Source organism: Hypanus sabinus, chromosome 10 (genome assembly GCF_030144855.1).
Source record: "Hypanus sabinus isolate sHypSab1 chromosome 10, sHypSab1.hap1, whole genome shotgun sequence".
In the NCBI taxonomy this organism is placed as follows: Eukaryota; Metazoa; Chordata; class Chondrichthyes; order Myliobatiformes; family Dasyatidae; genus Hypanus; species Hypanus sabinus.
In genome coordinates this window covers 15,722,993-16,011,350 of record NC_082715.1, presented here as the reverse complement: position 1 = coordinate 16,011,350, position 288,358 = coordinate 15,722,993, and the positions used below count along the sequence as shown (strand labels likewise).

The 288,358-nt window shown below is 41.6% G+C and overlaps 1 long non-coding RNA gene across 2 annotated transcripts; it reads left to right on the top strand.

Moving 5' to 3' along the window:
• The first annotated feature begins 78,842 nt into the window (after positions 1-78,842).
• LOC132400469 (uncharacterized) lies at positions 78,843-247,042 on the top strand. 2 transcript variants are annotated; one of them, XR_009514261.1, is made up of 3 exons: positions 78,843-78,932; positions 107,553-107,660; positions 241,103-247,042. It is a non-coding gene; the product is annotated as an uncharacterized LOC132400469 (long non-coding RNA). The 2 variants fall into 2 exon arrangements; XR_009514260.1 differs by having other exon boundaries at positions 241,039-247,042.
• Positions 247,043-288,358: the final 41,316 nt, after the last annotated feature.

The following is a 288,358-nucleotide window of genomic DNA, read 5'->3' as shown; positions in this document are numbered from 1 at the left end:
TGTGGGAGGTAGCTGCATTTACAGACATTAAAAAGGGCTAAGTGAATGGTTTACAGTCCTAATATCTCATATTGGTCATCAGGAGTTTATTTCTGACCAAGTTTATGATTGGAAAGAATGGATAAGATCAAGGGAGCTATGGGTCAATGAGGTGTCGGAGGAGAGGTGTTGAGGAGAAAGAAAATCCAGGTGTGAGTCTTGCTAATATAAACAGTACTTATCTGCAGTTGTATGTAGGGTGCCCAAGTCTTTTGCACAGTACTGTGGTAATTATATGTATTGCATGGTGCTACTGTCGCAAAAAGAACAAATTTCATAACATTTGTGACTTGTGATAAACCTGATTCTGATTTGGGTCACTATTGTGGACTGAGAATGGGAAAGGGCAGGGACAGGGGCAAAAGAGGGAAGCACCAGAGAAACATTACACTAATTGAAAAAGGATCCAGTGCTTTCCTGGCATATATGATGAAAAAATTCTTCTCCAGCTTCCAGCCGGTTATAGGTATGGATTATAACTGACGTTCTGTTGACTAACACCAGAATCATCCCCAATGAAGATGGCGGAGTTTGTCATTGAAACGTCATTAATCGTCAATACCTATACCCAGCTGGAAGCCCGAGAAGAGTTTATTCATGATAAACCCATTGTTTGGAATCAAATAACCTTGCCTGGTGTCTTAGGGCTGGGTGTGTCTCAACTCACACCATCTCCTGCCACTGGTACTCCTCTGCCACCTGTTCCATAACCCTCCCATGGCACTCCACCCTTACCACACCCAACATCCTTTGCTCCCGCCAGATTTTCAAACTCACTCTCCAATTCACATTGACAAATGCAGTTTTGTGCAAAAGTCTTAGGCACCCTAGCTGTGTCTAAGACATTTGCACAGTACTGTATTTTTAACATGGTATGCTGATGGGAATAAGTTTATTGGAACATTTACATTCCAATACTTCCTCATATGATTTCATTGTTGATGGAAAATGTAATATGCAAGTGAAAGCTGCTAGCTATTCCCATATTAATTTGGTGTACTTATTCAGATATACTTCTGTTTCAAATCTTACAGTCTCACAGGGAAAGTTTGAAGTTTGAACCCTACCTACTGAGAAGATCGTTTTAAAATTGAAGAGACCGGAGAGGAAATTTATAATTCAACATTTGATGACTCATCAGAGGGCAACGTTTATATTGCAGACACCACAGGATAAGGACTAGGTGAAGAGGATATAAAGATGACACAAGATGAAAAGCCAGAGAACAAATAATAAGGTATTGTGACCCTTGCAAATACCACGGTGAGAGTGTTAGTGCTTTCTTGAGGTTGTTATTAAAATTTGCAGGAGTTTTATGAAAAGCCTTTATAAAGTGTAGAAGCAAGCCAAGCTAAACGTGAAAGGTTAAACACAATAAAATACATTTAATTAATATTGGAGGGAGAGGGAGATGAGGGAAGAAAATCAAACCACAAAAGATTAAAAGAAGTTAAAAAAAACTGAAGACTAATGCAAAGGAGGCAAAACTGAACCCTGTCCTGATTGAGAGCAGGAAATTAACTTTTCAGATCAAAAAGAATTTGGATAAACTTCTGACCCTGTATTATGAAAAGGGGAACTGAAAGACATCTGTAGCAACAGCCGGAAGCAGACATGATCTGCGTTGAATAAGCCAGCAAAGGTTCTAACACATGTTTTTATCAATACAAACCCAAGAGTTATAGGAGACATAGGAGATACAAAACAAGAATTGAGTATACTATACGCACAGTGGCCACTTTAAGAGATATCTCCTGAACCTAATGAAGCGGCCACTGAGTATATATTTGTGATCTTCTGTTGCTTTAGTCTATTCACTTCATGGGTTAATATATGTGAACAGAGATTCTCTTCTGCACACCACTGTTGTAACACGAGGTTATTTGACTTACTGTCCTTCCTGTCAGCTTGTACCAGTCTGGTCTTCTCCGTGGATTGTCACCTTGTCATGGTGGAGAAGCTTGTGTGGTCCTAAGATCCCGAGAGTGATGCCGTCTGGATCTGTGCTCCTGGTAGGGTCACCCATGGCGGTAAGGTCGAGGGTGAGGTCCCTGACAATCCAACCAAGACCTCAATGGTGGAACAGGCAGATGAAGTTACTTTGAACTCAATGGCTGTGAAGGCGGATGAAAGCTGCAACAAATCCATCAGCTCCAATCGTCATGGTTTCCATGCCATTAGAATCAGTTGGTTGATTTGTGAAGTATCGTGTGCTTCTTGGAGTGCAGCATCAAGTACACGTTAAACAAATACACGCACAAGCATCTTCACTCTGTGATAGAACAACGGACCAAAGACCATCATCCTCAACCTCGAGGGATAGCCACGACGACGATGACCAGGCTGGTCATTGTCTGATTTCTCTCATCATCAAGGCATTTTCACCCACAGAACTGCTGCTCACTAGATTTCTTTTTGTTTTTTGCACCATTCTCTATCGACGCTAGAGACTGTTGTGTGTGTGTGAAAATCCCAGGAGATCAGCAGTTTCTGAGATACTCAAACCACCCCGTCTGGCACCAGCAATCATTCCACAGTCAAAGCCACTTCGATCACATTTCTTCCCAATTCTGGTCAAAACAACATCTGAATTCCATGATCATGGCTTTTGCGTTGCTGCCACATAATTGGTTGATAAGATATTTGAATTGACAAGCAGGGCTACCTAATAAAGTGGCCACTGAGTGTATTTGTCAGGGGTTCCCAACCTAGGGTCCATGGACCAGTTGGTTAACGGTAAGAGTCCATAGTATAAAAAAAATAGATGTTCTTCTTCACTTCACTACAAATACCAACAAGTTGAAACCTAAGGACAGAACAAATATCCCAATAAATAAAACATACGACAGTATTCTAAGGACATATTTTTGGGAATGAAAAGAACACACGGGAAAACATAGGAACATCGATTTCTCAAACTTCCGGTAATTGCCCCACCCTTCATCATTCTCATTCCTGTTTCCCCCTCTCACCTCATCTCCTTACCTGCCCATCACTTCCTACTGGTGCTCCTCCCCCTTCCTTTTTTCCATGATCTTCTACCCTCCCCTATCAGATTGCCCCTTCACCAGCCTTTACTTCTTTCACCTATCAGCTCCCATGCTGGGAGAGTCATGGACGAGAGGGCACAACCTCTGGATAGAGGGGCACCCTTGCAAAACAGAGATGCGGAGAAATCTCTTCAGCCAAAGGCTGGTGAATTTATGGAATTTGTTGCCACATGCAGCTGTGGAGGCCAAGCCATTGGGTGTATTTAAGACAGAGATTGATAGGTTCTTGATTGGACGTGGTATCAAAGTTTAAGGGAAGAAGTTCGGGAACTGGGGCTGAGGAGGAGACAGAAAAAAGGATCAGCCATGTTTGAATGGCGGAGCAGACTCGATGGGCCGGTTGACCTAATTCTGTTCCTATGTCTTATGGTCCTCCCAGCTCTTTACTTCAGCTCCAAACACCCCCCATTCCACCTATTACCCACCACCTTGGACTTCTTTCTCTCCTCCACACACTTTCTTGCTCTAACCTTTCATCTTTATTTCCAGTCCTGATGAAGGGTTTCGGCCCAAAACATCGACTGTACTCTTTTCTAAAGATGCTGCCTAGCCTGCTGACATTCCCCAGCATTTTGTGTGAGTTGTTTGGAAACACAGGGTATTATTTTTTTAATTAACTCGTCTGGGAAGAGTAAGAATGAGAACTTATGGAACCGAATCAGGAAAAAGAGAAGTTGGAACAGACAACAGGAAATTCTTCAAGAGAAAATAATTGCAGATGCTGAAAATTGGAAATGAAAACAGTGAACGCACATCGGGCAGTAGTGAAAAAAACAGAGTTTACTGTCTCAGCCCAATGGCCCTTTGTCAGAATTGGGTAAGTAAATGTTTTCAGTTGCTCAGAAGGGGAACGGTTGAGGAGAATAAATGGAATTTGCACAGTAGGATGAAGAACAAGACAGACTGAATGATAAACTGGTTCATTCATTCGAATCCTGAATGTTTTGCTGTTGTTGTTGTGTTGCTTGTTCTGTTCTGTTTTGTTGTACTCTGTGTTACTCTGCTGAGCATTGTGGGTATGCTGTCTTGGTACTTGTGGCAAATATTTACAGGCTGCCCTCAGCACATTCTGTGATACCACAAACAGCACACTTCACTTTATAGACTCAAGAGATTCTGCTGATGCTGGAAATCCAGTGTAACACGACACAATTCATTTCACTTTATGTTCTGGTATCATTATCATTATGTGCTGTGTCATATGACATAGCTGATCATAGTCTTTGACCATGATCGCTATTGGCAAATTTTTCCACAAAACTGGTTTGCCATTGCCTTCCTCTGGATAGTGTCTTTACAAGACGGGTAACCCCAATCATTCTCAATACTCTTCAGAGATTGTCTGCCTGGCATCAATGGTTGCATAACCAGGACTTGTGATATGCACCGGCTGCTTCTCCAATGGCTTCATGTGACCCTGATCGGAGGGGGGCAGGGGGTGGCTAAGAAGGTGCTACACCTTGTTCAAGGGTAACATGCAAGCTAGGAGGGAAGGAGTGCATTTCACCTCCTTTGGTAGAGATGTATCTCCACCCCACCACCCACATTCAGAAGTCCAAGTGATAAATAAATCTGAATCTGACATGGCAATAGCAGGCTAAGAAAGGATGATAAAGACTTCTTAATCTTTGATGACACATAGAACAGGCCCTTCAGTCCACAATGTCTTTGCACACTAAATGAAACCTCTCCTGCCTGTTCATGATCCACATTCCTCCATTACTTGCCTTCTTACATCCTCTTAAATGTAACTATCATAACTGCATCCACCACTACCACAGAAGATATGGAGGAGATATTAATAGCAAGAAACGTATGAGGACAGAGCTGAGAGAGACAAATATAGTTCTGAAAATATCATTTAGGAAATATAGCTACCTATTGGAAAGAAGGAGACTCCACCGTGGACGGTCAAAAGCCCAGCGGCGAAAGGAAGCAGGTTGAGGTCTAGCTAGGGGCTAGCAATCCCATCCTGTAAAAACTCAGCATTACAAAAATGCCAACAGAAGCTCCAAAGATCTCATCCCTGAAAGAGGAGGGGTCTTCCATGGGCTACACCTTGAAGGACTGACCCAGGACAGGAGGCTCGAGCGAGCCACTTCTTGTGACCAAACCCCCCGGTAGGGATGACGGGCTTAAGAAGACAGGAAGGATGTCAATAAGATTGAACGAGTACAGAGAAAATTTACAAGGATGCTGCCGGGATTGGAGGAACTGAGCTATGAGAAAAGACTGGCCAGGTTAGAACTTTATTCCCTCCTCATTCAGAAGGTGGAGTGTGGATTGACCTGCCAACAAAAGTGGGAGTGTGTGATTTCAATTGCAACATTTAAGAGAAGCTTCAATATATAGGTGGGTGATAGGGGTATGGAGGGCTATGGTTTCAGTGTAGGTTGATAGTACTGCCAGATAAAATGTTTTAGCACAGACTAGATGGGCCAAAGGGCTTGTTTCTGAGCTGTAGTTTTCGATGACTCTTTATTGAGAAATGCACAGTTAATGTACGAATTAGTGATCTTTTGCCAGTCTAAAGTGAAATGACACATTAGCAGAATGAACAGCATCATACATTTACAGCTCCACCAATCAGTGACTGGGGTTCAATTTTCACTGCAGTCTTTAAGAAGAAATCTACATGTTTTCCCCAAGACCGTGTGTTTCGTCCAGGTGATCTGGTTTAGACCAGAAGAATAAAAGAGCGTAAGAATAGAATTAGGTCATTTGGCCCATCGAATCTGCTCCACCATTTCATCAAGGCTGATTCAATTTTCCTCTCAGCCCCAATCTCCTGCCTACTGCCCATATACTTTAATGTCCTGACCAATTAAAAATCTATCAACCTCTGCCTTAAACATATATAAAGACTTGGCCTCCACAGCTGCCTGTGGCAAAGAATTCCACAGATACACCACTCTCTGGCCAAAGAAATTCCTCCTAATCTCTGTTCTAAAAGAACGCTCCTCTATTCTGAGGCTGCGTCCTCTGGTCCTGCCATACCTATGGTGGTGGTTTCCCACCATAGGAAACATCCTTTCCACATCCATCCTATCAAGACTTTTCACCATACAATAGATTTAAATGAGGTCGCCCCTCGTTCTTCTAGATTCCAGTGAATGTAGGTCCAAAGTCTTCAAACGCTCCAGTTTCAGCACTTCCTTTCTAAGATAACAAACCCAAGACTGCTCACAATACTTCAAGTGTTGTAAAGTTTTATAAAGTTTCAACATTTTATCCTTGCTTTTATATTCTTGAAATGAATGCTAACATTACATTTGCCTTCCTCACCACAGACTCAACCTGCACACTAACCTTTAGGAAATCTTGCACAAGGACTTCCAAGTCCTTTTGCAGCTCATTTTCTTGTATTTGCTCTCCATTTGGAAAATAGTCAATACTTTCATTTCTTTTACCAAAGTGCATGACCATACACTTCCCAACACTCTGTTCCATTTGTCCATTCTCCTAATCTGTTTAAGTCCTTCTGTAGCCTCTCTAAATCCTCAAAACTACTGCCTCTCCACCTATCGTCACGTTGCCTGCAAACTTTTCAAAAACAAACATCAATTCCACCATCCAAATCATTGACAAATAATGTAAAGAGAATCAGAAACTCCTGTTGAACACCTCTGGTCAGCAGCAGCCAACCAGAAAAGGCCCCTTTTATTCCCACTCTTTGCCTCCTGCCAATCCATGCTAGAATCCATCCTGTAATACCATGGGCTCATAGCTAGTTAAGTGGCCTCATGTGTGGCACCTTATCAAAGCCGTACTAAAAATCAAAGTACACAGCATCAACTGATTCTCCTTTGTCTATCTTTCTAACCATCTCTCTTGTAATCGTAACTTCACACATTTCATGCCTCAAAACACCTGGAACTTCCACCATATTGCCAATGTCTTCCACAGTGAAGACTGGTGCAAAATACTTATTCAGTTTGTCCGCCATTTTGTTGTCTCCCATTAGTATTTCTTCAGCATCGTTTTCCAGCAGTTCGACATACACTCTTGCCTTTCTTTTGTACTTTATGTATCTGAGGAACTTTTGGTATCCTCTTTAATATTATTGGCTAGCTTACTTTTGTATTCAATTTTTACCTTCTTAATGAACATTAACCTTTAGATGCCTCTGTTAGTATTTGAAAGCTTCGCAATCCTCTGACTTCCCACTAATTTCTGCTCTATTATATGCCCTCTATTAGGCTTTTATGTTGGCTTTGACTTCTGTTGTTAGCCACTGTTGTGTCATCTTTCCTTTAGAATACTTTAATGCAGACTTTAACGCACTTTAATACTTTAACGCATTTATGAATTTAATGCGGACAAGTGTGAGGTATTGCACTTCAGAAGGTCAAACCAAGGTAGAACATACAAGGTAAATGGTAGGACACTGAGGAGTGCAGTAGAGCAGAGGGATCTGGGAGTACAGATACATAATTCCCTAAAAGTGGTGTCACAGGTGCATAGGGTCGTAAAGAGAGTTTTTGGTACATTGGCCTTTATAAATCAAAGTAGTGAATATAAGAGTTGGAATGTAATGGTGAGGTTGTATAAGACATTAGTGAGACTGAATTTGGAGTATTGTGTGCAGTTTTGGTCACCTAATTACAGGAAGGATATTAATAATGTTGAAAGAGAGCAGAGAAGGTTTATAAGGATGTTGCCAGGACTTGAGAAACTGAGTTACAGAGAAAGGTTGAATAGGTTAGGACTTTATTCCCTGGAGCGTAGGAGAATGAGGGGTGATTTGATAGAGGTGTATAAATTTATGATGGGTATAGATAAAGTGAATGCAAGCAGGCTTTTTCCACTGAGGCTAGGGCAGAAAAAAAAAACAGAGGTCATAGTTTAAGGGTGAAGGGGGAAAAGTTTAAAGGGAACATTGGTGGGGGAGGGAGCTTCTTCACGCAGAGAGTGGTGGGAGTGTGGAATGAACTGCCAGATGAAGTGGTGAATGCAGGCTCACTTTTGACATTTAAGAAAACCTTGGACAGGTATATGGATGAGAGGGGTTTGGAGGGGTATGGCCCAGGTGCAGGTCAGTGGGACTAGGCAGAAAAATCATTTGGCACAGCCAAAAAGGGCCAAGAAGCCTGTTTCTGTGCTGTAATGTTCTATGGTTCTATTTCTTCCTCTTTGAGATGAGCCTTCCAATTTGCTTCCAGAAATTCCAACCATTGCTACTTTGCCGCCAACCCAGCCAGTGTTCTTTTCCCATCAATTCTGGCCAGCTCCTCTCTCATGCCTCTGTAATTCCCTTTACTCCACTGTAATACTGATACATCTGACATTAGCTTCTCCTTCTCAAATTTCAGGGTGAGTTCGATATTTCTCCCACATTCCAAACACATACGGGTTAGTAAATGACGGGCATGCTATGTTGGCACTGAAAGCATGGGGACATCTGTGGGCTACTCCCAACATATCTCATGGCATGGTAGCATCGTGCTGCATCATGGTAATGTTGTGGTTAGCACAACTCTTTACTGTACCAGAAATTTGGGTTCAATTCCTGCCACTGCCTGTAAGGGCTTTGTACATTCTCTCTGTGAAGGTCTGGTTTTCCTTCGAGTGCTCCGGTTTCCTCCCACAGTCGAAAGACATGCCAGTTAGTAGCTTAATTGGGCATTGTAAATTGTCATGCAATACGGCTAGGATTAAATCAGGGGCTTGCTGGGTGATACGCTCAAAGAGCCAGAAAGGCCTATTCCATGCTATATCTCAATAGATAAATATTTGGACTGTGTTGGTCATTGAGTATTTTACTGTATGTTTCAACGCTTTGGTGTATATGAGACAAATAACACTATTCTTTAAACCTTCACATTTTATATCTTTAAGTTCAAGAACCAAGATTCAAGATTGTTTAATGTTGTGTCCAGTACACAAGTATAAGGAACAAAATAATTTATTACTCCAGATCCAATGCCACGTTTAAAAACACACAAAGGTAAAGAACCTAATAAAAAAAATGCTAAAATTGATATAAATGCATCTTACAGTTCTTGTGCTTCTGAGGTGACTGATTAGGCCAACACGGAAATGCAAGCTCTTCCACTGATGGAGCTGGAGGTGCAGAACAAAGTCATCAGAGGGGTGGCTTGTCACGTGATCTTTTTATTCTACAATTTACACAGGAATTCTCTGGAATCCTAAGGTATAGATTCAAGCTTTTCAGTGCAATTTTGAAAGTGCCTTCTCCCCTTTGTGTGGCCATGAGCTAGCCATGGAGCTGAGAGCAAAGATGGATCCAGCCATGATGAAATGGCGGAGCAGATTCTATGGGCCAAATGACCTGATTTTGCTCCTATATCTTATGGTGTTATGCTCTTAATTCATTAATATTGTATTAGCATAGAATGATTTCCAGAGGCATGGTACAATACAGTACCACAGGCACCATGGTGGCGTAACAGTTTGTATGACACTATTACGGCTTGGGGCATCAGAGTTCAGAGTTCAATTCCGGCACTATCTGTAAGGGAGCCTCTGTATGTCCTCTCTATAGAATGTTTGTGTTTTCAGATGGTAGTCTGGTTTCCTCCCACAGTCCAAAGACGCATCAAGTGGGTTAATTAATTATTGTAAATGATCCTGTGATTAGATGAGGGTTAATTGGGGTTGTCGGTGGTTGCTGGCATGGTGAGGCTGGAAGGGCAGGAACGGTCTATTCCGCACTGTATCGCCAAGTAAATAAATAAGCAAAAACTGCAACAGAGAACAACTGATAACAAAATGTGGAACTGAATACATGAAAGAAGAAGTCAGAACAACATCCAACTTTCAAATACTGACAGGATAATTGAATAAATAATGCTGAAAATGATTGTCCAGTTTCACATTAATGCTTTTACTCTTTTCCTTTCCTTTCCCATCCTGACAAAGGGTCTCGGCCCGAAATGTTGACTGTTCGCTCTGTTCCACAGATGCTCCCTGGTCTGTTGAGTTCCTCCATCATTTTGTGTGTGTTGATTTGGATTTCCAGCATCTGCAATTGAGGAACTTTGAGCGACTTTGTGGTATGCAAAGAGGTATCCAGGATGCAAGATAAAGAATAAAAGGCGATAATTGCATGCAGGGCTAGAAGGAGTGAAATCAAAAAGATGTGAAACACATGGAAGAACACTTGTCAACACAACTGAAGGAAAACAGAAGGAAATGAGGGCCACGTGACACTTCAGTCAGATGTTGTTTTTCTATTTGACGTGGCGTTGTATCATCCAGCAGTTATGAAATTATGGATAACACAAATTTGAATTAACTCTCGTTCTCCTGGAGGTTTCCTGTGTGAATGATGACTTCTATTCCACAGATGATGGAGTTGATTATTAAGGATAAGGTCTCAGTGTACTTGGAGACACACGATAAAATAGGCAGTAGACAGCATGGTTTCCTCAAGGGAAAGTCCTGGCTGACAAATCTGTTGGAATGCTTTGAAGAAATAACAAGCAGGATAGACAAAGGAGAGTCAGTTGATGGTGTGTACTTGGATTTTCAGAAGGCCTTTGACAAGGGGCCACAAATGAGGCTGCTTAATAAGCTACGATCCCATGGTATTACAGGAAAGATTCTGGCATGGGTAAATCAGTGGCTGATTGGCAGGAGGCAATGAGCGGGAATAAAGAGAGCCTTTTTTGCTTGGCTTCCCGTGACTAGTGGCGTTCCACAAGTGTCTGTGTTTGGCTGACTTTTTTATATTATACGTCAATGATTTGGATGATGGAATTGATGGCTTTGTTGCTAAGTTTACAGATGATATGAAAACAGGAGGAGGGGCAGGTTGTTTTGTGGAAGTAGAGAGGCTACAGAAGGACTTAGACAGAGGAGGAGAATGGGCAAAGTAATGGCAGATGGAACACAGTGTCAGGAAATATATGGTCATGCACTTTGGTAGAAGAAATGAAAGGGTTAACTATTTTCTAAATGGAGAGGAAATACAAAAAAACTGAGATGCAAGAGGACTTGGGAGTCCTTGTGCAGGGTTCTCTAAAGGTTAATTTGCAGTTGAGTGTGTGGTGCAGAAGGCAAATGTGATGTTAACATTCATTTCAAGATGACTGGAACATAAAAGCAAGGATGTAATGTCAAGACTTTATGAAGCACTGGTGAGGCCTCACTTGGAGTGTTGTGAACAGTTATGGGTCACTTTTCTTCAAAAGGATGTGCTGAAACTGGAGAGTGTTCAAAGGAGGTTCTCAAGAATGATTCCAAGTTTTACACAGCTTTTCATATGAAGAACATTTGATGGTTCTGGGCCTGTGTTCACTAGAATTCAGAAGAATGAGGGGTGACCTCATTGAAATCTATCGAATGCTGAAAGGGCTTGATTGAGTGGACGTGGAGAGGATGCTTCACATGATGGCAGATTCTAAGACCAGAGGACACCGCCTCAGAACAGAGGAGTATCCTTTTAGGACAGAGATGAGGAGAAATTTCTTAATCCAGAGAGTGGTGAAACTGTGCCACGAGAATCTTTGGGGGCCAAGTCTTTACGTATATTTAAGGTAGAGGTTGATAGATTCTTGATTGAACAGGGCATGAATAGATACGGGGAGAAGGCAGGAGATTGGGGCTGAGTGAATGGCAGAGCAGACTTGATGCACCAAATGGCCTAATTCTGCTCCTATGTCTTGTGTCTTATGGTCTTACAACATCCAGTGGGGTTCTGTTTTAGTCAATCACAACGTCCATAAGATCATAAGACACAGGAGCAGAATGATGCCATTCGGCCCAACAAGTCTGTTCCCCATTCAATGATGGCTGGTTTATTATCCCTCCTAACGTATTCTCCAATGTCACAAGAATAGAAAGCAAAGGGTAGCAGTGAATGGGTGTTTCTCGGACTGGCTGGAGGTGACTAGTGGGGTACCACAGGGCTCTGTATTGGGACCACAGCTCTTTACGATTTATGTCAACGATTTAGATGAAGGCATTGAAAACTATATCAGCAAGTTTGCTGACGATACTAAACTGGGTGGCAGTGTGACATGCGAAGAGGACGTTAGGAGGATACAGGGAGACTTGGATAGGCTGAGTGAGTGGGCAGATACTTGGCAGATGTCATTCAATGTGAATAAATGTGAAGTTATCCACTTTGGAAGCAGGAACAAGAGGGCAGAGTATTGTCTGAACAGTGTAGAGTTAGGTAAGGGAGAAATGCAAAGAGACCTAGGAGTCCTAGTTCATCAGTCAATGAAGGTGAATGAGCAAGTGCAACAGGCAGTGAAGAGGGCAAATGGAATGTTGGCCTTTGTTACAAGGGAAATTGAGTACAAGAGCAAGGATGTCCTTTTGCATTTGTACAGGGCCCTGGTGAGACCACACCTGGAATATTGTGTACAGTTTTGGTCTCCAGGTTTGAGGAAGGACATTCTGGCAATTGAGGAAGTGCAGCGTAGATTCACTAGGTTGATTCCTGGGATGGCAGGGCTGTCTTACGCAGAGAGATTGGAGAGATTGGGCTTGTACACACTGGAATTGAGGAGATTGAGAGGGGATCTGATTGAAAAGTTTAAGATAATTAAAGAATTTGATAGGATTGAGGCAGGAAATATGTTCCAGATGTTGGGAGAGTCCAGTACCAGAGGGCATGGATTGAGAATAAGTGGTCAGTTATTTAAAACAGAGTTGCGGAAGAACTTCTTCTCCCAGAGAGTTGTGGAGGTGTGGAATGCACTGCCTTGGAAGACGGTGGAGGCCAATTCTCTGGATGCTTTCAAGAAGGAGCTAGATAGATATCTGATGGATAGGGGAATCAAGGGATATGGGGACAAGGCAGGGACTGGGTATTGATAGTGAATGATCAGCCATGATCTCAGAATGGCGGTGCAGACTTGAGGGGCCGAATGGTCTACTTCTGCACCTATTGTCTATTGTCTATTGTCTAAACCATTTTTGTACGTAAGTGTCTAGGTATATAATGGTTACATGTACATTGTGTTTTATATGATTGTTTTTATAGTTATATTTATTGTTTTTTTAAATATTTTTATTCTGTGCTTTGTACTGATTGTGTGTGACACGTGGTCAAGTGGTTAAGGAGTTGGACTAGCGATCTGAAGGTCGTGAGTTCGAGCCTCAGCTGAGGCAGCATGTTGTGTCCTTGAGGAAGGCACTTAACCATACATTGCTCCAGTCCACCCAGCTGAAAATGCATACCAGCAAAATGCAGGGGGTTAACCTTCTGGTAGACTGGCATCCTATCTGGAGGGGGGTGTATTCTCAGTCACTTCACGCCACAGAAACCCCCATAAGCACCAGCTTGATGAGCCTATAAGGCTCAAGACAAACTTTAAGTTAACTTTATACTGCTTGTTGCTTGAGTTTCAATCATTATATTCTCCTTTACACTCGTGTACTGAAGAGTGACAATAAACAATCTTGAATCTTGAATCCAAAGCAACACACACAAAATGCTGGAGGAACAAAATGCTGGAGGCATTAGACAGGGTTCCACATGGCAGGTTTATTGAGAAAGTCAGAAGGCATGGGATCTAGGGAAGTTTGGCCAGGTGGATTCAGAATTGGCTTGCCTGCAGAAGGCAGAGGGTTGTGGTGGAGGGAGTACATTCAGATTGGAGGGTTGTGACTAGTGGTGTCCCACAAGGATCTGTTCTGGGACCATTACTTTTAGTGATTTTTATTAACGACCTGGATGTAGGGGTAGAAGGGTGGGTTGGCAATTTTGCAGACGACACAAAAGTTGGTGGTGTTGTACATAGTGTAGAGGATAGTCGAAGATTGCAGAGAGACATTGATAGGATGCAGAAGTGGACTGAGAAGTGGCAGATGGAGTTCAAGTGTGAGGTGGTACACTTTGGAAGGACAAACTCCAAGGCAGAGTACAAAGTAAATGGCAGGATACTTGGTAGTGTGAAGGAGCAGAGGGATCCGGGGGTACATGTCCACAGATCCCTGAAAGTTGCCTCAAGGGTAGATAGGGTAATTAAGAAAGCTTATGGGGTGTTAGCTTTCATAAGTCGAGGGATAGATTTTAAGAATCGCGATGTAATAGACAATAGGTGCAGGAGTAGGCCATTCAGCCCTTCTAGCCAGCACAGCCATTCACTGTGATCATGGCTGATCACACACAATCAGTACCCCATTTCTGCCCTCTCCCCATATCCCTTCACCCCGCTACCTATAAGAGCTCTATCTAACTCTCTCTTGAATGCACCCAGAGACTTGGCCTCCACTGCCTTCTGGGGCAGAGCATTCCACATATCCACCACTCTCTGGGTGAAAAAGTTTTTCCGCATCTCTGTTCTAAATGGCCTACCCCTTATTCTTAAACTGTGGCCTCTAGTTCTGGACTCACCCATCAGCGGGAACATGCTTCCTGCCTCCAGCATGTCCAATCCCTTAATAATCTTATATGTCTCAATCAGATCCCCTCTCATCCTTCTAAATTCCAGTGTATACAAGCCCAGTCGCTCCAATCTTTCAACATATGACAGTCCCGCCATTCCGGGAATTAACCTTGTGAACCTACGCTGCACTCACTCAATAGCAAGAATGTCTTTCCTCAAGTTTGGAGACCAAAACTGCACACAATACTCCAGGTGGGGTCTCACCAGGGCCCTGTACAGCTGCAGAAGGACCTCTTTACTCCTATACTCAATTCCTCTTGTTATAAAGGCCAGCATGCCATTAGCTTTCTTCACTGCCTGCTGTACCTGCATGCTTGCTTTCATTGACTGATGTACAAGAACACCTAGATCTCGTTGTATTTCCCCTTTTCCTAACTGGACTCCATTTAGATAGTAATCTGCCTTCCTGTTCTTGCCACCAAAGTGGATAACCTCACATTTATTCACATTAAACTGCATCTACCATACATTTGCCCACTCACCCAACCTGTCTAAGTCACCCTGCATTCTCATAACATCTTGCTGACATTTCACACTGCCACCCAGCTTTGTGTCATCAGCAAATTTGCTAATGTTACTTTTAATCCCTTCATCTAAATCATTAATGTATATTGTAAACAGCTGTGGTCCCAGCACCGAACCTTGCGGTACCCCACTGGTCACAGCCTGCCATTCCGAAAGGGACCCGTTAATCGCTACTCTTTGTTTCCTGTCAGCCAGCCAATTTTCCATCCATGTCAGTACTCTGCCCCCAATACCATGTGCCCTAATTTTGCCCACTAATCTCCTATGAGGGACTATCAAAAGCTTTCTGGAAGTCCAAGTACACTACATCCACTGGCTCTCCCTTGTCCATTTTCATAATTACATCCTCAAAATACTCCAGAAGATTAGTCAAGCATGGTTTTCCCTTCATAAATCCATGCTAATGATGCAGCTGTATGAAACTCTAGTTAGGCCACACTTAGAGTACTGTGTCCAGTTCTGGTCGCCTCACTATAGGAAGGATGCGGAAGCATTGGAAAGGGTACAGTGGAGGTTTACCAGGATGCTGTCTGGTTTAGAAAGTATGGATTATGATCAGAGATTAAGGGAGCTAGGGCTTTACTCTTTGGAGAGAAGGAGGATGAGAGGAGACATGATAGAGGTGTACAAGATATTAAGAGGAATAGACAGAGTGGACAGCCAGCGCCTCTTCCCCAGGGCACCACTGCTCAGTACAAGAGGACATGGCTTTAAGGTAAGGGGAGGGAAGTTCAAGTGGGGTATTAGAGGAACGTTTTTCACTCAGAGAGTGGTTGGTGCGTGGAATGCACTGCCTGAGTCAGTGGTGGAGGCAAATACACTAGTGAAGTTTAAGAGACTACTAGACATGTATATCGAGGAATCTAAGGTGGGGGGTTATATGGGAGGCAGAGTTTGAGGGTTGGCACAACATTGTGGGCCGAAGGGCCTGTAATGTGCTGTACTATTCTATGTTCTATGTTCTAACTCAACATCTTTGGAAATGAATAGATAGTCGATGTTTTGGGCTGAAACCCTTTTTCAGGACTGAGAAGGAAGGGGGAAGATGCCAGAATGAAAAGGGGAGGGAAGGGAAAGGTGATAGGTAAAGCAACGTGGGTGAGAAATTTCAAGGGCTGGCGAAGTAGGAATTTGATAAAGAAGATGAGTAGACCACAGGAGAAAGAAAATGAGGAGGAGGCTGAGGGGAGGTAATAGGCAGGTGAGAAGAAATAAAAAGTCAGAATGGAGAATTGAGGAAGTTGAGGGGGAGGTGGGTCAATTTGTTTACTGGAAGGAGAAATCGATCTTCATGCTATCAGGTTGGAGAGAATGTAAAATGTTGCTCCCCCACCCATATGTTTGCCTCATCTTGGCACAAGAGGAAGCCATGGATCGATGTGTCGGAATGGGAATGGGAATTGGAATTAAAATGTTTGGCCACCGGGAAGATCTGCTTGTGGTAGATGGTGCAGAGTCTTGAACTTTGAATCTTGAATTCAGGTTCTGTTTCTATTCACGTTAAAGAGCGGAGTGACTAAGCACCCGGTTAGTTGATCATTTCGACTGTCCCTGATTTTCAGAAATTTAAAGGAAGAATAAAACATTTCTGTTGCAATGGCAACAATGCCACTCCTGTGTGGCACTGCATGAGCCTGTAATATGTTAAGCTACTGCTCACTGGATAACAAGATCAATTCATTTACTTTAAAGTACTGAAGTCTGTGCACACAGGCCAGATTATCTTCAGCTAGCAGCAGTTTAAAAGTTAAAACTAGATCAAAACTGAGAGACAACAACAGCTGCACAAAACAAGTACAGCAGGTGTTGCTCTGGCTGGACATTGTCTTTGAAGTCCTCTGCAGGAGGTACTTGCTGGAAAAGTGGTCTTTGAAGTGGTCATGCGTTTGAAGGGTATTGGAAGAGTATTCTGGAAGAAAGCAACAAAAGTATTGAAGATTTTGTAGGTCTACTATCTACATTCAGATCGCACCTGGTGCAGATTGTAGTCCCGTCAGAAGAATTTGCCCTGCCAACTTGATAAATGATGACAAGCCAGAACTTCCTATTCTGTGACAATATCTCTTTAATTGCCCAATTGCGACAATGTAACATAATAGGTGACGTTACAGCTTCTGACACCTTGTTTCTCTAGGTTACAATCCAAATCCTGCATTCTCACATTGTCTCAATGGTCAATTCAACAACGTGTTCTGGGAACAGACCAGATTGATCCCCCCGAAAAGCAGAGCCTTCAGAACTGAGAGACTTTTCTGTACAGGCTCGACTCCCCCGTTCCTTATCAGATCTCCGCCCACACCCCCTTTACATCTCCTTAATTTTCCAGCTCAAAGTTATACTACCCTCTTATCCAGCCAATCCAAATTAGTGCTTCCCAAACTTTTTTATGCCGTGGAGCCTTACCATCAACCAAGGGGTCCATGGGTCCCAGCTTGGGAACCCCTGATCCAAATACTGCTTGATAACTCTGCAGACCAGCTAGACTTCCTCTTATCAAGAGGCTCTGAGTCACGCATTCCCATCCATAGAGTCTTACCATTAACCGAGGGGTCCGTGGACCCCAGTTTCAGAAGCCCTGCTCCAAATCTTGCTTGACAGTTCACAAGACCACCTAGCCTGTAGTATACAAAAAATTCAACTTGGACTACTTCCATTTTGTATCACCTGTCATTCTCATACTTGTCACGGTCAAAGTTAATTAAGGTGACAATTAAGTTACACCTTACGTTATAAAATATATCCGGGGCTTTGCGTATCTTTCAAAGTCTTTCAGTGTCTTTTAAAGTCTTGCAGAGCCTTTCTCCCTACTGCCTCTCTAGTCTTGCGATAACACCACACCGATCCCTTTGTTGGGTGCGTGTCCATGAACAAGAGCCACAGCAGCATCTCCACTTCCTAAGGAGACTGAGGAAAGCGAGGCTCCCTCATCCCCACCATCCTCCATCTTAACCGCATTTTATATGTTCACTATTGAGAGCATCCTGAGAAGTTGCATCTTCATGTGGTATGGGAGCAGCTGAACATCGGACTGGAAGCTTAGAGGATCATAGGGGTGTCCCTACCATGCATCAGGGCCATCTATCAGGAGCACAGCATACGCAGAGCCCTTAGTGTTATTAAGGATTCCACCCATCCATCCTGCATCCTCTTTGACTTTCTACCACCAGGCAGGAGACTCCGTTGCATCAAAACTAGAACGATCAGGATAGGAAACAGTTTCTTCTCTCAGGCTATTAGACCTCTGAATTTGCTGCCGCATCTTATTCAGAGTGCCGCTGGTTAATCTGTCCTGCGCCCTACAATATTTAAGTTATGCACTTTAGTTTGTTTATTTATGTGCAATCCATCTGTAGATTTCATCCTTACTTACTTCCATAAGTTATTATTGTGTTATCTGTGATTTACACCCTGGTTTGGAAAAAAATGTGGACTCGTTTGACGGTATACATGCATATAATTAAATGACAACAAACTTGACTTAATTTGTTCATTGTCAGTGGGAAGGTACAGTTCTGTGTAATGTTTTCCCATTTTCAGGGTGCAATGTTTTAATGGGAGAAGTTCAGAATTTTGACATGCTGATAAATGGCTTCCATTCTGTGACAGCCATTAACGTTTCCAAAGGCTTTGGTAATGAATCTAGAAAATGGCGGATACAAGTTGTTATTTTTCAAGTCCTCTCTCACAGCCTGTTTTTTAACTGTCATTACAGAGCACCTTGACAAGCTGGTATGTTAAGCATGGTGTGCTTCTTTTTATGTATGAATGCAAAAAGCTTCCTTAACAGTAAAACCATCTCAAGATTGATTCATGTAATTTTCAGCAGCCAAGTGTAATGGAGAACAAAATAATTCTTGCTCTGGATCTGATGCAACACATAAAATAAAATAAGATAAAGAACACAATAATATAAACATAATAACTATAAATGCATAAGATAGAGGTTATACATTGATTGATTGTATATTCATAAAGCTAGGCACAGGAGTGTCTGTACATCCCAGTCACCTTATGGACATGCATGTTTGATTCCTTTAACATAGATTAAACAATAGCACAAGAGGGATGCCTCTTAGAACCAAGAGCTGGAGAAATCTCTTCACCCTCCACTATGGAATGCAGTGAAGGCATTGAGTATATTCAACCAGAAAGTAGATGTACATTTCTTAATACCAAAGGAAGAAAAGGATAAGGGGAAATGCAGATTTGGGTGCCACAGTAGCACAATGGTTAGCGCGATGGAATTGCAGCTTCAGGTGTCAGAGTTCACAGTTCAACCCCGACAACCTCAGTATGTCCTCCCCAGTGAATGCCTGGGCTTCCACCAATAGTCAAAAAACGTACCAATTTGGTTAATTGGTCATTGTAAATTGTCCAGTGAACAGGTTAGGGTAAAATTGGAGTTGTCAGGGGTGAGGGGTGTGGCTTGTAGTGCCGGAAGGGCCTGTTCTGTATCTCTAAACAAAAGAAATAAAAGAAATTATAACTCAAAGAGATTCTGCAGATGCTGGAATCCAGAATAACAGACATAAACTGCTGGAGAAACTCCATAAACTGGCAGCATCTGTGGAGAGGAATAAAGAGTTGACATTTTGAACTGAGACCCTTCATCAGAACTGGAAAGGAAGAAGGCAGAATAAGAAGTTGGGAGGGGCATGGGGGGGGAGGAGTACAAGCTGGAAGGTGACAGGTTGGGGGTGGCGGGTAAAGTGAGAAGCTGGGAAGAGGTTGGTGGAAAAGCTCAAGGGTTGGGGAAGGAGGAGTCTGAGAGGAGAGGAGAGTGGACCATGGAAGAAAGAGAAGGAGGTGCATCAGAGAGAGGTGATAGGTGTAGGAGGAGAGTCCGTGTGGCAATAAGGGGACATGGCAGAAACAGTATCCTGAAAGTGGGTGATTAACAATGATTGAGTTGAGTAGTAAAATAGAAACTGAGGAAGCTACAGCACATTATGTGTCCTTTGGTCTACAGTGTTGTGGCGACCATGTAATCTAGTCTAAGAACTGCCTAGAATTTTTCTATGGCCTACCCCTTTATTTTTCTAAGCTCCATGTACCTATCTAACAGTCCCGTAAAAGACCCTATTGTATCCACCTCTGCCACCTTCGCTGGCAGTGCTTTCCCACCACTCTCTGTGTGAAAAACTTGCCTCTAACATCCCCCCTGTACCAACTTCCAAGCACCTTAAAACTATGCCTCCTCATGCTAGCCATCTCAGCCCTGGGACAAACCCTTTGGCTATCCACACGATCAAAGCCTCTCATCATTTTATACACAAAGTAGTGCAGCAATGGCTTTCTATTGTTCCTACTTATAACTTCCATATTAAGTTAAACATATTCTTGCCTTTGGGATTGCCCATATCTGTTTCACCTCTTATCCAGATTTAGGGAGCATTTGAATAATAGCTTTAAATTTACAGAAAATTCTAAATTCATGTTAAATTTTTGGAAACTGATTTGATAAGATTTCATTACACCCGTTGATGGAATATCATACAGGAAAATGCATGGTACTTTGGAAAATACTAGCTCGGACATCCCGTCAATATTGCTTCAGTTGAAACAAATTTCAGAGTATAGAGCAACACACACAAAATGCAGGAGGAATTCAGGGTGCAAGGCAGCATCTACGGAAAAGAGTACAGTCGACATTTCGGGCTGGGACCCTTCATCAGGAATGGAAAAACGATGAGAAGTTAGTGAGGGGAGGAAGAAGTACAAGATGATAGGTGATAGGTGAAACCAGGAGAGGGGGAGGGATGAAGTAAAAAGCTAGGAATTTGATTGGTGAGAGAGATAAAGGGTTGCAGAAAGGGGAAATCTGATAGGAGAGTGCAGAAGGCCATGGAAGAAAGGGAAAGTGGAGGAGAACCAGAGGAAGAAGGTGGACAGGTAAGGAGATAGGGAAATGGAAATGGAGAGTGGTGGGAGGGAGCTACCAAAAGTTCTAGAAGCCAAAGTTCATGCCATCAGATTGGAGACTACTCAGATGGAATATAAGGTGTTGCTCCTCCAATCTGAGTGTGGCCTCATCGCAGCAGTAGAGGAGGCCATGGACTGACATGTCGAAATGGGAATGGGAAGTAGAATTGAAATGGAAGGCCACGGGGAGATCCTGCTTTCTCTGGCCGACGGAGCGCAAGTGCTCAGCGGAGTGGTCTCCCAGTCTACATCCGGTCTGACCAATATACAGGAGGCCACACCAGCAGCCCCAGGTGCAGTAGATGACTCCAGCTGACTCGCAGGTGAAGTATTGCCTCACCTAGAAGGGCTGTTTGGGGTCCTGAGTGGTAGTGAGGGAGGAGATGTAGCGGCAGGTATATCACTTGTTCCTCTTGCAAGGTTGAGTGCCAGGAGGGAGATCAGTGGGGAGGGATGGTTGGACATGGGAGTCATGTAGAGAGTGATCTCTGTGGAAAGTGGGAAGTGGAGAGGGAGGAAAGCTGTGCTTGGTGGTGGGATCCCATTGGAGATGGTGGTAGTTACAGAAAAATACGTGCTGGACGTGGAGGCTGGTGGAGTGGTAGGTGAGGACAAGAGGAACCCTATCCCTGGTAGAGTGGCGGGGGAATGGGGTAAGAGCAGACGTGCATGAAATAGAAGAAATGCAGTATTGATGGTGGAGGAAGTAAATCCCTTTTCTTTCAAGAAGGTGGACATCTCATTAGTTCTGGATTAGTTCACAGAGTATAGAACTACTTGAGGCCCTCCGTCAGTCACGGTTGACCATGGATGTTGCTTCCCTGGAAACACAGACTAGGACAGTACGGTATGGAGAGCAATCTGTTGCCCATGGAGCAGGCTCCCCCTCTCAACGCAGCTGATGATTCCAAAGGAAGTGCAGATACCGATACAATTTGGAACCAGCATTATCACAGGAGTTGCCAGTCAGCTTTGAAATCAATGTATAACTCCCCTAGGGACTCCAGATCTGGATTCTTTCCTCGGGGTTTATTCCCAAAGGCTTCACCGTGAGTGGGTAGCGCTGCAAGGCAGCTAAGGTTTAAGATCAGAGTTTTCTTTCTAGATGAAATGTTAGCCACAGCTGACAAGCCACATCTGCTCAAAGTGACTGGTTTTTAAGACAACCATAACCCACATTTGCCCCTTCTTCTGTCAGTAGAAACCGTTCAGCCAGGCTTTGTAGCTAAGTCACACATGAAGGTTTTATTGCCAATACATTTTTTTTTGCTGAAGGTGTAATATTGTTCTATATGTCAGTTGTCAACCTAAGCAGTGACTTTTCAAGTTGTTTGGAGCCCACCCAAACCATAATGAGCTGAAAATTGTGAGTAATGGCAGTGGTTAGCCACAACTTCAATGATCAGCAGATGAAAGCAAACATACCATTGTCCTCCACTTTCAAAGTAGGTAAGGCACATATGTGCATTTGCATTTGAATTTGAAGAAGGTTTAACAATATCAGAAGGTAAAGATGTTGCTTATCAGATAAGTGAGTTTGAAAGTCTACCTACAATTTACTTTTGTGTATTTCCTATTGCTAAACTTGTGTGTGTGTGTGTGTGTGTGCGTGCGTGCGTGCGTGCGTGTGTGTGTGTGTGTGTGTGTGTGTGTGGTGGAGGGGGGGGGGGAAGAGAGTATTTGTTTGGAGAAAGGATTACAAAATGCCATACTCAGTAAGAAAATCTCAATGAAGCATCTCAACTCAAAATGATGTCAGTCTATTTCTTTACATAGACGCTTCCTGATGCTACCAGAGATACATTGAGTTCCTCCAGCAACTTTCTCTCTTTGCTCCAGATTACAGACTCTGAAATCTCTTGCATCTCAAGGACAGTAGACTTTGGGTCACAGACACAGACAGAGTGGTTTTGGTCTGGTCTTTGCTTGCTTTTTATTTATCTCCCATGTATTCTGTTCCAGTATCCAGGCCTTATGGGAGCACTTTCCCTCCAATTCACTTTCATTCCAAAATCCATTAGATTAGTTTAGATTCAAGTTCATTGTCATTGTGCTGAGTACAGATACAAAGCCAATGAAATGCAGTTAGCATCTAACCAGAAATGGAAAGAATAGGGGTATTTACAAAATAACTGTGAATAAAAAGTAAGTGCCACAGCACACAAATATGAAAGTACTGAGGCAGTGCAATATTTTTTGCAATACTGCTTAGTGCTGTGATGTGAGGTTCAGCAGGGTCACAGCCTCAGGGAATAAGCTCTTCCTGTGGCCGCTGGTGTGGGAACGGAGGCTCCTGTAGCGCCTACCGGTTGGGAGAGTAAAAAGTCCATGGTTAGGGTGAGATGCATCCTTGATAATGTTTTTCGCTCTGCCCAGGCAGCATTTATGGTAGATGTTCTCATTGGTGGGCAATTGGGTGCTGATAATCCATCGGGCAGTTGTCACCACATGCTGGAGTGCTTTGCAGTCCGATACAGGACAATTGCCATTCCACACTGAGATGCAGTTGGTGAGTATGCTCTCAAAGGTACAGCGGTAAAAGTCCGTCAGTGTGCTGGGATAGAGGTGAGCATTCATCACGTGGCATCAATCTCCTGTGGCAGGAAGAGTGCCATTTGTATTCAGGTATTTCAGCTTCTAAAGCCACAGGAACTGTATTAGCTGCAACAGATCATTCTGTCACAGGCAACTCAGAAAGTCTGATTTCTGAAGTTCACAAATTAAGATCTCAAACCTGGACCTTCACGCAGATTTCTGAAATATAGAGTACTGTTCTAAAACCCTTAAAAGAAAATAAAACAATTTTTAACTCAGTGTGATAAACAATAAAAAGCCAATTGACTGATCATGAGAGAGTCAGAAAATGTGTGCAAAGATATCCTGTTCCAGTTTAAGCCAATCAAGGCTCATCTGCTTAGCGTCACTTTTTTTTTGAAGTCATACAAAGTCATTTCTAGACCATTATCCTTCTCACAGATGTCAAAGTAACAAAGCTTTATGAGTATTATTCCATAATATCAAACTATGACAATATAAAGCTGCGCATATAATACAATAATTATTTCACTTAATAATAAGTGTAGTTTAAAAGTTTATATACTGTAATCGAATTTCCATAAAATTGAGTCACACCACTCATTGTTATGTTGTGACAGCAATCTTCACCCTTATAATCCCCTTTTATAATCTCATTCCACACTCCACCAAAATAAACTATGGGAAGGCAGTGACAGGCAGTTGAATCTATGCACAGTTGAAGTTTTGTGTACAGCTGTTATACAAGTCATTGAAGATTTTGACTGAACCCAATAGTTTGCAAAAACACGTTTCAAATTTAAACTTGTAATACGATATAGTGTCTCTTCAGGGGCTGCCACAGCCAAACAAGGTCCGAGCAACTTGAGACCGAGCTGCCATTATATTGTGACGTTAATGAAACAGCTGGGACTGGCCTGTACAATTAACACAAAAGAGGATACAAACCCTCTATCTCTCTAAATGTCAATGCAACCATTACTTATGCCACAGCTCTTGTAGAATGTTACCTAATATTAGATCCGCAATTATTCTCCTGCTGAGCTCCTGCGGATGAGTTTCATTCCTGCTTTTGAGCAGCTCCAGGAACTGGCATAAAGATAAATTACTGTTTTTTTTTCTTCCCTCAGTATTGGTACTTTTATTCTCAAGAGCACTGAATTAAGGTTGCTAGTCCTTTGTAATTGGAATGTTGTAAATCAAATTACTTCTGGCAACATGCTGATTTCCTAATACTTTTGAAACTCACTGGTATTATGCATATTTTCCATTTAAGCTGTTCTGTTCTCTGGTTATTCAGTCAAGCCAAGTTCCTGGTTCAACCAGGTATGGAACTCTCCCTTGGTTGCATAACAGTGGCAAAATGCACTCCCAGTCCGTCCCAGTGATGCACGGGATTCTGACCACAAGAGGCCAGAGTCAGGGTTGTTTCTGACGAAGTTAAACTTTCAACCAATATTTCTTCCTCAACTTCTTGTTGTAAACAGGTATACCGTGAGGCCTTGTAGGCCCACTTTAATCAAAGCTAGACAATGGGGTTATGTTATTTGGCTTGCATCAAACAAGACATCATTGGTTAAGTTATTTAGAACACAGAACATAGAACAGTATAGCCCAGGAAAAGGCCCTTTGGTGCACAATGTTGTGCCAAACCAGTTAAAAAGCAAATCAAAAAACACCCAAACACTAATCCCTACTACCAACACCATGTACATCATGTCTGTATCCCTCCATCTTCCTCACACTCGTTGTATGCCCTCTGGTGTTAGACATTTCAACCCCGGGAAATAGATACTCCCTGCTTACTCTATCTATGCCTCTAATAATCTTCTAAACCTCGATCAGATCTCCCCTCAGCCTCTGCCGCTCCAGAATGAACAACCCAAGTTTATCCAGCCATTCATGATAGCGCAAGCCCTCTAAACCAGGCAGCAGCCAGTGATATTTCTTCTGCACAATCTCCAAAGCCTTAATATCCTTCCTATAGTGGGGCAACCAGAACTGCATTCAATACTCCAGATGTGGCCTAACCAGAGTTTTATAAAGTTGCAACATTAATTTCTTGACCTTTGAACTCAGTGCCTCAACTAACAATAGCAAGCATTCCATAAACCTTCTTAACTACTTGATCAACCTGTGCAGTCACTTTGAATCCTTAATTAATCTTTTTTTAATCCTTAAAAAAAAGTACTAAACCCACACTACCCCATAACCCTCTTTCATCCATGTGCCTGTCCAAGAGGTTCTTAAATACGGCTAATGTTTTAGCCTCCACCACCACCCCTGGCAAGTCATTCCAGGCACTCACAACCATTTGTGTAAAAAACTTACCCCTGATGTTTCCCCTAAACTTCCCTCCTTTAATTTTGTACATATGCCCTCTGGTGTTTGCCTGTTAACATGTAGAAACACATATTCCAAGTAACAAATGGAGTCTAACCTCCCAATTTCTTAGTAATTAACCATTAAAAAGATAATTATAATTATAAAACAGAGAAAAAGAGAAAATGTTAGAAATGTTAGGAGAAAATGTTAGAAATTTTAGGAACTATTGGGGATTGTTTGGAATGATAAGGAGAATAAGAGAAAGATGATTACTCAAACTTTATTTTCTGCAACGGATGGCCCATTCATCTGCAACTCATTTGGCATATTCTTTTAGTTCGTAAGTATTATACTTGTGTTTGGAAAATCATTTGTAGTTTATAAATCTTTTGTAATTCAGAAATCATTTGTAAATCAGAAATTTTCTGTAAGCATTAAATGTGTGCTAAGATCTATTTGTCTAAAATTTAATGAGTATTAAAATTAATATAAACTGTTTAAAATACCTAGTTAGCTAGAAGTACCTCCTCTTTTGAAGGGAGTGGGGAGCAAACCATTCAGAAGTGGGTATTGACTGCTAGACTTCCCAAAAGAAACTAGACAGGGAAGTAAGCTGGTCTTTGAAGAGTAGGTGGATACAGTAAAACCTCCCTTTCGTGATGGTACCCATTGATACCCATATCAGATAGGGGAAAAAAATCTCCTTTTTAGTTTAGAGTTTTGTGGACAGTGAACCCAATACCATCAGATCTCTATTTGATATATCCACCAAGTTCAGACACTCCTGGCACAGTGTTACGTGAAAGCACAATTTACCACCTAATCCACGTCATTGACCCAAGTGTTTATATGCACCTGAGCCTTGACACTCTTAACTCTTTCCTGTCCAATCTCCCAGGAAAGGCACAAAGAACAGTTAACACATTTTAAGGAAAAAAAAACTATTACTTTCCTTAATCTTTTTTAGGTGATCAAAATTAGTCAGAAAGAACACCTAGGGGTCCTACAACAAGATTCCCACTCCTTGCACTGACTGATCACTTCCCCAAGCAGAAACAGGTCCAGCTGATATCCAAAGGGTTACAGCAGACAGAATTCAATACTAATCTCTTGGAAATACCAAATCACCTCTGGCTTTAGGCATTTTTCAATCATGATTCCATTTCTACTCAGTCTATCCAGTCAGTAAAGTCAATAGCAACAGAAATTCAAGATTTAAGGTTCAAGACTGCTTATTGTCAAGTGTAAAGGAGGATTAAATGATTGCTACTCCTGATGCAGTGCAGCCAAAAAAACACAATAAGCATAATGAATACAATAATAAAAACACAATAAATGTAAATATAAAAGCAATCCCATAGCACACAACATACAACTTACTGTTTGAGTGCCATATACACACTCAAAATAACACCTAAGCTGTAAATTTGACCTGAACATATGACTTATGGTGAGCAGAAGCAGGTCACTCAATCCATTGAGTCTGCCCCACTATTCAAAGATTCATGGCTGCTCTGTTTGTTAATTCAGCTCTGTATTTCCATTTGTCCACAGAAATGTTATGTTGTTCTGTACCTACTCTATCTTCCTTCATATAAGACCATAAGATAGCAGAGCAGAACTAGGCCATTTGGTCCATCGAGTCTGCTCCACCATTTAATAATGGCTGATCCATTTTTCCCTCATAGCCCTGATCGCTTGCCTTCTCTCCATATCCTTTCAAGCCCTGACCAATCAAGAATCTATCAGCCTCTGCCTTAAATATACATAAAGACTTGGGCTCCCGTGGCCATGAAGTCCACAGATTCAGCGCTGTCTGGCTAAAGTAATTCTTCCTCAATTCCATTCGAAAAGGACAACCTTCTATTTTGAGTCTCTGTCCACCTGTCTTAGGCACTCCCCACCATAGGGTGTATCCTCTCCACATCCACTCTAGCAAGGCTTTTTATCATTTGATAGATTTTAATTAGCTTCCCTCTCATTCTTCTAAATTCCAGTGAATAAAGACCCAGAGCCATTAAACACTCTTCATATGACAAGCCGTTCAATCCAGGAATCACTTTTGTGAAGCTTCTTTAAACTCTCTAGGACAAGGGATCCAAAACTGCTTTCAAAACTCCAAGTGAGGATTCACCAGTGCTTTATAAATCGGCAACATTAAATGTTTGCTTTTATATTCCAATCCTCTTGAAATAAGTGCTAACATTGTATTTGCTTTCCTCACCACAGACTTAGCCTGCAAATTAACCTTTAGGGAATCATGCATTAGGACTTCCAGATCCCTTTGTGTCTCAGATTTTTGTATTTTCTCTCCATTTAGAACATTGTAAATCCTTTCATTTCTTCTAAAGAAGTGCATGACCATACGCTTCCTGACACTGTATTTCATCTGCCATATCTTTGCCCATTCTCTTAATCTGTCTAAGTCCTTCTGTAGCCTCCCTATTTCCTCAAAACTACCTGCCCCTCCACCTGTTTCCCTATCTTCTGCAAACTTTGCCACAAAGCCATCATTTTTTTCTATCAAGTCATAGACATATAACGTAAAAAGAAGTGGTCTAAGCACAGTGCTCTAGTGACCAGCAGCCAACCAGAAAAGGCTCCATTTCTTCCCACTCTTTGCCTCCTGCCAATCAGCCACTTCTTTATCCATGCTAGAAACTTTCCTGTAATACCATCAGCTCATAGCTTGCTAAGCAGCTTCATGTGTGGCACCTTGTCAAATATAATAATATTTGGACATTCAACTTCCACTGCCCTTTCGAGGGAAAGCATTGCAAGGACTCACAGTTCTCTGAGAGAATAAGAACAACTTTAAAATGATGAACTTTATTTAGTTACTGATACAGCATGGAACAGACCCTTCCTGCTCAATAAGCAACACCCCCCAGACACCCAACTATTTAAAGTTAGCCTAATCATAGGACGTTTAACCTACTAACTGATACGTCTTTGGACTGTGAGAGGAAACCAGGGCACCTTGAAGAAGCCCATGTGGTCATAGGGAGAATGTACAAACTTCTTAGAGTTGGCTCTGGAATTAAACTCTGAACTCCGATATCCCAAATTGTAATAGTGTCACTGATGCACCATCAATAACTCTCGGAGACGTGAGGCGAGATATAGGCTTTTATTGGCTGGAAGAAAGAACAAGCAGCAAGTGACCACCACACTACATCCTGGAGACTGAGGAAGGGGCCGTGCCTCCAATCGCCTTTATACCGGGGTCTGTGGGAGGAGCCACAGGAGCAGTCAGCGGTGGGGGGGGGGGGGGGGGCGTGTCCAGATAGGTATATGTAGTTCACCACAGTCACACTAAGCCCTACACCACCATGGTTGCTGCGAAAAGAAACCTAGTTTAACATCCTCTCAACATCTACCTCTCAAAATATTATGTGTTTCAAGTAAGTTACTCCACCGTCCTTTAAACTCCAGCAGATTCAGGCTTAGTCCACCAAACCTTTCCTCAACAAACAACACGTCTACCTTAGGTATCAGTTCTTTTGCTGCTTTGTTTCTAATATATTTCCATTCTTCCCTGTACATTATACGTACAGTACTCCAGGTATAAAGGTAGGAATATTTTGCCTCAGTTAAACAAGCAAGAGTGTGAATCAGTTTAACTGAAGCAAAATCTCCCTACCTTGATATTTTAATTTTCAGAAAATATCCATGACAGGTGGCACAGTAGCGGAGTCAATAACACAATGCTTTACCGTACCAGCTACCGGGGTTCAATTCCCACAATGCTGCCTGTAAGGAGTTTCTACGTTTTCTCCATGATCGTGTGGGTTTTCTCCAGATGCTCCAGTTTCCCCCATTCTCCAAAGATGTAGCAGTTGGTAGGTGAATTGGTCATTGTAAATTGTCTCATGATTATGTTATGTTTAAGTTGAGGGATTGCGGGGCGGCATGGCTTGAAGGGCTGGAAGCTCCTATTCCATGCTGTATCTCAATAAAATGAAATACAGCTTTAGAATTCTGTTTGGTCTACCAGCACAATATATATAGTTTATTTTTCAATTTCTTGTGTCAAGTGGATAACTTCACACTTATAACACAATTTTGCCAGATCTTTGGCCCTTCTTGCAACAAAAGGCCGTAAATCCATAGCATATAGGAGCAGAATTAGGCCATTTGTCCCATCAAGTCTGCTCCACCATTCAATCATGGCTGATCCTTTTTATTTCTCTCCTTCTCAACCCCAGTTCCCGTTCTTCACCCCGTAACATTTGATGCCATGTCCAATCAAGAGCCTGTCAATCTCTGCCTTAAATATACCCTCGACCTGGCCTCTACAACTGCATGTGGCAACAAATTCTACAAATTCACCACCCTTTGGCTGAAGAAATTTCTCTGCATCTCTGTTTTGAAAGGGCGCCCTTCTATCCTGAGGCTATGACATTTCCTGATCCATTTCCTTCTCAGCCCCAATCTCCTGCCTTCATGTCATATCCCTTCATGCTCCGACCAATCAAGAATCCATCAACATCTGTCTTATATATATATCCAATGATTTGGACTACACAACTGCCTGTGGCAAAAACTCAGAGATTCACCACTCTCTAGCTAAAGAAGTTCCTTCTTGTCTCTATTCTGAGGCTGAGTCCGTTGGTCATAGACTCCCCCACCACAGGAACCATCCTCTCCACATTCACTCTGTCAAGGGTTTTCATCATTCAATAGGTTTCAATGAGGTCACCCTCATTCTTCTTTTGATGGCCCAGAGCCATCATACACTCTTTGTATGACAAGACTTTCTCTTTGCTCTTTCCTCCTTACAAAGTCAGTGTTGCGATTATTGTCATATATACAAGTACATGTGTGCACAGTAAGAATGAAACATTTACTTACAACATTACCACAGGCACCTTGCATCATATATGCAGCATTCATTAGAAAAAAATAATTATGCACATTTTACAAGGAAGAACACAATCTAAAACAAAATAAACAGTCCATTTCAGTGCAAGTTAGAAGTTCCTAGTAGGTTACATGGTCAGCACCACATTGTGGGCTGAAGGGCCTGTAATGTGCTGTAGATTTCTAAATTTATTATCTTTGCCCAGTGTCTCAGGGCTGGGTGTGTCTACACGCCTGCCATCCCTCGCCCTGACACTCTTTCTCTGCCAGCTGTGCCACACCCCTCCCTCAGCACTCCACTCTCACCATTCCCAAAATCCATTGCTCCTGCCAGATTTACAAACTTGATCTCCACTCCATGTTGGCAAATACAGTACTGTGCAAAAGTCTTAGAAACCCTGGCTATAAATATATATCTACAGTATATATGTGCCTAAGACTTTTGCACAGTCTTGTATGTCACTGTATACAACCCTGAGATTCATATTCTTGTGCACATACACAGTAAATCCAAGAAACACAACAGAAACATTGAAAGACTGCATCCAACAGGACAGACAAACAACCAATATGAAAAAGGCAACAAACTGTGCAAATACAAAAGAACAAGAAATAAAAATAAATATCGAGAGCATGAGATGAATAGTTCTTGAAAGTGAGTTGATTGGCTGTGGATAGAGTGTAGAGATAGAGTGAGTGAATTTTAGTGAAGTTATCCCCTCTGATTGTCGGGTTGTAACTGTGACTGAACCTGGTGGCGTGAATTCTGAGGCCCCTGCACCTTCTTCCTGATGGCAGCATTGAGACAAGAGCATGGCCTGAATGGTACGGATTCTTGACTGATGCTGATTTCCTGCAAGAGTGCTCTGCGTAAATGTGCTCAGTGCTGGGGAGGGCTTTATCTGTGATGGATTGGGCCATATCCACTATTTTTTTGTAGACTTTTCTGGGCAAGAGCATTGTTGTTTCCATACCAAGCTGTGATGCAACCAGTCAATATACTCTCCAGCTCACCTCTATAGAAGTTTGACAAAGTTTTAGATGTCATGTTGAGACTTCGCAAACTTTTAAGAAAGTAGAGGCACTACCATACTTTCTTTGTAATTGCATTTTCTTGCTTGACTCAGGACAAATCTGAAATGATAACACTAAGGAGTTTAAAATTGTTGACCCTCTCCACCTGTGATCTCCTGACGAGGGTTGACTCGGGGACCTCTGATTTCCTCCTCCCGAAGTCAATAATCAGCTCCTTGGTCGTCCTGATATAGAGTGAAAGGTTGTTGTTGTGGCACCACTCAGTCAGGTTTTCCATCTCCTTCCTATTTGCTGATTCATCACCATCTTTGATTCAGCAGTGGTGTCATCAGAAAACTTCAATAGGCCTTTGGAGCTGTGCTTTAGTCACACAGTCATGTGTAAAGCAAGTAGAGCAGGGGTAAAACAAACGACCACCTTGTGATGCACCTGTTGCTGATGAAGATTCTGGCGGAGATGTTGTTGCCAATCCAAACCTTCTAGCATCTCAAGAGAGAAAACTGAGGATCCAATTGCAGAAGCAGGTATTGAAGCCTATTGATTAGTTTTGAAAGGATGTTTGTATTGAATGCTAAGCTATATTCAATGAACACCTTCCTGATGTATGCATCTTTGTTGTTCTGATGTTCCAGGGTTGAGTGAAGACTCAATGAAATGAAATTTGCTGTGGACCATTTGTGCTGGTAGGCAAATTGGAGCATATCCAAGTTGTTTCTCAAATATATCAAAATAACCATAATAGCATGTAGTAATTAAATTTGTGCTAATCTGTTGAAGAACGGAATGGTTGAAGCGAAGTACAGTAGCTGTTCTTTATCCTGGTGGTACAGGACTTCAAGCTTCTTTATCTCCCACCCAAGTGAAATTATTTTGTTACCTATGTTTGTGTCAAGAATAAATTTAATATTTAATCACTGGTCCCTTTATCGAAGTCACTAGCATGAAGTACAAATAGATGGGTGCAGTACTAATCTCTGGGATATGCCACATTTTACAACTTGCCAATCAAAAATAAAATCAATTTATGCCTAAAGTTTGTTTTCTGTTCACCATCTAATCCTTTGTATACACCATTGTCACCTCCAGCAATAAAATGGCTAACAGTGAACCATAATGGAGTAGCAAAATAGGGCAAGGCAGCGTTACAATTTGGTTAGTACCTTTCCGAAGAATTTTCAAAGGAGTGATGATGTACTTTCTGATCCTTTGAATTATACTTTTCAGGCACTTAATATTAAACTTACCACTTTGCAGACTACAACTTTTAACAGCAGTATAATTGTAAAAGATCATAGCTTTGCAAAGCAATGTGCAATGAGCTTATCCATTGGCAACAGGATGCACCAGAAACGCTGATGTGTTTGTGAAGTGGCTATGAACAAGGGCCACTAACACAAATTCTATGTAAATTAACAGCTGCTGGCTTATATAAGACACTGCCATCTCATCTCGTAGGTCATCTTTTTGGATTGAATTGGCTTGCTTCCACTTCAATTCTGTGCAAGACCAGTATTGAAACCTGGTGAATCTGCCACAGTTGGAGCTTGGTGGAGCAGGTGGGTAGTCAGTTTGGGAGGTGATGCACGTCTTCCATCACCTACCTTGGGATCCTATGAGCTTTTGACATATGAACTTCAGGTTCTTGATGCTATGCTGAATGCCCCTTCTCTATTTTAAGGCGTCATTGGCTAAGAATTTGTGGATTTAAGAGTTGGTGGTTTCTCTCATGTGGCTTCTTAAGGTTGTTATAGCTGGGGGTGGTAATAAGAACATAAGACAATAAAACATAGGAACAAATTAGGCTATTCAGCCCATCGAGTCTGCTCTGTCATGGCTGATCTCAAATCCTACTCAACTCAATACACCTGCCTTCTCACCATATCCTTTGATGCTCCGACCGATCAGAAAACAATCAACTTCTGCTTTAAATATACTCATGGACTTGGCCTCCACCACAGTCTGTGGCAGAGCATTCCACAGATTCACTACTCTTCTGGCTAAAAAAACTCCTCCTTACCTCTGTTCTGAAAGGTTGCCCCTCAGTTTTGAGGCGACGCCCCCTAGTTCTGGATACCCCCACCATAAGAAACATCTTCTCCAAATCCACTCTATCCTCTCTGCTCTTTCTTTGGGTTCATCAGCTGCGTGGAGATAGGGAGCTTTCTACATGGGCAATAGCTTGCTCTCCATGTTGTACTGCCCTGGCTTGTGTATCTAGACAGCTAAGGGGCAACACCCATGGCTGACCCAGACCAGCAGAGACCTCAGCTCAGGTTTCTCTCGTTCTTTGAGGTAACTGCTTTCTAATCTGATAGGAAGGCAGGGACCCTTGCTGCCTGATCAGCTTTTCATCAGAGAGTCAAAGGTTCTGCTGGTGCATGGAAAGCAATGATGACCACTAGAAAACCTTCATTAAAAGATATCTCCTGTGGTTTTATTTATATTCTTTTAATTTAATGATACTGCACTGTAATAGGAACTTCAGGCCAAAGAGCTCATGCCATCTAATTATACACACTTGACCAATTAAACTACCAACCAATAGGTCTTTGCAACATCGGAGGAAGTTAGGGCACCCAGAAAAAAGCCCACAAGGTTTCGGGGAAAATGTACAAATTCCTTACAGACAGCGGCAGAGTCGAACCTGGGTCACTGGCTCTATAAGAGCATGACACTAACTGCTCTGCTACCATGCCACCCCAAATAGGATATAAGAGATGATCTGTGCTGGGCATCATTTCGCCTGGACTTTACATTTTGTAGGATGGTATTGCAAGTCAATTGGGAGAGGGTCTTTGATTTGCCAATTTTAATTGTAAAACACATTTGTTCATGTTCTTCAGCAGGCAAGTTGACTTTGGGATTTTGTTTTTGAAGTGTGCGCACACAAGAGGTACCTACTATTGTAATTTAACTCCAAGAGAAATTATTTCACTGTGGCAGACAACATGGAGGCTTCTCTGCAGTTAGAAGTATCAGGTTTGTCTTCTTTCTAGAAGATGGCCACAAGAAAAGTTCCTTAGGGTTTGCTAGAAAACCTCCTTTTCCTTGATGTTGGTGATGAGGTTGTGCATTTCTGACAGAAGTTCTCTGAAAAGTTGACTCACGATTCCTTCTTGTCAAATACAAAACATCACAACAGTATCTGTGCTCCAGGCACTGGCACCTGTTAGATTATAACTTTATCCCAGATGGAGATTGTGTTGAGGTTTGTGTCACTGTTGGCTTGGCAGGGAACAATGACTGGACGTGCCACAGTTACCTCCATCATTCTAGCACCAACCCAGGAGGAGCAGCAGAAAAGTTGTCACATAGAAATTGAGGCCTCAATTACTCCACAAAGGAAACTATTCTCAGACCTACCTCACAGACAACTTGATAACCCCTCACATAATGGCAGCAGAGTGGCTGAATTCCCTCAAAGTTAAATCCTATTCTCTTGTCTTCTCTACTGGGAATCATCAGACTATTTGATGAGAATAAACAGGAGATCCAGGAGCTAATTTACCACAAATGCAAAATTAGCAAATGCATTGTGCTTTGAGCAAAAGTAAATGGCTCTGCAGGTACTGGAAGGCTAAATTCAAACAGAAAACTTCTAACCTAAAGCAGAGATTGTGCATGGAGAGTACAGGAGGCCTCTTTATACCTCATGAAGGAAATGTACATTGGCTGTAACTTGATACTGTCTGTTGTCAAGCTCCTGGAGTTCCAAGTCTATATTGCTAGTTGCATTAAGGTTCACACTAAACAGGCAATCTCTTAAAGAAATTAGCTTTATTTGTCACATGGACATCAAAACATCAAAACTCTCATTATATTATGGAATTAATTCTAAGCAGTAATGGTTCTGGTAACTGTTGTATATGATGCCAACATCAGCCAGGTGGGGTTGGTTAGTGTATTTCTTGTTGGTTATGGTCAATTCCCGGCATTGTGCGCCACAACTTTGGGTGTGAATGCTGTGAGGTCTTGCTACCTGCTGGTGTGGACAATTTACAAAGAGAAGTGAACATTAGAACACTACTAGAAGGCCAACGTCAGGAGGGTTAATGGCACCTAATGACTCCTTTGCTTGCACCTTCAGAAACAGCTCTATTTCCATCTTTAATATCTCTATTTTTCCCTTTCAGGGTTCTTTTGAAGACCCTGACCTGGAGTTACACGCTGACTATGGATCTTTGCAGGGATGGGACCCACTCTCGGGGTTCCATAACCAGCCATTGTTTGACACGCCAAGGGCCTGGTCTAAGAGTTCTGCTTGCCTTCGGAGGACCGAGTTTTCAAGATTCTGGAGACGGGGGGAGGGATCGGAGGTCAGTGTCCAGACGGAAGACCGGTGTGTCGTGGGTGATGGAAGATCTAAGGCTGTGCTGCTTAGAGACCTGAGATCTTTGGGCACAGAGCTCAGAAAAAGCAACACAATAGACTTTTAACGTCATAAAACAGCGAGTTGTTTGTTGTGTCTTCCTTCTCACTGTGAAACGGAAACAACTCCTTTTCACTTTTTAGGGAGAGAGGGAGCCTGTGGTATGTCGAATGCCGGGTGAACAGTGTAGTCTTTGGAGTAACCGCAAGTCTGTGACTTTGCTGTTGCTTTGCTCACGCTTGAGTGCTCAGTGGTGAGTGCCGATGCTTATCCTGGCCGGTAGGGGGAGGGGAGATTGTCGCTCACTGCCACTTATGCGCGGGAGGGAGGGGAGCTAGGAAGGGCTTTGGGGTTCTAATATTTAACTGTCATTCATCCTTTGGGGGAACTCCTCTGTTTTCGTGGATGGTTGTGAAGAAAAAGATTTTAAGGATGTATATTGTATACATTTCTCTGTCATTAAATGTACCTTGAAACCTTTGAAATGTTGTGTAATCATAAGCAAACATCTCCACGAAGAGAGAGTAACTGATGAAGCGCCTGGTGATAGTTAGGCCCTGGGGACATCCCAACGACCACAGTCACCCTCCTTCATACACGGTTTGTCACCAACTACAGGAGTGGTCCCAACTTGATGCCCAGTGACTTCAGTTTTACCTCCAAATACCATACCTACCTTATAGCTAGAATTGAAGACTTTAATGAACCCATCCCCTGTCCACTTCCCAACTCTTACCCTGCACTCATCACTTTTCCTTTTTTATTGCTGCTGTTTCACATATCAGGGGTGTATGGGGTGTCCAGGAAGGTGTAGTAATCTGGTGAAGGGGCTTGTCATGTTCTTTCAGGAGCAGTTCACTCACCTGTGATCCCCACTGGACTCTCAGCTCCCACCAGCGGCTCCAAGTAGCTGTTTGCATGTGATCACACCCCAGTGCACCCCTTCAACAGGTGGGGGTACTCCAAGTGTGAGGGTAGCTGGCGGCCTCATATCCTGGTGAGATAGGGACGCACCTGTCCCAGCTTAGAAAGTCAGCTGTGGTGGACTGGGCAGATGAGATCTACAGTGAGATCCAACAGCTAGGAAGGTGATACTGCAATGCTCGGTGGAGAGTGAAGGGCATGACGAGGTGCAGAAGATGTCGTGGGCATCCACTGCAACTGAGGAAGATCCCAGTTTGTGACACTTGTTTGTAACACTGGACCCAGACGTCTGAGGTCGAGAGAGTGGAACTGCCCCATCGCAATGGGTTCTCCACTTTAAAAACCCTCCCACACAGTTTCTTTGAGATCATCAAACATGATAGACAACCACCATTCACATATTTATATGACTGCTTGTTTTATTACAATACTGCCAGAAACATTATACTGTCTTACATAAACATTCACCTCAGATTTATGTCAGCCTGTCAACCTTCAGACCGTGCCACTCAGGGACTTGTGCTAATATTATTTTGTGACTGTATGTCCTGAACCGTAACTATGTGCTGTGCATGACTATGTGTACTGCGTTTTGCACCTTGGCCCCAGAGGAACGATGTTTTATTTAGCTGTATACATGTGGATGGTTGAATGACAATAAACTTGAACTCGAAAACTTGAGCCAAGTAATTCTGGCAAAATTGAAACCAGACACCAAGACACCACGGTAACAGATCCCTTCAATCTAGCGAGCCTGCACTGCCAAATGAAATCCATATGACCAATTAATTTACTAATCCTGAAACACAGCCTCAGAACTAAAGGATCTCCCTTTAGGGCAGAGTTGAGGAGGAATTTCTGTTGCCAGAAGGTGGTGAATCTGTGGAATTCATTGCCACAGGCAGCCATGAAAGCCAAGTCATTGGGTATATTTAAAGTGGAATTTGACAGCTTCTTCATGGTGTCAAATGTTGTGGGGAATATGACAGGAGAAATCAGCCATGATGGAATGGCCTAATTCTGCTTCTATGTTCTGAGATCTTTCATGGTCTTTAAACCTGTCAAAAGTAGGAGGAAACCAGAGCATGGGTTATTGGAGAGTCATTTGTTATTGGATTAATATAATCTCTTACACCTTTGGTCTTCCAGAGCCAAGATGGGGTCCATTTCAGAAATGAACAAACCCTATGGTTTCTGTTGGCTTTGCTTCAAGTCAGACTATTTCTCTCCTATTCTTTTCCCCTATCTGGTCACAACTAGTCACTGAGCCAGTCCTCAGGTTTCATGAGTGAGCAGCTACTGGTAATAAACTAGCAAAATCAATGAACCAAGTTCAATTGATCAAACTGATGATATCATTTAGTGTGTGCAGTATAGATTGTTCTCCTGCTTGAATGTTGTTCAGTTTTAAATCATTCACACAGTCTACCACATTGGTTATCATCTCAACAAAACTTAAGGCATGGAAGTCTATTTTTTATTTTTAGTTTTCTACTTTGAGATGCAGCTTGGAAGTAGCTGTGCCAGCTCAACAAGCTGCACCTCCCAGCAACCCACCGAGTTAATCCGAAACTAATCAAGGGACAATTTACAACGAACATTTAACCTACTACCCAGTAGGTCATTGGACTGTGGGAGGAAACAAGAGCACCCGGAGGAAACCCATGTATTCACAGAGGAGCATACAAATTCTTTATAAATGATGTGGGAACTGATCTCTGATTTCCGATGTTCCAAGCCGTAATAGCATCACGCTAACCGCTACATTCCTGTGGTACCCTTTTTGCCATCTCTACTGCCTGCTTTCAACTATTTTCTCCTTACTTAAATACCTGCTACTTGCATCCTTAATTAATCTGTAACATTTAATTACTGCAGGTGCTAAACTGACTGATCTGTAATTACTTAGATCAGTGCCGTCTCCCTTTTGTAAACAGATAAAACAATCCTCAGTCAATTGTGTACTGAAATTTAGGGGCTGTTTCTTACGTTACTGGATGTTATTCTTTTACGTTGAACAAAAACGACCAAAGGGCAGGTTCTTCTCTCCTTGTACTACCAGCAGACAACATATTCTGCATCTTGAAGTTCAAAGTTTGAAATAAATTTATTACCTAAGTACATATATGTCACTATATACAACTCTGAGATTAATTTTCTTATGGGAATCCACAAAAAATCCATAATAAGAATAATAACCATAACAGAGTCAATGAAAGACTGCACCCAAGTTCAACCAATGAGCAAAAGACAACAAACTGTGCAAATACAAAAATAAATAAATTAATAATAATAAATGAATAAGCAATAAACATCGAGAACATGGGATGAGGAGTCACTGAAAGCGAGTTGTGGGAATATCTCAATGATGGGTAAGTGAAGTTATCCCCTTTGGTTCAAGAACATGATGGTTGAAAATAGAACATTGAACTTAGAAATCTACAACACATTACAGGCCCTTCAGCCCACAATGTTGTGCTGACCATGTGACCTTCTCTAGAAACAGCATAGAATTACCCTACTGCATAGCCCTCTATTCTTCCAAGCTCCGTATACCTATCTTAAAAGTCTCCTAAAAAACTCTATTGGATCTGCCCCTACCACTGTCACTGGCCATGCATTCCACTCACCCACCACTCTCTGTGTAAAAAAAAACACCTCTGAGATACCCCTGTACCTATTTCCAAGAACCTTAAAACTATGCTCCCTCATGTTGACCACTTCAGCCCTGGGTAAAAAGCCTCTGGCTATCCGCACAATTGATGGCTCTAATCACCTTATACACCTCTTTCAGGTCACCTCTCATCCTCCGTTGCTCCAAGAAAAAGACCAAATACAATCAACCTATTCTCATAAGGCATGCTCTCCATTCCAGGCAACAGCTTTGTAAATCTCCTCTGCACTCTCTCTATAGTATCCACATCCTTCCTGTAATGAGGTGACCAGAACTGAACACAGTACTCCAAGTCAGGCATAACTAAGGTCTTATTTAGCTGTAACACTACCTCACAATTCTTGAACTCAATCGGAGGGTTGATGAAGGCCAACACACCATACAGTTGAGGAGTAGTAACTGTTTCTGAAACTGGTAGTGTGAGTTCTGAGGCTCCTGTGCATTCTTCCTGACGGTAACAGCGAGAAAAGAACATGTCCTGGGTGATTGGGTCCCCAGTGATGGATTATGCTTTCCTGTGATAGCTTTTCATGTAGATGTTTTCAGTGGTTCGGAGGGAGTTACTCGTGATGGACTGGGCCATATCCACTATCTTTCATATGGTTTTCCATTCAAAGGCATTGGCATTTCCACACCAAGCTGTGATACAGCTAGTCTCTCCACCACATAAATACAGAAATTTGTCATGGTTTTAGAGATCATGCCAACTCTTCACCAACTCCTAGGGATGTAGAGGCGCTGCTGTGTTTTCTTTGTAATTATACTTCTGTGCTGGACCCAGGACAGGTCCTCCAAAATAATAACACCAAGGAATTTAAAGTTGCCTACCCTCTCCACCTCTGAGCCTCTGACAAAGACTGGTCCATGGATCTCTGGTTTCCTCTTCCTGAACTCAACAATCAACACCCTGGTCTTGCCTACATTGAGTGAGAGGTTGTTGCTATGGCACCACTCAGCCAGATTTCCAATCCACCTCCTGAATGCTGACTCATCACCACCTTTCATTCAGCCAGCAACAGCGATGTTGTCAGCAAACCTGAAAATGGTATTGTAGCTGTGCTTAGTCACACAGTCATAAGTGTAAAGCAGGCCTTGTGATGCACCTGTGCTGATGGAGATGGTGGAGAAGATGTTTTTGCTGATCTGAAATGACTGGGGTCTGCAGGTGTGGAACTTGATGATGCAATTGCACAAAGATAGGTTTTAAAAGGTTTCAGTAGGTACATTTAATGTCAGAGAAATGTATACAATATACTTCCTGAAATTCTTTTTCTTCAGAAGCATCCATGAAAACAGAGGAGGACCCCAAGGAAAGAATGACAGTTAAATGTTAGAATCACAAATGCCCAGCAGCTCCTCTCTCCATAAGCAATGACCCTCCCTCCCCCACCAGCAAAAAAGCATCTGCACCCTCCACCGAGCACTTAAACATGCAGCAAAGCATCAGACTTGCAGTACCCCAAACACTACTCGTTCACCCGGTAATTCGACATACCACAGGCTCTCTCTCTTTCTTCTGAATAAGGGAAAAAGAAATGTCTCCATTTCACAGCGAGAGGGGAGACAGAACAAAACAACTCGCTGATTTATGGCGTTAAAAGCCTGCTGCGTCAATTTCTCTGAGCACACAGACCAAACCTGAGAATTCAGGTCTCTGGGCACGCAGACTGTAGCCTGCTGGCTGCTTTCGAAGTACGTGTACTTGCACAATTTACCAGGCGGCGGCAGCAACCTCGAGTCTGCCTACCCCCAGAGCCACGAAAATCCGGCACTCCGAAGGCACACTAGTCACCCAGGCCAGATCCTTGGCATATCAAAATGCGGCCGGTTGTGAGACCCTGAGAGCGGGTCCCGTTTCCGCAAAGAACCGAAGACTTATTGAGGCCACGGTCTAGAAGTTTATTCATTAGTTTTGAGTGGATGATGGTATTAAATGTTGATCTCTGGTCAATAAAGAGCATCCTGATATAAGCATCTTTGCTGTCCAGATGTTTGAAGATTAAGTGATGAGCCAGTGAGATAGTATCTGTTATGGGCCTGTCATTCCAGAGGGCAAAATGGAATGTCTCTAATCACTTTTCAGATAGGAATTGATATGTTTCATTGTTAATCTCAAAAAAATTCATCACTGTTGATGTAAGTGCTACTGGATGCTGGTCATTGAGGCAGGTTATCACGTTCTCCATAGGCACCTGTATGCTTGAAGTGGATGGGTACCTCAGACTGCTGAATCGAGAGATTAAAGATCTCAGTGAACACTCCAGACAGATGATCAGCCCAGGTCTTTGGTACTTGGGCAGGAACACCGTCTGGACTGGATGTTCCTCTTGGGCTCCCCCTCCTGATGGCGGCTTGCATGTTGGCCTCAGAAATCAGGGGTTGTGGGAATTTGTGATGGTTCATCCTTGTATTGATGGTCAAAGTGAGCATTGAGTTCATTTGGAATCGAAGCCCTGCTGTTGCCTACTTAGCTTGATTTAACCCAGGCAACCTGTTCATATTCTATACCTTCACAGTATGGTCTGGGTCAATTTTGACCCGGCCCAAGAATCCCCTCATAACAAGTGTCTATACCAAATTTTGAACCACAGATCTATTTAGAACGTATAAATAGCCTGTCTGACATTAATAAATGGGTGATTAATTGTTAATTAATATTTCAGAGATAAAAAATCCATTTCAATAGGTACGGGTCAAATTTGACTTGGAACAGCCTGAATGTACAAAGATTTGTAGCACCTGTACGAAAGTATAAAATTTTTTAATATTTTCATTTTTGTGCATTTTGGGTCACTTTAGGAAAAGTCATCAAATTTCGGCTAAAAAATGTCATTTAAGGTGTTTTTACTGCTGTCAAATGTCAAAACGGGTCAAATTTGACTCGAACTGTATGTAAGGGTTAACTTTATCTGAGATGATAGTATTCAACTCCTACCACAAGTGTTGAGCATCCTTTGTTGATTCAAATTTAGTCTGGAATTGCCACTTCACCCGTGAAAAGTTATCACCCTTAATATAACGCATCTACTTTACCAGACAGAGAAATATAAAGCAGAGGAATAGTCCATTTGGTTCACTACATCATGTGGACTCGTGGTCATCCATCCATATCAATCCCATTTTCTAGAACTTGATCACTAGGTGATCAAAATGCTTTTCCAGAATTTTTTTTACCATTCTTGCTGACACCGTGTTCCAGGGTACTCACCACTCTCTGGGTAAAGAGGCTCCCCTCAAAATCTCATGCCCTGTAGCCTACACCTACATTCTCTAGTTTTAACCACCCACCTCTGAAAGGTTTCTTGCAGTTTAACTTATCTTTGCCCCTCATAATTTTGTACACATTCTTTCTTAATTTCTTCTGCTCTTGTGAAAAGTTCGAGCATCTCCAGTCTCTCATAGCTAAAACACTTCATCTCTGGCTGCAACCTGTTCAGTCTCTTTTACACCCCCTCCAGCACTATCACATCCTCCTTTTAGTTTGGTGAACATAACTGCACGCAATACTTCTGAGGTTAGAAAAAACATTTTTAAAATTTGGAGTTTCAGTGTCCTGACCAAGAGTTCAGTATGCTTCCTTAATCATGCTATCTACCTGTGCTGCCTTCAAGGACCTTTGGGCTTGTACACAAATGGTCTTCTGTTCGTTAATACTCTAGAGCATTACCATTCATGGTGCATGCCCTAGCTTCATTAGTAAGAACATAAAAACATAAGAAATAGGAGCTGGAGTAGGCCATCTGAACCGTTGTGCCTGCTCCATCATTCAATAAGATCATAGCCGATCTGACCATGGACTCATCTCCCATACCTGCCTTTTCCCCTAACTGTTAAGTCCTCTACGAGGCAAAAATCTATTCACACTTGCCTTAAATATATTTACTAAGGTAGATTCCACTGCTTCATTGGGCAGAGAATATTCCCAAAATGCATCACCTCTCCTTTATCTGGATCAAACTAATACATCAAAATCTCATTGTAGACTTGGACTACCCTCCACATTGTCAATAACTCCACCGATCTTCATGTTATCTAAATAAATATCATTTCTGACAGATCCGCATCCCAATCATTCACACATTACAATCAGTCAGGATCCCAAGATCAGTCCCTGTCGAACTCCACCAGTCAGAGGCATTCAATTGCAATGCCATCCTTGTTATCGTAACTTTGGGACTATATCCAAGTTCATCACCTCTTGACTGCAAAGAATTATATTCCGTTCTTTTAGACAGAGAATGGGTGGAGCTTCTGACAATGCTTCCAACATCTCTTCTTTTCCCTCACTCATGTGGTTAATAGCAACTTATCATGGGCTAAAGTCTCCAGTCTCAAACACAGGAGATTCTGCAGGTGTGGAGATTTCAGAGTAACAGTTCAGGCAGCGTCTATGGAGAGGAATAAAGAGAGTGATGCTTTGGGCTGAGGCCCTTCATCAGGTCACTGATTGAGTCAGATGGATATTACCTGACCTGCGAGTTCCTGCACCATTTTGTGTGGGCTATAACCTGATTAGATTTCATTGTGCCTCGATGACCTGGAGAGCTATGCTGGCTAGAATCAGGACTTTGTGCTTTGGCTCTTGGTAGGGTCACCCATTCCGAACAGGTCAAAGGGCAGAGGCCAGACTAAGAGTGGTCTACTGGTCCTCCAGGTTCAGGGGTTCAACTCAGGTCTAACAATGCTGAATGGTAAAACAAAATTGTTATGAAAACAGCAATGAAGAATCCTTCTGCATCTAAATGCGACAGTATTCCTGAGTCTCCACCGGGGAATTGTATGACTGAAAGTATGACCGAGAGGAAGCTGCTGACATGATGTAAGAAGCCCTGAACCATGCCAGAGAAGGAGGACCTTCATTGCTGCCCTAAATGCCAGTGGAGTAGTGGGCAATGAGAAAGGATGTACTAGTCTCAGTAGAGTTCTCGATGATGTGCCTACATTTGCTTCTGAGGGATGAAACAATGCTTCATCGTGTTTACAGCATTCACTTCTTTCATATGAATGGAGGGTGTGGGCATCCCTTGGTGATGTAAACTGCTGATAATTTAAATCAAATATAGCCTTCTGCTTATTATCGTAGACCTCCACTGATCTAGAGCTTGACCACAAACCTCCATCACAACATTTAGTGTATCGTGACATTTTTGTAGTAATCAATTGCATAGAGATGAACTTCCGAGACCTGCCATTTTGAAGTAAATTGGTGCCTATTTAACGTGTGAGGTAAATGCCTGGAAAATGGTGTGTCCAACTGCGTGATGGGGTTAAGCACATTAAGTAGGACCAGTAACTGATGAAGAATGTCAGAAATGGGTATATACAGTACTGGGCAAAAATATTGGGCACATATATATTGCTGGGGTGCCTAAGTCTTTTGCACAGTACTGAATTCGTCAATGTGGAGTGGAGAGTGAGTTTGTAAATCCGGCGGGAGCGAAGGATGTTAGGAATGGTAAGGGTGGAGTGCTGTGGGAGTTGTCAAGTCAAGTCAAGTCACCTTTATTGTCACTTCGACCATAACTGCTGGTACAGTACATAGTGAAAATGAGACGACGTTTTTCAGGATCATGGTGTTACATGACACAATACAAAAACTAGACCGAATTACGTAAAAAAAAAACACAGAGAAAGCAACACTAGACTACAGACCTACACTGGACTGCATAAAGTGCATAAAATCAATGCAGGCATTACAATAAATAATAAACAGGACAATAGGGCAAGGTGTCAGTCCAGGCTCTGGGTATTGAGGAGTCTGATAGCTTGGGGGAAGAAACTGTAACATAGTCTGGTCTTGAGAGCCCGAATGCTTCGGAGCCTTTTCCCAGAAAGCAGGAGGGAGAAGAGATTGTCGGAGGGGTGCATGGGGTCCTTCATAATGCTGTTTCCTTTGCGGATGCAGCGTGTAGTGTAAATGTTCGTGATAGCAGGAAGAGAGACCCCGATGATCTTCTCAGCTGAACTCACTATCCGCTGCAGGATCTTGCAATCCGAAATGGTGCGAACCAGGCAGTGATGCAGTTGCTCAGGATGCTCTCAATACTACCCCTGTAGAATGTGATGAGGATGGGGAGTGGGAGATGGATTTTCCTCAGCCTTCGCAGAAAGTAGAGATGCTGCTGGGCTTTCTTTGCTATGGAGTTGGTGTTGAGGGACCAGGTGAGATTCTCCATCAGGTGAACAGCAAGAAATTTGGTGCTCTTTACGTCAGGTGACAGAAAAGGAGTGCCAGGAGTGGAGGGTGGAATGAATACTAACACACCCAGCCCTGAGACCTCAGGTAAGTTCATTTCATTCCGAACAAATGGTTTATTGATCATTACAGACTGTCTTTCTGAAGCTTCCCACTCCCAGCCCTCTGTCTTCCCCTTTTCCCAACTATGATTCCCCTCTCCCTGTCTCCTTCCCACTCCCAGTCCACTATGGGGACCCATATCAGAATCAGGTTTATCGTCACTCACAAATAACATGATTTTTTTTTGGCAGTAGTATAGTGCAATACATATGTTCCTAAGATGTTTGCACAGTACAGGAGAACAGAGAAATCTGTGAGTGCAGTTGTCCAGATGTTGATGGATGGGACCTAATGGCAGATTCACTTCTTTTGACCATACTCAAAAGCTTACTAACTACTATTTGGCACTGAGGCGAGCTCCTTGGATATTGCTCCTTGCATTGGCTACCCTGATGGCCTACTCCCTGTTTTTGATCTAGTGCATACGGACTCTTAGCAGTACAGTACAGATAAGGATGCTTGTATTCATGCACTGTGTGTTACACCTTGGCCCCAGGGTAATGCATATTTCATTTGGCTGTATTCAAGGGTATCCATGTTTGGCTGATTGACAATTAAACTTGAAACACAAACTATGTATGGACTGATTTTGTAGCATGAAATCTCCCCATGTAACAAAACAAATAAGAGCAGGTAGAGAATGTTTATTCTTTAAGAGCACTTCACCGAAAGCCAGTCCAGATCATTCGAAGCAAGTACTTCCTGCAATTATATTCTGACACTCACATTGTTAGAGATTTTTCTTATAGGCTGCTACCATTGCACAAGATTCAGATACTTCAAGCATGGGGGACATCAAACAAATTGCTGTAGACCTCATGAGTTCCACAATTTTACTGCAGGATCTATTATTTAGTTATTTATTGAGATTACCTGCAGAATATTCTCTTCCGGCATTTTGATCAACACTGCTTAGGAACCCCTGAGATATCCCCTCCCTAATCACAGGACAATTTACAATAACCAATTAACCTACGAGCCGGTATGTCTTTGGACTGTGGGAGGTAACCCACATGGTTGCACTCAACCCCATGACCAATGCATCCATTATCTCTTCAGTAACCTCTCTCAGGACGGTGGGATGTAGTCCATCTGGCTCAGGTGACTTATCCACCCTAAAACCTTTGAGTTTGCCTAGCACATTTTCCTTTGTAATAGCAATGGCACTCACTCCTGCTCCCTTACACTCACAGACCTCTGGCACACTGCTAGTGCCTTCCTCAATGAAGTACCCATTAAGTCATCTACTATTTCTTTGTGCCTCATTGCTACCTCACCAGCATCTTTTTCCAGTGATCTACTATCAACTCTCACCTCACTTTTACTCTTTATATAACTGAAAAAACTTATGGTATCCTGCTTTATATTTTTGGCTTTATATTATATTTCCAAACCTTTTGCACATTGAAGTCACCCATTCCAATTGTGACATTCCCTTATTACATTCCTCTTCCAGCTCCCTTTGCAATCTCAACCCCATATCTTGGCTACTATTTGGAGGCCTATATATGATTCCCATAATGATTTTTTAAACCTTAAAGTTTCTTATCTCCATCCACAAAGTTTCAACATTCTCTGACCCTATGTCGCCTCTTTCTAAAGCTGTAATTCCATCTCATACCAACAGAGCCACACCACTGCCTATGCCCTCCTGTCTGTCCTTTCGATACAAAGTATATCCTTTGACGTTAAGCCCCCAACCATGGCCTTTTTTCAGCCACGACTCAGTGATGCCCTCAATGTCATACCAACCGCGAGTATTGTGCCATGGGTTTGATCACCTTATTCCGAATGCTACATGCATTTAAATACAGCACCTTCAGACTTGCATTCCTTACCGTTTTGAATTTTGCCTCTGTGGTACAATTTAACTCTTTGATATGTCTGCATTTGTACCCAAATATTGGCTTGCCCTTCCTTACATTCATCTTGCACCCATCGTCTACTTGTAAACCTGCTGGTTCATCCTCAGCTCTATCATCCTGGTTCCCTTCCCATGGCTAGATTAGTTTAAACCACTCCCAACAGCTCTAGCTATCCTGCCCACAAGGAAATTGGTCCCCTTCGGATTCAAATTTAACCCATCCCTTTTGTACAGGTCACACCTACCCTAGGATATTGTGGACATGTTCAGAAACATCCTGGACCCTCCACCGTGGAGGCAAACTACCATCTGTTTTCCTTTTTTGCTTCCACAGAATTGCCTATCTGTCCAACTATAGAGCCGCCTATTACTGCTGACCGTCATAGTGAGGAAAATTGACCCCAGGGGAATCTGCAGCTTCTTTTGCATACTGCACCAAAACAGAAAGGGAATTCATATAAAGTGATTATAGTATGATGTTTCAGTCAGGTTGATCACAAATGGTCAGTATGGTAGCATAGCAGTTCGCATAACGTTATTACATCAATGGCTCCATTCCCACCACTGCCTAAGGAGTTCGCACGTTCTTACTATCATGTTTCCTCAGGGTGCTCCAGTTCCCACACACATTCCAAAAATGCTGGAGCTAGCAGGTTAATGTTCCTCCTTCTTCTCTTCCACCCACGGCCCTCCTATCAGATTCCCTTTTTTCCATTCCTTGACCATTCCCAACCACCCTTCCTATCACCTTCCAGCTGGCCTCCTTCTCCTCCTCCCATCTTTTTATTCTGCTGTCTTCCCCCATCCTTCTCAATCCCGAAGAAGTGGCTCGGCCCGAAAGGTTGACTATTAAGTTCCATAAATGCCGCATTCCTCCTGCGTTTTGTGTGAGTTGCTTTGGATATCCAGCATCTGCTTACTTTCTCATGCTCAGATTAATGCTATGCTTTGTAACTTCAAGACATTAAATTAATTCAAAGGAAGATATGAGAGTCTGAAATATGAGTCTAACTTGGTGTTTACTTTAAACAAGGCATACGCATATCACCTGTAAAGAATTATTTAAATGAACGAGAATGCTTAATCAACCAATACACATACAAGTTTACTCAAACATTACAGAAGTATTAAACACACAGCAGTTAATTGGTCACATGGGAGTAATTGGGTGGCGCAGACTCATTGGGCCAGAAGGGCCTGTTACTGTGCTATATCTCCATAAAACCCAGTAACAGAAGGTACTTTGAGTATTATATGACTGTGGTGCTGAGCAACTGCAGAGTAAAACGAGCAACTTAGAAAAGAAACACACACAAAATGCTGGAGCAACTCAGCAGGCCAGACAGCATCTACACATCTATATCTGTGGATGTGAACTTCCCACTATTCAGGAAGCTTACAGCAACAGGTGCGTAAAAAGGGCCCGAAGGATCACTGGGGATCCGGGTCACCCCAACCATAAACTATTCCAACCACTACCCTCCGGGAAATGGTACTGCATCATTAAAGCCAGGGCAACAGGTTTCTTCCACCGGGCCAACAGACACAATGGTATTTCTAAGCTTTATTGACTGTTCTGTTGTATATCTTACTGTACATACTATTTATTACAAATTACTATAATTTGCACATCGCACATTCAGACAGAGATGTAATGTAAAGATTTTTAAGTCAATTCAATTCAAAAGGAATAAACAGTTGACATTTAAGGCCGAGACCCTTCATCAGGTCAGGGGTATTCTGATGAAGGGTCTCAGTCTGAAATGTTGACTCTTTATTCATTTCCATAGACGCTGCCTGGCCTGCTGAGTTCCTCTAGCATTTTGTGTGTGTTGCTTGGTTTTCCAGCATCTGCAGATTTTCTTGTGATCATCTTAGAGAAGAAGTTGATTTTACTTTCAATAAATTGGTAGTTGTCAATAATGTGACGTACATGTAAACAATGTAAACATGTAAATAATACTTTTGGGAACTGAAAAGTATCAGTCTGATTAACTTCAGTCAAGAAATTGTTTGTCATGGTTTGAAAGGACATATTTTCCCCATGAGAAGATTTCTATGGACCTCACTTAGAAATTCTCTTGGTATCCCTCACTCCATTTTAACCATTCTCTGTTATCTGCTTTTCCTGCTCAGAATGTAAATCAAGAACTGCCTCATTCATTGACACTGGCAACTCCTGAGGACAGCTACACTTAAACCCAAACCTCTATTTGCATCTGGGAGAAGGGCTTCTTTAAAACCCTGCTCGGCAGAATGAATGTACACCAGTCTTTGACAAACAATTCACATCTTCTTTCCCACAAAAAAAGCGCGTTTGTGCAGATGCGTTGTTTTCTGTGAGCCCAACAAAAAACACTAGTCAATCCTGTAGTAGCTTATCCTTTCGGCAGCACACTTAACTAAATTCAATACTTGCTGAAGCCTTCATTTAAAAGAAAAGTCGCAGCTATTCTGATGATTTGTGGACATGGATGTTCTAAAATTACAAATAACAGGTCTCTTTGATTCACAAGAAACAACGTGTGAAATGAAGCACTTGCTCTGCTTTGGTGATGCTTTGCCGCTATGACTAACAGAATGCAAACAAGGCCAGATCTACCAATCAAGATGCGAGACACATGTTAGCATTTAATGCAAACCACGTTCAGAATTCATTACACATAGTCTGTGGAGCAGACTGCCAGCCTGTCACTCCACTGAAAGTGTGGAGTAAGCAAATGTGAAATAGGCCAGAAGGACAACAGTGAACTAAGACCTGGCATATCCATAAGGATCTGCGAGTTGGTCTGGTTCAGCATATTTATACAGAAACTCCTGAAGGAAACCTTTGTTTTGTGTAACCAACCTAAGCTTTCAATTAGAGTTTACTTACAAAATATCCAATAGATGAGAGTTCTGCTTTCAAAATGCCTCTTATTTTACATATTTGTTGGAAATTTCTAGGACATCCTTTAGTTCTACGTTGCGACAGCTTATGAAATCTGTACGTACAATGGAATAACAAAAACAAGGAGGATGTTTCTATAGTGGGGGAGTCTAGGAACAGAGGGCACAGTATCAGAGTAGAAGGACATCTGTTTACCACATGCCCTTTATGTCACTGGCATTTATGGCAGCAATGAAGGATCTTCATCTCTCTCTGTATAGAATGATTCTTCTTTGCTGTTTTTGTAACAACTGTTTTTTGACTAGTCAGGGTTGTTAGCCCTGAGCTGAAACCCTGAACCTGGAGGACTGGTGGACCACTCTTAGTCTGGCCTCTACCCTTTGACCTGTTTAGCATGGGTAACCCTGGCTCCAGTCAACATAGCTCTCCGGGTCATTGGGACACACAAGTTTCCAAACCTTATAACAAGGGTGTGGTCCTCTTGGAGGATTTAGAATAGAGATGAGGAGGAATTTCTTCAGCCAAAGAGTGGTGTATTTGTGGATTCTGTTGCCATAGGCTGTTATGGAGGACAAGTAACTGGGTATATTTAAGGTGGAGGTTGACAGATACTTCATAAGACAGGATAGAACCATAGAACCAGAACATTACAGCACAGAAACAGGACTTTTGGCCCTTCTTGGCTGTGCTGATCCATTTTTCTGCCTAGTCCCACTGACCTGCACCCGAGCCATATCCCTCCAAACCTCTCTCATCCACATACCTGTCCAAGTTTTTCTTAAATTTCAAAAGTGAGCCCGCATTCACCACTTCATCTGGCAGCTCATTCCACACTCCCACCACTCTCTGCATGAAGCCCCCCCTAATGTTCCCTTTAAACTTTTCCCCCTTCACCCTTAACCCATGTCCTCTGGTTTTTTTTTCTCTCCCCTAGCCTCAGTGGAAAAAGCCTGCTTGCATTCACTCTATCTATACCCATCATAATTTTATATATCTCTATCAAATCACCCCTCATTCTCCTACGCTCCAGGGAATAAAGTCCTAACCTACTTAACCTTTCTCTGTAACTCAGTTTCTCAAGTCCTGGCAACATCCTTGTAAACCTTCTCTGCACGCTTTCAACCTTAGTAATATCCTTCCTGTAATTAGGTGACCAAAACTGCACACAATACTCCAAATTCGTTCTCACTTATGCAACCTCACCATTACATTCCAACTCTTATACTCAATACTCAATACTTTGATGTGAAAAATTACAGGGTAAAGACAGGAGAATAGGGTGAAAAGGGGGATGGATCAGCCATGATCATGTGCCAGAGCATACTCAATGGGCTGAATGGCCTAATTCTGCTCCAGTGTCTTATGGTCTAAATAAGATCATTGCACCAATCACGGGTTAGACTCAATGGCCACTTTATTAGGTTACTCCTGTACCTAACAAAGTGACCACTGAGTACATGTTTGTGGTCTTCTTCTGCTGTAACCCATCCACTACAAGGTTCAAAATATTGACCATTCAGAGATGCTCTTCTGCACACCACTATTGCAGCACATGTTTATTTGAGTTACTGGTTGCCTTCCAGTCAGTTTAAGCCAGTCCGGTCAATTTCCTCTGACCTCTCTCATTAAAGAGCTTCTTTTGCCCACAGAATGGCTGCTCATTGCACGTTTTTCTCACACCATTCCCTGTAAACCCTAAAGACTGTTGTGCATAAAAATCCCAGTTTCTGAGGTATCAAAGCAGCCCATCTGGCACCAACTATCATTCCAACGTCAAAGTCACTTTGATCACATTTCTCCCTCATACTGATGTTTGGTCTGAACAAAAGTTGAACCCCTTGACCCTGTCTGCATGCTTTTATGCATGGACATATTAAGGAACTGGAGTGGCAGCTTAATGATCTTCAACTCATATGGGAAAATGAGGAGGTGATAGACAAGAGCTACAAGGGAGGTGGTCGCCCCTAGGTTGCAAGAACTTTTAATCAGGATAGTGATTGAGATTTTAAAGGCAGAGTTTTGAGGCAGTTTCTCTGAGTTGAGGAGTGACCAATCATCAAGAAGGATTCATTGGAAAGAACCAATAAAAATAATTCAAGTGCAAGCGGAGCAGCCAGTCTTGGAGTGGCTATTGTTGTGCAGGGTGCCAGTGTTTAGAGTGGCTTTGGCCTATCAGGCTTGGGCGAGATCACTTTTGGGTGAGGTACATTAACTTGTAAGTTACTCTTTTTCTCTCTCTCTCGCTGTCCTTATTTGCTCATTCTTCATCTGTTAGGGCATGGTAGGTGAGTGAGAATGGCTCCAAGGACAGAGTTTTGTACTGTGTGTGGGATGCGGAAAGCCTGGGAGACTTCCAGTCTTCCAGATCAACGCATCTGCACCAGGTGCACCGAGTTGCCGCACCTAAGAGAACGTATTAAGGAGCTGGAGCTGCAGCTCGATGACCTTCAGCTTGTACTGGAGAGTGAGGAGGTGATAGATGGGAGCAACAGGGAGATAGTCACCCCTAGATTGCAGGAGGCAGGTAACTGTCAGAGAAAGATAGGAGATGCACGGATAGTGCAAAGTACACCTGTGGCCATTTTCCTCAATAATAAGTATATGACTTTAGATACTGTTGAGGGAGATGACCGACCGGGAGGAGCCACTGTGACCGGGATTCTGATACTGAGTCTGTCTGGTGCTGTGGCTCAGACGAGCAGAGAGGTGAAAAGGACTGCAGTGTTGATTGGAAATTCCATAGTCAGAGGAACAGAGACAAGATTCAGAGGATAGAGCTGTCCGGATGGTATGTTGCCTCCCTGGTGCCAGGCTTAGGGATATCTTGGAATGGGTCCTCAGCATTCTCACGAGTGAGGTTGAGCAGCCAGAAGCCTTGGTACCAACGACAAAAGTAGACAAAGTGAGAAGATCCTGAAGAGAGATTTCAGGGAGCTAGGAAGAAAGCTGAGAAAGAAAACACACAGGGTAGTAACCTCTGGATTGCTGTCTGTGCCACATGCCAGTGACAGCAAGAATAGGATGATTTGCCAGGCGAATGCATGGCTGAAGAACTGGTGCAGGGGGCAAGGGTTCAGATTTATGGATCATTGGAATCTCTTCTGGGGAAGGTAAGATCAGTTCGAAAGGGATGGAATACTCCTGAACCCGAGGAGGTTCAGTATCCTTGCGGATAGTTTGGCTAGAGTTGTTCAACTGGGTTTAAACTAATTTGACAGGCAGATGGCAACAGGAGTCATAGTGCTGAGGATGAGGTAGTTGGTTTAAAAACAGAGGCAATGTGTAGTGAGTCTCCCAGCAAGGGGAGGCTAATAATAGATCAAAATTTTAGTCAACAGGATGAGCGGCAATGTAAAATGTGGAAAAAATTGAAAAGCGTGAATACAGGACTGAAGCTTTTGTATTTAAATATGCACAGTAAAACAAATAAGGTACCATAGATGAATTTGTAGCACATCTACAGATTGGCAGGTATGAAGCTGTAGGCATCACTGAATCATGACTGAAAGAAGTTATAGCTGGGAGCTTAATGTCGAAGGAAACACATTGTACCAAAAGGATAGGATGAAAGGCACAGGGGTTGGCATTATTCTCTCAGTAAAAAAATGAAATCCAATCATTAAAAAGAGGTGACATAGGGCTGGAAGGTCTGAATCATTGTGGATCGAGCTAAGGAACTGCAAGGGTAAAAAAGACCTGATGGAAATAATATACTGACACTCCAATGGTATTAAGGATGTGGTCTGGAAGCTGCAACAGAAAATAGAAAATGGATGCCAAAAGAGAAATGTTACAATAGTTATGGGAATTTCTTTTTTTTAAGTATTTTATTTATAATTTTCTACAAAGTACAACAAAGCAAGTCAATAATATACATAGAAGGATCATTGCCAAATAAACAAAAATAACAATAATACATGTCTTAACAAATGAGCAAGTCACCCATAGTAAAAAAGGGAAAAAAAGAGAAAAAGAAAGCAGAACACCCAATCCTTCACCTATCCAACTCCAAGCCAACCATTATATGAGATACACTTTTATTGCCCCAGAACTACTTATTGTAATAAAAAAAAGGGGGGCAGGCAGCCTGCTACCTGATCAGAAAAAAAAAACAGAAGTAAAAAAAAAAGCTGCAAGTGTAGGGTCCGATTATCAAGGGAAAAAAAGAACAAACACCTGTTAATCCAGGTGAGAGTTATGGGAATTTCAACATGCAGGTACATTGGGAATATCAGGTTGATGCTGGATTCCAAGAGGGGAAACTTTGAGAATGCCTTTGAGATAGCTTTATAGAGCAACTCGTGGTGTAGCCAACTGGGGGGATCAGCTGTTCTCGATTTGCTGCTGTGCAGTGAACCAGAATTGATTAGAGAGCTTAAGGTAAAAGAACCCTTAGAAGAAATTGATCATAGTGTGATCAAGTTCACCCTCAAATTTGAGAAGGAGAAGCTAAAGTCAAATGTATTAGTATTACAAGAGAGTAAATGGAATTTCAGAGGCGTGAGAGAGAAGATGGCCATAGCTGATTAGTAAAGGACACTGGCAAGGATGACAGCAGAGCAGCAATAGGTAGAATTTCTGAAAGCATTTTGGAAGGTACAGGATATATATAGTACATCTAACAAAAATTAGTGGGAAGTTAAAGGATTGGGAAGCTTTTAAATATCAACTGAAAGCAACTGAAAAAGTCATTAAGAAGGTAAAGATGGAATACGAAAGTAAGCTGGCCAATAATATTAAAGAGGATACCTGAAGTTTCTTCAGATACCTAAAGCGTAAAAGAGAGGCGAGAGTGGATATTGTCCCACTGGAAAATGACACCGGAGAGGTTATAATGGGGGACAGGCAATTGTGGATGGACTGAATAAGCATTCTTCATCAGTCTTCTCTGAGGAAGACACTAACAGTATGGTGGAAGTTCCATGTGTCAGAGAAAATGAAGTGTGTGAAATTACCATTACTAGAGAGAAGGTTCTTGGGAAACTGAAAGGTCTGAAGGTAGATAAGTCACCGGGATCAGATGGTGTACACCCCAGTATTCTGAAAGAGATGGCTGAAGAGATCATGGAGGCTTTAGTAATGATCTTTCAAGAATCATTGGATTCTGGAATGGTTCTGGAAGACTGGAAAATTACAAATGTCACTCTACTTTTCAAGAAGGGAGAAAAGCAAAAAGAAAGTGGCCACTGAGTGTTTATTAATGACATGACATTTACTGTATTGTTATATTTTAAAATATGACATTTAGCTATCTCTTTTTGCAAATTGGAGAGCTCACCTTCCCACTTGGAAGATGCAAACAAGCTTGAAAGAGTGCTGAGAAAAATTATAAGGATGTTGGGAAGGTTTGAATAAGTCATGAATCTGTGGAATGCTCTGCCACATACTGCCATGGAGGCCAAATCCAAGGGGTATATTTAAGGAGGAATTTGATCATTTCCTCATCAGTCAGGGCATCAAATGCTATAACAAGAAGGCAAGGGTATGGGGTTGAGTGGGATCCAGGATCAGCCATGATGGAATGGTAGAGCATTCTTGATGGGCTGAATGGTCTAATTCTGCTCCAATGTCTTATGCTCTTATGGTCTAAGTCAGAACTTTATTCACTGGAGCTCAGGAAAATGAGGAGAGATCTTACATTTAGGATGGGTATAGATAGGGGGAAGGCAATTTTTCCCTCAAGATGGGTGAGAATAGAGCTAGATGACATAGACTAAGGATGAAAGAGGAAATATTTATGGAGATTCTGAGATGAACGTCTTTAACTAGAGGGTGGTACAAGCATGGAACGAGCTGCCAGAGGAAGAATTGAGTTCAGTTGTACCATTTAAGAGAAGTTTGAATAGGGACATGGATGAGAGAGGTATGGAGTGATATGTCCCAGGTGCAGATTGATGGAACAAGGCAGAAGATTAACCAGACACTACTAGGTGGACTTAAGGGCCTGTTTCGGTGCCGTAGTGCTCTATGACTCTACGACACAGACAGTCAACTTTGCTGAATTCATTTTATTACTTAATAAAGGAATTTATTCTTCTTTTTTTGGGAGTTAGGGTGGAGATATGTCTCCTACAAAGGAGGTGTAAGACAATCCTTCTCTTCATTAGACCACAGGTCACCCTTGGACAAGGTGTAGCAGTTGCTTAGCTCCCGATCAGGGTCACGTGAAGCCATGGGAGCAGGTGGTGGATGGTCATATGAGCAGCTGGTGCATATCACAAGTCCTGGTTGTGTGACCATTGACACCAAGCAGACAATCTCTGAAAGTGTATTGATATGGAGAGAAAGCAGGTACAGGGTTCAGAGTTGGATGATCAGCCATGATCATACTGAATGGCGGTGCAGGCTCGAAGGGCCAAATGGCCTACTCCTGCACCTATTTTCTATGTTTTCTATATTGGCTGGGGTCACCCATCTTGCAAAGACACTGCCCAGAAGAATGCAATGGCAATCCACTTCTGCAGAAAAATTTGCCAAGAACAATCCTGGTCAAAAGGACCACAATCGCCCACGTCATATGACACGACACATGAGTATGATGATGATTATTTCTTTAATTCAAATTTAAGGAAAAGATGAATTCATCCTTCAGGAAACCTTCTTTCACAGTGATATTCATTGATGCAATAAAAAGTTAAGTTGAACAACCATGACTTTTTGTCCCGGTGTGTATAAATTCTCTCTACCATTAAGATAACTTTGCCCCTTTTGTGATGACATGGCAACAAAAAACACAAAGGAAGAAAAATCTTGCAACCTACACAAGTCACAACACATGGTAACTGCATTGTTATGGAAATTCTGTGGAACTAAAAATGAGCGTCAATATTCCGATAAATGTTTCAACCTGTTTGGATGTTATAATGATCTCCATGCTTACGGTGTCACACTTGGACATGCGGAGCATCTCCGAGATATTTCTTTTTGGAAAGTGTGACAGCAACCAATTGTCAAAATGCAAATCACAGACATGCACTGAGATATTATTCAAACTACTTGTTGTCATCACAACAGAACTGTCAAACTATTGTTAGCTTCTGGCAGAAACATTGTTAGTCCCTGTAACTGTTCCCCGACTGAGGAAAGGTACTGGAGTTTATCATATTAGTCTTATCAAAAGGCATTGATATAGGTTCAAGGCCAACAGAACTTGTTTAATTCCAGGATTTTTTTTTTGTCATTGTTGCTTTTATTTATTTTGAGAGGATTAAAAATTTCTAAGTTGATCTGTGCTATTGAAATGTTCGAACCATTGGGTTTGACACCAACAGCCATCTGCGTTTAATCCCATGCTTTTCATTTCCACTTCAATAGGTTCAATTGATCTGGATTTATGGATTCTGTAGCTGCAGTGCAAAGTGGATTCAGTTGCAAGTTAAGACTAGGCCTCAGGGAACAGATCTCTGAACATCCTAATGGCCTTTTGACAACTATCCATTCTCAAAGGTATTTCAGCTGTTTTAAATATTTCTGGTAGTACTAATTTAAAATGAAATAAAGGACAGGAATGTATCTGAAGATTAATAATTTTGATAACATTAAGTTAAATATGAAAATGAGTCATAGAAAAGTACAGCATAGAAACAGGCCCTTCAGCCCATCTAGTCCCTGTTGAAATCATTTAAACTGCCTACTTCAGGAAGGGTGAGACAAAGGAATACATACCAATCCTCATAGAGCAGAGGTGGCCAACCTTTTACATTCCATACGTCAAATTTTTCACACACGAGTTCAGATGCGCCATTCAACTCTTGCACCCCCATTCAATTCTTGTAAAAGTACGTTAATCTAGACATATTTAGCATTTTTACATGATATATTGATTTAATATAAAAACAAGATAAACATTACTTACCTTAATGAGACTTCTAACAAATATATTTTGTCTTCTTTTGATTTCTTCCTTTTTCTTAATCACATATTCTTTCCTTAACTCAGACTTCAGTTTACCTTCTATTTCAGTCTGATGTTGTGTTTTATAGCGTCTATTAAGATCATGTCTTCCATTATGTGAGAAGGTGTTATCACAAACAATGCACAACGGTTTTCCTGACGGACTCACTATAAATAAGAACTCATTTTCCCGCTGTTTATTGAATTCATGCTTGCCATCACTTCCTGCTTTTCTTTTGCTCATTTTCTTTTGCACTGTGATGGGTAACTGAATGTGAAAACAAGGCTTAATTTTCAAAAAAATACAAAACTGCAAATGTTCACAAAGGACAAACAAAGCACAACTCCGTAGCGCACGAGTGTCAATTGTAAACTGATTGGCGAAAACATGCAATGCACTGCTGGTGCAGAAGCCTGGCACCTCAGGATCAAACAAGTATCAAACGTGTATTGAACAGTTACGGAACGACTGCAGAACAAAAGTCCTTCTTTCCTAGTTTGACTCATTGAACATTTCTTTTTAATTGAAAGCAGATTAATGTGAAAAAAGATAACATTCACCAGAAGATGAGCACAAAATAATAAAATCACTAAAAATAATTGCTAACTTTTAGATTTATTCACAGTAAAACCCATTTCTAGCTCTAAGCTACTTGAATTCCTGTTATAGATTTTTTTCTACAAATCAGTTTTTGGTTAATATTTTTTGCATGAGTAGGCTTACTTTTTTATTATTATCACTGCGGTGCAATGCGTCACTTCTAATCATCCAATGCACCACTTTTGGTGCATGCACCATAGGTTGGCCATCCCTGTCATAGAGGGTTCAGAAGTAGAGAAAGTGAGAAGCTTCAAGTTCCTGGGTGTCAAGATCACTGGGGATTTAACCTGGTCCCATGTTGATGTAGTTATAAAGAAGGCAAGACAGTGGCAATACTTTATTAGGAGTTTGAAGCGATTTGGCATGTCAACAAATACACTCAAAAACTTCTACAGATGCACCATGGAGAGCATTCTGACAGGCTGCATCACTGTCTGGTATGGAGGGGCTACTGCACAGGATCGAAAGAAGCTGCGGAAGGCTGTAAATCCAGTCAGCTCCATCTTGGTTACTAGCCTACAAAGTACCCAGGACATTTTAGGAAGTGGTGTTTCAGAAAGGCAGCGTCTATTATTAAAGACCTCCAGCACCCAGGGCATGCCCTTTTCTCACCTTTACCATCAGGTAGGAGATATAGACGCCTGAAGGTACACATTCAGTGATTCAGGAACAGTTTTTTCCCCTCTGCCATCCAATTCCTAAATGGGCTTTGAAGCTTTGGACACTGCCTCACTTTTTTTAATATACAGTAATTCTGTTTTTGCACATTTTTAAAAATAATCTATTCAGTATACATAATTGATTTATTTGTTTATTATGTTTCATTTTATTTATTAATATTTTTTTCTCTCTCTGCTAGATTATGTATCGCATTGTACTGCTGCTGTGAAGTTAACAAATTTCACGTCACATGCCGGTGATTATAAACCCGATTCTGATCCTGCTCCTGCACCAGAATCACAGTCCTCCATAACCATTCCATCTATTCACCTATCCAAACCTGACTGTGCATACTTTATATTTCCTTCCTTAAAACTGTAAGTGAAGCAGAGATGTGTTATCCATTTCACAGTCTACCAAACATTAGGGCTTTCGAATATGGAAAGAACTCGGAGCACATGGAGGAAGCCCACATATTCAACGGGGAGGACCAGACAAATTTATTACAGACCAATAATATTTTCTTTAAGATTGCAAATTGATTCAGGTTTAGCATGGTGTGATTACATCTGGGGGGGGGGGGGGTCTGTGTTCTGAGTTAAATCCTGACTTGGTCTGTAAGGTGTTTGTATGTTCCTCCTTGTGAATGTGTGGGTGCTCCGGTTTCCTCCCACATTCCAAAGACCTGCCGGGTGGTTGGTTAACTGGTCCTGGTAAATTGTTTCGTGATGAGGCTAGGGTTAAATAGGTGGGTAGCTGGACGGTGCAGCTTGTTGGGCCAGAGGGGCCTATTCCACACTGTATCTCTAAATAAATAAACTTAATAACTTGCATCTATGTCCTATTTGCAGCTTTATCCCATTCTGCTGCTGCTGACTGTAAAGTTCTCCCCATGACAGCGTGGGTTTCCTCCGGGTGCTCCAGTTTCTTTTCGCAGTCCAAAGACATACCGGTTGGTAGGTTAATATGTTATTGGAAGTTGTCCTGAGATTAGAACATTGAACATAGAAAATCTACAGCACGTTACAGGCCCTTCGGCCCACAATGTTGTGCCGACCATGTAATCTACTCTTGAAGCTGCCTAGAACTTCCCTATTGCATAGCCCTCTATTTTTCTAAGCTCCATGCTCCGTTAGGTAGGATTAAATCGGGGGATCGCCGGGCAGCAGGGCTCAAAGGGCCTAAGTGGCCTATTCCATGCTGTATTTGAATAACCGAATAAAATAAAGATTACTTAGAAACAATGTTCAGGCTTCACATCTAAGATAAAGTCCAAATCAGATTCAAGTGGCTGCTTTTTGGTAAGGAGAGCGTGGGGAAAATAAATAGCACAAGTCTTATTACCTTCAGATAGGGTCAGCTTTTGTGCTGCTACGCAGATGGGTGCAGATACAAGGAGCCAGTAGTATTTTGTCTTCTGGACAGTTCTTTTTAGCAAGAAGCCATATGGGCAGCAATACACCTGCAGACAAAAGCTAGAATGAGGCTTATAATAAGCGAGCCTACTTAGAACTGTGTAGCATGTCTGGCTGCAGTACAGCAGGTGGGAGGGAAACCTTTGTAACTGCCAGTATCACAGCTATTATGGTAATAACAAGATTGAAATTCTGTACACACGCAAGCATTGCTCACAGATGCAAATGTTCCTCAGCAGTTCAATCCATACAAAGATAATAAATGCAAAAAAGGACTTGATGTGTTAAAGGGTGTAAGGCGTGCCTGCTGTCTGCTTGTGCCCTACAGATACTCATTTAAGCCACAATAATGGAGACATGACCCACTCTCTTTAGCTGGCAGTGATACACCACACTCTCCATCTGTGCATAGAATCAGGTTAGCTGGGGTTGGGATTCCAAACCTCAGTGGAAATTTAAACGTGCCATCCCATCTGTCTGCTCTTTTATTTCCAAGACACTAGCAAGTCTCCTCTGATGCCTATTGGGAATTTGTAGAGGAGCTCAAGCAGGCTGGAGGAACGTGTTAAACCATTTATATCAAAAACATAAAAATGCATGCAAATTGTTTTAAAATGGAACATCGTCCAATGATATCACACACTTCAAACCCAACGAGAAATGTTCTAATACAAATCAGTTAGGAATTCTGTAATTTTATAGAGTAATTAAAACAGCAGTAATGTTGGCTCTATTTAGTCTGGCTGCCTTTGTGTGTGACATGGCATGACAAATCATTTGAATTATTTGAACATTGACTAATGATTTGATCTGTCCATATCAGTGGCAACTCTACAGCCTTAAGGTTCAAGATTCTTTTATTATCAAAGAATGCATAAATTATACAACCTTGAAACTTATTTGCTCACAAAGCAAGAAACAAATCAAGAAAAACAATTAAAGGAAAATAAAATAAAAGACCAACGTTCGATGCAGAAGAGAAAGAAAAACATAATCATGCAAACAATTGAAGTGAACAACTGCATTCCAAGCCAAAATTGAGACCTCAGATCCGAACCCTGGAGCAGCCCAGAGTAGGCCCAAAGCCTCACTTATCAGTTCATTGCATTAGTGGGCATGGAGCACAATAGCCAGAGCAGTCTTCATAGGTTCAGCACCATGGAGATGACCATCATGAAGTGCGAGTGAAATTGGCTCTAATCCCAACCGACCCCCGTCTTTTCAGTAATCCTGGCCAACATTTGAATTAACCCTGCAACGGAGCAGCAAAAGGCTCCAACACCTTGAAGAGAGGAGCAAAGACTGCGAAGAGTGAGCAAAATTGGCTCTCACCTCTGATCTGGGCCGGCATTTTAATATTGTCTAAGCAGCAAATCATTCCTCACACTAGGACCCAGGCACCACTGCCATGAAAGTCTCCGGGCCTAGATAATGCCACCCAGTGACTTCCTTAGCCTGGATTTCATCGGCCTGCCCAAAGCTGCTCTCAATCTCTCAATCTCAGCTCGCCATACAGAGTGATCCAACTTCGCTCCGGGGCTAGATGAACGAGCATCAGAATCTCTTTACCTGGGCCCTGACTTCTTTTGGCATCTTTAGGCACCCTCACTCCAGGAGCAGTAGAATGGGTGTTGAACCTCCATGTGTAACAATTTTGGAGCACCCCACAAACTTGGCTCATCAGATGAACACACCTCCCCATCGTTCATCCCTACACTGTTTGAGGCAAATACTTAACACTTTTTGTCACAGGAAAGGTTATGAACTTTATTTATTTATTTATGTATGTATGTATGTATGTATGTATGTATGTATGTATGTATGTATTTATGTATGTATGTATGTATGTATGTATGTATGTGGATACAGCATAGAATAGACCACACTAGCTTGGGTGACTAGACAGAATGGTATTATATTGTCAACTTGGAACATAGAGTAAGTTTGTAAATCTGGCAGGAGCAAAGGATGTTGGGAACAGCGAAGGTGGATAACCGTGTCAGGGGTAATAGAGAAGCAGTGTTTGCGAGTGCACACACACCTAGCCCTAAGAGATCAGACAAGGTCACTTGATTCCAGAATGTCTCTCCGGTGCTTCATGCTCCCTTCCCTCCCCTCCCCCTTCCTCTTTAGCCAATCATGATTCTCCTCTCCCTGCCCCCTTCCCATTCTCAGTCCACAAAAGACACCCACATATGTGTTAAGTTTATTATAATACCATAAGATCATTAAATCTAGGAGCAGAATTAAACCTTTGGGCCCATCAGGTCTGCTCCACCACTTAATCATGGCTGATCTAAATTTCATCTCAGCCTCAATCTCCTGCTTTCTCCCCATATTCCTTCATGGTCTGACCAATCAAGAATCTAATAACCTCTGCCTTAAATATATGCCTCCACAGCTGCCTGTGGCAAAGAATTCCACAGACTTTCCACTCTCTAGCTAAAGAAATTCCTACTCATTTCTTTCCTAAAAGGACACTCCTCCATTTCATGACTGTGTCCACTGTCTTAGACTAGCCCACCATAGGAAACACCCTCTCCACAACCACTTGTACAATGTACTGTGTATGTTAATCAAAATGGCTTCTTTGTTTTGTTAAGAGTAGGAATGCTTCTTTGTATGATAAGTGCTTTCTCTCGCAGTTGTTTAGCTTTAGACTTGCTGATAACAGGATTGTATTCATTTGTTGACCAATGGGGGATGTTATTTTGTCTTGTGAGGCTGGGAGCGGGGGTTTTCGCGGTCTTTTCAGAGGAGTTGGGAGGGAGACGCTGAGGAAGGTGGACGTGCGCTGCACTGCTCGGTCGACCACCAGGGTGGTCCCAGGTGCGAGGACGTGGAGGTCGGAGGAAAGTGACGAGGGGTCGAATGGTTCTATGGTTGAGATCCAACGATGTGCACGAAACTGACTGAACTTTGATAAGTTGGCGCCTTTTACTTTATTTTCTTTCCCTTCATATATACTGTATTGCATAGTACTCTTTTAGCTTTAGTAAAATCTTTAAAGTGTATTCCATAACGGTATCTGGTGTGAGTTTGATTCTGCGTGTATGGGAGGTGGGGTTGGTGAGTGGCTGGATCTCCTTTTCCCCTAGACATATACCAGCCTGTTGGGTAGGTGTTACACACTCAATAAAATCCTTTCATCATTTAATAAGTTTCAATGAGGTCACCCCTCATTCTTCTGAATTCCAGTGAATACAGGCCCAGACCATTCAAATGCTCTTCATATGACAAACTATCCAATCCTGGAATCAGTTTCCTGAATCTCGTTTGAACTGTCTCCAGTTTCAGCACATCCTTTCTAAGATAAGGGTCCAAAGCTTATCCTCTTGCAATGAATGCTAATATTGCCACAGACTCAACCTGCAAATTAACCTTTTTTTTTACTTATTTTCTAACTTTTATTTTTTTTTTCTCTCCATTTAAAAATTTTTGGACCTTTTCATTTCTTCCACCAAAGTGCATGATCATGCATTTCCCAACACTGCATTCCATCTGCCACTTCTTTGCCTATTCTCCTAATCTGTCCAAGTCCATCCATAGCCTCGCTACTTCCTCAAAACTACCTGCTCCTCCGCCTACCATCATATTGTCTGCAAACACAAAGTGCACTGCAGATGCTGTGGTCAAATCAAGACGTACAAAAAAGCTGGATGAACTCAGCAGGTCGGGCAGCATCCGTTGACTGCTTCTTTCAACAGATGCTGCCTGACCCTGCTGAGTTCATCTAGCTTTTTTGTACATCTTGATATTGTCTGCAAAGTTTTCAACAAAGTTATCAATTTCATCATCCAAATCAGTGACATATAACATAAAAAGAATCGGTTCCAACACAAATCCCCTGTGGAACATCACAAGTCACCAGAAGCCAACCAGAAAAGGCTCCCTTTATTCCCACTCTTTGCCTCCTGCCAATCAGCCACTGCTTTATCCATGTTAGAATCTTTCCTATATCACCAAGGGCTCATAACTTGTTAATCTGGGTCATATGTGACATGCTGTTAAAGGCCTTCTGAAGATCCAGGTACACAGATTCTCCTTTGTCTATCCTCCTTGTTATTTCTTCAAAGAATTCCAAGAGATTTGTCAGACAAGATTTCCCCTGAGGAAACCATGTTGACTATGGCCTATTTTATCATGCACCTCCAAGTACCCTGAGACCTCGTCCTTAATAATCGACTACAATGTTTTTCCAACCACTGAGGTCAGACTAACTGGCTTATAGTTTCCTTTCTTCAGTTTCTCTCTCCAGTCTTCCAGAACCATTCCAGAACATAGAGATTCTTGAAAGATCATTACAGATGCCTCCATGATTTCTTCAGCCATCTCTTTCAGAACTCTGGGGTGTACACCATCAGGTCCAGGTGACTTCAGTTTCCTAGAACCTTCTCTCTAGTAATGGTAACTTCACATACTTCATGTCGCTGACACGAGGAACTTCCACCATACTCTTAGTGTCCTCCACAGTGAAGACTGATACAAAATACCTATTCAGTTAGTCCACCATTTTGTTGTCCCCTATTACTACCTCATTATTTCCCAGTGGTCCAATATCCACTCTTGCCTGTCATCCACACTTCATGTATCTGAAGAAATTTTTGGTATTCCCTTTAATATTATCAGTGAGCTTACATTCATATTCCACCTTTACCTTCTTAATGACATTTTAGTTGCTCTTTGTTGATTTTTAAAAGCTTCCCCAATCTTCTAACATTGCACTCATTCTTGCTTCACTATCAGCCGTCTCTTTCACATATGTCATGAAATTTGTTTTTTTTGCGACAACTGTACAATGCAATACATAAAATTACTGCAGTACTGTGCAAAAGTATTAGGCCCCCGAGCAATATACATGTGTGTGTGTGTGTGTGTGTGTATATGTATATATATACCTAAGATTTTGCACATTTTGTACGTTCCTTATGGTCAGCACTATAATTGAATCTGGGTTGCTGGCACTATCATCGTGTGCCACTAACCACTTCACAACCATACTGCTCCTCAATTTTATAGTTTATGTTTATATTTGATAAGTATATCTTTCAATTCCCTATTAAAGTCAACATAGAAACATAGAAAACCTGCAGCACAATACAGGCCCTTCGGCCTACAAAGTTGTATAAAAGTTATTGTATAAAATAAGGGTTGGCACGGTACTGTAGCACTAGCGCAATGCTTTATAATACCAGCGATCACAGATCAGATTCAATTTCTACTGCCGTCTGTAAGTACTCTGTATCTTGTCCCTTTGACCATGTGGTTTCCTCCAGGTGCTCTGGATTCCTCCTACATTCCAAAGGTGTATGGCTTAGTGTTAGCAAGTTATGGGCATGCTATGTCGGCGCTAGATGTATGGGCTGCACTCAGCAAAACCAGTCCGTGTTGGTCGTTGACGCAAACAACACATTTCACTGTATGCTTCGATGTTTCAATAGACAATAGGTGCAGGAGTAGGTCATTTGGCCCTTCGAGCCAGCACCGCCATTCAATGTGATCATGGCTGATCATCCACCATCAGTAACCCGTTCCTGCCTTCTCTCCATATCCCTTGACTCCACTATCTTTAAGAGCTCTATCTAACTCTTTCTTGAAAGCATCCAGAGAATTGGCCTCCACTGCCTTCTGGGGCAGAGCATTCCACATATCCACCACTCTCAGGGTAAAAAAGTTTTAACTCAACTCTGTTCTAAATGGCCTATCCCTTATTCTTAAACTGTGGCCTGTGTTTCTGGACTCCCCCAACATCGGGAACATGTCACCTGCCTCTAGCGTGTCCAATCCCTTAATAATCTTATATGTTTCAATCAATATACACCTGACAAATGAAGCTCATTTCTAATTTCTGAAATAAGTATAGGTAGAATTTTGGAGATATTAAATCATATTTATTCATTGTGAGACGGATACAAGCCACCACTTACATTTATACATGTAATAATGTAAGTATAGGATTAAATATATAGATGCTCTGAAGATGAAACAATTGGTTATTAGGGGAAAGAAATAAATATACATATTAAAGTTATTACGAATTCCATGGAGCATGTGGAGATCTTCCAACAACCAGGCATCCTTTCTTTCTTTCTTTCTTTTTTTTTCTATAGGGCAGTTAGGGGGAGGGGTTAAGGGGAGGGGGTAAGGGTTATATACATTGTTTTTTCATACTTTGTAACCATTTAAAAATGCAATAAAAAAAGTTTTTAAAAAAAGTATATGCACCAACCAAAGGCTCATAAAACAAATTAGTTGGTGCAAAAAGCATTAAGAAAATTAAAGTATTATTGTTCTTTTCTTATGTAATGTGTTATTAGGGTGAGATTTAAAAAAAAAATTCTGTGGAGAACTGAATTAACTGAATCTGTGCTGTTATCTCTGTAACTTTTCATGTGCTCCTTTAGTAAGAATTTTATAACATTTTTATATGTTACATCAATACAGTAAATTAGCTTTAAAGATCAGAACCAGACTCAAAATCAGAACCAGCTTGAAAATTATTGTCATATGCTGTGAAATTTAGAAACATAGAAACATAGAATACCTACAGCACAATACAGGCCTTTAGGCCCACAATACTACACTGAACATGTACATACTTCAGAAATTACCTAGGGTTACCCATAGCCCTCTATTTTTCTAACCTCCATGTGCCTATCCAGGTGTCTCTTAGAAGACCGTATTTTATCCACCTCCGTCACAGTCGTTAACAGCCCATTCCACGCACTCACCACCCTCTGTGTCAAAAAACTTAGCCATCTCAGCCCTGGGAAAAAAACTCTGACTATCCACAGGATCAATGCCTCTCATCATCTTATACGCCACTATCAGGTCACCTCATCCTCTGTCACTCCAAGGAGAAAAGGCCGAGTTCACTCAACCTACTCTTGTAAAGCATGCTCCCCAATCCAGGCAACAGCCTTGTAAATTTCCTCTGTACACCTTTCTATAGTTTCCAGATCCTTCCTGTAGTGAGGCAACCAGAACTGAACTCAGTACTCCAAGTGGGGTCTAACCAGGGTCCTATATAGCTGCAACATTACCTCTCGGCTCTTGAACTCAATCCCATGATTGATGAAGGCCAGTGCACCATATGCCTTCTTAACCACACAGTCAACCTGCACAGCTGCTTTGAGTGTCCTTCGGACTCGGACCCCAAGATCCCCATGATCCTCCATGCTGCCTAGAGTCTTACCATTAATACTATATTCTGCCATCATATTTGACCTGCCAAAATGAACCAGCTCACACTTATCTGGGTTGAACTCCATTTAAATTTGTTAACTTATCAGCAGCAGTACAATGAAATACATGATAAATACAGAAAAAAAACAATTACAGTTAGTATATGTATGTATATTAAATAGTTAAGTTAAAACTAGTGCAAAAACAGCAATAATAAAAAAGTGAGGTAGTGTTCATGGATTCAATGTTCATTTAGAAATCAGAATGCAGAGGGGAAGAAGCTGTTCCTGAATCACTGAGTGTGTGTACCTCCTTCCTGACAGTAATAATGAGAGGGCATGTCCTGGGTGACAGGGATCCTCAGTAATGGATGTTGCCTTTCTGAGGCACCGTTCCTTGAAGATGTCCTGGATACTGCGGAGGCTGGTATCCATTCGAAGTATAGTTATTACAAAAGAACGTATGTGGTGTACAACTCTGTGATTCCTCTTCCAGGAGACAGTCACAAAGCAAAGAATGAAAAGCATGGCACCCGATCAAAGAGAAAGAACAAACCCTACCCCAAGCTCAAAAAACATCACGCAAATGGCAACAAATAAAAATTAGCAGAAAACAAATGAAAGGAGTCCATACATATTCATTTCAGCTCAGTGTTTATTACCTGCAGGCTGCCCCAATTCAAAGTTGCCCAAAATAGCAATAAAAATGGAACCACCAGATCACCAGTAAGTAACACATCATAACATGAACAATAAGAGTCCAATCTGCAAACTGTGTTGATTAAATGTATAATTAATTAAACAATTATATTTATAGTAATTTTGGCAGCTTTGAGCCTGTATTCACTGGAATTTAGAAGAATCTTGGGGGATCACATTGAAACCTACCGAATGTTGAAAGGACTAGATAGGGTGGATGTGGAGAGGATGTTTCCTGTGGTGGGGGTATCCAGAACTGGAGGGCACAGACTGAAAATTGAGAGGTGACCCTTTAGAGGGATTTTTTTTTATCCAGAGAGCTGATTTTATCCAGATATCTAGGATTTTTTTATCTGTGGTATGCTCTGCCAGAGACTATGGTGCAGACTAAATTGGTTGTTTCCTGATCAGTTAGGGCATCAAAGGATATGGTGAGAAGGCAGCTGTGTGAGTTTGAGTGAAATCTAAGACCAGTCATGATGGAATGGTAGAAGATGGCAGCAGAATGGCTGAATGACCTAATTCTGCTGCAATATCTTGGGATCTTATGGTCTAATGGTCTAATTAGTTTTAGTTGTATGGAATTTATAGGAATTTACTTCTCAATAAAGGTATTATTCAGCTTTTGATAATTACTGAGTTTCCACATGATCACACTACTTGCTCAGTTAGGAATGTGACAATTTTGATTTTAGTGATCAGCCTGATTTCAAACCTTCAGATAACTCTTTCCATCAGCCAGCCTTCTCTTGAGCAGAATTTAGATTTTAGGAATGATCTGCAGGACCATCTGCTCCTACGTGAGCAGGGGATGGGATAATTCCCTAGTTCCTTCATCTCTTCTTTCCAATTCTTGCTGTAAATTCATTGGACCACCATCAAATACTGTACAATGGAATCCTTATTCTTCCGCATTTCCCAGGTGAATTCCTGTTGCCAAATACCCACCCAACTCCATGTCCAATCTCAATATTGGAAATGGAACTGGGATTGGTTTATTATCATTAAATATGCAAGGAACAGTGAAAAGTTTGTCTTGCATACAATTTATACAGGTCAATTCATTACACAGTGCATTAAGGTAGAATGGGGTAAAAGATTACAGAATAAAGTGGAACAGCTGCAGAGAAAGTGCCATTCAGGTCAACGTTAAAGTCATAAAAAGGAAGACACTTAGGAGAAGAGTTCATCATATTGTACTAGGCAACCATTCAGTAGCACAGTAGAAACTATGGTTGAGTTTGGTGCTACATGTTTTTAGGCTTTTGCATCTTCTGCCCAAAAGGAGAGAGGAGAAGAGAAGATGTCCCAGGTGGGTGGGCTCTTTGATTATGATGAAGTAGAGACAGAGTCCATGGAGGGGAGCAACACACACAATCAGCAGGAGGAACTCAGCGTGCCAGGTGGCGTTAGGAAGCATAGAGTTGACGTTCCACAGCAAAGCAAACTCTGCGGTTTCTTGGAGTCACGGGCAGAACAGCTACGGTCCCAAGTCATGATGCTCCAGGTAGGAGGCTTTCGCTATTGCATGAATAAAAAATTTAGCAAAAAAGATCCACCTCTCCTTTAAGAGGCACAAGCTCGTTTTGATCAATACAGGTTACCTTTAAATGGAGTAATACACATACGGCTTGTCAATGTGTTCTGCACTGGAAGAGATCTACAACAGTCACAAGTAATGGACAGCACAAAGCAGATGTACTGTCTGCCTTCCACTGATATCCTAAGAAGCTTATTAGTGTTCAGCTGAGCAGTCCACAAAATTCATGGCAGTCTGATGTAAGCCTCATGACATCCCATCATGAGAGCTCAGCAGTTATAAAGTTACACTGCAACCAAATAAAAAGACAAAATTCCTGTTGCTAAATATGCAATTATAAACAAGCCTCCCCATCATCGAGGCTTTCTTCAAAATTTGGTGCCTCAAGAAGGTGGCATTTATCATGAAAGACCCTCCCCATCTGGGACATGCCCTCTTCTCATTATTACCATCAGGGAAGAGGTACTGGAGTCTAAAGACTCACACTCAATGTTTTATGAACAGTGTCTTCACCTCCGCCATCAGATTTCTGAAGTCCATGAATTCATGAGCACTGCTTATTCTTTGCTTGCATTGCTTATTATTTTGTAATTTATAGTAATTTGCTGTACTGCTGCCACAAAGAAACAGATTTCATGACTGATGTCAGTGACAATAAACCTGATTCTAATTCTGGTTAAGATTCTGTGTGAAATGACATGGTTCATTTCAGCAGATCATCAACTCCAAAGAGTTGTGTCATTTATTGGCCTACCACAAAACCACTACATGGAAAAGACTAACTAACAACTTGGTGATCCAGATGTTTCAAAATATGTTGAGACTTCTGGGCTGAGGGTCCCAAATGGTTTCTTTAGGCGCTTTGTAAGATAGAATGAAAACTGCAGTATGTATACTTGGTACTGGAAGTAAAGTTCGAAGTAAGTTTATTATCCAAGTACAGTATGTCACCATATACTAGGCTGACATTCATTTTCTTGCCGGACTTCACAGTCGATACACAGAATCACAGTAGAATCAATGAAAAACTGCTCACGAGCAAACATGGACAAACAATGAATGTGTAAGAAGACAAACCATGTAAATAATACAATGATTATTATTCAACACCTCTTGCAACTTTCTTCCACCTATTAAATTTCTCCAGTCCTGCCAAAGAGTTTCGGCCCGAAATGCCAACTGTACTTTTTCCCCGAGTTCCTCCAGCATTTTGTGTGTGTTGCTCAGATTTCCAGCATCTGCAGATTCTCTCTTATTTCAGTACCTCTTTCCTGCTGGTAGCAATAAGGACGAGGCATGACCCAGGTGATGGGTGTCCTTAGTGATGGACGGTGCATTTCTGAGCCATCACTCCTTGAAGGTGTCCTGGATACTACAGAGGCTAGTGCCCATGATGGAGCTGACTGAGTTTACAACTCTCTGCAGCTTATTTCAATCCTGTGCATTGCTTCCCACACCCTCCACCCCATGCCAGATGGTAAGGCAGCCAGTTAGAACGTTCTCCACAGTACATCTGTAGAAATTTGCAAGTGTTATTGGTGACATACCAGATCTCTTCTACTCTATGAGCTAACAAATAAACCACTCCTCTTTAGGTGATAATAATATTAAATTATAAGTTTAAATTTACATAAGCATCAACTCTTTCAACATCCAGAGAGCTTGTTATTGGACAGCATTGCATAAGGAAATGGATGTGGGTGGGAATATGGAAAGCTGAGGAAATCGACAAGTCTGGGAAGATGATTTTTCAGATAAATCGTGTAACTCTGGTGAGTATTCCAGTTTTCATTATTGGCTGAACACCAACAGCATAACCAAAAAGAATACAGGATACGTAAGTAGGTGAAGATATTGACGCAGGATGATGTAGTTTCAGTCATTGACTGTTTATTCCAGGGTGAATGTATTCAGTGTGTGCATTCTTATTATCACCTTTGATGAACGTTAGAAAGCAGAATGCCAATTAGTGCACGGCAATTTGGACAGAACAACAGAACTTTATAAACACGTCCCGTTCTGCTACACAACCTGGCCAGCATGCATTGTTTCCTAATTCAATATATACAGTTGAGAAGAAAATTGAATATCACCGAATGGGCTGATGATTCACTCTTGCCGCACAAGAGGAGTTTCTGGCAATAACACTGCGTGAGTGCGGTGTTATTGTCATCCAATAGCAAAATGAGTAATACTGCCCAAACGCTTGTAGCCTGAGCATTTTTCTTTTTTAACAATCTTACAGTGGAATCTCAGGCAGCTTTTCTTAGGTTACTAAGTTCCAAAATCTAAAGAATTCCTGTCTTATTTTGTAAACACAAATATCATTTTACTGAAATTATTCTTGTGCTGCATTCAAATAATAATGAAGTGAGAATTATTACACAGAAACTCACATTTGTATATCACAATTAGGAACCATGACCATCTAACCCTCACGCCTGCTTCACCCCTTCAAAGTTCAAAGTTCAAATTACATTTATCATCAAAGTATGTACATTATACAACCTTGAGATTCATCTCCTTACAGGCAGCCGCTAAACACGAAAACCAAAAGAACCCATGAAAAAAGGACTCAGACACTCAATGAGCTGAGAGAGAAAAAGAAAACAAATCCTACCAACAATAAAGTTAAGTAAAGAGCATTTGGAACAGAAGTGAGTCCTCAGACACGAAGCCCAGAGCAGCTGGAGGAGGCCCACCGCTTCAGCCTCAGTGCGACGAAGAGCAGAGTAAATGTCACGGAGCAGTGAGCAGATCCAGACCGACACTCGCCTCCTTCCAGTCACCCTGCCTTTTCAACCCATCTGGCTCGGCAGTTAAATCATCCAAACACTGCGTCGTTCCTCGCTCTAGGACCTGGGCCCTGTAGCACTGATATGCTTTGGGCCTGGACCCCCACTACCATGATTTGGCCCATACCTGCCTTTTCCAAATCAGTATGGTGCTTAAATCTATCAAACCTCACTCTCGGTTAGGTGGATGGGTGCCGAATCAGCCACTCTTTCGCTCCGATTTTTCAACAGCGTCTCTTTCACCTCAGACATTTGAACAAGTTTGGTATGGGCCCCCAAATCCTGAGAACTTTCTACCAGGGCACAACTGAGAGCATCCTGACTGGCTGCATCATCACCTGGTATGGAAATTGTACTTTCTACAATTACAGGACTCTGTAGAGAGTGGTGCAGACAGCCCAGAGCATCTGTAGATGTGAACTTCCCACTATTCAGGACATTTACAAAGACAGGTGTGTAAAAAGGTCCCAAAGGATCATTGTGGACACGAGTCACCCCAACCACCAACCAGCTGCTACCATCCAGGAAACTGTACCACAGCATAAAAGCCAGGACCAACCGTCTCCGAGACAGCTTCTTTCACCAGGCCATCAGACTGATTAATTCACGCTGATAAAATTGCCATCAGACTGATTAATTCACGCTGATAAAATTGTATTTCTGTTATATTGACTGTACTGTTGTACAAACTATTTATTACAAATTACTATAAATTGCACGTTATACACGGAGACAGATTTTTACTCCTCATGTATATGAAGGATGTAAGCAATAAAGTCAATTCAATTCAATTCAATTCAATTCTTCAGAGAGCGGTGCATTAAGAAGGTGGCGTCCATCATTAAGGTGGCATCCAGCACCCAGAATATGCCCCCTTCACACTGTTACCGTCAATAAGGAGGTACAGAGACCTAAAGACACACATTCAGTCATTCAGGAGCCTCTTCTTCCCCTCTGCCACCCAATTTCTAAATGGGCATTGAACCCACAAACACCACCTCACAACTCTTTTATTTCTGTTATTTTGCACTACTCATTTTAACTTAACTATTTAATCGACATATATATACTTAATGTAACTCATTTTTCTCTATATTTAGCATATATTTTATTGTACTGCTGCTGTAACATACGCTGTAACATATCACAACATACGCTGGTGATATTAAATCTGATTCTAACTCTGATTGAGATACTGATTCTGGTTCTTTACAAATAAATAAAGTCACTCATTCTTTCTTAATGCCCTTTAGAACATAGAACATAGAAATCTGCACCACGTTACAGGACTTTGGTACACAATGTTGTGCCGACCATGTAACCACCTCTAGAAGCTGCCTGGACTTACCCTACTGTGTGGCTCTTTATTTTTCAAAGTTCCATGTACCTACTTAAGGGTCTCTTAAAAGACCCTATTGTATCTGTTGCTGGCAGTGCATTCCCCTTTGCGGTCTTCTGCTGCTGTAGCTCATCCAGGGTACACAAGGTTTGACTTATGCATTCAGAGATGCTCTTCTGCATTCCACTGTTGTAATGTGTTACTGTGGCCTTCCTGTCAGCTTGAACCAGAATGGCCAATCTCCGCAGAACTCTCTCATTAACGAGGCATTTTCACCCACAGGACTGCTGCTCACCGGCTGTTTTTTGTTTGTTTTGTTTTTCACACCATTCTGTAAACTCTACAGACTGTACTTCGTGAAAATCCCAGGAGTTCAGCAGTTTCAAGCCAAGTACTCAATATACTCAAGTCTCCCCATCTGGCACCAACAATTATTCCACAATCAAAGTTACTCAGATCCTGTTTCTTCCCCACTCTAATGCTTGGGTCTTTTGACTATGTCTACTTGTTTTTATGCTTTGAATTACTGCCACATGGTCGGTCGATTAGATATTTGCATCAATGAGCAGGTGTATACGTGTACCTAATCAAGTGGCCACTGAGTGTACATTGAACTGCTTCCAATGAATTGGAATTAGTCCTTAAATAACAGGACCAGTACCATACATGTTAATCCAGATGTGGTTCCTCCACAGCTGTATATAATTGTAACATAACCTCACTTGTTTTGTATTCAGTTCCCTTAGTAATAAATGATAATGTTGTAAGCTTAGTTAATTGCTTGTTCTACTTAAATACCAGTCTTTTGCAAAACATGCGGTTTGACAAGAAGGGTCCTTTTGCATATTGGAGCTCTACAATCTCTTACAATTTTGAGAGTGTGCTTCCTATTATTTTTTTCTTGCCAAAAATATTTTCAATTTCAATTGCTTTTTACGTTATATTTCATTAACAGATCTTTGCCCACTCAGGAATGTGTCACCATCCTCAATTCTGTTACTTCGTCGAACAAACTTCTCTAATTTGTTAAATAGATTTTCCCCTTAACAAATCTGAGCTGGCTTATCTTAATGAATCCATTTTCTTCCAGGTGACTACTCCAATTGCCATTCACATTCCAACATGCCAGACAATGACCTCTTGTGACAAGATGAGACCACCCTCAGAGTTCAGGAGCAATATCTTATATTCTATCTAGGTAGTCTCCAAGCTGTTGGCATGAATATCGATTTCTCCTTCTTGTTTCACTCCTCCTCCTCTTTTTGTTTTTTTTTACCACACTGGCCTTTTACCTTTTATCCACTGCCTATAACCTCCTTCTAGATCCCCTCCTCCTTCCCTTCTCCTATAGGCCATTCTCCTCTCCTATCAGATTTCTTCTCCAGCCTTTTACCTTTGCCACCTACCTATCTTCACCTAACATCTTCTAGTTATTCTCCATCCCAACCCCCCCCCCACCACCTTTTTATTCTGGTGTCTTCCCCTTTCCCTTCCAGTCCTGAAGAAAGATCTCGGCTTGAAACATCGAGTATCTATTAATTTCCATAAATGCTTTCTGACCTGCGGAGTTCCTCCAGCATTTTGAGTGTGTTGCTTTGAATTTCCAGCATCTGCAGAACTTTAAACTTTAAATAAACTTTAAAGTGCCCATTGGCTCAAATCATTCTTCCTTCACTTTACATTGGAAGAATACTCTTCGATGATGAAGGACATAAGTATTTGTTTAGCATTTTAACTAAAGACATGCACTCATGATTATGGCATATCCCAATTTCAATCTTAATGGGCCCCAATATTCTTGGAACACATTTTTTATTCTGCACTGAATTTCATTTAATTTGCCAAACACTCTTACTGACAAATTCTTCAGAGACATGTCTGTTTAAAAAATTGCTCGCATTTTTGGACTAATTAATGATTATATGATTACCGTGACCTTAAGATGTCTGTTGGAGCTAAAATGAATAACTGCAGATTACCACAAAATGTCTGACCAGATGCAGGTTGCTTGAGGTGACATATGTGTTACACAAGCCGTGCTCACTGGAGCTTATCAGGCCCTAATCCTAGGAAATGGTATTCACTTCATGATGCTTAATTCTTAATTATAATCCAGTGTTTAAATCTAATCTCACAATATTGATATTTAATTTGTTTTGTTTGGATGGTTATGACATTTAACTCTTCAACCTAAATAAATCTTATACTTGAGACACCAGCAATAAACTTACCATCCTACGTAACAAACAACAGGGAACGGAAAATGCTTTGAACTATTTAAACTTTTGAGGTGATTTATTCTTTGTGAACGCTCATCAGCTTGTTTTCACACACATTATGTGTACTCAAATAAAACAGTGGCACAAATATTTTTTCACTTTAAGAGCACAATGATTAATTCATTTCTATGAAAAAAAGGCTACTGTGATTTAAAAGAATGGGTTCAAAATTGGTTCCCTTAATTCCTTTTCTCAAAAAAAAGCTTTATTTATTTATTTATTTGTTTGTTTGTTTGTTTGTTTGTTTACTTATTGAGGTATCTGTGCAATAGGCCCATCCAACTGCACAGCTCAGCAACTCCTGATTTAATCCTAGCACAATCATGGACAATTTACAATGACCAATTAACCTACCAAATGTTACGGCATTGAACTTGGAAAGAAACTGGAACACCTGGAGGAAACCCATGCGGGCAGGGGGAGGACATACAAACTCCTTACCAACAGCGATGGGACTTGAACTCGGGCCACTGGTATTATAAAGTTTTGTGCAAACAACTAGGCTATCATACTGCCCTTTTCCCAGTGAGGTACTACTATTAAAAAGGTAATTTATCTATTTAGGGAATTGTTTTGAAGAATGAAGCATCATCTTTCTGCGTACAGATGGCCATCGAGTGATTTTGGAACACTCCAGATACAAAGAAGTCAATTCAGCTTCAAATACAATTTTGTTTTTCTGCTACTGCTTTGCAACAATTGGGAAGGTATTCTCCGGACAACTTCTCCACTTAAACTGGATGCTGTTCACTGGAATTCAGAAGCAAGAAGATGGATCTTCCTGAAACCTATAGAATGTTGAAAGGCCTCAAAAGAGTGGATGTGATGAGAATGTTTCTTATGGTGGGGGAGTCTAATACCAGAGTACACAGCCTCAGAATAGAGGAATGTCCATTTAGAATGGAGATGAAAAAGAATCCCTTTAGCCAGAGAGTGGTGAATCTGTGGAATCCTGTGCCACAGGTGTCTGTGGAGGCTAGGTCATGGGTATATTTAAGGCAGGGGTCTTGATTACTCAGGGCAGGAAGGGATACGGGGAGAAAGCAGGAGACTGAGGCTGAGTGGAAAATGATGAAATGGCAGAGCATACTAGATAGGTCAGATGGCCTAATTCTGCTCCTATATCTTATGGTACTATGGTCTTTTCATCAAGTAATTCTGGGAAAGGCATGACAAGATTACACATCGCGAGCCAAATCAGGCCTGACATTAGCAGCAGGCTGTCGGCTGAGCTGTAGATAAGGACGCAGCTGCCACGCTTATAAAGGAAACCTGCTACCGTGGAGTTCCTCTCATTCGTGCTGAGTAATGCACTGGTCACAAATCCCAGATTAAGCCACATTTGTCTGTTAATTTAGAAGTTTCAAGTTGCACATCAACCAGAGAGTAACCAATAACTTTGCAGGAAAATTGGCTAATCCTACACAAAAGGGTTTAAACAACATGGACAGTGTTATGTTTTGTAACTTCAAAACATTAAACTAATAAAAGAAAAAAACAAGAGGAGCAGGAATGCAAGACTATATTCGTGTTTACATTTAGCAAGAAGCACACATGCCATATGGTAGCATTATGACGTATGCAATTTTTACTCATAACTATAATGAGTTATATTTACAACAAAGAATGCTCAATCAAACAATATATTTACAAGATTAGTCAAATATTGTACGATTGAAATATTAACTACACAACAGACAGTTTGGAATCTAAACAGGAGCACATCATGGGGTAAAGCTGTAATCAGTAACAGTAAGTCTGGTAATCAGGGTAGTCAGGGACACAGTAAAGACAGGGAAAGGAATATTCATTTAAACTGCACTTACTTCAGTGTACAAGGTTTAAAAGGTAAGACAAACATTTACCTATGGATTGGCTCAGAGGACTGGGATTCTATAAGCATAACAGAACCCTAGCGAAGGGAAGGGCAGGACCGGTAGCTCAATATCCCAGGGGACAGGTGTGGCAAGCGACAGAAGTACCACTATACAAAGAAAGGGTGTTACTGTTTTGATAAGGGAGTAGATAGCACCAATACCTAGAGATGACATTCTGGGGGACTTATGGGTAGAATTTAGAAACAATAAGGGGTGGTGTGATATAGACACCAAAATTGTCAGTGGGAATTTGAGGAGCAGGTGTACAAGAGCCTGCTTGTACTTGTAAGAATAATTGTGTTGTATGAGTGAGAGATTTTAGTTTCCCTGCTATTGAATGGATCACCCAGACTGTTAGGATCTGGAGAGAGAGGAGTTTGTGAAATGCATCCAGAAATGATTGCTGAGTCAATATGCTGTACAGAGGTCTCTACCAGGGAGGGTACAATACTGGACCTTTTCGTTAGGAACAAGGCGGAGCAGGTAACTGAAGAGGCAGGCAGAGAGCACTTGGGGTCTCACGACCATAATTCTCTCAGTTTTAAGACAGCATTGAAAGAGGAATGGGCAGGCCGACAGGTTATGGCTCCAACTTGGAGCAGGACTCGTTCTGGAGGATTTAGACTGGATCTAGCAGAGATCGATTGAGTGAGGCTGTTTGAAGGGAAAGGAATGAATGGAAAATGATTGGCTTTTAAATGTGTGATATCCTAAGTCTGAGAGCAGCATGATCCTGTTAGAGTGCAAGGCAAACCTGGCATGTCTGGGGAACCTCAGCTGACATGAGGTGTTGAATCTCTTATCAAGAGGCAGAAGGAAACATACAATGGATACGGTGACAAGTGAATTACTTGGCAACCATAAAAAGGATTAAGAATACTATTAACTTGGAATTCTATGAGGGCAAAAGGAAAGTATGAAACAGATCTGTCAAACAAGCTCAATGAGAATCCCAAGAGGTGCTTATGGAGTGTAAGAACTGCAAAACACTTAAGAAAGAAATCAGGAAGTTGCTCCAACAGAGAATGTGAAGGAGAATCATAAGGAATTCCACAGATACATTAAGCGTTAAAGGATTGCAAGGGACACAACTAGTCCTCAAGAAGACCAGAATGTAATACATGTGAAGAGCCAAAATAGATGGCGGAGATTTCAAATATGTATATGTTTTGCAATTGTTACTCAGGAGGTGGACTTGATGTGAGACAAAGTGGCATCACCTTCTTCGACCCTGTACAGATTACAGAGGAGGAGGTGCCTACCATCCTGAAGCAAGTCAGGGTGGATAAATCCCCAGCGTCTGGAAGGCTATCCAGGCTTGCAGAGAGATCTGCATCAATTGGAGAGATAGGCTGAAAAATGGCAGAAGTGGTTTAATCCAGACAAGTGTGAAGTTTTGCACTTCGGTAGGACCAACCAGCGTAGGTCTAACACAGAGAACGGTAGGGCACTGAGGAGTGTGGTAGAATAAAGGGATCTGGGAACACAGGTACATAATTCATTAAAATGGCGTCAAACATAGATAGGGTCATAAAGAAAGCTTTTGATACATTGGTCTTCATAAATTAATGTATTGAGTTCAGGAGATGGGATGTTATGTTGAAGTTGTATAAGAGATTGGTGAAGCCTAATTTGGAGTACTGTGTGCAGTTTTGGTCACCTACCTAAAGCAAAGATGTAAATAAGATTGAAAGAATAGAGAGAAAATATACAAGGATGCTGCTGGGTGTGGAGGACCTGAGCTATAAGGAAAGACCGAATAGGTTAGGACTGTATTCCTTAGAAATCAGAAGATTGAGAGGAGATTTGATAGAGGTATACAAAGCTAGGAGGGGTATAGATAGGGTTAATGTAAGCGAGGTTTTTCCACTGAGTTTGGGTGGAACTATAACCCAATGTCATGGGTTAAAGCTAAAAGGTGAAAAGTTTAAGGGAAACATGAGAGGAACCATCTTCACTCAGAGGGTCAAAAGAGTGTGGAACAAGCTGACAGCACAAGTGATGCATGCGAGCTTGATTTCAATGTTCAAGAGAAGCTTGGATAAGCACATGGATGGTAGGGATATGGAAGGCTATGGTCCAGATGCAGACTGGAGGTAGCTTAAATGGTTTCTGCGAGGACTAGATGGGTTGAAGGGCCACAGTGCTGTACTTTTCTATTACACTATAAGAGCTTCTATAACTCTATTATTTTGTCTCCTCATATGCAAAAGAAAAGATTTTTCCGATACTCTGAGGTTTATGTGATTATTGGACTATACTTCATATCGGTTCCCTTTGGTTTTCTGAATTTTCTTTCATGTGGCTGATTGGTGGGTGAGTGATCTGTTAATATTTTGTGTGTAAGACGGGGTCTTGGAAGTTTTGATGATTCTGTTGCTGTTCATTTCTGCGAGTGCGTGGGTCTGGGATTGTCATTGTTGCTGTTTCTTCTGCGGGGTAGGAGCGGGAGACTTGATGGTGTTGTCACTGTTCTTTTCTGTGGGGAGGGGTTGGGGGATTTTGGGGTCTGCGAGTTTTGTTTATTTTCTTTTTCATGCTAGGGGAGATGAGGACTTTTCTTTCAGCATCACCCATGGTCTCTCTGTATTTCATGGTTTCCAGGAGAAGAAAAAATATCAGAGTTATATTGTACTTACATACTTTGACAATAAAATGAACCCTTGAACCTTTGAACCTTTAAAAGTGTCATGAGCCCTGTAGGCATCTGAGGCTTGCCATAGAACTTTTTTTTAGAACATAGAACTTTAGTACTTTTTATTAAGGATTATATGGGTCAGCACAACATGGAGGGCTGAAGGGCCTGTACTGTGCTGTAGTGATCTATGGTTCTAGAACGTTGATCTTCCAGGTTTCTCAAGCACCTGCATTTATTAACTTACCTTAACTAGAGCCATTAAGTCATCATATTTCCGGTTAATTGTGTTTCCCGCATTCTCTGATTATTAGTTAGCTCTTTAGGAGAGTTCTACTGTAATATGGAGAATGATTTGTCTCACAGTATACATTGCTTATACAAAGTATTCTTCCTTTTTGGAAGTTTTCATGTTTTATTGTTTTACAACATTGAATCACAGTGGATTTAATTATGCTTTTTTGACACTGATCAACAAAAAAGACTTTCGTTAAATGGAGATTTGTTTTTGGAGTGCAGTCAAGGTGTTTCAATTGATTGTAGTAAAACTACACTTGTATCTGGAAGGTTCAACAGCTAGTGAGTCAGAATCCTGACAAATCTACGCCATGAAGACAAAAGAACTCTCCAAGCAACTCTGAGCAAAGGTTTTTGAAAAACACTCATCAGGAGATGGATACAGGAAAATTTCCAAGTCACTGAATATCCCTTGGAGTACAGTTAAGTCAACCATCAAGAAATGGAAAGAATATGGCACAACTGTAAATCTGCCTAGAGCAGGTTGTCCTCAAAAACTAAGTGACCATGCGAGAAAGAGGTTTGTTACGGAGGCCACCAAGAGACCTGTGACAACTGTGGATGAGTTACAAGCTTCATTGGCTGAGTTGGGAGAGGCTGTGCATGCAACCACTGTGCCCAGGTGCTTCACCAGTCACAGCTTTATGAAAGAATGGCAAAGAGAAAGCCTCTTTTGAAAGAAATTCAATGAAATCTCAGCTAGAATTTGCCGTTAGGCTTGTGGGAGACTCTGAAGTCCGCTGGAAGAGGATTCTATGGTCTGATGAAACTAAAATTGAGCTTCTTGGCCATCAGAATAAACATGAAAACCTCCAAGGGGGTGAAGATCATTTGGAGGCCCTGTAACTCAGTCATCCCTTTGATGTTCTGTTAGTATTCTTATGTCTAATCTCTTGTTACTGTCTCTTCACGAGGATTTTGCCATTCTGCCACTCTTGGGTTGAGCTGGTGCCAGTGACCAACTTGACAGAGGGAGTCTGCCGTTCCTCCACATTTCGATCCAATCTTGCAAGTGCACACCATGACAGAAAGGGTGGTTATGGAGAGAGTAGGTTCCCCATAGAGATTAGCAGGGCCGCCAATGTTTTGAGCAGCAGGAAATTGGAGGGACATTTATTGAATATTTCTCCTTGGTGTTTACTGAGGAGAAAAGCACAGGTCCTCAAGAGATAAAGGAAACAAGTAGAGGTGTTATGGAAGACTTTCATATTACCAGTGAGGAAATATTTGCAGCCTGGCAATACGTTGAGGTGGGTAAGTTCCCAGGGCCTGGTCAAGAGCACCCTTTGACTTTGTGGGAGAAAAGAGAGGCAATTGCAGAGACTCCTGTGGCAGCATTTGCTTCATTAGATTTCAAAAGATTGAGTCTGAATTACTTTGTGCATGGAAAGATGTGCTTGACAAACCTTCTGGAGTTTTTGAAGCGGTAACCAAATAGGTGGATCAGGGCAGGGAAGTTGCTATGGACTGGATCATTAGTCAAGAGGGGTTGGGAGGAAATGGGATTGGATGGGTTAGGCAAGGTCACAGGTGGCTGTGTGGGCAGGAGAGAGGACAACAATAGATTCCTGAAGTGGGACCCATTGACCATTTAACTGATCTGTGTGGGTTGTATTGAGGTAAGATTAACAGATCAGTGAATAGGAGACTGGTGTTTGGAAACTATTCTGGTCTGAGTGAAATGGGCCCAGTGATTGAGGAGCATGATAGATAAATGCTGTATATTATTTAAAGAGAATGACATGAACAATTTCCAGAATGACAGCATGGCACATGACCATGTCAGTCAAAAGTAATGCTAGATGAGCCATTATATTCACTAACAGGAGCAAACCTGCCAATGATAGAAACCCAATGCAACTCACACAAAATACTGGAGGAACTCAGTAGCTCAGGCAACAGCCATGGAAAAGAGTTAACAGTCGATGTTTAGGGCTGAGTCCTTTCTTCAGAACTGAGAGGAAAGGACAGAGATGCTTGAATTAAAAGGCGGTTGGAGGGGAAGGAGGCTAGCCGGAAGGTGATAGGTGAAGCCAGGTGAGAGGGACAGGTCAAGGGCCGGAGGAGAAAGAATCTAGTAGGAGAGGAGGGTGGACCACAGGAGAAAGGAAGGAGAGAACCCAGGTGGAAGTGTTAGGCAGGTGAGAAGAAGTAAAAGGTCAGAGTGGGGAATGGAGGTAAGTCAGGGGGGGGGGGAATTAGTTCACCAGAAGGAGAAATTGATATTCATGCCATCAGGTTAGAGGGCACTCAAACGGAATATAAGGTGCCGCTCCTCCACCCTTTGGGTTGCTGCATCTTGGCACAAGAGGAGGCCATGGGTTGCCACGTTGGAATGAGATTTGGAATCGGAATTAAAACGTTTGGCCACTGTCTGCAGACACACACTCATTCGCCACAATCTAGGAAGCGATTTGCAGTTGTGTATACATGATATTCTGTGTTTTTATTGTCCAGTATTGAAATTCAGCTGTATTATACATGGTGATTACTTTTAAAAAGTTACTTTTTCCTCATGAACATAAATAAATACATTCATCTTGCGACCATAATTAGTTCAACATGCTGCCATAAAAATGATTTTTTTTATCTAAGCATGGTATGTACAAATATTTTTTGGTCAGATTCAGTTATCTTAGTATATCTATCATGAATCATTGTTATACACATTAGTAATCAAGGACACAAAGTAATAGAAGCAAATCTGTTTCTTATTAATACATGGTAGCAATTGTAGGTGGTATGGTGCTCTGATACTGTGACACTGTTGTATTGAAAGGAAATTATATTTCAATACTGCTGTTCATGGCAATAAAATTTCATGTTATTGAAATATGCAGAAGAAATTTGAACAGACGTATCTGAAGTGAAAATGTAGTTGAATAATTAAATTAATCTGAGGATCTGATGCAGGTATTGCATATTGAAAATTCACATCATTTGAGGGTATTAGACTTACTACAGAAAGGGGCACAAGCTTTACCAAGTAACCTACCAAGTACTAATTTTGAAGAGTTCAGGGACTCTGTAGTTCATGTTCTGTACATTATTTGTTTACTTTTTTATTGTTTACACAATTTGTTTTTTTATGCATATTGGATATTGATATTCTTTGTTCTCAATCCATCATGGGTAACGACGACCCAGCCATTGAGCACATCTACATGAAACACTGTAGCAGGAAATCAACCCCATCATCAGAGACTCCCACCACCCAGGCCATGCTATCTTCTCACTGCTGCCATTAGGAAGAGGGTACAGGAGTCTCACGACTCACACCACCAGGTTCAGGAACAGTTATTACCCCTCCACCATCAGGCTCTTAAACCAAAGGGGCCAACTTCACTCAACTTAACTTGCTCCATAATTGAAATGTTCCCACACCCAGTAGACTCACTTTCAAGGACTCTTCATCTCATGTTCTTGATATTTATGGCTTATTTATTGATTGATTGATTGATATTTGGTCTTTTTCTATTTTCAGTTTGTTGTCTTCTGCACTCTGGTGGAATAGTCTAGTTGAGCAGTCTTTCATTGATTCTGTTATGATCATTATTCTGTAGATTTGTTTAGTATGCCCACAAGAAAGTAGATCTTGAGGTTGTACATGGTGTCCTTTATCATCTATGTACTTTGATAATAAATTTACTTTGAAATTTGAACTTTGAACTTTGTGCGGGACTTTTTGTGGATTCTATTGTGTTTGTTAGGGAGATGAACCTCAAGGTTGTTTATGGCATTCATACAAACGTACATTGAAATTTGAACTTTGAGAGGAGAAACGTTGGATGGTTGCACATGTCCAGATGACTCAGTGGGTCAGTCTCCAATGATTTAGACAGGAAGGCGATTAGCAAAACCATGAATACAATAAACACATCCGTATATTCCCAGCCTGTCTAGTGCCAGCTGTCAGAAGATTATAAATACTTCACAAGTGCTGAGTCAAATATTAACAAAGAGAAGAATCAAACAGCCTTCCACTCTTTTTTGTGTTCCTGGTTATGGTATTTATAACAATAATACATATCTTCTGCCAGCTATCTTGAGAGTCACTTATACACTTAAGGACTTTCTGCTCGAACAGTTGCCTCGAAACCATGCCATTTTTAATGTCCAACACAGGATATAACCAAATAGCAGGTCTTAGACTTGGAATTTGAACTTGGAAACTCCTGAAACACATGGAAATTTTTGTGCATGTTCAGCCTGTGTCGGCTGATTGCAATTCAGCTGTGTGCTGCCCATTACAGAATTCTCCATGCCTACAGCATTAATCTTACTGGACATGGGATGTACGTATTAAGGACAGATCCCAAATTGTAATTAATATTATAATATTATTATTGTAATTAAAATAATAGAAAGCATTCTGTCAGGATATTAACAGCTTGGAGTGGCAATTGCTTTGAACGTCACCACAAGAAACTGCAGAGGTTTTTGGACACAGATATTACGGAAACCAACTTCCTCTTTATCCTTCTTGCTGACTCAGTAAAGCAGCCAACATAATCAAAGACCTACCTACCCTAACATAATCAATGCCAACAAAATCAAAAACCCCACCCCATTCTCTCTTCTCCCATCTCCCATCAGGCAGGGGATACAAAAGTATGAAAGCATGTACTACCAGGCTCAAGGACAACTTCTATCCCACATTTTTTCAGACTCTGGAATGGTCATCTTAGAGTCGTAGAAGATAACAGCACAGAAACAGGCCCTTCGGCCTATCTAGTTCGTGCCAAACTATTAATCAGCCTAGTCCGATCAACCTGCACCTAGTCCATAGCCCTCCATACCCCTTGCATCTATGTATGTATCCAAATTTCTCTTAAATGTTGAAATCAATCCTGCATCTACCACTTCTGCTGGCAGCTTGTTCCATACTCTCAGCACTCTCTAAGAAAAGCTCAGAATGGCAGAATAGACTAGAGCTAAGTGGCCTAATTCTGCTCCTATGTCTTGAGGTCTTATGGTTTAAAGCAGTTCCTCCTCATGTCCCCCTTAAATATTTCACATTTCGCCCTTAGCCCATGACCTTGAGTTCAGGAGTCACCCATCTTGAATAGAAAAAGCCTGCTTGTATTTACCTTATCTGTATCCCTCATGATTTTGTATACCTCTGTGAAATCTTTTCTCAATTTCCCGTGCTGTTAAAGATAGAGTCCGAACCTATTCAACCTTTCCTTATAGCTCAAGTCTTCAAGTCCGGGCAACATTCTTGTAAATTTTCTCTGTACATTTCCAATCTTATTGAAATGTTTCTTGTAGTTAGGTGAGCAGAACTGCACACAATACTGCAAATTAGGCCTAACCAATGTCTTATTGAACGTGAATCCACAAAGTATTTGGAATAAGGTAGGTGAATTGTAGCACAGCTACAGATTGGCATACATGATGTTGTTGGCATCACTGAAGCATGGCTGAAAGTACATTATAACTGGGAGCTTGTCATCCAAGGATACACATTGTATCAAAAAGACAGGCAAGTAGACAGAGGGGTTAGGATGGGTCTGTTGGTAAAAAGTGAAATCAAATCCTTAGGAAAAGGTGACATAAGGTTGGAAGGCATAAAATTGTTGTGGGTGGAGTTAAGAAATTGTAAGGGTAATAAGGGCCTTATGGGAGTTCCTATCAGTAGCAAAGATTGGGCTAAAAATTGCAATGGGAGATAGAAGATGCATGTCAAAAGGATAATATTACATTAGTCATGGGGACTTTAATATGCTGGTAGATTGGGAAAATCGAAAATTGTGTTAGTGCTGGATCCGAAGAGGAAGGATTTGTAGAATGCCTACAATAAGGCTTTTTAGAGCAGTTCATGGTTGAGTTCCACAAGGGGATCAGCTATTCTGGATTGGGTGTTGTGCAATCGTCATCATCATCGTTGTGGCTATCCCTCAAGGTCGAGGATGATGGTCTTCATTCTGTTGATCTATTTATGGGTTCTCAAGTGGCTTATGAGTCCAGTCTTGGCTTTGAAGGTTCTTCCGCATTTAGCACAGGTAGTTCCAGATGGCAGATCGGGCTTTGATCGTTGTTGCCTCTCTTTCCATTTTCTTCTCTTTTCTTCTCATTCTGCACATCTGTTGGTTTCGAAAGTTGCTGTTCCTTCTCGGATGATGGCTTGCCAGAGTTTCCTGTCCTTGGCATTGGTTTCCCAATTGTTGATGTCGATGTTACATTTCCTCATGTTGGCTTTTAAGACGTCTTTGGATCTCTTCTGTTGTTCGCCTCTTTTACGTTTTTACGCCTCTTCTTTAAGCTGGGAGTAGAAGATTTATTTTGGCAGATGTTCGTCTTTCATCCGAACAACATGACCGCTCCATCTTAGTTGGTCCATGATGACGTAGGCTTCAATACTTGTTGTTTTGTTTCATTTAGCACGCTGAAGTTGATTTTTCTATCTTCCCAGCTGATATTTAAGATGTTTCGAAGACAGCGTTGATGGACCTTTTCAAGTGCCTTCAGATGTCGTCGGTATGTTGTCCAGGTTTCTGATTCATACAGGAGCATTGGGATTACCACTGCTTTGTACACTAACATTTTGGTGTCTGTCCGGATGTCGTGATCATGAAAGACACTTGTTCGGAGACATCCAAAAGTTGTTCCAGGGCATTTAAAATGATGGAAATCTCATCACTAAGGTTGACATTGGGGGGGAGGTGACTTCCAAGATACGGAAAGTGGTCCACATTTTCCAGGGTTATTTCGCCAAGTTGAATTGATGGTACTATCTGATTTGTCTCAGTTGGTGACGGTTGGTAGATGATCTGAGTCTTCTTGGAATTGATTAATGGTAGAGGAAGAAAGCTCAGGAAATCCAACAACTCGGAGGCACCAATGACACTCGAGGCTTTTTCAACACAACTAAAGCAGTTTTTGGCCTATCCACTCATGGTCAAGCCCCTTTCAAAAGCAAAGATGGTTCAACCATCCTGAAGAGCAATGCTGACATCAATTCTAGATGGAGGGAGCACTTTGAAGATCTTCTAAATCAAACTGTCTCATTTGACAGAAATGTGATTAACAACCTTCCAAAACAGCCCGTTGATGACTCCCTAAGCAAAATACCAACACTTGAAGAAGTCAAGGAAGCCATCAAAACCTTGTTGTGCAATGAGCCAGAATTGATAAGAGAGCTTAAGATAAAAGAATCCTAGGGGGACAGTGATCATAATAAGATGGAATTCACCTTGCAGTTTGAGAGGGAGAAGTCTGATATATCAGTATTACACTGGAGTAAAGAGGTATGAGAGAGGAGCTGGCCAAAGTTAATTGGAAGGGACGCTAGCAGGGATGCTGGCAGAATAACAAAGGCTGGAGTTTCTGGGGGGCAATTCAGAAGATGCAGGACAGATACATCCCAAAGATGAAGTTGTATTCTAAAGCCAGGATGACACAAGGGAAGTCAAAGCCAACATAAAAGCCAAAAAGAGGGCATAGAATTAGTGGGAAGTTAGAGAATTGAAATTTATTTAAAAACTTAGAAAACCAAAAGGGGTGAAAGGATGATATATCTCTGGCACTGTAAAGTAATTGCATTAACTACTATGCAACTTTGCTCTCCAAATGGCATTCTTAGATAATGGTATAGAACACAATTTCTTTCAAGGTATTAGTTATTGGAAATAATGTTTAACACTAAAGCTAATACTTGCTTTAGGAAGAGTGAAAAAAAATGGCATGGTTTAATTCAGACTTCATTTGAATGTGATTAACTGTCCAAGGATCTCTGCAACCACTCCTTTAAACATCTGTTGATATTTTCAGCTTTCCACCTGAGACAGCACAGTATGGGATTGCATCAGTTTCGCAATCTGTGAAAACCCAAAGTTCAAATTAGTACTGCTGCATATTTTAGAATACATGCAAAAATAGATTATCAATGAAAGTACTGCTAAGCAAAGTTGTGGATTAAGTTAAACAGAGTGTGAAAGACAGCAACATTAAGACATGGAGCCTTTATTCAATTTCTGATCGATACATTTACTTATCTTTTATGAAATTTAATTACCCTGGCCCACCTTTGCCAAATGGTTCCTCTGAGAGATGACTGCAAGTTTCTTGGAAAAAAAAAGGAACATTTCTGCCAGATTGCCTTTGAACCAAAATCATTGACAGCTGAACTTCAGAATGTTTCAACTGAAATGTTTTGCCAGAATGTTTGACCCTTGGTTCAGTGCATATGTTCCTTCAAATAATGTCACGGATGACTTTAAGGGTGATCTGGTGTGGGAGGTCTAAAATCTCAAAGAGCAGCTTAAGCAGTTTATGGTGAAGGACAATCAGTTGAAGGACAATATACCTGAGCATACAGGAAACTTTTTTAATTTAATGCAGTAAAACGTAATTGCAGCAAATTTATTTGAAGTGTGACTGTAGCTGATACACTCAGTGGCCATAATATTTGGTACCCAACAGTCTTTCCTTCTGCTAGATTTACACTCTCTACACTATGCTGACAAATACAGCACTGTTCTAAAGTCTGAGACACCCTGGCTATACGTGTGTGCCCAAGACTTTTGCACAGTTCTATGGATCTGAACTGAGTAACGCTATGAAGTTATTTTCCTGGAAACAATTACAGCTGGGATACGGTGTGGAGAGCGGAGGAGGAAGGCAGCGTGAATGCAACCCAGCTCTCCCCACCATTGAGCACAACTACACAGAGTACTGCTGCAAGAAAGCCGCATCTATCGTCAGCATCCCCATCATCCAGGCCATGCTCTCTTCCTGCTACTACCGTTGAGCAGAAGTTAACAGTGCCTTAAGTCCCACACCACCAGGTTCGGGAACGCTTATTACACAACAAATATCAGCGTTGGAATACAAGCTGGCAGGTGATGGAGACCAGGTGGGGGGAAAGGTGGGTGGGTGAGGGAGGGGGCATGAAGTGAGAAGCTGGATGGTGTTAGGTGGAAGAAGAAAAGAACTGAAGAATGAATCTGATATGAGAGGACAATGGACCATTCAAGTAAGTGAAGACAGATTTCTTCAGCAAAGTGTGTGCAATGAAATAAGTGATATCTATTAAAAGGGATATATTTTTTACTAGCTGCAGCTTAAATAGCTCACTCTGCATACAATTACGATTCAAAGGCATGCTGAAGAGGAAGGTGCCAGCAAACAAAGTGACCAAGGGTGACATCCTTCACACAGTTTACAAAATTACTTCTTTTATATCTTCTTCTTCTTTCAAATATTATTCTGCTTCTATTGGAGCCTACAATATGATGTGTAATGGTGTGTTTTTGGGCTGATTGAGTGAACTGGCGCTTTGCTGTCTCCAAGGGAGTTCAATTAGTTTTCAAGCAAAGTGTGTGGCCAGGAGGCCAAGAAACCTAGAGACATTGACTGACTCCGTTTCTCGCCTATCTTGCCGATTAAAGCTTTGAAAAAGCTCAATCTTTGAGAAAGATTGAAGTCAACGAGACGAGAACAAGAAAGGTGGGTGAGCGAGTGTCAGGTCTCTCCCTTGTTCTTGCTCGTCACTGCCAAAGGATGATGCTGGAGTCTTGGGTCTTGGGCAAGCTTTAGTGGACGTGCTTTGTGGACTGGACTCTGTAGTTCATGTTAAATGTTTCTGGCTTCTGGCTGCTTGTATTTTTGTTGTTATTTTGTGCAATTTGAATTGGGAGGATTGGCTCCGCGGTCTGCAGTCAGTGAAAAACACAGCACCAGACTGAACAAAACTGAGCTGAAACTGAACATTCCTGGACTTGATTTGCTCTTTTTTTGAGGGTTGATGATTTTCTTTGAATAAGGTCCATGGTTTTCTTTGTTTCATGGCAGTCTGTGGGGAGACCCACAGCCACTACCATCTAGAAGGACAGCAGATACCACCTCTTGCAAATCCCCCTCCAAGTAACTCACCATCCTGACTTGGAAACATATCACCGTTCCTTCATTGTCATTGGGCCAAAATCATGGAATTCCCTCCTTAACAGCACTGTGGGTGTACCCACACCTCAGGGACTGCAGCGGTTCAAGAAGGCAGCTCATCACCACCTTCTCAAGGGCAACTAGGAATGGGCAATAAATGCTGGCTTAGCTGGTGACACCCACATCCAGTATATAATAAATAAGATGAATGTATACTGTATACATACTTTGATAATAAGTGTACTTTGAATCTTTGAGAAAACATTAAACTCTCAACACCATTTAGGTCAAGCTGAATATATTTGTACACAGCACAGGAGTAAAATCAATACAATGGACAAATCTGTTGTATGCTTTGCTGTTGCAAGTGCACAGATGGGGAGGGGGCTTTGGGGTGTAACGTTTGCCTCTCATTCCTTCTTTTGGGGTTCTTCTGTTTTTCGTGAATGTCTGCAGAGACAAGTATTTCAGGTCGTACACTGTATACATTCTCTGGTAATAAACAGAACCATTTGAAATCTGCATCAAACATGCCTATCTGCAGAACACCACCCATCCTATAAGTAATAAAATGAAGTGCACTCTGGTGCCAAACCAGCAAGCCACGTTATGGAGCTGGCAAGGTGCTCTGCCAATTACACTGCAAAATGATCAAATTCCTCCAAAGTCTTTGAACTGGATCCGTAGTGATTGTGCAATGGAGGTTCCTGTGCAGCATGAAAACTTGCTTCATTACCAGAAAGGGAACAATAAACAAGTTACATAAGAGAAATTAGAAACAAGATAATATACAAGGACGGCAATTCACATCTGCACCAGATCGCTTTGAAAAGGAGGCCAGCCTCCTTGAAGATTATCCCTGATCATACCAACATTCCCATATACTGGCAAGGAAACATGTTACTGGTGACATATGCGACTTAGACTGCAGAATTCCAACATTTCAATCTTCTAAGATTTTTTTACTTTAAAAAAAGCTTGTTGTCAAGAAATTTCTTTACACAACTCCAACATCTCCAGTCTGTGTAGGTAAAAACTGGATTAACCTGAATTAATGGTGGCATGGTAGCATTCAATTCCCGCTACTACCTGTAGGGAGTTTGAATTCATGTTCTCCCTGTGACTGCATGTGTTTCCTCTTAGTACTCCAATTTCCTCCCACATGGGGTGAAGTGAGTTGTGGACATGCGGAAGGGTGGTGACGTTTGCACAATCCTTGCTGATTTGTTCTGACAGAAACGATACACTTCACTCTATCACACAAAATGCTGGAGGAACTCAGCAGTTCAGGCAGCATCCAAGCGTCTATTAGAAATATTCACCCCCATGGAAGTTTTCATGTTTTATCGTTTTACATCATTGACCCACAGTAAATTTAATTTTGACATTGGTCAACAGAAAAATACTGTTTAGTGTCAAAGTGAAAACAGATTTCTACAAAGTGATCTAAATTAATGACAAATATAAAACATGAAATGGTGTCACAATTATTTACTCAAATGTTTGTTGCAACTTATTGTATGAAGTCTTTGAACCATTTTACAATGACATCACATTATAAAAATAAAAATAATTTGTACTTTGCTTTCATGCCTATTTAATTTAGTGAATAACTTATTGTATCTATACTTAAATGTTAAGCTTCTCGATCTCACATGAGATGTGAAAAATTTATATAGAGAAACATAGGGATTTGTTATGGGTATTATATTATTTATAATATAAAGTTCATAGTTCAAAGTTCAGAGTGAATTTTATTATCAGAGTACACATGTCACAACATAAAATTCAGAGATTTTTTTTCTGTGGGCATGCTTAGCAAATCTGTAAAACAGTAACTGTAAACAGGATCAATGAGCGATAAACTGTGCAAACGTAAGAATAAATAAATAGCAATAAATAATGAGCATAAAATAACAAGATAAAAAAGACTTTAAATGAGTGTAGTTATGCACGTTTGTTCAACAGCCCGATGGTTGAGTTATGCACTTTCCTTGAACCTAATGGTGAGAGCCCTGAGGCACCTGTACCTCCTACCTGATGACAGCAAAAAAGAAAAGAGCATGGCCTGAGTGAAGAGGATCTTTGGTCGTGGATGCTGCTTTCCTATGGCACCAATTCATGTAGATGTTCTCAATGATTGAGAGGATTTTACCCATGATGTACTCAGCCGAATTCACTATCTTTTGCGGGATTTTCTACTCAGAGGGATTGATGTTTCCATACCAGACTGTACTGTGGCCGGTCAGCACATTTTCCACCACACATCTATAGAAGTGCCATCTCAACATATACATGCTATAAATATATATGTATGGCTCTCAGTACCAGTAACTGTGGTGTTAACTGTTCAGGCTAACAAAATGGCTTCTCTGTAATGTTTAATGCTGTAATGGGTTTCTGTATCTGGAATGTTTAGGTTATAACTGTAGATAAGGGGGGGGGGGGACTGACCAATGGAGAATTGTTATGCTATCTTATATGTGTGAGCTGAGTGGGAGTTTGGGGTCTTTTTCGGGAGGCAAGTGAGGAGGATGGATGTGTGAGGAGCGGACAGCGGTTCAAGGGTGATGTATACTGGACGTCGGCGGTTTGGACGGTGGCTGAAGGCTTGGAAGGTCGTTGTGGATGGAACCGGAAGCTTGAGCTCCAACGTATTAAAGTATTATGTGCACAAACTGAGAAACTTACTGATTGGGTGCATTTAGGTTATCTGTTTCTACTAACCCATCACCAAGAAATAACTAAGAAATAACTATGAAGTTGCAATTATTTACTCACCTTTGGTGTATTTTCGGGTATTTGTGTTGTGAGTGTGTACTGGGGGTTATTACACCATATTTACACCGAAGTATTACACTATTGATGGGTGACGGCGGTTCACCCTAGGCGAATGAGGGTAAATTGGGGGCACGGATGCTACACATACACAGAGTAGAAATGCATCCTACAAATACAAATACAAGTACTTTATTGTCACCAAACAATTGATACTAGAGCGTACAATCATCACAGTGATATTTGTTTCTGCGCTTCGCGCTCCTCAGCATTTACGTGAGATTTGCTCGACTCTGCGCAGAACTGATGCTGTGACTTCATGTCTGTGGACATTCTCCCTTTCATGAACGCTGTTTGCTTGCTTTGATTGTTTGCATGATTGTTTTATTACTCTGTACATTGGGTTTTTGATGGTCTTTTTTTAATGGGTCGTTTGTGTTTCTTTGTTTCGTGGCTGCCTGTGAGGGGACGAATCGCAAGTTTATACAATGTACACATACTTTGATATTAACTGTACTTTGGCATAAAAATGGTTGGGAACCCCTGGTTTAGAGAGATCTGAGAGTCTAGGTACGTCAGGAACTAGCAAGCTGCAGGCATAAATCTGATCCTGGGAAAGAAGATGTAAAGAAGAATCTGGAAGGTGGGAGAGGAACTGGTTGATGATAATGATGATGACCAGAGTACTACACCCCACTTGATATTAAACTTTATCAACTCAGAAACCAGCAGCTTAATGATTGAACAGGTAAGTTTAGAGCCAGGATTCCCAACCTGGGCTCCACCAACCCATCAGTTAATGGTGGGGGTCTATGGCGTAAAAATGGTAGGGAACCCCTGGTTTAGAGCGAGGTGAGATGTCTAGGTACGTCAGGCACGGTATCCCGTATGGATCAGTGCATTCGTACTACACAGAGGACAGTTATGAAGTTCACACGTCAAGTTAGATATGGATGCACTAGGAGAGGGTTTACTAGTTGTCAAGCCAACATGATCAGTTGCTGCTGGTGATAAAGAGCATGGAGGAATCTATTTCTAAGCTCCTGCAGAGAGTTGCGCAGAACCAGGAACCTGTGACCCCCCAGTCTCAATACTATGTGCACTCCTTCACTGGGAGCAGTGACAATCTGTCACACCTACCTACTGCCCGTTACACTGCTGGTGTTTAGGGAAGCAATGGAGGTCCTCCATCTCTGGCAGCGTTTAAGGCTAATCATGTCAATAGCTCGGTATTCACCACTGTCAGTCATGCAAGTCCCAGGTGGAGACCCAGGAATACCATCGCACTCAGATGTAGAAGAATTCTTCAGTGCCATTTCTGTAATGCTTTTGTTTTACCCGTCAGGGATGTTAACTCTGAGCTGAACCCCTGAACTGGTGGACCACTTTTAGACTGACCTTTACCCTTTGACCTGTTTGGCATGAGTGAGCCTACCATGAGCCAAAGCCAAAGCCCTGACTCCAGCTGAGGTAGCTCTGTGGGTCATTGAGGTACGAAGCCTCCAAAGCTTATGATGAGGTTGTTGTCTTCTTGGAGGAAACTGTTATACAGTGCCTCCTGATTCAGCTGATTGGCAACAGAGGCCACACAAAATATTACTACCTCCACTTCATTTTAGGTTTTATAAAACACTGGAGAGGGTTCAAAAATGGTTCCGGGTTTGAAAGGCTTGTCATATGAGAAGCGTTTGATGGCTCTCAGCCTGTGCTCACTGAAATTCAGAAGAATGAAGGGGTATCTCATTGAAACCTATTGAATGTTGAAAGGCCTCAACAGAGTAGAGTTGGAGAGGATGTTTCCTATGGTCAGGGTGACTAAGGCCACACAGCCTCATTCATTTAGAAGATGAGAAGAAATTTCTTCAGCCAGAGTGTGAAATTTGTTGCCACAGGCCACTGTGGAGGCCAAGTCGTTGGGTATATTTAAGACAGAAGTTGATACATTCTTGATTAGCCAGGGCTCGAAGGGATACAGGGAGAATCAGGAGACTGGGGCTGAGAAACCATGATGAAATGCTGGAGCAGAGTCGATGGTCCAAATGGCCTAATTCTTCTCCACTATCTTATAGTCTAATAGTCTTTATCTAATTCAGATCTCCATCTTAAAGTCCAGACTCTGATACATAGAAGCAGTTTGAAGTTCTGAAGAAAAGTAATCCACCAAGTTGAAAGTGGTTCAAGGTACCATTTCTTAGACTGCTGCTGCAAATAAGAAGAGGGTTACAATCCAGCTCACAGTTTTACAGGGGTCCATTTATGAGCATAGCCTAAAGCCATGTCCACGCTACACCAGATAAGTCCATAACTGGACCTTTATCTCTTTGTTTTTACCCTCTGTCCACGGTGAGACGGTGCTTTCGTCCCCCAAAACCAGAGCTTTTCAGAAACGCTTTCCAGGGTGTGTACTTTTGAAAACACCACTTGGGCAGATCAGTGTGGATGGGGTAACCGGAGAAATCTGAAAATGCTGTCAGACGACAGCGCACCGTTTCATTTGTTTCTTGAACGCAACCTAACAATTTCAGAACAGACAGCAACAAAACTGAAGACAGAAGAGTTAGAAATGTACTCACAGAATACTTTGACCCATAACTTACTGAATAAATAAGTATATTCACTTTGCCCTGTTTTCTGTCCTTGCTCGTATGAAGGTGGTTTACCTATTTATGCAAGTACTTCTCTGACAATAGATGTGTAACAGCCTAATGTAACATTGTATTGAAATGCAAGATAACACTGATGCAGACATGTTTTACACATTTAACAAAGTGCTTTATTAATGCCACAGAGTTAGTCAGCTTTTCAATGTTCGTCATCAGCCGAGTCATACTGTCCATGAACTCCCTGTCGGTTGCCTCCATACGCTCCAGTATTTGTTTTCTTGACTTTTAAGTCCTCCTGTGTGAGAGCCAACAGCTGTCCATTGTTTAAGTTTTTCTAGTCTGTAACTGAACAAATGTGCAGCAAGCCTTTCACGGCGAGATTCGACACCAAATATATCACTTGTTTTCGGTAAGTGTGTCCTGCGTATGCGTAGTAGGAGAAGATTCGCCAAAATATCCACTTCGATGTGGACGGAGATATTTTTAAAAACGCATAGTGTGGACACCTATTGTTTTTACGCGAAACCGGCATTTTCAAAATTATCCAGTCTAGTTTGGATGTAGCCTAAATTTCAGAGAACAAAGACCTACTATCTCCTGAATGAGCAGTGAGATTCTGTGTATAAGCAGTCACACACTTCTACAGAATTAGAGATGTTCAGTGTGACCCATTCACCCTTAAGTTACATCCACACTACGCCAGATAAATCCATAACCGAAGCTTTTTCGCTTTTTTTTTACCCTCCATCCACACTAAAACAGCGCTTTTGTCCCCCGAAACTGGAGCTTTTCAGAAATGCTTTCCAGGGTGGATATTTTTGAAAACACTGCTCCAGCAGATCAGTGTGGACGGGGTAACCGGAGACTTTTGAAAACGCTGTCAGACGGCAGCGCGCTATTTCATTGTTTTCTTGAACGTAACCTAACAATTTCAGAACAGACGGCAACGAGACTGAAGCCAGAAGAGTTAGAAATGTACTCACCAAATATAACTTACTGAATAAATAAGTATATTGTACTCACTTTGCTGTTTTCTGTCCTTGCTCGTATGATGGTGGTTTACCTATTTATGCAAGTACTTCTCTGACAATAGATGTGTAACAGCCTAATGTAACATTGTATGGAAATACAAGATAACACTGATGCAGACATGTTTTATACATTTAACAAGGTGCTTTATTAATGCAACAGAGTTAGTTTTTCAATGTTCGTCATCAGCCGGCTCAATCTGTCTGTGAACTCCCTGTCGGTTGCCTCCGTATGCTCCAGTATTTGTTTTTTTTTAAGATTTAAGTTCTCCTGCATGAGAGCCAACAGCTGTCCATCGTTTAAAGTTTTTCTAGTCTGCAACTACACAAATGCGCACTTTTATGGCGAGATTTGACACCAAACATGTTGCTTGTTTTCGGTAGATGTGTCCTGCATATGCCCAGCAGGAGGAGATTCACCAAATTCTCCGTTTCAATGTGGATAGAGATATTTTCAAAAACGCATAGTGTTGGACGCCTAGTGTTTTTATGCGAAACCGATGTTTTCAAAGTTATCTGGTCTAGTGCGGATGTAGCCTTATTGTTGTCAGCAGAGAAGGAGCCTTGTTTACAAAATTAACATCCCTCATTTTGCATTGCTTCAAGCCCTGTCGTGCCTCAGCTAGAAAGATTGCTGATGGAACACCAATATTGCAGTACCCAGGAGCATACTATTAGCTAAATGCAGAAAAAAAAACTCTTCATTGTTAAGCATACTTGAAAGAGTAATAAACACTTTGCAAAGAGTTCAAAAGAAATCTACTGTCAAGAGACTACCCCATTAAACAGATGAAAATCCAATAAACTACCACAAAGAACTAGTTATAGAGTCATAAGCACCAGAGCACAGAAACAGGCCCTTCGGCCCATTTAGTTTATGCCAAACAGCTATTCTGCCTAGTCCATATATCTCATTAGGAGTTTGTGAAGATTTGGCTTGTCACCTAAAACAATCAAAAACTTGAATAGATGTACTGCGGAGAGCACTTTGACAAGCTGCATTACCGTCTGGTATGGGGGGGAGGGGTGGGTGAGGGCTCCTGCACAGGATTGCAAGAAGCTAAATAAAGTTGTAAAATTAGTAAGCTCCATCCTGGGTATGAGCCTCCATATTATCCAACACATTTTCAAGGAGTGACACCTAAGAAAGGCAATGTCCGTTATTAAGGGCCGCATCACCCAGAACATGCCATCTTCTCATTGTTACCATCAGGAAGGAGGTACAGAAGCCTAAACGCACATACTCAGTGATTCAAGAACAGCTTCTTTCCCTCTGCCATCTGATTCCTAAATGGATATTGAACCATGAACATTGACTCACTTATTTTCATATTATTTTGCTTTTTACACTACTTTCAATTTAACTGTTTTATATATATATATATATAGATAGACAGATACACCTACTATAATTGATTTTCTTAATTTTTTTCTATATTATCATATATTGCATTGAACTGTTGCTACTAAGTTAACAAATTTCACGATATATGCCGGTGATATTAAACCTGATTCTGATTCTGCCTATCAACCTGCACCTGGACCACAGCCCACCATTTCTCTCCCTATCCAAACTTCTCATAATTTGTGCAACTGAACTCACATGCACCACGTCCACTGCACATTGTTCCAAAGTGTCATCATTCTCTAAGTGAATAAGTTCCTCCTCTGGTTCACCTTTCACCCTTAATCTCTAGTTCTAGTCTCGATCAACCTCAGTAGAAAAGCCTGCTTGCATTTATTCTAGTTGTACTGTGAGTGTTCATCGAAGGCTATAGGCTTCATTCAGAAGTGTCAGTTAATTTTGGCAAAGGAAACAAGCAGTGTGTAACTTGGGACATCATTAGGTGCGTGAATAATGGTGAGTCAATATGAGCTGTACTGAGGTGAATGACACAGACATACCTAGGTCAGCTTTTCATTCGGTGTGGTTTCATCTAGAAATAATTATCTACAAGAACTATCTCAACTTAAATCAACTCTATGCACAATTATTGCATGAAAATTTGGTAATATGGATGAATTTTGTAGGTCAGGTTCTACCACTATTTTTTTTTTAATCTGGCCATTTGATAATGGGTTTAAATAGAAACATAGAAAATAGGTGCAGGAGTAGGCCATTCAGCCCTTCGAGCCTGCACCGCCATTCAGTATGATCATGGCTGATCATCCAACTCAGAATCCTGTACCTGCTTTCTCTCCATACCCCAATGACTAATGCAATGACTAAGCATCCCAAGAGACACAGAAAGTTGGGGCAGAATTTTTAGGTTTCTTTATTAACATTGACATTGCTTCTTCCACAGCATTTAGTTGGACTGGCTATTCAAAAAAATTAGCTTTGCTGTGCTGTACTAAATATTGGATTTTCTGTAAGATTAATGACCAAAATTGATTCTAATTATTTACCAGCCATGATTAAAATGTGAATAATTGGAAAAACAGAATAGCAATTAGAATATGGACAATCGCTTCAATAATTTAGAGGAGCAAGGATTTTACATGAGTGGCACAGTAGTGTAGTGGTTAGCACAATTGCATTTACAATGCCGATGATCACTGATCAGGGTTCAATTCCCACCCCTGTCTGTATAGAGTTTGCATGTTCTGTCAATGACAATGTGGGTTTACTCCAAATACTACACTTCCTTTCCGTGCTCCAAAAACATGCAGTAAGGGCTAGAAAGTTGAGGGTATGCTATGTTAGTATAACTTGTGGGCTAACCCAGAGAACAATCTTTGGCCAATCTTTAACAAAGGAGGTGTAAGGTGCTCCTGCCCTCCGCTAGCCTGCAGGTCACCCTTGGGCAAGGTGTAGCACCTGCTTAGCCCCCCGGTCAGGGTCACGTGAAGCCATGGGAGCAGGTGGTGGGTGGTCATATGAACAGCTGGCTCATATCACAAGTCCTGGTTATGCGATCACTGACATCAGGCAGACTGTCTCTGAAGAATATTGATAATGGCTGGGGTACCTATCTTGTAAGGACACTGCTCAGAAGGTGGCAATGGCAAATCACCTTTGAAGAATAATTTGCCAAGAACAACCATGGCCATGGACCATTATTACTGATGTCATACGATATAGCACAGAATGATGATAATGATGATGAAGTGCAGAATGGCAGTTTTGTAATGCAGAAGGGAAATTACCAACTTTCTGCTGTTGTGCTTGCCTCAAGATTGATAAGATTTTTGGATTCTAGAAGCATATGATGAAATCAAAAGTTGTCTGATAGACTTTAGCAAGGCCTTTGGCAAGATCTTGCATGGTAGACTAATTAGACCATAAGTGACATAACTAGCAAATTTTCAGGTGACACCAAAATTGGTGGTTTAATGGATAGTCAAAAAGCTTGTTTAAGATTACAACACATCAACTGGGAGAATAGTCAAACGAATGGCAGATGGAATTCAATCGTACAAGTGCAAAATGATGTGTTTTGGGAAGTTAAACCAGGTGTTAGATACTGATGCGTTTGTGATCCAAATGTTCTGCAGAAGTTAGGAACAAAACATAAAACTTATTGCTTATGATCAGAATCATGTTTACTGTCAGTGACACATATCATGGAATGTGTTGTTTTGCATTGGCAGTACATTCCAATACATAATTTTTAAAAAATACTTATTACAAGAAATGTATATATACAAAATTTAATTTAAATAAGTTCTTCCTCTTCAGCTGTCCATCGATTTCGATGTTGACTGTGCTGGGAGTTTAGTCTCTGCAGGCACGTTTATGGGCCACAAGACCAGCATTGGATCGGCATTGTCTCCCACATTGGTTGCATTTGTGATTTGACTGGTCTAGCACCGAATGTCTGCGTTCATGACCTGCTTTATATTTCTTCTGTCTTTTCTCCTCAATAGCTGGGATTGACTTCTTGACAATGTAGCACCAACTTCTCCTGTCCACAGCATCTTTCTCCCAGGTGTTGACATTCATGTCCGTGTTCTTCATATGGCGCTTGAGCACATCTTTGTAGTGCAGCTTCTGACCTCCATGCTTCCTCTTTCCTTCATGTAGCTCGCCATAGAAAACAGCTTTGGGTAAACGATCATCGCTCATTCTTGTGACATGACCAGTCCAACGCAGCTGAGAAGCTGTGATGAGCGCTTCTGTGCTGACTGTCCCAGCACGTTTGAGCACCTCCACATATAGCACCCTCTCTTGCCACTTGATGTGTAATATTTGACGTTAATACCAGAGTTGTGTCTTCGTCAATTTCTTGATGTGCTTCCGATACAATGTCATTGTTCCAATTGAATAAAGCACAGATGGTAAAGCAGGTGTGTTACACACTTTGACCTTGGTTGCCATTTTAATGTCGTGGCGAGACCAAAGTCGCTTCTGCAAAACACCAAAGACTTTTGTAGCTGACTGAATTCTCCTCTCAATTCCCAAATCTGATGAGTTGGTGTTGGTCACAGCGTTTCCTAAGTATGTGGAAGAGTCAGAGCATTTCAGCGCTACCCCAATGACCAATCTGACTGGTGTTTGGGTCTCACTGGGTCTACACAGAGGAGGAGGCTGGTACAGAAGTTTTCGGTTTTGGAGATACTGATTCTTAGGCCAAATAGAGTGGCAGCAAATGAGAAGCGGTCTACAATTTCTTGAATCACATTACCATCAGTAGCACCCAGGGCTGAGTCATCTTCATACAGAAGCTCTCTGACACATATCTCTCTTGATATGGTTGAGGCTTTGAGTCCTGACAGGTTGAACAATTTTCCATCTGAGCGAGTCCTGATATACACACCTTTGTCCAATTTATGGTCCATTATTTCCAAAACTGCAGCAAGAACGCATCCCTCTTTTACCCTGTGGTTGAGAGTGAAGGCTTTGCTAACGTCTCCTCCGACGCATACTTTATCAAACATGTTCTCATGAAAGAACTTGATCATCATAACCAGCCTATCTGGACAGCTGTAAGCTTTGAGCACTTCCCAGAGTGTTCGCTGTCCACCGTATCAAATGCTTGTAAGAAATCAACAAAGACAATGTACAATGGTTGCTGCTGCTCTACCCATCTTCTCCTGGAGTTGCCTCGAAGTAAAAATCACGTCAGTGGTTGCTCTTCCAGTCCTAAAGCCACATTGGCTTTCAGGAAGCACATCTTCTGAGATGATCTTGAGCCAGTCGAGCAGCATCTTCACCATAATCTTGCCAACTATGGACGGACAGAAGGGAGATTCCTCAGTGGTTTCCACAAACACTACGGTCGCCTTTCTTCTTGTAGATGATGACTATCAAAGCATCTTTGAAGTCCTGAGGGAGACATTGATTCTGCCAACAAGCATTATATAGGTTCAACAGTTCAGTCTTCAGAGCAGGACCACCTTGCTTCAGTACATCTGATGGAATGCCGTCTTGCCCGGGTGCTTTACCACTTCTGGTATCTTTTAAAGCCTTACTAAGCTCTGTCATAGTGATGAGTCCACATTGCTCTTCTCTTACCGGTTTAGTTGAGAGCCTTTCACATGCACTGCGGTCAGCCGCATCTTGTTGGTTTAGAAGGTTCCAGATGTGTTCCCTCCATCACTCAGTGATGTCCTTCCTGTCAGTGCCTAGCTTGCTCCCATCTACAGTTTTTACTCAGGCCACTGTATTGCTTCTTGGACCATAGATAGCTTTCATTCCTGAGAAGACCCCATGGTAGTCACTCCTGTCTGACACTACTTGCAGTTCCTCCGCTTTCTTACTCCACCAGTTGTTCTCCATAGCCCTGACCTCCCTTTGGACTTTGGCTTCCAGGACTTTAAATGCTGCTTTGCTTCTTTCAGAGTTCTTTTTCAAGTGACTCATATAAAGCCTTTGTTTCATCTCCAACAGTTTTTCTCTTAGGGTGGCCAAGCACTGCACTTGCAGTTGAATGGATGGTTTTCTTGAGCGGCTTCCAGCATTCTTTCAATATTGGTTGGGTCATTGAGAAGGTCTTTGTCTTCTTGGAGAGATAATGCCAATGCTATGACAAGCCTCCTCTAATGTTCCTCACTGGCCAACTTGTTGACATCCAATATCTTGGCTGCTTCACTGGGTGTTTTTTGCCTTGACAGCAGCAGTTTAAGTCTAATATGTGATTGTACCATGTAATGATCAGATGAGCACTCTGCTCCACGCATTGCTTTTTGTCGATAGAACCTCCAGCATATCTGCTCTGTGAGTCACAGCGTAGTCAAGCATGCTTTGACCTTGGGTGCATCCAGGTGAAGTAGTTCTTCTTGGGTTGACAAAAGAAAGTGTTGGTAACACACAATTCCCTACGAGCGCAAAAGTTTAGCATAAGGTCACCATTGGTGTTCATTTTGCCATTACCAAATTTGCCGATGACATCTTCATAGGTGCTGTGATCCTTGCCTACCCTGGCATTGAAATCTGCAAATAAGACGGTTACTTCAGCCAGTTCCTGATAGAAGGACTCCTTGTCTTCATCAGAATATGCCATGGTTGGTGCATACACATTGATCAAACTGAAGAAAAAATCCTTTCCGATGGGAACACATTGTCGCATGATCCTTTCAGATATCCCTTTCAGAAGTGTTGGCAATTTGCTAGCAATCTTGTTGGAAATAGCAAAGGCCACACCTGCATCTCTCCTTTCGTTGGTTTTCCCAATCCAAAAGAAAGTATGAGTATTTTCTTGGATCTGGCCTTGTCCTTCAACATGCACAACATGCTGGAGATTCTCCAGCGTGTTGTGCATGTTGCTTTGACCCCAGCATCTGCAGTGTATTTTGTGTTGGCCTTGTCCTTCAATCCTTGTCTCTTCGAGCGCAGCAATATCAATGTTGTATCTTGCCAATTCCTTTGCTATCAAAGCAGTTCCCCTTTCCAGTCTTGAGTCGTTATCCAGCATTGTTTGTACATTCAATGTGGCAACAGTCAGTTTCAACTTCTTAAGCTTCTTACCGCAGTGGTGAAGACCTGTTGGCCGTGGTGAGCCAGCCAGGTGAAATCTGAGCAAGCTTTCCTTACCCAACCTTTTCTAGGGGCTTCCCCTTCCAGGGCGGGCAGTGCTATCCTAAAACGGGCTGCCTGGACACTCGCAGAGCTGCCTCAACCCTGTGGTTGCTCAGAAAACTCAACAAGGTAGCGGCCATCTTACGTGAGCCGCCTATGTGCAGAGTTCATGCTAGCAGCTGCCAACTCCTCACGCCTGCTGCTGTCACGTGACCGCTATCGCCACAGGGCTTTCCACACCATCCAGAAACTCTACTCCAACATGTCTTGTACAGTAATAAGGCAGACGGTGTCGTGCCCCCACCATACAGTCTCTATGGGCTTCCAAATCTGAAGCTAAGTGGTACACAGGAGTGTAACAGACTTAGCGGATAAGGAAGCTGCCCCGCAGTGACAACTAACTAGTCTGGTGATGCCATCCGTTGACCAGCACTCTGGTTCATCCACATGCCTCCAAGGTGACTGTGCCATTGACCCTTTTGGATTAATCTGCCACAGACACCATCAGACAACCTGCTGCCAGTGTCCTCGCTGAGTCCAGCCTTTGCCTGAAGAGGCATAACCTACAAAGTAGCAAAGGCATGCTTACCTCCTTGACTCAGCCAGCCACGATCCTACTACTAGATCTAGTCTGATAGTAAACCGATGGAACATCACCTTCACGGCTAGGTTAGACCTGCCAGAGAACGAATCTCCACTGTACTTCGCTGATGTTCGGCCAGTGTCACTCCTACGTTACGGTGAGGTGCCATGGTAGGATTTTGTAGGAGAAGTTAAATAAGTAGAGCAAAAAGAAAGCAAAAATAAAGTAGTGAGGTATTGTATATGCATTCATTGTCCATTCAGATATCTGATGGCAGGGGAGATAAAGCTGTCCCTAAAACTTTGAGTGTGTGTCTTCAGGCTCCAGTTCCTCCTCCTTGATGGTAGAAATGAGAAGAGTGTGTAGTTGATGGGGATCCTAATGATGGATGCTGCCTTCTTGAGGTATCACCTTTTAATGATGTCCTCAATGCTGAGGAGGTTAGTGCCCAGGATGGAACTGGCTGAGTTGCAGGTTCTGCAGCATTTTCCGGTCCTCTGCAGTGCCCCCCTCCTCCATACCAGACAGTGATGCAGCCAGCTAGAATGCTCTCTACTGTACATCTGTAGAAATCTGCGATTGTCTTTGGCAACATACCTAGCATCCTCAATCTCTGAACGAAATGTAGCCACTGTCAAGTCTTCTTTGCAATTGCATCAGTACAGTATGTTGGGTCTAGGATAGACCTTCAGAGATGCTGACACCCAGGAACTGAAAACTGCTCACCCTTTCCATTGCTGATCTCTCAATGATGGCTGGTGTGCGTTCTCTCAGCTTCCACTTCCTAAATTCCACAATCAATTCCTTGAAATTACGGATGTTAAGTGCAAGGTTTTTGTTTCAAAACCACTCAACCAGCTGACCGATCTCGCTCCTGTATGCCTCCTTGTCACCTTCTGAGTTTCTGACAACAATAGTTGCATCATTTGCAATTTTTTAGATGGTGTTTGAATTGTGCCTAGCTACACAGTCACGAGTGTAGTGATGTAGTGAAAGTAGAACAGTGGACTAAGTAGGCATTCTTGAAGTGTACCGATGTTGATTGTCAGTGAGGAGGAGATGCTATTTCCAATCCGCACTAACTGTGATCTCCCGATGAGGAAATCAAAGATCCAGTTGCAGAGGGAGGTACAGAGGCCCTGGTCCTGGAGCATGTTAATTGTATGGAAGTGTCAAATGTAAAGCTGTAATCAATAACCAGGTGATGCAAAACCAAGTGGAGAGCCAGTGAGAGATTGCATCCACTGTAGACCTGTCATAGCAATAGGCAAGCTGCATCAAATTCGGGTCCTTGCTTAGGCCAGAATAGCCAACCTCTCAAAGTACTTTATCACGGTAGATGTGAGTGCAACTGGGCAATAGTTGTCAGGCTGCTCACGCTGGTCTTCTTGGGCACAGGTATGATTATCCATCGTTTGAAGCAGGTGGGAACTTCTGACAGCAGCAGTGAAGATGTCCTTGAACACTCCCACAAGTTGGTTGGCACAGGTTTTCAGTGCCCTACCTGGTGCACCATCAAGGCCTGATGCTTCAAGAGGGTTCGCCCTCTTGAAAGATGTTCTGATGTTAGCCTCCAAGACACAGATCACGGGGTCACCAGATGCTGCATGGCTTCACATAGATATGCTATAATCCTCCATTTCAAAGCATGCATAAAAAGCATTGGCTCATCTGGGTGTGAAACATTACAGCCTTTCATGATGTTAAGCTTTGTCTTGCAGGTAATAATGACTTGCAAACACACCAAAGCCACAATGCATCCAATTTTATCTCTAACTTCAATCGTAATTGCTTTTTCACGTTTAAAATGCCCTTCTGTAGGTTGTACCTGGACTTCTTGTATAGTTCTGGATTGCTGGACTTGAATGCCACAGTTGGAGCCCTCGGCAGAATATGGAGCTCTCGGTTCAAGTACAGATTTTGGTCTGGGTAAGTCAAGTATGTTTTACACTCATTCATACAGGACTTGATGAAGTTGGTGACCATTGTGGCATATTCACTCAGATTTAAGTCCATAAGATATAGGAGCAGAATTAGGCCATTTGGGCCATCGAGTCTGTTCTGCCTTGTCATCAGGGCTGAACAAATTTTCCTCTCAGCCCCAATTTGCTGCGGTCACCCTGTATTGCTTCATAGCCTGACTAATCAAGAATCTATCAAACTCTGCCTTAAATATACTTAAACGCTTGATCTCCACAGCTGCCTGTGATAAAGCATTCCTCAGATTCACCACTATTGTGTTATTTGTATGTACTATGGGGGTTACTAAGAACAAACCAAATTCTGGAAGAATTAAAACTAGAACTTTTATTTACAACAGCAAACAGCAAGCATGTTTTAACACACAAGCTTCTCGATCATTCTGTCAGTTCTGCGCATGCTCACAACTCGGTCTAATCACATTCTGACACGTGACACGTGATATCACCAAATCTTCCTTCCCTTAAAAAGAAAACAATTAACAACATTAATCAAAACAAATACATAATTTAACATAAAAACACAAAAGGGTTTCCTGATGAAGGAAGGGTTTCGGCCCGAAACATCGTCACTACCTCCTCCCATAGATGCTGTCTGGCCTGCTGAGTTCTGCCAGCATTTTGTGTTTTTATTTATTTCCAGCATCTGCAGATTCATTCGTGTTGCCACATAATTTAACATGTCTCTATCAGTCTCTCTGGGAGTTTATGAACACGAGCAGACCTTCTAAGTGGTTCATACAGTTCTTATGTTCTGTTGTTATTTCCATGTTTTGTTTGGTCTGCATCAGTTAACGGAAACTCTGAAGTTGGTTCTTTCTTGAGGTCTTTGCAATTTCTTCTTAAAACCGCTCCTTCTTCTGTTTGGACCACATATGATCTGGGTTGTACTTCTTCAAGTACTGTAGCTCTCTGTGTCCATGTGTTCATTTTGTCTTGTATCCTTACTTCATCTCCTTGGTGCAGTTCAGGTAATGGAGGAGAACATCTGTCAAAGTATGTTTTCTGTTTTGCTTTGTGTTCATCTTTCCATCTTTTCACTTGTTCACCTCACACTGTTGTCAGAGCCTCTCATCTATTGGCAGATTGGATCTCAAAAGGTATCACATCAAGAGCTGAGCAGGTGAAAATCCACATTCAAGTGGAGTACTGCGATGGGCTAACTAAGCTTTATAAAAATCACCTCCACTATCTTTTGCTTTGTGCATAAGCTTCTTGATAATTCCTACCGATTTCTCAACTAATCCATTGGACTGAGGCGAAAGTGGACTAGATGTTGTATGAACAAAGCCCCATTCATGAGCAAACTGTCTCATGCGTTCACCATTGAATTGTGGACCATTGTCTGTGAAAACTTTATCATGTACACCCTGTCTGGAAAAAACTGATTTCATGCCTGTAATTACATTCTCTGCAGTTGTTCTGCTCAGACCACACATTTCAGGATACAATGAGTAGTAATCTGTTACTAATAGATCATCTTTGTTGTCAGTTACAAACAGATCAACGCCTACCATCTGATAAGTTCTCTGAGGACTAGGATGTGGATGCAATGGCTCCTTAGGATTGCTAGGTTGGTAGCTAAAGCATATTTGACAAGAAGACACCAATTCTGCAATTTCTTGATTCATCCTGGGCCAGAACATCACTTCCCGAAGGTGAAGTGCCCTTCTCTTGCACCTTTCAATACCTAGGTGGCCTTCATGAATGTTCCCAAACATTTCTTTTCAGAGACTTTTAAGAATCACAATTCTGCTACCTTTGTACAATATCCCGTCCACAACAGAAAGTTCTGATCTGTGGTTCCAATATTCTTGTACTTCTGAGATACAGTCATGCCTATTATCTGGCCATCCAGCCATCACCACTTGTACTACCTGAGTGAAAGTTTTGTCCTTCTCTGTCTCAAGCCGCAGCAGTTCCAACTTTTTGGGAGCAACAGGTACAGTTTCTATGACCATATCAATAAATACCTGAATATCAATGACGCTGCCGTGACTAGCTTTTGTTGTTGGATCCAGAGCTCTGGAAAGTGCATCAGTTGTGAACTTTCCAGGTGTGTATGACACACTCAACGCATATCTTTGCAATTTGATCATCGTTCGCTGAATTCACAAAGGACAGTCACTTGAAGGTTTGCAAAACAATGCAATCAACTGCTTATGATTGGTTTCAAAATCAATAGATAGTCCTGACACAAAATGATGAAATCTCTCACAAGCAAACAGAATACTGAGCAGTTCTTTTTCAATTTGGGCATACCTTGTTTCTGGATCGGACAATGCACGAGATGCATGTGCCACTGGTAGCCATTCCTGATTGTGTTTTTGGAGCAATACTTTCCCTTTGCCTGCTTGAGATGCATCACATGAGATTTTGATGGGTCTCTCAGCATCATAGAATTTCAACACAGGTTCTTTAGTGAGCACTTTCTTGTGATTTTGCCATGCCTTCTCCTGTTCATGATTCCAGCTCCATTCATTTCTCTTTTCTGTTAGCTGCCTCAATGGAGCAAGGTTTTCCGAAACAATGGGTATGAATTTTCCCATGTGGTTGACCATTCCCATAAACCTTTGAACTTCCTTTTTACATTGCAGTCTTGGAATGTTTTCAATAGCAGAAACCTTCAGTGGATCCGGACACACACCCTCTTTGCTGATGATATCACCCACAAAGGTAAGTTCAGTCACTTCTAGCTGATATTTGTCTTTATTCAACTTCAGGTTTGCCTTGTGTGTTGCCTCAAAGACTTGTCTAAGTTTGGCATGTTTAGATGATCCCCAAACAATAATATCGTCCATGGAAGTATCCATGCCCTCAATGTGCTCATATAGCATGTGAATAGTTTCATGGTACACTTCGGGAGCTGATGCAATAAGAATCTGGCAAAAGGAGTGTTAAAGGTACACAACTTTGAATTCAGTTCATCTAGTTTAGGGTGCCAGAATCCAGAGGATGCATTTAATTTACTAAAGTACTTTGCATTCGCAAACTGTGACTTAATTTCTTCACGAGTCGGCAAGTTGAAATGTTCTCTTTTAATGGCTCGATTTAGGGCTCTTGGATCTAAGCAAATCCGCAGTTTTCCATTTTTCTTATCAACAATAACAAGCAAATTGACCTTTCCATTCTGTCAAGCTCTGTTTTCAGTTGATCAAGTAATGCAAAAGGCACTTTTCTACATGGATGTGCTACGGGTGGCACAGTGTTGTCAATGTTAATTGTGTGCTCTCCTGGAAGACAACCAAGCCCTTTGAACAAGTTGTCATACTCTTCCATCAAGTCACAGTATTCTTACTCTGCGTCACTGTCCAGAACTAAGACTCGTTTCACCAAATTCAGTCTCTCACAGGCAGATAAACCCAATATTGACTTACAATCTTAGGCACGACCACGAATGGAAGCATGTGCAGCTTACTTTTACCACATATGTTCCTTTAACTGGAATGTCTGCACCTGAATACCCAGTTACTTTTACATTTGTCTGATGTAACTTTGGTCTTGGCTGTGATGCATTGAACTCAGATTCTGCAAGAACATTTACTTGTGCTCCAGTATCCAATTTAAACAGAATAACGTTTTGGTTTACTTGCAATGACATAGTCCAGTCATTCTTACTTTGTTTGTTTTCACAAAGCACATCAATACAAAATTTCCTCACATTCATTTTCAAGCACTGCATTTATGTGTTTTGTTTTGTTTCTACTTCTACAAACATTTATACAGCACCGTGAAAAATGTTTGCTCTTACCACACTTGCTGCAGACTTTCCAATATGCTGTACACATTTTAGGTGGGTGCTTCCGCCCACAGTGATCACAAAGATTTTTTCTTTCAGATAATGTCTTGCTCTTTGTCAGCTTTATTGCAACTTTTTTCTAGCATGTTCACGGTTATTCACAATGTGTACATTGCAGTTCTCAATAAAAAGCTCTTTAGTCTGTGACTTTACGGTTCCGAAGTTTTGCAGGGAATCAAAGTTTTTTCCAAATTTACGTCTGGTTCTCTTAAGAGTCTTTCTCTCAGTGCGTTATCCAGAATGCGGCAAACAATTCTGTCTTTAATGAGAGAGTCCGTCAGCTCTGCAAACTCACAAGTTTTACTGTGGTTCCTCAATTCCATAACAAATTGATCAATCATTTGACCTTTTCTGCTTGCACGTAAAGAATTTGTACCGTTCATATGTCACATTGTTCTTCGGTATACAAAATGCTTCAAACTTGTCGATAATCACTTTTAGATTCAAATTATCTCCATCCTCAAAAGTAAAATGGTTATATACCTCAATTGCATCATCCCCAATCATGTGGAGTAGAATTGCAGCTTCCATTTTCTCCATTTTGTTATCTGCTCCAATTGCTGATAAATACATTTCAAAACACTGCTTTAATCTTTTCCAGTTTTCAGCTACATTTCCAGTCAGCTGAAGTGTCGATGGGAGTTGCAAACTTTCCATTCTAAAGTTGTTAGCAAACAACAAAAAAGTTTGAACTCTTTTTTTTCAATTATTTTTGCTTCTCCCATGTTAGCGAAAGGAATTATTCTTCCAGACCAACTTCTGACAACATGTTGTGTTCTTTATACATACCACAGGTTACTAAGAACAAACCACGTTCTGGAAGAATTAAAACTAGAACTTTTATTTACAACAGCAAACATGCACATTTTAACACACAAGCTTCTCGATCATTCTGTCAGTCTGCACATGGTCCAACTTGGTCCAATCACATTCTGACACGTGACACATGATGTCACCACAACCACTCTCTGGCTAAAGAAATTCCTCCTCATCTCCGTTCTGAAAGGACACCGCTCTAATCTGAGACTGTGTCCTCTGGTCATAGGAGGCATCCTCTGGACATCCATTTTATCAAGACCTTTCACCATTCGATAGGTTTCAATGAAGTCACCCCTCATTCTTTCGATTTCTAGTGAATACAGGCACAGAGCCATCAAATGCTCTTCATATGAAGATGAAGATGAATCCCTGAATATTATCCAGCCTACCTACTCAATGGAGACCTGTAAATGCTCCTCCACCTCCCTTGACCATACCTTCTTGGTCCTCACTATTTGTGCTGTGGTCTTTAGTCATTTTCTATCTGTTGGGATGATCAGCCTTACCAAAGTGTGGCCGCAGGATGGCACAGTAAGCATTCTTGATAGTGGTATAACAGCGGACAAGTGTGTTGGCTCCTCTGGTTCCACAGGTGATATGTTGGCAGATGATGTTCAAAGTCTTCTCCTTGCTGGTCTGCTTGAAATCGGCAGCAGTTATAGGGAAGGTGTCAGGATGCACTGGTTTGTGACGGCTGATCATAGTGCTCAACTCTTCCAATGCCTGTCTGATGTTGGCCAGGAATGTACCATGCCACCAGGATGATGGTAGAAAACTGCCTCTACAGATGAACTGGATGACATTTGATTGCTAGGTGTTTCAGGTCAGATGAGCGGGATTGAGACAGAACTGCCATGTCTGTACACTACACTCAGACTCCTCTTAACACCGAAGATGTGATCCTCAGAGGTGAACCACTGTGTAAATCAGCACTCTGCAGGGTCATTATAACATTATGTCGATGGACACGTGCCTGATAAAAAAAAAAAATCAAAGCCCAGGTATACATTACAATATTTTATATATACACAGTAATTTGTGAATGCCTAATGTACAAATAGACCTAATCTGTACATCAGTGGAGCAGTAACACATCACAGCACCAGCGGAGGGAAGCGGGTGGTGGTTAGGTCTCAGAGGAGGGACCAGGCTCTGGGTCCTCCTCTCCCTTTGGCTTCTTCTTCAAGTAAGCATCGAGATTTGACTGCCTTCTCTTAAGTCTCCTCTCATGAAGCATTTCTCAGTCGCAGGAATCAACTGTCTTTGCCTGATTGTTTCACTGTCAGTCAGGGTCATTATTGATGAACTGGTTCGTGATTTGTGTGATCATTGTGATCCCAGTGCTGAAGCATGTTGGCGCGAGGCCAAGTGGTTAAGGTGTTCGTCTAGTGATCTGAAGGTCGCTAGTTCAAGCCTTGGCTGAGGCTGTGTGTGCGTGTCCTTGAGTAAGGCACTTAACCACACATTGCTTAACATACTTAATGACACTGGTGCCAAGCTGTATGGGTTCTAATGCCCTTCCCTTGGAGAGGGCAACTGCCATTAAAAAAAACCCTCCCCAAGCTTGCGCTCTGGAAACATTCCAAGGCGCAAATCGATGGTCTATCGAGACTAGTGCTGAGGAATTTTGTGATGAGGTTTGTTGCTGGTGTTTCCTCTTCTCCATCCATGCCCTCAGATTCTGGATGTGTTGCTTTGCCAATACTCGAAGCTCTTCATTATAAAGGCTCTCGCCATGAGAATGCAGTAACTCTTCAACATCACCATCATTAACATCCTCTAATCTTGCTTCATTGGCAGTTCAATGATATTTTGGATGACTAGTTCTGCCTGAAATCATAGGATGTCATTGCGTGCCTCTGGCCACAACTTCTTCATGCAGTTTGAAGTTACTTCATCCAAAGCTACTCTGATGTTGTCTACAACTTTCATAACATTGTAGTTTTTCCAAAATTGCCTGTTGGATTGTTTGTCTTGACCTTTTGTTTCTGCTACAAGTTGCTTGAATGTGTGATGAAGGCAGTAGGGTTTAAAATGACATATTACTCCTTGATCTGTTGGATGGAGTTGTGTTGGGTGGAAGGTAAAGCACTCCTATAGGAATGCAGGGCCTGAGAATGTCAAACTTCTCAAGATGGCCTGGGGCATTAACAAGCACTAACAATGATTTAGGTTCAAGCCATGTGCCTCACAATACTGCTTCACTGCTGGACAAAAATGTGAAACAAACCAATTTTGGAAAACATCATTCGTCACACAGGCTCCCAAGCTTTCTTTGTTGATTTCCAAGTCACTGATAGACTTGACTTCAAAATGTCTTTCACTACCTGTGGTGTTTCAGAGTGATATGCAATCATAGACTTTGACTTACAGTCATCTTTAGCATTGTCTCCTAGCAAGTGAGTTCACCAGTCCTTAGCAGTCTTGAACCCAAATGCATGTTTCTCTTCTCAGGAGATGTAAGTACGAGAAGGCATTCTTTTTCAAAATAGGCCTGTTTCATCCACATTGAGGAAAAGCTTGGGAGGATAATTGTCCTTTCAATTATGCATGCTATGGAGGTTATTGCGCTGTTTAACTCTAACAAACGAACCTCTGCTGACTTTTTTATAATTGTTCGGATTGTCGCGGTAACCAATATCAAAGACGCGCTAGCATCAACCTGACGCTCACCAGCTTCCAAACACCATATTGCTTGCAATTTCACATCCATATTAATGCTTTTCCTGGACATCTTAGACGTACCACCCTCACTGGAAGTCGCAGGCCGTTTTCCAGACATTATGGGTGAAAAAAAATGAAATTAGTTGGTAAGGGAGCAGGAACATTTACACACATGGGGGAAGCAGACCGTGAACTAATATGTGATTGGCTGTGAGTGGCTCAGAGCGTGTGTAAAGCACTCTGATTGGCTGATTGAATTTTGCTCTAGTGGAAGCCACACTTGAGAAGTGTTGTTCAGAATGAATTGTTATCATTTTCTAAAATTTCAGTAAAGAATTCAATAACCACATTGTAATGGAACAGCATTATACAGGGTAGCATTATGGGGGTTCTGAGTGTATGACGACTTAATCATGAAGCATATGCCACCTGGCCTAGCATTAACAGTCACAGTCGTTCTGTCTTTGTGGTGTATGGTGAAGCCCTTGGGCTGCAGCATAACGTCTGGAATGGTGGGGGATAGCCATGTTTCATTGAAACAAAGCACACAGGCGTCCTTGATGCCCCTCTGGTACTGCAATCTTGCTCTGGGGTCTTCAAACTTTATTTTCTGGAGACTGTACATTTTGCAGCAGGAGAGTCGGGAGTGCGGGACTAAGGCCTCCGTGTTACAATTCTACCTGTAACCCCATGCGTCATCTTCTCCACTTCCTTTTTCTGAAAGGGGAACTACGCTCACGACCCAAGTCTGCTGCCTGGTGTCCACTGATTTTGAGTACCAATAATTTTTTTAAGACTATCTTAATATGATATTCCTTACTGATGTGCCCATGGATTCTAGCTGTGGATTTCAGAATATTTGATGATTCCCATCAGAGTTATGTGCAAAGAGTCGCCATTTATTGGTGTCATTGAAAGAATCTTAGGAGGAGTCAAACATGAGCAAATGGGACGAGCTTATGTAGAATCTTGATTGCAGGGATGCATTGCACAAAAGAGGCTACCACATTGACAAATACAGTACTGAGCAATAGTCTTAGATACATGTATAGCCAGGGTGCGTAAGACTCTTGCACAGTACTGTACTTGTCAACGTGGAACGGGCAGTGTGTTTGTAAATCTAGCTGGGGCAAAGGATTGTTGGGAATGGTGAGGGTGGAGCACTGTTGGGGGGGGGTTGCAGGACGGGTGACAGAGAAGGGGTGACGCAGGTGCAGACACACCCAGCCCTGAGACACCAGGCATAGTCATTTGATTATAAATTACAAACAAATGGTTTATTGATCATTACAGAATGTATTTCTGGTGCTTCCCACTTCCTCCTCTCTCCCTACCCATTTCCCAGTCGTGAACCCTCTCTAGCTGACCCCCTCAGTCCACAACAGAGACCCATATCAGAATCAGGTTTATCACCATTCACATACTGTATGTCATGAAATCTGGTTTTTTTTGCTGCAGGAGCAGTGCAGTGCAAGATATAAAATTATTACAGTACTGTGCAAAAGTCTTAGTCAGCCTTGCTATATTTATGTGCCTAAGACTCTTGCACAGTACTGCACATCTCTTTGTTTATTAGACAGGGAAGCGGATAAGAAGCTCATGATCACCCCAGTATTATTGAGCTGCTTTGGGATGGCATGCCACCTACTCTCATTTCTATTTCTTTTGTTATTTTCACTGGATTCGGTGCCAAATCAGATTTCCACCTATTAGCAGCTGCACATGCTTGTTCCATACAGGATAACATGGCTCTCTTACATTAACCACGAGGGACTTCTCTGAAAATAAACGCCAGGCCAATGGAGCCGTTAGCTAAAACTCTGAAACTGGAAGTCAACACTGTGCCTGGAAGCAAAAACTAAGAATTGCACAAATGCTGCTCCTTTACAGGGTCAGTTGAAATGGTAGTCCTCTTTCCTGGACAATGATGAGGATAAGCATGGAGTGTAAGTGTTGTTACATTCCACCATAATGAAACATGCATAGCTGGAACATGCATCCTCACAAGCAAACCTGTTCCCGCCGCCTGCCAGCGTGGGTGCGTAGAGTCCATGGTTGTGAGAGTCAGAGGTTCATGGCTCAGAACGGAGCAAACAACTGAGTCAGAGCTTAGAGCAAATACAAGAGAATCTGCAAATGCCGGAAATCCAAAGCCGCACACTTGGGACCGCTTCGTCGAGCACCTCTATCCGCCACAAGCAGGGCTTCCGGACGGCCAAACAGTTTAATTCCCATTCCCATTCCAACATGTCGATCCATGGCCTCCTCTTGTGCCAAGAAGAAGCCACCCTCAAGAAGAGCAACACTTTATATTCCATCTAACTAGCTGCCACCTGTTGGCATGAATATAGGTCTCTGCTTCTGGTAACAAAATCCTACCCTCCCTCCCTTCCTCTGTTCCCCACTTTGACAGTTTACTTCCCCTCACTTAGTACTTCCCCCTGTATTCCTTTTCTTGTATTGTCCACTCTCCTCTCCTATTAGATTCTTTCTTCTCTAGCCCTTGACCTTTCCTACCCACCTGCATTCACCTATCACTTTCCAGGCAACCTCTTTCCCCTCTCCCCCTCACCTTTTAATTCAGGCATCTCCCCTCTGTCCCTCTCAGTCCTGTAGGAGGGTCTCAGCCCAAAATGCCAACTGTTTACTCTTTTTCATGGATGCTGCCTGACCTGCTGAGTTCCTCCAGCATTTTGTGTGTGTTGCCTCAAAGTTTAGAGGATGGTTGCTAATCACAGTCTATAAGCTATCAGAAGCATTGGTTGCTCCTAGATATTTGATCCAAGTATGCCTTGATTCTCAGGGCTGCAAAAAGCTACCAACAAGTGTATGAACTGAAGTACAGTTGTTGAAAGTTTCACAAGTTACCCGGTCAGGACTGCCCAAAGAAAATTTCATCTCATCACTCTTAGATGGATTCCTATCAATGTTTCAGAGATAAAAGGAAAGATTTGATTCATTGCTTTCTTTGAAGTATTTATTTTTTTAAATCCAAAGAAATTCCCACTTTAATTGTCCGAATGGTCTTAATAACATAATTACCCTTGCATATAATCACAATAGCAAATGGGTTTAGTTTTGTTGTTTTGTGCATCATGTCAAGCCAGATAATCACAGCTGTTATAAGTCCCTCAGGATTTAATAATATGCATATTATCAAACATTTCATACTTTATAGGGTGTGAACAGATGTTACTGTTTAAACAGCTTAATTTATGTAAGAATTATTTCTGAAGTTGATAGATTAGTAAGCTTAAAACATGATATTTCATTAGATATAGAAATTGTATCATTCTTACTGCAATTATTATATTTTCACTTGAAAATGCATCTTTCATCTCTCGATTTCTTGTTGGTGAAGGGACAAGCCTTATGAATATTTGGCACAGTTTTTATTTTACATGCACCATGAATGTGTGTCATTCTGAACAAACACGAGAAACACAACATATTTTTTTTCCAGTCCTAATGAAGGGTCTCAGTCTGAAATGTCGACTGTTTACTCTTTTCCATAGATGCTGCCTGACCTGCTGAGTTCCTCCAGCACTTTGTGTATGTTGATCATTCTCAACAGCTCTTTTGTTGAGTAAATAACTAATTTGCTAATTTCTATTATTTAACAGTAATATATTATTTGTGTAGTGTGCAGAGATTTTGATTACTGTTAATACAGCATCTATAAATTCTCCTACTGTCTCATCTTTTCTCTCCACTATGCATTCTGACTGAAATCATAGCTTTTTTAAACAAAATAATGTCTTCATTTTCTTATCTTACTCACAATACTGAGTAGAGATGAAACTGTAGATTCAACAAAAATGACTTCTAGTATTTTAAAGTGCTCGGCCTTAAAACAATTAACAACAGATTTGTCTTCAGCCCTGTAGTTGATAGCAGATGGCCTGGATCCCCATCATTTTTGCAGTCTATACTCTCAATTGGAAAGCCTCCAAAAATGAACAAAAGTTACATTTTTGTTGTAACATACCAGCTGGTTTCACTTCCCCCCCCCCCCCCCACTCTCTCTGGAAAAAAAATAAATAATGAGACTGCTTTTTTTCTCTTTCTGCTTGAAGACAATAAGGCCCAATATTCCGCAGGAGGTCACCCTAATTAACATTATAATTAATGCATGCGGCTTCCCTTATTCATCTACTCTGGAAAAAATTGACCGAGACATTTCAGTGTCAAATATCTTTTTAATTTATTTTCTTTTGAGGCTTTATGATGGCTCCAGAAAGTGGTAAATTGAAGTTAAGTAGTGATTGCTGAAAGTCTTCTCTTAGTAAAAATCAGGAGGTTTTTCTTCTCTTAATCAATGAACCAAATCTCAGGAATGTGTAGCTTTGTGAAATGTGAACTTTTGTTTGCAGACTTTTTTTGTGGAAATGGGCTAGTACACTGTTTATGGAATATTAAGCAATAACAATCATAAGATCATAACATATGTAGTAAGAAGAACATGATATGCAATGCCACCATCTTGCTCCACTATTCAAGGCACGGACAAATTGTATGTCTGCCTTATCCCATAATTGTATCCCTGGTCTTGAAATGACTTATCAACAAACACTTTGAGGAAGAGTGTTCCAAATACTCAGAATTAATTTCAAATGTAAATGTTATTTTTCTCATCAGTCCTGTTGGCCTGATACCATGTCAACTAGTGCTAAATTCTCCAATTGTGCTCAACCCTTTGAGAATCCCACGTGCCTCAATAAGGAATCTCTTATTTTTGTAAACTGTGTGGAGGGCACGTGCGCTATTCTTAATTAATCCTCATAACACAGCTGCCTTATGGCAGAATAATGAGCCTTCATCCTACTCCATCTAAAGGCAAGGACACGTTTCCTTTGTTGTAACCGAGGTTCAGTGCCAAATCCTAGATATCTAAGGCATGGCTTTGTTACCCATATGCAATGCTATAACCTCACACAATAAACTGGCCAATTGGTTTAATATTCTCACATGTACTAAGGTACAGTGGAAAATCTAGACTCGGGTACTATCTAGACAGATCTATTCCTTAGAGTCAAAGAGTATGACACACAGAAAAGGACACTGTTCTGCATAGTTCCATCCACCTGCACTTGGACCATGTCTGTTCAAACCCTTCCCATCCATGTACCTATCCAAACTTCTCTTAATTATTACAATTGAACCCACATCTATAGTACCACCTCCACTGGCATTTCATTCCATACTCATTCAAGTCAAGTCCACTCTCTGAATGGTTTCTTCTTAGGTTCCTCTTAGATGTTTCACCTTTCAACCTCTAGCTCTGGACTCACCCAACCTGAAGGGGGAAAAGCCTGGATGCATTCACCTATAGATCTCCCTCATAATTTTACAACCGTGCAATGAGGTAGTACGTGGTGTAGTGACTACTTGAAAACAAACCAAAAGTCGCTGAGAAGCAACGTGAGGGAGTATCATACGGTATGACGCGCTTCCAACTAACTGAATTCCAAATCAAACCAGTGGAGTTCAACCCAGATAAGTGAGAAGAGGTTCATTTTGGTAGGTCAAATTTGAAGGCAGAATGCATCATTAATGGTAAGACTCTTGGCAGTGTGAAGAATCTGCGAGATCTTGAGGACCGTGTACAAAGGACACTCAAAGCTGCTGCATAGGTTGACAGTGTAGTTAAAAAGGCATAGGGTGTGTTGATCTTCATCAACTGTGGGATTGAGTTCAAGAGCCGTAAGGTAATCTTACAGCTGGTCAGACCCACTTGGAGTTTTGAGTTCATTTCTGGTCAAAGGATATTTATGTTGGAATTGATTTTAGAAGCCGCGAGGTAATGTTGCAGTTATATAGGACCATGGTCAGACCCCACTTGGAGAATGATGCTCAGTTCTGGTCGCCTCACTACAGGAAGGATGTGGAAACCATAGAAAGGGCACAGAGGAGATTTACAAGGATGTTGCCTGGATTGGATTGGATAGGTTGAGTGAACTTGGCCTTTTCTCCTTGGAGTGAGGGAGGATGAGAGGTGACCTGATAGAGGTGTATATGATGATGATAGGCATTGATCCTGTGCATAGCCAGATGGTTTTTCCCAGGGCTGAAATGGCTAACATGAGGGGGCATAGTTTTAAAGTGCTTGGAAGTAGGTACAAGGGGAATGTCTCAGGTAAGTCTTTCACACAGCGAGTGGTAGGTGCGTGGAATGCACGGCCAGTGACAGTGGTAGAGGCAGATGCAATAGAGTCTTTTAAGAGACTCTTAGATAGGTACAAGGAGCTTAGAAAAATAGAGGGTTATGCAGTAGGGAAATTCTAGGCATTACTCGAGGAGATTACATGGTTGGCAAAACTTCGTGGGCTGAAGGGCCTGTAACGTGCTGTAGATTTATATATTTATATGTTTCTATGTTTGTTTTTATCCTTTATTACAAGCCAACAATAAAATCATTCGACCTACCTGTAACTCATGTAAAACAAAAACGAGCAAGACACGTGTAATAGGATCAAATTCAAGCAATTTCAAAGATGAGCGGTTAACAAAAAATATGCACTCCCTACTCACCCCCTCTCTGTGCTGCCAGGCAAGTGAACAGGTGACTATAATAATTTCATTTCTACCTCCACCCAAACCCACATAACAGATTGCCTTAACCCAGAGTGAGGATGCAGACCACAAATACAATACAGACTGACAATAAATAGATCCACAAGGGATGTCAATAACAGACTGCATAGCAAAATGATACAGAATACGCGCAGTGCAGGTAAACAGTGAGGTGAATGATCACAATGAGGTGGACATGCATGGCATATGCATTCTTGAATCATTATTGTAATGACATCTTAATGTAGTGATTTCAAAACAAGACTCTCAAATCTGTTGGAATGGCATGTTGTTTTGACTTGGTTTCTAACAAAAAAAGACTTTACTATTTCTTTCTTTCTCCTAAGTTATATAACTTCATAATTTCCTACATGGAATTCATCTACCAGTTTCTTACCAAATCAATATAACTGCCTGTAACCTTGACAATGTTTCAGTGTCTTCACAGTTTATTTTCTCAATTGGCTTTGCAAATTTTGATAAATTTAACATAAGGCTTTTGATTAATTAATTGATACGGATGAATGTGGGCAAATGGCCTAATTTTGCTCTGAGGTCTTTATATATTGCTCTCTGTATTAACAGCACTTTAGTTGTCACAGAATCATTTGGTACACAAACAGCTCCATTGAGTAAAACATCAAGTCCTCTCTGATCTTCAAGCACATCTTTACTCCAGGGATTCCTAACCTTCATTAGGTCATGGATCAACACTGTTAAGCAAGGGATCTATGGAGCCCAGGTTGGGAAACCCTGCCTTTACTCTAATCTCATGTATTCAAGTCAAGTCAAGTCAGGTCACTTTTTATTGTCATTTTGAGCATAAACTGCTGGTACAGTACACAGTAAAAATGAAACAACGTTCCTCCAGGACCATGGTGCCGCATGAAACAACACAAAACTGCACTAGACTATGTGAGACAACTCAAGGCTACAATAGACTATGTAAAACAACACAAAAACTATACTAGACCACAGACCTACACAGGACTAAATAATGTGCACAGAACAGTGCAGGGCAGTACAATAATAATAGACAATAGACAATAGAAAGTAAGTGCAGGAATGGGCCATTCGGCCCTTCTAGCCAGCACCGCCATTCACTGTGATCATGGCTGATTATACACAATCAGTACCCTGTTCCTGCCCTCTCCCCATATCCCTTGACCCCACTATCTATAAGAGCTCTATCTAACTCTCTCTTGAATGCATCCAGAGACTTGGCCTCCACTGCCTTCTGGGGCAGAGCATTCCACATATCCACCACTCTCTGGGAGAAAAAGTTTTTCTGCATCTCTGTTCTAAATGGCCTACCCCTTATTCTTAATCTGTGGCCTCTAGTTCTGGACTCGCCCATCAGTGGAAACATGCTTCCTGCCTCTAGCCTGTCCAATAATTATTAATAATTAATAAACAAGACAGTAGGCACAGTAGAGAACAAATTTCAATATAATAATAAATGATGTAGATGTCAGTCTAGACTCTGGGTATTGAGGAGTCTGATGGCTTGGGGGAAGAAACTATTGCACAGTCTGGTCGTGAGAGCCTGAATGCATCGGTACCTTTTGCCAGATGGCAGGAGGGAGAAGAGTTTGTATGAGGGGTGTGTGGGGTCCTTCATAATGCTGTTAGCTTTGTGGATGCAGCATGTAGTGTAAGTGTCTGTGATGGCGGGAAGAGAGACCCTGATGATCTTCTCAGCTGACCTCACTAACCGTTGCAGTCTTGCGATCCAAGATGGTGCAATTTCCAAACCAGGCAGTGATGCAGCTGCTCAGGATGCTCTCAATACAACCCCTGTGGAATGTGGTGAGGATAGGGGGTGGGAGATAGACTTTCTCAGCCTTCATAGAAAGTAGAGATGCTGCTGGGCTTTCCTGGCTATGGAGCTGGTGTTGAGGGACCAGGTGAGATTCTCCGCCAGGTGAACACCAAGAAATTTGGTGCTCTTAACAATTTCAATGGAGGAGCTGTCAATGTTCAGTTGAGAGTGGTCACTTCATGCTCTCCTGAAGTGAACAACCATCTCTTTTGTTTTGTTTACATTCAGAGACAGGTTGTTGGCTCTGCACCAGTCCATTAGCCACTGCACCTCCTCTCTGTAAGCTGACTTATCGTTCTTGCTGATGAGACCCACCAAAGTCATGTCTTCAGCGAACTTGATGATGTGATTCGAGCTGTGTGTTGCTGCACAGTCGTGGGTCAGCCAAGTGAACAGCAGTGGACTGAGCACACAGCCCTGGGGGGCCCCCGTGCTCAGTGTGATGGTGTTGGAGATGCTGCTCCCGATCCGGACTGACTGAGGTCTCCCAGTCAGGAAGTCTAGGATCCAGTTGCAGAGGGAGATGTTCAGGCCCAGCAGTTCCAGCTTTCCAATCAGGTGCTGGGGAATGATTGCGTTGAATGCCAAGCTGAAGCCTATGAACAGCATTCGAACGTACGTTCACCCTATGATCCCATATATAATATTCTCCATAGAATCTACCACTCAACTATATATTAGAGGCAATTCAGAGTTGTCTTAGAATATAGAATATAGAACAGTGCAGCACAGGAACAGGCCATTCGGCCCACAATGTCGTGCTGAACCAGCTAAAAAGCAAATCAAAAACTCCAAAATGTTAATCCCTCCTACCTACACCATGTCCATATCCCTCCACCTTCCTTACATCCATATTTCTATCCAAACATCTCTTAAAAGCCTCCAAAACATTTGCCTCTACCACCATACAAGGCAACATATTCCAGACATCCATGACCCTCTGAGTAAAAAACTTTCCCATCGTGTTCCCCTTGAACTTTCAATGCATGCCCTATGGTATTAGACATTTCAACCCTGGGAAACAGATACTCTCTGTCTGTTCCTATCTGTGCCGCTCATAATCTTGTAAGCCTCTACCAGATCTGCCCTCAGCCTCCCCAACTCCAGAGACAACAACCCAGCCTCTCATGGAGGCACGGGCCCTCTAAATCAACTAGGTTATCTTTGGGATGAGAATGGAGGTGGCAGCACCAGGGAAATTGTGGAAACTCCACTAGGCTGGCACTGTAGGTGAGCACTGAGCTTGCGAACCTTAGCTGAATCTGTGAAGACACAGCTCCCCTAGTTACGCACATATCCTTAAACCTCTCCAGCGGTTACAAACGGATATCCCGAAAAGCATTGCCGCAGTGAAAGTTCGGGATCATGCATCGTGATTTGAGATGCTGCACATCCAACGTGATGTATAGGATGTCGTAGCATTTCTGCACTCTATTCCCTGACAGCTCTGAGGTACTGCACTTGGAGCATTGTGAGCTGTTTTGGGCCTCTTATCTAAGAAAAGATGTGCTGGCATTGGAGAAGAGCCAGAGGACATTCACGAAATTTATTCTGAGAATGAAAGGGTTAGCATATGAGGTGTATTTGATAGCTCTGGGCCTGTACTTGCTGAAGTTTTGAAGAATGTGAGGAAATCTCATTAAAACCTATCAAACATTGAAAGCCCTAGATAGAGTGGATGTGGACAGGATGTTTCGTGGTCAGGAATGTCTAGAACCAGAAGGCACAACTTCAGAATAGAAGGATGTCCATTTAGAACGGAGATGAGGAAAAATTTATTTAGCCAGAAGGTGGTGAATCTGTGGAATTCATTGCCACAGATGGCTATGGAGGACAAGTTATGGGGTGTATAACTTTAAAGCAAAGGTCAATAAATTCTTCATTAGTAAGAGGGTCAAAGGTTATGGGGGAATAGGAGAGTGGGGTTGAGAGGGATAATAAATCAGACATAATGGAATAGTGGATCAGATTTGATGGGCAGAATGGCCTAATTCTGCTTCAATGTCCTACATCTCAAGGTTTAATGGGTCCATTACAGTATTTGTGATCCCACCACTGTCACTCTCAATGCCCTTCATGTTGTCCTACATACTAACCAAGGTGATTTCTACTTGTGGCAAGACTATAATTAACGTAAGGCTGTTGGGGTGGAGATAAGTCTCTACCAAATGAAGTGTAAGGCACACTTTCTGTTTGCAAGCCCGCAACTCACCCTTGGGTAAGGTGTAGCACCTACTTAGTCATCCAGTCAAGGTCACGTGAATCCATGGGAGCAGGTGATGGATATAACAGGTCCTGGTAATGTGACCACTGATGCCAGGCAGACAATCTCTGAAGAGTATTGATAATGACTGGGGTCACCCGTCTTGTAAAGACACTGCCCAGAAGAAGGCAATGACAAACCACTCCTGTAGAAATATTTGTCAAGAACAATAATGGTTATGGAAAGACCATGGTGGCTGGTGTATGTAACGAAAGAATGAAGGCTGCCAAAGTTTGGAGATGTTAGACATCACTGTGTCTTGTTAACCTTAAGTGAGAAAAAGTCCATCAGCATGTAGATCGTCCATTGCTGAAGATTATGCAGAAGCAGTGAAATGCCCCGAGGGTGTATGACAAAGGTGATTAGCTGATGTGTTTGACCTTAATTGGCTGCATACATATAGTTTGGAAGGTCAAATTGGCTTGGCCTGTTAGTCAGTAATTGTGGTCATATTCTGAGTTGTTCCACAACAGAGTGAAGATAAAATGAAAAGGGCACTGCAATGGAGAAATGTATTTCTCTTCATTATCTATTTTTATGATGTGGCTGTCGCTGGCAGGTCAGTATGAATGATCATATCTAATTGTACTCTAGGGAAACCAACAGCAAGACGTATTGGCTGGCTTGAGTTTTTTGTGGTAATCATCTGCTGTAAGGAGATAGATTTGTACTGTGGTAACAAGGAAGAATCGTAGCACTATAATGTCATAGGACAAGGCCATTCGGGATTCAGACTGATTCCCCTTCTCTTTTCAGTATATCTGAAACTTATTTTCTCTCAAGTACCTATACAATACCATTTCAAAAGCTCAGTGGACTTAGCTTCTACCCACTCACGGGCAGAATTCTGGTTAGAACCATACTCTGCATAAAGCAAAATCTTCACAATCCTTCAAGCAGCATGTACAAAATGCAGGAGAAACTCGACAAGTCAGGCAGGCATCTGACTTGACTCTCAGCTGAAACACTTCCTCTCCATAGATGCTGCCTGACTTGCTGAGTTCCTCCAGGATTTTGCATGTGGTCTCAAGATTTACAGCAGCAGCAGAACCTCTTGTGTTTATATTCTTCATGGCCATTCTATACAGTTGGCCTTCTGTATGCGCTTGATTCTTTCCCTGGAATCTGCTTCTATCTACCTCACAAGACAGTAGATACTGGAATCTGGAGCAACACACAAAACTCAACAGATCTGAGATTTTAACAGGCATGCCCGCTCTTTACATGCATAAACATCACTGTTTTGATTTTGTTTATTTATTGAAATGCAGCCTGGAATAAGCACTTTAAGCTATTGTTTATTTATTGTCCCTAACCATGGGACAATATACAATGACCAATTAACCTTTCAATTGGTACGTCTTTGGATTGTGGGAGGAAACCAGAGCACCTGGAGGAGACCTATGCAGTCACAACGAGAACGTATAAACTCTTTATAGACAGTGGTGGAAATTGAACCCAGGTTGCTGGTAAAGTGTTGTGTTAACCACTATGCTAACATGCCACCCTAACACCCTAAAACCCTTGGCTGGGGTAAGATCACATGTACATCAAAATATAGAGTGAAAAGTGTTGTTTGTGTTGACAACCATTGCACCCAAGGCTATGCAGGGGCAGCCTGCAAGTAGTCTGGTGCCAACACAGCATGTCCACAATGCTCAGTAGAACCACACAAGCAGCAGCAACAACATCAGAACAAGACAACAACAGCAAAACAAATCCTTTCCCACTTTCCCATCCACTCACCCCCCTCAAACACACTGATGGGCTTCCAACCCCAGACAGGTCACCTCCAGGCCTTCAATTCTTGGCTCTGGACTCTCAGACTCATGCACACTGGACCTCCATCCTCCAGTCCCTGGCCTGGACCTGCAGACTCAACCTTCCGGACTCACTGATCTAAGTCTACGACCTTTTGGGCTTCCTCCCTCTGGAGCCCGACTTGTATCTCAACTTCACCACAGGAAATTCTGCATGCCCATCCAACCAGAGGGAAACAAACCCTTTTCTTCTTAAAGAACCTATGCTTCCACACTGCAGGAGTGGGCTGATTTCTGCCACGTCTGTCTGGAATGTTCTGAGGGCGGGTATTGGATTCCTGTCTGCAGTTCACGGGGTCTATTCAGTGTTCCAACTGGATGGCCATGGCCCAATATGACAGGGTGGGCACCTAGTTAGCATTGCGCATTGATTAACGTCACCAGCTGTCTGCTCTGTATGCTTCTGGGACACAAACATAATCCAGACAAAAACACACTAATCCTTTTCCAAATCAACAACAACATTGCGCGTAAGGCATGTGATTTCCTCCACTGTTACTTACTGCCCGATGAACAACTCTATTCAATAAAAGGAGGCACCCAAGTTGAAATACTGTAATGTCAGCCAAGTAACTATTTTGATTAAGAATGATCACAGCAGTTGAAGGGAGCACACACGGTGATGATTACAGAGGAATCATTTTGAAAATATCGATGGTGTGAAGCTAAGCATGTGATGTCATTTGTGTTTCACTCAAGAAATTACTAAAAAAGTGGAAACAATTAACCCTTAGATGGCTGATAGATGCATTCAGTGGCCACTTTATTAGGTACAACCATGCACTAGCTCGTTAATGCAAATATCTAATCAGCCAATCATGCGGCAACAATTCAATGCATAAAACCATGCAGACGTAATCAAGCAGCTTAATTGTTGTTCAGGACAGAGATCAGAATGGGGAAAAACTAAGTGATTTTGACTATGGAATGATTGTTCCAGCCAGACATGGTGGTTTGACTATCTCAGAAAGTGGAGATCTCCTGGGATTTTCGTGCACAGCAGTCTCCAGAGATTACGGAGAACGGTGCGAGAAACAAAAGTCATCCAGTTTGTAGCAGTTCTGTGGGTGAAACTGCCCTGTTCAGGTGGTCAGATGAGAATGCCTGGAATGTTTCAAGCTGGCAGGAAGGTGGCAATAACTCAAAAACCATGCGTTACAACAAAGGTGTGCGCAGAAGAGTATCTCTGAATGCACAACATGCCGAACCTTCAAATGGATGGGCTACGGCAGCAGAAGATCACAAACCTACACTCAGTGACCACACTATTAGGTACAGGAGGTACCTAAGGAGTGTATATTGAGTGTACATTGAATTTCCTCCACTAACTAGCTGATTTTATTTGCCTTTGGAAATTGCTCTGTAATGGTAGGTATGGATTCTTACTGCTGCAGCTCTGCAAAGTGATCTAAGTTAATTACAAATATACAACACAAAATAATTGATTGAATATGTATTCACCACACCACCCCCACCCCTTCTTTTATATGACACAACAAATCATCACTGGTGCAGCCAATTGGTTTTAGAAGTCACATAATTACTTAAATGGAGATCTGATTTTGGACAGTTGTGTGCAGTCACGGTGTTTCATTTGATTGTAGTTAAAATAAACCTGTGTCTTGAAGGTCCAACCGTTGGTGAGTCTGTATCCTGGCAAAAACTATATCATGAAGACAAAATAATATTCCAAACAACTCCACAAAAAAAGTTATTGAAAGGAAAAGTCAGAAGATGGGTACAAGAAAATTCCCAAGTCATTGAATACCCCTTAGAGTACAGTTAAGTCAATCATCGGGAAATTGAAAAAATTGGCGCAGCTGTAAATCTGCCGAGAGCAGGCTGCCTCAAAAACTGAGTGACCGTGCAAGAAGGGGACTAGTGAGGGAGGCCACCAAGAGACCTCTGACAGCTCTGGAGGAGTTACAAGCTTCAGTGGCTGAGATAGGAGAGACTGCACAGACAACAACTGTTGCCTGGTTGTTTCACAAGCCCAGCTTTATGGGAGAGTGGCAAAGAGAAAGAGACTGCTGAAAAAAATTCAAACGAAATCTCGGCCAGAGTTTGCCAGAAGGAATGAAAGAGACTCTGAAGACAGCTGGAAGAAGGTTTTATGGTCTGAAGAAACCAAATTGAGCTTTTAGGCCATCAGACTGAATGCTATTTTTGGCATAAGCCAAACACTGCACATCATCAAAAACACACCATCTCTACCATGAAGCATGGTGATGCTTCACTGCAGCAGGCCTCGAAGGTTTGTGAAAGTAGAGAGTAAAATGAATGCAGCAAAATACAGGGAAATCCTGGAGGAAAACCTGATGCAGTCTGCAAAAGGACTGCAATTTGAGAGATTTGTTTCCCAGGAAGACAATGTCTCTAAGCATAAAGCCAAAGCTACACAGGAACACCTTAAAAATCAACAAAGTTAATACCCTGGAGTGGCTAAGTCACAGTCCAGACCTCAATCCAACTGAAAATTTGAGGCTGGACTTGAAAAGGGCTGTTCACTCATGATCCCCATGCAATCTGACAGAGCTTGAGCAGTTTTGTAAAGAAGAATAGGGAAAAATTGCAGTGTCCAGATGTGCAAAGTTGATAGAGACCTATCCACACAGACTCAAAGCTGTAATTGCTGCCAAAGGTGCATCTACTAAATACTGACTTCAAAGGGGTGAGTAATTATGTAATCACTTATTTTGTGTTTAATAATTGCAATACATTTAAACAAATTTGTAGAAATTCATTTTGATGTTGACACAAAAAAGGTTTTTTTCTGATGATAGGTGTTAAAAGTTAATTAAGTCCACTGTGATTGACATTGATGAAAATACTCAAAGGGTCAGGAGAGGAAATACAGAAAATGTTTCAGGTGAATGTTATTTTGACAGGACCATTGACCTGAAATGTTAACATTATTTCAGGAGTACAGGTTCTGCTTGACCTGTTGAGTGCTTCCAGCAGTATTTGAACTAAAGGTCATATCATCGGGATAGACCGTCTTGTTGGTAAGAGCTAAAAGGTAAAATAAATTTCTCAAGTCAGGTTTTGAAGCTCTTCATTCCGGAGATGGTAGGTGCTCTTTCATCAGAGTGCAGTGAAGATCGAGATTAATACATATGGTATCTGGAAAGAATCAAAGTATAGAGGCACAATAAGACAAATAGAAGAGAATCTGAAAAAAAGATTTGTCTGGGTTACACCTGTTCACTTTATTAATCAGGGATAAAGGCTGCTAGAATTCACTGGATTGTAAAATCCAACATTCCTTCCTTTTTTCCATCCAGAGTTTGATGCTCCAGTCGTCATGTGAAAGTCATCAAGCAAGCTTTTATATTTAGAAAATAACTACAGCTAAGACTCATTGGAAACTTTGCTTCATATGCATTCAATCGCGATCCAATGGATAGACTTCTAGAGCTCATGAAGTTGAAGTACTGAATTTGAAACTGCAAAATTTCAAAGCAGAACTGAGGAAGTATCATATTATCAAAGATGTCACAATTCTGGTCATATCAAAGCAAAATCCTGCCTATTCTGTCAAATGGATGTGTCACAAGAATCACCCCTTGTAATAATGATCAGTGAGGTATTGAGAATCTGTATATACCAAAAGTAACATTTATTGTTTCAGCTAAAAAGCTTGTGAGTTCACAAACTATCTCCCTGTGTGCACCCTACTAGAATTCCCTGACACTCCATGAACAGTCAATGAAGAGAAATGGTATTACCCAGAAAAGTAGTTTTCACTGGCCAGGTGTTCCTCATAGACCCGATCTCCACATGTCTGTAGGGTCCTCCTTGTAGAAACATAGAAACATAGAAAACCTACAGCACAATAAGGGCTCTTTGGCCCACAATACTGTGCTGAACATATACTTGTTTTGCATCCTATCGATGTCCCACTGTAACATCTGACAGCCCTCCACACTATCCACAACGCCCTCAACCTTTGTGTCATCAGCAAATTTACTAACCCATCCCTCCACTTCCTCATCCAGGTCATTTATAAAAATCACGAAGAGTAGGGGTCCCAGAACTGATTCCTGAGACACACCAATGGTCACCAAACTCCAGGCAGAATATGACCCGTCTACAACCACTCTTTGCCTTCTATAGGCAAGCCAGTTCTGGATCTCTATCATTACCTTTTGTAAGCATTTCTTTTCTTCTTGACTAGATTTTCAACAGCCTTTGTACACCAAGCTGTCTTCTTTTTAAATTCCTCCCGCCAGTCTAACTTGCTGATGTCCATGCGCCTGTGCAGTCATGCCCCGATCAAACCGCTGAAGAAAAAATGATCTCTTTTAAGTTCTTCCCACCAGTCTAACTCGCTGACATCCATGTGTGTGCGCAGTCATTCCTCGATCAAGCCACAGTGGCTGGTCTCTGGCTGCTGAAGAGTTATCGCCCTTGTGTGTTTGGAGCTCCTGACTCTTTTAGTGTTCCTCATCAATTGAACCGGAGGATTTCAATCCCATTGGTTCGAGGTCACCTGACCTACCTCGGACATCTTCGTACTGGTCATTGTATAGGGCTACAACTAACATTGCTTCATGGTTCTGCCCACCCCAGCATTGTGTATTTATACCTTTACACTGACTGGTCCAAACCAGTTAAATGAGGCAATCCAGACAGAGTCTAATGGGATTACAAATTGCTTTTTTGGTAGGTCTGGCATTTTACATAATCAGAGATGGTCTCAGATTTAGGAGATCATTAACTGAAGCTTCTTGTTTCCACATTCAGTTGCTTTGATTAGATTATCCAACAACAAGAATCATTTCAGAGTCCACAAAATGGGGGGAAACAAAGACAACTGGTTTGTCTGCTTCCCCTGTCCTTGGTTAGACTGTAGTTTCTTCTGGATAGATGTAGGTAAACATCTCAGGGCTCTGAAGAAGAACTAGGGAGTTATCCTTAAAGTAATGGCCAATATTTATTCCTCAGCCCTCACTTTAATTTGAACAAATTACATGTGCAATATCATATTAGTTTGTGTGGTATCCTGCTCTGCACAATCTACCTGCAATGTTTTCTGCATTACAAAAGTCTTATCTAAATATCAGGTGAATTTCATTAGCTGGAAAGCATTTATGTATATACACCTACAGGTGCCTAAGATTTTTTTTTTGCATAGTACTGTATTTCTCAACATGGAGCAGAGAGTAAGTTTGTAAATCTGACGGGAGCAAAAGATCGCACACAAAATGCTGAAGGAACTCAGCAGGCCAGGCAGCATCTATTGAAAAGGGTAAACGATTGCAACAGGAGGGGGGTGGGACAGGTGGCAGAGAAGGAGTGCCAGGAATTGTGGGTGTTGCGGGTGGTGTGAGTGCATCCAGCCCTGAGACACCAGGCAAGGAAACTTAACTCTGGTGCTTCCCTCTCCCCTTCCTCTCCCTTCCCATTTTCCCAACTATGATTGCCCTCTCCTTGCCCCCTTCCCACTCTCAGTCCACAATACTTACCCATATCAGAATCAGATTTATCATCACTCACATATGTTGTGAAATTTGTTGTCTTTTTTTCCATGGCAGCAGTACAATGCAAAGCATGGAATTACTATAGAACTCTGCAAAAGTCTGAGGCACCCTATCTATATATGTTCCTGAGACTTTTGCACAGTCCTGTATTCTAAAAGAAGAAAACTTCAGATATAAATGAATTGACTTTGGTCTGCAATTCATTTGAAAAGTTGATTGAGTTAGTTATTCAATCACCAGCAAGACCAAATAAATATCAGAAATGTATAGAAGTGTTCTATATTTGTGAAAGTAAAATGGTCAGTTTGTTTCTTCCAAGAGATGATTTGGAGCGGAACAGATTCCTACAATGGAACAAAATTTAAAGAACACAAAAGAAACATTATATAATACAAGTATTTGATTAGTACTTAAATTTGCCGACCTTTTGTTGTTTTGCACATGAAGTATATGATTTGTATAAATTTTCAGAGTTTTATTGATATAAGAGCTTGAAAATAGAAACAGGACAAATACCCTGGCACTATTTTCCTGTGGTAACCCAACATCCCTTGATTTCTTTAGTATCCTAAAATCTATCGACAGCCTTGACTATACTGTACTTGGCAGATTGAGCGTTCATGGCACTTCTGGTTAGAGGATTCCAAAGATTCATACCCTCTGATGAAGGAATTTCTTTTCACAGCACCATAAGTGATTACAGATGTGGGAGTCTGGATGCAGGTCCTGACCTGAAGCATTGGCAATCCTTTCCCTCCCACAGCTGCTGCTTGGCCTGCTGAATTCCTCCAGCAGATTGCTTGTTGCTCCAGGATTTCTCTTCATCTGTCATCAATGGCAGCCCCTTCTTTTAAGATTTTGACTCCTGGTTCTGGACTTCTCAGACGAGGAAAACATCTTCCCTGCATCCACATTGTTGGATATCTTTAAGTATGTTTCTATGAGATTACCTCTCCTTTATCTGAATACAGTGAAGTAGAAGTACAGCCTACTTAACTTCCTAAGTTTACTAATTTGCTTTCTCAACCTTTCTAAATACGATTAGTGTCTTTACTGATGAAGACTGATACCTCTGAGCCTGGATTCACCAGAATTCTGAAGACTGAGGGGAAAACTCATTGAAACCTATTGAATGATGAAAGACCTTAATAGAATAGATGTGGACAGGATGTTTCTTATGGTGGAACAGTCTAACACCTGAGGACACAGACTCAGGATAGAGGAGCATCCTTTTAGAACATCTTTAGCCAGAGAGTGGTGATTCTGAGGAATTCTTTGCTACAGGCAGCTGTGGAGGCCAAGGCTTTATATATATTTAAGGCAGAGGTTGATAGATTCTTATTAGGTCAGGACATGTAGGGATTTGAAGAGAAGGCAGCAGATTGGGGCTACGAGGAAAATTGGATCAGCCATGATGAAATCGCAGAACAGATGCAATGGGCCAAATGGCCTAATTCTGCTGCTGTATCTTATGGTATGATGGATGGTGGGGTGGAGATTCATCTGCATCAAAGGAGGCATAAGGTGCACCTTCCCTCAGCTAGACTGCAGGTCATCTTTGAGCAAGTTGGACACCTGTCCAAGGGTCCAAGGAGGGGGTGGTGAACAGTCATATGAGCAGTTGGCGCACATCACAACTCCTGGTTACGTAACCACTGATGCCAAGCAGACGATCTCTGAAGAGAATTGATGATGGCTGGGGTCACTCATCATGAAGAAAGAAATGGCAAATCACTTCTGCAGAAAGATTTGCCAAGACATGGCACATAATAATGATGATAATGTCTTTAATGAAGTTACGGGTTCGAAGGTGTGCCATTCTACTTGTTCTGATATAGTGAGGGCATTAGATAAGTCCAGTGCTATTGTTTAATTCACACTCTTAAAAAGGAGAGAGATTTGCAGCTTGCCAAGAATCAAAATAATTTAGAAGGAAGTTTGGCAGTCCTAAAAAAAGGAGAGTTTGATCAAAACTTCAGTGTAATCTAGTCAGGGAAATACAGAGATAATAATATAATATTTCAGGAATAATTCAATCTGCAACTTTCATAAACTCAAGTGATGGTCGTGAATAGAAATTGTTTGTATATAGTAATAGAAACATAGAAAAACCTACAACACAATACCAGCCCTTCAGCCCACAAAGTTGTGCCGAACACGTTCCTACCTTAGGAATTACTAGGCTTACCTGTAACCCTCTATTTTACTAAGCTCCATGTATCTATCTAAAAGCCTCTTAAAAGACCCTAATGTATCCGCCTCCACCACCATTGCCGGCAGCCCATTCCAACCATTCACCACTCTCTGCGTAAATAACTTAACCCTGACATTTCTTCTGTACCTACTCCCCAGCACCTTAACCCTGTGTCCTCTTGTGGCAACCATTTCAGCCCTGGGAAAAAGCCTCTGACTGTCCACACGATCAATGCCTCTCATCGTCTTGTACACCTCTATCAGGTCACCTCTCATCCTCCGTCGCTCTAAGGAGAAAAGGCCGAGTTCACTCAGTCTACCCGCGTAAGGCATACTCCCCAATCCAGGCAACATCCTTGTAGATCTCCTCTGCACCCTTGTGAAAAGAGCTGCACTATGTCTCTGGTTACATGGTGTGGATCTCACATCACAAATGTGACTGAATGAGTAGGCTTCCACTGATGTCTCCAAATAAAGTATTTCTTTAACAGCCTGAATTACCAAAAATAAGTTTCTGGTGCACCAAGTTTTACTGGGGGTTTGATGATCATTCAACTCTGTCATCAGTTGTAGTCTGTGACTGAAAAGGAAGTTAATGCTTTTGGACATCCATGATGGTGTCCACTTACCAAGCCCCACATATAGTATGTGTATTCTGTCTTGAGAAGGAAACTGCAAATTAAATCACTGATACCCCTCTACAAAACTGTGCAAAAGTCTTAGGCACATGTATATAACTAAGGTGCCTGCGACTTTTGCACAGTACTGTATTTGTCAACATGGAGTGGAGAGCAAATTTGAAAATTTGACAGGAGGAAAGGATGTTGGAATTGGAAAGGGTGGAGTGCCATGGGAGCGGTGTGGGACAGGTGGCAGAGAAGGATTGATAAGGCAAACATTGGAGGCATGAATCCAGAGGCACCGAGCCCTGAGACACCGGGCAAGGTCATTGGTAATTTGATTCCAAACAATTAGTTTATTGGCCATTACAGAATGTCTCTCTGGTGCTTCCTGTACTCTCCTCTCTACCTTCCCCTTTTCCTAACCATGATTTCTTGCTCCCTGGCCCCTTCCCACTATCAGTCTAAAACAGAGACCCATATCAAGTTTATCACCCCTCACATGTGTCATGAAATATGTTGTTTATTTTGTGGTAGCGGTACAGTGCAATACGTGTGAGTGCGGCGAAGAATAGAATGATTATGCACATTAATACGAGGCTGAGAGCATGGTGCAGGAAGGAAGGGTTCAGGTTTTTGGATAATTGGTCTTTGTTCCAGGGACATTGGGATCTGTTTCGAAGGGACGGTCTACATCTGAACTGGAGGGGTACTAACATTCTTGCAGGAGTGTTTGCCAGTGCTGCTCGGGGGGGTTTAAACTAGATGTGCAGGGGGCAGGGATCCAGATCCAGAGGGTTGGTCAGAAGGAGCATGGGGTTAAATGTGTAGAAGGTTTGGGTGATCTTGAGAAGGTCATCAAAATTCAGGGTGCAATTAGCCCGATGGAAGTTCAAGGAGCTGCGTTAGGTACAGTAGACAGTGTTTTAAGCAAAGAGAGGAGGAATGGGCTCAGAATTCTATACTTGAATGCGCATAGTGTCAGAAATAAGACAGATGAGCTTGAAGCTCAGATGAAAATGGGGAACTACGATATTGTTGGGATAACGGAGACATGGCTGCAAGGGGATCAGGCCCGGGAATTGAGTGTACCAGGGTATATGTGCTATCGTAGAGACAGAAATATGGGAAGACGGGGTGGGGTGGCCCTGTTGGTGAGGAATGAGATTCAGTCCTTAGCAAGAGGTGACTTGGGAACAGGGGAAGTAGAGTCTGTGTGGATTGAGCTGAGGAACAGTAAGGGTAAAAAGACCCTAATGGGTGTTGTGTACAGGCCCCCAAATAGTAGCGTGGATATTGGGTACAAGTTGATTAGGGAGTTAACATTGGCATGTGCTAAAGGTAATGCAGTCGTTATGGGAGGTTTCAACATGCAGGTGAACTGGGAGAATCAGGTAGATGCTGGACCCCAGGATAGGGAGTTTGTGGAGTGTCTAAGGGATGTATTTTTGGAACAGCTTGTGCTTGAGCCAACCAGGAACGAGGCTATTTTGGACTTGGTGATGTGTAATGAACAGGAATTGATAAGTGATCTTGAAGTAAAGGAGCCATTAGGAAGTAGTGATCATAACATGATAAGTTTTTTATCTACAATTTGAGAGGGATAAGGGCAGATCAGAGGTGTCAGTGTTGCAATTAAATAAAGGAGACTACGGAGCCATGAGGGAAGAGCTGGCCAAAGTTAAATGGGCGGATGCCCTGGCAGGAAAGACAGTGGATCAGCAGTGGCAGATATTCTTGGGCATAATACAAAAGATGCAAATGCAGTTCATTCCAATGAGAAGGAAGGATTCAAAGAGGGGGAAGGGGCCACAGTGGTTGACAAAGGAAGTCAGAGATTGTATAGCATTAAAGAAAAAGAAGTATGACAGGGCTAAGATGAGTGGGAATACAGATGATTGGGAAAGTTTTAAGGAACAGCAGATCTTAACTAAAAAAGCAATACGGAGAGAAAAAATCAGGTATGAGCTCAGTCTAGCCAGGAATATAAAAGGGGATAGCAAAAGCTTTTTTAGCTATGTGAAGAGAAAGAAGATAGTTAAGAACAATGTTGGCCCCTTGAAGAATGAATTGGGAGAAATTATTATGGGAAACAGGGAAATGGCAACAGAATTTAATGTGTACTTTAGATCTGTCTTCACCAGGGAGGACACAAGCAATCTCCCAGATGTATGGATGGGCCAGGGTCATAAGATATCAGAGGAATTGAGACAGATTGACATTAGGAAAGAAACTGTGATGAGTAGACTGGTAGGACTGAAGGCTAATAAATCCCTGGGTCCAGATGGTCTGCATCCGAGGGTTCTAAAAGAGGTGGCTCAGGAAATTGCAGATGCATTGGTAAACATTTTCCACTGTTCCTTAGATTCAGGATCAGTTCCTGAAGATTGGAGAGTGGCTAATGTTATCCCACTTTTCAAGAAGGGAGGGAAGGAGAAAACGGAGAACTATCACCCTGTTAGCCTAACATCAGTCTTGAGGAAGATGCTTGAGTCCATTATTAAGGACAAAACAGTGGCACATCTTGATGACAGAAATTGGATTAGGCCGAGCCAGCATGGATTTACCAAGGGCAAATCATGCTTGACTAATCTATTGGAGTTTTTTGAGGGTGTAACAAGGATGTTAGACGAGGGTAAGCCAGTGGATGTTGTGTACCTAGATTTTCAGAAGGCATTCGATAAGGTGCCACATAGGAGATTGGTGAGTAAAATCAGAGCTCATGACATTGGGGGCAGGGTTTCAACATGGATAGAAAACTGGTTGGCAGATAGAAAGCAAAGGGTAGCAGTGAATGGGTGTTTCTCGGACTGGCTGGAGGTGACTAGTGGGGTACCACAGGGCTCTGTATTGGGACCACAGCTCTTTACGATTTATGTCAACGATTTAGATGAGGGCATTGAAAACTATATCAGCAAGTTTGCTGACGATACTAAACTGGGTGGCAGTGTGACATACGAAGAGGACGTTAGGAGAATACAGGGAGACTTGGATAGGCTGGGTGAGTGGGCAGATACTTGGCAGATGTCATTCAATGTGAATAAATGTGAAGTTATCCACTTTGGAAGCAGGAACAAGAGGACAGAGTATTGTCTGAACGGCGTAGAGTTAGGTAAGGGAGAAATGCAAAGAGACCTAGGAGTCCTAGTTCACCAGTCAATGAAGGTGAATGAGCAAGTGCAACAGGCAGTGAAGAGGGCAAATGGAATGTTGGCCTTTGTTACAAGGGGAATTGAGTACAAGAGCAAGGATGTCCTTTTGCATTTGTACAGGGCCCTGGCGAGACCACACCTGGAATATTGTGTACAGTTTTGGTCTCCAGGTTTAAGGAAGGACATTCTGGCAATTGAGGAAGTGCAGCGTAGATTCACTAGGTTGATTCCTGGGATAGCAGGGCTGTCTTATGCAGAGAGATTGAAGAGATTGGGCTTGTACACGCTGGAATTGAGGAGATTGAGAGGGGATCTGATTGAAACGTTTAAGATAATTAAAGGATTTGATAGGATTGAGGCAGGAAATATGTTCCAGATGTTGGGAGAATCCAGTACCAGAGGGCATGGATTGAAAATAAGAGGTCAGTTATTTAAAACAGAGTTGAGGAAGAGCTTCTTCTCCCAGAGAGTTGTGGAGGTGTGGAATGCACTGCCTAGGAAGACGGTGGAGGCCAATTCTCTGGATGCTTTCAAGAAGGAGCTAGATAGATATCTGATGGATAGGGGAATCAAGGGATATGGGGACAAGGCAGGGACTGAGTATTGATAGTGAATGATCAGCCATGATCTCAGAATGGTGGTGCAGACTCGAGGGGCCGAATGGTCTACTTCTGCACCTATTGTCTATTGTCTATTGTCTATAAAATTATGAGAGTATTATGCAAAAGTCCTAGGCACAATATAGTGCCCATAATTGTTCTGTTTCTATTTTCAAGCTTATATTATAGCCTAGCAATTATAGACCTGTCAGTTTGACATCAGTGGTGGGTAAATTAATGGAAAGTATTCTTAGAGATAGTATTTATAATTATCTGGATAGACGGGATCTGATTAGAAGTAGCCAGCATGGATTTGTGCGTGGAAGGTCATGTTTGACAAACCTTATTGAATTTTTTGAAGAAGTTACGAGGAATGTTGACGAGGGTAAGGCAGTGGATGTAGTCTATATGGACTTCAGCAAAGCCTTTGACAAAGTTCCACATGGAAGGTTAGTTAAGAAGGTTCAGTCATTAGGTATTAATGCTGGAGTAATAAAATGGATTCAACAGTGGCTAGATGGGAGATGCCAGAGAGTAGTGGTGGATAATTGTTTATCGGGATGGAGGCCAGTGACTAGCGGGGTGCCTCAGTGATCTGTTTTGGGCCCAATGTTGTTTGTAATATACATAAATGATCTGGATGATGGGGTGGTAAATTGGATTAGTAAGTATGCCGATGATACTAAGGTAGGAGGTGTTGTGGATAATGAGGTGGGTTTTCAAAGCTTGCAGGGAGATTTATGCCGGTTAGAAGAATGGGCTGAACGTTGGCAGATGGAGTTTAATGCTGAGAAGTGTGAGGTTCTACATTTTGGCAGGAATAATCCAAATAGAACATACAGAGTAAATGGTAGGGCATTGAGGAATGCAGAGAAACAGAGAGATCTAGGAATAACTGTGCATAGTTCCCTGAAAGTGGAGTCTCATGTAGATAGGGTGGTGAAGAGGGCTTTTGGAACGCTGGCCTTTATAAATCAAAGCATTGAGTACAGAAGTTGGGATGTAATGCTAAAGTTGTACAAGGCATTGGTAAGGCCAAATTTGGAATATTGTGTGCAGTTCTGGTCACCGAATTATAGGAAAGATATCAATAAATTAGAGAGAGTGCAGAGACGATTTACTAGGATGTTACCTGGGTTTCAGCAATTAAGTTACAGAGAAAGTTTGAACAAGTTAGATCTCTATTCATTGGAGCGTAGAAGGTTGAGGGGGGATTTGATCGAGGTATTTAAAATTTTGAGAGGGATAGATAGAGTTGACGTGAACAGGCTGTTTCCATTGAGAGTAGGGGAGATTCAAACTAGAGGACATGATTTGAGAGTTAGGGGGCAGAAGTTTAAGGGAAACACGAGGGGGTATTTCTTTACTCAGAGAGTGATAGCTGTGTGGAATGAGCTTCCTGTAGAAGTAGTAGAGGCCAGTTCAGTTGTGTCATTTAAGGTAAAATTGGATAGGTATATGGACAGGAAAGGAGTGGAGGGTTATGGGCTGAGTGCGGGTAGGTGGGACTAGGTGTGATTAAGAGTTCAGCACGGACTAGGAGGGCCAAGATGGCCTGTTTCCGTGCTGTGATTGTTATATGGTTATATGGTTATATTGTTTTCCAACATTGAATCACAATGGATTTAATTTGAGTTTTTTTGAGCTGATCAACAGAACAGTCTTTCATGTCAAAGTGGCACTGCTGATCAGAGATAGTGTCACTGCTGCAGAAAAGGAGGAAGTCATGCAGGGATTGTCCACTGAGTCTCTGTGGGTGGAAGTTAGAAACAGGAAGGGCTCAATAACTCTTCTGGGTGTTTTTTGATAGACCACTCAATAGTAACAGGGACATCAAGGAGCAGATAGGGAAACAGATTCTGGAAAGGTGCAATAATAACAGGGTTGTCATAGTGTGAGTTTTAAAATTCCTCAACGCTGATTGGCATCTCCCGCGAGCAAGGGGGATTAGCTGGAGTAGAGTTTGTTAGGTGTGTTCAGGAAGGTTTCTTGACACAACATGTAGATAAGCCTGCAAGAGGAGAGACTGTACTTGATCTGGTATTGGGAAATGAATCTGGTCAGGTGTCAGGTCTCTCAGTGGGAGAGCATTTTGGAGATAGTGATAGCAATTCTATCTTCTTTACCATAGTATTGGAGAGAGATAGGAACAGACAAGTTAGGAAAGTGTTTAATTGGAGTAAGGGGAAATATAAAGCTATCAGGCAGGAACTTGGAAGCATAAATTGAGAACAGATGTTCACGGGGAATATTTCACAGGCAGAAATGCGGCAAATGTTCAGGGGATATTTATGTGATCTTCTGCATAGGTACATTCCAATGAGACAGGGAAAGGATGGTAGGGAACTGTGGTGTGTAAAGGTTGTTGAAACTCTAGTCAAGAAGAAAAGAAAAGCTTACAAAAGGTTCACAAAACTAGGCAATGATAGAGATCTAGAAAATTATAAGGCTAGCAGGAAGAAGCTTAAGAATGAAATTAGGAGAGCCAGAAGGGGCCATGTGAAGGCCTTGGCGAGCAGGATTAAAGAAAACCCCAAGGCATTCTACAAGTATGTGAAGAGTAAGAGGATAAGACGTGTGAGAATAGGACCAATCAAATGTGACAGTGGAAAAGTGTGTATGAATCGGAGGAGGTAGTGGATACTTAATGAATTATTTGCTTCAGTATTCACTAGAAAAAGGATCTTGGCTATTATAGGGATGGCTTACAGTGGACTGAAAAGCTTGAGCATATAGACATTAAGAAAGAGGATGTGCTGGAGCTTTTTATAAAGCATCAAGTTAGATAAGTCACTGGGAACGGATGAGATGTACCCCAGGCTACTGTGGGAGGCGAGAGAGGAGATTGCTGAGCCTCTGGCAATGATCTTTGCATCATCAATGGGGACGAGAGAAGTTCCAGAGGGTTGAAGGTTTGCAGGTGTTGTTCCCTTATTCAAGAAAGTGAGCAGAGTTAGCCCAGGAAATTATACACCAGTGATTCTTACTTCAGTGGTTGGTAAGTTGATGGAGAAGACCCTGAGAGACCCGATTTATAAACATTTGGAGAGGCATAATATGAATAAGAATAGTCAGCATGGCTTTGACAAGACAAGTTGTGCCTTATGAGCCTGATTAAATTTTTTCTGGATGTGATTAAGCAAAGGTAGAGCAGTAGATGTAGTGTATATGGACTTCAGCAAGGCAAATGATGAGGTATCCCATGCAAGGCTTGTTGAGAAAATAAGGAGACATGGGATCCAAGGGGATATTGCTTGCCCACAGAAGGCAAAGAGTGATTGTCAACAGGTCATATTCTGCATGGAAGTTAGTGACCCGTGGTGTGTCTCAGGGATCTGTTCTGGGACCACTTCTCTTCGTGATTTTTATAAATAACCTGGATGAGAAAGTGGAGGGATGGGTTAGTAAATATGCTGATGACACAAAGGTTAGGAGTGTTGTGGAAAGTGGAAGTTCAAATATGATAGCAGAATGTAGTATTAATGGTAAGATTCTTGGCAGTGTTGAGGATCAGAGGGATCTCAGGTTCCGAGTCCATAGGATACTCAAAGCTGCTATGCAGATTGACTGTGTGGTTAAGCAGGCATACGGTGTATTGGCCTTCATGAATTGTGGGATTGGATTCAAGAGCCGAAAGGTAATGCTACTACTATATAGGACCCTGGTCAGGCCCCACTTGGAGTACTGTGCTCAGTTCTGGCCACCTCACTACAGGAAGGATATGGAAACCATGGAAAGGGTGCAGAGGAGATTTACAAGGACGTTGCCTGGATTGGGGAGCATACCTCATGAGTACAGGTTGAGTGAATTCGGCCTTTTCTCCTTGGAGCGACGGAGGATGAGAGGTGACCTGATAGAGGTGTGTAAGATGTAAAGAGGCATTGATCATGGATAGTCAGAGGCTTTTTCCCAGGGTGTTGGCAAGTGGGCCACGCTGAGGAGACTTTTATTCGTGTGCTCAAAGTCGCATTTATTACAGGAATTCTCTGGGTACCTGAAAAGAATGATCACTATGATTTACTTTATATCAAGGAGACCATGTTCCATCCTGATTGCCTATGGTTACAGGATATATCTCTTCCTCTAAACCTCCGGCGTCACTTTTGGGGAAATGTAGCCAGCCCTTCACTAATTCTTTGTCTCTCTCTTTCTCAATGTGCCGCTGTGTGCAGAGTTAAAGCCAGATCAACTGTTCAAAGGATGATGTTACAAGGAGCCCCTTGCTACATGAACTGGTGTCACATTATGTTTATTTAAATAACCCATAAATTCAGCTGGCATGATCATGTTGTTCCAAATCTAGGATTTTTTTTTGTGATAAAAGCAAAGATTCTGCAGATGCTGGAAATCCAAAGCAACACACACAAAATGCTGGAGGAACTCAGCAGTTCAGGCAGCATCTATGGGCAGGGGTGAGCAGTTAACATTTCAGGGTTACTCCTTACAATGTGTATAATGTATTATTTGGATGTATTCATAGCTGTAAAAGGAATATAGTGTATCAACTCAAGATTCTGCAGAATTCTGGAAAGATTGAGTTACACACAAAATGTTGGAGAAACTCATAAGTTAGGCAGCATTTATGGAAGGGAATAAACAGTTGATGTTCCAGGCTGGGACCCTTCATCAGTACCTGAAATGTTGAGTGTTCATTCCACTCCAGGAATGCAATGTGCCTGAATAAAACATTGAACGAGCTACCAATGTGAAGATTTGTTCTTATTGGGGTAGTCAATTGAAAGATGTGACTCCAACACAACATTTAACATAGACCATAAAATTTAATTTGCTGCAATTTTTAGCCAATTTAATCTCCTGTGATTAAATCTTGGGAGGTCCATCACTTTTGTGACACCAATCTTAGAATGCACACTATGCTCTATAAGACAGTAACGTTTAGCAGACTTGGCATCTGAATGGTGCTGGTACTAATTTAATAATCGTGTGGAAATAAAAGGAACTGTGCCTGAAGTTTATGCAATGAGTCATCTGCAACAAATTTACTGAATTTGTTTGAAGCTCCAAAGACCTCTGCCATCTAAATATATGGAACTAAGGCATGTGCTTTGAAATTGTCTCCTCTGCTTAGTTCATTGACAGCAGATCTCAACCGAAATCAAACACTTACTTTTCACTTTGATTATACAACTGCAGGATACAGAAGTAAATAAAAAAAAACAACAAAAATTGCTGGGAAAGTTCAACAAGTCAGGATGCATCTGTGGAGAGAGAAAGGGAGGTCAAAAATCATGCAGGACAGGGTCGAAGTTCTTCATTAATGAAATCAAAGCCTTGTACAAATTTTAACACTTTTTTTGTAAAAGGATTGCATATTCTAAACTACTCTAGATGAACCTTCCATCGATGTTTCTTTTCAGAAGTTATTCCATCTTCAACTCACACTTCTGTTCAAAGTTAAAATTATATGATTGGGGAGAATATTGCTCTAAATACGCTTTCTCATCTCTGTGGGTGGGATTGTGTGGCTCTCATGAGAAAAGCAGTTTTGAAGAAAGTAGTCAAATTTTACAGCAAATGATGTGATAAAGATCATTTGGGCCATTTTTTGGACTATTTATATGATACATCCTTTTAGATAATGACAATCCTTCAAGTTTAGAAATGAAATCTTGCAAAGGAAATGATGAATAATGGCAATTAAAGACCACATGATAAAGTAGTTCTAAAAACAATATCCTATTCAACAGAATGCTTCTTCAGTCCTGTATATAGTTGACCACATGAGTAACTCCAGGGTGAGAAGCCACTACTGTTTCATCTCTATAGAGTGTGGGCATCGAGGGAAACTTGGGAATGCAATCTGTTTATCATTTTCAGCAGGGACCGAATAAATATTTCAACGTAATGTTCCAATTAGGTAATCTGGACCAGCTAAAACAAAACACAATGGTATATTTTCTGCAGACATGTTTGTGTGAGGGGTAAAAGAAAGAAAGTTTGCAAGGTCACAAAATAATGAAATGGCTTTTATGAAACTTGCTTCTGATGATTTATATACCAACTTTTATGTACATTTTAAAATTCAATTTCTTTTTTTGATAACCTTCCTCAACTGAATATGCCATTACCAGTCAAAAAGACAGATAACAGAGCTGCTCTTAAATCCGATCTTAATAGTATGGTTGAAACAGTATCCAGAACATCACAGTGATTGATCCATGGAATCTTGAATGATGGACGTGTTCTTCCCTTTCTTGTTACCCTGCCAATAAGATAATGATGTTTTCTGAAAAAAGATATATTTCTTCTTTATTACCAATGGAAATCAATACTTGGAGTGAAGCTGCCTAGAAGCTAGCAGAAATCCTCATTGATAGCTAACATAACAATGATGTCATTTCACAGGGTATATAACGCCAGCCTTTAATAGCAGAGCTCTATATGTGCTGGGTGGCAGTTTGGAGACACGTCTTTGCCAAAGGAGGTGTAAGGTGCTCCTTCCCTCTACCAGCCTGCAGGTCACTCCTGGGCAAGGTGTAGCACCAGCTTAGCCCCCCCTCCCATACAATCAGGGTCGTTTGATGCCATGGCAGAAAGTGACGGATGGGTGTATGAACAGCTGGTACATATCTCAAGTCCAGGCAGGCAATCTTTGAAGAGTATTGATAATGGCTGGGGTCACCCATCTTGTAAAGACACCGCCCAGAAGAAGGCAATGGCAAACCGCTTCTGTGGAAAACTTGCCAAGAGCAATCGTGGTCATGAGACCATAATCTCCTACAACATACAACATGGCACATAGTGATGATAATGACTGCCTTAGTCAACTGGATATGTATGAAAAGAGCTGCAAGTGTTATGCTAATAAAAAGGGTGGCACAGTAGTGTAACAGTTAGCAAATTCACCTCACAAAGCCCACGATCAATGATTGGGGTTTGATTCCTGCCACTGTCAGGAGTTTGTACATTCTGCCCATGACCATATGGGTTTCCTGTCACATTCCAAAGGTTAGGGTTCTTGAGTTGTGGGCATGCATGATGACACTTTTGGCTTAATGGCATATCTCATTGTATATTTCAACATTTCAATGTACACCTGACAGATAAAATTAATCTTAAAACTAATGTTACATGCACCGAGGTACTTTAAAAACCAGAGTCAGCCTTTAGGTGTTGGTGAGAATGCTCACTGGATCATGTGGCAATCCACTTTCCCACCATTGATTTCTGTCTCTGCTTCTTCAGTGAAAATGCTGAGCTCATTGGGACTCTGACTAGACCTGAACCAAACAGCGAATGGTGCAATGTGGAGTCGTTCCCCACACTATGCAGGCAGACAGACAGACATACTTTATTGATCCCGAAGGAAATTGGGTTTTGTTACAGCCGCGCCAACCAAGAATAGTGTAGAAATATAGCAATATAAAACCATAAATAATTAAATAATAATAAGTTATTCATGCCAAGTGGAAATAATTCCAGGACCAGCCTATTGGCTCAGGGTGTCTGACACTCCAAGGGAGGAGTTGTAAAGTTTGATGGCAACAGGCAAAGTGATGTGTAATGCCACTCCAAAAGTATGTCGATTAAATACATTCATTACGATTGGTGATCAATCCTTTCTTTTCTCTCTCTGCATCTCTCTCTCTCTTTCTACCTACTCACTGTTTCTTTGCCTACATCTCGCTCATGCTGTCTGTCGGTCTACATCTGCTCTCTCTCCCTCACTCTTTTGTTTTCTCTCTGTCTCTCTCTCTCTCTCTCTCTCTCTCTGTCAATATGTTCCTCCCCCTCTCTTTCTCTCTATCTCTCCCTCCACCTACATCTCTTTCTCTCTATCTCTCCCTCCACCTACATCTCTTTCTCTCTACCTATCTCTCTCTTTGCTTGCATCTCTTTCTGCCTACATCCCCTCTCTCTTTCAATATCTCGCTCATGTTCTCTCTCTCTGTCTACATCTCTCGTGCTCTCTCTCTCAATCTCTTGTTTTCTCGCTCTCTCTATACGTCCCACCTTCTCCGCATCCTCTCCCTCTCTCTGTCCACATCCTCTCTCTCATTCTCCACATTAAATTAACTGTGGAGTGTAAATATTTTCACTGCCGCTGCATTGGATTGATAGGCTCTTGATTATTAAAGGTGTCAAAGGTTACAGGGAGGAGGCAGGAAAACGGGGCTGAGAGGAGAAATAAATCAGACTCGGTGAAATACTCAGACTCAGTAGGCTGAGTGACCTAGATATGCTCCTATGCCCTTTGGTCTTATGGTCCACGGGTTGGTGGTCGAGCAACAACCGCTGCATCTGTACCATACCCCTGTTCAATCTTGCCTAGCCATTTACATTGGATGTGGTGTAACATTTAGTGCAATGTGCTATCTTCTGTCTCCATTCTGTAGAGATGTTACATGTCTGGATATTCATTGACTTTATCTGTTTCCAAGCTTCGTATTCTTGCATGGTCAATCGGAAGTCATACGTCCTTTGGTCTTATAAAATAGATTGCCAAGCCAGTGTCATGTAATCCAATAAGTAGGCTTATCAGCACCTGAAGACTCCTGTTTCTTTCAAGCATTTGAAATAACAATAGCAACATTTTTCAAACTGTTTTTCTCTCCAAGTTGTCCCCTCTCTGTTCAGCTGGGAAAGGACGGTAGTAATTCTGGGTATGCATATTCCTGTTGCCCTCCTCCTTATACTCTTGCTACAATCATTAGGCAAGAGGTACAGCTTCACCTGTGAGTCGGCTGGTATGGTATACTGTGTCCGGTGCTCCCAGTGTGGCCTTTAATAAATTGGTGGGACCCAACGCAGACTGGGGGATCATTTCGCTGAACACCTACACTCCTTCCGCCAGAGAAAGCAGGATCTCCCAGTGGCTACACATTTTAATTTCACATCTCATTCCCATTCTGATATGTCTATCCATGGCCTCCTGTACTATCAAGATGAAGCCACACTCAGGTTGGAGGAACAACACCTAATATACCGGCTGGGTAGTCTCCAATCTGGTGCCATGAACATTGACTTCTCTAACTTCCGTTAATGCCCGTCCTCCCCTTCTTACCCCACCCCTGATATATTTAGTTTTTCCCCCTCCTCTTTTTGTCCTCTCTCTCTCTGCCCATCACTCTGGCTGTTCTCCATCTCCCTCTGGTGCTCCCCTCCCCCTTTCTTTCTCCCGAGGCCTCTCATCCCATGATCCTTTTCCTTCTCCAGCTCTGTATCCCTTTTGCTAATCACCTTTCCAGTTCTTAGCTTCATCCCACCCCCTCCAATCTTCTCCTATCATTTCGCATTTCCCCCTCCCCCCTACTTTCAAATCTCTTACTATCTTTCCTTTCAGTTAGTCCTGACGAAGGGTCTCGGCCCGAAACGTCGACAGTTATTCTCCTTATAGGTGTTGCCTGGCCTGCTGTGTTCCACCAGCATTTTGTGTGTGTTGTTTGAATTTCCAGCATCTGCAGATTTCCTCGTGTTGAAACATAACAAAAAATGGGTCTCAGCCCAAAACGTCAACAGCGCTTCTCCCTATAGATGCTGCCTGGCCTGCTGTGTTCCACCAGCATTTTGTGTGAGTTGCTTAGATCCCACACCACCAGGTTCAGAAACTGTTATTACCCTTCAGCATGGATAACTCACCTCGGCACAGAAATGACTCCACAACCTATTGACTCACTGTCAAGTATTCTACAAATAGTATTATTTATTACATTTTTATCTTAATAAATTTACCTTGAACTTTTTAGTTCTAAAGCTCCAGAAGTCCATCCCTTTTCTTCCAGCATCTGCTGTTTGTCAGATCATGCGTTTGCAAGTTTTAAGTGTCACTGTATTTGTTAAAGCTGCAAAACAAAAAAAATGTTAAACTTCTGCTCTCAGTGCAATCTAAATTGCTTCATGTCCCTTTCAAGGGGACCAAATAATGAAGTATTTAGCCGTTGCCTCGGCCTATCGAATGGCCACACATGCCTTTACAAAGGATATCAATAAGATTGAAAAAGAGCAGAGAAAATGTACAAAAACGTTGCCACGAAGACGAAGACGAAAACGAGGTATAAAGGAAAGTTGAAAAGGTTAGAATGGTATTCCCTGGAGAACAGGAGGATGATGGGAAATTTGATAGAGGCATATAAAATAATTGGGGGGTATAGCTAGTGTTAATGCAAGCAGGTTTTTTCCACTGAAGTTGGGTGAGACTAGAAGTGGAGGTCATAAGTTAAGGGTGAAAGGTGAAATATTTACATGGAACCTAAGGGGGAAATTCTTCACTTGAAGGGTGTTGTGAGTGTGGAACAAGCTGTTGGGAGATATGGTGATGCAGATTTGATTGTAACGTTTAAGAGAAGTTTGGAAAAGTACTTGGATGGGAGGGGTGCGAAGGGCTCTGGTCCAGGTGCAGGTGCAGGTCAATGAGGCTGACGGTGTAACTACTTTAGCATGGGGTGGATGGGCCGAGTTCCTGTTTCAGTGTTGTCATGCTCTGAAACTCTATCACTCTATACCTCCAAGAAGATGGCAGTCGCAATGACTATGATTTCCACAGGAAAGCAATCCAGTGACAAAACCCTGGCCAGAATTATCTTGTAAATTTGCATGTATCTGTGTTTGAAAACCAGAGCTTCCAAATACTTTACTTTTCAGATCAGTTCAGGGAAAACATGGTCTGTCTGCAAACTCCTTAGGACTTCAGAGTGGGGCACAACTTTGTCTCCCACCCTCCCTAACTAGAATATTCCATGAATGGACTGCTGACACAAGCAGCAACATTGAGCATCAACTGACTGAGAAGCTGAGCAGTATCATGTTGTGCAAAGTGTTATGTACCCGTGGGTATCTTGTACTTGTCACGTGACAGTGGTGTTGAAGCTGTACTGGACTTAAGGCAGTGGTCTTGTGATGGTGGAGTGACGTCATTTTCCTGCCAATAGAGGTCACGTGACAGGTTTTTTTTTACAGGGTATAAAAGGAGGACTTATAAAATTCTTTACTTATTTTGGATTACCTAAGTGTAACACTTACCCAACAGGCTGGTATATGTCGAGGGGAAAAGGAGATCCAGCCACTCACCAACCCCACCTCCTGTACACGCAGGTGCTGCGGAAGTCCAGTTTATGCCACGCGTACACACACAATATCAAACTCACACCAGATACCATTACAGAATACACTTTAAAGAGTTTACTAAAACTAAAAGAGTACTAGGAAATACAATACATATATATAAAAGAAAAGAAAAAGCAAAAGGCGCCAAACTTATCAAAGTCCAAACCACTTCGTGCACAACTGTAGGAGCTCAATTACTGAAGTCTTCTGGCCACCATTCAACCCCCTCCAAACTCCTCGACTCGCAGCTCAGCACCATCCAAAGTGGTCAACCAAACACATCTATCTTCATCTCCTCTCCTCGGGGTACCTCCTAACCTCGGACCCCCACTTGTGGTCCGTTCCTCACCCAGTTTACAGAATCACGTCCTCTCTCTCTCACCCCCTCGCACCGATCTCCCCAAAGGCCCGCCAACAACAGTTTACAGACTCAAAAGAAAGAACAACATTAATCCCCATTGGTTAACAAAGGAATACAATTCTCCTTATCAGTAAATTTTAACCCAAGCAATCTTCCAGCACTCTCTCGCAACAAAGAAACATTCCTACTTTTAACAAAACAAAGAAGCCATTCTGAGTAACATACCCCCTTTACATAAGGAATTACAATCTGATCAAGGCAGTAATTTTAAGTCTGGATTGTTTCAACAGATAGTTTATAAATTGGGAGCTAAGCAAATCACTTTGTCTGCATACTGTCCGGAATTGCAAGGTGCCTTGGAGAGGTTTCATTCTACCCTCAAGAATATGATTAGGACATATTGTGTGGAAAATGAAAGTGATTGGGATGAGGGTATAAACTTACTTTTATTTGCAGTAAGGGAATCGGTACAAGAATCTTTAGGTTTCAGTCCATTTGAACTTGTATTTGGGCATAAGAGTTAGAGGACCTTTAGCTTTATTAAAAGAACAGTGGATTAGTAAGGAAGTACACACTAACTTGTTGGATTATGTTTTGAAATTTAAGAACAGATTACATAAAGCTTGTAGCTTAGCCAAGGACAATTTAAAATTGGCTCAGGAGAAAATGAAAACTTGGTATGATAAAGAAGCTAGGATGAGGATGTTTAAGCCTGGAGATAAGGTGTTGGTTCTTTCCCCAGTGCAAACAAATCCTTTACAAGTTAGATTTCATGGTCCTTATGAAATTGTGTCTAAAATAAATGATGTGGATTACATGATAAAAACTCCAGATCGTAGAAGGCATACACAACTTTTCCATATAAATATGATAAAACCATATTATCAGAAACAATCTGATACTGTGACTGTTGTGGTTAATGATAATGAATCTGATTTAACTAGGAACATGATAGATGATTCATCTGAATTTCATTCTAATTCCAACATTGTTTCTGTCAGGTTACCAAATTCAACCATTCTGGAAAATATTGATGAGAAACAAGCACATTTACAGCCAGAGCAGAAACAGAGGATGAATAAATTAAGTTTTAAATATAAGGATTTGTTTCCAGACATACCGAGAAGGACTACTATAGCTTCACATGATGTAGATGTTGGAGATGCCAAACCCATTAAACAACATCCAGCAGGCTAGGCAGCATCTATAGGGAGAAGTGCTGTCGACGTTTCGGGCTGAGACCCTTCGTCAGGGCAGGGTCTCGGCCTGAAACATTGACAGCGCTTCTCCCTATAGATGCTACCTAGCCTGCTGTGTTCTACCAGCATTTTGTGTGTGTTGTTTGGATTTCCAGCATCTGCAGATTTCGTCGTGTTTGCTCTTTAAACAACACCCATATAGGATGAACATAGAAAAATGTGAACTTGCTGAGAAAGAAATTAAATATATGTTAGAGAATAATATTATTAGACCTTCTAACTCAAATTGGAGTTCACCCTGTGTTATGGTGCCAAAGCCAGACGGTAGTATTAGGTTTTGTACGGACTATAGGAAGGTGAATGCTGTAACGAAAACAGATGCATATCCAATTCCTAGAGTAGATGATTGTGTAGATAAGGTTGGAAAAGCAAAGTTCCTTACAGAGATTGATTTATTAAAAGGGTATTGGTGTGTTCCACTAACGGACAGAGGTAGAGAGATTTCTGTATTTGTAACTCCATCTGGGCTATATGAATATAATGTTCTTCCATTTGGGATGAAGAATGCCCCAGGTACTTTCCAGAGGATGAATAACTCTGTGATTCAGAGATTGAAAGATACCGATGCTTAGATTGATGATTTAGTGACAGGAAATGATACTTGGGAAGCACACATTATTGCGGTGGAGAAATTGTTTGAAAGGCTTTCAAAAGCTAACTTAACTATTAATTTAGCTAAGAGTGAATTTGAACATGCCACTGTGACTTACCTTGGTTATGTTGTGGGTCAAGGTAAGGTAGCTCCTGTTCAGGCAAAAGTTTGGGCAACTTTAGAGATTCCCACTCCAACAGGAAATAAAAAACTCTCAGAAGATTCTTGGGAATGGTAGGATATTATTGAAAATTTTGTAAGAATTTTGCTAATGTTGCCCTTCCATTAACTAACCTTTTGAAGAAGAATGAGAAGTTTGTATGGACAGTGCTTTGTCAAGAAGCATTTGAAAAATTGAAAATTATGATATGTCAACAACCTGTGCTCAAGGTACCTGACTTTGATAAACCTTTTTCATTAGCTGTGGTTGCTAGTGATGCAAAGGATTGAGGGTGCTGAGGTTGATCATCCAGTAGCTTACTTTTCTAAGAAATTTAATAAGCATCAAATAAACTATTCGACAATAGAGAAGGAATTGTTATCTCTTGTTTTAGCTTTAGAACATTTTGACGTACATGTTGGTACAACTCAAAAACCACTTATCGTTTACACTGATCATAATCTGTTAGTGTTTCTGAGTAAGATGAAAAACAAAAACAGAAGGTTATTAAATTGGAATTTGATGTTACAAGATTACAATATTGTAATAATTCATATTAAAGGTAAAGATAATGTGGTTGCTGATTGTCTATCTCGATGTTGAATGTACAATGTAATTTTTTTATGGAGTGTTTTTTTTTACAATTGTAACACTCCTACTGTATTGTAAGTTGTAAGATGTTATATGATAATACTATGTATACTGTGTATGTTATAAAATTTATACATTTGTTTTTTTCTTGTAAATAATTGTTAAAATTTTGTTCTTGACAGACCAATTTTTATTTTGGAGGGAGGTGTTACGTACCCGTGGATATCTTGTACTTGTCATGTAACAGTGGTATTGAAGCTGTACTGGACTTAAGGTAGTGGTCTTGTGATGGTGGAGTGACGTCATTTTCCCACCAGTAGAGGTCATGTGACAGGTTTTTTTTACAGGGTGTAAAAGGAGGACCCCTCCCTGTGAGGAGGGGCAGTTCGTGGCTGGATTTGCCATTTTGACTCCATGCCACTGCATGGTCCAATATTATGACACAGTTTGGTTGAAAGGTAGAGTTTCATTTAATGCCTAAAGTTTAAAAGGTCATTGCTGGCAGTTTCTTCATAATACTGCCAGTTAAAAATCAGTGGAGAGTGAAGATTGCAGTTCGGGAGCTAAAAGATCGAGGAAAGTCGATTTTGATGGTGAAACAGGTTCGACCTTGTTTGATCCTCATTTGGAAGGAATATGTTGGCTGTACCTGTGTTAACCCCTGTGAATAATAGCAGAAAGGGTTGGGTATAGTTTTGTAAAGGAAAGTGCCTTTAAGCCATTTCATTTTCATCTTCATAAATTCTCCGGGAAAAATACAGTTCGACTGGGAACCGCAACAACACGGCGTGAAAGAGAATTTAAATCATCTAAAAAGTCTTTCCTTTAATGGACTGTAAGTATTTTGTACTTTTGCAGTACTACTTTGAAGAACTGTTTTTGCAACATCGCTTAAAGAACTGTTTTCGCTTTATTCCTTTAAGAATTGTTGAAGCTTTATCGCTTTAAGAACTGTTCAAGCTGCCGCACAGCAGCTGATTTCCGGTTGCGTAGTCGTTTGTTTACTTTTTGGGGGTTTGTTTTTCAGTGTTTAATAAATGTTTTATTTGTTATAAGAAACCCTGCCTCACTTATATATTTATTGTTGCTGAATCCGTAACAAAAGGACACCCAGTTAGTTCAAACACAATGCGCCGACCTGAGCAGTCTGCAGTCCTCTGAGGTGCCACACTCAGGCCTTATGTTGTCAGCAGGTTATCTTTTTTAACTCGTAAAGGATGATGATGTGTTTCAAACTGCAATGAAACTGCTTTGTGCCAGTCACTGCATGGCATTATAATCTACAATTCATGCCAGCGTGGACAGAAACCGCTGATGTACACCACCTGACTTTATAAGTTATGCATTTGGCACTGGGAAAATGTCAGGCATGCTGACACAGAAAGTGACTGGAAGTGGCCCATCTAGTTCTGCAATTCAGGCAGTTTCACCCAAAGATTATTGTTCACATTTTTTAGCTTTATTCTTTCTCCTTTTGTAACACTAACTCTTCCTGTGCATGTGCACATTCGTAATTCAATCAAGTAATGTTTTTTAGGGTAGCAAGGTGGAGATACAACTCTACCAAAGGAGGTGTAAGGCGCTCCTTCCCTCCGCTAGCTTACAGGTCACCCTTGGGCAAGGTGTGGCACCTGCTTAGCCCCCAATCAGGGTCACGTAAAATCATGGGAGTAGGTGATGGATGGTCATATGAGCAGCTGGTGTATATCACAAGTCCTGTTTATGTGATCTCTGATGCCAAGGAGACCATCTCTAAAAGGTATTGATAACAACTGGGGTCCCCATTTAGCAAAGACGCTACCCAGAAGGAGGCAATGACAAACCATTTCTATATAAAATTTACCAAAAGCAGTCATGGTCATGGAAAGACCATGATCACCCACATCACATGACAGCGCATAATGAAGGAACAAAGGAACACTGTGTGTCAGACAGAGTGGTCAGCAGCACTGGGGCTCCACAGGGGACTGTCCTGTCTCCCTTTCTCTTCACCATCTACACCTCGGACTTCAACTACTGCACAGAGTCTTGCCATCTTCAGAAGTTTTCTGATGACTCTGCCATAGTTGGATGCATCAGTAATGGAGATGAGGTGGAGTACTGGGCTACGGTGGGAGACTTTGTCACATGGTGTGAACAGAATCATCTGCAGCTTAATGTGAAAAAGACTAAGGAGCTGGTGGTGGACCTGAGGAGGGCTAAGGCACCGGTGACCCCTGTTTCCATCCAAAGGGTCAGTGTGGACATGGTGGAGGATTACAAATACCTGGGGATACAAATGGACAATAAACTGGACTGGTCAAAGAACACTGAGACTGTCTGCAAGAAGGGTCAGAGCCACCTCTATTTCCTGAGGAGACTGAGGTCCTTTAACATCTGACAGACGATGCTGAGGATGTTCTACGAGTCTGTGGTGGCCAGTGCTATCATGTTTGCTGTTGTGTGCTGGGGCAGCAGGCTGAGGGTAGCAGACACCAACAGAATCAACAAACTCATTCGTAAGGCCAGTGATGTTATGGGGGTGGAACTGGACTCTCTGACGGTGGTGTCTGAAAAGAGGATGCTGTCCAAATTGCATGCCATCTTGGACAATGTCTCCCATCCACTCCATAATGTACTGGTTAGGCACAGGAGTACGTTCAGAGATGTAACACTGAGCGTCATAGGAAGTCATTCCTACCTGTGGCCATCAAACTTTGCAACTCTTCCCTCGGAGTGTCACAGAAACCCTGAGCCAATAGGCTGGTCCTGGACTTATTTCCACTTGGCATGATTGACTTATTTTTATTTAATTATTTATGGTTTTATATTGCTAATCACTTCATCACTTGCTAACCCACCATTACATAGAACATAGAAATCCACAGCACATTACAGACCTTTCGGCACACAATGCTGTGCCAACCATGTGACCTTCTCTAGAAGCTGCCCAGACTTTCCCTGCCACATCGCCCACTATTTTTCTAGCTCCAAGTACCTACCTAAGAGGCTCTTAAAAGATCCTATTACATCCACTACCACCACCACCAGCAGTGCATTCCACACACCCACCACTCTCTGTGTGAAAAACTTACCTCTGACATCCCCTCAATACCTAATTCCAAACACCTTAAAACTATGCCCCCTTATGTTAGCTATTTCAGCCCTGGGAAAAAGCCTCTGACTATCCACATGATCAATGCCCCTCATCATCTTATACATTTCTATCATGTCACCACTCATCCTCCATCACTCCAAGGAGAAAAGGCCAAGTTCACTCAACCTGTTCTCATAAGGTACACCCTCCAATCCAGGCAACATCCTTGTAAAACACGCCGTTCTCTTAGACTTTGTTCGAAGTGCATAATCAATGTGACACATCTATGTTTGTTATAGCATGAGGAATCTGGACTGAAGAAATTATGTTACTTCCAGGCCTGGCCCATGCTTTATTGCTGTTCATTGCTGTAGTTACAGTTTTAGCTATTATGATTCCCACACTCCGATCATACAGTGACACAATTCCTGTGATTTGGAGTATGGCATTCAATGGGGTAAAATTCAGAATCTTCCCTTTTGAATGGTCTTGACTGGACTTCTCTAGCCTATGCTCCAAATAAGATATCATTGCCCCACTTTATGTACCTTCAGGCAGAGAGTTAGATTTTGTGTGAGCTAGGATAACGTCATTAATTTCCCCTCTGTAGACTGTCACGTTTGAGGTTGGACTTAAACTATAGGTACTTCACCATCGTCATCAGTCGATAATGAAAATAGAAAGGGCAGACTAAATGATAAAGAAGTCTAGGTGGTGCATTGTAAATCAAAATTCTTTATAGCTTTTATATAAAACAGTTGCAGATGAGTGTGTCCCGACAAAATCATACCATGTCACTGCCTGGTTCGGGAAATGCACTGTCTCGGATCGCAAGACCCTGCAGCGGATAGTGAGGTCAGCTGAGATCATCAGGGTCTCTCTTCCCGCTATTACAGACATTTACATGACATGCTGCATCCACAAAGCTAACAGCATTGTGAAGGACCCCATGCACCCCTCATACAAACTCTTCTCCCTCCTACCATCTGGCAAAAGGTACCGAAGCACTCGAGCTCTCGTGACCAGACTGTGCAACAGTTTATTTCCCCAAGCCATCAGACTCCTCAATACTCAGAGTCCAGACTGACATTGTAATGTGTCCTCTACTGTGCCTATCTTCTTGTTTATTAATTATAGTACTGCCCTGTACTGTTACCATATAACCATATAACAATCACAGCACAGAAACAGGCCATCTCGGCCCTCCTAGTCCGTGCTGAACTCTTAATCACAACTAGTCCCACCTACCCGCACTCAGCCCATAACCCTCCACTCCTTTCCTGTCCATATACCTATCCAATTTTACCTTAAATGACACAACTGAACTGGCCTCTACTACTTCTACAGGAAGCTCATTCCACACAGCTATCACTCTCTGAGTAAAGAAATACCCCCTCGTGTTTCCCTTAAACTTTTGCCCCCTAACTCTCAAATCATGTCCTCTCGTTTGAATCTCCCCTACTCTCAATGGAAACAGCCTATTCACGTCAACTCTATCTATCCCTCTCAAAATTTTAAATACCTCGATCAAATCCCCCCTCAACCTTCTATGCTCCAATGAATAGAGACCTAACTTGTTCAACCTTTCTCTGTAACTTAAGTGCTGAAACCCAGGTAACATCCTAGTAAGTCGTCTCTGCACTCTCACTAATTTATTGATATCTTTCCTATAAAGATGTTCTGTGCACTTTATGTAGTCCTGTGCAGGCCTGTAGCCTAGTGCAGTTTTTATGTTGTTTTACGTAGTCTAGTGTAGCCTGGTGCTGTCTCACATAGTCTAGTGCAGATTTGTGTTGTTTCATGTAGCACCAGGGTCCTGGAGGAATGTTGTTTCATTTTACTGTGTACTGTACCAGCAGTTTATGGTCGAAATGACAATAAAAGCAACTTGAACTTGAACTTGAACTTGATCAGATGCTCAGGAAGAACGATGACGTTCACAATCTGCAGAGGGCTAGATCAGAGACATTCAAGTCTGGTCACCAGGAAAGTCACAAGAGGTCCAGGTACAGTATCCAGAAAGCTAACTTACGGGCAAAGTAGCAATTCCAGACTAAACTTGAAGCAACAAGTGATACTCAACAGTTGTGCCAGGGCTTGAATATAAGGCACGTGCTCAGCCCCCTGCCCTACTCGCTTTACACTTATAACTGTGTGGCTGAACACAGCTCCAATGCTATATTCAAGTTTGCTGAGGACATCCCCACCATTGGCCGAGTCAAAGGTGCTGACAACTCAGTAAGTCGGAGGGAGATTGAAAATCTGGCTGAGCGGTGTCACAACAACGACCTCTTTCCCAATGTCAGCAAGACCAAAGAGCCAATATTTACCTTCAGCTGGAGAAAACCAGAGGTCCATGAGCCAGACCTTATCAGAAAATCAGAAGTGGAGGCGGACAGCAACTTTAAATTCCTCTGAGCTATTCGTTTGGAGGACCTTTCCTGGACCCAGCAGGCACGTTGCTGAGCAAATTATTTGCTGGACTCCATTTTGAAGAATTGAGGAAGATTGAAGTATCAAGGCAAATGTGGAAGAGATCAGTGGTCACTCCCCCCAGAGGTCACAGGTCGGCAGGTTGGTAGCCAGGTCAATGGTGTTCGGAAGGCTGCAGTCAGTGGTGAGACGTTTTATGAAATTCTACGATTTATGTGATTACTGGACTGTAGTTATATTGCTCTCCTTTAGTCTTCTGTGTTTTCTTTCTTGTTGCCGATTAAAGAGTTGGGGTTCTGGTTGGGCGTTGTGTTAATTTTTGTGAGGGGGGAGCTGGGGATTTTGGGTCTGATGTTCTTGTTGGTTTTTGGTTTTTCTGTGTGGGTTTGTGCATGAGAGAGGGGAGGGAGGAGTTGGGATTTGATGCACATCACCACTTTTTTTTGCAAGAGAAGGGATGGAAATCTGATGTTATTATCACTGGCTTTTTTTGCAAGGGATGTAGTTGAGGGCTTGATGTTACTGTCACTTGTATTGTGAGGGAGGGGTTTGGGAGTTTGATGTTATTGTCTCTGTTTTATTTTGCGAGAAAGTGATTCGTGGGTGATCTGTTAGCTTTTGTGCGGGGAGGTGAGGTATTTCACATTTGCGTGATTTGTTTTTTTTTTCCTTTATGTGCGAGCGGGGGTTGATGTCTTTTCTCTTTTCTGCATTTCATGGCTATCTGGAGAAGATGAGTATCAGAAATGCAAACTTTGACAAAGAAACTGGACCTCTGAACCTTATTTGGAACCTTAAAGTGCAATTAAGAAGAAAGCAAGGCAGCACCTTCACTTCCTCAGCAGTTTGCGAAGATTCAGTATGACATCTAAAACTTTGTCAAACTTCTATAGAAGAGTCGTGGAGAGTACAGTGCCTATAAAAAGTATTAACCACCCTCGAAAGTTTTCATGTTTCAAGTTTTTATTGTTTTACAACATTGAATCACAGTGGATTTAATTTGGCTTTTTTGACACTGATCAACAGAAAAAGACTCTTTCATGTCAAAGTGAAAACAAATCTCTACAAAGTAATCTAAATTAATTACAAATATACAACAAAATAATTGATTGCATAAATATTCACCTCATTTAATATGACACACCAAATCATCACTGGTGCAGCCAATTGATTTTAAAAGTCACATAATTAGTTAAGGTGTTCTAGCATAATATATAAACATGTGCAGCCAAGGTGTTTCAATTGATTGTAGTAAAAATGCATCTGTATCTGGAAGGTCCAGCTGCTGGTGAGTCAGTATCCTGGCAAAAACTACACCATGAAGACAGAAGAATGCTCCAAGCAATTCCTTGTAAAAGGTTATCGAAAAGCACAACTCAGGCAATGGATACAAGAACATTTCCTAGTCACTGAATATCCCTTGGAATACAGTTAAGTCAAACATCAAGAAATGGAAAGGATATGGCACAGCTGTAAATCTGCCTAGAGCAGGCTGTCCTCAAAAACTGAGTGACCATACAAGAAAGGAACTAGTGAGAGAGGCCAGAAAAAAATCCTATGACAGCTTGGAGGAGTTATAAGCTTCAGTGGCTGAGATGGAAGAGATTGCGCATACACCATCCCGGGTGCTTCACCAGTCACAGCTTTATGGGAGAGTGGCAAAGGGAAAGCCACTCTTGAAAAAAAACTCTCATGAAATCTCAGCTAGAGCTTGCCAGAAGACATGTGAGAGATACTGAAATCAGCTGGAAGGTGGTTCTGTGGTCTGATAAAACCAAAATTGAGCTTCTTGGTCATCAGACTAAACGCTATGTTTGACAGAAGACAAACACAGCACATCTTCAAAAATACATCATCCCTACCATGAAGCATTGTGGTAGCTGCAACATGCTGTGGGAATACTTCACTGCAGCACACCCTGAAAGGCTTGTGAAGGAAGAGGGTAAAATGAATGCAGCAAAATACAGGGAGGTCCTGGAGGAAAATCTGATGCAATCTGCAAGAGAACTGCGACTTGGGAGAAGATTAGTTTTCCAGCAAGACAATAACCCCAAACTTAAAGACAAAGTTACACAGGAAAGGCTTAACAACAACAAAGTTAATGTCCTGGCGTGGCCAAGTCAGAGTCCAGACCTCAATCCAATTGAGAATTTGTGGCCGGATTTGAAAAGAGCTCTTCGCTCATAAACCCCATGAAATCTGACAGAGCTTGTGCAGTTTTGTGAAGAAGAATGGGGAAATATTGCAGTGTCCAGATGTGTAAAGCTGATAGAGATATATCCAAACAGGCTCAATGTTGCAATTGCAGCCAAAGGTGCTCTCCTAAATACTAACTTGAAAGGGGTTGATAATTACACAATCAATTATTTTGTGTTTTCAATATGCAGATAATTTTGACCACTTTGTATGGACTGGTATTCACTTTGACACAAAAGTATTTTTCTGTTGATTAATGTCAAAAAAGACTAATTAAATTGATTGCAATTCAATGTTGTAAAACAATAAAACTTGAGAACTGAAAAGGTAGGTGAATATTTTTTATAGACATCATATATTTATTGATTGTCTGTATCACAGCCTGGTACAGAAACACCAAAGACCTTTAATGGAAAATCCTACAAAAACTAGTGGACACAGCCCAGTCCATCATAAAGCTCTCCCAACCATTGAGCATGTCTATAAAAAACGTGTTTACAAGAAAGCAGCATCCATCATCAAGGACCCCACCAGCCAGGACATGCTCTCTTCTCACTGCTGCCTTCAAGAAGAAGGTACAGGAGCATCAGGACTCACAACACCAGATTCAGTAACAGTTATTAACCCTTAACCATCAAGCTCTTGAACCAAAGGGCTTAACTTCACTCAACTTCAATTGCCCCATCATTGAAATTTCCCCAAAAACTCTAGACTAACTTTCAAGGACTCTTTAATCTCATGTTCTTGATATTTATTGCTTATTTATTTATTTTTCTATTTGCACAGTTTGTTGCCTTTTGCACACTTGTTGAATACCCAGGCTGGTGTGGTCTTATATTGATTCTATTATGGATTTTTTGAGTATGCCCACGGGAAAATGAATCTCAGGATTGCATATGGTCAAAGAGAGATGGGGTGCTGAAGATGTGGTCTGAGAGCCAAAGGGATGTGTTGAGTTGTTGTCATATGATTGGCTAATTAGATATTTGCATGAATAAGCAGGTGTAAAAGTGTATGTAATGAAGAGGCCACTGAGTGTACTACCTTGAGATTCATCCTCCTGCAGGCAATTACAGGAAAATAAACACAATATAATTTATGAAAAAACTATACATAAACAAAGACTGACAAACAACCACTGTGTAAAAGAAGACAAACTGTGTAAGTAAAAAAAATACTGAGAACGAGTTGCAGAATCCTTGAAAGTGAGTCTGTAGGTTGTGGAATCATTTCTGAGTTCAGATGAGTGAAGTTATCTACGCTGGTTAGGAACTTGATGGTTGTCGGTTTATAACTGTTCCTGAACCTGGAGGTGTGGGACTTATGGCTTCTGTACCTCCTACCTGATGATAGTAGTGAGAAGAGAGCACAGCCTGGATAATGGGAGTGCTTGATGATGCGGGAGCCCCATGTATCGTCGGGGGAGTTGGAATATCTACGGCTGTGTGCCCAGATCTTTGGGCACAGAGCTCGAAAAATACAACGTAACGGGCTTTAACCATTGAGTTGTTTGTTATGCCTCCCCGCTCGCTTTGAAAGTGGAGACATCTCTTTCTCCTTTATAAGGGAGAGAGAGCCTGTGGTATGTCGAATACCGGGTGAAATGCAAAGTCTTTGGGGTAACCGCAAGTCTGTGTCTTTGCTGTTGCTTTGCTCATGCTTGAGTGCTCAGTGGCGGGTGCTGATGTTTTTTTTTTGCTTGTGGGGGGAGGGGGGGATCTTTGCTTGCTGCCGCTTATGTGCAGGAGGGTGGGGGCCTGGGGGGGTTCTTTGGGGTTCTAACATTTAACTGTCGTTCATTCTTTGGGGCACTCCTCTGTTTTTGTGGATGTTTGTGAAGGAAAAGCATTTCAGGATGTGTATTGTATACATTTCTCTAACATTAAATATACCTTTGAAACCTTTGAGTTTTTCCTCTGTTGGACAGGACAGCATCCACCATTTTAGTGTGTACAGGTATACATGGTAAATGACACATTGAAGAAAAATGCATCTCCAGTTGTCTTGGAGCCACTTTGCATTGCTCCGGCATCTCACTCCATCAGATCCAACTTATATTCAACGTGCAACAAAATCCCTGCGTGTGACAAATTCATGCCATCATCTTCCATTATCAGACAAGGTGTGGGAGTTGTGGCAAGGTTAGAGTTAAGGTAATAATCAGACAAGCAAGGTATTTTAAGAAAAGTCTTTGAAGAGCACAGCCTCCTTTTGCACAGCAGGTGGGAATGCTTATGGAGACAAAATCAGGATGTAACAATAGCATGGGAGCCACACACACCAACTCAGGCGTAATTACTTCACCGACTTCAAAAGTATCATTGATTGCACAGACTTAACAGTGGTATGGGGAATAGGGACTGATCTTACAAATAACAAATTTGAAAATACACACATCACCTAACAATTATTATCCGTAACTATTAGTGAGGTCTGCATAAAAATGTAATTTCTCTGATCTGACTTCGGAACAGTGCAGTGATGGGGCCATACTGTTCTCCTTGTGCACAAGTAAATGAAGTACAATTGAGAAACGAGTGTGAGTTTTCAGAGTTCAGTTATTCAGTGATGACAGTGAAGAGGGAACAGGTAATCTGTGCTCTGTTTCGTTGCTCTGAAACAAATGAGGACACTGCACTGAAACTATGCTCCATTCATTATGATGTTGAAAAGGCAATAAAGAACATCTTGACCTTTTTCCACAGTGCAGGAGAATGTTCAGACATTCCTTTCTACAACTACAAGTCTCGATATGAACCTTGGCTTCTGCTCCTTTTGTACCAAGCTCAGTTTTTCCTCCATTCTCCCTGTTGATTCCTCATTATAAGTGTTCAGGAATGGATTTATTGCCCAATCTGGAATGGGATTGAGAGAAGATCCATAAAATTCTCTGAAATGTCTTTATGCAGCTCATCCTGGTGGACACGGTATACCTGAAGTTCATCATCTGGTGTTCTTGCTTTCTTTTTCAACTCAGAGAGGTTCAGAAATTGGAAAAGGTCGCTAAAGCCAATGTTGCACTTATCTAGGGTTAACTTGGACAGAAATGTGGAGGTGAATTTGATAAGATTCACATAATTTCCTTGCAATTGAATATTGATTTCAGTAACCTCTGTGAATAATTCTGACAAATAAGCAATGTCATCACAAGATCACAAGACAAAAAAGCAGAAGTAGGCCATTCGGCCCATTGAATCTGCTCCACCACTCCACCATGAGCTAAACCATTCTCCCGTCTAGTTCCAATTTCCGGCTTTTTTCCCATATCCCTTGATAGCTGTCAATCTCGTCCTTAAAAACTCTCAATGATTGGGCCTCCACAGCTGTATGTGGCAACGAATTCCATAAATCTACGACCCTCTGGCTAAAAAAATTTCTCCTCATCTCTGTTTTAAATGGGTCCCCTCTAATTCTAAGACTGTGACCTCTTGTCCTGGACTCACCCACCAAGGGAAACAGCCTTTCCACATCTACTCTATCCAACCCTTTCAACATTCGAAATGTTTCTATTAGATCCCCTCTCATTCTTCTATGCTCTAATGAATACAATCCAAGAGCCGACAAACACTCCTCATATGTTAGTCCCTGCATTCCAGGAATCATCCTCGTGAATCTTCTCTGAACTCTCTCCAACATTAGCACATCCTTCCTAAGATAGGGGGACCAAAACTGCACACAGTATTCCAAATGGGCTCTCACCAGTGCCCCATAGAGCCTCATCAATACCTTTTTACTCTTATACACTATTCCTCTTGAAATGAATGCCAACATAGCATTCGCTTTCCTTACTGCCGATCCAACCTGGTGGTTAACCTTTAGGGTATCCTGCACTAGGACTCCCAAGCCCCTTTGCACTTCTGATTTTTGAATTTTCTCCCCATCTAAATAACAATCTGCCCGATTGTTTCTTCTTCCAAAATGTACAACCGTACATTTCTCAACATTGTATCTCATCTGCCATTTCTTTGCCCACTCTCCTAAACTGACCAAGTCTCTCTGCAACCTTTCTGTTTCTTCAACACTTCCTGTTCCTTCACCTATCTTGGTGTCATCTGCTAACTTAGCCACAAAACCATTTAATCCATGATCTAAATCATTGATATGCAGCGTAAAAAAAAGAGGCCCCAACACCGACCCCTGCGGAACACCAATAGTAACCAGCAACCAACCAGAATAGGGTCCCTGTATTCCCATTCTTTGCTTTCTGCCTATCAGCCAATGCTCCACCATTCCAATATCATTTCCTGTAATTCCAGGGGCCCTCATCTTATTAAGTAGCCTCCTAAGCGGCACCTTATCAAAAGCCTTTTGAAAATCCAAATACACAACATCCACAGCCTCTCCCTTGTCAATCTTATTCGAGATTACCTCAAAAAATTCCAATAGGTTGGTGAGGCAAGATCTTCCCTTCATGAAACCATGTTGGCTTGGGCCTATTTAGTCATGCACCTCAAGGTAATTCATAATCTCATCCTTGAGGATCGACTCCAATAACTTTCCAACCACCGATGTCAGACTAACAGGTTTGTAATTTTCTTTTTGCTGCCTCCACCCTTTCTTAAACAATGGAACTATATTTGCGACCTTCCAGTCCTCCGGAACCGTGGCAGAGTCTACTGATTCCTAGAAGATTATTTCTAATGCTTCCACAATCACCAAAGCCACCTCCTTCAGAACCCATGGATGCACTTCATCCGGTCTGGGAGACTTAGCTATCCTTAGTCTATTTAGCTTCTTAAGCACTTTCTCTCTAGTAATCTTGACTGTACCTAATTCTATTCCCTGAGACCTCTGGCTATCAGGTATGTTGCTAATGTCTTCCACTGGAAGATGTATGCTGACGTTAAGGATGCTGACAGCTCCTCTCCCCTCCCCCCACTGGGAAGGTCAGATCACAACCTGGTGCATCTCAAACCCTGCTACGTGCCTCTGGTGAAGAGTAAACCTGCAACCTCGAATGGTCGGGGCAGGCTTTGGAGGCTCTTCAGGATTGTTTTGAGGCGACAGTCTGGCAGGCCCTCTGTGAGCCACATGGAGAGGACATTGATGGGCTCACGGAGTGCATCACAGGTTACATCCACTTCTGTGTGGACTGTAATGTTCCGGCAAGAACTGTCCTTTGTTATTCAAATAACAAGCCATGAGTAACAAAGGATATTACGGACATCCTGAACGCTAAAAAGAGGGCGTTTAGAGATGGAAATAGGGAGGAGCTGAGGACAATACAGGGGGATCTGAAAGCCAAGATCAGTGAGGCTAAAGACAAGCTTGAGTGGAAACTCCAGCAGAACAACATGAGAGAGGTCTGGAGTGGGATGAGGACCATCACTGTTCCGGCAAACCAGCAACAGAGGAGCTGAAGGGAGTGTGGACAGGGCCAATGAACTTAACCTGTGCTTCAATAGATTTGATACTGTGGCCCCTGCCCATCCCCCACATGATTCATCTGTTGTCGGCCCCCAACCAACACATACTCCACTCTCCCCTCCTCACAGCCCCCCACCCTGCTCTCATGACTACACCCCTCCCCCACCTGAAACCACCACAGTGGGCTTCACAGCTGTACAGATGAGAAGACAGCTGAAACGTCTCCATCCAAGCAAGGCTGCAGGCCCAGATGGTGTCAGCCCCAGGGGGCTCAAGGCCTGTGCCCCCCAGCTATTTGGAGTACTTCACCATGTCTTCAACCTGAGCCTGAATCTCCAGAGGGTTCCTGTGATGTGGAAGACATCCTGCCTCATTCCTGTACTGAAGACGTCACGCTCCAGTGGCTCCAATGACTACAGACCGGTGGCATTGACCTCCCACCATGAAGACCCTGGAGAGACTTGTTGTAAAGCAGCTCCGGCCAAATAAACTGGACTGGTCAAAGAACACTGAGGCTGTCTGCAAGAAGGGTCAGAGCCACCTCTATTTCCTGAGGAGACTGAGGTCCTTTAACATCTGCCAGACGACGCTGAGGATGTTCTATGAATCTGTGGTGGCCAGTGCTATCATGTTTGCTGTTCTGTGCTGGGGCAGCAGGCTGAGGGTAGCAGACACCAACAGAATCAACAAACTCATTCGTAAGACCAATGATGTTGTAGGGGTGGAACTGTACTCTCTGACGGTGGCGTCTGAAAAGAGGATGCTGTCCAAATTGTATGCCATCTTGGACAATGTCTCCCATCCACTCCATAACGTACTGGTTAGGCACAGGAGTACATTCAGCCAGAGACTCATTCCACCGAGACGTAACACTGAGCGTCATAGGAAGTCATTCCTATCTGCCGCCATCAAACTTTACAACTTCTCCCTCAGAGTGTCAGACAGCCTGAGCCAATAGGCTGGTCCTGGACTTATTTTCACTTGGCATAATTTACTTATTATTATTTAATTATTTATTGTTTTATATTGCTATATTTCTTCACTATTCTTGGTTGGTGCGGCTGTAACGAAACCCAATTTCCCTCGGGATCAATAAAATATGTCTGTCTGTCACTGTGAAGAATGATGCAAAATACTCATTTAGTTCTTCTGCCATCTCTTTGTTACCCATTATAATTTCTCCAGAATCCTTTTCAATAGGTCCTATATCTACCCATGTCACCCTTTTACTCTTCATATATTTTAAAAAACTCTGTGTCCTTTTTAGGTTAATTGCCAATTTCCTTTCATAATTCATCTTTTCTTTCCTAAAGACTTTTTTAGTTTCCTTCTGTAAATTTCTAAAATTCGTCCAGTCCTGAGTTTTCCAACTAATTTTTGCTTTCGTGTACACTGCCTCTTTTGCTTTTATTTTAGCCTTAACTTCTCTCATTATCCACATTTGTGTCATTTTTCTTTTTATGATTTTCTTTTTTCTTGGAATATATTTTTCCTGCAGTTTCCTTATTCTTGTAGGAATTTCAACCAATTCTGCTCTACTTTCCCTCCATTTAGCTTACTTTTCCAATCAACTTGGGCCAGTTCTTCTCTCATACCAAGGTAATTTCCTTTGTTCCACTGAAATATTGATACACCTGATACCAGCTTCTCCTTTTCAAATTTGAAACTGAACTCGATCATATTATGATCACTACTTCCAAGGGGTTCCATTACCTCTAGCTCCCTAATCACCTCTGGTTCATTACACAGCACCCAATCCAAAACAGCCGATCCCCTGGTGGGCTTATGGACAAGCTGCTCCAGAAAGCCATCCCATAGGCATTCAACAAACTCCCTCTCCTGCGATCCAGTTTCTTCCCAACTTTCCCAATTCACTTTCATATTAAAATAGACAATAGACAATAGACCATAGGTGCAGAAGTAGACCATTCAGCCCTTCGAGCCTGCACTGCCATTCTGAGATCATGGCTGATCATCTACTATCAATACCCGGTTCCTGCCTTGTCCCCATATCTCTTGATTCCCCTATCCATAAGATACCTATCTAGCTCCTTCTTGAAAGCATCCAGAGAATTGGCCTCCACTGCCTTCCTAGGCAGTGCATTCCAGACCCCCTCAACTCTCTGGGAGAAGAAGTTTTTCCTTAACTCTGTCCTAAATGACCTACCCCTTATTCTCAAACCATGCCCTCTGGTACTGGACTCTCCCAGCATCTGGAATATATTTCCTGCCTCTATCTTGTCCAATCCCTTAATAATCTTATATGTTTCAATCAGATCCCCTCTCAATCTCCTTAATTCCAGTGTGTACAAGCCCAGTCTCTCTAAACTCTCTGCGTAAGACAGTCTGGACATCCCAGGAATTAACCTTGTGAATCAACACTGCACTTCCTCTATAGCCAGGATGTCCTTCCTTAACCCTGAAGACCAAAACTGTACACAATACTCCAGGTGTGGTCTCACCAGGGCTCTGTACAAATGCAAGAGGATTTCCTTGCTCTTGTACTCAATTCCCTTTGTAATAAAGGCCAACATTCCATTAGCCTTCTTCACTGCCTGCTGCACTTGTTCATTCACTTTCAGTGACTGATGAACAAGTACTCCTAGATCTCTTTGTATTTCTCCCTTACCTAACTCTACACCATTCAGATAATAATCTGCCTTCCTGTTCTTACTCCCAAAGTGGATAACCTCACACTTATTCACATGAAACGTCATCTGCCAAGTATCTGCCCACTCACTCAGCCTATCCAAGTCACCCTGAATTCTCCTAACATCCTCATCACATGTCACACTGCCACCCAGCTTAGTATCATCAGTAAACTTGCTGATGTTATTCTCAATGCCTTCATTTAAATCGTTAACGTAAATCGTAAACAGCTGTGGTCCCAATACTGAGCCCTGTGGTACCCCACTAGTCACCACCTGCCATTCCGAGAAACATCCATTCACCGTTACCCTTTGCTTTCTATCTGCCAACCAGTTTTCTATCCATGTCAATATCTTCCCTCCAATGCCAAGAGCTCTGATTTTACCCTATGTGGCAAAATCCCCCATAATTATCTTGACATTTTCCTTCTGATATGCTTTTTCTATTTCCACTGTCACCTGTAGTCCACATCCCAGCTGCTGTTTGGAGGCCTGTATATAAACTGCTATTAGTGTCTTTTTACCCTTGCCATTTCTTAACTCGGCCCATAGGGATTCTACTTCTTCTAATCCTATGTCCCTTCTTTCTAGTGATTTGATATCATTGCTTACCATCAGGGCTACGCCACCCCCTTTACCTACTTTCCTATCTTTCCTATACACGGTGTATCCTTGAATATTTAGCTCCCAATCACATCCATCATTTAGCCGTGATTCAGTGATGGCCGTCATATCTATTAACCTGTAGCTGTACAACAAGGTCATCCACTTTATTTCTAATGCTGTGGTCATTTAAGTACAGTACACTTAGATCAGTATCTGTTACTGATTTTGCTATATTCCTATCGCATAGCAAATTATCCTGTCTATTTACCATCTTGTTCTTTTTGCCACCTTTGCTGCACAGTATCCTTGACTTATTTCTATTTTCTTCCTCGACCCTAACACACTGGTTTCCTTCCCCTGCCAACTTAGTTTAAACCCTCCCTAACAGTTATATTAAACAATCCCGCCAGGATATTAGTACCCTTTGAGTCCAGGTGTAACCCATCGTTTCTGTATAAGTCATGCCACCTCCAAAATAGATCCCAGTGATGTAAGAATTTGAAGCCCTGCCCCTTGCCCTATGCCGAAGATTCTTTAGTTAATAACTGAAAGAAGCATTCAGGTCTTCAAAGATTTTCATCACAGTTCCAAAAAGCACACAAAAGCTTCTCAGGCAGTTTCCTTTTCCGAGCTATCTGACTTCTGTCTGCAAACTGTTCAAGCTGCTCATCGTTCTCAATACAAAGTTCCTGAAACAGTCAAGAATTAAGAGCATGGGTCCTAATTTTATTTACCACTACTTAATGATTTATGCAGCCAATCACCTAGACTTTTTGCAACAAGATATTGTGTGTGAATTACACAGTGAATGGTAAATATGTTAGATACTGTTTTTATTCAAGAAAAGTAATAACCCCACTTACCAACTAGTGTAGTGATATCCACACCAGACTTTGAGGCGAGTGGTTCTGGGTTCAAATCCAGCTGCTTCCTTACATGCTGGGTTGAGCGTTGGGCTAGCAACTCAGCCTCATAAAAAATAACGGACAAAATGCTAAAGAAAAGCAAGGTTGCCACCCAATGCACCATAAGATAAGGAAAAGAACGACAACAATAACCCCAATGTGACATCCGAGGATTAATGATCCGAGGATCTGTTGCGCTAGCATGAATGATGGTGAGCGGAATGTCCTCTTTGAAAAATTGTTTACCAGCCTGGAATATTGATTCCCCCTTCATGTCTGTTTCTAATCCCCTTGCAAATAATAACTTTTGAACCATGCTTTCATGTTTTGGTGAGAGGTGACTTGATAGAGGTGTATAAGACAGTAAGAGGCAGATAGAGCGGACAACCAGCACAGTTTACCCCCAGGGCAGCATTGGTTAATACAAGAGAGCCTAATTTTAAGGAGATTAGAAGAAAGTATAGGAGGTATGCCAGAGGCAGGATTTTGACACAGAAACTGGTGGGTGCGTGGAATGCATTGCTAGCTGTGAAGGTAGATGCAAATACATTAGGGATATTTACGAGAATCTTGGATAGGAATATGGATGAATGAAAAAGAAATGGACGGCTGTGTGGGGGGGCGGTGTGTGGTAAAATATGTGTATACCTGTCTGGACATGCCACTCTGCTGACTGCTCCTGTGGCTCCTCCCACAGACCCCTGTATAAAGGCGATTGGAGGCACTGCTCCTCCCTCAGACTCCAAGATGTTGTGGTCACTTTTGCAGCTAATAAAAGCCTATCTTTTGCCTCCCATCTCCTAGAGTTATTGATGGTGCATCAGTGTGGGAGGATGAAATTAATCTTGTAGGGGGTTAAGGAGTCAGCATAACATTGTTGGCCAAAGGGCCTCTATTGTGTTGTACTGTTCTGTGTTCTATGGTGTTTAATGTTGCCACTGAATTAGCTACCAGGAGCAGGATATCGCTAACAATTTGCATTTACTTCAATTAAGTGATTGAATTGCATATTGAACACCAGAAATCAACTTCAATTCATCACAAGATCCACCATGCAGCAAAGCTCAGGAAATTTTTTTCACTAGATTTTTGACTTTGGAAACTATTTGTATCAGCTTCATAGGCTGTGTGCCAGGAGTAAATAGGTCAGTGCATTTTTGTTTGTTGTTTTGTTGATGGAATTATTCTAATTATAACATACAAGCTGACGAGGACATGGAAGAATCAGTCTCCCTGGAGCCATGAGGTTAAAATCAGCTGATAAATTTGAAATGATTCCAGTGAAAAATCTGCATAAAGTTTGCCAACAGCCATCATTTCCAGTCACATCTAAGAACTGATTATCCATCAATTAAATCAGCATCCTTTTGTTAGCTGATTGATTGAGGCATCAAATTAAGCTGACAAGTATTGGCAGTTATCTAACAGCTCACCATTATTGAAGGTTACATTCATTAAGTGCTGCTTATGTCGTAAAGTAATGGAAATGAGTTAATTTCTCTCATTAAATGATTAGCATTCACACTGAGTGTGCTCTCCTAGTATTTGCTCTACACACTACAGCTGACTGCTAACCCCTCTTCCACCTGCTGAGGGGGGGGGATCCTAACTGAGCACGTTGCTTGGAAAGGGAGGTTGCTGCAGGAACATAGGCTAAGATCTTCGGCTAAGATCTATGGCTGCTGCCATGAGATGGAAGGTACAGGTGCCTTGCAACTCTCACCACCAGGTTCAAGAACAGGTTCTACCCCTCAACCACCAGGCCCTTGAACAAAAGGGGATAACTACTCTCATTTAAGGACTCTTTTGTCTTGTTATTTCATGTCCGTTACTTATTACTATTTATTTATATCTGCATTTGCACAGTTTGTTTATAGTTTGCAGTTCCTTGTGTTTACAGTTTACAGATCCTGTTTACAGTTACTGTTCTATAGATCTGCTAAGATGCCCCCAGAAAAAAAAATCTCAGGTTTGTATGTGGTAGCATGTATGTACTCAGATAATATATTTTACTTTGAACCTGAATGGGCAGGACATGGAATAGATTACAATTTCTGGAAAAAAGAATAGCCTGAAAGTTTAAGAACAGGGGGTCAACAATAAACCACTGAAGATGCTGGAAGCTTAAAATAGAATCAGAATCCAATTTTATATCACCAGCATTTCTCGTGAAATTTGTTGTTTTTGTGGCAATACATAATCATAAAAACTGTGAATTAGGGTAAGTAAGTTAAATGGCGAGGCCTAATTTGGAGTACCGTGTGCAGTTTTGGTTACCAACCCACAGCAAAGAGTGTAGAGAAAATTTACAAGGAAGACCTGAATTATAAGAAAAGATTGCGTAGGTAAAGACTTTACTCCTTGTAATGTAAAAGATTGTGATGAGGTTTGATAGAGGTATACAAAATTGAGGGGTATAGATAGGGTAAATGCAAGCAGACTTTTTCCACTGGGGTTGGGTGGGACTATGACCGGAGACCATGGGTTAATGGTGAAAGGCAAAAAGTTTAAGGGGAACACGAGGGGAAACGTTCTCACTCATTAGGTGGTGAATGGCTGGAACAAGCTACCAACACAAGTTGTGCATGGGATTTTGAATGCACCATTTAAGAGAAGTTTCAATGGGTACATGGATAGTAGGGGTATGGAGGGCTATGGGCCGAGTGCAGGCCAGTGGTAGTAAACGGGTTGGCATGGACGAGATGGGCTTGTTTCTGTGCTGAACTTTTCAATGACTCTACGACTCTAAATTAAACAAGTAGTGCAAAAAAATGTAGTGAGGTAGTGTCCTTGGGTTCAGGAATCTGATGGCAGAGAGGAAGAAGCTGTTCCTGAATCACTGAGTCTTCAAGCTCTTATACCTCCTTTCTCATGGTAGGAATGAGAAGAAGGCATTCCCTGGGTGTTGGGGTTCCTTAATGATGGATTCCGGCTTTTTGAGGCATCACTTCTTGAAGATGTCCTGGATGCTACAGAAGCTAGTATTCACGATGGAGATGACCAAGTTCAGAACTTCCTGCAGCTTCTTTTGATCTTATGCAGTAGCTTCCTCCCCCTCCCCCCATACTAGATGGCATTGCTACACAGATCATGAACCTCTAAGGAAAGAGAATTCTTGTTTCAGTTCGATGTTCTGCTGTAAAGTTATTGCCTAAATCATAAACCCTTTTTATTTCTCCCCAAGAGCAGTGTGGTCTGCTGAATACTTCCAGCATTTTCTTTCCTCACTAAGGTAGGAGGAGGATTTGATAACTACCAACGTCTTATGCTTCTTACGAACAGTGATAGGCTTAAAGCTAATAAAGATAAAAACATGAAACCCTCTGGTGTCCAGGGGAGTTATTCCTCCAGGAAGAGAAGTTGCCAGCAGTTTGATATGAAGTCTCAGTTTTATGATTCAGCAACCATTCAGGCTCAGAAATACTTTAATCATTTCAGAAGACAACCCATTATAAAAAAAAACTTATAGATGCATGAATAGAATTAGCACCTGTGTATAATGAAGACAGTAATAAATATGTATATTTCTGCCAATTCTGTATTTTGGTTTCCACCAGTCTCCTGTTATCTTTCCTGTATAGTGATTAATGCTTGTAGTTACCCTCTTCCAAAAAGGAAGTTTGCTTGAAGTCTTAGAGCATAGTTAAATAGTTCTCAACAGAAGCATTTATAATTTTACCTTTTATTAGAAGCTGGCGATGATCTCTTGCATAACGTTACACATTGTGGGTTGAATGTTCCTGCCTTTTCTCTGATGTGGATGCCTTTATTCCCAGCACAAGCATGATTCACCTTTTGTGCTCAGCTCATTGTATATCGTTTATGAAAAGGCAAATTATGGAGGATGCACTATTAGTAATAGATTCAACAGTGGCTGGATGGGAGATGCCAGAGAGTAGTGGTGGATAACTGTTTGTCAGGTTGGAGGCCGGTGACTAGTGGTGTGCCTCAGGGATCTGTACTGGGTCCAATGTTGTTTGTCATGTACATTAATGATCTGGATGATTATTATCTGGAGGTAATGATCTGGATTATCTGGAGGTAATTTGGATTTTTAAGTATGCAGCTGATACTAAGTCAGAGGTGGCATTGTGGATAATGAAGTAGATTTTCAAAGCTTGAAGAGAGATTTAGGCCAGTTAGAAGAGTGGGCTGAAAGATGGCAGATGGAGTTTAATGCTGATAAGTGTGAGGTGCTACATTTTGGTAGGACTAATCAAAATAGGACATACACGGTAAATGGTAGGGCATTGAGTAATGCAATAGAACAGAGTGATCTAGGAATTATGGTGCATAGTTCCCTGAAGGTGGAATCTCATGTGGATAGGGTGGTGAAGAGCTTTTGGTACGCTGGCCTTTATAATCAGAGCATTGAGTATAGGAGTTGGGATGTAATGTTAAAATTGTACAAGGCATTGGTGAGGCCAAATTTGGAGTATTGTGTACAGTTTTAGTCAGCAAATTACAGGAAAGATGTCAACAAAATAGAGAGAGTACAGAGGAGATTTACTAGAATGTTACCTGGGTTTCAGCACCTAAGTTACAGGGAAAGGTTGAACAAGTTAGGTCTTTATTCTTTGGAGCGTAGGAGGTTGAGGGAGGACTTGATAGAGGTATTTAAAATTATGAGGGGGATAGATAGAGTTGATGTGGATAGGTTTTTTCCATTGAGAGTAGGGGAGATTCAAACAAGAGGACATGAGTTGAGAGTTAGGGGGCAAAAGTTTAAGGGTAACATGAGGGGGAATTTCTTTACTCAGAGAGTGGTAGCTGTGTGGAACGAGCTTCCAGTAGAAGTGGTAGAGGCAGGTTCGATTTTGTCATTAAAAAATAATTGGATAGGTATATAGACAGGAAAGGAATGGAAGGTTATGGGCTGAGTTTGGGTTAGTGGGATTAGGTGAGAGTAAGTGTTCGGCACAGACTAGAAGGGCCGAGATGGCCTGTTTCCTTACTGTAATTGTTATATGGTTATATAGTTATATAATAGTTTCCCAAATCATGACTGGACAATATCATGGTAATGTACCCCTTGTTCCAGTAACTCATTTCACACACTCACAACCCTCTGAGTGAAGGAGTTTCCTCTCATGTTCCCTTTAAAGACAATATGATATAGGAGCAGAATTAGGCCATTTGGCCCATTGAGTCTGCTGCACCATTTCATCGTGGCTGATCCATTTTTTCTTCTCAGCCCCAATCTCCTGCCTTTACCCCATATCCCTTCATGCCCTGACCAATCAAGAATCTATCAACCTCTGCCTTAAATATACATATGGACTTGGCCTCCACAGCTGCCTGTGGCAAAGAATTCCACAGATTCACCACTCTGACTAAAGAAGTTCCTCCTCATCTCTGTTATAAAAGGATACTTCTCTGAGGCAGTGTCCTCTGGTCTTATACTCTCCCACCATAGGAAACATGCTCTCCACATCCATTCTTTCAAGGCCTTTCATCTTTTGATAGGTTTCAGTGAGATCACCACCCATTCTTCTGAATTCCATCAAAAACAGGCTCAGAGCCATCAAACTCTCTTCCTATGACAAACCATTTAATCTTAGAATCATTTTTGTGAACCTTCTGTGAACACTCTCCAGTTTCAGCACAACCTTTCTAAAATAAGACTGCTCATAATTTCACAAGGGAGGCCTAAGCAGTGCTTTATGAAGCCTCAACGTTATATCCTTGCTCCACCTATCTTAGTATTGTCTGCAAACTTTTCAACAAAGCCATCAATTCCATCATCCACATCATTGACATATAACATAAAAAGAATTGGTCCCAACTCAGACCCCTGTGGAACACCATTAGTCATCGACAGACAACCAAATAAAGCTCCCATCATTACCACTTTTTATCTCCTGCCAATCAACTGCTGCTTTATCCATGCTAGAATCTTTCCTGTAACACCATGGGCTTGTATATTGCTAAATAGCCTCATGTGTGGCTCCTTGTCAAAGGCCTTCTAAAAATCCAGATACACAACATCAGCCAGTTCTCCTTTGTCTATCATGTCTGTTATTTCTTCAAAGAATTCTAACAGATTTGTCAGGCAAGTTTTTCCCTTGAGGAAACCATGCTGACTAGGGCCTATCTTATCATGTCCCTCCAAGAAACCTGAGACCTCATCCTTAGTAATCAAATCCAGCATCTTTCCAACAACTGACTAACTGGCCCATAGTTTCCTTTCTTCTGCCTCTATCCTTTCCTGACTAGTGGAGTGACATTTGCAATTTTCCAGTCTTCTGGAACCATTCCAGAATCTAGTGATTCTTGAGTGATCATTACTAATCCTCCGTAGTATCTTCAGCCACCTCTTTCAGAATTCTAGGATGTACACTTATCCACCTTCAGACTACTTTGAGTTTCCACGAACTTTCTCCCTAGTAGTGGTAACTTCACACACTTCATGACATCTGACATCTGGAACTTCCACCATACGGCTATTGTGCTTCACACTGATGCAAATTTATTCACTTTGTCCATCATTTCCTCGTTCCTCATTACTATATCTCCAGGATCAATATCCACTCTCTCGCTTCTCTTTTACACTTTATGTATCTGAAGAAATTTTTTGTATCCTCTTTAATATTATTGTCTTGCATACTTACATCTGTACCTCCTTAATGACTTTTAAGTTGCTTTCTGTTGGTATTTAAAAGCTTCCCAATCCTCCAACTTCCCACTAATTTTTGCTCTATTATATGCCCTCTCTGTGCCTTTTATAAAGGTTTTGACTTCTCTTGTTAGCCATGGTCATGTCATCTAGCTTTCAGAACACTTCTTCCTCTTTGGGATATATACATCCTGTGCCTTCCGAATTGCTTCCTGAAATTCCAACCATCGCTGCTCTGCCATCATCCCTGCTAGTGTCCTTTTCCAATCAATTCTGGCCAATTCCTTTCTCATATCTCTGTAGCTCCCTGCACTCCACTGTAATACTGATATATTGACTTTAGCTTCCACTTCTCAAATTTCAGGGTGAATTCAATCACATTTTTATCAATTGTTTCTAAGGATTCTTTTACCTTAAGCTCTCTAATCAATTCTTAAGCTCCCAGTTATAATCTTCTTTCAGCCATGATTCAATGATGCATCCAACATCATATATGCCTATCTATAACTGTGCTACGTCAATTGTCCTTATTCCTTATACTGCATGCCTTCAGTCTTGATTTCATCCTTTTCAATTTTGTACGCTTTTTACATTGTAACTCATCCTTGTGGCTGCAGTGTTGCCCCATCATCAGCCTCTCCTTGCTAGAAGTTTCAGTACACATCGCCTCTGTTAGTAAATGAACTACCTCATCTTCAACATTACTCTGGTTCACATCACCTTAAGAAGATTTCTCTTCTTAAACTTCTCACATTTCACATCAAACCATGACCTCTGATTGTAGTCTCCACCAACCTCAGTAGAAAATGCCTGCTTATATTCATCCTATCTATGGTCCTCATAATTTTGTATACTTCTATCAAAATTCCTATCTGTCTTTTACTTTCTAAAGAATACAGTCCTAACCAAATATATTGTGAAATTTGTTGCTTTGCAGCAACAGTACATTGCAGTAAGCCATGCAAGGCTTACCAAGAAAGTAAAGAGGTATAGGATCCAAGGGGACGTTGCTTTGTGGATCCAGAACTAGCTTGCCCACAGAAGACAAAGAGTGGTTGTAGACATGCCATATTCTGCATGGGGGTCAGCCACCAGTGGAGTGGCTCAGGGATCTGGTCTGGGACCCTTTGCGATTTTTATAAATGACGTGGATGAGGAAGTGGAGGGATGGGTTAGTAAATTTGCTGATGACACAAAGGTTATAGGTGTTGTGGGTAGTGTAGAGGGCTGTCAGATGATGCAAATCTGGGCGGAGAAGTGGTAGATGGAATTCAACCCAATTAAGTGTGAAGTGGTTTATTTTGGTATGTCAAGTATGATGGCAGAATATAGTATTAATGGTAAGATTCTTGGCAGTGTGATCTTGGGGTCCGAGTCCATATGACGCTCAAAGCAGCTGCGCGGGATGACTCTGTGGTTAAGAAGGCATATGGTGTATTGGCCTTCATCAATCATGGAATTGCATTTAGGAGCTGAGAGATAATGTTGCAGCTGTATAGGACCCTGGTCAGACCCCACTTTGAGTACTGTGCTCAGTTCTGATCGCCTCACTACAGGAAGGATGTGGAAGCCATAGAAAGGGTGCAGAGGAGATTTACAAGGATGTTGCCTGGATTGGGGAGTATGCCTTATGAGAATAGGTTGAGTGAACTCGGCCTTTTCTCCTTGGAGCGAAGAAGGATGAGAGGTGACCTGATAGAGGTGTATAGATGATGAGAGGCATTGATCGTGTGGATAGTCAGAGGTTTTTTCCCAGGGCTGAAATGGTTGTTACAAGAGGACACAGGTTTAAAGTGCTGGGGAGTAGGTACAGGGGGATGTCAGGGGTAAGTTTTTTTTACTCAGAGAGTGCGTGGAATGGGCTGCTAGCAACAGTAGTGGAGGTGGATATGATTTAAGAGGACTTTTAGATAGATACATGGAGCTTAGTAAAATAGAGGGCTATAGGTAAGCCTAGTAATTTCTAAGGTAGGGACATGTTCGGCACAACTTTGTGGGCCGAAGGGCCTGTATTGTGCTGTAGGTTTTCTATGCTTCTATGTTTCTAAATATTTTTTAAAACTATGAATTACAGTAACAAGTATATTTAATATGTTAAAATAAGTAAGCAGTGCAAAAAGGGACTAAATAAAAATAGTGACTTGGGTATATTTTCCATCATCTGCAGCTGTGGAGGCACAGGATCAGGAAAAACTGCATTGTGTTGTAAATTCACCAGGCTCTAGCCTCCCCACTCCAATAGGTGATGCCTCAAGAAGGCAACGTCCCTGACCATCCAGGACATGACTTTTTATTGTTGTTACCATCTGTGAGGAGATACAGGAGCTAGGAGTCTAGTAGTTTTCTATAGACGTACGATGGAGAGCATTCACCATCTTGTTCCATCACCAAATGGCATGGTGGCATCAATGTACAGGTTCAGAAAAAGCTGCAAAGTGTTGCTAACTCAGCCGGCTCCATCTTGGGCACTAGCCTCCACCACCATCAAGGACATCTTCAAAAGGGCAATGCCTCAAGAAGGCGGCATCCATCAATAAGGAGCTCACCATCACCCCCTCACTTCACCGGCATCGGTCTACCCTCAAGGACATATATACAGAAAGGTGCCGGTAAAAAGGCCAGAAGCATCATGAAGGAACCCAGCCACCCTGCTCATGGACTGTTTGTCCCATTCCTATCACGGAGGAGCCTACGCAGGAACTCCAGATGCAAAAGGTTACTTCCTCCAAGCCATCTGGCTAATCAACCCCTCCAGCCACTATCCCACCCCTCCACACACTTAACTACCACTACTTTCACAATTCCTATCAGAGTCACCTGATGCATAGCACAATTTATGTACAATCTATGTTCAAAGCAAATTTCTTAAGAAAATATGTATATGTCACCAAATACAACCCTGAGATTCATTTTCTTGTGGACATCTTAACACAAAATTTCAAAGATTTGAAGTACATTTATTATCAAAGTATGTGTAAATTATACAACTTTGAGATTCATCTCCTTACAAGCAGCCACAAAGCAAGAATCCCAAAAAACACAATTAAGAGAGAAAAAACACAAATCATGCAAACAAAAGAAGCAAGCTAAATCCATCATAGAATAATAACCTTAATAGATTGGCAATAGGAAAATATCCATAATCATAATGAAAAACCGCATCAACTTGGGTGTTCAATCAGTCTGTCTCTATCAGCTAATCTAATGCATTTATATTCATTGTGTTTTATTATCATGTTCTTTATCTGATTGTGCTTTTTATTTTCTGCATTGGATCTGGAGTAACAATAATTTATTTCTCCTTTACTCTGTGCACAGAAGAAAGACAATAAGCAATCTTGAATCTTGATACAGCGCATGCCTTCATCTCTCTACTTCCATCATGGAGAAAGTACAGGAGTCTGAAGACACACAATCAATGTTTTAGAAGGCAATCCAATAAACACTTTAAAAACAGCTTCTTTCCCTACATCATCAGATTTCTGAAAAATCTATGGACACTACCTCACTATTAAGCACACTTTTTCACTCTGTACTTATGTTTTTATATATTCCTTATTGTAACTTAAAGTTATTTTTAATGTATTGCACAGTACTGCTTTCATTAAACAACAAGTCTCACGGCAAATGTCACAAATAATAAACGGGATTCTGATTCTGAGCTTGGGGACTAAACGACTTAAGGCATCATCACCAACTGAAGGGTAATTAAAATCTGAGCTACGTATGAAGCCACATTCGAAAAACAACTACTATCTTTTGTGGTTGCTAGACTGGAGGAGATTGGAGAGATAATGGGTGAAGCTATTGTTTTGTGTTGTTTGACTGTATGACTCAGAGATGACTCTCAGCAGAGCACCTGATTCTCATCTGCGGTTTGCTACAAAATATGAAATTGGGCTTCAAGCTGTACCTAGAGTTTTAAATTCTGACACAGGGATAAGACCATAGGAGCAGAGTTAGACTATTTGGCCCATCAAGTCTGCTCCACCATTCAATCATGTCTGATCATATTTTCTCCTCCTCAATACCACCCACCAGCCTTCTCCCCATAACCTTTGATGCTGTGGCCGGTCAAGAACCCATTAACCTCCACATTAAATATACTCAATAACCTGGCCTCCACAGCTGCCTGTGGTAACTGATTTCACAAATTCACCACCTTCTGGCTAAGGAGATTTCTCCACATCTCTGATTTAAATGGACACCCCTCTATTCTGAGGCTGTACCCTCTTGTCCTAGACTCCCCCACCATGGGAAACATACTTTCCACATCTACTGCATCTACGCCTTTCAACATTTGAAAGGGTTCAATAAGATACCCACACATCCTTCTAAATTCCAGTGAGGACCTGCTAAGAGTCATCAAACATTCATTCCTGGAATCACCCTTGTGAACTTCCTCTGAATCCACTCAGATGCCAACACATCTTTTCATAGATAAAGAGCTCAAAACTGCTCACAGTACTCAAGGTGAATCCTTACCAGTGCCTTATAAAGCCTCAGTGTCACACCCCTGATTTTGTATCCTAGACCTCTTGAAATGAATGCAAACATTGCATTTGCCTTCCTCACCCCCAACTCAACCTGCAAGGGTTCTGCACAATGACTCCCATGTCCCTTTGCATCTTAAATTTTTGTTTTTTCTACCTGCTTATAAAATAATCTGTACATTCATTTCTTCTACTAAAGTGCATGGCCATACATTTTTCAACATTGTGTTTCACTTTCTAGCCTGTTCTCCTAATCTGTCTAAGTCCTTCTGCAGACTTCCTGTCTCCTCAACACTACCTGCCCCTCCACCAATCTTTGTAGTTTCTGCAAACTTTGAAACAAAGCTATCTATTCCATCATTTAAATAATTTATATACAGCATAAAAAGAAACAGTCCCAACATTGACCCTTGCAGAACACCACTAATCACTGACACCACTAATACTTTTATTCCCACTCGCTGCCTCCTACCAATCAGCCAATGCTCTAACCATGTTAATAATGTTCCTGTAATACCATGGGCTCTTAACTTGGTAAGCAGCCTCCTGTGTGACACCATGGCCTTCTAAAAATCCAAATATACAACATCTACTTTATCTATCCTATTTGTAATCTCCTCAAAGAAATCATGGGGAAATCATGCTGACTTGGTCCTATCTTGCCCTGTGTCACCAATAACTACATAACTTCATCCTTAACAAATGACTCCAACATCTTCCCAACCACTGAAATTAGGCTAATTGGTCTATTATTTCCTTTCTGCTGCCTTCCTCCTTTCTTAAAGACTGGAGTGACATTTTCAACTTTCCAGTCCTCCAGAAGCATGCTGGAGACCAATTGTTCTAGAAAGAGCATTACTAATGCCTCGCAATCTCTACTGCTACCTCTTTTGGAACCCAGGATACAGTTCATCTGGTCCGGGTGACATGTACCTGCAGATCTTTCAGCTTTTTGAGCAATAATAGTAATAGTAACTGCACTCACTTCTCTTCCCTCACACCCTTCAACACCTGGCACACTGCTAGTGTCTTTCACAGTGAAGACTGATGCCAAATACTCATTTAGCCCATCTACCATCTCCTTCTCCCCGTTACTATTTCTCTGGCCTCATTTTCTTGTGGTCTTATCTCCACCCTCATCCCTCTTTTTTTTATACACTTGAAAAAGCTTTTTCTATCCATAATGATAATGTTTGCTAGTTTGCTTTAATATTTCATCTTTTCCCTCTTAATAATTCTTTTAGTTGCTTTCTGTGGGTTTTTAAAAGCTTCCCAACCCTCTATCCTCCCACTAATATTTGCTTTGTTTTTGCCCTCTCTTTTGCTTTTACATTAGCTTTGACTTCCCTTGTCAACCACTGTTGTGCTATTTTGCCATTTGAGTATTTCTTTGTTTTTGGACTACATCTACTCTGCACCTTCCTCATTTTTCCCAGAAACTCAAGCTATTGCTGCTCTGCTTTCATCCCTGCCAGCATCTCCTTCCAATTTACTTTGGCCAACTCCTCTCTCATATCACTGTAATTTCCTTTACTCCTCTGAAATACTGCAAAGTCAGACTTTACGTTCTCCCTATCAAATTTCAAGTTGGACTCAAACTCACTGGCTACTAAGCCTTTAGCTATCAAATACCCAATCCAGAATAGCTGATCCCCTAGTAGGCCCAAAGACAAGCTGTTCTGAAGAGCTATCTCTTAGGCATTCAATAAATTCACTCTCCTGAGATCCATTACCAATTGGATTTTTTCCAATCTACCTGCATGTTAAAGTCTCCCATGACTGTCATGACATTGCCCTTTTGACACGCCTTTTCTATTTCCCATTGAAATTTGTAATCCACATCCCAATTACTGTTTGGAGACCTGTATGTAACTGTCATCAGGGTCCTTTTACCCTTGCAGTTTTTTAACTCAACCCACAAGGATTCAACATCTTCTGATCCTGTCACAACTTTCTACCGATTTGATGCCATTCTTTAACAGCAGAGCTGTTGCACACTCTCTGCCTACTTTCCTATCCCTCTGATACAGTGTGTAACCTTGGACATTCAGCCCCCAACCATCCTTCAGCCATTATTCAGTGATGACCACAACATCATACCTGACGTTCTGTAATACTGCAACAAGATTCATCCACTTTATTTCTTATATCCATATAATACTTTGAGTACAGTATTTGCTCCCCTTTTTGATTCTGCATCCCTAATGCCTGATACTGATCCTGTGGCTGCAATTTTGTCCTTCCTGACAATCTGACTGCACACTATCTTTGGTTTTTATTTTAATGATCCATCCTATCCTGAGTCCCTTCTCTGTGGATTCACTGCTAAAACATTTCTAGTCTGGGTTTAGAATAAAAGCGTCCCTTGATTAAGTAACAAATTTTCAATATTTTGAAGCTAGGCTTTTTTGACCCATAACTAATTTCAGCCTTATTTTGTGCTCTGTAATAATGCAAATCTTATCAAACCACCAAGCATATAATTTTTGAATATGAATTTCATAATTTGCAATAAATATTGTTGCTGGGTTGATTTTCCTCATTAGTATGAAACCACCTTTCTCTGGGAACCGACCAATATGTGAGAGCTGTCTCAATGGGTTTTATTTCGAAAGAATTGTCCCAAATTGCAGCTCACCTTGCAAGTAAAATTGAATTTTGTCACATCACTCATTAGAAATCTATCATCAGTTTTCTGCCTAATGTCAAGATTACATTAAGTATTTTGATTTATCGGTTTAGGAGGCAGTGATATTGAATCATAAAAGCCAAAGGCAGTATTACAAAAGCAACACTTGGAGTGACAAGTGGAGCTACAGGGGAGAGATCTCAGATCTTCTGTGGAAACGTAATTTATAGCTACATTAAGATGTCTAGCAAATATAATCCTTGTCAGAAGGATGAGTTGCTTTAATCGATATTGCAATCAAATTTATGGAACTATATGGTTTTAAGTAATTATTTTATTGGTGAACATCCTTGATAGAGTTCAGGAATTAGAGCTAAGTCATAAATCAAGTTCTGTATCTGAGGCAATCAAATCTGTCTGAAACATTCCATCAAGACCAACCACTTAGCTTAAAAGGCTTGAGTGGTATACATTTAAAATCTGTGAAATACTGGGAACCGGGGATTTATAATATCACATCTGTCACAAAGATATTTTCGTTCTAAAACATTTTGCATCTTATCACTTTACAGTTTTTTACCTTAGAATTTACAAGTGTAAATCATAACACTATTTCTTATTTTGTAAAGATATCTACTATTATAACATAAATAAAACCTTGTTATTTTAATAATCAGCTATTAAAATGTTCCAATGATAAAACTATTTAATTTTTAATTTGTGGTTGAATGGGGGTGTGTTTACTCATGCCTGAAGCTGCTAATAGACCCTTTTTCAAAGCAATGATTCAGGAACAGCCTCTTTCCCTCTGCCATTTGATTTTTGAATGGACATTGAACCCATGAACACTACCTTACTGCTTATTTTTCTCTTTCTGCGCTACATATTTAATTTAACTTTTAAAAACGTATTTAGATAGGGTAAATGCGATTGGGTTTTTCCTGCTGAGGTTGGGTCGGACTACAACTAGAGGTCATAGGTTAAGGGTGAAAAGTGAAAAGTTTAAAGGGAACAGGAGGGGAAGCTTCTTCACTCAGAGGGTCAAGGGAGTGTGGACTGAGCTGCCAACCAAGTAGTGCATGTGAGCTTGATTTCAGTGTTTAAGAGAAGTTTGGATAGGTACATGGATGTTATTGGTATGGAGGGCTCTGGTTAGGGTGCAGATTGATGGGAGTTGGCAGGTTAAATGGTTTGGTATGGACTAGATGGGCCAAAGGGCCTGTTTCTGAGCTTTACTTTTTTATGACTCTATGACTCTATCCACTTACTGTAATTTATAATAATAAAATGTGTTTATTATTATGTATCACACTGTACTGCTACCACAAAACAACAAATTTCACAATACATGCCAGTGATATTAAACCTGATTCTGACTCTGAATTATGGATTAAATATTTAAAGTTTTATTGCATTGATTATTATATTATTATAACATTTATCACACCAAAAGATTAATGCTTATAAAAGCTAATGCACGTAATCTACTCCTTCTCTTGTCCCTTCTGAATTCCAGTTGAAAGATCACATAACCCCTATTTCATACAGTTTTAATTTATTTCTTCAATTATCATGTCCTTTTGCATCACACTGATATCATTGTGTGTTATTTATTCATCGTGTGCTCTCTTTTTCCAGTAATGTCTGCATTAGTGATGTTCATCAGCCAGAAAGAGAACTGTGATATATATAGCTTGGGTGCCTAATACTATTACACAGTATTATATTTGTCAACGTGGAGTGGAGAGAGAATTTGTAAATCCTGTGGGAGCAAAGGTTGTTGGGAATGGCAGGCTGGAGCTGCTGGCAGAGAAGGAGTGCCAGGGACGGGCAGTGGTGTAGGACTTACCCAGCCCTGAGACACTAGGCAAGGTCATTTGATTCCAAACAATTAGTTTATTAATCATTACAGAATGTCCCTCTGGTGCTTCCCACTCCCTCCACTCTCCCATCCCTTTATCCCCAACCATGATTCCCCTCTCCCTGCCCCCTTCCCACTCTCAGTCTACAGTAAAGACCCATATCAAGATCAGGTTTATCGTTACTCACATATGCCATGAAATTTGTGTGGTTTTTTTGCAGCTGGTGCAGTACAGTGCAACACATAAAATCATGACAATAATGTGCAAAACTCTTAGGCACCCCAGCTATATATATGTGCATAGACTCCTACACAGTTCTGTGTCCTAGGCTGGTCAATCATCATAAATAAAGAGGGGAATGAGTAAATTAGAGACATCAACTGAAAATTTTCTAACTATGACAGCATACAATCTTTACACTATTTCCTGTCTACATTGCCAGACAGGCAGACAAGGGAAGATGGGAGATACCAGCAGCAGAAAGTTACAGTTGGATATCAATGAGAATTTTCCTTGGCTATTCTCTCTGAAAGGGCAGAGCGTCGCATAGATTGAAGGTTGCAGGAAGAGAGCCAGTGATCTGGAGGTGGAGAACTCGATGTTAAGAGGGAGAAGAGGGGTTGGGGGTTAAAATACATCCTAGAAATCTACAGGATAAACCCTCTGACCTTGGTCCCTGAGAGAGATTTGGAACAGAATCCCAACTGCCATTTTTGAGCTCTCTTGGTCTATTGGAGCTCCATCTGTGGAACTCATTGCCACAGATGCCTGTGGAGGCCATCATTGGATATACTTAAAGCAGAGGGTGGTAGGTTCTTGGCTGTACATGTGCCAAAGGTCACCGGGAGAAAGCAGGAGAAGAGGGTTGAGAGGGTAAAAAAATCAGTCATGATGGAATGGTGGACAGACTCGATAGGCTGAGTAGCCTAATTCTGTTCCTATGCCTTATAGTCTAACACATACCGCCAGACTCAAGGACAGCTTCTACCCCAATGATATATGATCCTTGAGTGGACCTCCTGTCCGATAAAGAATTTCTGCTCGCTCATTTTTCCTCATCATGACCCTTGCACCTGCTTTGTCTAACTTCACCACACTGTCTCTTTAGCTGCAACACCATATTCTGCCCTCTTTTATATTTTGTAGTACTGTAATGTATCTATGAGAGTTTCCAAGAAGGCTCTGGCGTTACACAATGGCATTTTTCCAGCTGCTCACAAATCTAGTAGCTATTCTACAAAAGACACTTTGTCCACTGCAATCCACAGCCTGTAGTTTCTCAATGTTGTATACAGTATACATAATTTGATACTAAATTTAGTTTGAAACTTTGAAACTTTTCTATATGGAGTAATCTCTCTGGATAGCATCCAAACACAGTCTCTCGGTACATGTGACAATAATAAGCCAATTATGAATTACCAATATCCAGCCCAATAGAAAGTTAGGCTGTGACTTCAATTTACCCTTGTGATCTTTTCACCAATTGACAATGGTTGATTTATCAATGGAAAGCAGCTATAGATCTTTCTCTTAACTATTGCTTTATTATTTCAAGGATGAAATATACTGTCTATAGATTGGCTGCAACAGATAAACAAGTACAGTACTGTGCAAAAGTCTTAGGCACACATATATATATATATAGCTAGGATGCCTTAGACTTTTGCACAGCACTATGGTAATTTTATGTGTTGCACTGTATTGCTGCCACAAAAAATAATGAACTTCATGATATATGCGACTGATGATAAACCTGATTCTGATATGGGTCTCTATCGTGGACTGAGAGTTGAAAGAGACAGGGAGAGGGGAATTGGTTGGGAAAAGGAGAAGGGAGAGGGGAAGAAGTGGGAAGCACCAGAGAGACATTCTTTAAGGATCAATCAGCCAATTGATTGGAATCAAATGACTTTGCCTGGTATGCCAAAGCTGGCTGTTACAGCATCTATGCCAACCCCTACCCCTGGCATTCCTTCTTTGCCTCCTGTCCCATACCCTTCTGTGGCACTCCACCCTCAGCATTTCAACATTCTTCGCTCCCTCCAGATCTACAAACTCACTGTCTGCTCCATGTTGACAAATACAGTAGACTTTTGCACAGTACTCTATATTCCAACATTTGAATGGCAGAGGTCAAATGGAAGATTCAAAATGACAAGAAAGGAGGAATACAAAGAATGCCCATTGCATATGTAACCTTTTCAAGTCACAATGGTCTTGACCCTGGTATAGATAAAATAAGTACAATGTTTGTAAGTTTCGGCAAAATGCATTGGTTCTTTAAAAACAAATCTCACCCATCAGCAGCCTGCACAGGAAGTTCACCTGTACATCTCAATCACTTTCACTTTGGAGTCACTTGACAAAACCATGCAAAATAGATTCACTTGCCATCTGTCCAGATACTTCCAAGATAACAGACAGGAAAGGTACTGCAGATGCTGGAAACCTAGAACAACACCCACAATGTGCTGGAGGTGCTCAGTAGGTCAGACAGCATCAATAGATGGGAATAGGCTGTCGATATCTCAGGCTGAGATCCTTCATCAAGACTTCTATCTTTTAGTTCCAAGATAAAGAGTTTTGCCCAAACTCTTCACCAATTGACTGTGGAAAAATATAATTTCTTTCCAACACATAGAAGCATAATCACACGTAAGTGTATCAGCTGTTTAAACCCCATGGTTATTAGAGGATTTCAGAGCATGGGTACAAACAGAAACAAATACTCAGCAAATCACCAAGGCTTCTTTAAATCCACCTTCTCAATTTGTCATCCAGAAAGATAGAAATCCCAGGCCAAGAGCGGTATCACCTGCAAGTTCTCTTCCCTGTCAAGCTCACCCTGATTAGGAAATGTTTCAACATGTTTTATTATCACTGGATCTAAATCCCACAACTCCTTACCAATAGATCATAAAACAGAGAATTAGCAGAATTAGGTCATTTGGCCCGTCTAGTCTGCTCTGCCATTCAATCATGGGTAATTTATTTTCTCTGGCAACTCATTCTCCTGTTTTTTCCCCATAACCTTTCACGCTCCTACTAATTAAGTGCCTGTCATCTTCTGCTTAAGTGTACTCATGGCTTGGCCTCTGCAGCCTTTCAGGGTAATGGATTCCACAGATTCACCACCCTCTGGCTAAAGAAATTCCTTCTTATCTCTATTCCAAAGACAAATCCTTATATTCTGAGGCTGTGCCTTCTGATCCTGGACTCTCTCACTATTGGAAACACCCTCTCCCTGTCGACTCTGTAAGGGCCTTTCAATATTCTTCAATTTCAGAGTTCAATAAGTTCTCCCCTCATAATTCTAAACTCCGTAGGTGACAAGCCCAGAGCCATCAAACACTTATCATCTGTTAACCCTTTCAATCCTGGGATCATTCTTGTAAACCTCTTCTGGACTCTCTCCAAAGCCAGCACATCTGCCCTTAGTTACGGAGCCCCAAACAGCTCGCAATACTCCAGATGTGGTCAGACCAACACATATAAAGCCTTATTTTGAGTGAGTACTCTTACCACAAGACCTGCTACAGATCAAAATTAATTTATTTCTACCTACAGAAGCAATTGAACTGTGGTAGGTCCTGGCTTTACCAGTGACATTTATGCCCCATGAGAGAATTTAAAGGATCGAATGAACCATGTGTTTTTGGATAATCCACTTCTCTTCTGTATGTGTGCAATCTGTGATGGGAAAGATTAGACCATTACATTGCTCTGAAATGGATTGACATGGTACTTTGTATCTCTGGATGTTTATCACCTTAGAGAATGCAAAATGGCTCCTGTTTGGAAGGAGCAGGGATGAAACCTCACAGTCTGGTTGCACGGTTAGTGTGAGATGGCAGTGGTGTCAAGGTATTCCTAATACAGAGAAAGGAAGGGGTCAGTGTGGTAACAGCTTTTCCAGTGGGAGCTTCCTTTGTAAGATCCCACGGTTCTGTTCCTGCAATACATCCAATATCCCCCATGAGCGCTATTGAAGCCTCCTATAGATAATGGGTGGGGAAGCTAAAAATCTGATGATCTGAGCAAGTCCAAGTGTACGTGGGAAGAATGAAAGACAGGAACAAATACTGCTGCAGAAATTAATGTTATAAAGTATCCAGAATTTCCAACATTTTGGGTTAAAACCTTACATCAGGGCTAGGTTTTTGACCTGAAATGCCAACTATTCCTTTACTCCAAATGCTGTCTAACCCATTGTGTTCCACTTGCTCTGTTATGACACTTACACATTGAAGAGAATAAGACAATTATAAAGCCATACGATGTGATGGAGGACAGGGGAGTTCATCTCCACAGGTACTGTACAGCAATCACCAACTCTTTCATGGACAGAAGCTTATTTTTATCTTTTTGAAGCTGAAATTTTCATCGATCTTGGCAACCCATTTTCAAACGTTTTGTTACCGTACAAGGAGGCACCATCAGTGCACTGTTCACCTGTGTGTCCTCCAAAAGCTAGGCTTGTATATACTTATCTATCAGTTGATTGTTCTTCATTATGGAAATTCAAATGTGACGAGAGAAGGGGATCTTGCTGCCGATTGGTTGTGTAGCAGAGTAGGAGGATAGGCGGTTCCTGGCCTTCGAGCCAGGCTGCCCAGCAATCCCCCAATTTAATCCTAAACACAGGACTATTTACAATGGTCAATTAACCTACCAATCCATATGTCTTTGGACTGTGGGAGGAAACTGGAGCACCCAAAGGAAAGCCATGCAGTCACGGGGAGAACCTACAAACCTTTTACATGCAGCAGTGGGAATTGAACCTGGATCACCTGTACTGTAAAGAATGGTGCTGACCACTAGACTACCATGCCATCGCATTTAAGATGTAGTTAAACTTGAAAGAGTGCAGAAAAGTTTACAGAGGATGTTGCCAGAACTAAAGGGCCTGAGTTATAGGAAGTGATTGCCCTGGCTAGCTCTTTATTCCTTGCAATGTAGGAGAACAAGGGGTGACCTTATAGAATTGTTTACAATTACAGGAGGCATAGGTAAGGCGAATGGTAAGAGTCTTTTCCCGAGAATAGGGGCATCCAGAATTAGGGGGTACAGATTTAAGTTGAGAGGGGAAGGACTTAAAACGGATGTTAGGGGAATTTTTCACGCAGAGTGTGGTCAGCATATGGAGTGAACTGTTGGAGGAAGTGGTTGAGTCAGATACAATAGAATAATTGAAGGAAAGCTCAGACAGGGGTGTGCTGAGAGGGAAATGGGCTAAATGCAGGAAACTGGGACTAGCTGGGTAGACACTGCAACTGGCATGGACTCGTTGGGCCAAAGGGCTTGTATCAGTGCTGGTATTGCTCTATAATTTGGCCACTCAATGTCAGATGTATTTGTAACAAGAAGATAGGTAAGAGAAAGATCAAATAGGTTTCGCGTTCATGCTTGTCCTCTGGCTGGTTCAGTCTGTATGGAGCTGTTGCGCTATGCTTGGTGATGGAAGTTAAAATCCCCCAACTGATGTATATTCCGTCCACAAGTGTTGACCAACAAGCAGGAGTGCTGTTTGAACAGCTAAGAGAGGACATGCCATGGTAACCAATGAAGCCACGCAAACAGTGCACTGGAAGAACTCAGCAGGTCAAGCAGCATCTATGCTGGGAAATCAACATTTGATGTTTCAGGCTGAGGCCCTCAATTGGACCTGATGAGGGTTCTCAGCCCAAAGTGTCAACTGTTTATATACTTCCATTGATTTTTCCTGATTTGCTGAGTTCCTCCAGCATTTTGTATGAATTGTTCTTGGCTTCCAGCGTCTGCAGAATCTCTTGTGTTTAGGAAACCAGTATAGTTTAATGTTCCCGGGGTCCTTCCTGGGGTCTCAGGTCTCAGTCAAAGATGTGAGCACTTCTGATTTTCTCCAGCACGCATATGATTTCATCATTTTTGATGATGTACTTTTGGACTGATTGAGACATCTTTAGTTTTGCTATAACTGAGGATGTTAACATAGAAACATAGAAAACCTACAGCACAATACAGGCCCTTCAGCCCACAAAGTTGTGCCAAACATGTCCCTACCTTAGAAATTACTAGGTTTACCTATAGCCCTTTATTTTTCTAAGCTCCATGTACTTACCCAAAAGTCTCTTAAAAGACCCTATCGTATCCACCTCCACCACCACCACCAGCAGCCCATTCCACGCACTCACCACTCTCTGCGTAAAAAACTTGCCCTGACATCTCCTCTGTACCTACTCCCAAGCACCTTAAACCTGTGCCTTCTCACAGCAGCCATTTCAGCCCTGGGAAACAGCCTCTGACTATCCACACGGTTCCGTAGGCCTTCGAGCAAAGCATGAAACCTCAAGGCCTGGAGACGGGGTGCGTGCCCATGATCGACTCCATTTCTCACTGATCTCACTGACCAAAATGTCAAGGAAGATTGAAATCATTGAGGCGAGTGGTTGATCAGCACCATCCACCAGAGGACGGTGTCTAGGTGCGACTGTCTTTCTCTCCCTCTCACTTGCTGCTCCCAGAGGAAGGTCTCCGCATTCCTTGGATCTCTCTCTCTCTCACTCGATGCTATGGGAGGATTGTGCTGGAGTTCTGGGTCTTGGTTTGATTGATGCAATTTATGGATTAGCCTCTGTAGTTCATGTTATGATGTGTTTCTGCTTCCCACTTGCTACTTTTTTTTTGCTATTTTAGGCATTTTTGATCCGGGTGGTCTGCAGGTAATGAATGACACAGCACTAATTGAACTGAACTGAATATGCCTGACTCTTTCAATTTTATGTTTTAGATTCTGTATTTTTCACGAGTTTTTATTTTGCCTTTGTGTTTTTGTGCTTTGGTGGGGGGTGGGGTGCGGTTGGTGTTTTTCTTTGGAACGGGTTCTTGGGTTATCTTTGTTCTATGTGTCCGTGAAGATGAATCTCAGGGTTGTATACTGCTTCCATGCTTTGATAATAATAAATGTGCTTTTATGTGCTTTGAACTTTGAACCATTTTCAATACATCAGTCTTGCCAGTGGCATATGGTGATATCAGAATGTGACTAGACCATGGGTGAGCACTCCCAATTTCAACACCAAACGCTTATGAGAAAGCGACTGCTGGCAGTTTTGCCACTCCATTATGGCAGCCCTCGTGGACCATCCACTCAGGATTCCAAGTTTGAAAATGATATATATTCAATGGCCACTTTATTAGGTACATCTGTACCCCTGTCCGTTAATGCAAATCATATAACCATATAACAATCACAGCACGGAAACAGGCCATCTCGGCCCTTCTAGTCCGTGCTGAACTCTTAATCTCACCTAGTCCCACCTACCCGCACTCAGCCCATAACCCTCCACTCCTTTCCTGTCCATATACCTATCCAATTTTACCTTAAATGACACAACTGAACTGGCCTCTACTACTTCTACAGGAAGCTCATTCCACACAGCTATCACTCTCTGAGTAAAGAAATACCCCCTTGTGTTTCCCTTAAACTTCTGCCCCCTAACTCTCAAATCATGTCCTCTCATTTGAATCTCCCCTACTCTCAATGGAAACAGTCTATTCACGTCAAAAAATTTTAAATACCTCGATCAAATCCCCCCTCAACCTTCTACGCTCCAATGTGGCAGCAACTCAATTCATAAAAGCATGCAGGCATGATCAAGGCGTTCAAGACATACTATTTATTATAAATTACTATAAATTGCACATTGCACATTTAGACAGAGGCGTAACGTAAAGATTTTTACTCCTCATGTATCTGAAGGATGTAAGTAATAAAGTCAATTCATTTCAATTCAGTTGTTCAGAACAAACATCAGAGTGGAGAAGAAATTTGATTTTCATGATTGTTGGTGGCAGACGGGGTGGTTTGAGTATCTCAGAAACTGCGGGTTTCCTGGGTTTTTATGCACAACGGTCTCTAGGTTTTACAGAGAATGATGCAAAAAATAAAAAAGTATCTAGTGAGTTGCAGTTCTGTGGCAAGAATGCCTTGTTAATGAGAGAGGTCAAGGTGAGAACGGCCAGACTCGTTCAAGCTGACAGGAAGTCAACAGCAACTCAAATAACCATGTGTCAGAACATTGGTGTGCAGAAGAGTATCTCTGAATGCACAAAGCATTGAACCTTGATGTGGATGCGTTACAGCTACAGAAGTCCACAGCTGTTTCTGCTCCTGCACCTAATACAATGGCCAATGAGAGTATCTTTGCTCATTGTACGTGTAACAGATTCTGTCAACCTTGTGGTTTGAAATGGTTCAGAGACATACTTCAGATCAACTACTTCTGCTTTTACTTTTGTTCTTGCAGTTGTTTAAATAACAACGCGGTGTCAGTGATACTAACTCTCCCAGCAGCCACAGTGGTATTACAAACATCTGCAATAGAAGCTGCCTGTGGAAACTGTAATCATATCACTCCAGCATCACAATACATATGTTGTATCTTATAACTACACAATCACCATTGAAAAGAAACTTATCTTCCAATTGACTTTATGAGAGAAGTAATCATGTAAAATCAAAGTATAACATAATAAATGTAAGACTTTAAAGAGGGGATTAAATTATCTCTAGATGTCTTTGTAGAATTAGACTATATCTAATTACGTCTCATTCTTTCTTCTGACTTCCTTTCCAGTCTTACTCTGGTTCAATTGCCATAAATGAGGATGCTAGTTGAACAAAATGTGTAATCTCGTTTTCCAATGAGCTCCCTGTGAACCACGGTCACGCACATTAATTAGGCAGGATAGCTTGTGGCTCCAAAGATATGTCTTAAACGAATAACTGTAGTGTAACTGTGCCTTATTATTTTCTACAAAGGACTCATTTGAAGTGCAGTGGCTGCATCCATTGCCTGATGTAATATGATCCAAGTGAGTTTGAGCTCCATCTCCAGATGTTCTCAAGATATCTACAGAGGCAAAGGTGGTCTTAGCACAAGGGATTAAGGGTGACATTAGGAAGCACTTCAAAAAGATTAAAAGAAAATTTGGAGCTGTTTTTGACAATTATGAAATGACAAACTGGCAGCACAGTAACATTAGCATAATGCTATTGTGGTTCAATTCCCACCGTTGTCTGTCAGGTGTGTGTTCGTTCTCCCCACGACTGTCTGGATTTCCTCCGGGTGCTCCGGCTTCCTCCCACATTCCAAAGGCGGACGGGTTCGTGTTAGTAAGTTGTAATTATGCTATTTTGGTGCTGGAAGCACTGTGACCGTTGGGGTCATCCCCCAGCAAATATTTCCATTGTGTTGGTTGTTAACGCATATGATGCATTCCAGTGTATGTTTTGATGTACATGTGATGAATAAATCTAATCTTTTTTTTATTTTAAAATTCTTTAAAGTGATGCTAGTTCAATTATCACATTAATATAAGACCTAAAATAATGCTAACCAAAGACAGAGGTTGTTCGTTGACAGGAGATACGTGCGAGAGAGTTTTGGGGCATTTCCACTGTTTTGACCTCAGAAGTCCAGGTGCAGTGGTACGAATCAGCGTCACTAAATGGGGTCTTCCTTGGTTGCAATGGATGACCATGACACCTTCTGTGCCTTGTCATGCTCCTCACTCTCCATGACATGTTATGGAGCCACCTTCCTGGCCATTGGATCTCACTGTAGATCTCATCCACCCAGTCTGCTAGAGCAGTCTTCGCGTTCTTGGACAGGCATGTCCCTATCTCACCGGGTATGAGGCCTGCCCGCTGCCCTCACCTGGGTTAGCCCACCCGTCGAAGCGGTGTACAGCAGTGTGGCCATTGTCACACTTGGGGCGGCAGGTGAGGGCTGAGTGTTGAGTGGGAACCGAAGGTGAGTGAGCTGTACCAGAATGGACATGCCAAGCCTTCGCTGGAGATGCAACCCCTCCCCGGCCACCACATACACCAAAGATATTACCAGGCTTGTGCCACTATTCAATTTGGTCCACACCTTTGGTTAGCATTATTTTGGGTCTCAGATTAATGCTGTTCCTGTGTTATCTGACATCAACTAGAAGAATATAGTGAGAACTTTAATGGTCTCAAGGTTCAATCAAGCAGAACCACAACTATATTTGACAGTGTTCCTGCTCTGATTTCTGTCCAGCTTCAAATTATGATAGATATATCAGATTAGATCAATGTTAAACACAAATCTATTTCCTCTTTATGGTTGAGTAATTTGCCAAATGTGAATGTGTTGACCATGTAACTACAAAAAGGACAGAAATATAACTATGAGCTTTAGAAAAGACTGATGGAATTTGTTGGCACAGATTTGTAAATCAGTTGTTCTTAAAATTACTACAGTACTGTGCAAAAGTCTCAGGCGCATACATATAGTTAGGGTCTCGAAGACGTTTGCACAGTACTGTAGTAATTTTATGTATTGTATTGTACTACTGCCGGGGACAAATTTTGTAACATATGTGAATGATGATAAATCTGATTCTGATATGGGTCTCTATTGTGGACAGAGAGTGGGATGGAGGAAAGGAAAGGAGAAGTATGGTTGGGAAAAGGGGAAGGGAGAAGGGAACACCAGGGAGATGTTCTGCAAAGATCAATAAACCAATCATTTGGAATTGGATAGCCTTGCTTGGTCTCTCAGGGCTGGGTGTGCCTGCACACGCACTACTCTGTGCCTCAGCGGTCATTCACTGCCACCTGTCCCACACTCCTCCTGTGGCACTCCACCCTCGCCAATCCCAACATCCTCTGCTCCCACCATATTCACAAACTCACTCTCCGCTCCACGTTGACAAATACAGCACTGTGCAAAAGTCTTAGACACCTTAGCTATAGATAAGTGCCTTAGGCTTTTACATACTACTGTATGTTTGAGTGTTTTGTGGAGGGAGGTATGCTGTTTGAAAAAGTAAGATAAAAAGTAGCAAAAATACCCTCTCATTCTAGCCTTGACTAGGAAAGAGTTATTTTAAAGCAAGTTCATGGAAATTTTTGGCAAACAAAATAATAGTAGTGCATTAATGAGATGGGATAAGACTAAATGAAAATAGATAAAGTTTCTTTAAGTGAATATATCCCCATTGAAGCAATTCTTCCAGTTGTTGACTTGGTCAGTTATTACAGCTGGTTTGAATTTTAAAAGCTTATAGTCTAACCAAGTGTTTACCGGGTTTTTAACCACAATTGCATGCTGTTTTTCACTAATGGCTCGCTCTACCATTCAACACAGCCATTTCCTATGATCAGGTGACCAGACAGTGTTTTTAGGTGATTACCACAGAGTATTTCAAAGAGTGTTTAAGAAGGAGGCATTTTGTGAATATTAAACAAAGCAAAGGAATTAAGAGCATACTTTGTTCTGAGAGAGAAGCCGAATGCAGGAACTGGAAAGAGCCACAAAAATGCCTGAAGACAGGCTGGATTCTTTATTCAGTGTCTCAATTTTAACAAAATTCCAACAGTAAAGAAATGTGTACTTTCTCTTGGGAGTTGTGGAATCTGTTGGAAGAACACATCAGGCACATGGAAGATTCACATTGTGATCAAGAGAAAATCTTAAACAATCTAAAATAAAGTGTTGATTAAAAATCAACAAAAACAGCAAGCTGTTCGCATAACAACTATTAATGTCCTATCGGTAACTGAAGTGAACAATGTTACTAGATTTTAAAATATGCAACTAATTTTTCTCTTGTTTTCCACACTTTACATTGAACATATGTGATTGGCTAATAACTTAATAGTTGATGCCTGTAAATTTGACCTATTTGTGCTTGATTTTCATTTAGCAAGGACGCTCGTAAATTTCTACAGATGTACTGTAGAGAGCATTCTAACTGGTTGCTTCACTGTCCAGTATGGGGGTGGGGTGGGGTGCACAAGAACAAAATAAGTCTGAGATAGTTGTAAATTTAGTCATCTCCATCTTGGGTAATAGCCTACAAAGTACCCAGGACGTCTTCAGGGAGCGGTGTCTCAGAAAGGCAGCGTCCATTATTAAGGACCTCCAGCACCAAGGGCATGTCCCTTTCTCACTGTTACCATCAGGAAGGAGGTACAAAAGCCTGAAGGCACACATTCAGGAACAGCTTCTTCCCCTCTGCCATCTGATTTCTGAATGGACATTGAACCAATGAATAGTACCTCACTACTAGGAATAGTCAGCTTGTCAAGGGCAGGTCATGCCTCACGAGCCTGATTGAATTCTTTGAGGATGTAACAAAACACATTGATGAAGGTAGAACAATGTTTGTAGTGTATATGGATTGGATAAGGTTCCCCATGCCAGGCTCATTCAGAACGTAATGAGGCGTGCAAGCTTTACTTTGTTGATTCAGAATTGGCTTGCCCACAGAAGGCAAAGGATGGTTGTAGATGGTTTTTATTCTGCATGGAGGATGGTGATCAGCGGTGTTCTTCAGGGATCTGTTCTGGGACCCCTCCTCTTTGTGATTATTTTATAAATGATTTGGACGAGGAAGTGGAGGGATGGATCAGTAAGTTTGCTGATGACACAAAAGTTGGGGCTGTTGTGGATAGTGTAGAGGGCTGTCAGAGGTGACAGCGGCACATTGATAGGATACAAAACTGGACTGAGAGTTCAACCCAGATAAGTGTGAGGTGGTTAATTTTGGTAGGTCAAATATGATGACAGAATATAGTATTAGTGGTAAGACTTGGCAGTGTGGAGGATCAGAGGGATCTTGGGGTCCGAGTCCATGGGACACCCAAAGTTCAGGTTGACAATGTTGTGAAGAAGGCCTTCCACACATATGGTACTTTCATGGGCAAACAGAGCTTGAAATGGGGTCCAGAATTGACCCTGTGAACTGTGCTGCTAATGAGAGAGAGAGAGGGAGGTGTCCAGCGCAAATGAGAGAGAGAGAGAGAGAGACAAGATCTAATGCTATGATTTCTTCTGCCAGCTTGTTTACCTTTTCCGCAAGGGCACTTTGCCTGCTTGTTAAGATTCCCGCAGAAAGACACGGCGGAGCCGGTTGATGGACAGCCGGTGTCCAACGTGTGGAGATAAAAAGCAGGTCTGCTGGGACACAAACAGACACACCATGGGACACTGAATGAGCTTTGTGCACCCACGTGAAGGTGGGGTTTTGGAGGATCGATTCAGAGAAATCAAACAGGGGCTCACAGTGTGAAAAGGGTGCAACCGGTGAGGAATTATTTGTGTGTCGTCCCTTGCCTGGGTGATAGTTCCACCACTGAAGACCGGTTGTACGTGATATGGTCATAATCAGTGACCACAACAGGACTTTAGAAGACAACGGGAAGATCGACGGCATCAACTCTCTCTCTCTCTCTCTCTCTCTCTCTCTCTCTCTCTCTCTCTCTCTCTCTCTCTCTCTCTCCCCCACCCCCCAACATTACTCAAATAACTACCTCGAACTGAACAGAACTCTTCACCATCGTAAGACTCTATCCATTTAGGTTTGAAAGAGCCTGGTTTTGTTTCCTATTTCCACACTTCTGTATTATATCTAACCTGTTTAATATATTTGCATTCTATAGTACTGTCTTGCTTAGTTACTAATAAACACTATTAGTTTATAGCAATATCAAACTCCAAAGTGTTTTTCCATTTCTGCTGGTTCTTTAACCCAGTCACGGGGTACGTGACAGTACGTAGGCCTTTGTCAGCTATGGGATTAAGGTCAGGAGTCGTGAGGTAATGTTACAGCTATATAAGACCTTGGTCAGACCCACTTGGAGTACTGTGTTCAGTTCCTGTCACCTCACTACAGGAAGAGTGTGGATACTATAGAGAGAATGCGGAGAAGATTTACAATGATGTTGCCTGGATTGGACAACATGCCTTATGAGAATAGGTTGAGTGAATTTGACCTTTTCTCCTTGGAGTGACGGAGGATGAGAGGTGATATGATGGAGGTGTATAAGATGATGAGAAGCTTTGATCGTGTGGATAGTCAGAGGCTTTTTTCCCAGGGCTGAGATGGCTAACAGGAAGAGGCGTAGTTTTAAGGTGCGTGGAAGTAGGTACAAGGGGGAAGTCAGAGGTAAGTTTTTCGCAAAGAGTGATGAGTGTGTGGAATGCACTGCCAGTGATGGTGGTGGGGGTGGATACAATAGAGTTTATTAAGAGACTCTTACATGGAGCTTAAAAAATAGAGGGCTATGTAGTAGGAAAATTCTAGGCAGTTTCTAGAGTAGGTTACATGGTTGGCACAACATTGTGGGCCAAAGGGCCTGTAATGTGCTATAGATTTATATATAAAGAAAACAATTCAGGAGCAGCTTCTTCCCCACTGCTATCAAATTTCTGAATGAACATTGAGCCAATAAACACTACTTCACTACTTTTTTTATTTCTATTTTTGCACTACTTATTTAAATTAACTGGTGTATATATTTATCTTTTACAGTAATTTATTTTTTTCTGTTGTTACGTATTACATTGTACTGTTGCCACAAAGAAAAATTTCACAACTTGTGACAGTGATATTAAACCTGATTCTGGTTTAGCGCATGTGATGAAGTACTGGACTTGCATCCCATTCCTCTTGAGATCCTGGCTGTTAGCAATCGCTGGCACTTCACGGGGTGATTCTAGATGCTGTGGGTGTCATTTCACCGCTACTATACAAGTGCAGGATGTCAGCGTCAACACTCCTGACCTCATTTCCATTGGAATTTCAACCTTCAGCCTTTGCTTTTCATCACAATGAAACAAGGCAGTAACAACACAAGCAAAAGGGTGGAGGAACTCAGCAGATCAAGCAGCATCTATCAAGTGAAATGATCATTGACATATCGGGCTGAGACCATTAATCAGGACAATAGGCTGTACAAGCACTGCTGGCCATTCATCTGTGAAATCATTAACTCCAATGCTCTCATTTTTATTTGTTTTATTTTTTATATATAAGCCTTAGGTCCCTACCATCAGTTTCAGGAATAGTTATTAACCTTCAACCATCAGGCTCTTGAACTACACGGGATAACTTCACTCACCTTAACACTGAACGGATTCCACAGCTTATGGACTCACTTCAAGGACTCTACAACTCGTGTTCTCAGTGTTATTTATTACTTATGTGTATTCATTATTACTATTTCACAAACAAGAGAAAATCTGCAGATGCTAGAAACCTGAGAATCACACACAAAATACTGGAGGAACACAGCAGGCCAGGCAGCATCTATAGGAAAAAAAGTGCAGTCAATGTTTCAGTTCTGTCAAAGGGTCTTGGCCTAAACGTTCACATTACTTTTTTTACCCCATAAAAGCTGCCTGGCCTGCTGATTTCCTCCAGTATTTTTCTGTGTTGCTCACGATTACTATTTGTTTTTTTTTGGTATGTGCACAGTTTGTCTTTTACACATTCATTATTTATCAGTCTCGGTAAATAGTTTTTCATTGATTCCATTGTATTTCTTTGTTCTACTGCAAATGCCTGCAAGAAAATTAATCTCAGGGTAGCTGATACTTTGAGAATAAATTTATTTTGATCTTTGAACGTTGGACCTTTACACCATCAGCAACACGTGAGCATTTTTAAACTGCACACCTCAGTAGAAGATGCTGAAGCTCATTGTGGGATGAGGCCATTTAAGAAGCAGGAAACCAGTGGGGTGAGAGCTCCAGGAGGAGGCAACTTGCCCTTCTCCTTTCTTCTATCCTCAACCCCTCCATGATAGCCGTGTTTTACTACTTCTAAACGGAAAGAAAACATGCTCATAATTTGTTAAAGTGATGCTGTACCAATTAAGTAATTATATTTGGTGACACCCCTAATATGACATGTGTGAAGTCTGAAACACATTTGGTCCATCAAATGAAGGCAAAATGAAATTTCTAAGCAAATGGGGTTTACAAGATTGGCTATTTTTAATTTTGCTTTTAGTTTCACAAGCAAATTCCTCAGACAGCTTTAATCTGTCTAATTTTATATATAACTTTAAATGTTATTAAAATGGTGTCTGTAGTGCATAAAACATATTGCATCTAATACAAATTCAGCCATTTGAAATCTAAATTGGAATTTTAATAGTTGCTATACAGACAAGGAAGTCATCTACAGTAAATGAAATGTCTCATATCTGACATGTTCATGAAAATCCCTAGTTTACTCTAGCAAGGTACTGACTGCTCTTCTGACTTGATCTGTTTACTTTGGAGATTTTTTTAAGACTGTAAGACCATAAGACATAGGAGTAGAATTAGGCCATTTGGCCCATTGATCTGCTCCATCATTCCAGCATGGCTGATTTATTATCCTTTGAAAACCCATTCACCTGCTTTCTCCCTGTAACCTTGGATGACCCGATTAATCAAGAACTTATCAACCTCCAAGTTTTCTGATGGATAAATAGAGAACGAGCTAAATAAAGAAATAATCAGACATTTTATACATCTGGGCATTATGAACAATAAAGATCCAAATGTCACTGTAAATATAGAACAGAGGACACTACAACACAATGTTGTGCTGTAGTTTTAACCAACTCTAAGATCAATCTAATCTTTCCCTCCGACACAGTCCTCCATTTTACTATCATCTAAGAGTTTCTACAATGTCCCTAATACGCCTTCCTCTACCACCGCTCAAGGCAGAGTGTTCAATGCATCCACCGCTGTCTGTGTAAAAAAATCCTACCTTGACATCCTCCCCCCCCCATTCTCCTTAAAATTATGCCCCATTACATTATCCATTTCCACCCTGGGATAAAGTTTCTGGCTATCCACTCAATCTATAACACTGATCATCTTGTACAGCTCTATCAAGTTGCCTATCATCCTCCTCTGCTCCAAAGAGCAAAGTCCTAGCTCACTCGGGTAGAGTAAATTGGATAAAATTGGAAAACTGGGAGTGAGATTGCAATGTACAATGAAGATTGATAATATTTTGGTATTATTTTATATATTTGTAAATTGTGATGTGTAAGTCTTCTTGTATTTTGATACACAGTACTGTGAGCCTTTCACAAAATTCTTGCTCATTATTTTAATTTTTATAACCAGGCAGATACTACATGTGACGTATCTCATCTTAGTGCATAAAAGGGACTGGCATAATTTAACAGCAACATGCATGCTTTAATTAAAACCATCTTTACACTCTTAAAGGATAAAAACACTTTATTTTTGGAAGCTCCTAGAAGGCAGGGAAGGCATCACAAATATCCAGTGCAGTGATAGATCGACACATACAAGATGCTGGAGGAACTTAGCAGATCTGGCAAGATCTATGGAAAGGAATAAACTGTTGATGTAACTGGCTGAGGCCAGTCATCAGGACTGCTGAAGACCAGTCCTGATGAAGGGTCTCATCACATTAGCAGTGTACCTGAGATCCGTGAGTGTCGGGGAACAGGAGTAAGTGTCATTTCTATTACAGAAGAAAAAGTGCTAGGCAGACTCAAAGATCTTAGGATGGATAAGTCACCTGGACCAAATGGACTACATCCCAGAGACCCAAGAGATGTTGCTAAAGAGATAACAGATGCATTGGTTATGAGCTTTCAAGAATCACTAGACTCTGGCATGGTCCTGGAAGACTGGAAGATTACAAAAGTCACTCCACTCTTTAAGAAGGGAGGAAAGCAAAAGAAAGGAAATTATAAGCCGTTAGCCTGACCTCTGTGTTTGGGAAAGTGTTGGAGTCTATTATTAAGGATGAGGTTGCAGGGTACTTGAAGACTAATGATTAATTCAGTCAAAGTCAGCATGGAAAGGGAAATCTTGCCTGACAAATCCATTAGAGTTCTTCGAGGAAGTAACAAGAAGGGTGGACAAAGAAGAGGCATTGGATGTCACTTACTTGGATTTTCAGAAGATGTTTGATAAGGTACCACACATGAGGCTGCTTAACAAGGTAAAATTCTATGGTGTTACAGGAAAGATACTGGCACGCACAGAGGAATAGTTGATAGGCCAGAGGAAGTGTGTGGGAATAAAGGGGGCCTTTCTGGTTGATTGCCAGTGACTAGTGGTGTTCCTGAGGGGTCAGTATTGGGACAGCTACCTTTCACCTTGATTTGGATAATGGAATTGATGGCTTTGTAGCAAAGTTTGCAGATGATACAATGATAGGTGGAGGGGTAGGTAGTGGTAAGGAAGCAATGTGATCACAGCAGGACTTAGACAAATTGGAAGAATGGGCAAAAAAGTGGCAGATGGAATGCAGTGTTGGGAAATGTATGATAATGCATTTTGGTAAAAGCAACAACAGTGTGGACTATTATCTAAATAGGGAGAAGGTTCAAACCTCAGAGTTGCAGAGGGATTTAGGAGTTCACTGCAAGACTGTCAGAAGGTTAATTTTCAGGTTGAATCTATGCTAAAGAAGGCAAATGCAATGTTGGCATTTATTTCAAGAGGATTGGAATATGAATGCAAGGAGATAATGATGAAGCTTTGTAAGACACTAGTCAAGCCACACTTGGAGCATTATCAACAGTTTCGGGCCCCGTACCTCAGAAGGGATGTGTTGTCATTGGAGAGAGTCCAGAGGAGTTTCATGAGGATGATTCCAGGAATGACGGGATTAACATATGAGCAGATTTGGGCCTGTACGCATTGGAATTTAGAAGGATTCATGGGGATCTTACTGAAACCTATCAAATGTTGAAAGGACTAGATAGGGAGGATCTGCAGAGGATGTTTCCTATGGTGAGGGTATTCAGAACTAAAAAGTACAGCCTCAAAATTGAGGGGCGACCTTTTAGAACAGAGATAAGGAGAATTTTTTTTAGCTGGAGAGTAGGGAATCTGTGGAAGCCTCTGCCACAGACTGTGGTGTTCAAGTCTGTGCATATATTTAAGGTGGAAGTTGATGGTTTCCTGATTGGGCAGGGCATCAAATAATATGGTGAGAAGGTAGGTGTATGAGGTTGAGTGGGATCCAGGATCAGCCATGATGGGATGGCAGAGCAGACTCAGTGGGCTGAATGGCCTAGTTCTGGTCCTATGTCTTATGGTCTGTAATCCATCAATAACTCTCCAAACCTCTCCCCTTCATGTACCTATCCAAATGTCTCTTAAGTGTTGCATTTGACCACCTCAACCACTTACCATGGCTGGTCATTGCAGGTATTTGCTACCCAGTGTGTAAAGAAGTTACATCTCAGGTCTCTTTGAAATTACTTCATTCTTTTCTTGAATTTGAATATATTCTCAAATTCTATATCCCATTAAAGCTATCCCTAGCTTCACACACTACTCAATAGACCACATTCCGGATACTATAAGACATAGGAGCAGAATTAGGCCATTTGGCCCATCAAGTTTGCTCTACCATTCAATCATGGCTAATCCTTTTTTCTACTCCTCATCCCCATTCACCAGCTTTTTCCCTGTAACCTGTGATGCCATTTCCAATCAAGAACCTATCAAGCTCTGTCTTGAATACGCCTAATGACTTGGCCTCCACAGCTACCTGTGGCAACAAATTCCACAAATTCACCCCCTTATGGCTAAAGAAACGTCTCTGCATCTCTGCTTTAAATGGGCGCCTCTCTATCCTGAGGCTGTTCCTCTTGTTCTAGACTTCCCAATGAACAAACTCCATTCGGTATCAATCATGTAACATTATATATGCCCTTGATCATCTACCTCTCACACCTTACAGATTCAACCAGAGCACGCCATATTGTAGCTGCAACAAAGATTTTCAAATCATTTTCAAATTAGACTGTACGTGCCAGACATTTTGGTTTTCCTGTAAAAAAAACTTCTAAGGTATGCAATCCTGAGAAGTTTGGCCAGGTGGATTCAGAATTGGCTTGCCTGCAAAAAGCAGAGGGTCGTGCTGGAGGGAATACATTTGGATTGGAGGGTTGTGACTAGTGGTGTCCAACAAGGATCGGTTCTGGGACCTCTACTTTTCGTGATTTTTATTAACGACCTGGATGTGGGGGTGGAAGTGTGGGCTGGCAAGTTTGCAGAGACACAAAGGTTGGTGGTGTTGTGGATGGTGTAGAGGATTGTCTAAGATTGCAGGGAGACATTGATAGGATGCAGAAGTAGGCTGAGAAGTGGCAGATGGAGTTCAACCCAGAGAATTGTGAGGTCGTACACTTTGGAAGGACAAACTCCAAGGCAGAGTACAAAGTAAGTGGCAGGATACTTGGTAGTGTGGAGGAGCAGAGGGATCTGGGGGTACATGTTCATAGATCCCTGAAAGTTGCCTCATAGGTAGATAGGGTAGTTAAGAAAGCTTATGGGGTGTTAGCTTTCATAAGTCGCAGGATAGAGTTTAAGAGTCACAGGGTAATGATGCAGCTGTATAAAACTCTAGTTAGGCCACACTTGGAGTACTGTGTCCAGTTCTGGTCGCCTCACTATGGGAAGGATGTGGAAGCATTGGAAAGGGTACAGAGGAGATTTACGAGGATGCTGCCTGGTTTAGAGAGTATGTGTTATGATCAGAGATTAAGGAAGCTAGGGCTTTACTCTTTGGAGAGAAGGAGGATGAGAGGAGACATGAAAGAGGTGTACAAGATATTAAGAGGAATAGATAGAGTGGATAGCCAGTGCCTCTTCCCCAGGGCACCACTGCTCAGTACAAGAGGACATGGCTTTAAGGTAAGGGGTAGAAAGTTCAAGAGGGATATTAGAGGAAGGTTTTTTTACTCAGAGAATGATTGGTGCATGGAATGCACTGCCTGAGTCAGTGGTGGAGGCAGATATACTAGTGAAATTTAAGAGACTACTAGACAGGTATGTGGAAGAATTTAAGGTGGGGGGAATATATGGGAGGCAGGGTTTAAGGGTCGGCACAACATTGTGGGCCAAAGGGCCTGTACTGTGCCGTACTATTCTATCTTCTATGTTCTATAAGTAATGATACTAAATATTTAATCATTGAATTATTTTATTTTATTCCTTTCAAACTGTCAATTTTACTTGCCCTGTAAGTTTAATTTCTCTTTTAGTCCTGACTTCAGGTCACTGCTTCCAGCTTGACTCATGGTGTTTTCCAAGTGTGCAAACCAGACAAAACACTGGCATTCAATTCAGATATCAGCAATCAAAATATTTCAGCATTTCAACAGCACCAAGTGCCAAGTTGTAAGTAAACACCACATTATAGAGCTTACAATCAGCGATGACCATTCCAAACTACGTTCTAACCCTTGGCACACAGCATGAATCAACAAAGGGTCTTGCTGAAGTTGAATGCAAAGTTGTTGCTACAACACTACTCAACTAACTGGTATACCTTGCTCCTGTATGCACTTTTGTCACCGTGATTCTGCCAAAAATGGTTGCATTATCAACAAATTTGAGCTCTGCTTTGCTTCACAGTAATGGGTACAGAGAGAGATGAGCACACATCCCTTTGGTGCACCATTGTTGATTATCAGTGAGGTGAAGATGATATTTCCAGTCTGCCCAGATTGATAAATAAGTAATTGATAATTCCATTAGTTGTAGCAGACACCTGTCAAATTCAATATGGCAAATAATAACACTTTGTTGCAGTTATACTTGTGCACATTGGTGAAAATATTGAATCAAGTCGCGATCTGTATTAGCCAATTGAAAGATGCAACATAACAGGACTGTGTAACTGAATAATTCACCAGATGGAAATTACTGGATGTATCATGTAGAGGTTTCAACTCTTGAAATCATATTAAATATAATAGGCTTATCTGAACAACATTGTTTAGCAACATAATGCTTCTGAAGTTCCACTTAACACACCTAAGGATTTAACCTTCATTATGGTTTTGAGAATTTTCAATTTAAACTGTATCATGCATACATAACGTGGGCAGATAATCCAATGTGGATTAGTGATTAAGTTGTAGGGCTAGGATCTAGGTCTAAACCATTGATCCAGAGGAATGAATGAGAATCTGAACATGTCAATTGAGGAATTGAAATTCAAGTCGTTCACTGAAGCTAGTAATAATCACTGCACTGCCAGATTCAGCTCAAACTGCATCATCAAGCTCGTTGAAGATGCTACAGTGGTTGGCCTCACCAGCAACAATGATGGGTCAGAACACAGAGAGGAGGCTGAGGGGTCAAATGGTGCCGGAACAATAACGTGAGTCTTAACGTGGACAAGACAAAAGAGATGATTGTGGAATTCAGGAAGCACGGGCCAACCACTCTGCATTCAATGGCTCTGCTGTGGAGAGAACAGAATGAGGAGTACTTAGTTCTTTGGTGTGCACATAATGGATGGTCTAACCTGGACCCACAATACTTACTCACTAGTCAAGAAGACACATCAATGTCTACACTTTCTGAGGAGATTGAGGTGCACAAGGCTCCCTGCCCCCATTCAAAGTTCAAAGTAAATTTGTTGTCAAAGTACATCTATGTCATCATATACAACCATGTTTGCTTGTGGTCGCAGTCAATAAATCCATAGAATAATAGCCATAACAGAATCAATAAAAGACCGCACCTACTTCAGCATTCCAGCAGAATGCAAAAGACAGCTAACTGTGCAAGTACAAAAAGAAAGAAACAATAATAATAAATAACTGAGTAATACGAATGGTCTACATGAGAGGAAGAGTCCATTTCAACAGCTTTCTACATGAGCACCACTGAGAGTGTGCTGTCTGGATGCATCATTGTGTGGAACGGAGGCTGTAAGGCAGCAGACGGCAACACCTACAGAGGATAGTTAAAACTACTGAGAGGATCACCGGGGTCTCCCTCCCCACTATTTGTGACATTTATCAGAACATCTCACAACCTCTTTGACCAACTACCATCAGGAAGGAGGTACAGGAGCACCAGAACTAGGACTGCCAGACTGGGTAACAGTTTCTCCCCTCAGGCTGTAAGACTAATGTGTGTGGCACATGGCCAAGTGGTTAAGGCATTGGTCTAGTGATCTGAAGGTCGTTCGTTCGAGCCTTGGCTGAGGCTGTGTGCATGTCCTTGAGCAAGGCACTTAACCACAAATTGCTCTGCGACGACACCAGTGCCAAGTTGTATGGGTCCTAATGCCCTTCCCTTGGACAACATCAGCGGCATGGAGAGGGGAGACGCAGCATGGGCAACTGCAGGTCTTCCATACCACCTTGATCAGGCCTCAGTCATCATCAAAAATGAATGGGCAGCCAAAAGAGAGAGAAAGACTAATGAATACCCTGCCACCATCGAGGTCTTGTTACCAGGGCAGCCAGCTGCTTACTCTTTACTGTTTACCTGTGCTGGACACTTCACATGCATCTTGAATTACATTTTATTAACTTGACCTTGAAATTGAGTGAAATTGTCACAAGGACTGCATTTACCCAACCGGTGCATTGTGAGAGGGAACGAGATGAGACATTGGATCAAGAGGCTTTGGCGTGAAGAAGCTAAATAAGTGGCCCAGGTGCTTGGACTGAGAACAGGAACTTTAAAAAGGCAAATCTCATTGAATAGCCAGTTGGAGAGCACGTTACCCAATAAAAGGAAGACAAGGTTAAGTTGAGTTGAAGAGTCATAGAGTAATATAGCAAGGAAACAGGTCGTTCAGCCCAACTAGTCTATGTTAACCACAGCATTCTCCTTGTTAGTCCCTGTGCTCCATTGATAACCCTCCAACATTCTCCCTTGCTTGCACCTATCGAAATGCTCTTCTAAAGATTTCAATTTTTCCCACCTTGACCACTTCCCCTGGCAGCGCATTGCAGGTACTCGCTTACCTCTGTGTAAAGAAGGTACCTCTCAGGTCCCTTTTAAATCATCTCCTTCTTATCTTGCATCTGTGTCCTCTGGCTTTGCACTCCCCAGCTCTGGGGAAAAGAGCCTGTAGCTCCACCTTATCGACAGCCCTCACGATTATGTAAACTTCTCATGGTGGTTCCTCAATCGCCTGAGCTCCAAGCAACGAAGATCCAGTGTGACCAGCCTCTGGAGTGGCCTTTTGGTTTCAAAGGTTGCAAAGGTACATTTAATGTCAGAGAAATGTACACAACATACAGCCTGAAATGCTTTTACTTCGCAACCACCCTCGAAAACAGAGGAGCGCCTCAAAGAATGAATGACAGTTAAATGTTAGAACCCCGAAGTCCCCTCCCACACATAAGAAGCAGCAAGCAACGAACCCCCCCCCGCCCTCCCCAAATGGCAAAATAAAGCATCGGCACCCACCACCAAGCACTCAAGTGTGAGCAAAGCAATAGCAAAGACACAGACTTGCAGTTACCCCAAAGACCCTGTTGTTCACCCGGCATTTGACATACCACAGGCTCCCTCTCTCTCCCCGTAATAAGGGAGAAATTGGAGCAGAAACTGTGAGACTTGGGGGGGGGGGGTATCAAGATTGATGTCTCAAGATGCTTTTGTGAATGGGCACAGGTAAGGTTTTATTTTGTTGATTGAGGGTAGGCAGGATGCCAATGAAGGCAGTGGAATGCTCATCCTGCCTGTTTTGGGAAGTTAGAAACTTCACGACTTTCCTGGTGACATCACTTTTCCTGATACATCTTTACTAAAGGAGGAGTAAGGCACTCCTTCCCTCTGCCAGCCTGCAGGTCACCCTTGGGCAAGGTGTAGCACCTGCTTAGCCCCCGATCAGGGTCACGTGAAGCCATGGTAGAAGGTGGTGGACAGTCGTATGAGCACCTGGTGCACATTACCCTCAGTCCAAAGGATCTATATCCAAGCTGCTTTAAATTATGACTATTATATCCTGCAGTCAGTAAATTGTCATTCTGAACGATATGGGGACAGCACATCTAAAAATGTGCCTGAATGTGTAACAGCCTTATTAGTTCAGGGACAGTAGATACCAAAAATGTCCACATCCTGTGAATGAAGAGGCATATAATATATTGAAATAGTGTTAAGGGCTTCACTGAAGCTAATCAGAAAGAATATTACTGTTTATATTTTATGTACTTCTATTGTATTTGATACATTACTTTTTACAGTCATGACACTCTCTGAGGCAGACATGTTTATTAGCATGATATTGCTAAATTAGTAAAGCGACTGCAATAAACATATCCATGGAAGAATGATCACAAGAAAGGTGAAGAATAATTCCTGTTGTCTGAATCCCATTAGTTTCAAGATTATTTAATATCATTTCCAGTACACGAGTGTAAAGGAGAACAAAATAATCATTATTCTAGATCCAGTGCAGCACAGAAAAAGCACAATATGATAAAGAACACAGTAATAAATACACACAGTAAATACAGTACAGTGCAAAAGTCTTAGGCACCCTAGCTCTATTTATGGACCTATGACTTCCGCATGGTACTGCTTTTGTTAACGGGAATCAGAGAGCAAGCTTCTAAATATGATGGTAGCAAATGATGGTAAGAATGATAAGGGTGGAGCTGCCCATGAGGGCTGTGAGACAGGTGTCAGAGAAGGAGTGCCAAGATCAGAGCGTGGCACACCCTGCCCTGAGACAACAGGCAAGCTCATTTGCTTCTGGACAGTTAGTTTATGAATCATTACAGAATGTCTCTCTGATTCTTCCCACTCTATCTCCTCTCCCTCCTCCATCTCCCAAATATGATTCCCCTCTCCCTGACCCCTTCCCAATTCTCCATCCACAATAGGGACCCATATAAGAATCAGGTTTATCATTACTCACATATGTACATCAGTACAGTGCAGAAGTTTTAGGCATCCTCTATATACGTATATACATATATATATATAGATGTGTGTGTATTTAAGACTTTGGCACAGTACTGTATCAATACATAAAATTGCTTATATGCATCAACATTGTATGTCTGTAAGGTGACAATAGAAATATGAGAAGCTAACAGGAAATGATAAAGTAATGGTGATGGGGGTGTGGAAGAATGGGTTATTGCATGAAGGTGTTGATCTGCCTGACTTCTTGGGGAAAGTTATTGCTTTTGATTGTGGTTGTCCTGGTGTGTTTGCCACATAGCCTCCTCCCTGATTAAAGCAGGACTACCAGTCCATAAGCAGGATGGGTGGGATCTTTCATGACATTGCTGGCCCTCTTCCAGCACCTTTCTGTATATAGGTCCTTGATGGCGGGCAGGCTGGTGCCGGCGATGTATTGGACAGTTTTGACTACCTGTTGAAAATCCTTCAAGTTTGCCGCAGTGCCATTTCTGTACCATGCAGTGATGCAGCGTGTTGCAATGTTCTCAACTGTAGTAGTGGTTAGAACAATGCCGTACAGTACCAGCATGAGCATTCAGGCTTCAATTCCTGCCACCGTCTGTATGGAGTTTGTACGTTCTCCCCATGACTGTGTGGGTTTCCTCTGAGTGCTCCAGTTTCCTCCATAGTCCGAGGATGTAGGTTAATTGGTCATTTTAATTATCCCGTGATTAAGCTAGGATTAAATCAGGGGTTGCTGGGCAACACAGCTCGAAGGGACGGAATGTCCAATTCCATGCTGTACCTCAATAAAAAAATACAGATGTGCATAGTTCAGCTGTTGTTCTAGTTTGAAGCAACAGAAGGGGGAGAAAAAAAACAGAACATATGGATGGTACAGAATACAAAACTAATTTACAGAATGATTGAATTTATGCATATGTTAAAAACATCAGCTCCAAATATTTGGAAGACAAGTAGCAGTTAATTGAACATTAATTGAAAACAAAAACGAAAAAATCTGGAGGTGCTGGATCTGCAAAACAGTAGAAAGTGCCGGAGGCGGTCAGTTTGCATCTGTGAAGAAAGAAGCAGAGTTAATGTTTCAGGTTGAAAATGAGGAGGAATTTCTTTTGGCAGAGGGTGGTGTATCTGTGGAATTCATTGCCTCAGATGGCCATGGAGTCCATGTCATTGGGTATATTTAAAGCAGAGGGTGATAAGATTCTTGATTCATCAGGGCATGAAAGGTTATGGAGAGATGGCAGAAGGATTGGTTTGAGTGGGATAATAAATCATTCATGATGGAATGGTGGAGCAGACCAAATGGTCTAATTCTGCTCCTGTGTCTTATGGTCTATTCCACTCAAGTTTGTCCAAGTACCCTCACATGCGGCCACAAAGAAATATTTGACACGTGCAGATCAGATGTAAGATATGGATCTGACCTTACTCTCCAAAGCATTTGCACTGTATACAAGGTATGGCTGTCAGCCGTCTGTCTTGAAGGACAATGGGCGATGATGATCATCATCACAAGCCTGGGCAGAAGGTATGGAGATCCTGAGATGCCCAGTCATGAAGTCGGCCTCACCAGTGTAGTCCAAAGGAAAGTGAAGTAATACATTTAGCACCAAACTTGGCTGCAGGAGATGCCAGAAGGATGTCCACTGACATCCAGCCGCCTTAGGGGCTCCGCTCAGGAAGTGCTGTCTGGGTTTACTCCCGTAGCCTTTGTCTCTCCTGAGGCTGCCCACAAGGCAGTGGGCTATTTAATCATAGCTGAGGATCTGGTTCACCAGCACCAGGGCGCGTCCACATACCACTGGACCTGTGTGCCACATGTACAGGGACCAGTCCGCCTCCCCGTCCTCTGTCATTCAGCCTGAGACCGAAAGGAATTCCGTTTCTGTGTGTCGCCGGTGAGGAGGCACAACATGAGGCTTACTGTTGGGGAGGCTGTGTACTGGCAGGGAGGGACTTACGTACTCACCTCTCCTTTCCGCGAGACTGCCAGCCAGTGGTGGAAGCTGAAAGTGAGAGCAACAAGCACTACTCACTTCACTGCCACCATTGATGCAACTTTCTGCTTCCCGCCGTGAGTACAGGTCAAATGAGATTCAAGATCCAAAACGACAATGTAACCCATTCGAAGAGAACCCTATCTATCAGCTGAACTAATCATTTCCTCCACTGTCAGTACACTATGTCTATAATGTGTGTTGTTCCCCTACTCACAGTGACACTGAGCCAAAGTCCCTCCATGACATTTCACAAAGCAGCAAGCTTTCATTGGAAGCACATGTATTTCATCATACACTACTCTGAGGCTCATGTTCCTGCAGACATTCCCAGTAGTGGAACAAAGGAATACCATAGAGACAATGAAAACCATCACACAACAAAGTCAGACGAACAAAGTACAAAGGAAGACAAACTGCAAATACAGGATAATTATATTGTTAATACTATCCATTTTTTGTCAGGATATTCAAGCAAGAACTACCTACTTAATAGATATAGCCATTCCAAACACACATGGTGCACAGAAATCAATGTGAAAAACAACAGAGATATGCTGAAATAAAAATGGAAATTGAAAGGCTCTGGAACATGAACAGGGTATACATTGTCTCAATAGTAATATCTCCAACTGGTATCATCCCAAAGTCACTACACAAAGGCATTCAACAATTAAATATTGCTACACAGCAATATTTCTGTAAATCTCCAGAAGGTCACAATGCTAAACACCAGTAGAATAGTCTGGAAGTTCCTAGCAATTGAGAAATGATGGCACCAGTGAACAATGATTCCTCAGGCAACATCTTCCAATTATTTTACTTTTTCCTTGCCGTCTTTTACTTGTTCTTTTGTCTTGTTTGTGTTAGGGAAACTGTTGGAGCCTCTGACGTACGTTTTGGAACCCGTGTCCGGAGAGCGGCCTCGTGGAGATCAGAGATGGGCGGCTGAAAATGTCCAAGAACACAAGCTGACTCGTGGAAAAATTAGGGTTGAAGCGTAAGGACATGAACGACTCTATCTCAAAGTGGCAAGGAAGACTGAAGCAGCGAGGTGAATGCGGATGGAGAGAGTGAACGGTTGGATCAGTGCGTTCAGCTCCGGATCAGCAGTGTTAGGACCTGGGTAGGCCGTCACTCTTCATGGGAAGACTGAGCTTGTGTGGCTGCACTCCTCGTATGCAGATGAGAAGCCGTTTCCCATATTCAGAGATTTGCCCGATAGTTGGACAGTGCTCTATATTGGGCTCCCTCAGTTTTTCAGCACTCTCCTTCTTGTGGATGATTGGTGGGCAGGTGATAAGTTTATTTTTATGTGTAAGGGGGTGATGAGGGGCTTGGTGCTACTGTTGCTGTGCTTTTCTGTGAGAGAGGAGGGTCGGGGTTTGTTATGGGTAGCAGGTAGGTGATTGATAATGTGGTTGTTTCTTGCTTTGGGGAGGGGGCAATTTTGGGGTCTGTGAATTTTGTTTTCTTTCTTTTTCATGACGGGGGGAACTGATGTATTTTTCTTTCATCCACACTGATGGTCTTTCTGTATTTAATGGCTATCTGGAGTAGACAAATATCAGAGTTGTATTGTACATGTGTACTATGACAATAATATGAACCTTTGAACCAATGAACCTATGAAATGGGTGTGCTTGGCGACATCCATACCTCAGGTTTTACCAACTTGTGCTGAGAAAAATAAATAAATAAATAGATAGATAGTTAGATAGATAAATAAATAGATAGATAGATAGATATTACTGAGAACATGAGTTGTGGAGTCCTTGAAAATAAGTCTGGAGATTATGGAATCAGTTCAGTGTTGAGGTGAGTGAAGTTATCCACGATAATTCAGGAGCCTGATCGTTGAAGGGTAATAAATGTTCCTGAACCTGGTGGTGTGGGACCTAGTGCTACTGTACCTCCTTCCCAATGACAGCAGCAAGAAGACAGTACGGACAGGATGGTGGTGGTCCATGATGTTGGAAGATGCTTTCTGGTGGCAGTGCTTCTTGTAGATGTTCTCTGTGGTGAGGAGGGCTTTTTATGTGATATATCCAACACATTTTTTCAGCTTCTCCATTCATGGGCATTGGTGTCTCAGTTCAGGCCTTGATGCAACCAGTCAGGACAGTAGTAGCAGATCTGTGGAAACTTTAAGTCATCATGCTTTCTTCAAGCCAGATACTATTTAGACTTTGGTATTTTGTTGTTCCTTTGTTGCTCTTCCATGAAGCCCTAACATCAACATAAGGCCTACAGCATATGAACCTCAGCAGTTCAAGAGCCGTTCACCACTATGTTCTCAATGACAATTAGTACAGGCATTGCCAGAGATAAGTATGTTTTTGAAATAACAATAAAAAAAAGGAAAGCTCAACTTTTCTAAAGGCAAAGTTCAGAGCCTAAACTGTTTTCAGCTTGCTACAATAAGCATGCAAAATGTTTTTATAATCATTACAAGTTTCTCACATTATTCCCAGCTGATAAGTGACAGCTGGAGACCTTACATTCTGTAAATATATTAACCTTACAATTTATTCAGCAATCTCATATAGTTTGCTTTATTTTATAAGAGCATATTGGCATGGTTTGTGGACTAGACTCGTTTTCAGACAACTCTGCAGTTCGTGTTATATGTGTTTCTGGTTTCTAGTTATTTCTTTTTTTTTAATTGCTATTTTCTGCAATTCTGGTCGGGGAGGACTGGCTCAGCAGCCTCCAGTCAATGAATGACACAGCGCTAAATTGTACTAAACTGAACATTCCTAGACTGTTTTAAGGACTCTGTGGTCTGATGTTTAATATTCTGTGTGCTATTCCCTCACTTTTTGCAGTTTGCGTGAATTGTTCTTTTTTTAGTTGTGTTGGTGTTTTGATGTTTTTTCTGAATGGGTTCCATGGTGTTCCTTTCTTTCATAGCTGTCTGTGGGAAGACAAATCTCAGAGATGCATACAACATACAGACTCTGATAATAAATGTACTTTGAATTTTTGAACCAGAAGAAAAGGAAGCAGAATTGGGTCATTCGGCCCATCAAACCTGCTACACCATTTAATCATGTCTGATTTATTTTCCTTCCCAATCCCGTTCAAAGTTCAAAGTCCATTCTCCTGCCTTTGCTCCAAAACCTTTGACAACTTTACTAATTGTCACTTTAAATATACCCTAAGATTGGGCCTCCACAGCCATCTGTAGCAATGAATTCCACAAATTCCAAGATGGCGGCGCGATGCTGCTTGCAGCGGCCACTCCGGAGCTGATTATTTGTTATTTGTGAAATGAGGTGCCGTGCGCAATCATAATTGGTTGAAAATGGACGTGGGAGCATGGAGGACTTTCTTCGTTGCTGCTGCTGCTGTGAGGTCCGGGACTCTGCTGGGAAGAACAGGCCCCCAGTCCTCGGGGTTGCATTGCCGATGGCCGTTAGCGAGGCCGTCTTAATACACTTGGCAGAGGATGGTGCTCGTAGAGAAGCTGTGCAGGAGGGGATGGTCATCGGCTCAGAGGTTTGACGGACTCAGAGTCCGCTGCGGTCAGGTCACTTTCGGCGTGTGCTGCGTCTGCGAGGCTGAGTCGGGCGGCGCCATGGAAATCTATAGTGGGGGTATTCCCTTCTGCCGGCGTGGGATGGCGAGTCTGGGGGACTTGTGGAAACTGTGTGGTGATTTCTTTTGAACTTATAGTCCTTTAACATCTTTGGACTATTTTTACTGTGCTCATGGTCTGTTTTTTATCAATTATGCTATTGTTTGCACTGTTGTAACTATGTGCATTTGTGCAGGTCTTGTAGCTTTAGTTTTTGATCTTGTTTGTCTGCTGGATTTGGAGCTCTTTTCTGGGGAACATGCTAAGACAGTAGCATGATATTAATACGCAGCAGCATCTCCGGACACTGGATTGGGGATTGCCAAATGTTATGTGGATTTTCTAGTGTAGTCTGCTTTGTCATATGCTTTTGTGATATCATTCTGGAGGAACATTGTCTCATTTTTTAACTGCATTGCATTTTTGGTTTCTAAACGACAATAAACTGAATCTGAATCTGAATCTGAACAAGACTCCAATTATCATGCAAGCAAATGTAAGTTATACCAGAACATAAGAAACAGAAGAAGGAGGAGGTCATGTGCTCTCTTTTGCTACCCTCAACAATCAATAAGCTTACTTCAGCCCTATTTTTCTAAACTGTCCCTATTACACCTAGTTTCCTTCAATATAAAAAATACAATTGAAACTTCCAAATTTTAAGAATTATTACAAAGCAAATCAACTTAGATTTATTGCATCTTTTTTTGTTGAAGAAAAGCTGGCATGGATTAGAATAGAACTAGATAAGATAGGAGAAAATATACCAGAGGATTTTATATATAAATGGGAATCCAAATGGATACGGGAAAAGAAAGAATCTCTTACATTAAGACACTTGATTGATTTATGGAATAAGGTAAATATGGATGATGAGATAAAGAAATCCATATTAGCAAAAAGAACCCTAATTCAAAATAGGCTTACTCCTTTTACAACGGATAATCAACTTTTATATAACTGGTTTCAAAAAGGGATCAAATATATAGGTGACTGTTTTGAAGGAGGTATATTGATGTCGTTAGATCAATTAAAAATAAATATAAAATATCAAATAACACTGTTTTTTGTTATTTTCAATTAAAGGCCTATTTACGAGATAAACTGGGTCAAACAATGTTAATGTCAAAACCAAATGAAATAGAAATCTTAATTCAAAAAGGAAAAATTTAAAAATTTACATCTTGTATGTATAATTTGATTCAAAAACAGACAAGTAAACCAGGAATTCATAAGTCAAGACAAAAATGGGAAACTGATTTGAATATTTAAATTGATGAAAAAATTTGGTCAAGACTATGTCTTGTTAGTATGACAAATACAATAAATGTCCGACTTAGATTAGTACAATACAATTTTTTACATCAACTATATATAACACCACAGAAATTAAATAGATTAAATTCAAGTTTATCTGACCAATGTTTTCGATGTAATCAAGAAATTGGTACCTTTTTACATTCTACTTGGTCTTGTTTTAAAATTCAACCTTTTTGGATAAACTTCAGACTTTTACTGGAACAAGTTATTGGAATACAACTCCCCACATAGCCCAATATTATTTTTATTAGGTAATATTGAAGGGATAATACCAAAAACTAAATTGAATAAATATCAGGAAAAAAATCATAAAAATTGCATTGGCAGTAGCCAAAAAAGCTATTGCAGTTACTTGGAAATCAGATTCATATTTAACTTTGGACAGTTGGAATAATTAAATATATAGCTGCATTTCACTTGAAAAAATTACCTATAATTTAAGAAATGAATTTGATATATTTTTGAAAATTTGGCACCCCTATCTACAAAAGATAGGCTTAAATGTATAGGTCCTTTGAAGATAAAACTATAAGTTATTTGGGGAAAATAAAAACAAAAGTTATTTTGAACTCAATGGAGCATGTGAGGATCCTCTGATATCCAGGCAATCTTTCTTTCTTTCTTCTTTCTTTCTTTCTTTTTTTTCTTCTTTTTTTCAGATAGGGATCTAAGGGGAGAAGGGTTAAGGGGAGGGGGAGGGTTAATATTAATTTTCACTACTCTGATATTCTATTCATTTTATGTAATTCTCTTAAAAAAATTAATAAATAAATAAAAATTAAGAAAAATACAATTGACTTCTGTTTTGAATATCATTATCATCATTAAATGCCGTGTCATATGACGTAGGCAATCAGGGTCTTTGAGCATGATTTTTCTTGTCAAATTGTTCTGCAGATGTGGTTTGCCATTGCCTTCTTCTGGGCAGTGTCTTTATAAGATGGGTGACCAAAGCCATTATCAATACTCTTCAGAAATTGTTTCCTGGCATCGGTGGTCGCATAACCAGGACATGTGATATGCATTAGCTTCTCCCTTAACTTCATGCGACTCTGATTGTGAGAGCTAATCAGGTGCTTATTGAGATACTGCATAGAGTAGACCCTTCTGGCCCTTCGAGCTGCTGCTAGCAATCCCTCAATTTAACCACTGCCAAATCACAAGACCACTTACTATGAACAATTAACCTACTAACCTACTAACCAGTACATCTTTGTACTGTGGGAGGAAACTGGAGCACCTGGAGAAAATCCATGCATTCTACAGTGAGGGCATATGAACTCCTTACTGATGATATCATAATTGAACTCTGACCTCCAACTCCCTGAGCTATAATCGCATTGTGCTAAGCGCTACACTACCGTGGCACCCCACTATATGAGCAACTGCGTTTCCATTGAGTAGACTAGCAACTGAGTTTATCTAGAATATAAACGCAAGAGATTCTGCAGATGCTGGAAATCTAGAACAACACACACAAAATGCTAGAGTAACTTAGCAAGTCAGGCAGCATCAATGGAGGGGAATAAATAGGCCATGTTTTGAGCCAAGACTCTTCATCGCGATGAAGAATGAAAGATCTCATCCTCAAACATTGAATATTTATTCCCCTCCATAGATGCTACCTGACTTGCTGAGTTACTCCAGCATTTTGTGTGTGTTTGGAGTTCGATTCCTGCTGCTGTCTGTAAGGAGTTGGTATGTTTTCCCCAATTCCTCCAGGTGCTCCAGTTTCCTCCCACATTCCAATGCAGTTTGAGTCAGTAAATTGTGGAAGTGTTATGTTGCAACTGCATGCATGGTGACGCTTACTGGCTCCTCGCTGATTTGATTTGACACATTTCACTGTATATTTGATGGACATGAGATAAATACAGCTAATCTCTCTCTCCCTTTCCATCTTCCTCTCCCTCTCCCATTCTCCCTCTCTCTCTCCATCTCTTGCAGTATTGAGAGCAGTTTTCAAAGGTTTGAAAGGTACATTTACTGTCAGAGAAATGTATACAATATACATCCTGAAATATTTTTTCTTCACAATCATCCATGAAAACAGAGGACTGCCCCCAAAGAATGAATGACAGTTAAATGTTAGAACCCCAAAGTACCCCACCCCCCAGCTCCCCTCCCTCCCGTGCGTAAGTGGAAGCCAGCAATGATCCCCCTTCCCCCCACTGGCAAAAAAGGCATCAGCACTCATCAGTCAAGTGTGCAGCAAAGCAAAAGCAAAGACACAGACTTGCAGTACCCCAAAGACTACTTGTTCACCCGGTATTCGACATATCACAGGCTCTCTCTGTCCTTAATAAGGGAGAAAGTTTTGGCCCTTTATTTAAAAAAAGGTATGTGCTGACACTGGAGAGGGTTCAGAGGCAGCCTATGAGAATGATTCCATGAATAAAAGGCTTATCATATGAGCAGCAATTGATGGCTCGTGGGCTTCACTTGCTGAAATTCAGAAGAATGAGTGGAGGTCTCTTTGAAACTTATTTGATATTGAAAGGCCTCAACAGAGTGGATACGTAGAGGATTTTTGCTGTAGTGCGTCAGTCTAGGACCACAGGGCACAGCCTCAAAGTAGAGGAACGTCCATTTAGAACGGAGATTTCTTTAGCCAGAGGATGGCAAACGCGTAATTTGTTGCCACTGGCCGCTGTGGAGGCCAGGTCATTGGGTGTATTTAAGAAGGAGATTGATAGGTTCTTGATTAGTCAGGACATGAAAGGTTACGGGAAGAAGGCTGGAGAATGGGGTTGAAAAGTAAATGGATCAGCCATTTTCCTGTATATTCTGGTATACTGTATCTGGTGTCTCTTGGAACTGTACATTGCCGTCCTGGGTTGTGAGTGTCCAAGGTAACTTACAGCTTTCTTTCATTTTTGAATGCTGTCAGTTTTTGTTGAAACTGTGATCCCTTGTCCCAGGCACTCAAACCATGGGAACCATCAACACTGTATTACTCTATCAAGTCCAGTAAGAACTTTGTATGTTTGACTGAAACCACTTTTCATGCCTCTAAACTCAAGAGAACACAAAACTAGTCTGGTATATTTCATTAAGAGTCTGAGGAGATCTGGTATGTCACCAAAGACACTCACAAATTTCTACAGCATTCTAACTGACTGCTTCACCATGTGGTATGGGGGAGGGGGTGCTACTGCACGGGATCAATATCAACTTCAGAAAGATGTGAACTCAGTAAGCTCCATCAAGATCGCTAGCCTCCCAAGCTTCCAATTAGCCACACTGCTCAACAATCCCCCGATTTAATCCTAGCCTGATCACAGGAAAATTTATAATGACCAATTAACCTACCAACTGGTATACTTTTATATCTTTGTACTGTGGAAGATAACTAGAGTGCCCAAAGGAAATCCACGTGGTTATGGGGAGAACGTACAAACTCCTCACAGGCAGTGGTGGGAATTGAACCTGCATTGCTTGTACTATAAAGCAATGTGCTGATCACTACGCTACGCTGATCACTACTACCGTGCTTATCCATATATATAGGAGAGCATTCAGTAGTTGCACTCCTTGCACGCACACCAGCACACAACCGTTGCCTTGAAATTCTGCTGACATTGTGTTGAGTGTGCACACTACAGTGTCTTCCCCGGTACATTCTCATAATAGGTCCTGAAGGGGTTGGCTTTATGCTGCTCTCCCGCCATACATGGCAGAATATTCAATTTCTTGAGTAATGTTTGTATACTGTATGTAAGCTAGATAAGGCATATAGGAGGGGGATTGAAAACTTGGTTGAGGGGTATAATAACAACAACCTCTCATTTGGTGTCAATAAGACCGAAGAACTGATTGTGGGCTTCAGGAGAGGGAAACCAGAGGCTTGCGTGCCAGTAATCATTGAAGATCAGAGATGTAGAGGGTCAGTAAGTTTAAATTCCTGGGTGTCACTATCTCAGAGGACCTGTCTTGGAGCCATCATACAAATATAATTGCAAAGAAAGCATAACAGTGCCTTTACGTCCTCAGGAGACTGCAGAGATTTAACATATCATCAAAAACCTTGGAAAACTTCTATAGATGTTTGGTGGTAAGTGTGCTGACTGACTACACGATGGCTTGATATGGAAACACCAACCCCCTTGGGTCGAAAATCCTACAAAATGTAGTAGATTTGGCCCAGCACATCACAGGTCAAATCTTCCCAACCACTGAGCACATCTACATGAAACGTTGCCATAGAAAAGCAGCATCCATCGTCAAAGATCCTCGCCACTCAGGTCATGCTCTTTTCTCGCTGCTGCTGTCAGGTAGAAGGTCCAAGAGCTTCAGGACTTGTACCACCAGTTTCAAGAACAGTTGCTATCCCTCAACTATCAGGTTATTGAATAAAAGAGAATAACTACAATCATTTTATCTTTTATCTTGTTCTTTCATGCTCAATATTTATTACTATCTATTTATTTGTTTGTTTATCATCTCTTATTTATCTTATTATCTTATTTATTGCTATTTGTTTGGAGTTTACAGTTACGTTTCTATAGAATTGCTAAGTCTGCCCAAGGAAAAAGCACCTCAGGGTTGATTGTGGTGACATGAATGTACTCTGATAATAAATTGTACTTTGCACTTTGAACTTTTTTCTTCTATGTATTGCATCATAGTACAGCCGCATAACAACAAATTTCATAACACCTGCTGGTGATATTAAACCTGATTCTGATTCATAAAATATAATAACCATTTGTGGACCTGAAACCCCTTAACTGCAATGTCTAAAAGTAAAGGACATAGGTTATGGTTTAGGACAGGGGTTCCCATCATCAGGTCCGCAGACCCCTTGCTTGGTGGTATTGGTCCATGGCAACAAAAGGTTGAACACCTCTGTATTAGGAATATGTGGCAAAAGCAGATCATATGTCAGATATTCCGCAATAACAGATTTGTCCTTACTATCTAAATTCTCTCCACTATTTACAAGGTAGAGTTCAGGACTATAATGCAACTTTCTCCTTCCCACAGTGTGTACAGCTCTAATGAAATTCAAGAAGGCCAAAAAGGGAAAAAAAATTCAAACAGACCCCCATCTATCCGCTGAACTACTTACTTCCTCCAGACCTGATTGAATGGTGCAGCACACTGAATGGATGGAATGGCCTAATTCTGCTCCCTTATTATTATGGTTTTATTAAGTAAAGCAAATTATATTAAATTGCTGTGTAAATTGTAATGTTACAGAATGCAAGGTCTCCAGCTGCCATTTATCAGCTGAAAATAATGTGAGATACTTTTAATGATTAAAGTAAAATTTTGAGTGATTATTGTAGCAAGCTGAAAACAGATAAGGTTCTAAATTTAACCTGTAGGTTTTACTTTCATTATTTCAACAACCTACTGACCACTGGTAAGAATGATGCTATTGTAGCTTGAGGCGTTGGGGTTAGGAGTTCAATTCCAGCGCCAGCTGAAGGAGAGTTTGTATGCCCTGCCAGTAACCTCGTGTTTCCTCCTACAGTCCAAAGATGTACCAGTTAGTGGTTAATTGGTCATTGGAAGTTGTCCTATGATTAAGTATCTTATAATTGTCCTTAAGTTAGATAAGTGGGTTGCTGGATAGCACAGCTCATTGGGCCGGAGGATCCTGTTCAGCTCTGTACCTCTGAATTAAATAAAATAATAGTCACTGAGAAGATAGCTGGCTGGTGGTGTAGTGGCCTCCGCACCAGACTGCAAGACGAGTGGTTCCTGGTTCAGATCCGGCCAGATCCTTTCAAGCTTTCTATCCACACTGAGTTGGCAACCTGCTCTCATACAAAACAGATGAGCGTGCTAAAGAGGTGACAAGATTGCTGCTTGATGCACCACAGCAGGCACAAAGGAACAACCAGAACAACTGAGAGCGTAGTGGTGAGCAAATCTGAATTGTTGTGGTTCATCTGATGTTGGTCTCGTGCTGATGCCTGGGCAATGAGAACAGCAATAAAGGAATGGCAAAAAAACAGAAGTCTAAAAAGTTTCTGGCTTGGAGAAAGCTTGAAGACTTGGTGTTCCCAAATATCTACTATTCTTGCCCTTCTAAAGAATGATTGCTGATTTGTGAAATTCAAGGAATCTGGAATTAATTATTTCACAAGGAGTGTGTTTGGAATCCTAAATGCATCGGCAGTGAGGGTGGTGGAGGTAGAGAATCTGACAAGAGTAACCTTGATGAAAATTTGAATTGTCAAAACATATATGAGTATTGGCCAGATGTTGTTGATCTGGGTTTGAAAATTTCTTGAATAGCCTTTCCATAATTCCTTGTTTCACTAGAGAAGCTATGCAATTGCAATAATTTTTGGATATATTCAATAATATAACTGGGGAATTATAATGTAATTAATCTTACTATTTTTGCATTACCAGCAAAAATTCAAACCAGTAAATCCTAATGTAGTTGGTTTACTTGAATGTCTGGAAATCCATCTGTGCACATATCAGATTTCCAATTTTACGGTATTGGGCCTGCAATATCTCTGCATACAATCCAAAGAACACACATTATATTAGCGCCCTGTTATTTTTCCAGTTCCTGCCAGAAAAATGCTTCAGTATTTCATCACGTTCATGAAATGGAACATAAATAATCTCTCAGGTACTGACAGCATGAAAACATATGTGCTCTTCAGCTCATGACGAATAACTCTGGAGGTCCTACAGGGACCTGATGCTCACGATAAGCACCATCAGTACTTTGGATGTTGGCTTTCAGCAAAAGATGACTCTTTATTTGGGATACTTTGCTATATTTGAATTTAGCATTGAAGTGCATGAATATTAAACTCATCATGTGATGCAGTTGCCCCCTTTATAAATTTGAATGCATTTTAAATAACGCTAATTATTTTTTCAACTGTTGCCTCAATAATATCAAAGTTTGAAGTAAACTTTTTATCAAAGTACATATATACACATACAACTAGGAAGGTGGTTGGGAAACAGAAATATGAGTATTAAGTGTACTTGGTAACTGGAAAGCCATACAAATTCTGTTTCCCAACCACATACATATATGTTTCATTTTATTTCATTATATTTAATCTGAGCTATATTTCATTAGAAGTTTGAGGACATTTAGGTTTACAGATGTACCGTGGAGAACATTCTAACTGGCTGCATCACTGTTCAGTATGGGTGGTGGTGTGCAACTGCACAGGATCGAAAGGAGCTACAGAAAGTTGTAAAATTACTCAGCTCCATCATGGGTACTAGCCTCCGGAGTATTCAAGACATCTTCAAGGAGCAGTGCCTCTGAAAGGCAGCATCCATTATTAAGGAGCCCCATCACCCAGGACATTCTCTTTTCTCACTGTTACCATCAGGAAGGAGGTACAGAAGCCTGAAGGCACACACTCTGTGATTTCGGAACAGCTTCTTTCCCTCTACCATCCGATTCCCAAATGGACATTGAACCCATGAACACTACCTCACTTTTTATGATTTCTGTTTTTCCTCTTCTATTTTTAATTTAACTATTTAATATACAAATATATACTTACTGTGATTCATTTATTTGTGTTTTTATATATTTATCATGTAGTGCTTTGTACTGCTGCTGCTAATTTAACAAATTTCACATATGCTATTGATAATAAACCCGATTCTGATTCTGATATATATGTGCCTAAGACTTTTAGTACCATAGTACCATAAATAAAAGATCAATATCCAGGCCACTGTGTTGATGTTCCATAGGCTTAATAATCACTTCATGTGGCTTCCAGACTGAAAACCATGTGTAGAATATAAATCAAGCATTTGCCAGATCAGCCACATCAATCCAATTCTGCATAGTGTAATTAATGGCACAAATCCAGTAAATGTTTGATCATCATTGGATGCAAGAGAGATATTTGGCAGGAACAGACTTTGGCAAGTCTAATGCAGGACTGACATCACTGTGCCAATAAACCGGTACAATAGAACTTGGGGTATGAACTTACTTACTGAAATCTATGTACTAACAAAGACACATGCCCTTCCTGCAGCACTACTGTGGCATCCAATCCATCGTCCTCACCACCGGGCACATTTACATGGAACGCTGCCGCAAGAAAGCACCGCCCATCATCAAGACATCAGCAAACAGGCCTTGCCCTCTTCTCACTACTACCATCCGGCAAAAGGTATAGAAGCCATAGGTCCCACCACCAGGTTCAGAAACAGTTCAAAGTAAACATATTATCAAAGTGCTTGGATGTCACCATATACAACCCTGAGATTCATTTTCTTGTGGGCATACACAACAAATCTATAGATTAGTAACTATAACAGAATCAGTGAAAGACTGCACCACCTAGGCCATTCAACCAGGGTACAGAATTCAACAAACTGTGCACATGCAAAAAGACGAAACAATAATAATAAATAAATAAGCAATAAATATCGAGAACATGAAGAGTCTTTGAAAGTGAGTCCACTGGTTGTGGGAACGTTTATTACCCTAAAACCATCAGACTCTTGAAGCAGCATGGATACCTTCAGTCACAACTACTCTAAATTGATTCCCTGACTTACAGACTCACTTTCAAAGACTCTTCACAACCCATGTTCTAAGTATTTTGTTTTTGAGCCGTTCATCTTCTTGTGCACACTGGTTACTGCCGGTCTTTGCTTATTTATAGTTTTTCATAAATCTGTTGTATTTCTCTTTTTTCCCTGTAAAGGTTAGCAAGAAAACGAGCCTCATGATAATATATAGCAACGTATTCAGTGCTAATAAATTTACCTTGAACTTTCTTACATTAAACAGCAACCCATTTTGTTTTCAGCTCAGAATCATGTTTATCATCACTGACACAACATGAAATTTACTTATTTTGGCAGCAGAACAGTGCAAGATATCAAAAATTACAATATGTTACAATTTAAAATTACAAAACGTTACAATTAAAAAAATAAATAATTGGTGGCAAAGGTGAATAGTGAGGTTGTGTTTATGGGTTCATGGACTGTACAGATATCTGACAGCAGAGGGGAAAGAAGCTGTTTCTAAAATGTTCAAAGTTCAGAAGTTCAAAGCTAGAAGTAAATGTATTATGAGTGTACAAATCTGTTAGCCCCATACTACCCTGAGATTTGTTTTCTTGTGGGATACTCAGTAAATCAAAAACAGAATCAACAAAAGACCACACCCAACAGGATGGACAAATAGCCAATGTGCAAAAGACAGCAAACTGTGCAATTAGAAATAAACAAACAGACAAACAAATAAATAAATAATATTGTGAACATGAGATAAAGAGTCATAGAAAAGTACAGTGCAGAAGCAGGCCCTTTAGTCCATCCAGCCTGTGCTGAATTATTTAAAATACCTACTCCCATTGACCTGCACCATGACTGCAGCCCTCCATACCTCTACCATCTGTGTACCTATTCAAACTTCTCTTAGACATTGACATTGAGCTTGCGTGCACCACTCACAACCCTCTGAGTGAAGAAATTTCCATTTGTGTCCCCTTTAAACTTTCACCTTTCACTCTTAGCCCATGACCTCTGGTTGTAGTCTAACCCAATCTCAGTGCCAAAGGCATTGAAAGTAACTCCATAGATTGTGTACTCACAATATTAAGTGTTCCTAAAACATTGTCTGTCCTGTTTCAATCCAATTCTTCAGCAAGTGTAATTAGATAGTAAGACTTGCTCCCTATATTAACTTATCTTACTCATTATATGTTAACTTCTTCCGGTAACATGGTGGCACCTCTGGACACAGCATCCTCTCAAGGCCAATCAAAGGTGCTTTTCCTTTGTAAAATTTGTTTTTTCATGATCCAAAGACAATTCTACTCTAAAAACATTGGGTCCTGCATCAGTGTTGATCACAGTAGCTGGACTGGTGTCAGTAAAGGAGCCAGCTGTGGTGTCGAAGGAGTTGGTCAAGGTGTCAAAGGAGCCAGTTGGGATATTGGAGGAGCTGGTCAAGGTATTAAAGGAGCTCGCCGATGTTTCAGAGGAGCCGGTTTGGGTTCAGAGGAGCTGACTTGGCTGTAGATCATATTGCCACCCACGACTCAGAAGCATCGGAGTTGGTATGGTATAAGCTTGGAAGATAGTCTCAGACATTTCACTTGCAATCGCCAGACCCTGTTGGACAGTGAGAGTGTAAGCTACCTTGTCTGGTGGTGGGACAGTCAACATGGGAGCTGTGTAGCCTCAGTTATGGTGGGAACTAGGCCTCAAGCCTGGGGCTTACCTGTTACGGCAGACCAAGTGAGATTCGCTGAACGGCTACACAGTGGTTGAGCTTAGCTGGATCCTGGCCTCTCCTGTCAGCGCTGCCCTCCCATGTTCAAGTGGTAGAATGATAGGCTGGATTACGTGCATCTATGCACCGCCGACAGATTGTACCATCAATTGCAGGACATTGTTGCTCAGATACATATGGTTTTCTTTTGAGTGAACATTGCTTAATATTTTGAATTATGTTACTTGCTATTTTTGAATGTTTGCTTGTTATTTTGAATGTTGTGCACCTTGGTCCCAGAGGAATGTCGTCTCGTTCGGCTGTATCTATGTATGCTATGAATGAAAATTAAACTTGATTTGATTTGATCAGGTTTTGAAGAAGCTTCAGAACTGGACAAAATCTAAAAATCATATTTAAATGGGCTTTCATAAGCCCTTCTTAAAAAGTGGTAAGCTGAATTTGAAGGTTGTGGGACTGTGTCTGCTTGCTAGGAAATAGCTAAGCTGTAGGAGATCATGTTGGAGCATGGCCTGGCACTCACATTGGTAGGGTGTGATCTGTGGTGTCCCACAAGAATACGCTCTGGGTCTGAAACTATTCAGAATATTTATAAACAGTTTAAGCAGCTGAGGTAGAATGCTGCATGTCCAAACCGGCTAATGCAATGACCGGATGTAGAGTAGATGGGGAGTGAGCTTACAATATTATAAGACCATAAAATATAGGAGCAGAAGTAGGCCATTCAGCCCATCAAGTATGCTCCACCATTCAGTCATGGGTTGATCCAATTCTTCCAGTCATCCCCACTCCCCTGCCTTCACCCCATACCCTTTGATACCCTGGCTAATCAAGAACCTATCTATCTCTGCCTTAAATACACCTAATGACTTGGCCTCCACAGCAGCTTGTGGCAACAAATTCCACAGAATTACCACCCTCTGACTAAAGTAATTTCTTCACATCTCAGTTCTAAAAGAACGTCCTTCAATCCTGAAGTAATGCCCTCTTGTCCTGGACTCCCCTATCATGGGAAATAACTTTGCCATATCTAATATGTTCAGGCATTTTACCAGTTGGAATGTTTCAATGAGACTCCCCCTCATTCTTCTGAACTGCAGGGAATACAGCCCAAGAGCTCTCAGACGTTCCTCATACGGTACTCCTTTCATTGCTGGAATCATTCTTGTGAATCTTCTCTGAACCCTCTCCAACATCAGTATATCCTTTCTGAAATAAGAAGCCCAAAACTGCACACAATACTCCAAGGGTCGTCTCACAAGTGCCTTATAGAGCCTCTACATCACTCCCTGCTTTTATATTCTCTACCTCTAGAAATGAATGCCAACATTGCATTTGCAACTTCACTCCCAACTAAGCCTGGAGGTTAGCCTTTAGGGTATACTGCATAAGGACTCCCAAGTCCCTTTGCATCTTTGCATTTTGAATTCTCTCCCCATCTAAATAATAGTCTGCCCATTTATTTCTTCCACCAAAGTGCATGACCATATGCTTTCCAACATTGTATTTCATTTGTCACTTCTTTGCCCATTCCCCTAAACCGGGGGTCGGCAACCCGCGGCTCCGGAGCCACATGTGGCTCTTTTACGTCTGTGCTGCGGCTCCCTGTTGCTTTGGGAAATAATTGGTTGTGGCGACCCTTTTCCTGGCACATCCGAACCGACTCACAATAAGATAGCCTACGGGGGTTTGCGAGCACAGAGCTTTGGAGCCTCTGCGCCATGGGGGGGGGGGGGGGCAGGTTGAGGGAGGCTTAAAAGTGAGGCTGAAGATTTCGAATAAAGTTTTTTTCCTTCGACTGCAGTTACCGACTCCGTGTCGTAATTTTAGCGCTGCGTGTAGCACACCGCTACATGGTCAGTATTTAATTAATATGTATTTTATGTTAGTTTGTTAGTTTTTGAAATGTAAATCTAAATTTGAAGATTATGGTGATCTTGTACAATCTAAATAAGACGTTGTGGCGACCCATTTCCTGACACATCCGAACCGGCTCACAATTAGCCAGCGTTCAGGCTAAGGGAGATAGCCTACGGGGGTTTGTGAGTACGTGTCTTTTGCAGCATCCGTGCCCATGGGGGGCGGGTTGAGGGAGGCTTAAAAGCAAGGCTGTTTAGTTCGAATAAAGCTATCTTTGACTGCAGTTTACTGACTGCGTGTAGCAACCGCTACAACGTGTTTTTATCGCTGGCTGTCCAGAGGGGAGGTGCTGAAACGCTTTGTCGCGCGTCTGGAAGAAGTGAAAACTTTCCTGGGCAGCAAAGGGCTCAACTTTCCTGAGCTGGAACAGCCAGAGTGGCTGGAAAAGCTACACTTCATGGTAGACATGACAGCGCACCTGAACACGCTGAACACAGCTCTTCAACGGGGTAAGGACGTACAGCCCTGCACATGTTGGAGGATGTTTTGCATTCGAGCGCAAGTTGACGTTGCTTGCCAGAGATTTACAGAAAGGCACATTGTCTCACTTCCCCAATTTGAGAGAGTTCAAACAATGTCACGACATGATAAATTCGGAGTATTTACATTCTGCAATCATCGCAATGCAAACATCGTTTGGGAAACGCTTCTGTGAGTTCAGAGAGGAAAAAAACACATTATCCTTCCCGGTCACTCCCCTAAGCATCGATCCATCCCTACTGAATACGACTGCATTGTCAGGTGTGAGTCAACCTGAAGAAGTATGATAAATATTTTAATTGCGTATTATTTTACGTATATTCATATGTTTTCATTGTTCAGTGAAATAGTCCTTTTATTTTTCAGGTTGACAGCTGGCTGACGTTATTTTTGGTTTGCTGCTGGCGGCAAATTTAAGTTTGGCGTTTTTCATAAATACAAGAAGGACTCAAATAGACGTTGAGTATTTTACTTAAAAGTAACCTTCAACCCAACGTCTTTTTTTCGGAGTTCAAAATGTTTTTGTTGCATGCAGAAATGTATTTTCTTTTTCTCTGCAGGAGTTCATTGATTTCATAAATGCAACACATTATAGTTTGTTTATACATAGCATGAAGGCAAAAAAACGTTGTATGCAGTGTTATTTCATTTTAAATGTCAAACGGGTTTTGCGGCTCCCAGTGTTTTCTTTTCTGTGGGAAACGGGTCCAAATGGCTCTTTCAGTGGTAAAGGTTGCCAACCCCTGCCCTAAACTATCTAAGTCTCTCTGCAGGCTCCCTGTTTCCTCAACACTACCCGCTCCTCCACTTATCTTTGTGTCATCGGCAAATTTAGCCACAAATCCATTAATCCCACAGTCAATATTATCACATAGCAGACATTAGCAGATAAAACTAATGGGTAAAACTCAATCAAATGATTTTTAGTCTCGGCAAATGTGAGGTCATCCACTTTGGAACTAAAAAGAATAGAATACAGTGGTTTCTGATAATGAAAATCGAAATGCAGTGAATATCTGATTTGGTGTGTTACAGCCTTTGGAACACACGAATAAATTCAATAGTTTTAAGTATTCCAGTTTTTTTCTTTTATCTCACATTTCTAACACTATTTCATTTCTTCTCTCTGGAATTTTCAGATTCTCACATTTCCTGCATTTTACTACATCTCCAGAGATGTTTTATGCTAATCTCAGACAATGCAGGATCAGTTTGGGGAAACAGATCATAGATTTGAAGGGATCAGAAGAGGATTTTTTTTTTTTACTCAGAGGATTTGGAATATATTGCTTGAGTTGGTGTGTGAAGTGGCCTCCTCACCCTTCTCACTACCAGCTCCATGAGGCAGGTACTGACAATATTAGCTGCAGAGCTATGTAAACTTAGATAGCTCCATCATGGGCACTAGCCTCTGTAGTAGCCAGGATAGCTTTGAGCAGCAATGTTTCAGAAAGGCAGCATCCTTCAATAAGGATCCCTATCACCCAGGTCCTTCCTACCATCAGGAAGGAGGTACAGAAGCATGAAAGCACACACTCAAAGATTCAGGAACAGCTTTATCCCTTCTATCATATGATTTTGGAATAGACATTTAACCCATGAACACTTGCTCACTACATTTTCATTTTTGCTTTTGTACTGCTTATTTAATTTATCTACTTAATATATATACTTACTATAATTCACATTTTGAAAAAATGTGTACTGCATGTACTGCTGCCGCAAAGACAACACATTTCCTGGCAGATGCTAGAGATACTAAACCTGATTCTGATAAGAAGTGTCTAGATAAGATGCCAATCATGAAGGTCACAAACCTAGTGCTGGTTAATGCAAATAGTCGTCGTCATGGCTATCCCTTGAGATCGAGGATGATGGTCTTCGTTCCGTTTCCACAGAGCCAAGACGCCTCTGTGTGTATTTGTTTAACGTATCCTTGATGTTGCACTCCAAGAAGCACACGATACTTCACAAATCAACCAATTGCAATGGCATGGAAACCACGACGATTGGAGCTGATGGATTTGTTGCAGCCTTCATCCGCCTTCACGGCCGTTGAGTTCGAAGTAACTTCGTCTGTCTGTTCAACTGTTGAGGTCTTGGTTGGATTGTTCTTTGTCAGGGACCTCACCCTCGACCTTACCGCCATGGGTGACCCTACCAGGAGCACAGATCCAGACGGCATCACTCTCAGGATCTCAGGACCACACAAGCTGCTTCACCATGACAAGGTGACAATCCACAGAGTGAATGCAAACAGTATGGATAGGTGTTTGATATTGGGATAAATATGGTGGGCCTAACAAATCCGTCTCCAGATTGTTTGATTGATTATGTTGGAAGAATCTTATCTGGTGATGAGGGGGCATAGAGGAGTGAAATGCTGTATATTGGCTGGCTGAGTGGGGTCACAATGTACCGCCCTGCACTCAGTGTCAGAAAGGTCAGGAAATTGCTTGTGGAATTCAGGAAGGGGAAGTCGGGAGAACACACACCAGTCGTCATCGAGGGGTTGGCAGTGGAAAGGATGAAGAGCTTCCAATTCGCAAGTGTCAACACATCTGAAGATCGATCCTGGGACAGCCAATTGATGCAATCATAAAGAAGGGATGGCAGCAGCTATGCTTCATTGGGCATTTGAGGAATTTTGGTTTGTCACCAAAGGCTCCGGTAAATTTCTACAGATGGTCCATGGAGGGCGTTCTGATTGGTTGAGTCACCATTTAGTCTGGAGAGGCCACTGCACAGGGTCAGAAAAAGCTACAGAGGGGTGTAAACATAGTTAGCTGCTTTCCACATTGAGGACATCTTCAAAAGGTGATGCCTCAAGAAGGCAGTATTAATTATTAAGAAACCTCGCCATCCAGGGCATGCACTCTTCTCATTGTTACCATTAGGGAAGGAGGTAGAAGAGTCTGAAGGCATATTTTCAATGTCGTAGGAGCAATTTTGACAGACAGACATACTTTATTGATCCGGAGGGAAATTGGGTTTCGTTACAGCCGCACCAACCAAGAATATTGAAGACATATAGCAATATAAAACCATAAATAATTAAATAATAGTAAGTTAATCATGCCAAGTGGAAATAAGTCCAGGACCAGCCTATTGGCTCAGGGTGTCTGACACTCCAAGGGAGGAGTTGTAAAGTTTGATGGCCACAGGCAGGAATGACTTCCTATGACGTTCAGTGTTACATCTTGGTGGAATGAGTCTCTGGCTGAATGTATTCCTGTGCCTAACTGGTACATTATGGAGTGGATGGGAGTCATTGCCCAAGATGGCATGCAACTTGGACAGCATCCTCTTTTCAGACACCACCGTCAGAGAGTCCAGTTCCACCCCAACAACATCACTGGCTTCACGAATGAGTTTGTTGATTCTGTTGGTGTCTGCTACCCTCAGCCTGCTGCCCCAGCACACAACAGCAAACATGATAGCACTAGCCAATTTCTTCCCCCTTCACCATCAGATTTCTACATGGAACATGAACCAGGTCATGACCTCTATAAGACGATAGGACCATAACACGGAGGAGCAAAATTAGGCCATTCAGCCTGTCACTTTTGTTCCACCATTTCATCATGGCTGATCCATTTCCCTCTCAACCCTATTCTCCTGGCTTCTTCCTGTAATCTTTCGTGTCCTTACTAATCAAGAATTTATCAATCTCTGCCTTAAATACACCCATGATCTGGTCTCCACAGCCACCTGTAGCAACAAGTTCCACAGATTCACCCCCATCTGGCTAAAGAAATTCCTCCTCATCTCCATTCTAAATAAATGTCCCTCTATTCTGAAGCTGTGTCCTCTGGTACTCGACTCCCCCACCATAAGATATATCCTCTCCACATCCACTCTATTGAAGCCTTTCAACATTTGATAGGTCTCAATGTGATCCCCCTTCATCCTTCTAAATTCCAGCGAGTACATGCCCAGATCCACCAAGCGCTCCTCAAATGAAAAGACATCAATTCCTGGAATCATTCTCGTGACCCTCCTCTGAACTCTCTCCAACATCACATCCTTTCATAAATAAGGAAGCCAAAGCTGCTCACAATATTCCAAGTGAGGTCTCACCAGTGTCTTATAAAACCTCAGATTTTACATTGCATTTTATTAGATCCTTCCTTTTATGTTCAAGTTCTGTCAAAATGAGCGATAACATCGCATTTGCTTTCCTCACCACAGACTCAACCTGCAAATTAATCTTTAGGAAATCCTGCACAATCCCAAGTCCCTTTGCACATTGGAATTCTGAGTTTTCAACTCGTCCAGAAAATACACTATGCTTTAATTCCTTCCGCCAATGTGCTTGACCATACACTTCCCTATACGGTATGCCATTTGCCACTTCTTTGCCCATTCTCCTAATCTGTCTGTCCTTCTGAAGGCTCCCTGCTTCTTCAGCACTACCTGCATCACCACCTACTTCCGTATCATCGACAAACCTGGCCACAAAGCCATTGATTTCATCATCCAAACCATTGATATACCAGGTGAAAAGAGGCGGTCCAAACACTCACCTGTGCTGAACACCACTAGTCACCAGCAGCCAACCAGATAAGGGCCCTGTTCTATTCTTTGCCTCCTGACAATCAGCTACATCTTTCCTGTAGTACCATGGGTTCTTATCTTGTTAAGTCTCATGTGTGGCACCTTGTCAAACATCTTCTGAAAATCTAAGTACACAATATCAACTGATTCTCGTTTTGCTATCCGACATGTTATTTCCTCAAAGAATTCCAACAGATTTGTCAGGCAAGATTTTCCCTTAAGGAACCATGCTGACTATGGCCTACATTACCATATATAATACCATATATTACCATAACTACATGCATAACAATCGACTCCAACATCTTCCCAACCACTGAGGTCAGACTAACTAGCCTATAATTTCCTTTCTTCTCCTTTCTTCCTTTCTTGAAGAGTGGAATGACATTTGCAATTTTCCCGTCATCCAGAACCATTCCAGAATCTAGTGCTTCTTGAAAGATCATTACTAATGCTTCCACAATCTGTTCAGCTATCTCTTTCAGAACCCTGGTGTGTAGACCATCTGGTCCAGGTGACTTATCAGATCTTCAGATCTTCAGTTTCCTAAGCACCTTCTCCCTAATGATAACAAATGTATATATATGAAAAAAACATTTTTGAAAAGTGTTTTCAGATATATCGAAAATATACATATATGCACCTCCTTTTTATACTATTTATACTTTTATATTGCTTATCATAACAAATTTCACATTTTCAGTGATAATAAACTTGATTCTGATTCTGATGATCACTCTGTAACCTCATTATCTTTCTTTCAGCACCACCGTGTGTCATTTGATTGTGTTCTCCTCTCTGTCAAAGAACTTCCCTTTTGATCTCTCTGCCCTTCCCTTTAACCATATAGCGTATAACCATATAACAATTACAGCACAGAAACAGGCCATCTCGGCCCTTCTAGTCAGTGCTGAACACTTACCCTCACCTAGTCCCACCGACCTGCACTCAGCCCATAACCCTCCATTCCTTTCCTGTCCATATACCTATCCAAATTTTTTTAAATGACAATATCGAACCTGCCTGTACGATTTCTACTGGAAGCCCGTTCCACACAGCTGCCACTCTCTAAGTAAAGAAGTTCACCCTCGTGTTACCCTTAAACTTTTGCCCCTTAACTCTCAACTCATGTCCTCTTGTTTGAATCTCCCCTACTCTCAATGGAAAAAGCCTATCCATGTCAACTCTATCTATCACCCTCGTAATTTTAAATACCTCTATCAAGTCCCCCCTCAAACTTCTACGCTCCAAAGAATAAAGACCTAACATCTTCAATCTTTCTCTGTAACTTAGGTGCTGAAACCCAGGTAACATTCTAGTAAATCTCCTCTGTATTCTATTTTGTTGATATCTTTCCTATAATTCGGTGACCTGAACTGTACACAATACTCCAAATTTGACCTCACCAATGCCTTGTACAGTTTTAACATTACAAGCAATTTCAGACTTGCTTCGTTTCCATCTCTCTCTCTCTCTCTCTCTCCATATGCTGCTGAAACTGAAATGTATGTCAGTCATTTTCAATTTAATTTTTACTTTAGATTTCTGGCATTTCCATTGTTTTCTGTATTGTACAACAAGTCTTGAGGTTGAAGTAAATAGATCATTAAAATGCCATACATAGATTGAGAAAACCATCCAAATGGTTAATGTAATACTACGCTCTAAATCTGTATTGCCAGTGGATAGGACAGACCACACCAGATCACTATAAAAAATACTGAGCCCCATTTAGGAAAGATATACAGTATTAGTCTTGGAGGGAAAGAGTGTAGTAAAAAAGATTTATCAGGACTTTTTTTATTATTTATTCTAGCAATGTAAATGTCACTGGTATTGCTGATATTTATTGTCATTTAAATCATCTTGAACTGAGGCTATTGAGTGTCGACTACTTTTGTAGGTTACGTATTTGTTTAAGGTCACATATTAGCTACAAAAAGTAAGGATGGAGGAGTTCAATTTCCGAAATTATTGGCAAAAATCCAATACTTCCATGCTTACAACTCTTAGCAACAATTCCTTCTTCTGTTAAGGGATGAAAACATTTGTCCCTAAATCATCAGTTGAGCTTTCTGGATGGTGCTTCAGGAATTTAACCATTATGCTGTCTGCTACTTGTGTGCCCAGGTAGTATATAAAAAAGATTGTGGCTAAGTTAATTATGTGGAGCAATTGCCAAAACTAGTTACATTCTCTAAAAATTTGAGGGGTGAAGAATAGTATATTAAATATTTCAAAATGAAGGGATAATAACAAGATGGATGAAGAGAATTGCTCCGAGAGACTGGAGAATATTGGCCATTATCTGAAAGTAGCCAGACCTTAAAGGACTAAGGTTATGAAACACATTGTAATGAATGTTGTAAGTTTGGAACTCTTCCACAACCAGCAATTGATGATGTATTAAATGTTAATTTTAAATATGTGCCTGATGGAATTTTTTTAACCAAAGTGGTTAGGGAATACGGAAGTAAAGCAAAAATGTTTCAAAAATCAGAACCAAGTAATGTATATATCTAATTAACCAATCATGTGGCAGCATCTCAATGCATAAAAGCATGGAGACATGGTGAAGAGGTTCAGATCAAACAACGGGATGGGAAGAAACCTGATCTAAGTGACTAACCATGGAATGACTGTTGGTGCCAGATACGGTCACAGAGAATGTTGTGAAAAACAAATAAAGCACCCAGTGAGTGGCAGTTCTGTGGGTGCAAATGCCTTGTTAATAAGAGAGATCAGAGGAGAATGGCTAGACTTGTTCAAGCAGATAGGAAGGTGATAGTAACTCAAATAACTGCAGTTTACAACAGTGGTGTGCAGAAGAGCATCTCTGAACGCACAACACATCGAACCTTGAAGTGAATGGGCTACAGTAGCAGAAGGTATGGAAATGAAGACAGGGTGACTTAGGTGTAGGTTTCTAATATCCCTGTCTCCTCAATGATTATAGTATTTTAAAATATGAAAATGAGACTTCAGCACTGTAATATGATCAATTCATTAAACAGAAATTTAATCCTAGATGTTCCACACTTAACATTTTCTACTGCATACTAACTACAAATTCAGGTAGTTTAAATGTTCATATACAAATTCAAAATAAACTTATTATCAATGTTCATAGATGTCACCATATATACAACCCTGAGATTTATTATTTTGCAGGCATACTCAACCAATTCAATAACCATAATAGAAACGATGAAACACCACACCCAACAGAACGGGCAAAATTCCAATGTCAGAGAGACAGTACACAACAAATACAAAACTAAAAAAGAAATAATAATAATAAAGAAATAAATAAGCAATAAATATCGAGACATGAAGAGTCCTTGAAAGTGAGTCTATAGGCTGTGGGAACAGATCAGTGATGGAGTATGTGACATTGAGTGAAGTTGTCCCATTGGTTCAGAAGCCTGATGGTTGAGGGGTAATAACTGTTCCTGAACCTAGTAGTGTTAGTCCTGAGGCTCCTGTACCTTCTTCCTGATGGTTGAGGGGTAATAACTGTTCCTGAACCTGGTAGTGTTAGTCCTGAGGCTCCTGTACCTTCTTCCTGATGGTAGCATCCAGAAGAGAGCATATCCTGGGTGGAGGGGGCCACTGACGATGGATGCTGCTATCTTGCAACAGCGCTCTGTGTAGGTGTGCACAATGGTGGGGTCGGCCAGTGAATGACTGGGCTGTATCCACTACTTTTTGTAGGATTTTCCATTCAAGTGCATTGGTATTTCCATACCAGGCTGTGATACAACCAGACAATAAATGGTCCACCACACATCTACAGAAGTTTTGGATATCATGTTGATTCTTTGCAAATTTCTAAGGAAGTAGAGGTTATGCTCTGCATGTTTATGTAAAAGTTTATAAGATAAACAGATTTATGCAAGCTGCCTAGCTCCAGTGAAGCATGAAACTTAGAAGGCTATGGGAATTGCATGAACTCATAGCTTGGCAGTGTAATCTCACATATTTTAATATAGCAAGCTACTCACAGCTAATACCATACCTCCAATTTGCATTAATGAGTTGATCATTTTAGTCGACAATATAAGATGAATTGATGCAGACATCTCCGCCTATTTGGTTATCAATATTTTAGTTTTTTCTGTCTTTTAAAAAAAATACATTCTGATGAACTAGATAAATAGTAAGGAACAAGGTCTACTTTAAAGTAAAGGGCATTTCGTCAGTGACTTAAAAAGGGAAGGCACTTAAGTGTACAGTCTTATGTGGAGAAATGTGGTTAGTGTAGATAGACGTAAAGAGAGGTGTAGACATTGTGGGGTAACAGGCCTGTTTCTGGGATGTACACTTCTATCACTCTACATCCATCTTCAGGTTCATCTTTTAAGCAGTAGGCCAAATGAGAAAGGTCAAGCACAGGCCGAGTTGAGTCAGTGGGGTCCAGGCACCAGAACATAGTTAAGCAACTGGACCTGATGTTTGGATGACGACTTAAGCACCAGGCCGAATCAGAAAGGTCAGGTACAGGCCGAATCAAGATGACATGGTCCTGGTATCAGAGCGTAGCGAAGCGACTGAACCTAATGTTTGGGACAGTGCTTTAAGCACCAGGCCACATTGGAAAGATTGAGTATAGGCCAAATCAAGGTGTGGGGTCCAGGCCCCAGATGACCGAATCCAATATTTGTATGATGATTTAAGCACCAAACCAGATTGGAAAGTCAGGGTGTTGGGGCCCAAGGCAAGGGATGGGATGGTTCAGCTTACTGGTCTGCTCTGCACTGAACTAAGGGTCTGTGGACAGACTCTGTTCGAGGACTTCAGTTCAGAAAGCTATTAGCTTGTGCTTACTGTTTGCATGATTCATTTTGTTTTCCCTCTGTGCATGTTAGATGTTTGACAGTCTTTTTTTAATGGGTCCTTTGGGCTTTGTTTCATGGCTGCCTGTCAGGAGGCGAATTTGAAGGTTGCATAAACTATACATATTTTGATACTAAATGTGCTTTGAACTTTAAACCAAGCTGATGGTAATAGCTAATGTTCCCTCATGGCTGCCTCTTATTATTTTATTCCCTTTCTTTAACACTCAGTTTTCCCTATCTTTCCTATCTTCTTAAACAGCTATCCTGGTTCTGGCATTTTGCTGAAATTGCCAGTACAAACTGGCTTTGCTCTCGTCTTCCAGATGCAGTCAGGGTAGAAGATTTGATTGGAATGAGGAACGGGAGTCCTGGAAGATCAGATTTCCCAGCGGCCCTCCAGAGATCTTGTGGGTTTCTTGTACGTGCTGATGGTCCTTCAGATAGATTGGAGTCATCGCAGCTGAGGTAAATTGTGGTAAGTACTATATATAGTTGGTCGAGGAAGCCATCCTTCTGTTTCTCTCTATTCATTGGTATTCCAGTAAAAATGCTGGTCAACAAGATTTTTTTAAAAGCTGAATTTGTTGGAGATCTTAGTAAAACACTAGAAATACCCAGCAGGTCAGGCCACATCTCTGAAAGAGAAGCAGTTACCATTTCATGATTAAAGGTAATGTTCTTTTAAACTGAGACATTAAACCATCCTCTTTCTTTTATAGATGCTGCCTCATGTGGTATCATTAAATGTTGAATTGAGAATTTATTGTAAAATTACAGATCCTCATCAAAATATTTAAGTGATCAAACTAAGTGCAGATTTGTTGCCTGTCACTTATCCCCTCAAGCAATACAGCGTCGCTGTTCCACAATTAACTTTGCGTCTGATATAAACCCATGCATTTTCTTGTAAGCAGGTTAAGATCTTTATGGACGCTACCCACTATGCAAACTGCTTTTTCCAAAGGTTCCCTTCTGCAAAGAATATAGAGCAACAACTTCATGGCCCCAGACATTTAACCTGATCAACCATATTAGTTAGCACCCCCTCCCCACAACCTATACCTATCAACCCTGTCAATGCACTGCATTATAAACACCTGAAACCAGGTTTCCTAATGATGCTTATGTTGTAACTGCATGTTGTTATTTATTTATGTATTTTTGCTCATTTTATTCCATGTCTGCACTTAGTTTTTTAAGATATAATTGATGAATTTTGTTTTTTATTGTTGCATGTTGTGCCCTGACCAACACACCACAGCAAATTCTTAAAATATGTAAATATATTCAGGGGAATAAAGTTGATCCTTGATCCTTAAGTGCAGGTTTCTTTCAAGTTTCAAAAAAACTTTTGTGTGTGTTGCTTGGATTTCCAGCATCTGCAGATTTTCTCATGTTTGTACATTTTTTTATTCCCTGATTCAGCACAAGGAGATTGAAAATCTCACTGAGTGGTGTCATAATATTACTCAATGTCAGCAGACCAAGGAGCTAATTATAAACCAGGAGAAGGAAACCAGAGGTCTTTGAGCCAGTTCTCATCAGTGGATCAAAGGTGGCAACATTAAATTCCTAAGGGTTAATTTCCCAGAGGACCTGTCCTTTGCAAAACAAGTATGGTACTGCCTCTACTTCCTTAGGAGTTTGCTGAGATTTGGCATAACATCTAAAAGCTTGACAGACATCCATAGATGAGCAGTGCAGAGTACATTGACTGGCTACATCAGAGCCTGGTATGGAAACACCAATGCCCTTGAATGACAAATCCTACAAAAAGTAGTAGGTATGGCCCAGTCCATTACAGATAAATCCCTCCTAACCATTGAGTACATCTACATGAAACTCTGTCATAGGAAAACAGCATTCATCATCAGGGCCCTCACAACTCACAACATGCTCTCTACTCACTGCTGCCATTGGAAAGAAGATACAAGAGCCTCAGGACTCACACCACCAGGTTCAGGAACAGTTATTACCTCTCAATCACCAGGCTCTTGAACCAAAGGAGATAACTTCACTCAACTTCACTTGCCCCATTATTGAAATGTTCCCACAGCCAATGGACTCATTTTCGAGGGCTCTTCATCTAATGTTCTCAATACTTGTTGCTTACTTATCTATCTATCTATTTATTTATTAATTATTTCTTTTTTTTGTATTTGCACAGTTTGTTATCTTCTGCACTCTGTTTGAACAGCCTGGTAGGACGGTCTTTCATTGACTTTGTTATAGTCATTATTCTATAGATTTATTGATTATGCCCACAAGTAATGAATCTCAGGATTGTATCTGGCGACATATATGTACTTTGATAATTAAATTTACTTTGAACTTTAAACTTTTGAACTTTGAAACCTCTTTGAGTCTTTCCGCCTTCTCTTTCTGACAGATAACAGTGTAGAACATGAAGCTGAATCGTTCTATCTCGAACGCTGCTCTCCATTCCCCTTCCCACAACTCGCAGGTATAATTATCCCAGCTAGTAATGTTTAGCCATGATCCCACTGGGCACTTAAAGTGAATATCAACTGACGGCATTAATTTAGCAGACACGACTTTTTAATATCCATAGAGTTGAAGAAATGAGTAAGCATTTAGATTTTTCTTTATGACTCTGTACTGTTTAGTACAGGCTTTCATTTTTTTTCCCCAGTGCTCAGCATTTTGTGAGCCTGCACAAAACACAGTGATGAACAACCAATAATTACAGTGACACAAAACACTGCAGATGCAGGAAACTGGAGCAAAGGAACAAATTGTTGCAGGAACTCAGTGGTCCAGGTAGAAACTAATTTTAGAGGGGAATGGATAGTCAACATTTCAACTGGACTACACTTGTATTTTACAATTACTCTTCAGCCCACACAGAACTTGGAGGGGTTTTTGAGGCTTTTTGAGTCTTCAGTAATTGTGAGGAAAGATTTTGCTTCCTGAATACTTTTGGGTGTATCTTATAGATTTTGGGTTGCTGATCATGAAAGTCACCATGAAATTTCCCCATCATGTACCATTTTTAAATTGCCTATATTTGTTATTTCAATTCATAATTCAGGTCAGAATAACTAATGCCAAGATTAAGGAAGACATTTTTGTTGGTCTACAAATCAGACAGGTCATTAGTGACAGGCAATTCAAAGAACTCCTAGTGGGACCAGAGAAAATTGCAAGGAAAGCATTCAAAGATGTTGCTGCAAATTTTCTTGGAACTACAGAGCTCCAAACCATGTGTAGCTAACTGACAACATGCTTCAAGCATATAAAATGATGAAGTGCAACATGTCACTAAATACTTATTTTCTGCATTCTCATTCATACTTCAATTTTGGTGCCGTCAGTAATGAGCATGGTAAAAGATTTCATCAGGATATTGTGGTCAAGGCGAAACAATATCATGGCAACTGGAATCCACCAATGCTGGCCAATTATTGTTGGATACTTAGGCAAGAAGCCTCAAACACTGAATACAAATGAAAATCACCAGCAAAGCATTTTTAGCTTGGTTGAACTATTGAACAGCATCAGCACCATTATGCAATTAGGTGCATTGAGTTATTATTGTATTGCTGTCAGCTTGAACCAGTCTGTCCATTCTCCTCTGACCTCTCTCATCCACAGAATGCTGATCACTTCATATTTCTTTTGTTTTTCGCACCATTCTCTATAGACAGATTAGATATTTGCATTACAAGGTAGGTGGATAGGTGAATCTGATAAAGAGGACACTGAGTGTATTTTTGGGAATGATTTGCTCATTTTCCATCTGCATCTGTTTTCCAACTATGGCAGATAAAGCTGCCCTAGCACCTCCCCACACAGATGTTGCAGGAACTAAATAATCTCTTTCCTCATTCGAGATACTTGCAGGTTATTCCCAACATTTCTAGCTTTATTTCACATTGGGAAAACATAACCATGGAAGCAGAATTCTACAGGATCAGGCAGGAATAAGGTCTCCTTTCAAGCTCTTAGGAACTATCTGAACAACAATACTTCAGGTGAATGTTACTTTCTAGGCAACTTGTAACAAGCTTATAAAGAAAGTCTTTCTGCGTTATTTACAATGTCATTACCAGCAGCACAAAGGAAATCTCCCCCTTCATGTTTATTACATTTTTACAGATAGCACCAGTTGAACAGGATTCAGTCCTTCGTCAGTATCCCAACAAACAACAGTTTATTTCATTTAGCTCTTAGGTCAGTTCAGTAATGATTGCACTCAATATTCATTTAGAGAAGCAGGTAATCAGCTTAACCTACCGTGCATTTTATTCTTTTTTAAACTTCACAGTCATGCACAGTACTGTGAAAAAGTCATCAGCACATGCAATATATATAGCTAAGGTACCTATGTCTTTTGCACTGTACTGTATGTGTCAATGTGGAGTGGAGAGCGAGTTTGCAAATCTGGTGGGAGTAAAGGATGTTGGGAATGTTGAGGGTGAAGTCCCATGGGAGGAGTGTGGGACAGGTGGCAGAGAAGGAGTGCCAAGGGATGGTGGGAGAAGGTGGTGCAGGTGTAGACACACTCAGCCCTGAAACACTAGGCAAGGTCATTTGATTCCAAACAGTTGGTTTATTGATCATTACAGAATGTCTCTCTGGTGCTTTCCACACCCTCTCTCTCCCTTCCCCTTTTCCCAACCATGATTCCTCCCCCTGTCCCCTTCCCACTCTCAGTCCGCAATAGAGACCCATATCAGAATCAGGTTTATCATCACTCACATAATCACCATCATCAACATTACGTGCTGGGTCGTGTGATGCGGGCAATCATGGTCTCATGATTATTCTTGGGAAATTTTTCCACAGAAGTGGTTTGGCCTTTGCCTTCTTCTGCCTTTTTCTACAGGATGGGTGACTCCAACCATTATCAATATTTTTCAGAGATTGTCTGCCTGGCATCAGTGGTCACATAACCAGGACATGTGATGTGCACCAGCTGTTCATACGGCCATCCGCTGCCTGCTCCCATGGCTTCACGTGACCCTGATCAGGGGCTAAGCAGGTGCTTAGGGAAGCGGAGGCTAGCGGAGGGAAGGAGCACCTTACACCTCCATTGGTAGGGACGTATCTTCACCCTGCCACCCAAATACTCGCATCCATCATGAAATTGTTTTTTTTGTTTTTGCAGCAGCAGTTCAGTGCAATATATAAAATTACTACTGGACTGTGCAAAAGTCTTAGCCAACCTAGGTATATGTCTGTGCCTAACACTTTTTACAGTACTATAGATCAGATAAAGGAAAATAATGCTAGAAATTCTCATTTCAAATCAGGTAAATGTTTGGGATTCCAGAACATTTCTTATCTAAGAACGGTGTTTGCTGTGTCCTGTGATGTTTTGTGTGATATGCATGCTTCACACTACTGTCTTTTTTCCTTGCAGGAGATGGACCCACTGTATTACTTTGCTACTTGGGAAACTGAAGTTATTTCCTGCAACTTGTAACAATTTTGTTTTAATACTTGCTGCACGTGATCATCATTTTCTTTATAACTTTCCATGTTACCGAGGCATTAGTCTGGTAATAATTCAAATATATTAAGGGTTACAAAAACAGACAAGAAACTGTGATTACAGTTAGTGGTGGTGCGATCACTCGATTTGAGTATGATGTTCTCTCAAGGGGTTATTCCCATGATGGAGAATACCTGCGTGTGGCTTTGTTCAACGTCGGGAGGCTGATGCACGGGCAGCCACTGTGGTGAACTATGTGCCTGTCTGGACACGCCCCCTGCTGACTGCTCCTGTGGCTCCTCCCACAGGCCCCTGTATAAAGGCGATCTGAGGCCTGACGCTCGGCCTCAGTCTCCAGGACATAGTATGATTGACACTCACTCCTGGTTCCTTCTTCCAGTCAATAAAAGCCGATATCTCGCCTTATGTCTCAGTGTGAGTTATTGATGGTGCATCAGCCACCACACAGTCATTGACAGATCAGGGTCAGGGCCCAGTGGCATGGAATGCAAGATGAGTGGGGACCCTTCACTGCTGTAGCTTTCCTTTGTCTTCATCTGCCACTGTGATGGGTCATCGTCTTCGGCTATCTCCACCACTGAGGTCTTGGTTCGATTGCTCTTTGTCTGGAACTTCCCACGTGACCTTCCCGCCAAGGGTGACCCTACCAGGAGCTAAGCATCAGACAACATTGCCCTTGGGATCTGAGGAACTCAAAACCTCCCCACCACAACAAGATGACAATCCTTAGAGAAGCATTACTGCTACATTGCTGCACATAGAGTCGGAATCAGAATCAGGTTTATTATCACCAGCATGAGTCCTGAAATTTGTTAACTTAGCAACATAACTTCAATACAATACATAATATAGAAGAAAAATATAAAAAATAAGTTACAGTATATGTATATTGAATAGATTAAAAATTGTGTAAAAACAGAATAACATATATTAACAAAGTGAGTTAGTGTCCAAGGTTTTAATGTCCATCTAGGAATCGGATGACAGAGGGGAAGAAGCTGTTCTTGAATTGCTGAGTGTGTGATTTCAGGCTTCTGTACCTCCTACCTGATGGTAACAGTGAGTAAAGGGCATGCCCTGGGTGCTGGGGGTCCTTAATAATGGACGATGTCTTTCTGAGACATCGCTCCTTGAAAATATCCTAGGTACTTTGTAGGCTAGTACCCAAGAACGAGCCAACTAAATTTATGACCCTATGCAGCTTCTTTCGGTCCTGTGCAGTAAGCACCCCCCCCCCCCTCTCCATCAGACAGTGATGCAGCCTGTCAGAAAGCTCTTCACAGTACATCAATAGAAGTTTTTGAGTGTTTTTATTGACGTACCAAATCTCTTCAAACTCCTAATGAAGTATAGCCGCTGCCTTGCCTTCTTTGTAACTACATGGATATGTTAGGACCAGATTAGGCCCTCAGAGATCTTGACACCCTGGAACTTGAAACTTCACTCTCTCCACTTCTGATCCCTCTATGAGGATTAGTATGTGTTCCTTCCTTTTACTCTTCCGGAAGTCCACAATCAACTCTTTTGTCTTACTGACGTTGAGTGCCAGGTATAAATCACTCCTGTACGCCATCTCTTCTCCATATGAGATTCTACCAACAGTGGTTGTATCAACAGCAAACTTGTAGATGGTATTTGAGCTATGCCTAGCCACACAGTCATGGGTATAGAGAGTGTAGAGCAGTGGGCTAAGCACACACCATGAGGTGCACTAGTGTTGATCTTCAGCAAAGAGGAGATATTATCACCAATTCACATAAGTTGTACTTTAATGTTGCTAATTTCAATAAGAATACCTGCAAATATGTACCTATGGCTCAAAAAAGCAAATTGTACTTATTGCAAAACTGCCACTTTTGGGCCACATTTATAGTAGCTCTTTTTGGACTAGATTTTACAATCTGCAACAATAATTAGGTGAAAAAAATGACAAAACAACTTGGTAAAAATCTCTGCTTGTTCACATTTGTAATTTGTGATAATGTTTAAGAATTATCACAAGGCAATTAAGCCACTAATAAAGGAATTATAAATTGAAAATAGTCAAATTACTAATTTTCATAATTAAGCTTAAACCATCTGAGGTAGTTAGTAATTGAACTAATTATAGCATTTTTATATTGTAACAATATAATCTGTGACACAACAGAAAAGGCATAAAACTTTGTCATAAATCTATTACAACATTTTGCACTTCTTTTATTAGTCCGAGAGGTGATTTTATCAGACAAGGTCTAAAGCAGTGATTTCCAATCTGGGGTTCAAGGACCACTTACATAATGGTATTGATCGAAGGCATAAAGAAGCCCTGGTCTAAAGCAAGATAGGCAATCTGGACGCAAAAAAACATAGAAGACTGAGAGGAGATTTGACAGAAGTATATAAAATTATGAAAGGTGTAGATAGGGTAAATGCAAGCAGATTTTTTCACTGAAGTTGGGTGAGACTACAACCAGAGTTCATGGGTTAAGGGTGAAAAATGAAAGATTTAAGGGGAACATGAGTGGAAACTTCTTCACTTAGGATCGCGAGAGTGCGGTATGAGCAGCAGGCACAAGTGGTGCATGCGAGCTCAATTTCCATGTTTAAGGGAAGTTTGGATAGGTACGTTAATAGAAGGGGAATAGAGAGCTATGGTCCCGATGCAGGTTGATGTGACAATGGCAACTTAAATGATTTGATACAGAATAGATAGGCTGAAGAGCTGAGAACTCATCTGGGGTGATTGATAAGTTTGTGGCCTAAGGTAAAAGGAGATGAATTATTAACTTCAAACTTTCTACATTTTCACTCTCAAAGAGTTGAACTGCATGTGCATGTAACGAGAGCTGTATAACTCATCTCCTTCTACCTTAGGCCACAAACTTATCAATCACCCCACTGTGGACACTTTCTGGAGGTCCAAAATCCGTATGCTCCACATCTGCTGGACTAAGTGTGTAAATGTAGGAGGGGACTATGTTGAAAAATAAATGTGCTAGATTTTCTAAAATTGACTCCTTCTATGTTAGGCCATGAACTTATCAATCACCCCTTGTATTATTGAACATTGTTGAACATACCGAAGTATTTTAAACAGCATGTTTTAAATCATTGAGACTTTACCGATCACTTGGAGTATTGTGAGCAGTTTTGGGCACCTTATCTTAGAAAGGATGTGCTGAAACTGGGGAGGGTTCAAAGGCTCAGAAAGATGATTCCAGGATTAAGCAACTTGTCACATGAAGATGGTTCTGGACTTGTTTTCACTAGAATTCACAAGAATGAGGGGTGAGCCCATTGAAACCATTGAATGGTGAAGGTCATGATAAAGTGGAGAGGATGGTGGGAGCATCAACGACCAGAGAAGCCTCAGAATAGAGGGTAGTCATTTTACACCAGAGATTAGCCAGAGAATGGTGGATCTGGGGAATTATTTGCCATAGGCAGCTGCGGAGGCCAAGTCTCATGCATATTTAAGGCCGAGGGTGATAAATTCTTGATTGGTCAGAGCATGAAGGGATATGAGGAGATTGGAGCTGAGAGGAAACTTGGATCAGCCATGGAGCAGACTGGATGGGCTAAATGGTATAATTCTGCTCCTATATCTTATGGTCTTATGGTTCTGTTTGAAAATATGTTATTTGCACTAATTGATGCAAAGTAGAACCAGAATTCCTTTAAAAACTTGTGGATGTGATAAATAGACAGACAGACATACTTTATTGATCTCAAGGGAAATTGGGTTTCGTCACAATTGCCCCAACCAAGAATAGTGTAGAAATATAGCAATATAAAACCATAAATAATTAAATAAGAATATGTAAATTATTCCAAGTGGAAATAAGTCCAGGGCCAGCTTATTGGCTCAGATTGTCTGACACTCCGAGGGAGAAGTTGTTAAGTTTGATGGCCACAGGCAGGAATGACTTCCTATGATGCTCAATGTTGCATCTCGGTGGAATGAGTCTCTGGCTGAATGTACTCCTGTGCCTAACCAGTACATTATGGAGTGGGAGACATTGTCCAAGATGGCATGCAATTTGGACAGCATCCTCTTTTCAGACACCACCGTCAGAGAGTTCAGTTCCACCCCCACAACATCACTGGCCTTACGAATGAGTTTGTTGATTCTGTTGGTGTCTGCTACCCTCAGCCTGCTGCCCCAGCACACAACAGCAAACATGATAGCACTGGCCACCACAGCCTTGTAGAACATCCTCAGCATCGTCCGGCAGATATTATAGGACCTCAGTCTCCTCAGGAAATAGAGACAGCTCTGACCCTTCTTGTAGACAGCCTCAGTGTTCTTTGACCAGTCCAGTTTATTGTCAATTCGTATCCCCAGGTATTTGTAATCCTCCACCATGTCCACACTGACCCCTTGGATGGAAACAGGGGTCACCGCAACAGATAGGTCTGGTGCATCATTCATTATTTTACAATCAAAATTTCTAATTCCTGATGTAGCAACGATCCATGGATATTAAAGTCATGAGAACAAAGACAGCTACCAGAAAATGTCGGCACAAGTAGAAGTATAAGACCTGAATTTGTAGGAACAGAATTGGGTAATTTGGCCCATCAAGTCTGCTCCATGCCTGACTTATTTTCTGTCTCAACTCCATTCTCTTGCCTTCTCCCCATAACCTTTGATGCCCTTAATTATCAAGAATTTATCAAACTCCACTTTAAATGGTCCCAAAGGCTTGTTCTCCACAGACGTTTGTGGCATTGTATCCTACAGATTCTCCACCATCTGGCTCAGAAATTCCTCCTCATCTCTGTCCTAAAGGAATCTATTCTGAGACTCTCCCACTATTGAAGACAATCTCTCCATAAACATTCTAACTAGGTCCTTTGATATTTGGTAGGTTCCAATGATAGGTCTCATTGAAAACTACAGAATGATGAAAGGCAACTGAATTGAATTTAATTGAACTGATTTTATTACCTACATCCAAAATATACATGAGTAAAAATGTTTACATTACATCTCCGTGTTAAAGTACAATGTGCAATTACAGTAAATTTTAATAAATATTATGTACAACAGGATAGTCAATATGACATGGAAATACTGTTGTGTCAGCATGAATTAATCAATCTGATGGCCTAATGGAAGAAGTTGTCCCAGAGTCTGTTGGTCCTGGCTTTTATACTGCAGTGCCAGGCCCGTTTCCTGGATGGTAGCAGCTGTAACAGTTTGTGGATGGATTGACTTGGGTCCCCAATGATCCTTCAGGCCCTTTTTACACACTGTAAATGTCCTGAATAGTGGAGAGTTCACAACTACAGATGTGCTGGGCTCTCTACATCACTCTCTGCAGAGTCCTACGATTCAGGGAGGTACAGTTCCCATAAGAGGCAGTGATGCAGCCAGTCAGGATGCTCTCAGTTGTGCCCCTGTAGAAAGTTCTTAGAATCTGGGGGGCCATAACCAAACTTCTTCAACTGTATGAGGTGAAAGAGGCGTTGTTGTCAAGTCAAGTCAAGTCACTTTTTATTGTCATTTCGACCATAACGGCTGGTACAGTACACAGTAAAAATGAAACAATGTTTTTCAGGACCATGGTGCTACTAACAAAAACTACACTGATCTACTGTACATAAAAACAACACAGAAAAAAAAACTACACTAGACTATAGACCTATCCAGGATTGCATAAAGTGCACAAAACAGTGCAGGCATTATAATAAATAATAAACAAGACAATAGGCACTGTAGAGGGCAGTAAGTTGGTGTCAGTTCAGACTCTGGGTATTGAGGAGTCTGATGGCTTGGGGGAAGAAACTGTTACATAGTCTGGTCTTGAGAGCCTGAATGCTTCGGTGCCTTTTTCACCACACAGCCGGTATGTACAGACCACGTGAGATCCTCAGAGATGTTTATGCTGAGGATCTTAAAGCTGTTCACCCTCTCAACCCAAAACACATTGATGTCAATAGGGGTTAGCCTGTCTCCATTCTTCCTGTAGTCCACAACCAGCTCCTTTGTTCTTGTGATATTGAGGGAGAGGTTGTTTTTTGTACACCACTGTGTCAGATTGATAGAATAGGTAGAATGGATGAGGAGGGGATGTTTCTATATGGTAGGTGAGTTTAGGACAAGAGGGCATAGCCTCAGAATAGAGTGATATCCATTTAGAATGGAGATGAGGAGGAATTTCTTTAGCCATGGGAGGCAAGTCTGTAGAAATTGTAGCTGTGGAGGCCAGGTCATTGAGTGTACTTAAAGTGGAGGTTGATAGGTTCTTGATTAGTCATGGGGAGATTCCAGGAGAATGGGATTGAGAGGGAAGATGGATCAGCCACGATGAAATAGTCGAAGACTCGAGGGGCCGAATGGCCTAAATCTGCTCTTAACTCTTATGGTCTTATGGACTTTCTTGTAAACTCCAGTAAGTACTGGCAGAGCCATCAAATGCTCCTTGTACATTAACCCTTTCATTCCCAGGATTGTTCTTGTAAACCTCGCCTGGTCCACTTCAACGCTAGCACATCCTTTCTTAGATATGAGGTCCATACTGCTCTCAACAGCATAAGATTTTCACACCCAATCCAACAAGAGCAAAAATTAAACCTTGCCCTATGATCAATGAGTTAATAATTGTTTGAACACAGTCTATATCAACTGAAACTTTATTGAAGAAAGGGAACTGTACTGTGAACATTTTTTATTCTCATGAAAGAATATATAACTTTTTAAATTGACAATGGTCCAACGTAACAAGCTCCACTTCATCAATCATATGACTAAATTCTTGTCACTTTGACCAAAGTAAATTATAGTCACATGGTAAATGTACCAAGCTATATGGATCACTGCTTTCACAAACTGCACTGATTTTAGTTAAAAACTGCCATGACAAGCAATTGCATCTCCAGAACCTTCTGAAGCAAAAAAACTGTAACTAAACTTAAACCTGATAGCATTACACACTATTTCAATGACAGGTTTGGCTTTCTTCACAAATTATGGACAACACAATCATTTAAACCTCTTCACAAAGTAATATAAAATTATTGAGTAATGAGTTGCAATGATTTGTATTGAAAATAGAAGACCACATGTCACATAATTTTGAGATATTCAATAATAAAAGCTCCAGTTATTCAGAACATCCAATGACATATTCTGCAGATGCTGGAAATCCAAAGCAACGTACAGAAAATGTTGGAGGAACTTAGCAGGCCAGGCAGCATCTGTAGCAATTAATAAACAGTCAATGTTTCAGATCCTGAAGAAAGGTTTTGGCCCAAAACACCAACTGTTTATTGATTCCATAGCTGCTGCCTGACCTGCTGAGTTCCTCCAGTATGTTGTACTTGTTCCAGTGAATGCAGCTAATTGAGATTGCGATCTGTCATAAATTTGAATTAATCAACATCGTATTTTTTGTCTTCATGGGGAAATTGTCGTATGGTTAAGTTTTGCAAGTTACCTCCCAGGAATGGGTAGCAGGGTGGAGATATGTCTCTACCAAAGGAGGCGAAAGGTGCTCCTTCCCTCCACTAGCCTGCAGACCACCTTTGGGCAAGGTGTAGAACCTGCTCACCACCCTCCGCCAGTCAGGGTCACATGAAAGCATGGGAATAGGCAGTGGGTGGACATGTGAACAGATGGCGCATATCAGAAGTTCTTGTTATATGATGCCAGACCGACAATCTGATAATGTATTGGCATTGCATTGGTATTGGAAGAATATTGGCAGCCCAGCTGACAGACATATTCAATATTTTTCTGGATCAATCCACTGCCCCCCCCCCCGTTTTCAAGGCCGCAACCATCATTTATTTCAGTGCCAAAGAAGGCGACAGAAACCTGCCTCTCAGTAACCTGACTAGCATCTGATGGCTTCAACATCAACCATTATGAAATGCTTTGAGTGGTTGGTCATGGAGCACATTAAAGCCTTTCTCCCGGCCACATCGGACCTTTTCCAGTTTGCTTATTGCTCAGATTGCTCCACTGACGATGCAATAGCCTCTGCCCTCCTCTCTGTCCTGTCCCACCTGGAAAATGGGGTCTCAGATGTGAGACTGTTGTTACAGATTTCATTTTGGTGTTCAATGCCATCATACCCCAGAAACTGGTGGAGAAACTGTCCTCACTGGGTCTCAAAGCCTTCCTCTGCTATTGGGTGCTGCAATTAGCAGTAAGGCCACAGTCAGTCTGTGTGGGCAGCAGCATCTCTTGTCGCTTTACGCTGAGCACTGGTGCTCCCAAAGGCTGTGTGCTTGGCCCACTAGTGTTCACACTGCTGATGCACGACTGCGTCACAGGATCCAGCTCAAACCGTTTTGTCAAGCTAGCGGATGACACAACAGTGGCTGGCATCAAGACTGATGATGAGGTGGAGCATCGAGAGGAAATGAAGCAGTAAGTTGGATTGATGTGAGAAAAACAACCTAAGCCTGGATGTGGAGAAGACAAAGAAAATCATTATGGACTTCAGGAAGGTGCAGATGAACCTTCCCCTTTTGCTTCTGACCTGGTCCCTTAATATTACCTTGCTGAAGCTCAGCAGCGCCTCCACTTCCTATGAAGATTGAGGCAAGCAAGGCTACCCCCTCACCCCGCCCATCTTAACTGTACCATTGGACAGCATCTCCATCTAGTATGGGAGCAATCGAGCATCAGACCAGAAGTCTCTACAAAGGTCTGTGAGAACAGCTGAGAGGATCACAGGGGCCTCGCTATAATCAATCGGAGATGTTTATCAGGAGTACTAAGCACACAAGGCTCTTAGTATTATTAAGGATCCCGCTCATTCATCCAGCATCCTCTCTGACTTTCTACCATCAGGCAGGAGACTATGATGCTTAAAAACAAGAACGGTCAGCATAGGAAACAGTTTCTTCCCCCAGGCCATTTGAGTTCTGAACTCCTTACCGCATCATATTCGAAGTGTCATGGGTTAATTTGTCTCTACCTTACAACATTTAATATTAATGTAGTTCATTATTTATGTATGATTTATCTGTAGATCTTCCCCTTACCTTCATAAGTTATCATGTGTTATGTGTACCATTGTGCTTTACACCTGGTTTGTTTCTATATACATTCTATGGTTATATATGTTATAAACATGTATATAGTTAAATGACAATAAACGACTTGACTTGACTTGACTAATGGCTGGGGTCACCTCATACATATACGTCACCACACGAAACCCTAGGATTCACTTTCTCGCGGCATACTCAGCAAATCCAAAAACCATAATGGAATCAATGAAAGACCACATCCAAGAGAACAGACAAACAACCAGCATGCAGAAGGCAACAATACAAAAGAAAATGAAATACTAATAATAAACAAAATAAGCAATAAATATCAAGAACATGAAACGGATCCTTGTAAATTGTTCGTAGGCTGTGGAAATGGTTCGGTGATGGGGCAAGTAAAGCTGCGTGAATAAAAACAGTCTTTTAGAAAGGGCGTTTTGCTTGTATCATCATCATCATTATGTGTCATTCTGTTTGACATCTACAGAGAGTCTGCAGAGGGATATAGATAAATTAAGTGAGTGGGGAAGGGACTGGCAGATGGAATACACTATTGGTAAATGCCAGGTCATCTACTTTGGAAGGGAAAATGAAAGCAGGTTATTATTTAAAAGGTAGAAATTGTAGCGTGCTGCTCTGCAGGGGGACTTGGGAGTGCTTGTGCATGAATCACCAAAGGTTAACTTGCAGAAGCAGCAGGCTATCAGGAAGGCAAATGGATGTTGGCCTTCATTGCTAGAGGGACTGAATTTAAGAGCAGGGAGGTCATGCTGCAACTATACAGGGTACTGGTGAGGCCGCACCTGGAGTACTGTGTGCATTTCTGGTCTCCTTACTTGAGGAAGGATATACTGGCTTTGGAGGCGGTGCAGAGGAAGTTCACCAGGTTGATTCCAGAGATGAGGGGAGTTAGACTTTGAGGAGAGATTGCATCATCAGCAACTGTACTCACTGGAATTCAGAATAATGAGAGGATATCTTATAGAAACATATAAAATCATGAAAGGGATAGATGAGATAGAGGTAGGAAAGTTCTTTCCACTGGTAGGTGAGGCTAGAACTAGGGAACATAGCCTCAAGATTCATGGGAGTAGATTTAGGATGGAGATGAGGAGAACTACTTTCCTCAGAGAATTCTCTGCCTAATTTAATCAATGGAGGCTACCTTAGTAAATATATTTAAGGTAAAATTGGACAGATTTTTGCATAGTAGGTGAATTAAGGATCTTGGGGAAAAGGCAAGTAGGTGGAGATGAGTCCATGGTCAGATCAGCCATGATCTTATTGAATGGCGGAGAAAGCTCGATGGGCCAGATGGCCTACTCCGGCTCCTATTTCTTATGTTCTTACGTAGGCAATGATGGTCTTTGACCATAATTGTACTTGGCAAATTTTTCTGCAGAAGTGATTTACCATTGCCTTCTTCTGGGCAGTGTCCTTACAAGATGGATGACCCCAGTCATCATCAATACTCTTCAGAGATCATCTGCCTGGTGTCAGTGGTGCATAACCAGGACTTGTGATCTGTACCGCCTGCTCGTACGACCATCCACCACCTGCTCCCGTGGCTTCACATGACCCTGGTTGGGGAGGAGGGCTAAGCAGGTGCTAAGCCTTGCCAAAGGGTGACATGGAGGCCAGCAAATGGGAGGAGAATGTCTCATCTTCTTTTGTAGAGACATATCTCCACCTGTCACCCATTGTGCTTGTATAGTATTTTCAAGAGTGTAGATATAACAAGAAATTAATCTTTTAGTGCTTGAGCAATAACCATCTTGCCAAATCACACTGAGGTAGATTGTGAGGTCAAGAGTCTATTTTATCACACTTGGGAATCAATTAATAGTCTTATAACAGTGGGTTGAAGTTATCCTTGAGCATGGTGTTAAGTGCAAGTAAACTGAATAATGCTTACTTCATTGGGAAACTGTATTGGCCACTCACAGGGAACCAGCATTAACATTATCCTCATATACAGCCCATATATATGGCTCTGAGTTCTGCGTTAAACTAGCAATGCAGCAGTACTACCGCAGACCGACAGCAAATACTGGAGGTGTCCACTCTGCTAACAACAGCATAAACAATGCTTTGCTCCACAGAACAGACATGATTGTCAGGGCACAAAGCCTTCAGTGTAAAAACCTCTGCACTCCTCAGCTTCTCATGGAGTCTACACAATTCAGTGCTTCCCTCCAAGAAAAAAAAAATCACACAGTAACGGACAACACAGTTCCTCTTGACAGTGAAAGAAAACAGACAAAAGTCCAACTTCCTGGTACATGTATGCTGCTGTCAGCACAATGGAGACAATATAAAATCACTTCATGATCTCAGTAATCAACAGCTGCTGTAGAAAGGAAGAAGTTTGTACGGCTTTGTTAAAGTTGATGGTCAGCCTCAGCAGCCTAACTCCAGTACCACTGCAATATACCTCAGTGTCCCAGAACGTAGTGGTAACTGCATAATAAAAAGCGTCATTACATTGTCAATTGTTTAAAGAAACATACAGTAACATGGGTCGTTTGCGTTAACAACCAATACAATCTGAAGATGTGCCGGGGCCAGCCTCCAAGTTTCTGCTCATATTCCGGAATCAAAATAGCATGCCCGCAATCTGCAATGATCAGCAGAATAACATGCAACGTCAGCAACTAAACAAAATAACAAGAGCAAAACAAGCCCCTTTTCTCTCAACACCTCCCCCCACCAAAGTCAGGCTACCTCTGGGCCTTTGGCCTCCAGTGGGTTCAGAGACTCACAGACATTGAACCTCCAACTTAGTCCAAGGATTTCGACCATCGGGCCTCGACTTCCAGACTTATTAACCGGATTTCAACTTCTGGGCTTCTGCCTTTGATATTAATCTTAGATCTTAAATCTTAAATTATGATCAAGATCATGAACACCAAGTATCAAACTTGACACTCACACGGATCTGTGACCCTAGCATTTGCTGACCTGGGTGCCTTTGTGCCTCCTGCCCACACAGATCACCAGTTCTGGGACTTGCTGAACTGTGTGGTCACCAAACCTTGTCTACTGTCACTGATCATGCAGATTGCTGACCTTCATCTACAGCAGCTGCTGACCCACAGTCATTTACGTGGATTACTGTCCTTTGACCATGGAGTGCCCTGACCCGGGCTCCAACCACCAGTGCTTGCCCTTGACTCTTCATTAACTGCCCCTGACCTCTAACTCCCCTCATCCATGTCCTTAAACCCTAACCTGTCCCTAAGATCCCCCATTGTCCCAAAACCATCCCGATGAATCCAAATAACAACTAAGTCTGAGGCACAACCTTGAAAGACATCACAGCTTTGTACCTTCTTGAATGGGTCTTGAATTTTCAGGGCAGTATCAGTGCAATCACTTGCTATTTCAATACAGATAGTGAATCCACTTTTGGTTAACTGTCCAATGGTTACCTCCCTAGAGTATGAAAATTCCTGGCTATTAAATCCATGTGTTTGACTACCTTTTGTATTCCATAAGATACCAGTGACAAGCTGGTACTTGGCAGTGTCAAAGCAACAGCAGAGGATCATCTTTTCTTCCTTTCCTGTGTCCTCTTGGGTTGGACAAATGGGAAGGTTGCAAGGAAAAGGAAAAAGTTAATAGTGAAGGGTTGATATTAGTAAGAGGGGCACTTTGTAGACACCCACATGGAGAACAGAGCATTGTAATAGGGTGAGGGAAAGATTTGATAGGACAGATTCGGCATGGGCTGCAGGCTCCATGGCAACCATTTTCATGACGGCCCACACCTGACCTCCAACCAAACCACAATTTGGATCTAAAATTGTCATTCTTAATCCACTGAGCCAGGCATTTGTTCCATGCAAATGAACATCAAGAACATGCAGAAAATGGAGATCTGAAATTATAAACAGAAAATCCTAGAAGCCCTCAGCAGATCAGGCAACATCTGTGGAAGGAGGATCAGAGTTGACATTTCAGGTCGAAGGCCCTTCATCAGAAAGGGAAACAGAGAGATAAGAAGTTAATTGTAGGTTGCTGACTCTCTGCCAAAAGTGGGATATTTAGATACAGTTCATCTGAAGCCACTGTGGGATATGCAGCTGTATCGGAAGTGGTGATGTTGCATTACTGGTGATGTTATGAAGCTCTAGGATTATCATCATCGTCATTATGTATCATGTCGAATGACATAGGCAGTCATGGTCTATCACCATGATTGTTCTTGGCAAATTTTTTCTGCAGGAGTGGTTTGCCATTGCCTTCTTCTGGGCAGTGTCTTTACAAGATGAGTGACCCCAGCCTTTATCTATAACTCAGACATTGTCTGCCTGTTGTCAGTGGTCTCATAATCACGACTTGGGATGTGCACCAGCTGCTCATACAATCATCCACCACCTGCTCCCATGGCTTTGCATGACCCTGACTGGGGGATTAAGAGGTGCTACACCTTGCCCATGGGTGACCTGCAGGCTACCAGAGGGAAGGAGCACCCTACACCTCCTTTAGATAAAGACATTTCTCTACCCCACCACCCTTTTAGGGGATAAGTTGACCAAATGAGTCCAGGTAAGATTTATTTCTGAGCACTTAGTCCGAGTCTGCACTAACTTGTTCCTGCAAAAATTTCATTTGGGCACCTGTACCCTCACCACGTTGTTTCAAGATGGTGTGACCTCCAAGTTCAGAGCACCTCATTCACCAGAACACTGAGTTTCCCATCTGTTAGTCTGTGAGTGCACTCCCAGCTGGGCATCCTTAATGGTCACATCATCTTCCATCTCTGAAAACACTTTCAGCAGTGGTTTAGCATCTTTTAAGATTGGGCTCCTTGATGTTGCATAGCGCAGCAGCAGTTTCATTTGTACTTAGCTCAAATTCAAGTTCAGTTTATACACACGTATATCACCAAACGAAACAATGTTCCTCCTGACCGAGGTACACAGCACAGTACATACAACTCTGTTCCACAGGGCAACTGAGGAAGACCCAAGTGCAGGACACCAGCACGTCAACTGAGTTGGGGATGCCGGCATAGACATGAACGTAGAACAGCAAACCAGAGAAATCTTGACAAGGAGATGGGATTTACAGGGACTATCCTGTAACTAGAGCTGACTTAGAACTAACGGTTCTAGTCAGTAAAAAGGAATGAAGTATCACACAAGAATAGACCAACAAACTGGCAACCTGTGATAGTGATGCCATTGTATTTATTCCACAGTCTCTGATGAAAAGCAGGTGTATTGTAATTAAGTAAGCTAGTAGCAATTGGAAATCTAATGACTGAAATTCGGGCATAATCAGGGAGAAAGGAGCGTTAAAGGGGAACAGCCAACTAGAACCATGACAAACACATGCACAAATGTACACATGTATACCACCAAATGAAACAATGCTCCTTTGGACTAAGGTGCACAACACAGTACATATAACTCACACACACAATACATGAAGTAATACTACCGCAAGTAAATTAAAAAATAATAAAGTGCATTTACGATGCAAGCTAGAAGTAAACAGACTTGTGTGGTCTCTCTCCCTCTCTCTCACACACACACACACACACACACACACACACACACACACACACACACCTTCCTGACTGGGAGACCTTAGTCAGACCGGATCGGGAGCAGCATCTCCAACACCATCACACTGAGCACGGAACATCCCCAGGATTGCGTGCTCAGTCCACTGCTGTTCACTCTGCTGACCCATGACTGTGCTGCAACACACAGCTCAAACCATATCAACAACTTCACCGATGACACGACCATGGTGGGTCTCATCAGCAAGAACGACGAGTCAGCTTACAGAGAGGAGGTGCAGCAGCTAACGGACTGGTGCAGAGCCAACAACCTGTCTCTAAATGTGAACAAAACAAAAAAGATGGTTGTTGACTTCAGGAGGGCACAGAGCAACCACTCCCCACTGAACATCAATGGCTCCTCAATAGAGATCGTAAAGAGCACCAAATTTCTTGGTGTTCACCTGACAGTGAATCTCACCTGGTCCCTCAACACCAGCTCCATATCAAAGAAAGCCCAGCAGCATCTCTACATTTTGTGAAGGCTGAGGAAAGTCCATCTCCCACCCCCCATCCTCATCACATTCTACAGGGGTTGTATTGAGAGCGTCCTGAGCAACTGCATAACTGCCTGGTTCGGAAATTGCACCATCTTGGATCGCAAGACCCTGCAACGAATAGTGAGGTCAGCTGAGAAGATCATCGGGGTCTCTCTTCCTGCCATCACGGACATTTACACTACATGCTGCATCCGCAAAGCAAACAGCATTATGAAGGACCCCACGCACCCCTCATACAAATTCCTCCCTCCTGCCATCTGGGAAAAGGCTCCAAAGCATTCGGGCTCTTACGACCAGACTATGTAACAGTTTCTTCCCTCAAGCTATCAGACTCCTCAATACCCGAAGCCTGGACTGACACCTTGCCCTACTGTCCTGTTTATTATTTATTGTAATACTGGTACTGTTTTTGTGCACTTTATGCAGTCCAGTGTAGGTCTGTAGTCTAGTAGAGCTTTCTCTGTGTTTTTTTTTATTACGTAATTCAGTCTAGTTTTTGTACTGTTTCATGTAGCACCATGGTCCTGAAAAACATTGTCTCATTTTTACTGTGTACTGTATCGGTAGTTATGGCCGAAATGACAACAAAAAGTGACTTGACTTGACACACAAAGTAATGTTCAGTAGTCTTACAGCCTAGAGGAAGAAGCTATATCCCATCTTAGTCTGATTATTGTACTACAGTACTATTACGGTAGTACTAGTTTGATAACAGGTGGCTATTGGGAATGTTATGTATTATGAGTCCACAGCCATCTGTGGCAATGGTTCACTTCGTTCCTGCTGAAAAAGTTCTTCCTCATTACTGTTCTAAAGGTGCATCATTGTACTCTGAGGCTGTGCCCTCTAGTCCCAGACTCCCCCACTATAGGAAACATCTTCTCCATGTCTACTCTAGCTAGGCCTTTTAATTTCAATAGGATTCAATGAGAGCCTCGAACCCCTCACTCGCACTCATTCTCCTAAACTCCAGCGAGTACTGGCCCAGAGTCATCAAACACAGAGGAAAAGCAACCAGAGGTCTCCTGTCTACTATCACTTCACTGTCTGTTCGAGCAGAAGAATTTCTTGTCTATATTTGTACTGTTCACCGCTCCACGAGATGCCTCCAGACTTTCCATTTATATCCAACATTGTTGCAATTCAACATCAGCCTGGCATTTTCCTTTAGAGGAGAATGCTGAGGCCAGACACCTTATTTCCCTTTCATGCTCTTGAAATGAGCTGTGAATTGCTTTTACTTCCTCTTTCATATTTTCCTTTCAAAGAAACAGTAAATCCCTAACTTTTGTGACATTGTGACATTCTGATAAAGAGGACAAAGAGGACATTGTGAAACTAGCAATCCACATGACACTTAATCCTAAAACACTTACATACAAAGGGAATCAATTTGCTGAAATAGATTCATCCCTTACAAGATTGAGATACAGTGCAGCCCTTTGAGCCATACCACCCAGAAATTCCCCGACTTAATCCCAGCATAATCACGGGACAATTTGCAATGACCAACTAACCTACTAACCAATATGTCTTTGGACTGTGGGAGGAAACCGGAGCACCTGGAGGAAACCTACACTGTCATGGGGAGAACATACAAACTCCTTACAGACTACGGCAGGAATTGGACCCTGGCTGCCTCTGTACTGTAAAGTGTTGTGCTTTGCTGAGCTTTGTTCTTTGCTCAGTCAACTATTTCCAAGCTGCACATTGGAGAAGCAGATGCTGGCATCTGAAACAAAGTAAAAACAGGCCACTGCAGGAACTCAGTAGCTCAGTCAGCATCCCTAGAGGGAAATGGGCAGCCCACATCTTGGGTTGAGAACCTTCATCTGGATTTGGTTGGAGATCTTCCAGATGAAGGGTTGCAACTTGAAATGTTGACGTTTCAGTCTTCCCAGCCCAATGTTTAACTGTGGACTGTTCTGCCACTGGGAGAGAGAAATGTTTTCAGTAAAAAGACATAACATTTAGAACATGAATAAAGTTCAAGCTGCATTAGGCTAAGTACAATTACAGAAGACGTTTGAGTTGATCTAAAATAGGTTAGTTTGGCTACCGGGCTGTTTTTAAAAGAATAGGGCAGCCCGGTAACATGGTGGTTAATGTAACACTTCAGCACCAGCTGGAAGATTGGAGCTCACATCCCACCACAGACTGTAAGGACTGCACACTCTCCCTGTGCCATGTAGATTTCCTCCTGGTGCTCCAGTTCCTTCTCACACTCCAAAGATATACTGATTAGGGCTGGTGAGTTGTGGGCATTCTGTGTTGGTGGCGGAAGCCCGGTGGCATTTGCAGGCTGCCCAGCACAACCCCCACTGGTTTGGTTTGATGCGAATGGTGCATTTCAACGTCCGTTTCAATGTACATGTGACAAATGGAGCTAATCTTCAGATCTTTATCTTTGCATTTTACTCCATCAGAGCACGAGTTGTAAAGACTCCTTAAAAGTGAGTCTGCTAGTTGTAGAATCAGTTCAGAACTGTGGTGAATGAATTTATCCTCACCAGTGCAGGAGCCAAATGGTTGTAGGGTAATAATAAACCTGAAACATCCATAACGTTTCTCCCCCACAAATGCTGTTTGACCCGCTGAGTTCCTCCAGCAGACTGTTCGTCAATTGCAGTATCAGTTCAGAGTTGGGGTGAGGGTATTTATCATGCTGGTGCAGGAACCCAATGGTTGTAGGGTAATAATAAACCTGAAACATCTAAAATTTCTTCCCTTCCACAGATGCTGCTTGGCCCACTGAGTTCCTCCAGCATATTGCTTGTCACTCCAGATCCCAACATCTGCAGTCTCTTGTGCCTCCTCAGTCTGAGAATGAGTGGTTTGAGGGCACAGTGTCTGAGGGCCAGGTAAACTTGGTCCTGGACATAGGTTGAACAGTTTCCGATAAGCTTGACATCAGTCTGCACTGAGGTTTATTTAGTTGATGACGATCACGCTTTGCACACTCTGTGAATTTCTTGACAGTTAAGCAAACACTTTGACTGTCTTCATGGCAGCTAACGGGAATATTCTTACCATAGACATGTATGCACATATTCAAATTTTTAAGTAGGTTTGGAAAAGGTTGAGAGTCCAGTCTATTTAAGTGTATGGGAAGAGGGAGGAGGACTTTCGCATTCTAATGTTTCTTCTGTCATTCATTCTTTGTTTTTTTTTACTTCGGTTCATTGATGTTTGTGAAGAGTAAAGATTTCAAGTTGTATAATGCATTCTTTCTCTGACATTAAATTGAACCGTTGAACCATATTTTCCACCCTCATGAATTAGAATCAGAATCAGAGTCAGGCTTAATATCATTTGCGTATGTCGTGAAATATTTTATATATATTTATATTTAATATTTATATATATATATATACACAAATGTTTGTATCTATATGGAAGAAAATGTTTCTGAATCATTGAGTTTGTGCCTTCAGGCTTCTATACCTCCTCCCTGATGGTAGCAATGAGAAGAGGTCATGACCTGGGTGACGGGAGTTCTTAATGATGGATGCTGCTTTTTTGAGCCATAGCTCCTTGCAGATGTCCTGGATGCTGGGGAGGCTAGTGTGCATGATGGAACTGACTGACTTAACAGTTTTCTGCATTTTATTTCAATCCTATGCAGTGCTTCTCTCATCAAACCAAACGGTGATGCAGCCAATTAGAATGCTCTCCATAGTACATCTGTAATACTTTGTGGGTGACTTTGGCAATGTGCCAGACCTCCTCAAGCTCCTCATGAAGTATAGTCACTGCCGTGTCTCTATGTTGGGCCCTGGATAGATTCTCAGAAATGTTGACACCCAGGAACTTGAAACTGCTCACCCTTTCATTTCTGATCCCTTGATGAGGACTTGGATTTGTCCCCATGTCTTGCACTTTCTGAGGTCCACAATAAGTTCTTTGATCTTACTGACGTTGATTGTGAGTTGTTGCTGTGACACCACTCAACCAGCTGATCTACCTTACTTCTGTATGCCTTCTTGTCACCATCTGAAATATATCTCAAACATCAGCTCTTCCAATCAAATTACATTATTAACGTATTTTAGGGTCATGGTGTCGTTGTCCACTACAGCACAGAAACAGGTTTGTTAGCCCATCCAAGCCATGCTGAACTATTAATCTATTTACCGCCATCGATCTGCACCCAGATCATCGTTCTCCAAATCCATCTCATCCATGTGCCTATCCAAATTTCTCTTACATGTGAAATCGAATTGGCATCCGCCACTTCTGCTGGCAGCTCGTTGCACCAGCCTCTGTGTGAAGAAGTTCCCACCCATGTTCCCCTTAAACATTTCATGTTTCACCCTTACACATGATTTCTCGTTCTAGACTCACCCAACCTCTGTGGAAAAAGCCTGCTTGCATTTGCCCAATCAAGTCCCCTCAACCTTTGGTGTTCCACTATCAAATCTTCCCTCATTCTCCTACACTCTAGGGAATAAAGTCCTAACCTATTCAACCTTTCTTATATCTCAGGTCTTCAAGTCCTGAAAACATCCTTTTAAATTGTCTCTGCACTCTTTCAATCTTTCCAGATTTTAACTTGACAAAATGGTGGTGATGGTGAGAAATGTCCTTTAAATTAGCAGACAAATCTGAATTTCTTCAAAAATGACTTAATTCTAGTATTTAAGCTTACTTGTGAAAACCCCACTTCCACCTAAATCTGCACACAAAGCCTTACAAATGGGCCACTCTTCAAGGGGAAGATATTAGATTTGACTTTTGATGAACCAAAGCTTATTTTTTAATGCACACTATATCTTAATAGCATCTCAAGAGCCTTAACTACTGACCCTAGTTACAATATAAAAGCACCAGAGATTGAACAGATGACCCTCCAATGTCAATAAATCTCTCATTGTTTGTAAAATGCATTCAAGTTCGAACTAACAGAGCAAAATAAAATAAGCTGCTGGAAGAAATCACTGAGTAAAACAATATATGTGGAGGAAAGGGGATAGTTGAGACACATCAAGCTGAGACAGAAATTTTACAGGGTTTCCGACCTGGAGTCCACGGACCTTTTGCTTAATGGTATCGGTCCATGGCATGAAAAAGGGTGGAAACTCTTGGGGTAGAATGAAGATGACCAACATAAAAAAAATGAGAGGGGTGGTTGATTTAGAAGCTGGTGTGTGATAGATAATATCAAATTTGTTGATAACATGGAACAATCCTTGCTCCAAATCTACTGTAGCTACCACTTCACAAAACCATACGCTACAGAAGCAGAATTAGGTCATTTGACCCATTCTCCCTTTCACTCCTGTCTTCCTGCTTCCACCTAAAATCTCAATCCCGATGCAGGGTCTCAACCCAAAACGTCTAATATCCCTTTGCCCTCACAGATGATTCTTTACGCACTGAGTTATTTCAGCACTTTGCTCTGGATTCCAGAACTGCAGCCCCTTGTGACGTCAAACAAACGGATATGCAAAACACTGATATTGTATCAAGCACCAAAAGTAGACAATGCAATATGTATGATTCCTCCAAAAGATACTGAAGACCCTTAAGGCTAGCCTGCACCATCTCTCTGTGCTTTCGAATAACTTATATGGCTCTGATCTTTCAAAGCTTCCTTCGTATACTCAAGGGAAAATTAGGTGACAAGGGACCATAAGGCCATTCCCATACTGGACAGACTATCTTTTGTTTTGCATGGTAACCAGCCTAATTTCTATTCAATAGTCAGGCAGTTATGCCTTCACTATCTGAACAGGCAAGAAAACAAAATTGAAGTAGCAAAGCAAGATGTAGTTCATGTTTTATTGTCATTCAGCTGTACATATGTATACAGTTAAATGAAACAATGTTCCTCTGAGGCCAAGATGCAAAACACATTACATATATCACACACACCACATAAAATAATATTAACACAATAATATTAAAAAATAATAATTATAGAATTCTGTCGATGTATAAGTTAGCATAAAGTGTATATATGATATATAGTAAAGTTTACCATGGTATAATGCTACGTGTGCTATCATATATAATGTGTACTGGGTGTTCAGAGGTCTCACAGCCTGGGGGAAGTTCCAGTTCAAGTTTATTGTCATTCAACCATGCACATGTATGCTGCCCTAGAAGACATTCCTCCCAATCAAGATATACAACACAGTACACATAACACATAAAGTAATATTAACACAAATTATAAGGTGCATATATGATACAAGTTGAAAAGTAAACAGTATGACACTACTTACACAGAATGCTGGAGGAACTCAGCAGACCTGGCAGCGTCTATGGAAAAGAGTACAGTCGACGTTTCAGGCTGAGACCCTTCAATGATGAAATGTCAACTGTTTACTCTTTTCCATAGCTGCTGCCTGACCCACTGAGTTCCTCCAGCATTTTGTGTGTTTTGCTTTGGATTTCCAGCATCTGCTGATTTTCTCGCATTTGAGTATTATGTTACTGGTGCTTCATACGTTATGAGACCTGGGTGGTGGCAGGGAGTTCAGTAGTCTCATGGCCTGGGGGAAGAAGGTGTTTCCCATACTCATAGCTCCTGTCCTAATTCTATGGTACCTCCTGCCTGATGCTTGTGGGCTCAAAGAGAGTGCTGGACGGATGGATCATTGCTACACGGCCTTAAGGCTGATTTATACTTGTGCATATGGACTACGCCATACCCTGATTTTCATTGCTGCATAGGCTCTACACCGTAGCGAGCATGCATTGGTGTGCGCCAAAACACTAGTTGGCAGAGGGGTTTCTATGCCATTGTGTTGAGTTTCTTCGTGAAAATGTATTTCAAACATTTTCGCATGTTGGCAGGTAGATTTGACGATTTGGTTCATCTATTTTGCATCGGTGTACAGACATGGCGGAGAAGAAACGATCAGAAATGCGTAGGAGGAAATACGATACTACCAAACAGACCAATCACAAATGTTGCCGTCTGTGTCGCCGCAATGCGTGAGTTACTTTTTTGGGGAGGAGCTCGTCACCCTACAGAGAAGGGTACGGAGTAGGTACGGCCTAGGATACACAGTACCTATGGCGCTCATGCAACACAGAAGTATAAATCAGGCTTTACACTCCTTGTTCTTATACTACCTTCTGTCTAACGTACATTTTAGCATAACTTGTTAGCATATTTCTAACATCTCAGAGGTTAACCAAGTCTATTATGTTTACTAAAACAAAAGTTGATGTGAAAAATGCTGAGCATTTCCTATAGCTCTGACCTACATTTCACAGCCACTACGTGCTCCTTTGTTTCTGCTCCATTTCTCTAAATACCCTCATTTTTCTATCAGCCAGATAGCTTCTTCAAAGAGTTAGCCCCATGGCAACCCCAGCCTCTGTCTCTCAGAGATACGGTATTTCTCTTATCTTCTAGTTTCCCACCATTACCCCACTGTCTCTTCAACTTGTCCCTTCATTTTCTCTCCTTTACATTTCTGATGGAGGGTCAGAAAAGTCAGTTGTCTGATTTTCCACAGATGTGGTCTGGCCTGCAGAGAGCACACAGCATGCTCTGTTACTCTATCATTTCAAAAGCCCAATGCTACAATGCTTTAATTTCAAAAAATACCAAGTTTTCTAAACCAATCTGTCTGAAGTATTCTTGCTAAAAATATGAACTTTGGTTAAAAATAGCATATCTTGTACCTCAATTTTAAAATTCATTCTCCCTGTCATTATAGCTTCAGTCAAGTCATCTAGCTCAGATCTAATTAGGACAATTTCTGTCTACAGTGCCTTCCATGTCATTAGGAACATTTCTTTGAATGTTCATTAATTTTCATCTCTCTTAAAGATCACCTAACTATTTTCCTGTCTAATTATTTCCCTCTTCAATTGCTTATTTTAACTGTACTTACATATCTTTGCATAAAAGCATTTTGTCAAAAGCAAAAAAATCTGACCAATTATACTGTGGCAAAATTAAAACTGTATGAATTAAAGGGACGAGAATGCCACTTTGTTCTTTGAGCCCATTGAAAAACATGGTCGACCTTTTATCAAACTGTCTATTTCCAACACAATCCCTGGTTCCCTTGATTCTTGTAATTATGCAAAGTCTATTAATCTCTTTTATGCATTTATCCCCACATTTTGCTTCTGACTGATAACCCTTAATTCTCAATCCATGTCAATGTATTACACCCAATTCCCTGTTCTAAACTTAGAGACCAATCTCTCGTGTAAGACATCAATGAAACTCTTCTGAAAATATAAATGATTCACATCCACTTGTTCCCTTTTATCTACTGTACCAGACCACATTATCAGAGAACTCATGTAGATCAGTTATACATGCTTTTCTTTACATAAATTCATCCCAAAAAAGATTCAAAGATTCAAAGTACATTTATTATCAAAGTAGTCTGCAGTATACAACACTAAGATTCGTCTTCTCTACAGACAGCCGAGAAACAAAGAAACACCGTAGAACCTAGTTGGTTGGTTGGTAACTTGATAGAAAAGATCCTGAGACGCAGGATTTATGAACATTTCGAGAGGTATGATGTGATTAGGAATAGTCAGCATGGCTTAGTCAAAGGCAGGTCATGCCTTACAAAGCTGATTGAATTTTCTGAGGATGGATGTAGAGCTGTAGATGTAGTGTATATGGATTTCAGCAAGGCATTTGATAAGGTACCCCATTCAAGGCTTATTGAGAAAGTAAGGAGGCATGGAATCCAAGGGGACATTGCTTTGTGGATCCAGAAGTGGCTTGCCCACAGAAAGCAAAGAGTGGTTGTAGACAGGTCATATTCTGCATGGAGGTCAGTGACCATTGGTGTGCCTCAGGGATCTGTTCTGGGACCCCTTCTCTTTGTGATTTTTATAAATGACCTGGATGAAGAAGTGGAGGGATGGGTTAGTAAATTTGCTGATGACACAAAGGTTTGGAGTGCTGTGGATAGCCTGGAGGGCTGTCAGAGATTAGAATGGGACATTGATAGGATGCAAAACTGGGCTGAGAAGCGGCAGATGGAGTTCAACCCAGATAAGTGTGAGGTGCTTCACTTCTTCACTTTCAAATATGATGGCAGAATATAGTATTGATGGTAAGACTCTCAGCAGTGTGGAGGATCAGAGGGATCTTGGGGTCCGAGTCCATAGGACGCTCAAAGCTGCTGCACAGGTTAGCTCTGCAGTTAAGAAGACCTATGGTGTATTGGCTTTCATCAACCGTGGGATTGAGTCTAAGAGCCAAGAGGTAATGGTACACTTATATAGGACCCTGGTCAGACCCCACTTGGAGTTCTGTGCTCATTTCTGGTCAGCTCAGTACAGGAAGGATTTGGAAACTATAGAAAGGGTGAAGAGGAGATTTACAGAAGGATTCGGGAGCGTGCCTTATGAGAACAGGTTGAGTGAATTCAGCCTTTTCTCCTTGGAGCGACAGAGGATGAGAGGTGACATGATTGAGGTGTACAAGATGATGAGAGGCATTGATCATGTGGATAATCAAAGGCTTTTTCCCAGGGCTGAAATGGCTAACACGAGAGGGCACAATTTTAAGGTGCTTGGAAGTAGGTACAGAGGAGATGTCAGGGGTAAGTTTTTATGCAGAGTGGTGAGTGTGTGGAATGGGCTGCTGGTGACAGTGTGCAGGGGGATATGATAGGGTCTTTTAAGAGACTCCTGGATAGGTACAAGGAGCTTAAAAAACAAAGGGCTATGGATAACCCCAGGTAATTTCTAAAGTAAGTACATGTTCAGCACAGCATTGTGGGCCGAAGAGCCTGTATTGTGTTGTAGGCTTTCTATGTTCTATGTTCTATGTTCTAACCTGTTCAAAAAAAATCATCAAACCCCCAATGCGCAAACGGCATAATGGACAGTGAGAAACACAAAATATAAAACACCAACCCACAAAGCCATCGCAATAGTCCAGGAATATTTAGTTCAGCTCAGTTCAGTTCAATCTAGCGTTGTGTCATTCGTTAACTTCAGGCCTGATGTATCTAATATGATCTCCTGCATCAACATTTACTCTGAAAGGAAAGTTAATATTAAAGTTACCCACAATGCTATAAATTTTGAAATGAACAAGGCATCCTGTAATTTCGAAAATAAAATTTCAAGGATTGCTTGTTTTTCCCAACAGAAACACTTAGGTGGACAGAGATTCAGACTGAGTTGAAGAAGACATCCACCCCATTCCATTCAGTTCTGCATGAAACCTTCTCAATATGTCCTCAGCTACCATGTTCAGTTCTGCTCCAGCATCGTCCATGACAGGGGCTCCCGACCTTTTTTTATGCCACGGACCAATACCGTCAAGCAAGGATCCATGAACCCCAGAATGGGATCCCCTGATCGATCATCATTCAATGGCTGAGGGATCTGTCTCAAGCCCATCTCCTCTTCATAGTGAAGTTGAATCCTGTTCTTCCTGCCTCTTTCCAGACATGAGGTCATCTCTCACTCTGTTCCCACCTGAACGAACTGAGCATGAACTCACCTTAGAAAGAAATAACATTCTCACGTCTCATCCAGCTCCATGGACCTGCCATCAAGAAATACCATGTAAAGTACGTTTGGGTTAGTTAACAACTTACAAGAGAAAATGGGAAGTTCCTCAAGGTGATAATGCAAAAGTCGATTTTGTGATTAAGCTAAGCACTGAGGAGTGATTGTCAACTAATGCATCTGCTCTTTTGTTTTACCTTAGTGTCCTCAGAGAAGTAAACTTTTTGCACTAGCATGCATAGGGAACTATTGAAATCAACAACATTAAAGATTAAAGATTAGCTTTCTTTGTCACCTGCACATCAAAAGATTGAAAAATGCATTGTGGCCACTTTATTGGATACCTCCAGCACTTAATAAAGTGGACACTGAGAATATAGACCTCTGCTGCTGGAGCCCATCCATTTCAAGGATCAACATGTTGTGCGTTCAGCGATGCTCTTCTGCTCTGTTCTGTGGTAATGTATAGGTATTGGAGTTACTGTTGCCTTCCTGTTAGCTTGAACCAATCTAGCCATTTTCTTCTGATCTCTCTCATTAACAAGGTATTTTCACCCACAGAACTGCTGCTCAAAGGATTTGTTTTTTTGTTTCTCGCACCGTTTTCTGTAATCTCCAGAGACTGCTATGTGTGAAAATCCCAGGATATCAGTAATTTCTGAGATATTTCAAGCCACCCCATTTGGCACCAACAATAATTCAACAGTCAAAATGTCTAAGGATCCATCCTCGGCCTAACATATTGGTTGCAATTACAAAGAAGGCACAACAGTGGCTTTATTTAATTAGGAGCTTGAGGAGAATTGGTATGAACACTCGCAAATTTCTATAGATCAACCATGGAGAGCATTCTAACGGTTGCATCACCATCTGGTCTGGAAGGGTCACTGCACAGGATCGGGAAAAGCTGCAGAGAGCCGTAAATTCAGGCAGCTCTGTTGCGGGCACTACCCTGCACAGCACCCAGGACACCTTCAAAAGCCCATGCCTCAAGAAGGTGGCATTGATCATTAAAGACCCCCATCACCTCTTCTCATTGCTACCATCAGGGAGGAGGTACAGGAGCCTGAAGGCACAGACTCAACAATTCAGGAACAGCTTCTTTCACTCTGCCATCCAATTTCTGAATGGACATTGAACCCATGAACACTAACTGAGTGCATTTCCTTTCTTTTTGCACAACTTATTTAATTCAATTTTCTTTTTGTGTATATATATATATTTCCTACTGTAATTTATAGCTTTATTATTATTATGTATTGTGATGTACTGCCAACACAGAACAACAAATTTCACAACATATGCCAGTGATATTTAACCTGATTGTGATTCTGATTCATATGTCCAATCATGAAACTAGCATGCCTCACGTTTTCCTGATTAGCTATCCATTGATCAGAAAATCGACTTTAGAAAGAGACCAATGGTCTATTGGATGTGAATTGAGTAGCGTAGCAGTTATCAGTGTGTTATTACAGCTTGGAGTGTTAGAATTTGGAGTTCAGTTCCAAAGCAGTTTGTAAGAAGTTTGTGCATCCTTCCCGTGACAGTGTAGTTCTCCTCCGGTTACTCCAGTACCCCCTACCACCACCCCACCCCACATTCCAAAGATGCACCAGTTAATAGACTAATTGTTCATTGTAAACTGCCCTGTGATTACGCTGGGGTTAGATAGGTTGATTGGCAGACGGTGAGGCTCGTTGGGCTGGAAGGGCCTGTTCCATGCTGTCTCTCTAAAAATAAAAAAAATGTACTAAAATGAACGCATGCCTTTAGTAATATAATTGGGGATATTATTCTAATCTCAATGCTTTGGCACGTTAATTTTACCATCTCTTCACTATTTCCTGAAATCTCTGCATGGACAGGTCAGTGACAGATATCCAACTCTGCCTATTGAGAGGAGCAGTGCTGCAGGTTCTGCTGCCTGTTCTATAAGCTGGATTCAACACCTCTCTGCTACGCAGGAATATCTAAATCTCCATCCTCAGAAGGTAACCTCTTTTACGCAATGGACCAATGCCATTAAGCAAGAGCTCCATGGACCCCAGGCTGGGAACCTCTGATTTAGACTGTCCACATGAATTCCTTTGTTCCTGCAAACGCTATTGACCCTTCGTGTGTTTTGTAGTGTGCTCCTATTACAGACATATGCTTCGGTTGAACCATTTGTTAGACACAATATACTGAAATAAATGATGTCATTGTAGCTATTGAAATCAATATGAATTATCTCAGAATCAGAATCAGGTTCAATATCATGGGTATATATCATAAAATTTGTCTTTGTGGCAGCAGTACAAAGCAATACATATTATAGAAGAAGAATAAATAACTACATCAATTACAGTATATGTATATTGAGTACATTACAAATTCAGCAAAAAGCAGAAATACTATATATTTAAAAAGTGAGCTATGTTCAATATCCATTTAGGAATCGGATGGCAGAAGGGAAGAAGCTGTTCCTGAATTGCTGAGAGTGTGCCTTCAGACTTCTGTATCTCCTGCCTGATGGTATCAGTGAGAAACGGGCATGCCCTGGGTGCTAGAGGTCCTTAATAATGGATGCTGCCTTTCTAAGACACCGCTCCCTGAAGATGTCCTGGGTACTTTCTAGCCTAGCAACCAAGATGGAGCTGACTAAATTTACATCCCTCTGCAGCTTCTCACAGTCCCGTGCAGTAGCACCACCATACCAGATATTGATGCAGCCTGTCAGAATGCTCTCCACAGTACATCTATAGAAGTTTTTGAGTGCATTTGTTATCATACCAAATCTCTTCAAACTCCTAATAAAGTATAGCCGCTATCTTGCCTTCTTTATAACTGTATCAATGTGTTGGACCAGGTTAGATCCTCAGAGAACTTAACACCCAGGAACTTGAAGCTGCTCACACTCTCCACTTCTGATCCCTTTATGTGGATTGATATGTGTTCCTTCGTCTTACCCTCCTGGAAATCCACATTCAGCTCTTTCGTCTTACTAACATTGAGTGCCAGGTTGTTGCTGCGACACCACTCCACTAGTTGGCATATCTCACTCCTGTATGCCCTCTTGTCACCACCTGAGATTCTACCAACAATGGTTGTATCATCAGCAAATTTATAGAAGGTATTTGAGCTATGCCTAGCCACACGGTCATGTGTATATCGAGAGTAGAGCAGTGGGCTAAGCACACACCCCTGAGGTGCGCCAGTGTTGATCGACAGTGAAGAGGAGATGTTATCACCAATCCACACAGATTGTGGTCTTCCAGTTAGGAAGTCAAGGATCCAATTATGGAAGGAGGTACAGAGGCCCAGGTTCTGCAACTTCTCAATCAGGATTGTGGGAATGATGGTAGTAAATGCTGAGCTATAGTCGATGACCAGCATCCTGACGTAGGTGTTTGTGTTGTCTAACCCTGTGAAGAACCATTGAGATTGCAATGCGTAATAATAGAAAAAATGTAAATTACTGTTAAATATATATATATATATATATATAAAATAGTTAAATTAAGTAAGTAGTGCAAAAATAGAAATAAGAAAGTAGTGAGGTACTCTTCATGGGTTCAATGTCCATTCAGAAATTAGATGGCAGAGGGGAAGAAGTTTTTCCTGAATCACTGTGTGTGTGCCTTCCTGATTGTAGCAGTGAGAACCAGGCATGGCCTGGGTGATGGGGGTCTTTAATGAAGGACATTGGTTTTCTAAGGCATCGCACCTTGAAGAAGTTTTGGATACTACAGAGGCTAATGCCCATGATAGAGCTGACTAAGTTTACAACTCTCTGCAGTTTATTTCAATCCTACGCAGTACCTCACCACCACCCCCCCCCCACCCATACCAGACACAGCCAGTTAGCATGCTCTTCACAGTACATTAGGATGAATGGCCTTATTCTGCTCCTATGTCTTATGGTCTTATCCTGATCAATCAGGGCATCAAAGGATATGGCAAGAAGGGAGGTGTATGGGGCTGAGTGAGATCCAGGATCAGTCACGATGGAATGATGGTGCAGACTCAATGGGCTGAATGGCCTAATTCTATTCCCATGCCTTATGCCATAGGAGCAGAATTAGGCCATTCAGCCTAATGTGCTGTGAACAGCATTCTAACTGGCTGCGTCTGGTATGGATGGGGGGGGGGTGGTGAGGCACTGCATAGGATTGAAATAAACTGCAGAGAGTTGTAAACTTAGTCTTATGGGTTACATCTGTAGAAATTTGCGAGTGTCCTTGGTGACATACCAAATCTCCTCAAACTTCTAATGGAATATAGCTGCTGGTGTGCCTTCTTTGTAATTGCATCAGTATGTTGAGTCCAGAATAGATCCTCAGAGATATTGACACCCAGGAACTTGAAATTGCTCACACTTCCCACTTCTGATCCCTCTGTGAGGACTAGTGTGTATTCCTTCATCTTACCCTTTCTGAAGTCCGTAATCACATTTACTGTAAGTTCTCAAGGGTATAGAGACTTGTATTTTGTATTTTGACTTCAGGTGATGTATTTTGACCTTAAGTAATTCTATTGATAGAGTCTCCAAGAGAATGTTTGTTTGTCCTGATGAATATCTATCAGTTTTACTGGTGACTCATTCACAGTCATAATAGGCTGTACCCGATAAATCTGTACAGTGGCTCTTGTCAGTCTTGCCAGTGGGGCCAACACCCACCTCCCCATCTCTTCCTTCCACTGCGAATGTTGAACATAGATTTTTTTCCAGGGTGTCATTCTTAATCAGGTGTTCAGATCAATGCATCTGGATTGAGACTAGGATTGGGTCTGTGGGGCAAACCTGGGTAATTTTTCATTGATTCTATTGTATTTCTTTGCAATAATGTGAATGTCTGCAAGAAATGAATCTCTGGGTAGTATATGGTGACATTCTGTTCATACTTTGAACATAAATTTGCTTTGAAATAAGTTGATGAAGGGTCTTGGCTCATTGGTTCTTTTCATTCCATTGATGTTACCTGACCTAATGAGTTCCTCCAGCACTTTGTGAGCTTTTAACTCTGCCTACCTCAGTAAAGCAGCCAGCAATCAAAGACCCTAAATGTTCTCTCTCTTCCCCTCTCCTATTGGGCAGAAGATTAGGGTGTCATGGTAGTGTAGTGATTTTTGTAATTCTATTAGAGAAATAGTGACCTGTGTTGCATTCCCGTTGCTATCCATAAGGAGCTTGTATGTTCTCTTTGTTACTGCTTGTGTTTCCCCCAGGTACTACTGGTTTCCTCCGACAGTCCAAAGACATATGGGATAGTAGTTTAAATGGTCACATGGACATAATTGGGTGGCATGGACTTGTTGGACCGGAATGATCTTTACAATGCTTTATATCTAAATAAAAATTTTAAAAATCCATAAAAGCAGAAAGTACATACCTTCAGTTTGAAGGTACAGCTTCTATCCTGCTGTTACAGACTCTCTAATGAACCTCTTGAATGATAAAATACACTCTTGACCTCACAATCTACTTTGTTCTGATCTGCACTTTATTGTCTACGTGCACTGCACATTCTCTTGTAGATGTTGCACTTCATTCTGCATTGTTATTGTTTTACAGGACATTTTCCACCTCACGACATCGCGTAATGATTGATCTGTGTGAACAACATGCAAGACAAGATTTTCACCGCACGTGACAATAATAAACCAATCCCAATAAATATCGCAAATAAGAGAAAATCAGCAAATGCTGGAAACCTGAGCAACACACACACAAAATGCTGGAGGAACTCAGCAGGCCAGGTAGCATTCAGATGGATCACAAAGCAAAGACCTGATGCTTCAGTTTTCATTGGCAACAGGAGATTCAAAATTCAAAGTAAATTTATTATCCAAGTACATATATATCACCACCTACAAGCCTGAGATTCATTGTCTTGCAGGCATGCTCAATAATGGTTGGGCATTCAACCAGTGAACAGAAGTCAGCAAACTGTGCAAATACAAAAAGAAAGCTATAATAATAATAATAATAATAATAATAATAATAATAATAATAAAAGCAATAAATATTGAGAACATGAGATAAAGAGTCCTTGACAGGGAGCCCATACGTTGTGGGAACATTTCCATGATGAGACAAATGAAGTTGAGTTCAACTTTGGTTCAAGAGCCTGATTGTCGAGGGGTAATAACTGTTACTGAACCTGGTGATGTGAGTCCTGAGGCTCCTGTACCATTTTCCTGATGGCCATATCCACTAATTTTTGAAGGATTTTACGGGGTGTGACGTAAGTTAACAATTTTCATGTCACATGCCAATGACAATAAACTTAATTCTGATTCTGATTTTCCATTCAAAGGCATTGGTGTTTTCATACCAGGTTGTGATGCAGCAGTCAATATACTCTCCACTACACATCTACAGAAGTTGTCAAAGTTTTAGATGTCATGTTGACTTCGCAAACCCCTGAGGAGGTAGAAGCACTGTTGTGCTTTCTGTGCATATTCCACATATACTTCATCTAGTTTCCATCTCAGAATTATTATGCTGTTCACATGCAGAAATGATCTGACAACTTCAAACTATAGACAGTACTTTGTTAAGTACTGGGTAATTATCTTTAAATACACTTCCACCAAAGAGGTCTCTGGTAAGCGTGAATAACAGTCTCCAACTGGAGTGGATACAGCAGATAGCTCTCTATCTCAACTGCTCCCTTTATGGCCTGTCAAGTGAGGACCTCTTTTTGTCACATCTCGTTTGCCAGTGAAGAAATTGAACATAATTGGGAAATTACGCCTGTGCACACACATTGCCTTCCCGGCAATAAATATTCAGGCTGAAGAAATCGAAACAAATTCTATCTATAAATTCTATCTATAAATTCTATAAAAGTGACTAGCAAATTCTATCTGATTGTTTTCCTCAGTTAGAAAGCGTTGGGAACTTCTGTGCATTTGCAAAGGAAGTCGATGGTGAAAATACAAACATACCTCCTTACCCACTTCAGTTGTGTATCAGAGTTTTGTTTTTACCTGTAAGTAGAGTCATGGCTCTTCAACCCATCTAATCTGTGCTGGAACATTAAACTGCCTACTCCCATCGACCTACTTCGGTACCATTGCTCCCCATACCCTGAGTAGCCATGTACCTATCCAATCTTCTCTTAAATGTTGAGATTGAGCTTGCATGCACTGGCTGCTCATTCATGATCCTCTGAGCGAAGAAGTTTCTCCTCATGTTCTCCTTAAACGTTTCAGCTTTCACCCTTAACTCATGACCTCTAGTTGTAGTCCCACCCAACCTCTGTGGAAAAAGCCCACATGGATTTTCCCCTATTTATACCACTCATAATTTTGATAGCTCTGTCAAAACTCCTCTTGATCTTTTACATTCCAAAGAATAAAGGCTAACCTATCCCTATTCAATCTTTCTTTATAACCCAGGCCTCTAGACCCAGCAACATCCTTGCAAAATTTTCTCTGTACTCTTTCCGCCTTCTGTATACCTTTCCTGTAGATAGGTGATTAAAACTACACATCTTTTCCTCTCCCCCAATACCCGCTTCCCGCAGGGATCATGACTCCAAATTAGGCCTCGCCGATATTTTATGAACTTCAATATAACATCTCATCTCATGCACTCAATACTTTGATTTATGAAGGCCAATGAGCTCTGAACTTTCTTTACGACCCTATCTACCTGTAATGCCACTTTCAATGAAATGTTTCAAAAAGCTTTCTGTTAACAATTACCACTGAAGTTAAGTAACTTCATGGCTGGTTGTGTGCCCACGTACGCCATGTAACTTGGTGACTAATGGACATTCCTTGGACGGACAGAGATTATACTCATCTACCAAAAAATTGGAAAGCAACTACTTTTGTTGTGTATAAATGTGGTCACACAATTAGGTTTCTTCTGTACCAAATAAAGGGTCAGTGAGTGTATATTCATGGTCTTCTGCTGCTATAGCCAAACCGCTTCAATGCTTGATGTGTCGTTCATTCAGAAATGCTCTTCTGCACATCACAGTTACAGCACATGGCTCATTGAGTTTCTTCGAGTTACTTTGTCGCCATCTTGCCACCTTGAATCAGTCTGATCATTCTCTCAATAACACGGCATTTTTGCACACCGGACTGCCGCTACTGGATCTTTTTTGTTTCTTGCACTATTCTCTGTAAACTCTGGAGATTGTTGTGCAGATTCTGTGATCCTCAAATCACCCAGTCTAGCACCAACATTCATTCTATGGTCAAAGTCGCTTAAATCACATTTCTTCCCCATTCTGATGTGTGGTCTGAACGACAGCTGAAATTGTTGACCATTTTTCATGCTTTTATGCACCGTTGCTGACATGTGATTGGCTGATTAGATATATGCATTTATGAGCAGTGAACAGGTGTACCTAATAAAGTGGCCACTGAGTGTATTTTGATCTGCCACCAAATCTGCCTCATACACATTCATTGCAAGATTGACAAAGCTCCAATCTGAAAATGCATTCAGGTAATTTACCTGCAGAAGGTGGGATGTAGGAGCTCAGGATACCAGACCATTTCCCTGCAGAAAGTGCTCCCGACTGACTGACTGGATCAAAGACTCAGAGTGGAGCTGGATGTAGCCAGGATCATTTGGGAGGCTGAATATATTTTCGATGAGACTTTGGAAAAAGTGTTTACACGCAGAGTACGGGCTTCGGACAGTTGATGAGTGACCACCAGGAGAGGTATGGGAATTAAGCAGTTAGTGCAAGGTTCCTCTGTGGCCATTCCCCTCAGCAACAAGTATATCCCTTTGGATACTGTTGGGGTGGCGGGGGTGGGTGATGATCCAACAGATCACAGTACTAGCAGCCAGACTGGTGGCACTGTGGCCGGCTCTGAGGCTCGAAAGGGAAGGGTAAAGTCAGGCAGTACGATTGTTATAGGGTTCTCAATAGATAGGGGGACAGAAAGGAGATTTTGTGGCCGCAAAAGAGACACCAGGATAGTGCAGTAATGAAATCACAAACAAGAGAAAATTTGCAGATGCTGGAAATTCAAGCAACACACACAAAATGCTGGAGGAACTCAGCAGGCCAGGCAGCATCTATGGAAAAAAATACAGTCAAGGTTTTGGGCCGAGACCCTCCCAGGTAGGTTTCATGATGAATTTTGAACAGCTGCAGGATATTCTCAAGGGGGAGGACGGAACAGCCAGAGGTCATGGTGCATATTGGCACCAGTGACATAGGCAGAAAAGAGAGAGAGCTCCTATACAGTGAGTATGTAGAGTTAGGAAAGAGGCTGAAGAAAAGGACCTCCGAGGTTGTATTCTCTAGATTACTGCCTTTGCCACAAGCTAGCACAGGTAGGAATAGGATGAATGAATGGCTGAGGAGATGGTGCAGTGTACAGGGTTTCAAGTTCTTGGAACATTGCAACCTTTTCAGAGGAAGAGGGACGGGTTGCACCTGAACTGGAGGGGACCAATATTCTGGCCAGGAGCTTTGCTGATGCTAGTCAGGAGAATTTAAACTCGTTTGTCAGTGAAAGTATTGGAAGGCAAAATCAAATGAACCGGTATCATGGGTCGGATAGTTTGAAGTGTATATATTTTAATGCTAAGAGTATTATGCATAAGGCTGATGAACTTAGAGCATGGATCAGTACATGGAACTACAATGTTGTAGCCATCACTGAAACATGGTTGAGAGAGGGGCAGGTATGGTGATTAATGTACCAAGTTTTATAAATGAGAGTGGAGGAGATAAAAGAGGGGGAGGGTAGTTGCACTACTGTCTACTGTTATTACACTACTACACTACTATTGTCAGGGACAATATCATAGCTGCACTCTGAGGAGACATAATGCTCAGGGGAGCATTGTAATGCTACTGTGACACTGTCATTTCTTTTAGGATCAATGAATCATCTATCTACACATCTATCCATCTATCTATATGGGTCAGACACTGAGTCCATTTGTTTGGAACTCAGGAATAGGAAAGGTGCAATCACACTGATGTAATTGTACTACAGACCCCTCATAGCCACTGGGACATTGAGGAACAGATGAAGAAAATGAGTAAAATTGACAGAGTTGTTATCATGGGGTTTTCAACTTTCCTAATATAAACTGGAACCTTCTTAGTGCAACATGCACAGGGTGTTGGAGGAACTCAGCAGGTCAGACAACATCAATGGAAAAGAGTAAACAGTCCATATTTGGGGCTATGACCCTTCATCAGGACGATTCAGTGCAAGGACTTTAGATGGGGCTGAATTTTTAAAGTGTATCCAGAAAGGTTGCTTCAATCAATAGGTGGATTGTCCAACAAGAGGTGGGGTTGTACTGGACCTGGTGTTGAGCAATGAGCCTGGCTAGGTGACTGACCTTTCAGTGAGTGATCAGTTAGAGAACAGCAACCATAACTCCTTAACTTTCAGGATAGCTATAGATAAGGATTGGTATAGTCCTGTGGGAGAGTTTTAAATTGGCATAGGGCAAATTATGAAGACATTAAGCAGGAGCTATGAAGCATTTATTGGGAGCACCTTTTCTCCGGAACAAGCCCACATCAGACATGTAGAGGGTGTTTAAGGATTAATTGCAGGAAAGGGTACAGGAAAGGGTTCCTGTTAGAAGAAAGGATGGGGATGGAAAGATAAGTGAACCTTGGATGCCCAGAGAGCTGATGAATTTATTCAAGAAGTAAAAGCTTCAGAAGAGAACTAAAGAACAAAATTAGGAAAACCAGGAGGGGCTATGAAAAGTCCTTGGCAAGTAGAATTAAGGTGAATCCAAGGCATTTTATACACTTATCAAGAGCAAAAGGATAACTAGGGAGAGGGTGAGACCACTGAAGGATAAAGAGGGGAGGAACATTTGCTTGGATGTGGAGAATGTGTGTGAGGTACGAAATGAGTACGTTGCTTCAGTATATATGAAGGAAAAGGATATGAAGGACCAGGAGGTCAGTACTGTATGTTTAATATGTTAGGGCATTTAAAGGTCACAGAGGAGGAAGTGCTGGGCCTTCTAATGGTGTTAAGGTGGAAAAGTCCCAGGGGCCCGATGGGATTTACTGCAGGTTATTCAAGGAGGCAAGAGAGAAGATTGCTGGGCCCTTGACCAGTATCTTCATGTCCTATCTAGCCTTAGATAAGATCCTAGAGGACTGGAAAGTAGCTAATGTCATACCTCTATTTAATTAGGGAACAAGGGAAAACTCTGGGAAGTATAGACTGGTGAGTCTTATATCAGTTGTAAGGAAAGTGCAGAAGAAAATTCTTAGGAATAGGATATATGAGCCCATGGCCTGATTAGGGAGAGCCAGCATGGCTTTGTGCAGGTCATGCCTTACCAACCTGAGTTTTTTGACAAGATGATGAGAGAAATAGATGAGGGTAGGGTAGTGGATGTCATCTACATGGATTTTAGTAAGGCATTTGATAAAGTCCCTCTTGAAAGCCCAGTCCAGAAGATTAAGATGCATGGGGTCCACACCAAAATTTCTGGGAATAATGCAGAAGGTGCAGGATCGGTTCATTCCAAAGAGGAAGAAAGATCCTAAGGGGAGTAAGAGGCGGCCGTGGCTGACGAGGAAAGTAAAGGGCAGTATAAAAATAAAAGAGAAGAAGGATAACATAGCAAAGATGAGCGGGAAACCAGAGGACTGGGAAGCTTTTAAAGAGCAACAGAAGATAACAAAAAAGGCAATACTCCAAGAAAAAATGATGTACCAAGGTAAACCAGCCAAGAATATAAAGGAGGATAGTAAAAGCTTCTTTAGGTATGTGAATAGCAAAAAAATAGTTAAGACCAAAACTTGGCCATTGAAGACAGAAACGGGTGAATTTATTATGGGGACCAAGGAAATGGCAGATGAGTTGAACAGGTACTTTGGATCTGTCTTCACTAGGGAAGACACAAACAATCTCCCAGATGTAATAGTGGCCAAAGGAACTAGGGTAAAGGATGAATTGAAGGAAATTTATATTAGACAAGAAACGGTGTTGGATAGACTGTTGAGTCTAAAGGCTGATAAGTCCCTGGGACCTGATGGTCTGCATCCCAGGGTACTTAAAGAGGTGGCTCTAGAAATTGTGGATGCATTGGTAATCATTTTCCAATGTTCTATAGATTCAGGAACAGTTCCTGCTGATTGGAGGGTGGCTAATGTTGTCCCACTTTTCAAGAAAGGAGGGAGTGAGAAAACAGGGAATTATAGACCGGTTAGCCTGATGTCAGTGGTGGGAAAGATGCTGGAGTCAATTATAAAAGAGGAAATTACGACACATTTGGATAGCAGTAGAAGGATCAGTCCGAGTCAGCATGGATTTATGAAGGGAAAATCATGCTTGACTAATCTTCTGGAGTTTTTTGAGGATGTAACTATGAAAATGGACAAGGGACAGCCAGTGGATGTAGTGTACCTGGACTTCCAGAAAGCTTTTGATAAAGTCCCACATAGGAGATTAGTGGGCAAAATTAGGGCACATGGTATTGGGGGCAGAGTACTGACATGGATTGAAAATTGGCTGGCTGACAGGAAACAAAGAGTAGTGATTAACAGGTCACTTTCGGAATGGCAGGCTGTGACCAGTGGGGTACCGCAAGGTTCGGTGCTGGGACCACAGCTGTTTACAATATACATTAATGATTTAGATGAAGGGATTAAAAGTAACATTAGCAAATTTGCTGATGACACAAAGCTGGGTGGCAGTGTGAAATGTCAGGAGGATGTTATGAGAATGCAGGGTGACTTGGACAGGTTAGGTGAGTGGGCAAATGTATGGCAGATGCAGTTTAATGTGGATAACTGTGAGGTTATCCACTTTGGTGGCAAGAACAGGAAGGCAGATTACTATCTAAATGGAGTCCAGTTAGGAAAAGGGGAAGTACAATGAGATCTAGGTGTTCTTGAACATCAGTCAATGAAAGCAAGCATGCAGGTACAGCAGGCAGTGAAGAAAGCTAATGGCATGCTGGCTTTTATAACAAGAGGAATTGAGTATAGGAGTAAAGAGGTCCTTCTTCAGCTGTACAGGGCCCTGGTGAGACCCCACCTGGAGTATTGTGTGCAGTTTTGGTCTTCAAATTTGAGAAAGGACATTCTTGCTATTGAGGGAGTGCAGCATAGGTTCACAAGGTTAATTCCAGGAAAGGCGGGACTGTCATATGTTGAAAGATTGGAGCGATTGGGCTTGTATACACTGGAATTTAGAAGGATGAAAGGGGATCTGATTGAGGCATATAAGATTATTAAGGGATTGGACACGCTGGAGGCAGGAAGCATGTTCCTGCTGATGGGTGAGTCCAGAACTAGAGGCCACAGTTTAAGAATAAGTGGTAGGCCATTTAGAACAGAGATCTGGAAAAACTTTTTCACCCAGAGAGTGGTGGATATGTAGAATGCTCTGCCCCAGAAGGCAGTGGAGGCCAAGTCTCTGGATGCATTCAAGAGAGAATTAGATAGAGCTCTTATAGATAGCAGGGTGAAGGGATATGGGGAGAGGGCAGGAACGGTGTATTATCAACTATGATCACAGTGAATGGCGGTGCTGGCTAGAAGGGCTGAATGGCCTACTCCTGCACCTACTGTCTATTGTCTATTGTCTAAAATGGCTGTTTGGATTCAGAACTGGCTTGTTCTGCCAGAGGATAGTGGTTGAAGGGACTTATTGAAACTGGAGGTCTATAACTAGTAGTGTTCCACAGGGATCTGTACTGTTTGTGATGTATATAAATGACCTGGATGAAAATATAGATGGGTGGGTTAGTAAGTTTGCAGATGATACCAAGATTGGTGGAACTGTAGATAATGTAGAAGACTGGAAAAGAATACAGCATGATACAGGTCAGCTGCAGATATGGGCTGAGAAATGGCAGATGGAGTTTAACCTTGGTTGGGCAAATGCAGGGAGACAGTACACTGTTAAGGGCAAGTTCCTTAGCAGTGTTACTGAGCAAAGAGATCCTGGGATCCAAGTTCATAGCCCCTGGAATGTGGCTACACAGATCATAAGGTGGTTAAGACTGCTTATGGAATGCTTGGTTTCATTCGTCAAGGCACTGAGTTCAAAAGTCAAGAGTTTATGTTGCAACTTTATAAAACTCTGGTTAGGCCACATTTGGAGGATTGCTACAGTTCTGGTTGCCCCACTCTTGGAAGGCTATTGAAGAGAGTGTAGAAGAGGTTGACCAGGATGCTATCTGGTTTAGAGGGCATGCGCTATCACTAAAGACTGGATTGTTTTCTTTGGAGCTCTGGAGACTGAGGGAGGATCTCAGAGAGATTTATAGAGGCATAGATAGAGTGGGCAGGGAGTATCTGTTTCCCAGGGTTGAGATGTCTAATACTAGAGGGCAGGCATTGAAGGTGGAGGGGGTAAGTTCAAGGTGGGATGTGAAGAGTAAATTTTTCTCTCAGAGAGTGGTGGATGGCTGGAATTTACTGCCTGGTATGATGGTAGAGGCAAATACATTAGAGGCTCTTAAGAGACTTTGGGATAGGCATATGGATGTAAGAAAGATGGAGGGACATGGACATGGTGTAGGCCAGAGGGTTTAGCGTTTGGGTATTTTTGATTTGCTTTTTAGCTGGTGCAACACAACTGGAGGCCGAATGGTCTGTTCCTGTGCTGTACTGCTCTATGTTCTGTTCTAAAGTAGCACTGAAGTTGACCCCAATCAATTCAATGAACCTCCCAACACTATAGCCTGGAACAACTAAAAGAAAGGCGTCAGTCTACTGACCACAGCGACCAGACAATGATTGCGTTACCCAATAACCATCAGGCACTTGAACCAATATGGATAACTTTGCTCACTTTCAAAGACTCTGAAAACTTCTGTTCTCAGTATTATTTATTTTCTTTTTTATTACTTGCTCAATTTATCTTCTTTTGTACATTGGTCATTTGTCAATTTTTATTCACATATGTAGTTTGTCATAAATTCTATTGTATTTCTTTATTTTCCTGAAATTGCCTTCAAGAAAATATATTGAGGTAGCGCTTAGAGGGATTTGCAGGCCATGTTAATGAGGTGCATGCCAGAAAAATTATACTACTTCGTCGGAGGGCAAGATATGCCAGAAAGCTGAACTTAAGATGATTCAGGCATGAGGTAGACCCAGTAATCATCTCAAAGAGAGCTTCAAGCAGGCTTCAATTATACCGGTGCTGAAGAAGAACATGGTAACCTACCTCAATGACTATCATCCAGTAGCACTTATATCCACAGTGATGAGGTGTTTTGACAAGTTGATTATGAAACTTATCAGCTCCTGCCTGAGGAGAAACTTGGATCCTCTCCAATGTGCCTACTGGTACAACGATGTCCTAACATGATTTGTTTTTTAGGGCATGGTGGTGCAGCGAGAATGGCTCCAGTGGCAGTGTTTTGTCCTGTGTCTGGGATGTGGGAATACTTGAAGACCTCTCGCCTCTCAGATCACCACATCTGCACCAGGTGCACCGAGTTCCATCTCCGCAGAGAAAGTGTTAAGGAACTGGAGCTGCAGCTCGATGACTTTCAGCTCATACGGGAGAGTGAGGAGGTGGTAGACAAGAGCTACAGGGAGGTGGTCGCACCTCACTTGCAGGAGGCAGGCACCTGGGTGACAGTAAGGAGCAGGATGGGAAATAGGCAGGCAGTGCAGAGTACACCTGTGGCCATTCCCCTCGATAATAAGTATACCACTTTAGATACTGTTGAGTGGGACAAACTACCAGGGGGAGCCTCTGTGATCAGAACTCTGGCACTGAGCTTGGCACCATGGCTCAGAAGAGATGAAAAAATCAGAATCAGGATCAGGTTTATTATCACTGGCACGTGGCATGGAATTTGTTAACTTAGCAGCAGCAGTTCAATACAATACATAATATAGAAAAAAATAAAAATAATAAATAAATAAATAAATAAACAAACAGACAGACAAATAAATAAATAAATCGCAGTAGTAGGCCTCCGTTAGTCTCGATAAACCATGGATTCGCACCTTGGAAAGTTTCCAGGCACAAGCCAGGGCAAGGTTTTTTTAATGGAAGACCGGCAGTAAGCTGCAAGTCTCCCCTCTCCACGCCACCGATGTTGTCCAAGGGAAGGGCATTAGGCCCCATACAGCTTAGCACAAGTGTCATCGCAGAGCAATGTGTGGTTAAGTGCCTTGCTCAAGGACACACACGCAGCCTCAGCCAAGGCTCGAACTAGCGACCTTCAAATAACTAGACGAATGCCTTAACTACTTGGCCACGCACCAGCACATCAATTACAGTATATGTATATTGAATAGATTTTAAAACATGCAAAAAACAGGAATACTGTATATCTTAAAAAAGTGAGGTAGTGTCCAAGGCTTCAATGTCCATTTAGGAATCAGATGGCAGAGGGGAAGAAGCTGTTCACTGAGTGTGTGCCTTCAGTCTTCTGTATCTCCTTCCTGATGGTAACAGTGAGAAAAGGGTATGCCCTAGGTGCTGGAGGTCCTTAATAATGGTGAAGAGGACTACAGTGGTGATAGGAGATTACATTTTCAGAGAAATAGGGTCAAGATTCTGTGCCCATGATAGAGGCATCCAGGTGGTATACTGCTTCTCAAGTGCCAAGGTCAGGAATGTCTTAGATCAGGTGCACAGCAATTTC